The sequence below is a fragment of the Homo sapiens genome, chromosome 7 (assembly GCF_000001405.40).
Source record: "Homo sapiens chromosome 7, GRCh38.p14 Primary Assembly".
In the NCBI taxonomy this organism is placed as follows: Eukaryota; Metazoa; Chordata; class Mammalia; order Primates; family Hominidae; genus Homo; species Homo sapiens.
The window spans coordinates 55,942,441-56,221,822 of NC_000007.14; the positions used below are offsets into that span (position 1 = coordinate 55,942,441).

General features: G+C 45.6%; 8 protein-coding genes, 1 long non-coding RNA gene, 2 other non-coding genes and 3 pseudogenes across 69 annotated transcripts, besides 22 other annotated features; 9 read left to right on the forward strand and 5 right to left on the reverse strand.

Moving 5' to 3' along the window:
* On the forward strand, positions 9,437–14,060 carry MRPS17 (mitochondrial ribosomal protein S17). The gene is made up of 3 exons (NM_015969.3): positions 9,437–9,490; positions 10,739–10,878; positions 12,469–14,060. Exons 2-3 carry the CDS (start codon positions 10,756–10,758, stop codon positions 12,736–12,738), a joined length of 393 nt encoding a protein of 130 aa, NP_057053.1. The 5' UTR covers positions 9,437–9,490; positions 10,739–10,755; the 3' UTR covers positions 12,739–14,060.
* Positions 9,490–9,549: an enhancer, noted in NCBI's record as "active region_26043". NCBI's record gives its function as "activates an Ori minimal core promoter by ATAC-STARR-seq in GM12878 lymphoblastoid cells {active_cell/tissue: GM12878}" and the evidence as "EXISTENCE:reporter gene assay evidence [ECO:0000049][PMID:35858748]".
* Positions 21,805–21,884: an enhancer, noted in NCBI's record as "active region_26044". NCBI's record gives its function as "activates an Ori minimal core promoter by ATAC-STARR-seq in GM12878 lymphoblastoid cells {active_cell/tissue: GM12878}" and the evidence as "EXISTENCE:reporter gene assay evidence [ECO:0000049][PMID:35858748]".
* Positions 22,035–22,144: a silencer, noted in NCBI's record as "silent region_18192". NCBI's record gives its function as "represses an Ori minimal core promoter by ATAC-STARR-seq in GM12878 lymphoblastoid cells {active_cell/tissue: GM12878}" and the evidence as "EXISTENCE:reporter gene assay evidence [ECO:0000049][PMID:35858748]".
* NIPSNAP2 (nipsnap homolog 2) lies at positions 22,145–57,739 on the forward strand. Of its 2 annotated transcripts, NM_001483.3 has the most exons (10): positions 22,145–22,261; positions 35,686–35,825; positions 35,910–35,955; positions 39,033–39,127; positions 39,770–39,840; positions 41,288–41,428; positions 42,407–42,438; positions 52,454–52,548; positions 54,926–55,009; positions 56,568–57,739. In NM_001483.3, the coding sequence occupies exons 1-10, from the start codon at positions 22,170–22,172 to the stop codon at positions 56,630–56,632; spliced, it is 861 nt and encodes a 286-aa protein (NP_001474.1). In that variant the 5' UTR covers positions 22,145–22,169; the 3' UTR covers positions 56,633–57,739. The 2 variants fall into 2 exon arrangements, with proteins under 2 accessions (NP_001474.1, NP_001189398.1); NM_001202469.2 differs by lacking the exons at positions 35,910–35,955; positions 39,770–39,840.
* Positions 22,205–22,684: a silencer, noted in NCBI's record as "silent region_18193". NCBI's record gives its function as "represses an Ori minimal core promoter by ATAC-STARR-seq in GM12878 lymphoblastoid cells {active_cell/tissue: GM12878}" and the evidence as "EXISTENCE:reporter gene assay evidence [ECO:0000049][PMID:35858748]".
* Positions 22,205–23,187: a biological region, named in NCBI's record as "H3K27ac hESC enhancer GRCh37_chr7:56032587-56033320".
* Positions 22,454–23,187: an enhancer, noted in NCBI's record as "H3K27ac hESC enhancer chr7:56032587-56033320 (GRCh37/hg19 assembly coordinates)". NCBI's record gives its function as "activates a minimal SCP1, AML or CMV promoter by ChIP-STARR-seq in naive and primed H9 embryonic stem cells {active_cell/tissue: H9 hESC(naive and primed)}" and the evidence as "EXISTENCE:reporter gene assay evidence [ECO:0000049][PMID:30033119]".
* Positions 50,083–50,283: a silencer, noted in NCBI's record as "peak6528 fragment used in MPRA reporter construct". NCBI's record gives its function as "represses an SCP1 promoter by STARR-seq MPRAs in K562 erythroleukemia cells {active_cell/tissue: K562}" and the evidence as "EXISTENCE:reporter gene assay evidence [ECO:0000049][PMID:32103011]".
* Positions 62,652–62,751: an enhancer, noted in NCBI's record as "active region_26045". NCBI's record gives its function as "activates an Ori minimal core promoter by ATAC-STARR-seq in GM12878 lymphoblastoid cells {active_cell/tissue: GM12878}" and the evidence as "EXISTENCE:reporter gene assay evidence [ECO:0000049][PMID:35858748]".
* Positions 68,624–109,004, reverse strand: PSPH (phosphoserine phosphatase). Of its 36 annotated transcripts, NM_001370518.1 has the most exons (11): positions 108,698–109,004; positions 100,708–100,821; positions 99,951–100,203; positions 91,521–91,663; positions 90,941–91,050; positions 89,489–89,614; positions 78,633–78,791; positions 77,160–77,294; positions 74,794–74,939; positions 72,583–72,731; positions 68,624–69,429 (listed from the first exon to the last, which is right to left on the reverse strand). In NM_001370518.1, the coding sequence occupies exons 7-11, from the start codon at positions 78,770–78,772 to the stop codon at positions 69,322–69,324; spliced, it is 678 nt and encodes a 225-aa protein (NP_001357447.1). In that variant the 5' UTR covers positions 78,773–78,791; positions 89,489–89,614; positions 90,941–91,050; positions 91,521–91,663; positions 99,951–100,203; positions 100,708–100,821; positions 108,698–109,004; the 3' UTR covers positions 68,624–69,321. The 36 variants fall into 36 exon arrangements, with proteins under 36 accessions (NP_001357447.1, XP_047276606.1, XP_047276605.1 ...); XM_047420650.1 differs by lacking the exons at positions 99,951–100,203; positions 100,708–100,821 and adding an exon at positions 89,777–89,856 and having other exon boundaries at positions 90,941–91,054; XM_047420649.1 differs by lacking the exons at positions 99,951–100,203; positions 100,708–100,821 and adding an exon at positions 89,777–89,856 and having other exon boundaries at positions 90,941–91,054; positions 91,521–91,666.
* Positions 91,329–91,548: an enhancer, noted in NCBI's record as "active region_26046". NCBI's record gives its function as "activates an Ori minimal core promoter by ATAC-STARR-seq in GM12878 lymphoblastoid cells {active_cell/tissue: GM12878}" and the evidence as "EXISTENCE:reporter gene assay evidence [ECO:0000049][PMID:35858748]".
* Positions 108,000–108,059: an enhancer, noted in NCBI's record as "active region_26047". NCBI's record gives its function as "activates an Ori minimal core promoter by ATAC-STARR-seq in GM12878 lymphoblastoid cells {active_cell/tissue: GM12878}" and the evidence as "EXISTENCE:reporter gene assay evidence [ECO:0000049][PMID:35858748]".
* Positions 108,731–108,780: an enhancer, noted in NCBI's record as "active region_26048". NCBI's record gives its function as "activates an Ori minimal core promoter by ATAC-STARR-seq in GM12878 lymphoblastoid cells {active_cell/tissue: GM12878}" and the evidence as "EXISTENCE:reporter gene assay evidence [ECO:0000049][PMID:35858748]".
* Positions 109,171–109,260: a silencer, noted in NCBI's record as "silent region_18194". NCBI's record gives its function as "represses an Ori minimal core promoter by ATAC-STARR-seq in GM12878 lymphoblastoid cells {active_cell/tissue: GM12878}" and the evidence as "EXISTENCE:reporter gene assay evidence [ECO:0000049][PMID:35858748]".
* CCT6A (chaperonin containing TCP1 subunit 6A) lies at positions 109,325–121,549 on the forward strand. 2 transcript variants are annotated; one of them, NM_001762.4, is made up of 14 exons: positions 109,325–109,545; positions 109,982–110,045; positions 111,929–112,063; positions 113,184–113,357; positions 113,871–113,974; positions 115,553–115,663; positions 115,922–116,081; positions 116,180–116,262; positions 117,104–117,200; positions 117,829–117,976; positions 118,367–118,500; positions 119,307–119,409; positions 120,243–120,315; positions 120,573–121,549. In NM_001762.4, the coding sequence occupies exons 1-14, from the start codon at positions 109,409–109,411 to the stop codon at positions 120,643–120,645; spliced, it is 1,596 nt and encodes a 531-aa protein (NP_001753.1). In that variant the 5' UTR covers positions 109,325–109,408; the 3' UTR covers positions 120,646–121,549. The 2 variants fall into 2 exon arrangements, with proteins under 2 accessions (NP_001753.1, NP_001009186.1); NM_001009186.2 differs by lacking the exon at positions 111,929–112,063.
* Positions 109,361–109,500: an enhancer, noted in NCBI's record as "active region_26049". NCBI's record gives its function as "activates an Ori minimal core promoter by ATAC-STARR-seq in GM12878 lymphoblastoid cells {active_cell/tissue: GM12878}" and the evidence as "EXISTENCE:reporter gene assay evidence [ECO:0000049][PMID:35858748]".
* On the forward strand, positions 112,925–113,062 carry SNORA22B (small nucleolar RNA, H/ACA box 22B). The gene has a single exon (NR_145724.1). It is a non-coding gene; the product is annotated as a small nucleolar RNA, H/ACA box 22B (small nucleolar RNA).
* SNORA15 (small nucleolar RNA, H/ACA box 15) lies at positions 118,030–118,162 on the forward strand. The gene has a single exon (NR_002957.1). It is a non-coding gene; the product is annotated as a small nucleolar RNA, H/ACA box 15 (small nucleolar RNA).
* Positions 120,036–120,330: an enhancer, noted in NCBI's record as "tiled region #2601; HepG2 Activating DNase matched - State 5:Enh, and K562 Activating DNase unmatched - State 5:Enh". NCBI's record gives its function as "activates a minimal TATA promoter and a strong SV40 promoter by Sharpr-MPRA in HepG2 and K562 cells {active_cell/tissue: HepG2 | K562}" and the evidence as "EXISTENCE:reporter gene assay evidence [ECO:0000049][PMID:27701403]".
* Positions 121,699–121,748: a silencer, noted in NCBI's record as "silent region_18195". NCBI's record gives its function as "represses an Ori minimal core promoter by ATAC-STARR-seq in GM12878 lymphoblastoid cells {active_cell/tissue: GM12878}" and the evidence as "EXISTENCE:reporter gene assay evidence [ECO:0000049][PMID:35858748]".
* SUMF2 (sulfatase modifying factor 2) lies at positions 121,846–145,506 on the forward strand. 14 transcript variants are annotated; one of them, XM_047420120.1, is made up of 10 exons: positions 121,846–121,938; positions 126,042–126,198; positions 130,557–130,671; positions 131,734–131,778; positions 132,146–132,296; positions 134,394–134,449; positions 135,662–135,746; positions 135,924–136,068; positions 136,913–137,027; positions 145,222–145,506. In XM_047420120.1, exons 1-9 carry the CDS (start codon positions 121,872–121,874, stop codon positions 136,989–136,991), a joined length of 900 nt encoding a protein of 299 aa, XP_047276076.1. In that variant the 5' UTR covers positions 121,846–121,871; the 3' UTR covers positions 136,992–137,027; positions 145,222–145,506. The 14 variants fall into 14 exon arrangements, with proteins under 14 accessions (XP_047276076.1, NP_001353577.1, XP_047276078.1 ...); NM_001366648.2 differs by lacking the exons at positions 136,913–137,027; positions 145,222–145,506 and adding exons at positions 136,482–136,599; positions 137,088–138,230; XM_047420122.1 differs by lacking the exon at positions 131,734–131,778.
* Positions 122,009–122,108: an enhancer, noted in NCBI's record as "active region_26050". NCBI's record gives its function as "activates an Ori minimal core promoter by ATAC-STARR-seq in GM12878 lymphoblastoid cells {active_cell/tissue: GM12878}" and the evidence as "EXISTENCE:reporter gene assay evidence [ECO:0000049][PMID:35858748]".
* Positions 122,736–123,030: a silencer, noted in NCBI's record as "tiled region #7863; K562 Repressive non-DNase unmatched - State 1:Tss". NCBI's record gives its function as "represses a minimal TATA promoter and a strong SV40 promoter by Sharpr-MPRA in K562 cells {active_cell/tissue: K562}" and the evidence as "EXISTENCE:reporter gene assay evidence [ECO:0000049][PMID:27701403]".
* Positions 131,763–131,992: an enhancer, noted in NCBI's record as "active region_26051". NCBI's record gives its function as "activates an Ori minimal core promoter by ATAC-STARR-seq in GM12878 lymphoblastoid cells {active_cell/tissue: GM12878}" and the evidence as "EXISTENCE:reporter gene assay evidence [ECO:0000049][PMID:35858748]".
* Positions 132,043–132,132: an enhancer, noted in NCBI's record as "active region_26052". NCBI's record gives its function as "activates an Ori minimal core promoter by ATAC-STARR-seq in GM12878 lymphoblastoid cells {active_cell/tissue: GM12878}" and the evidence as "EXISTENCE:reporter gene assay evidence [ECO:0000049][PMID:35858748]".
* Positions 137,855–150,512, reverse strand: PHKG1 (phosphorylase kinase catalytic subunit gamma 1). Of its 8 annotated transcripts, none has more exons than XM_017012324.3 (11): positions 150,396–150,512; positions 146,419–146,535; positions 145,158–145,336; positions 144,530–144,584; positions 141,210–141,275; positions 140,838–141,001; positions 140,367–140,501; positions 139,723–139,813; positions 139,453–139,606; positions 139,190–139,315; positions 137,855–138,859 (listed from the first exon to the last, which is right to left on the reverse strand). In XM_017012324.3, exons 2-11 carry the CDS (start codon positions 146,499–146,501, stop codon positions 138,614–138,616), a joined length of 1,299 nt encoding a protein of 432 aa, XP_016867813.1. In that variant the 5' UTR covers positions 146,502–146,535; positions 150,396–150,512; the 3' UTR covers positions 137,855–138,613. The 8 variants fall into 8 exon arrangements, 7 of the variants coding, with proteins under 7 accessions (XP_016867813.1, NP_001245388.1, NP_001245389.1 ...); NM_001258459.2 differs by lacking the exon at positions 140,367–140,501 and adding an exon at positions 141,709–141,804; NM_001258460.2 differs by lacking the exon at positions 140,367–140,501 and having other exon boundaries at positions 144,530–144,579; positions 145,180–145,336.
* On the forward strand, positions 158,219–158,312 carry LOC124901852 (uncharacterized; annotated as a pseudogene).
* CHCHD2 (coiled-coil-helix-coiled-coil-helix domain containing 2) lies at positions 159,133–164,036 on the reverse strand. 2 transcript variants are annotated; one of them, NM_016139.4, is made up of 4 exons: positions 163,924–164,036; positions 161,786–162,035; positions 160,427–160,571; positions 159,133–159,421 (listed from the first exon to the last, which is right to left on the reverse strand). In NM_016139.4, exons 1-4 carry the CDS (start codon positions 163,971–163,973, stop codon positions 159,411–159,413), a joined length of 456 nt encoding a protein of 151 aa, NP_057223.1. In that variant the 5' UTR covers positions 163,974–164,036; the 3' UTR covers positions 159,133–159,410. The 2 variants fall into 2 exon arrangements, with proteins under 2 accessions (NP_057223.1, NP_001307256.1); NM_001320327.2 differs by having other exon boundaries at positions 160,423–160,571.
* Positions 161,435–161,935: an enhancer, noted in NCBI's record as "H3K4me1 hESC enhancer chr7:56171568-56172068 (GRCh37/hg19 assembly coordinates)". NCBI's record gives its function as "activates a minimal SCP1, AML or CMV promoter by ChIP-STARR-seq in naive H9 embryonic stem cells {active_cell/tissue: H9 hESC(naive)}" and the evidence as "EXISTENCE:reporter gene assay evidence [ECO:0000049][PMID:30033119]".
* Positions 161,936–162,436: an enhancer, noted in NCBI's record as "H3K4me1 hESC enhancer chr7:56172069-56172569 (GRCh37/hg19 assembly coordinates)". NCBI's record gives its function as "activates a minimal SCP1, AML or CMV promoter by ChIP-STARR-seq in naive H9 embryonic stem cells {active_cell/tissue: H9 hESC(naive)}" and the evidence as "EXISTENCE:reporter gene assay evidence [ECO:0000049][PMID:30033119]".
* Positions 163,781–164,120: an enhancer, noted in NCBI's record as "active region_26053". NCBI's record gives its function as "activates an Ori minimal core promoter by ATAC-STARR-seq in GM12878 lymphoblastoid cells {active_cell/tissue: GM12878}" and the evidence as "EXISTENCE:reporter gene assay evidence [ECO:0000049][PMID:35858748]".
* On the reverse strand, positions 172,241–173,977 carry NUPR2 (nuclear protein 2, transcriptional regulator). Its single transcript, NM_001145712.2, has 2 exons — positions 173,575–173,977; positions 172,241–172,457 (listed from the first exon to the last, which is right to left on the reverse strand). The coding sequence occupies exon 1, from the start codon at positions 173,872–173,874 to the stop codon at positions 173,581–173,583; it is 294 nt and encodes a 97-aa protein (NP_001139184.1). The 5' UTR covers positions 173,875–173,977; the 3' UTR covers positions 172,241–172,457; positions 173,575–173,580.
* A 3,464-nt stretch (positions 173,978–177,441) lies between these two features.
* Positions 177,442–184,890, reverse strand: LOC105375288 (uncharacterized). Its single transcript, XR_927277.3, has 3 exons — positions 183,824–184,890; positions 183,553–183,662; positions 177,442–177,866 (listed from the first exon to the last, which is right to left on the reverse strand). It is a non-coding gene; the product is annotated as an uncharacterized LOC105375288 (long non-coding RNA).
* Positions 220,673–221,260, forward strand: IFITM3P4 (IFITM3 pseudogene 4; annotated as a pseudogene).
* Positions 232,998–234,052, forward strand: LOC100130909 (ribonuclease T2 pseudogene; annotated as a pseudogene).

Genomic DNA, 279,382 nt, shown 5'->3' on the forward strand with positions numbered 1-279,382 from the left:
CAGGAGGCTGAGGCAGAAGAATTGCTTGAACCTGGGAGGCGGAGGTTGCAGTGAGCCGAGACTGCACCACTGCACTCCAGCCTGGGCAATAGAGCGAGACTCCATCTCAAAAAAAAAAAAAAAAAAAGAGAGAAAGAAAAAAGAAATATATATCTGTAACACTTTTTTCCAAAAAGAATTCATATTAGTTTGTTTGCATTGCTATAAAGGAATACCTGAAACTGGGTAGTTTATAAAGAAAAGAAGCTTTATTTGGCTCACAGTTCTGCAGGCTGTGCAGGAAATACGGTGCTGGTGTCTGCTTCTGTTGATGGCCTCAGAACGCTTCCAATTATGGCGGAAGGTCAATGGGAGCCAGCATATTACATGACAATAGAGGGGTCAAGAGAGATGGGGGAGGTTGCAACCTCTTAAACACTCAGCTCTCACATGAACTACCAGAGTGAGAACTTGAAGGGGTGGCCTTCCCCTCCACACCCGTGAGTATTTCTAGTCAGGTGAGATGAGAGACTGAGAAAGGAAAGAAGACACAGAGACAAAGTATAGAGAAACAACAGTGGGTCCAGGGGACCGGCGCTCAGCATACCAAGGATCTGCACCGGCACTAGTCTCTGAGTTCCCTCAGTTTTTATTGATTATTATCTTCATTATTGCAGCAAAAAGGAATGTAGGAGGGCATGGTGATAATAAGGAGAAAAACATGTGAGCAATAGAATCTATGTCATAATTAAGTTCAAGGGAAGGTACTATGACTGGACGTGCACGTAAGCCAGATTTGTTTCTCTCCACCGAAACATCACAGTGGTGTAAAGAATAACAAGGCAGCATTGCTGCAAACATGTCTCGCCTCCCACCATCGGGCGGTTTTTCTCCTATCTCAGAATTGAACAAATGTACAATCCGGTTTTATACCGAGACATTCAGTTCCCAGGGGCAGGCAGGAGACAGTGGCCTTCCTCTATCTCAGCTGCAAGAGGCTCCCTCTTTTACTAATTCACCTCAGCACAGACCCTTTACGGGTGTCGGGCTGGGGGACGGTCAGGTCTTTCTCATCCCACGAGGCCGTATTTCAGACTATCACATGGGGAGAAACCTTGGACAATACCCCGCTTTCAAGGGCAGAGGTCCCTGTGGCTTTCTGCAGTGCATTGTACCCCTGGTTTATTGAGACTAGAGAATGGCAATGACTTTTACCAAGTATACTGCTTGTAAACATTTTGTTAACAAAGCACGTCCTGCACAGCACTAGATCCCTTAAACCTTGATTTCATACAACACGTTTTTGTGAGCTCCAGATTGGATCAAAGTGGTTGGGTCAAAGTGGCTGGGGCAAAGCTACAAATTAACAACATCTCAGCAAAGCAATTATTCAAAGTACAGGTCTTTTTCAAAATGGAGTCTCTTATGTCTTCCCTTTCTACATAGACACAGTAACAGTCTGATCTCTCTTTCTTTTCCCTACAAGAACTCATTCAATAACACAGGAGGACACCAAGCCATTCATGAGGGATCCACCCCCATGGCCCAAACACCTCCCACCAGGCCCCACCTCCAACATTGGGGATCACATTTCAACCTGAGATTGGAAGAGACAAATATCCAAAGTATAATATATCAGAATTTAAGGTGATTTCATTTGATTTTTATGATTGCTGCCTTGTTTGACAGAAGTCACATTTGATGTTTTTTTCTGTTTTTTGTTTGTTTTTTTGAGACAGAGTCTCGCTCTGTCACCCAGGCTGAGGTGCAGTGGCTTGATCTTGGCTTACTGCAACCTCCGCCTCCCAGGTTCAAGCAATTCTCCTGTCTCAGTCTCCCGAGTATCTGGGATTACAGGTGCGCGCCACCACGCCTGGCTAATTTTTGTATTTATAATAGAGACAGTGTTTCACTCTATTGGTCAGGCTGGTCTCGAACACCTAACCTCAGGTGATCCACCCGCCTCAGCCTCCCAAAGAGTTGAGATTACAGGTGTGAGCCACCGTGCCCGGCCCCACATTTGATGTTTTAAAGCATTCAAAATGTAAACGGTCATAAACCAGGAATAGCTGCAAGCATAGGGACACTTCAGTTTCTTGGTTTTCAGGTTTCCTCTGTCTTCTCAGGCATGGCTGAAGAAAACATAAGGTTAAGGTAGGAGTGCAGCCCACTTGCTTTCTCATCTTTCTTCTAACTTGAGCCTGGCTCAAGACTTCCCTGATTTATTCTCCCCGAGAAAGGACTAGATTTTGTAGGCCCTGAGTCAAAGCTGAAATGATTTAAGGACTTTAAAAAACAAAAACAATAAAACCCCCCCAAAAAAACTCATTTCATTGTAGAAATTAAACTTTTCAAAAGCATTTTTGTCCCATGCAACAGTAGGTATGAAATAGTTAATAAAACCTTGAGTTACTGTAATCAGGGAGGATTTCTAATAGTATTTTGTCCAAACGTGTGCAGTGGCGATGCATTTTCAGGGCAAATCAATTCTGGAAGCATCCTCACCCAAAAAAAGCCACATTTAACATTCATTTGCCATAATGAGGCAGGATATAGGGCACTCAGATTTCAGGAGGGGAGAGAGTGAGCGAAGGTGACGTCTCAGCAGAGGTATGTACTTTTTTGTTTGTTTGTTTTTTGAGACGGAGTCTCGCACTGTTGCCTGAGCTGGAATGCAATGGCACTATCTTGGCTCATTGCAATCTCCGCCTCCTGGGTTCAAGCTATTCCCCTGCCTCAGCCTCCTGATTAGCTGGGATTACAGGCGCCTGTCACCACGCCCGGCTAATTTTTTGTATTTTTAGTAGAGGGGGGGGTTTCACTATGTTGGCCAGGCTGGTCTCAAACTCCTGACCTCGTGATCTGCCTGCCCTCGGCTTCCCAAAGTGCTGGGATTATAGGCGTGAGCCACCGCACCCAGCCAAGTATGTACTTTTTAAAAGTAATGGTTAATTACACTTGGTAAAATCTTTGATCAAAGCTTAATTTTGTGGCTGGGCGCAGTGGCTCATGCCTGTAATCCCAGCACTTTGGGAGGCTGAGGCGGGCAGATCATGAGGTGAGGAGTTCGAGACCAGCCTTGCCAATATGGTGAAACTCCGTCTCTACTAAAAATACAAAAATTAGCCGGGCATGGTGGTGCGCACCTGTAGTCCCAGCTACTCGGGAGGCTGAGGCAGAAGAACTGCTTGAACCCAGGAGGCAGAGGTTGCAGTGAGCCGAGATTGTGCCACTGCACTCCAGCTTGGGTGACAGAGTGAGACTCCGTCTCAAAAAAAAAAAAAAAAAAAAAAAAGCTTACTTTTGCAACCAGGAAAAAAAAAGTATTTTGCAAAGAGTTCTAAAGGCTCCAGCACAAGGCAGTGTATCTGTATCACAGCACAGGTGAAAAACAAGAACAAGATGGAATTCTCAGAAGAGGATGAGCAGAACTTGGACATCCCAGAAAAAAGGTGTCTGGACTGAACCCGACCACAGTTGGCCAAGGACTTTCACCAATTCTTCATACATAGGAATGGTACATTAGAATCCTATTATATATTCCTTAGGGTCACAGATGATTCTGTTTATGTTAATTGTACAGTAAAATTGGTGCGGATTCATTCTCATGTTGTCCTTTGTTCTCTTCAAAATGTTCCAAGTTAAGGAGTGAAGCCTAAATATGTTCATTACATCAAAATACTGGTACCCCCAGTGTACGGGAGCCAGAGGTGTACACATTCCAGTACTTATTTGTTATGACTTGTTTCTATCTAGGAGAGCAATATATTACCCTTTCACTGTATCAGTTTCTTTGGTCCATCCAACCAGGTGTTGTTGTCCTTCTATAAGAAGAAATACTTAAGCTACACATAGTAGTAGATGACTTATTATTCAGGGTTTCTCTGACTGAAATGTCACTATAACATCAGTCATTTGACTCCTAATCCAGTAGATATAAACAGTGCCTGGAACAGTCTATTATAACACTCTGAAAACATTTGGTAAATATATGAATTTTAATAAAAGGAAAGATTGCTGCTCAACACCAAAATCTGTGTGACTATTTCTCATAACCTCAAAGTATTAGTAAACAATCGTCCTGTTCATTGGTTCTTTTATGTCCAAAGAGCTTGTTAGCATGGAGAAAAATACTGATATGATTTGGCTTTGTGTCCCCACCCAAATATCATCTCAAATTGTAATCCCCATGTGTCAAGGGAGAAACCTAATGGGAAGTGATTGAATCATTGGGGCATTTCCCCCATGCTGTTCTTGTGATAGTGAGTGAGTTCTCTTGAGATCTGATGGTTTTATAAGGGACTTCCGCTTCGCTCACTCACACTCTGTCTTGCCTGCCGCCATGTAAGACATGCCTGCTTCCCCTTTTGCCATGATTGTAAGTTTCCCGAGGCCTCCCCAGCCGTGTGTAACTGTGAGTCAAACCTCTTTCCTTTATAAATTACTCAATCTTGGGTATTTATAGCAGTGAGAAAACAGACTAATACAAATACTCATTAGAATTTGTATTTTGATTAATGTTCAGTGTATTTTTTTTTTAGACGGAGTCTCACTCTGTCGCCCAGGCTGGAGTGCAGTGGCACGATCTCGGCTCACTGCAACTTCTACCTCCCAGGTTCAAGCAATTCTCTTGCCTCAGCCTCCTGAGTAGCTGGGACTACAGGCACCCACCACCACGCCTGGCTAATTTTTTGTATTTTTAATAGAGACAGGGTTTCACCATGTTAGCCAGGATGGTCTCGATCTCCTGACCTTGGGATCCGCCCATCTCAGCCTCCCAAAGTGCTGGGATTACAGGCATGAGGTACGACACCTAACTCTGTGTATTTATTTAAGAAAACAATTGATGTTCTTTAAACAGTCAGCATTCCTCTACTTATTTGGACATTTGCAACTAATAAATAAAAAATTAAGAATTTCTAAAATTAGATATGCCTACTCTTTTAAACATTAACTTCAGATGTAAACAGATCTTAATGTTTCATTATATCCAAACCTAAACTGTCAGATTCTATTAAATGCTTTAAACACTTCAAGAAACAGAAAAGATACACCCAGATGTCACAATCATTATACCAAAACCAGTTGAAAAATGTTAACTGCGTGGATTTAATTTTTTTCTTATCCTTATTTGAACACTTTTCCAATTGGAACAGGGTTCCAATTTTCCATATGTTTCTAGGTTTATGTTTTTTTTTTTTGACAGAGTCTCACTCTGTCACCCAGGCTGGAGTGCAATGGCACAATCTCAGCTCACTGCAACCTCTACCTCCCAGGTTCAAGCAATTCTCTTGCCTCAGCCTCCCAAGGAGCTGGGATTACAGGTGCCCACTACCACGCCCAGCTACTTTTGTGTATTTTTAGTAGAGACGGGGTTTCGCCATATTGGCCAGGCTGGTCTCGAACTCCGACCTCAGGTGATCCACCTGCCTTGGCCTCCCAAAGTGCTGGGATTTCAGGCCTGAGCCACACTGCACCCGACCTTTTTTTTTTTTTTTTTTTTTTGAGACAGAGTCTTGCTCTGTTGTCCAGGCTGGAGTGCAGTGGCATGATCTCAGCTCACTGCAATCTCCGTCTCCTGGGTTCAAGCAATTCTTCTGCTTCAGTCTCCCTAGTAGCTGGGATTACAGGCATGCACCACCACGCCCGGCTATTTTTTTTTTTTTTTTGTATTTTTAAGAGAGATGAGGTTTCACCATATTGGCCAGGCTGGTCTCCAACTCCCGACCTTGTGATCCGCCTGCCAATCTTACCAGACCCAAAATAATAATACTGTCTCAAACTAAATTGTAGCATATGCATTAGCAATGCCTCATCCTTGGTCACGTCATCCATAAGACCTTGCATCAATGAAATAACTCTTATTTGGTCTTTTATAACAAAATATCACTTGTAGTGTTGTGGGACATTTTAAGACCTTTTGTATAAACTTTAAATTTTTGAGACTTGAACTTTCCCAAAAGTATCTAGCCATTGTCTGGTCATTTTTTTGACAGGACATAATGATCTTTTTAGCTAGCATTATTCCAAAGCCTTTATATTCCTTATTTGTATAATCAAAAGGCCATCCAGCTCCTTCTTCGTGAAGAGTGCAGTTTTTGTAGTCAGCTTTTCATTGTAGAACATTTGGCTGCTTAATCATTTTGAAACACACTGTTGAATCCTGCTTCTCCTTGGTTATTATTGTATGTAATCATTAGAGCCAATTAACTGTTAGACCGTCTTTCTACTTTGTTGAAGTAACTATTTTAACTGTTAGACCATCTTTCTACTTTGTTGAAGTAACTTTTTCCAAGATTACTTGGCTTGCCTAGCACCCCAATGTTTATTATTTCTTGATTAAACAGGAACAAATCTATATACACATACATATATATGTGTGTGTGTACATATGCTCGTACCTAGTAAGAAAAAAATATATATTTTTAGGTCAATAATGAATAAGGCTGGGTGCAGTGGCTCACGCCTGTAATCCCAGCACTTTGGGAGGTCAGGGCAGGTGGATCATTTGAGGTCGGGAGTTCAAGAGCAGCCTGGCCAACAAGATGAAACCCTGTCTCTACTAACAATACAAAAATTAGCCGGGTATGGTGACGAGTGCCTGTGATCCCAGCTACTCGGGAGGCTGAGGGAGGAGAATCACCTGAACCCAGGATGCAGAGGTTGCAGTGAGCGAAGATCACCCCACTGCACTCCAGCCTCAGTGACAGAGTGAGACTCTGTCTCAAAAAAAAAAAAAAAAGACTATTGTACATTCACATAGTAAAGTTCTGTGCAACTGAAAAGAAAGATCAGCATGTTCAGTACACTCCAGAAGCTGATTTGGAGCGATTCTTCCAGGATATGTTAAGTGAAAAGGGCAAATACAAAGCAGTCTACATAGAATGTTACTTTTGTAAGAGAATATATACAATCTTTGCAAAAAGAAATATAAGCAGGCCAAACCAGAAACTAATAAATTAGTTACCTATGGGAAACAAGAACAAGATCAAAAAGATTGGGAATGGAATGAAATTTCTCTGCTTGTATCTTTTTAAAGTTTTAGTCCTTCCTTCTCCCCTCCCCTCCCCTCCCCTTCCCTTCCCCCCTCCCTTCCCGTCCCTTTTTTTTTTTTTTTTTTTTTTTTTTTTTGAGACAGAGTCTCACTCCCTCACCCAGGCTGGAGTGCACTGGCACCATCTCCGCTCACTGCAACCTCCACCTTCCAGGTTCAAGCGATTCTCCTGCCTTAGCCTCCTGAGTAGGTGGGATTACAGGCGTGTGTCACTATGCCCAGCTAATTTTTGTATTTTTAGTAGGGATGGAGTTTCACCATGTTGCCACAGGCTGATCTCGAACTCCTGGCCTCAGGTGATCCGCATGCCTCGGCCTCCCAAAGGGCTGGGATTATAGGCGTGAGCCACTGCGCCCAGCCTTAAAGTTTTAATTTTTGAACCATTTTAATGATTTACACATTCAAAAAATAAGATTAAAAGGATATGGTTTTTCCTATCCTCGAATACAAAATTGTATACAAACATATAAAAATGAAGGCCAGGCACGGTGGCTCACGCCTGTAATCCCAACACTTTGGGAGGCCGAGGCGGGCGGATCATTAGGTCACAAGATGGAGACCATCCTGGCTAACGCGGTGAAACTCCATCTCTACTAAAAATACAAGAAAAATTAGCCGGGCGTGGTGGCGGGTGCCTGTAGTCCCAGCCACCCGGGATGCTGAGGCAGGAGAATGGCGTAAACCCAGGAGGCAGAGCTTGCAGTGAGCCGAGATTGTGAGCGAGACTCCGTCTGAAAAAAAAAAAAAAATCTAATTGTATAGAATATTGTTACAACCACACAGAAGAAAAAAAAAGAATCCCAAGAAATGTTGAACACAGTGCTGTCATTGTACACTCTAAGGACAAAAAGAACCACAAAAAATAATCTCACGCATCACTTAGAAAGTTTGTTTTTAGTCGGGATATTGTTAGTACAACTCCAAAAGCATATAGTGTATACTATAGGATTTAGCATTAATCATTGATGTTGTCGGGGTAGGGACCAGAGTTCTAACTGTGGAAGAAAGGAGATAAAAATACGGAACTGGTGAAGCAAAAGAAGAAACCCACTGGTGGCTCATGCCTGTAATCCCAGCACTTTGGGAAGCCGAGACGGGCGGATCACGAGGTCAGGAGATCGAGACCATCCTGGCTTACACGGTGAAACCCCGTCTCCACTAAAAAAAATACAAAAAATTAGCCGGCCTGGTGGCAGGCGCCTGTAGTCCCAGCTACTCGGAAGGCTGAGGCAGGAGAATGGCGTGAACCCGGGAGGCGGAGCTTGCAGTGAGCCGAGATCGCGCCAGTGCACTCCAGCCTGGGCGACAGAGACAGCCTCCGTCCCAAAAAAGAAAGAAACCCACTGCTGTTTAAAGGTAGGTGTGTGTGTGCGTGTGTGTATGTTTCAATGTATCGATAGCTACATCTGCTGAAATAGCCTACAGGCAGGAAAATCCCAGTAGCAAGTTGCTCACCTAGCACTCAGAGCTTTGTTGCTAAGTACCACTCCCCACTGATATTTTTCGTTTGAAAAACTTCTGATACAATAACTGGTCAGGGAAAGTATAGGTAAATCTGGACCAGCCAGGCACAGTGGCTCATGCCTGTAATCCCAGAACTTTGGGAGTCCGAAATAGGTGGATCACTTGAGGCCAAGAGTTCAAGAACAGCCTGGCCAACATGGTGAAATCCCGTCTCTACTAAAAATAAAAAAAATTAGCTGGACGTGGTGCCAGATGCCTGTAGTCCCAGCTACTCAGGAGGCTGAGGCAGGAGAATCCCTTAAACCCAGGAGGCAGAGGTTGCAGTGAGTCAAGATCATGCCACTGCACTCCAGCCTGGGCAACAAGAGTGAGACCCTGTCTCAAAAAAAAAAAAAAAAAAAACACTTTTAGGCCAGGCACGGTGGCTCACGCCTGTAATTCCAACACTTTGAAAGGCCAAAGTGGTTGGATCACTTAAGGCCAGGAGTTCGAGACCAGCCTGGCCAACATGTGAAACCCTGTCTCTACTAAAAATACAAAAATTAGCTGGGCATGGTGGTGCACGCCTGTAATCCCAGCTACTTGGGAGGTTGAGGCAGAAGAATCGCTTGAACCCGGGAGGCAGAGGTTGCAGTGAGCAGAGATCGCGCCACTGCACACCAGCCTGGGCGACAGAGCGAGACTCCGTCTCAAAAAAAAAAAAAAAAAAAAGAAACAAAACAAAAGAATGAAAGAAAAGTCCGAAACCTCCTGCGCCACTGTCCACTAGCTGCGCGCGTTAGGAAACCAGAGGTCAGCGCCCCCGACCCCGCCACCGCCGCGGGTCCCTTTAAGGGAGAGTGGGCGGGGTCCTGCCTTTAACTCCGCCCACGGCTAAGGAGATGCACGGCCTACGAGAGGGGTAGTGTGGGACTGAGCCAATGCGTACGGCGTGACGCCATCCCGCTGCGACCGGCGCTCCCCGGGGCAGGTGGCTGCATAGTCTTGGCGGAGGTGAGTCTCGTGGTGGAGGTGAGGGCAGGCTCCGGGGTATTGCTGCCGGGGGAGGATTTGCTGGGGACCCAAGGCACCCTCGCGTGAGAGCCCTGAGAGCGAATCGCTTCGTCTGACCTCGGGGTTGTCTGGGGCGAGGGCACGAATCACCCCAACCTTTCCGAAGCCTGGTGGAATGGCTTGTGAACTGATCTCAAAAGCAGCCCAAGTCATCCGTCGCTGGGCCGGGGAGGGGGACACCGCGGCGGCCCCGCCGAGTGCTACCTGGGCACTGAGCCTGTGGGGAGAGGCGACCCAGCGGGGTGGAGAGAGATAAGGGACCAGTAACGTCCAGCGTTTGTCCGTGGTATTGAGCGTTCTGTGGGTCAAATTCTCAAAGCACTCCTGCGAAATAGGCCTGCCCATTTTGCAGAAGGGGAACGTGAGGCTTGGCGAAGTTAAAGTTACCGCTTTGTAAGCGCTGTAAAGATGAGAGGTTGGGTAGTGGGGAACGTGTAAGCATCTCTGAAATGGTGATTCAAGCCGGGCGCGGTGGCTCACGCCTCTTAATCCCAGCACTTTGGGAGGCTTGAGGCGGGCGGATCACCTGAGGTCAGGAGTTCGAGACCAGTCTGGCCAACATGGTGAAACTCTGTCTTTACTAAAAATACAAAAATTAGCTCGGCGTGGTGGTGCGGGCCTGTAGTCCCGGCTACTCGGGAGGCTGAGGGAGAAGAATCGCTTGAACCCGGGAGGCGGAGGTTGCAGTGAGCCGAGATCGCGCCACTTCACTCCAGACTGGGCGAAAGAACTAAACTTCATCTAAAGAAAAATACATATGGCCGGGCGCGGTGGCTCACGCCTGTAATCCTAGCACTCTGGGAGGCCGAGGCGGGCGGATCACGAGGTCAGGAGATCAAGACCATCCTGGCTAACACGGTGAAACTCCATCTCTACTAAAAATACAAAAAAATTAGCCGGGCGTTGTGGCGGGCGCCTGTAGTCCCAGCTGCTCGGGAGGCTGAGGCAGGAGAATGGCGTGAACCCAGGAGGCGGCGTTTGCAGTGAGCCAAGATCGCACCACCGCACTCCAGCCTGGGCGACAGAGAGAGACTACATCTAAAAAAAAACAAAACAAAACTGTTTCTGGGTGGAGGGGGGAACGAAAAAGAAAAAAACTGTTTCTGGACTAACCTGGACAGTTCTTGTGACAAAATTCATGTGGCATCATAACCACCAGAATATGAGACTTTGGAATTTGCTTTTCAGGTGACCAAAGCCACGTAATGTCCGTAGTTCGCTCATCCGTCCATGCCAGATGGATTGTGGGGAAGGTGATTGGGACAAAAATGCAAAAGACTGCTAAAGTGAGAGTGACCAGGCTTGTTCTGGATCCCTATTTATTAAAGGTGAGAAACATTCTTGTTTCCGGGTGGCTTTGGTAAATCACCACCATGTCCTGGGTCCTAAGCAAAAAAACATTTATCTCTCAGTAAAGATGTCTTGTCTCTCATCTGCTTTGAGCCAGGCATTTTGCTGGTCTGTAGGTATAACACGGTTTACACATTCCAAGAAAACAGTTAATGTCAATCCACTCTAACTGCTGTAGTCATTCTGTATGCAAAGTACTGGCCGGATGAGGTGGCTCACACCTGTAATCCCAGCACTTTGGGAGGCCGATGCGGTTGGATCACCTGAGATCAGGAGTTCGAGACCAGTCTGGCCAACGTGGTGAAACCCCGTCTCTACTAAAAATACAAAAATTAGCTGGGCATAGTGGTGCGCACCTGTAATCCTAGCTACTCTGGAGGCTGAGGCAGGAGAATCTCTTGAAGCCGGGAGGCGGAGGTTGCAATGAGCCACAATTGTACCATTGCACTCCATCCTGGACAAGAGCAAAACTCTGCCTACCATGCACAATTCACAATAGGGTTTGTGCTCCTATAGGAATCTAATGCCGCTGCTGATCTGACAGGAGGTGGAGCGCAGGCGGTAATACTCATGCTGGCTCAACGCCACTCACCTCCTGCTGTGCGGCCCTGTTCCTAACAGGCCACTGAATGGTATCAGTCTGCTGCCCTGGGGGTTGGGGATCCCTGCTTGAACCCAAAGACAGGCTTGGAAACACGGGTAGGGATGAAGACTGGAGGTAAGGGAATGGGCAAAGAGGCTGCTGCAAAAGTCTAGGATGGAAATAAGGACCTGAACTAAAGTTGATGTAGTGGGGATGGAGTGGAAAAAATATTTCAGGAAGGACAGAGTCATTGATTTGTTTGCTGTGCCCAGGGGACGGATAGGTGCCAAGGATGGTTTCACATCCAAAGTTCAGCACACAGGTGGGTACCAATGCTGGTCATTATCAAGGATTAGAAACACAGGAGCAAGCTGAAGAGTGACTGCATGATCCTTGACCTTTGGGAGACCTTAGTTTGAATACTGACTCTTGTTTACCAGCTACACACATGGCTTAACCTCCCTGAACTTTTCTCATATGTACCTGCTGCAACAGGGTTGTTATAAAGAATAGGTGATTCTAGGCTGGGCGCGGTGGCTCATGCCTGTAATCCCAGCACTTTGGGAGGCCGAGGCAGGTGGATCACCTGACGTCAGGAGTTCAGGACCAGCCTGGCCAACATGGTGAAACCCCATCTCTACTAAAAAAACATACAAAAAATTAGCCGGGCATGGTGGCAGGCACCTGTAATTCCAGCTACTTGGGAGGCTGAGGCAGGAGAATCTCATGAATCTGGGAGGCGGAGGTTGCAGTGAGCTGAGATCGTGCCATTGCACTCCAGCCTGGGCAACAGAGCGAGAATCCATCTCACTGGATTGTCTCACTATATCACTCAGGCTCTAATTTTTGTACTAGAAGCCTCCTTAGTATCTTATCTTTTCCTAAGTCCTGGCTTGTTTTCCATACGTTACTTTTTCATATTACATATTACATTACCAGGTCACAGATGGGAACTACTGATTTGCTTCTCTCCCTCTCTCAACAGTATTTTAATAAGCGGAAAACCTACTTTGCTCACGATGCCCTTCAGCAGTGCACAGTTGGGGATATTGTGCTTCTCAGAGCTTTACCTGTTCCACGAGCAAAGCATGTGAAACATGAACTGGCTGAGATCGTTTTCAAAGTTGGAAAAGTCATAGATCCAGTGACAGGAAAGCCCTGTGCTGGAACTACCTACCTGGAGAGTCCGTTGAGTTCGGAAACCACCCAGCTAAGCAAAAATCTGGAAGAACTCAATATCTCTTCAGCACAGTGAAGCGGGAGTGGAAGAAGGATCTAAAGGGAAAAACTGACATGTTTATGTTATGGAAAAAGAAATTTTTCTAAGTTTCATCACAAACTGTGTCCAGTTTCTCTGTGGTGTTTATGAAATAGCTAAAAGCAAATGAAGTAAAGGGCATACTATGGTTTTTCACAAAGGTTTATGGTCGTGTTTCAAATTTTCATCATTTCAGTGAACATACTTCCACGTTACATTAAGTGTGCCTAGCAGTCTGTTGCATTTTGTAAGCTCACAGTTTTTTGTTTTGAGATGGAATCTCACTCTGTCACCCAGGCTGGAGTGCAGTGGTGCAATCTTGGCTCACTGCAAGCTCCGCCTCCCGGGTTCACGCCGTTCTCCTGCCTCAGCCTCCCGAGTAGCTGGGACTACAGGCGCCTGCCACCATGCCCAGCTAATTTTTTTTTTTTTTTTTTTGGTATTTTTAGTAGAGACGGGGTTTCACCGTGTTAGCCAGGATGGTCTTGATCTCCTGACCTCGTGATCTGCCTGCCTTGGCCTCTCAGAGTGCTGGGATTACAGGCGTGAGCCACTGTGCTTAGCAAGCTCACTGTTTTAGAAGGTTTTATTTTTGTCTTTTGAGACAGGGTTTTGCTTTGTTGTGGGGGCTGGAGTGCAGTGGTATGATCTTGGCTCACTGCAGCCTTGACCTCCCTGGCTCTAGCATCTTTCCACCCCAGCCTTCTGAGTAGCTGGGAACACAGGAGCGTACCACTACACTTGGCTGATTTTTTGTAAATTTTGTAGAGACAGGGTCTCCCTGTGTTGCCCAGGTTGGTCTCGGACTCCTGGGAGCAATCTGCCCATCTTGGCCTAACAGTGCTGGGATTACAGGCCTGAGCCACTGTGCCCAGCCGGTTTCCTTTATTTCATTCAAAGGAATTTTGAATTTATCTTAGAACCTTTATTTTGAAGGAAGAAAGTCTTTTTTTTTTTTGAGCTGGAGTTTCACTCTTGTTGCCCAGGCTGGAGTGCAATGGCATGATCTCAGCCCACCACGACCTCCGCCTCCCAGGTTCAAGTGATTCTGCTTCAGCCTCCTGAGTAGCTAGGATTACAGGCATGTGCCACCACGCCCAGCTAATTTTGTATTTTTAGTAGGGATGGGGTTTCTCCATGTTTGTCAGGCTAGTCTTGAACTCCGGACCTCAGGTGATCCGCCCGCCTGGGCCTCTCAAAGTGCTTGGATTACAGGCATGAGCCACTGCATGTAATGACCAGCCACTGGTCAGAATTCTTTCAATCAAGCTGTGTTAATAAGAATATTGATGTGTGGAAAATAAAATTTTACAATTCTGTGCCACTTTTCTTACATCCTAGGCTAGATTAAATAGGTGTAAGTTCCTAAAATCTGACACATTAAGTTGTAGGACTTCTCCCACATGCATTTGGGATGGAGAGTGAGTTTTGTTGCTATTCATTAATATACCACGATAATTTAGATTTTGACTTAAGGAAGCATTGAGCAGTATATTTCCGTTTTCTGGCCCCTAGAAAGAGAATAGGGGACTTTTTTTTTGAGATCGAATCTCCCTCTGTTGCCCAGGTTGGAGTGCAGTGGCACAATCTTGGCTCACTGCAGCCTCCGCCTCCTGGGTTCAAGCAATTCTGCCTCAGCCTCCTCGAGTAGCTGGGGCTACAGGAGTGTACCACCACGCCCAGCTAATTTTTTTTTGTATTTTTAGTAGAGACGAGATTTCACCATGTTGGCCAGGCTGGTCTCGAACGCTTGATCTCAGGTGATTTGCCCACCTCAGCCTCCCAAAGTGCTGGGATTACAGGCGTGAGCCACTGCGACTGGCCAAAAGGGGAATATTTCAATCATAGCTGATACATATTTGTTTGTTTGTTTGTTTTGAGATGGAGTCTCGCTCTGTTGCCCAGGCTGGAGCACAATGGTGTGATCTCAGCTCACTGCAACCTCTGCCTCCTGGGTTCAAGCAATTCTCCTGGCTCCCAAGTAGCTGGGATTACAGCTGCCTGCCACCATGTCCAGCTAATTTTTTTTAATTTTATTATTATTTTTTGTATTTTTAGTAGAGACTGAGTTTCACCATGTTGGACAGCCTGGTCTTGAACTCCTGACCTCAGGTGATCCCATCCGCCTCAGCCTGACAAAGTGCTGGGATTACAGCGTTGAGCCACCGTGCCCAGCCTTGATACATGTATTGTGTAAGCACAGGGTTTCCAGGATGATCACAGGCCTTGCCGGCCTCAGGGATCAATCTAGTTGGGGAGGTATGCACAGGTGCCTCCATGGCAAACAGGATATGGGTGAGGGTGAATTGAAGGTCACTTCTCAGGAGAGATGAGATGGTGCTAGAAGTAAGCATTGAAGCAAGAGTCTCCAGGACAGTAGATGATGGGGTGGAAAGGGCATTTGAGGCAGAGGAAAGGGAATGTAAAATCCACAAAGTGAATGAAAGTATAACCAGGGCTTCCGGAAGCAGATGAGGATTGCTGCAACATTTTCAGCAGTGGTGGAACTCAGAAATAGGTGAAAGTAACTATAAGTGATAGTGGCTGAACGTTTTAAAGAGTGACACAATTGCATTTGCATTTTAATAAAAGTGATTGCGTGATTGTAGAGAACAGACTGGAAGCGGACATGTTAGATAGAGGTGGGGAGACCACAGTTCAAAGACTGGTCCTAAGACCCAAACTGAGTTGTGCAGGGAAGGACTGAGTAACAGCAGTGAGGGACTGAATAACAGGTTCCAAGGCAGAACTGGTGCCAGGGTAGGTGAAGGAAACGGAAGCATCTTAGACTGTCCAGGTCTCTGGCAGGTGGGGCTGTGGGACTGCTTAGCCTGGAAGGGTACATGAAAGTATCAGGCATCTCCCACAAAAAAGAATGAGTTCGGCTGGGTGCAGTGGCTCATGCCTGTAGTCCCAGCACTTTGGGAGGCCAAGGCGAGCAGATCATAAGGTCAGGAGTTAGAGACCAGCCTGACCAACATGGTGAAATCCCGTCTCTACTAAAAATACAAAAATTAGCCGGGCGTGATGGCAGGTGCCTGTAATCCCAGCTACTCTGGAGGCTGAGGCAGGAGAATCGCTTGAACCTGGGAGGCGAAGGTTGCAGTGAGCATTGCACTCCAGCCTGGGCAACAAGAGTGAAACTCCGTCTCAAAAAAAATAAAAAATAAGGCCAGGCGTGGTGGCTCACGCCTGTAATCCCAGCACTTTGGGAGGCCGAGGTGGGTGGATGATGAGGTCAGGAGATGGAGACCATCCTGGCTAACACGGTGAAACCCTGTCTCTACTAAAAATACAAAAAAAAAAAAAAAAATTAGCCTGGTGTGGTGGCGGGCGCCTGTAGTCCCAGCTACTCAGGAGGCTGAGGCAGGAGAATGGCGTGAACCTGGGAGGCGGAGCTTGAAGTGAGTGGAGATTGTGCAACTGCACTCCAGCCTGGGCGACAGAGTGAGACTCCGTCTCAAAAAAAAAAAAAAAAAAAAAGAATGAGTTCATGACCTTTGCAGGGACATGGATGAAGCTGGCCATAATTCTCAGCAAACTAACACAGGAACAGAAAACCAAACACCACATATTCTCATAAGTGGGAGTTGAACAATGAGAACACATGGACACAGGGAGGGGAACATCACACACGTGGACACAGGGAGGGAACCATCATATGTGCCATAAGATTTGCAAGAAATCAAAAAGCATTTAAATATCCACATGGAAGTGAGGCAAGACTGATATCGTAGAAAAGTCAAATCAGCCGGGTGCGGTGGCTCACGCCTGTAATCCCAGCACTCTGGGAGGCCGAGGTGGGCAGATCACGAGGTCAGGAGTTCGAGACCAGCCTGGCCAAAATGGTGAAACCCCGTCTCTACTAAAAATACAAAAATTAGCCGGGTATGAGGGCGCGCGCCTGTAATCCCAGCTACTCAGGAGACTAAGGCAGGAGAATCGCTTGAACCTGGGAAGCGGAGGTTGCAGTGAGCCAAGATCACCCCGCTGCACTCCAGCCGGGGCAACAGAGCGAGACTCTGTCTCAAAAAAAAAAAGAAAAGAAAAGTCAAATCAGTGATAGTAAGAATACGCTTCAGAAGTTCTCTAAGAATGTAGAGGAAAAGGATAAAGAAATGAAAGTAACGAGAATGATAGTTCTGTGAGACTGAATTTTAAAACTCCAATATAAATATAATACATTTTTCAGAATAGAGTAGAACAAAAACAACAAACTAATGAAAAAAAGAAATAGAAAACATTTTTTCTTGACCTTTAGAAAAATCATGTTCTATAAAAAGAGATCCTCACATAGACATATCCTGGCAAAATATGTATTGAAATGCTGGAAAACTTCAAACCATTCCAGGATCTGAGAAAAGTACTTAGAACTGAATGAAAATCAGACTGACCCTGGCTTTTTCTCTGTGATAGAAAGTTCAAGAAAACACCAGAATACCATCTACACAGTTGAGGGGAAGGGTTAGAAACCCAAGGAGTAACCAGAGATTTTGAAAACACACTTGTGTAGTCTGATATCTGTGAAAATAACATGCTTGGCTGTTTTTGCTTTGAGAGTACATATCACTAATAAGCAGCTTAAAAAAAAAGATCACCTTAGTTCAACCATTGTGGAAGACAGTGTGGCGATTCCTCAAGAATCTAGAACCAGAAATACCATTTGATCCAGCAATCCCATTACTGGGTATGTACTCAAAGGATTATAAATCATTCTACTATAAATACACATGCACACATATGTTTATTGCAGCGCTACTTACAATAGCAAAGACCTGGAACCAACCCAAATGCCCATCAATGATAGACTGGATAAAGAAAATGTGACACATATACACCATGGAATACTATGCAGCCATTAAAAAGAATGAGTTCATGTCCTTTACAGGGACATGGATGAAGCTGGAAACCATCATTCTCAGCAAACTAACACAGGAACAGAAAACCAAACACTGCATGTTCTCACTCAAGTGGGAGTTGAACAATGAGAACACATCGACACAGGGCGAGGAACATCACACACCGGGGCCTGTTGGGGCAAGGGAAGGGAGACCATTAGGACAAATACCTAATGCATATGGGGCTTAAAACATAGATGATGGGTTGATAGGTGCAGCAAACCACCATGGCACATGTATACCTATGTAACAAACCTGCATGTTCTACACATGTATCCCAGAACTTAAAATTAAAAAAAAAATTAAAAATAAAGCATCAGACGTCTCCAAGTGGTGCTCCTAGCATATGGTGACACATGTGTCACCAGCTCTGGGATGGAGTCCAAGCCGTCTCTAAAATATTTTAAAGGTTTAAATATTTAAACATTTATAAATAAGCATCATTTATAAATATGTTAAAATATAAATGATGCTTAAGTACCAATGAAGTATTAAAGTATAAATATAAAATTAAAAGCATGTGAAAATATAAATAGTACCTAAGTACCATCAAAGGATTAAAATATAAATGATGATGGCCAGGCGTGGTGGCTCACGCCTGTAATCCCAGCACTTTGGGAGGCTGAGGCAGGCGGATCATGAGATCAGGAGTTGGAGACCAGCCTGACCAACACGGTGAAACCCCATTTCTACTAAAAATACAAAAGTTAGCCGGGGCGTGGTGGTGCACACATGTAATCCCAGCTACTCAGGAGACTGAGGCAGATTCTCAAGGAGAATCGCTTGAACCTGGGAGGCGGAGGTTGCAGTCAGCCAAGATCGTGCCACTGCACTCCAGTCTGGGTGACAAGAGTGAGACTCCATCTCAAAAAAATAAAAAATAAAATAAAATATAAATGATGTATAAGTACCATTGAAGTATTAAAATATGAATGATACCTAAGTACCATTGAAGCATTAAAATATAAGTGATACCTAAGTATCATTCAAGTATTAAAATAGAAATGATACTTAAGTACCATCGAAGTATTAAAATATAAATTATACCTAAGTACCACTGAAATGTTAACATATAAATGATACTTGTTTATATTTTAACACATACTTTTTCCTGAGAGTCTTTGTATAAAACTTATGCTCCAGGAAGACTTGCTATGTTTATTCTATGGCTTCAAATATCTGAAGCCACACAGCTGTGAAATCAGAGTACCCTCTTTTTCCCCAGTAAAAAGTCCTGAGTGAATGGAACTCCACAACAAAATGATAGTGGAGAAAAGCAATGCAGGCTAAGCAGGCTAATACTAAACACAAAAGCAAGGTCAGCAAAGAAGTGTCTAGCTACAGTTTATATTTCAGAATAAATTTAAAAGCAGGTGTCTCATGAAACAGAGCTGAGAAATTGGGGGCATTTGTGACAGTCACAGGAGCTCATCCACCCTTAAAGAGGCCTGGCCTCCTGCTCTGTAGGGCTGGGCCAAGTCCTTGATACCCTGGAGAGAGCTCACTTCTGCCTCTCTTTGGAGTGTGAGAAACACACTCACCCATTCAAACCCAAAGAATGGACTTAGAGGCATGAAGAACAGTGAAAGTGAGACTTTTTTTTTTTTTTGAGAGTCTGTCTTGATCTGTCACTGAGGCTGGAGTGCAGCAGTGCGATCTCAGCTCATTGCTGAGCTGAGATCACCTCCCAGGTGAATCTCCATCTCCCAGGTTCAAGTGATTTTCCTGCCTCAGCCTCCCGAGTAGCTAGGATTACAGGCATGCGCCACCACACCCGGCTAATTTTTGTATTTTTAGTAGAGATGGGGTTTCACCATGTTGGCCAGGCTGGTCTTGAACTCCTGACCTCAGGTGATCCACCAGCCTCAGCCCCCCAAAATGCTGGGATTATAGGCATGAGCCACCGCACCCGGACAAAAGTAAGACTTTTTAATAATGGTTTTGCAAGATCGGATGTGTGATGGGCAGGCACACCCAGTGCAGTTTCAACAATTTATCCCCTAGAGCACAGGTCCCTCCCCAGTTCCTCACAGGCTGAGTAATATGGGGTTGCAGTCTTCCTGGACATCACCTAAGTTCCATTATCCCCTTATTAGGTTACATCTTGTCCTCTTCCCTACTTGAAGTTTCGATTTCCCAATGGCTAAGCTTTCTTTCCTTTTATGGATTAGACACCCCTGCCACTTTTCTCCCTCCCCTCTGACTTCTGTGAGTTTTATCACTCTTCCCAGATGTCTGTACCCGTGCATCTTGTCACATCCACAAGGGAACTGCCCAGACTTGTCTGTTTTCTGAAAATGGACCACTTAAAAAGTACTTCTTACAGGGTTCTCCACAGCTTTACTAAGCATACACTAGTTGAGGCCAGGAGGTCCTCAGCCACACAGCCTCTGGCCTCCTATCCTTGTGTCCCTTGGCCTCCATCCCACTGGCCTCCAAGGGACAGGTGCCTTTCCCTGCTCTGGGGCAAAGCCCTCCTCCATCCACAGGGTCCACCTCTGTCCTCCCTGGTGGCTCCTTGCCATATTAACGTGTTCAAATTCTACCCCAGTCAGAAAACTGCACCCCTTGAGCCCTGATGCTCCCTTGGCCCCCAAGATTACCAGCTTCAGGGAACCTCCCAGTTTTTGTCCACCTTATGACCTCCAAGCAACCCAGTCCTGAGGGCACTTTCCTCTCTGCCTCTGCAGCCCCGCACTGGCCTGGAAATGCTCCCTTTGGTGGCCAGAGCCCCTACTTCTCCCAGGTTCTCCCCCACCCCCAGGGTCCAGCTTCCTTCCTCCTGCCCTCACCTTGGTTGCAGTTTTCATGGTTATATTTGTGGCTTTTTTCTTTTTCTTTTCTTTTTTTTTTTGAGATGGAGTCTCACTCTGTTGCCCAGGCTGGAGTGCAGAGGCACAATCTCGGCTCACTGCACCCTCCACCTCCCAGGTTCAAGCAATTCTCCCACTTCAGCCTCTCGAGTAGCTGGGATTACAGGCACCCGACAACATGCCTGCCTAATTTTTGTATTTTTGTAGAGATGGGATTTCACCATATTGGCCAGGCTGGTCTCGGACTCCTGACCTCAGGTGATCCGCCCGCCTCGGCCACCCGAAGTGCTGGGATTACAGACGTGAGCCACCGTGCCTGGCTCATTTGTGGCTTTTTAAAAAATCTTCCTGGAGGACACATTTTTCCCTCTATAGCGCCAGCCACCCAGATCCACGCCTTTGCTTAAGTTATTTCCTCAAGACAGGGATGCCCTCCCTTCTTCCCCTGGGACTGATATGTCCTGCCAGCTCCTTGGAGAACTTTCTCCCCATCTATCCTCTAATTCACAGCCACCCCCGGTTACATGCTCTCTTTCCGTGCCTCTTTCGTGTCTCATGAACCTGTCCATTTTGACACTTAACACACTCGGTCCAATCATCATTGTACATTCTGTCCCCACTAGACCCAGACGGCCTTGAGGGTAAGGTACCAAGGACTCCCCATGGCCAGTGCCCACCGGTGCTGAAATGAATGGGAACGATGCAGTCCCAAGACCTCAAGAGAACCTTCCCAGTCCTTTCTCCTTAATTTTTTTTGTGTGTGTATGGTGTTTTTTAATTTTTTCCTCACTTGCTTTCTTTTCTTTTCCTTTCTCTCTTTCTTTCTTTCTCCTGCCTCCCTCCCTTCCTTTCTTTCTCCTTCCTTCCCTCCTTTCTTTCTCCTGCCTCCCTTCCTTCCTCCTTTCTTTCTCCTTCCTTCCTTCCTTTCCCTCCCTTTCTTTCTCTCTCTTTCTCTCTTTCTTTCTTTCGCTACAGGACGTCGTGTGTTTGCCCAGGCTGGAGTGCAGTGGCACGATCATAGTTCACTACAGCCTCCACCTCCTGAACTCAAGCGATCCTTCTGCCTCAGTCTCCAGTGTAGCTGGCATCACAGACGTGCTCCTCCATGCCCGGCTAATTTAAAAATGTTTTTGCACAGTGAGGGCTCGCTATGTTGCCCAGGTTGGTCTCGAACTCCTGGCCTCAAGAGATCTCCGGCCTCAGCCTCCCAAAGTGCTGGGATGACAGGCGTGAGCTATTGCGTCCGGCCCCAGAATGCACTTGTTAAAGCGTTGTGGGGCTTTTTGAAATGACAATATATTCATATACTACAAAATTTAAAAGACATTGGCGGGGTGGGGTGGGGGTAAACCCACTGCCACTGCCCCGCCCCAGGCCCTGGATTCCCCTAGGCACAGTGTTACTCTTTCCTTTTGGAGTTTTCCCTGATCATTGAAGTTATGCCCTTGTCCCTTCTGCACCCGCGCTTCTGGGCACCGAGCTCCTCCCGCTGAAGTGATCGGCTTGCACTGACTGCGCTTGGGCTTCGCGCTTTCCCGCAGCGGCCGGGCCTTGGCGCCTGGACGCCCCGCCGACCCCCGCGGCCGCGCGCCCTGCTCCCCCTGGCGGCCGCGCCCCGCACTGCAGTGGCCGCGTTGGGGCCCGGCCGGGGGAGGGGTCGCGCGGCGGCGGCGTCAGCGGCGGCGCCCGGGCGGTGGGAGCCGAGGCGCCGAGCAAGATGGCGGCGCGAGTGCTGCGCGCCCGCGGAGCGGCCTGGGCCGGCGGCCTCCTGCAGCGGGCGGCCCCCTGCAGCCTCCTGCCCAGGCTCCGGTGAGCAGCGCCGCCCTTCCCGGGAGGTGCCGGGGAGGGGCCGCCGCGAGGCGGAGGGCGCGGGTTTCCCGGCGCCGGTCTCCGCCCCGGCCCTGTCCCCAGCGCGGGTGGCTGCCCGGCCTCGGGGCAGTGGGGCCGGAGCTGGGGTGGGGCCGGAGCTGGGGCGGGGTCGGGGCGTCCTCGGGCTCAAGGTCACGGAGGGGACGGGCCGCTCTGCGGCTCCACCCTCGCCCGGGAAGGCCCCCGAGGCTTGGCCCGGAGGCCACATCCTCCCCGCGGCGCTGGCCCGGCCTGCAGGGCCCTGACCGGCGCGACCCGTGGCCAGGGACAGGGACAGCGCGCGCCTGAGGCCGCAGGCCCCGGACGCCGTCTGCTGGGTCCTCGCCGGAGGCTGTTCCAAGCCTGAGTGGCTGCGTCTGCCGAGGACGTTGGTGACCCTGGTCTCTGAGGTGCCGGGAGTAGGGAATAAAAGAGTAAAGCATTGTCCCGGGCCAGCTCTCCGCGGAGCGTAGGGGAAGTTAGAGCTTGGAGGAGGTCAAATCACTTAACGTCTTGGAGTTGAAATTTAAAGCCGGCCGTGGATCTAAAAGTACTTAGAGTTATCAGCACTAAGTTCAGGCGTGGGGCTCTTGTTTAAACTTTTTTTTTTTTCTAACTTCAGTGGATTGGACGTTTGGTTGTCCAAATTCATCACCTTGATATTTGCATGTGCTGTTTTCCACATTCAAACAGCAAAGCCTATCCTGACTTACCCAGAGTTGCTTTCTCGTATTCATTGCTTTGGGTAGTTTAAATTACCTAAGGAACTGTGTGTTAAACTCGCCATGGGCCAGGGAGGTTTCAGTAACATGGTTTATTATTATTATTATTGTTGTTGTTTATTTATTTATATTTTTGAGACGGAGTTTTGCTCTCGTTGCCCCGGCTGAAGTGCAACGGCACGATCTTGTCTCACTGCAACCTCCGCCTCCCGGGTTCAAGTAATTCTCCTGCCTCATCCTCCCAAGTAGCTGGGATTACAGGCATGCACCACCACACCCGGCTAATTTTTGTATTTTTAGTAGAGACGGGGTTTCACCATGTTGGTCAGGCTGATCTCGAACTCCTGACCTCAGGTGATCCACCTGCCGCGGCCTCCCAAAGTGCAGGGATTACAGTCGTGAATCACCAGGCGCGGCCTGATCTTTTTAAAAAGATGAGTCTGACTTGGGAGAGGGGGCAGAATTAAGGGTAGTGGCCAGCTGAGTGGACCCTGGCACTGAGAGTTGAGAGTTTGCAGAGAGCTGTTCTGCCAAAATGTGAGTGCCTACCACGTGCCAGGCACTGTTGACTGTTGAGAGACATCAGTGAATAAGGCGTCCAAGGCCATCCGGAGCTTACCAGTAATTCAGGAGGGCTGGGGAAGAAGAATTCAGAGCAGTTTAGGACCTGGTAAAGTTTGTGAAGGCTGTGTGCTATTCAAGTGGAAACGCAAACAGACAGTTGGCAGTATGACTCCTCAAAGGAGGTGTCTGGGCTACAGGTAACATTTAGGAGTTGTCAGTATATAGGAATGCTAAATGTTAATAGACACATGGATTTCATTATACTGTTTCGTATTTGATTTACGTTTTTCATAATAAAGCCTGGACGCAGTGACTCACACTTGTAATCCCTGCACTTTGGAAGGTTGCGGCAGGAGGATTGCTTGAGCCCAGGAGTTTGAGACCAGCCTGGGCAACATAGTGGAACTCTGTCCCTAATAATAAATAAGTACATAAATAAAAATTTGTATAATGAAACTTTTTTTAAACCATAGGAAGCCGGGTGCAGTGGCTCAGGCTGTAATCCCAGCACTTTGGGAGGCCGAGCTGGGCTGATCGCTTGAGCTCAGGAGTTCGAGACCATCCCAGGCAACATGACAAAACACATCTCTACAAAAAATACAAAAATTAGCCCGGCATGGTGGCACACGCCTGTAGTCCCAGCTACTTGGTAGGCTGAGGTGGGAGTATGGCTTGAACCTGGGAGGTGGAGGTTGCAGTGAGCCGAGATCATGCCACTGCGTTCCAGCCTAGGTGACAGAGCCAGACCCTGTCTCCAAAATAAAACAAACAAAAAAATATAGGAATGTGTGAGATTGCTTGAGGCGAGAGTGTGGAGAGAGAAGGGGCTGCAAAGCAAGTCCTGGGATGTGCAGCGTATATAGGCTGAATGTAGGAGGGGGAGCTGGCAAGCTCATTGTTATGTGGCAGTGGCCAGGAGGAGGGAGGGAGTGCCATCCGCTGCCAAAGTGTTAGGTAAAATGACAGAAGAAAACAGGATTTGCTGAATCAGTTTCAGCAAGGGAGAAGGGCGTCCTCCCGGGAGCCTCATCCCTGCCTGTACATTAGCCAGCGTATTTCACTTAGTGCTGCTCAGCAGCAAGCTTGGAATTCCCAGCCGCTTCCTGGACATTGCATAAGTGTCTCACAGGTGCTTAAAACACTGCTGTACCCAGGATTTAACTCCTCTTCCTTCTGTGAAGCCTGCTTTTCTTTGGTTGTTCTTCTCCAGTCATGAAACATTTTCCATGTGGTGGCCCAGGCCAGACACCAGATGGTCTTCCCCAAGCCCATCCCTCTTTTTCCCGCCATCTATCATTTACCAAATCTGTCAGTTCTGCCTCTAGTATGTCTTGAATCCACCCTCTCCATCTTCACTGCCCTAGCTCAACCCTCAGCAATACTCGTCTGGATTCCTACGAAGAGTGTGGGCTCGAACCTGTTAGTGAAGGGGATGACTAAAGAATTTTTTTTTTTCCTTGGAGATAGTCTTGCCCTGTTGCCCAGGCTGGAGTTTAATGGCATGACCACGGCTCACTGCAGCCTTGACCTTCCGGACTTAAGGGATCTTCCCACCTCAGCCTCCCAAGTAGCTGGGACTACAGGCCCACACCACCATGCCCAGCTATTATTTATTTATTTATTTATTTATTTATTTATTTGAGACAGAGTGTCACTCTGTTGCCCAGGCTGGAGTTCAGTGGCGTGATCTCGGCTCCCTGCAACCTCCACCTCCTGGGTTCAAGCAGTTCTCCTGTCTCAGCTACCTGAACAGCTGGGACTTACAGGCGTGCACCACCACGCCTGGATAATTTTTGTATTTTTAGTAGAGATGGGGTTTCTCCATGTTGCCCAGGCTGGTCTCAAACTCCTGGCCTCAAGTGATCCTCCCACCACGGCCTCCCAAAGTGCTGGCATTACAGGGATGAATCACCACACCCGGCTGCTAATTTTTAATTTTTTTGTAGAGAGGGGGGTCTTGCTATGTTCCCCAGGCTAGTCTCAAACTCCTGGCCTCAAGCAGTCCTCCCACCCTCCGCCTCCCAAAGTTCTAGGATTATAGGTGTGAGCCATTGTGCCCAGCCACACGTCTAAAGAATTCTAAGCGGACATTTTCCTAGTAGAAAGATCTCTATGACACAAACCTTGACTGGTTCCTAATCCCTCCTCCCTGTCTGCCCCCATTCCCCTACCCACAAGAGCAATGAAAGACATTTTGGGGAGAACTGGGGATATTTTAATAGGGAGTGGATATTAGATATGATGGAATAATTGTTTTTCTCAGATGTGATGATAGCATTGTAGTTCTGTCATTGTGTTTTGGAGGTACATGCTGAAGGATTTACGGGAGAAGTATCATTATGTCCAAACTCTACTTTCTTTTTTTTTTTTTTTTCCTGAGACAGAGTCTCGCTCTGTCACCCAGGCCGGAGTGCAGTGGGGTGATCTCGGCTCGCTGCAACCTCTGCCTCCCGGGTTCAAGTGATTCTCCTGTCTCAGCCTCCCGATTAGCTGGGACTACAGGCGTGCGCCACCACAACCAGCTAATTTTTTTGTATTTTTAATAGAGATGGGGTTTCACCATTTGGCCAGGATGGTCTCGATCTCCTGACCTCGTGATCTGCCCGCCTTGGCCTGCTTTGGTCTCCCAAAGTGGTGGGATTATAGGCGTGAGCCACTGCCCCCAGCCCAAAACTCTACTTTCAAATGGTTCAGTAGAAATTAAAAAGCAAATATAGGGCCGGGTGTGGTGGTTCACACCTGTAATCCTAGCACTGTAGGAGGCCAAGGCTCACGGATCACATGAGGCCAGAAGCTCAAGACCAGCGTGGACAACATGATGAAACCCTGTCTCTACTAAAACTACAACATTTAGCAGGGTAACTACAACATTTAGCAGGGTGTGGTGGTGCAGGGCTGTAGTCCCAGCTATACAGGTGGCTGAAGCAAGGTAATTGCTCGAGCGCAGGAGGTGGAGGCTGAAGTGAGCCGAGATCGCGCCACTGCCCTCCAGCTGACATGAGAGAACAAGGCCCTGTCTGAAAAAAAAAAGAAAAAAAGAAATTAAAAAGCAAATATATATAGAGAAAAACTTTTAATGGTAAAATGTTCATTTTTAAAATCTAGATGCAGGGCAGAAAAGTCTTGTCATGTTTAAACTCCTCTGGGTTTGAAGTTTCTGGAAATGAAAGGTGTGGGAACAGGTCTCTGGAGCAGCAGTGTGGAAGACGGGGTACTGGGGCTGGATGGAGTGTGGTGGTGGGGAGGGGAGTCAGGGAGCTGCTGCTTTAAGGCAGGAGTCTTCTTGGCATGGGTCTGTCAACCTCTTCTCTCCCCCGGGTCTGTGCTTCCAAATGCTGGTGCTGTTTGCACACTTGTGTCTTTGGCCTTCACTGGTTCTGCTTAGAATCTCCCTTCCATGGGTATCTACCTGACCATCTGCTCCTCTTCTTTCCAGTCTTCCACTCAACAGGTACTTCGTTAGAGCAGGCCCCCAGGCTGCCCTTACCCATGCCACAACAGCTACCTACTTCCTTGTGTCATCATTGAAGAGCTTGTCTGTTTGAGTTGTGATCGTGTTTGTCTGTCTGCCCTCACCAGCAAACTGAGCTCCCGTGAAGTCAGGGCCAGGTTCATCTGTGCATCGTCAGTGGCTGACAGGTGTAGTGCACAGTCTGTAAATAACAGTGATCATATTGCCGGGCGCGGTGGCTCACGCCTGTAATCCCAGAACTTTGGGAGGCCAAGGTGGGCGAATCACGAGGTCAGGAGATCGAGACCATCCTGGCTAACATGGTGAAACCCTGTCTCTACTAAAAATACAAAAAATTAGCCGGGCGTGGTGGTGGGCGCCTGTAGTCCCAGCTACTCAGGAGGCTGAGGCAGGAGAATGGCGTGAACCCGGGAGGCGGAACTTGCAGTGAGCCGAGATCCCACCACTGCACTCCAGCCTGGGCGACGGAGCGAGACTCTGTCTCAAAAAAAAAAAAAAAAAAAAGATCATATGAATGAAGCACGGTGTGCTCCTGCTGCCTCATCCTGTGGTCTCAGCGTTAAGTCCTTTCCCTTCTTCAGTTTCCTCTTCCCCGCCTGATCAGCACTCACAAGCTTCTTCTGAATGCACTCCTTTCTCTTCATCCCCACTGCCATCTTAACCCCAGACCATCTAGTGAGTATTTATTGAGTGCCTTCTGCATACCTGGTGCTGCTGGGCATGGCAGCCAGGGTGCCCAGGAAGCATGTTCCTGGCCTTTGTTGCTGCAGCCATATACCACGCTCCTGCCAGGCTGCTTTTGACACTTAGATTTTTTTTTTTTTTTTTGAAACGGAGTCTTGCACTCTTGCCCAGGCTGGAGAGCAGTGGCGTGATCTTGGCTCACTGCAACGTCCGCCTCCCAGGTTCAAGTGATTCTCCTGCCTCAGCCTCCCGAGTAGCTGGGACTACAGGCGTCCACCACCACACCTGGCCATTTTTTTGGTATTTTTTAGTAGAGACAGGGTTTGGCCATGTTGCCCAGGCTGGTCTTGAATTCCTGACCCCAGATGATCCGCCCACCTCGGCCTCTCAAAGTGCTGGGATTACAGGCATGAGGCACTGCGCTTGTCCGACACTTATATTTTTTTTGAAAACTTGACAGCATCTCACCCTACACAGAATAAAGTCGCCCTCGCCTCGCCCTCACGGTCCTCCCACATGCTCTTCTGCCTTGCTAAACAGCTTGCCATTCCAGACATATGCCATTCAGTGTCATGACTCCATGTCCCTGTACATGTTGTTCCCATTGACTGGAATTAGCACCTGCCTTCTCCACCTGTCTTGCTTGCCCTCCAAAACAGAGCCAGAGTGCCCCTACTGGAGTCCCTCCTGCACCTCCCAGGCCAAGCTGATGGTGGGTTCACTTGAGCTCTTGCAGTGTATGTCTAAGTTTACAGCATCTGTGGCCACTCTGGCTGTTTACTGATAGGTTTTTCCTGTGAGACTGAATAGGCTTGGCATCTGGTTTATCTTTGTATCCATAGAGCCCGGCATAGAATGCTGACTTGATTTCAAGTCTAGTGTTTTGTATAGTGCACCCTTCCTTATCCTCTGGAAAGTGCCCCCTACCATCTTGGCGATTGTCACTGTCAGTTAAGAACCCAGGCCCAAGCCAGATCTTATCATTTGGGCAGCCGTTGGCATAGCTGCGACTCGAATGACTAGATAGGTTGGGCATGTTAGGCAGCTTTGGTCACCTGACACTCAAAGATTTCAGTTTGACGGTTGGGGGTAGTACTGGCCGGCTTGTTTTTCATTTGTCAAGACGATTGCTGCCCAAGTTCACAAGCAAATGCCACTCAGGTTCTTTTGTGTGTGCTGTGTTGATTTAGTCTCACCCCCTGCTCTGCATTTTTCGATTACTAGCATTGTCACATCCCTTACCTCATTGTACCCACCCAAAGGGGAATCCCTTTGGTATTATTATTTGTTTGTTTGTTTTAGAGGTGGTCTTGCTCTGTTGCCCGGGCTGGAGTACAGTGCATGATCATAGCTCACTACAGCATTGAACTTGTGGGCTCAAGCGATCCTCCTGCCTCAGGTTCCTGGGTAGCTAGGACCATAAGCACGAGCCACCATGCCCAGCTACTCTTTTTATTTTTTTTTGTAGAGACAGGGTCTTCCTATGCTGCCCAGGCTGACTTTGGTGTTTCTGAGATATGAAATAAATGCTCAGTTGGGGTGATTTTTATTTCAAAGGCATCCTTTATCAGTGAAAATATTATCTGTCTATAAATATACATAATATATGTTTGCCTCTGTATTTCTGGAAGGATATACATAAAACTATTAGTAGTCATTGCTTTAGTATTTCTTATTTTAAGTGAAACTCCCTAGTCAGTATTTTTAGACACTTTTTATTATATCCCTTTCTTAATTGTTCATAATTGTTATTCCTAAGCTTTTACAATTTATTTAACAAAAAAAATTGTAGACACAATTTCTGTTTAATGAACTTAAAATCTAAAATAAACACAGAAATTGGCTGGGCACAGTGGCTCACACCTATAATTCCAGCACTTTGGGAGGCCGAGGCAGGTGGATCACCTGAGGTCAGGGGTTCAAGACCAGCCTGGCCAACATGGTGAAAACCCACCTCTACTAAAAATACAAAAATTAGATGGGTGTGGTGGTGGGTGCCGCTAGTCTCAACTGCTTAGGAGGCTGAGGCAGGAGAATCACTTGAACCCAGGAGGCGGAGGTTGCAGTGAGCTGAGATTGTGCCACTATTGCCCTCCAGCCTGGGCAACAGAGCAAGACTCTGTCTCAAAAAAAAAAAAGAACATACAGAAATTACATAGTCCCATAAACAAATCTTAAAACTTTCTACTTTGTGTATCACTAATTTTATATGGTTGCCTTAAAGTAATGCGTAAGTTTCTTTTTTCTTTTTCTTTTTTTTTTTTTTTGAGACAGAGTTTCACTCTTGTTGCCCAGGCTGGAGTGTAGTGGCGTGATCTCGGCCCACTACACCCTGCACCTCCCGGGTTCAAGCGATTCTCCTGCCTCAGCCTCCTGAGTAGCTGGGATTACAGGCATGCGCCACCATGCCTGGCTAATTTTATATTTTTAGTAGAGACGGGGTTTCTGCATGTTGGTCAGTCTGGTTTCCCGACCTCAGGTGATCCACCCGCCTCCTTGGCCTCCCAAAGTGCTGGGATTACAAGCATGAGCCACTGTGCCCAGCCCATGATATTATTAAACAGATATCCCTAAATGTAGTGTACGTAAAACACTTCAAACTAATTGACAAAATGTGCTTTCATTTTTATTGGAATATGGCTGGGTGTGGTGGTTCACGCCTATAATCCCAGGACTTTGGGAAGCTGAGGCAGGCAGGTCACTTGAGCTCAGAAATTCAAGACCAACCTGGGCAGCATGGTGAAACCCTGTCTCTACAAAAAAATACAAAAATTAGTTGGATGTGGTGCTGGGCACCTGTAGTCCCAGCTACTTGGGAGGGGTTGAGACAGGAGGATAGCTTGAACCCGGGAGGTCGAGGCTACAGTGAGCCAAGATCACGCCACTGCACTCCAGCCTGAGTGACAAAGTGAGACCCTGTCTCAAAGAAAAAAAAAATACAGAAGAGAAAAGCACAATATAGACATTATATGGAGAAAGCTGTGTGTCTTTCCCCTCTATCCCTTTAAACCATTTTCTCAGGGAAACCACCATTAATGCTTTCTTAATTTTTAGGAATTTTTATATATAGTAAACACAAATTGGAAGCATCTTCAACTTACATCTGCAAATGCCACTTAATACTATATGTTTTTATCTTTCAAGAAAAATTGCATTTACTGGTATTGTTATTTTGCTTGTTTAAAGTGAGTTTGCTTCTTTTTAATCTTTGAAGGATGTGAAAACGTGCTTTTATATTTCTTTATAATTATTTATAGAGCACATTTTATTTTTAATTTATTTTATTTTATTTTATTATTATTACTTTTTTTGAGATTGAGTCTTGCTGTGTAGCCCAGGCTGGAGTGCAGTGGCACGACTTGGCTCACTGCAATCTCCACCTCCTGGGTTCAAGCGATTCTCCTACCTCAGCCTCCTGAGTAGCTGGGATCACAGGCGTGTGCCACCACACCCAGCTATTTTTTTTTTTTTTTGTAGTGTTAGTAGAGACAAGATTTCACCATGTTGGCCAGGCTGGTCTTGAACTCCTGACCTCAGGTGATCCACCTGCCTCGGCCTCCCAGAGAGCTGGGATTTAGAAGCGTGAGCCACCACTCCCGGCCAATATATTTGTATTTGTAAGTTCACATCATTCAAAAATCTTTATATCTGGTTTCTACCTATTTGAGACAATATCCTATGAATTGGTTTTTAAATTAAAAGAACATCATATTGGGGAGAAGATTGCTCTGTAATGTTTGTTCAAGAAAGCAGCAAACTAGGCTGAGTGCGGCAGCTCACCCTTGCAATCTCAGCACTCTGGGAGGCTGAGGCTGGCGGATCACTTAAGGCCAGGAATTCGAGACCAACCTGGCCAACATGATGAAACCCTGTCCCTACTAAAAATACAAAGATTAGCCGGATGTGGTGGCATGCACCTGTAGTCCCAGATAGTCAGGAGGCTGAGGTGGGAGAATTGCTGGAACCTGGGAGGCAGAGGTTGCAGTGAGCCGAGATTGCACTACTGCACTCCAGCAAGTGCAATGAGACCCTGCCTCAAAAATAAATAAATAAAGCAGCAAACTGATTTTTTAAGCAAAAAAAAAGAAAGAAAGAAAGAAAGAAAAAGGCTGCCAGTATCATGTGAAATTTAGAGCCCTACTTCTAAAATACCGTTGCTGCATAAGAATAGGAATTTCTATTATTGTAGTATGAAATCCATGTGTTCATTTCATGAAGTACTGGGGAATTTGCTCTCATGAGAGTTTTTCTTGTCCCTTGTTTAAATTCCTGGTCCCCCTTTTTAATACCTGGAGTTGCTCTTTCTTTTCCTCTTAATGTTTACCTGGTGGTATCTGGGTGCTTAAGCAAGTCTACCAAGCAGATTAGAAATACTATTGTAGAAGGCTGGGCGCAGTGGCTCACGCCTGTAATCCCAGCACTTTGGGAGGCCGAGGCAGGCGGATCATGAGGTCAGGAGATCGAGACCATCCTGGCTAACACGGTGAAACCCCATCTCTACTAAAAATACAAAAAATTAGCCGGGTGTGGCGGCGGGCGCCTGTAGTCTCAGCTACTCAGGAGGGTGAGGCAGGAGAATGGCGTGAACCTGGGAGGCGGAGCTTGCAGTGAGCCAAGATCATGCCGCTGTACTCCAGCCTGGGCAACAGAGCGCGACTCTGTCTTAAAAAAAAAAAAAAAAAAAAGAAATACTGTTGTAGAAAATCATCTAGTGTTTCTAAAGAGATCCCCAAGAAGAGGTTCACACTGGCCCATCAGCATCTGGACTTTTATGTCCAGAAGCACTAAGATTCTGGACATTTATGCTGGCCCTTTGGAATCCCAGTACATTACTGATCTAGGAAAAGGCAGAAAAGATCTATGTGTAGGTCAGTTGGAGAGCAAAAGTAGCTGGGCATGGTGGCTCATGCTCGAAATCTCAACACTTCAGGAGGCCAAGGCAGGAGGATCGCTTGAGGCCAGGAGTTCAAGGCCAGCCTGGGCAACCTGGCAAAACCCATTCTCTATAGAAAATACAAAAATTAACCAGGCATGGTGGTGTGCATATGTTGTCCCAGCTAATCTGGAGGCTGAGGTGGGGGAATCGTTTGAGCTCTGGGGGTCAAGGCTGCAGTGAGCCGTGATCACACCAGTGCACTCCAGCCTGGGCAACAGAGTAAGAGCCTGTCTCAAAAATAAAAAGAGAACAAAAGTATAAAGGGTATGCTGTGATAGACCTGGCCAGAGGTAAGATCACCAATTATAAAAGGGATTGTGCAGAAAGAAGGGGCAGGAATTCAGAAGGCTACCCTTCTGTATGATTCCATACATACGATGTTCTAGAAAAGGCAAAACTGAGGGACAAGGAACACAGCAGTGGTTGCTAGAGATGGGGAGAGGGGTTGATTATAAAAGGATTAACTTCAAGGGGTGAAGAAGCTGTTGTGATGCTGGTTACATTACTTTAGGCATTTGTCAAAACTCAGTACTGTCTGCCAAAAAAGTACATTTTATTGTACATAGATGTGAAAAACCAAGAAGATGAGGGAAACGCTGTTTGTCATTTGATCATGGTTACATAAAGTTCAGAAGAGGGCTGAGCGCAGTGGCTCACACCTATAATCCCAGCACTTTGGGAGGCCGAGGTGGGCAGATCACTTGAGGTCAGGGGTTGAAGACCAGCCTGGCTAACATGGCAAAACCCTGTTTCTACTAAAAATACAAAAATTAGCCGTGCACGGTGGCACACCATGTAGTCCCAGCTACTCAGGAGGCTGAGGCGGGAGAATCGCTTGAACCTGGGAGGTGGAGGTTGCAGTCAGCTGAAATGGTGCCACTGCACTCCAGCCTGGCAACAGAGCGAGATTCTCTCAAAAAAGTGTGTGTGTGTGTGTGTGTGTGTGTGTGTGTAGAAATTGTTCAGATAGTTCAGAAGGTTATACAATGAAAAGAAAAAACCTTTACTCCCACCCCAGGCCCAGTCATGTTCCCCAGATGTCATCACCCTTTAACAGCTCACTCTGTATGTGTATATATAGTGCTGTTCTGTGCCGGCTTTTTTACAGAATTTATCTTGGAGATGTCAGCACATCAGTGCACATAAATCTACCTCATTCTTTTTATCGAGTGCATATTTTCTGACGGGGAGTATTTCCTAATTTACGTGACCAGTCTGCATTAATGGCTATTCAAATGGCCTATGCCAGGAGATAACTGGAAACAAGACAGCAATGAATATTTGTATGCATTCAACTTTGTGCACCTGTCTAAATATAGCTGGCCGTAGGACATAACCGCAAGTGTCATTATTGGGCTGAAGTCATACACAGTTTCCATTTTGATATGGATGATGCCACACTGCCCTCTTGGGAGGTCAACAAATTTGTATTCCTATTAGCTGGCATATGGGAGTTCAACATGCACATAGATATTTGTGAAGTAGGGCCAATTGCAGTGGCTTACACCTATAATCCCAGCACTTTGAGAGGCTGAAGTGGGAGCATTGCTTGAGGCCAGGAGTTTGAGAACAACTTGGGCAACATAGCAAGACCCCATCTCTACAAAAAATTTAAAAAAATTAACCATGCAAGATGACGTATGCCTCTAGTCCCAGCTTCTCAGGAGGCTGAGGTGGGACGATCACTTGAGCCCAGGAATTTGAGGCTACAGTGAACTACAGTGAGCTATCGCACCACCACACACCAGCCTGGGTGACAGGGCAAGACCCAGTCTCAAAAAAAGAAAGAAAAAATCCATGAGTAAAGTATAGTTTGTGACTTGAGTCAAATTTATCCTCACTTTCTGAAAGCATTCACAATAGAAATTTAATTATGAGATGAAAATTAGCAAATTATGTGTTAATAAAGTTGGTATTCTGAGGTTTGTGGGGGCAGTTAAAAAATTTTTGATTTTTAAAGTTAATTTTTACAAATCTTGATTTTTTTTTTGGCCAGGCTCGGTAGCTCCTGCCTGTAATCCTAGCACTTTGGGAGGCTGAGGCAGGTGGATTGCCTGAGCTCAGGAGTTCATGACCAGCCTGGGCAACACAGTGAAACCCCATCTCTACTAAAATACAAAAAATTAGCTGGGTGTGGTGGTGTGTGTCTGTAATCCCAGTTACCCTAGAGGGTGAGGCAGGAGAATCGCTTGAACCTGGGAGGCGGAGGTTGCAGTGAGCCCAGATCGTGCCACTGCACTCCAGCTTGGGCGATAGAGCGAGACTCCATCTAAAAAAAAATTTTTTTTTGATTTTTAAGTTACTTGAGGGGTAAATTTTTTTTAAAGAAAGAATGTATTTCATTTTCCTTGTATTTTTAAAATATTTTTATTGTGGTAAAACATATATACATAAAATTTGCCATTTAAACCATCTTAAGTGCATAATTCAGTGGCATTACTTATATTCACATTGTTGTACAATCATCACCACTATCTGTTTCCAAATCAAATAATATTTTTTAAATTGTGGCAAAATGTACGTAATGTAAAATTCACCATTTTAACCATTTTAAGCATACAGTTCAGTGGCATTAAGTAGATTCACATTTTGGGGAAACATCACTACCATTCATCTTGAGAATTTCTTCATCTTCCTAAACTGAAACTCCTTACCCCAACCTCCCCTTTCCTCACCTCCTGGCAACCTCCGTTCTGCTTTCTGTCTCTGTGGGTTTATCTACTCTAGGTATCCATGTATATTTTTTCTGTGTCAAAAATTGCTTTGAAAAACACATAGTGCAAATTGCAAAGATAAATGTGGGCTCTCTTATAGGAGTGCCACACATTTTACATTTTTCTTTGCTTCTGCTTCTTGGAGTGCATGCTGTTGTCATGGAAAGCAGGCATTCTTTGGTAGCCCAGGTTCTGGAACGGTGCCTAGAATAGCTGCTCACTGTGTTTGCCAGATTAACTGATGGATATATGAAAACAGTATACTGCGTGACAACACCTTTGTTATTCCATAGGACATGGACATCTTCCAGCAACAGATCTCGAGAAGACAGCTGGCTAAAATCCTTATTTGTCCGGAAAGTTGATCCAAGAAAAGATGCCCACTCCAATCTCCTAGCCAAAAAGGAAACAAGCAATCTATACAAATTACAGTGTGAGTGACAGGTTTGCTATCTTCATAGTTGACTTTTTTTCCCCTTTGTTCCTAAGTTTATCGTTGAATTTTCTTTTGTTTCAGTTCACAATGTTAAACCGGAATGCCTAGAAGCATACAACAAAATTTGGTGTGTATACCAAACTATCCTTTACTTGGGGAAAAATAATGACTTTATTTGTTAGTTAATTCCACTAACACTTGATAGCATAGAGAGAGATCTTTCATCCCTCTCTTTTGAAGCTGAACATTCAGAGGCTCTTAAACTGAGCTTCATGTGGGATTGCCGAAGGCGTTTTGATTTTAAGCACTCACACAGCTAAATCATCATATAGGCTATCAGACTTTAGAATGTTACCAGACTCTTGTGTTTGGAGGAACTTTGCCAGGCTGTCTAGTCCATCTACTTATCCAGTGCTGGAGTCCTTTCCACAGACCTTCCTGACTGCCTGTCCTGAAGTAAGTTCCATCTCTGGACAGCTCTGAGTGTTAGGAATAAGAATTCACATCTCTGAGTCCTTCATTGATTCCCCTAAGTAAAACTGCCCTGTGAGAGTCCTGTATGTATTTGAACATAGCTGCCATTTCTTCCCAACTCCTCTGTTCTCCAGGATCCAAGTCCCTTCCGCTGATTCTCCTATGATTTGCGATCTAAACCTGCTTACAGAATTTGTAAACTTTAAGACGAAAGGGGAGAACTAAGCTTACCAGCTTTTAAGTTAACAGAAATAGTATTTTAATGACCCATGGTGAGCAAATGTGAAGAAAAAGGTTTTTAGTTTTGTTTTGTTTTTACCTTTAATATCTACTACGTTCTTAAGAAAGCAAACAATTTTGTCCCTATAATCAGCATACTTTTTAGAAGAAAAACCTTTTGTTTTTTATTGTTTTGTTTTTGAAGATAGCTTATGAAATGTAACAATAGCATTGAATTTCTTGCTCATTCCAGCACATTTCTCTTTATTAAAAAATGCCCTTAAAACAAAGCAGATGTTTATTTCTAAGTCTTTTCTCATAAAAATGGAATTTTTCCCTATGCCGATGTTGTCCTGGATTACCTTTTTTGTCCTGTCTTATCACTTCGTCTCCTGTCTCGGGTTTCTGGCTGTCTGTTCCTATTTCTATTTGATGTTGTGCTCTCACTTCACACCCAGCATGTAGAATCACCTTGCTCTTCCAACTTCCCTGTCTGTGCCACTCACCTTGTTTTACTCAGCCCGTTCCTTAGTTCTCTGTGGTGAATCTGTCACCTAAGCTGTGCATTCTTCATCGGACATGTATTTTGGTTCTCTTGTTTCCTTCTCCATCTCTCTCTCCAAGCCTCTCGAGCCCCATTCCCAAGTAGCTTTTTTTCTGACTACCTTTCTGGGCTCCAAGCTATACCTGTGTCTCCTTCCTGCCCTGCAATACATTACCCCAAAGTTTGTCAGATTGATCTGCTTGAGTTCTGTTTTCTTTTTTCATCACGTTTTTTCTTTTCTCTGAAACTTTCAGCAGCTCCCTGTTTGCAGAACATAAAGACTTAACTCCTGCCTGGTTTTTAGGGGTCCCAATAATGGGATTCTGCCCAACCCATCCAGTTCTGGGTACAAGTACTGCCTGCCTTACAATCTCCATTCAGGTAAGGCCAGGGCTCCTAAGAGCAGGTTTGGGGTCCCCAGCAAAGAGGAGTGGCTACAAATCCATGCGTGACTTTGTGTTGGTGAAAAACCTGGGCCCCGTTGCCAGGCCCCTTTCTGGACCCCACCTGAATCATGTGTACTGGGCTTCCTCCTGGGCACTGCCTCCAATGCAGGGTTGTCTATTCCTGCTCATGTCATGCGACGAAAAGGAAATGTTGGACATACATTTCCCTAGCAGAATCCCTCTTTCCCTGTCCTCGATTTTCATTGATCCCATGTTATTTCTGAACATTCATGAGTCACGCATCAGATACATTTAATATCAGATCCTAATTTAAAAAGTAAATGCTACTCTTCCAAAAGTACACATGATGTGGTCACTATACTGGGTCATAAAGATGTATGGGTTTTCAGTTAGTTAGACTTAGACCGTTTTGGAACTTTTCTCTGTTAACCATTTATGTATCCCTGGTCGTATGGAGCTCCAGTGGTGCAGTCGGTTAGCACATGGTACTTACATACCCTTGGTCCTGTAGCCCCAGCATCTGGTGGTGATCACTAGCTAAATATCAGAGTCAGCAAATAGTGTGAACAGGTTCCATTTCTTGCCCTTGATCCCCTTTTGCATCCATTGTTGAATCTGTATGATACTTTTTCATCATAATTTTTCTATTCAAAAAGTGTGCAGGTTTTAGCTTTTCTCTTGGTGTAAAACAGTTACACTCTTCCCTTTGCCTTTCCCTGTACATTAGAATCTATACCATAGGAAAGCTTCCATGGAACCAAGCTCCACTCTGACACCCCTGTTAAATTCATACACTGCCGTGACCTGTCATGGCTTTGTCCCTGTCCCTGCACAATGCGCGGGAATGAATTGGTTGGTGTGTTCGGTGCGAGACTACGTGACACCCCTCCCATCCCCTTGGCCCATTGAATTGAGTAGAACATAATTTATGCTTCGCATTGTATCTTTAATTTTTATTCTTCTGCCATGTTGATGCCCTTGGGGAGTATTGGAGGTTGGAGTCGCTTCCAGACTATGTTGTGTTCCAGCTGTCTTCTTGCTCCTTCCTGAAGGCCAGCTTGTTCTCTGCTCCTGTTACCTCTGCCTGCTGGTACTGCTTGTGTTGTCTGCCTCTGTCTTGAACATTACTTTCCTCCCTTTCCATCTTCCTTATTTCTTCTGTGTTCTTTTCTACTATTCCCCGTCTCTCATTCTTCTGTCTTTGGAACCAACAGAATGTTTTTTGGTGATGTCGTTTTTTTTCCCCTCAAATGGAAAATAGTAGACCCATAGCTCCCAAAATCCTGGGACCTTTGGTTTTTCTTTATCATCATTATACTGATTGAACAACTCTTCTAGATAGTTGGGGTATCAGAAACCTAAGCTTCTGATCAGCAGGGTGTTGGAATACAACATAATTCAGCTAAAAGGTTAACTCCACATGCCGTTTTATCATGATGTTCTAAGGTCAGTTGTTAGAACACAGAGTAGGTGGTCTTTTTCCTGTTACTGATCAGGTGCTGTCCACCTGGTCAAATTTTGCTGGTTGTTTAATTAGTGTTGCTGTTTCTTCTCTTTAAGTCAAGAGGTGTTGCCAAAGATTCACGAAGATAAACACTACCCTTGTACTTTGGTGGGGACTTGGAACACGTGGTATGGCGAGCAGGACCAAGCTGGTAGGAAGCGAAGTCTTTGGAATAAACACTTCTTCCTTAAGCCTTATGTAACACTTAAGTAATTTTCTAATTTAATGCTTGTTCTTATCATCAAAGCTTTCCAAGTCTCAGTCTAATTTTATGATTAAAGTAGTTTCTTCAACAATTCATTGCGAAAATGGTTTTAAAATTGTTTTTAATGTTTGAATCTATTATTGAACCATTATGATGTAACTCATAGGCCAAAACATGGGGCATTACAGTTTTTTTGTTTTTTGAGACAGAGTCTTGCTCTGTTGCCCAGGCTGGAGTGCAGTGATGAGTATCTAGGCTCACTGCGACCTCTGCCTCCCGGGTTTAAGCGATTCTTCTGCTTTAGCCTCCCAAGTAGCTGGAAATACAGGTGCCCACCACCACACCCAGGTAATTTTTGTATTTTTAGTAGAGACAGGGTTTCACCATGTTGGCCAGGCTGGTCTGGAACTCCTGACCTCAAGTGATCCGCCTGTCTCAGCCTCCCAAAGTGCTGGGATTACAGGCATGAGCCACCACACACCCAGCCTACAGTTTTGTGCTGTGTTAACGTTATACCTATCTAGAACATTTTCAAGTAGTAGTATCATGAAATTCTAAACGTATACTGTCTTTTAAAATGCATTTCAGTCCACCTCTGGAGGTATGAAGGAGGCTATCCAGCCCTCACAGAAGTCATGAATAAACTCAGAGAAAATAAGGTAATGATATTGAAAAATGTTTACTTAGACTAATGATATATAGATGTTAGTACAGAATTAAATGACTTTTCTGTCTTCAGTTTTTGTTAATAAACTTCATTTTTTTGTAACAGAAATTTTATTGTTTGGACTCCTGAAGTTGTATTTAAACATAAACAGTTGTAATACTATTCAAACAACAATTCTGACCGGGCGCGGTGGCTCACGCCTGTAATCCCAGCACTTTGGGAGGCCAAGGCAGGCGGATCACAAGGTCAGGAGATTGAGACCATCCTGGCTTACACAGTGAAACACTGTCTCTACTAAAAAAAATACAAAAAAATTAGCCGGGCTTGGTGGCAGGCACCTGTAGTCCCAGCTACTCGGGAGGCTGAAGCAGGAGAATGGCGTGAACCCGGGAGGTGGAGCTTGCAGTGAGCTGAGATTGCGCCACTGTACTCCAGCCTGGGCGACAGAGCAAGACTCTGTCTCAAAAAAAAAAAAAAAATTCTTATTGTTCTTATTATAAAAGTCAATTATGCTTTGAAACTGATAAGGTGGTACTTTGAAACCGGTGACTGGGCTGGGTGCGGTAACTCATGCTTGTAATCCCAGCACTTTGGGAGGCCAAGGCAGGCATATCAGTTGAGGCCAGGAGTTTGAGACCAGCGTGGCCAACATGGCAAAACCTCATCTCTACTAAAAATACAAAAATTAGCCGAGCATGGTGGTGCACAACTGTAATCCCAGCCACTCGGGAGGCTGAGGCACGAGAATTGCTTGAACCCAGAAGGCAGAGGTTGCAGTGTGCCGAGACTACACCGCTGCACTACAGCCTGGGCAGCAGAGTGAGACTCTGCCTCAAAAAAACAACACAAAAAAAACCCCCAAAAGACTGGTGACTGGTGTATCAATCAGCATGGCAGGCACAATTAGCTCTGGATGACCTAAAACTGTCTAATTCAGGAACTGTTTGTCACACACATAGAGTTTATCTTGGGCTGACTTTGCTTTCCACCCTCCCTTCACTAGCAGGTGTTTGTCAATAGGGAGAAATTTAAAAGCCACACATCATTAAGAAAGAAATTCTTTTGTATAGATTCCCAGACAAATATAAATAGGTTTTGAATTATCTGCTCTTTTGTAGTCTGCATGCTACTTCTATTGATGTGCCATCAAACACTGTTAGAAGAATCTAAAAATATAGCAAATTAAATTTGTTTGCATTGCCACCTAAATAATTAGGATGACCAAGTAATTTGTCATCTAAACCTGGACACTTTTGAGAATGAAAAGGAATGCTGTTAATGATTATGCAAGCTCAACAGATGTAAACTGGGACTGTCTCAGGCCAACTGGGACCTGTTGATTACCCTATTATAGTATTCTGTAGGAACATCAATGTTACTGAAATGGGCTTATATGTAAGTATCAGAAGATTTCATGAGCACATTTTTTTCACTCAAAGGAATTTTTGGAATTTCGTAAGGCAAGAAGTGACATGCTTCTCTCCAGGAAGAATCAGCTCCTGTTGGAGTTCAGTTTCTGGAATGAGCCTGTGCCAAGATCCGGACCTAATATATATGAACTCAGGTCTTACCAACTCCGAGTAAGTACAGAAATATAAGTTATTCCTTTTACTCCTCTGTGAAAAAGCACAAGCATTTTGTAAGGCTGACAACAGAACTTGTGTGTACATTCTGTGATGTATGTCTAGCATTATATGTATATATATGTATTTTTTTAAGACTGGGTCTCACACTGTCACCAAGGCTAAGCTCTTTTGCTTTTTATGGCCTTACACATAATGCTTATTATTTGATATTTTTCTAAATAACATATTTGTTTTTAAGAAGAAAGACCTAAAGTGCAGGATAAGGTACAATATGTAACATCTGTTGTGGTTAAAGGAGAGCAGCTAATAAACACTGTGACTGTTGAACAAATTATATAACATGATAAGAGTAAAAGGCAATAATATAACACTTTCTAGAAATTTTCCTACTGAGGACTAGAAAGAAAGCCCCACATAGCAGCATTATTAAAGTGGCTAATGCCTGTAATCCCAGCACTTTGGGAGGCCAAGGTTGGAGGATTGCTTGAGCCAGGAAGCTTGAGACCAGCCTGAACAACATAGTGAGACCCTGTCTCTATTAAATTAAAAAGTAAAGTTTTGGCTGGGTGTGGTGGCTCATGCCTGTAATCCCAGCTTTTTGGGAAGTCAAGGCAGGTGGGTGACCTGAGGTCAGGAGTTTGAGACCAGCTTGGCCAACATGGTGAAACCCCATCTCTTACTAAAAATATAAAAAATTAGCCAGGCATGGTGGCGGGCGCCGGTAATCCCAGCTACTCAGGAGGCTGAGGCAGGAGAATTGCTTGAACCCAGGAGGCGGAGGTTTCAGGAGCTGAGATTGAGCCACTGCACTCCAGCCTGGGTGACGGAGCAAGATTCTGTCTCAAAAAAAAAAAAAAAAAAGGTTTTTTGAAGTTAGTTTTGTCACTTAATGTTTTTTCTACTGCTGTTTGCTATTTCTGTATTTTTTTTTTCACAGAAGAACTAACAAACCAAATCTAAATCTGTTTTCAGCCAGGAACCATGATTGAATGGGGCAATTACTGGTGAGTATATTACTGAATGGTGATTTTTTAAGTCTTGTGAATAGATTAGTTTAGGCCATAGTGTTAATTCTAGGGAAAAAAATCTGAGGATAGTACTGTGACTTAACACTGCACTAATGTTTCGTTTGATGTTTTTATTATGAGATTTTTCAAACATACAAAACTAGAGAGAATAATGGGGCTCCCCTTCCACATCCATCTCTTAGCTTCAATAATTAACACATGGCCAATCTTGTTTAGGCCTAACTCCTTCAACCCAGATTGTTTGGAATTAAATCCCAGACAGCATTCTATTTCATTCATAAATATTTCAGTACTATATATATTTCTAAAAGATAAGCACCTTTTTTTTAAAAGCAAAACCAATATTGCATAAGGTTAGTTTACATACTTCTTGGATATCATCTTTTCTGAAACGTTACTTTTGTCATATATACACACCATGTCAATAATGGTTTCTTCTTTTTTTCCTTGCTAGTTTGAGTAGAAAAATAACAATTTTTCCACAAGTTGATATGTAGATTCAGCAGAATCCCTATCAAACTCCCAGCAGGCTTTAGAAGTGCAAAAGACTAGCCAGGTGCACTGTGGCTCATGCCTGTAATCCCAGCACTTTGGGAAGCCAAGGCAGGAGAATCACTCAAGTCCAGGAGTTCAAGACCAGCCTGGGCAACATAGTAAGACCCCCAACCTCTACCAAAATAAATAAATAAATAAAACTAGCCAGGTGTGATGCCACATGCCTGAGGTCCCAGGTATTTGAGAGGCTGAGTAAGAGAATTGCTTAAGCCCAGAAGATGGAGTTTGCAGTGAGCCAAGATTGCACCACTGCACTCCAGCCTGGGCAACAGAGTGAGACCCTGTCTCAAAAAAAAAAAAAAAAAAAAGTCCGGGCATGTTGGCTCACACCTGTAATCTCAACACATTGGGAGGCTGAGGTGGGCAGATCACCTGAAGTTAGGAGTTCGAGACCAGCCTCGCTAACATGGCAAAACCCCATCTCTACTGAAAATATAAAGATTAGCCGAGCGTGGTGGTGCACTCCTGTAATCCCAGCTACTTGGGAGGCTGAGGCAGGAGAATTGCTTGAACCCAGGAGGCAGAGGTTGCAGTGAGCTGAGATCACACCACTGTGCTCTAGCCTAGGTGACAGAGTGAGACTCCTTTTCAAAAAAATAAAATAAAAATAAAAATAAAGACTGGGCATGATGGCTCATGCCTGTAATTCCAGCACTTTGGGGAGGCTGAAGGAGGAGAATTGCTTCAGCCCAGACGTTTGAGACTTTGAGACCAGCCTGGGCAACATGACGAAACCCCAACTCTACAAAAAAATACAAAAATTAACCGGGCATGGTGGCACACACTTGTAGTCCCAGCTCCTCGGGAGGCTGAGGTGGGAGGATCACCTGAGCCTTAAAGGTGGAGGCTGCAGTGAGCCATGATTGTACTACTATTCAGCCTGGGAGAGAATAAGACCCTGTCTCAAAAAAATAAAAAATTAGGGCGGGGATGGTGGCTCACACCTGTTATCCCAGCACTTTGGGAGGCCAAGGTGGGAAGATCACTTGAGGTCAGGAGATTGAGACCAGCCTGACCAACTTGGTGAAACCCTGTCTCTACTAAAAATACAAAAATTAGCCACGTATGGCGGTGTGCACCTGTAGTTCCAGCTACTCAGGAGGCTGAGGCAGGAGAATCACTTGAACCTGGGAGACAGAGGTTGTAGTGAGCCAAGATCACCCCATTGCACTATAGCCTGGGTGACAGCAGACTGTTTCAAAACAAAACAAAAAATTGCCTTACTTTCAGTGATACTAAAAAAAAAAATTTAATTAAAAAGACAAGTCATATACTGGAATAAAATATTTGCAAATCATATGTCTGATAAGCAAATTGAATTCAGAATAGATAAATAATTCTTACAACTCAATAATAAGAATACAGATAACTCAATTAAAAAATGGGTAAAGAATTTGAAAAGACAGCAGCTGGGTGTGGTGGCTCACACCCGTAATCCTAGCACTTTGGGAGGCCAAGGCAGGAGGATCGCTTGATGCTAGGAGTTGGTGACCAGCCTGGGCAACATGGTGAAACCCTGTCTCTATAAAAAAAAAAAAAAAAAAAAAAAAAAACTTGCCAGGCGTGGTGGTGGCACATGCCTGTAGTCTCAGCTATTCAGGAGGCTGAGGTGGGAGGATTGCTTGAGCCTGGGGAGGTGGAGACTGCAGTGAGCCATGATCATGCCACTGCACTCCCAGTGAGACCCTGTCTCACAAAAATAAAAAATAAATTGAAAATGGAATTAGTGTGATTCAGCAGTCCCACTTCTGGATATATATCCAACAGAATTCAAAGCAGATCTCAAAAAGATTCGCATACCCATGTTTATCATAGCTTTATTTGCAGTAGCCAAGAGGTAGAAACAACCCACATATCCATCAATAGATAAATGGATAAAGAAATTGTGGGCTGGGTGCGGTGGCTCACACCTGTAATCCCAGCACTTTGGGAGGCCAAGGCAGGCTGGTCACCCGAGCTCAGGAGTTTGAGACCAGCCTGGCCAACATGGCAAAACCCCGTCTCTACTAAAAATACAAAAATTAGCTGGGCGTGGTAGCGTGCACCTGTAGCCCCAGCTACTCAGCAGGCTGAGGCAGGAGAATCACTTGAACCCGGGAGGTGGAGGTTGCAGTGAGCTGAGATCGCGCCACTGCCCTCCAGCCTGGCAACAGAGCGAGACTTCATCCCCCGCCTCCAAAAAAGAAGGAAGTCTTGTCTTATACTGCAATATGGTGAACATTGAGGAGGATGTAATGCTAAGTGAAATAAGAGGACAAATAGTGTATCATTCTCCTTATGTGAAGTATCCAGTGTTGCCAAAATCATAGAAACAGAAAGTGGAAAGGTGGTTGCCGGGAGCTGGGCAGAGAGGGAATACGGAATTGGTGTTTATTGAGTATAGAGTTTCAGTTTTACAAAATGAAAATGTTTTGGAGATCTGTGGCATAACAGTGTAAATATACTGGACACTGCATAAAAATGGGTAAGATGGTAAATTCAATGTTAACGTGTTTTTTTTACCACAATAAAAAATACGTTTAAAAAATGTTTAGGCCAGGTGCAGTGGCTCACAGCTACTTTGGGAGGCTAAGGTGGGCAGATCACCTGAGATCAGGAGTTTGAGACCAGCCTGGGCAACATGGTGAAACCCCATCTCTACAAAAAATACAAAAATTAACCAGGTGTGGTAGCACATGCCTGTAATCTCAGCTGCTTGGGAGGCTGAGGCACGAGAATCACTTGAACCTGGAAGGCAGAGGTTGCAGTGAGCTGAGATTGTGCCACTGCACTTCAGCCTGGGCTACAGACCCTGTATCAAAAAAAAAATTTTTTTTTAAATAAATTTTAAAACTTTTTAACGGACAAAGGATTTGAATAGGATTTCACCAAAGAAAATACATGAATGCCCATAAGCTTATGGAAAGGGACTCAACCTTCTTAGTCATTATGGAAATGCAAAGTGAAACTATAATGGGATACCAGTTCCTGCACACTGGGACAGCTGTAACTTAAAAGAGATAGATAATAACGTGTTAGTGAGGTGAGGAGAAAGTGGACCCTTCCGATATTGCTGATGGGAATGTAAAATGGTGCAGCCACTTTGGAAATAGTCTAGTAGTCCCTCAGAAATTACATGTGGGCTGGACGCAGTGGTTCACGCCTGTAATCCCAGCACTTAACGAGGCTGAGGGCGCGGATCACCTGAGGTCAAGAATTCGAGACCGACCTGGCCAACGTGACAAGACCCCATCTGTGCTAAAAATAAATACCAAAAACGTAGCCGGGCATGTTGGTGTGCACCTGTAATCCCAGCTACTCAGGAGGCTGAGGCAGGAGAATCGCTTGAACCCAGGAGGTGGAGGTTGCAGTGAGCCAAGGTCACGCCTCTGCACTCCAGCCTGGGTGACAGAGCAAGACTCCATCTCAAAAAAAAGAAAAAAAAAATTACATATGACCCAGCAATTTCATTCCTGGGTGTCTACCCAAAAGATACCATCCATATAAACACTTATATATATGTGTATAAGTGTTTCTTATACAAGAATCTTTCCTCCTTGGATCATCAAAGGCTAAATAATGCAAGTTAGAAAGCAAACATCCATGTAAACACTTAAGTGACCATAGCAGCATGTTTTATAATAGCCAACAAGTAGAAACAACCTAAATGCCCATCAGCAGAGGGTGGGATTAGCCAGAGGGCCAGTTTACTAGCCCTGCTTTAAATGATAAAGCTGTCCACGTCCTCCCAGGAGCTACCTTAAATTCAAAACACAAGAAACACAAGAAGCATGCTGATTACAATTGTAACAAAATACCAGCTTTCACCATTATGATTTAATACCGTTTTTAGAAATCCTGACTATTATAATATGAGAAAAGACAGAGACATACAAAGCCTCAATAGGCCGGGTGCTATGGCTCACACCTCTAATTCCAACACTTCGGGCGGCTGAGGTGGGAGGATCCCTTGAGCCCAGGAGGTCAAGACCAGCCTTGGCAACATGGTGAAACCTCATCTCTACAAAAAATACTAAATTAGCCAGGTGCAGTGGTGCACTTGCCTGTAGTCCCAGCTACTCTGGAGGCTGAGCAGGAAGATCACTTGAGCCCTTGCTGTTGAGGCTGCAGCAAGCCATGATCATGCCATTCCACTCCAGCCTGGGCAACAGAGCAAGATCCTGTCCCAAAAAAGCCTCAATAATTAAGAGGGATGCAAGAATAAATTATTGACCATTGGTTAGCTGAAGTCAGTGCCTAGGACAGGAAATGGAAAGAAAAACACTAGTGACATTTAGGGTTCTGTGATGGTGAGATTGTTGGTGTTTTCTTTTTACCAGTCTCCATACTTACTTCATTATGGGATTTCTTTGGAAGCTAAAAATACTGCCTGGGCATGGTGGCTCACGCCTGTAATCCCAGCACTTTGGGAGGCTGAGGCAGACAGATCACTTGAGGTCAGGAGTTTGACACCAGCCTGGCCAACATGGTGAAACCCTGTCTACTAAAAATCCAAAAAAAAAAAAAAAAAATTAGCTGGGTGTGGTGGCGAGCACCTGTAGTCCCAGCTACTCAGGAGATGGAGGCTGCAGTGAGCCAAAATGGCACTACTGCACTCCAGCCTGGGCGACAGAGTGAGACTCCATCTCAGAATATATATATAATTTTGAAACATTGGGATAGTTTCCTAAAATAATCTGAAGCATACATCTATATCTAATTCAACAAAAGATTTATAGCATTTTTTTTCTTTGAAACTTAACATATTTCTGTACCTTAATTTTTGTTTCTTTTCTTTTTTTTTTTTTTTGAGACGGAGTCTTGCTCTGTTGCCCAGGCTGGAGTGCAGTGGTGCGAACTCGGCTCACTGCAAGCTCCGCCTCCCAGGTTCACGCCATTCTCCTGCCTCAGCCTCCTGAGTAGCTGGGACTACAGGCACCAGCCATCACACCCGGCTAATTTTTTGTGTGTTTTTTAGTAGAGACGGGGTTTCACTGTGTTAGCCAGGATGGCCTCGATCTCCTGACCTCATGATCCGCCTGCCTCGGCCTCCCGAAGTGCTGGGATTACAGGCATGAGCCACCGTGCCTAGCCTGTTTTTTGTTTTTAGGGGGAGATGTGTGTGTTTATTTCTTTGAAGTAATTATGTTAACTCTTACTTTTCTTTGGCAGCTTGCTATTTCTGTTTCCTAAGCTGGCATTTCATAACTATTTACCCACAAAGGGGGAGGCCACATGGTGCTGAGAAAAAGCTCTGGGTTTGAGTTACTTGACAGCTCTCACCTTGAAAAGAGAACTTGTACCTTTTTGCCTTTTTTTTTAACTTCAACTTATATCTTTTCTTTTTTCTTTTTCTTTTTTTTTTTTTTGAGACGGAGTCTTGCTCTGTTGCCCAGGCTGGAGTGCAGTGGCGCAGTCTCGGCTCACTCCAATCTCTGCCTCCTGGGTTCAAGCGATTAGCCTGCCTCAGCCTCCCAAGTAGTTGGGATTACAGGCGTGCACCGCCACACCTGGCTAATATGTTTTGTATTTTTAGTAGAGACAGAGTTTCGCCATGTTGGCCAGGCTGATCTCGAACTTCTGACTTCAAGTGATCTGCCTGCCTCAGCATCCCAAAGTGCTGGGATTACAGGTGTGAGCCACCGCGCTCGGCCCCAGTTTTTCTCTTTTTTCGGTTATGAAATTTCCTGCTGTGCATGAAATAATTTCTAAGATCCCTTCTGTCTCCAACAAATAGTTCTGTGATCTTTATTTCTAATGAACCTTTCCTCCTTAGATCATCAAAGGCTAAATAATGGAAGTTAGAATTTCTTTTCATTTGAAAACTAAGAAATACATATTTGGTTGTATGCTACTATTATATACAATTTTTGTTCTTTTGTTTTTGGACTATTGTTGTTAATCATGTAGCTACTCACGGAATAGGATTACTCACTAGTTCAATTTTTGCCCATTACTGATCAAGACTCGCTCGCCGTGGAATCCACAGGGACATACTGGGGTTATTCAGTTATTTAAAAAATTATTTGACCAGGCGCGGTGGCTCACACCTGTAATCCCAGCACATTGGAAGGCCAAGATGGGCAGATCACCTGAGGTCAGAAGTTCGAGACCAGCCTGACCAACATGGAGAAACCCTGTCTGTACTAAAAATAACAAAAATTAGCCAAGTGTGGTGGTGCATGCCTGTAATCCCAGCTACTCGGAAGGCTGAGGCAAGAGAATTACTTGAACCCATGAGGCAGAGGTTGTGGCAAGCCAAGATCGCACCATTGTACTCCACCGTGGGCAACAAGAGTGAAACTCTGTCTCAAAAAAAAAAAAAAAAAATATATATATATATATAATTTATAAAGCCAGTTTAGCATTCAATTTATATTTTGGCACATAGGTAACTAAGATGGTGACCACCTCGTCTGTACAGGCTTCTGATTGTTACCAGGCTAAGGCAAGTATGTTTTGTTTGCCTACCATAACTAAATTACAAAAATTCAGAATGAAATGAATAATCTGGAATATTTATCACTATCAATGAAAGCCAGGTTTTTTTCTTCTGAATAGAGTTAGAATGCACATTGAAGTGATTTGCTTAATTTCAATAATCAGATTTATAATTTCTGTGAAGATATTGATCACTTAATTCTCAATGTAAAGATTAAAGATGTCATCTTATTTGTGGATAATCCATGGGGGCAATAGCAAGAAGTCCCTTTTTCACCATAAAGGAACCCAAGCGCTTGGGTAAGGTTCCCATCATGGCACTGAGCCCATGGTGGATTAGAGCAGAGGTGTAGAGTGATTTTAAGGAGACTGGATTGCTTGAGCCCAGGAGTTCGAGACCAGCCCAAGCAACATAGCAAGGCCCCATCTCAACAACAACAAAAACATAATAAAAAATAAAAAATTGGCTGTGCTTAGTGGTGCAAGCCTGTAGTTCCAGCTACTCAGGAGGCCGGGGCAGGAGGCTCCCTCGAGCCCAAGAGTTCCAGACTGCAGTCAGCTAAGATCATGCCACTGTACTCCGGCCTGGGTGACAGAGTGAGTCTCTGTCTTAAAAAAGGAGATTGGCTTAGTCACTCACAGGAAATCACTCTTGGATTTTTTTCCCCCTTTTGAGATGTTATCATTCAGTATATATGAAGTTTGCCTCCAGGAAGAGAATGCTCAGCCAAGCCAACTCAAGCATCTTGTGCCTTGAGAGTGACATCTTTCACTGTCATTGTTAGTAGGTTGCTATCCTTGTTTATATGCTGCCAGCTCTTTTGAATGAATTAGAGTGAATCTGTCTTCCCAAGTCTTGTCACCTGTGGGACCCTGATATGACTGAGACTTCAGGCCAGAGCCTGGGCAGTGTGGTATGGATTTACTGGGTAATGCATGGTGTGTCATCTCCTGATAGACCTTAACCATGTGTCTTCTGGTGACCTCCCTATGTCATTTGAAGCCCCTTCCTTTTCACCTTTGATTCTAGAAGACTGCTTTTGAAAAAATGGGCACATTTTAAAACATTTTTAGGAATTCAGATGCATCACTAAATATTTTTTTTTTAAGTGGTGCAAGTATGAAAGGAAAGGGCTCTGAGCCAGGCGCAGTGGCTCACACCTGTAATCCAAGCACTTAGGGAGGCTGGGGTGGACAGATCACTTGAGGTCAGGAGTTCAAGACCAGCCTGGCCAATGTGGTGAAATCCCATCTCTACTAAAAATACAAAAATTAGCCAGGCGTGGTGGTGCACACCTGTAATCCCAGCTACACAGGAAGCTGAGGCAGGAGAATAGCTTAAACCTGGGAGGCAGAGGTTGCAGTGAGCCGAGATCCCGCCACTGCACTCCTGAGTGGCAGAGTAAGACTCCGTCTAAAAAAAAAAAAGGGCTGTAGGCTGGCCTGGTGGCTCATGCCTGTAATCCCAGCAGTTTGGGAGGCCGAAGCGGGGCAGATCGAGACCAGCCTGGCCAACATGGCGAAACCTCATGCCTACCAAAAATACAAAAAATTAGCCAGACGTGGTGGTGGGCGCCTGTAATCCCAGCTACTCGGGAGGTTGAGGCAGGAAAATCGCTTGAACCCAGAAGGTGGAGGTTGCAGTGAGCCAAGATCGTACCATTGCATTCCAGCCTGGGCAACAGCGAGACTCCATCTAAAAAAAAAAAAAAAAAAGCCGAGCGTGATGTCATGTGCCCATAACCCCAACTACTCAGGAGGCTGAGACACGAGAATAACTTGAACCCAGGAGATGGAGATTGCAGTAAGCTGAGATCACGCCGCTGCACTCCAGCCTGGGAGACAGAGGAAGACTGTTTCAAAAAAAATTAAAGAGCTGATACCTTTTGCAGTGGGAAATTCTTAAAGTTTTAAGCCAAGTGCCTATTTTTAACTGATCATAGTGTGATGTCCACAGAGGCACAATGTATATTAGTACTTTCTTCCATATTTGGTACATAATGAATGCCTTTGGTACTCATTTTCTGAATGGTTTGCTCTAGTAGGAAAGAAAAAAAAAAAAAGCAAGAGGCAGCTTTGCCTGCACTACTGAGGCTGTACCACCAGAAAGCTTCATTCCCATGGTTCCTCTGTATGGCATCCAAGAAGTTGCAGAGTCCCTTGTGTAGTTCAGAGAGCAGGGGTGTTTCTCAGGATTTCAGAGTCATCAGCTGCTTTGAAGGTGTGCTTCCTTCACCTGTGTTTTAACGCCCTGCCCCAGGGGTGGTCCCTGTCTCCCTTGGGTACAGTGCCCTGTGGCACCTTGGGTGCTCTAGTTCCAGGTTTGCCTCGCTTCCCCTCTGAGGGTGTTCTGGAGAAGCAGTGCTTTTTAAATTGACGGGTCCCATCCTCTGCCAGTTCTAGACTTTATTTCAAGAATCACCAGTGCAACTATATATACATCTTCAGGTTGCTGTTTTTATTTTTAATAATTATTAAATACATTTTCTCAAAAAAATTAGTATAGCTACAGAAAAGTATGCTTACATTTCATATACATTAAAATGACTTTTAGACCAGGTGTGGTGGCTCACGCCTATAATCCCAGCACTTTGGGAGGCTGAGGCGGGCGGATTACTTGAGGTCAGGAGTTTGAGACAAGCCTGGCCAACATAGGGAAATCTTGTCTCTACTAAAAATACAAAAATTAGCCGAGCATGGTGGCGGGTGCCTGTAATCCCAGCTACTCAGGAGGTTGAGGCAGGAGGATGGCTCGAACCCAGGAGGTGGAGGTTGCAGTGAGCTGAGATTGTGTCACTGCACTCCAGCCTGGGTGACAGAATGAGACTCCGTCTCAAATAATAATAAAGTAAATAAAATAACTTTTGATTTGCCTTAGATAACTTGATACCAGTTTGATAAACCATTAGTCTTCATTTTAAACAGCCTGCCCTGAGTATGGTGAAGGTTTAGTCTACCGATTCTCGTTAGCGTATCTAATTCAGTGTCTTAAACAAACATCATCTCATTCTTACAGGGCTCGTGCAATCCGCTTCAGACAGGATGGTAACGAAGCCGTCGGAGGATTCTTCTCTCAGATTGGGCAGCTGTACATGGTGCACCATCTTTGGGGTATCTGTTTTTCCCTTTTCGAGTTACTGGGATTTAAGAGTTCATTACTAAGTTGTACTGGGAAGTAGAGCACATCTTGAGTCAGTAACCTTAACCACTACAGCAAATCCGACGTCACAGAGGGACAGTCTGTACGGGGCTGTCTGGAACTAGCGAGGTCAACAGTGAAAGTCCATAGATTGATGGCATTAGTGAGCTGAAAGTGAGTAGGGATGATGGGGAAAGGAATAAGGGGTAAAGCAAGCAGCCATGGAAGAAGGAGGCCAGGGAAGTCAAGAGTGCCTTCCACAGAGTGGTCCCAGCCTTTCTTTGTAGACTGACTGCTTACTTCCTCGACAGAGGCAGGCCTGCATTTTACCCAGAGCAGCAGCTTCCTGCACATACTCACTGCCTGCCTTTGTAGACGTGGTTCCACTGTCTCATGACATTGACCCCCTCACCATTTCCATCCCCACACACTTTTGTTTGGCACCATCTTTGGTATTTTTCCAGGCCTGCCCCAGATGTCACCCTTCCCCAGTAGTGAACATCATCACTCCTCCTGAGCCCCCAGAGCCTTGTGTGGTGCTGGTTATTACCGTTGCGGCTGTATATGGTGTGCAACCCTCCCAGGCATGTGAATAAGCACAGGTGCTAGAAGGGCAGGATTGGATGGAGGAAGGTTCCATCCCTTTGGCTGTTGGGCAGAGGTCAAGCCAGGTGCATGCTCCATTCACATCAGCACCTGTAGCTGCCCGGAGAGGGCCTCCCAGATGCAGGATCCTGGAATGGCAAACAGGCAGGCACCAGAGTGTGAATGGCGGAGCTCTCATAGAGGCTGTGGGGAATGCAGGACAGACCTCTTGTCTCTGCCCTGTCGGGAGGACTCAAGGCTTCACAGAGCAACAGCAAGTTGAAGATGATTGCTTGAGGCCAGGAGTTTGAGGCTGCAGTGAGCTATGACTGTGCCACTGCACTCCAGTCTGGGCAAATAGAGCAAGACCCTGTCTCAAAAAAAAATGTAATTAACAAGATATTGGCTGGGCACAGTGGTTCACGCCTATAATCCCAGCACTTTGGGAGGCCGAGGCAGGTGGATCATCTGAGGTCAGGAGTTAAGAGACCAGCCTGACCAACATGGTGAAACCTCATCTGTACTAAAAATACAGAAAATTAGGCATGGAGGCGCATGCCTGTAATCCCAGGTACACAAGATGCTGAGGCAGAAGAATCGATTGAACTCAAGAGGCGGAGGTTGCAGTGAGCCGAGATCGCACCACTGCATTCCAACTTGGGCAACAGAGCAAGACTCCGTCTCAAAAAAAAAAAAAAAAGAAAAGAAACCAAGGCATCTGGATGAGATACCTGTGAATTGTACCATGACACAGGTGATCCCCCTCCACCTGAAGCGCCTTTCTTCCTATTCCTACGTCAGTGATGTCCTTTTCAACTTCAACACCCACCTGGTCAGCTTGCACCTTTCCCACAGCTCTCCCATTGCTTGCCCTGCTCCCCTATACACTGTGTCCTTGTATGGGCCACGGCACTCTCCACAACTGACCTCGCCTGCCTCATATCCTGGGGCTTCACCGCTGGAACACGCTCCCTGCCCAGATCAGTGTAGTGCGAGATAAATGTTGAGTAAAATTGATCTGACATTGCTCATCTGTGGTCTCACAGTTTCTGGTCATGAATTTAACATGTTATTGGAGAATTTCACTTGGTTTATAAAGGTATATCTTAGATTCACTAGATTGTAAAGCTTAAGAGGGAATTGTGTCTGGATGTGGTGGCTCACGCCTCGATTCCCAGCAGTTTTGGAGGCTGAGTCGGGAGGATCACTTGAGTCCAGGTGTTTGAGACCAGCTCGGGCAACATAGTGAGACCCCATCTCAAACAAACAAACAAATAATTTTTTTAACTTAAGAATGGGCCAGGCGTGGTGGCTCACCCCTGTAATTCTAGCACTTTGGGAGACTGAGGCGTTTTGATGATTTGAGCCCAGGAGTTTGACATCTGACTGGGCACAAAAAAATACAAAAATTAGCCAATGTGGTAGCACATTCCTGTAGTCCCAGCTATTCAGCAGGCTGAGGTGGGAGGATCACTTGAGCCTAGGAGGTCAAGGCCGTGGTGAAACATCATCGTGCCATTGCGCTCCAGGCTGGTTGACAGAGTGACCTTGTCTCAGAAAAAAAAAAAAAAAAGACTGAAAGTTTGCTTTTCCCACGTGGCCTAATATAATTTTGCTCAGAATTTCCCCAGCCCAGTATATTACACACCTGAAGTAGTCCCTGAGAAAACTAGATGTCCAGGTGAAGCAAGACTTTAACGGATGTATGGGTGGAATGCAGTGTATGTGTTTTAAGTCTTACTTCTCTGTGTGGTTATTTTTAAGCTTACAGGGATCTTCAGACCAGGGAAGACATACGGAATGCAGCATGGCACAAACATGGCTGGGAGGAATTGGTATATTACACAGGTAATCTCTTAACAGCCATGAAATATGCTTTTTGTCTTACTGTTTCAATCATGTTCTTTCACCCTGACACTAATAGGTGGGTTTTGTAATAGTATGTTGCTAGGATAGTGAGTTATCAGGTTGTGGGGGGAAGGGAGATAGTCAATTTTTCTCTAATACTTACATGACTTTTTTTCAATAAAGTAGAATATCCATGCTTTCAAATAGGTATATCATCTGTTACAGTTTTCAGACCCTTGGATGTTGTAAATTTTACATCATTACCTGTTTTTGTAGATTTCTATATTCTCTGAAAACTTATTACACAAATAAAATTTTTTTCTAAGCTTTCCTTTTCCATCAGAATTGTTAGTATCCCAAATCAGAACTTAATACATCAATTAAAGAGTGATTTTGAAATTAGATAAATTAAACTTCCTGTATGTACAGTATGTATCTGGGTACATAATACATGCATGTGCACATACATAAGTATATTATGAAACCCTGTTTGCTTGATTTTTAAAAGAAAACAGTTGGCTGAATGTAACCCAGTGGCATTGGTAGAGGTAATCAGTACCAGCCATGTTGCATGGCAAGTATATTTCAGGCCGGGCGCAGTGGCTCACGCCTGTAATCCCAGCACTTTGGGAGGCTGAGGTGGGCAGATCACCTGAGGTCGGGAGTTCGAGACCAGCCTGACGAACATGATGAAACCTGTCTCCATTTGAGAGACTGAGGCAGGAGAATCGCTTGAACCTGGGAGGTGGAGATTGTGCCACTGCACTCCAGCCTGGGTGACAGAGCAAGAATCCGTCTCAAAAAAAAAAAAGTGTATCTCAGCCCCTATACTACCAAGAAAATAAAAGAGTAATTTGTCCTAGAAAGTAGGTGTTACCTTGTCTTTCAGTTCAAGAGATTATATAACATATAATTACATGTTATAATTATATAATTGTATTTGATTTTGCTGCTTACGCGAACGTTTGAGAAATCACCATTTCTCCTCACAGTATGGACTTTTCCTACCTCCCACAAATAAAACAAATATCCAGGTAGGATCTGTTTTTTTTTTTTTTTTTTTTTTTTTTGAGACGGAGTCTTGTTCTGTCGCCAGGCTGGAGTGCAGTGACGCGATCTCGGCTCACTGCAACCTCCGCCTCCCGGTTTCAAGCGATTCTCCCGCCTCAGCCTCCTGAGTAGCTGGGATTACAGGCAGGCGCCACCACACCCAGCTAAGTTTTGTATTTTTACTAGAGACAGGGTTTCACCCTGTTGGCCAGGATGGTCTCGATTTCCTGACCTCGTGATCCACCTGCCTCAGCCTCCCAAAGTGCTGGGATTACAGGTGATCTGCGCCCAGCTGATCTGTTGTAATTTTAATAGCATCTTGTAGGATGGCAGCTGATACAGGGTCCGCTTGTATATTTCTGCCCTTGAGGTTAGTCCTGTATATTATGATATTCTCTTGTTTTCAAGCAGCACATCTGTGAACATTCTCGGCAATCTGTCTGTTAGTGTCATTTACCATAATGTGTTTAGAAAGTAACAAGTGCAGTAACCCTGATCTTGTTTTCAGTTCCACTTATTCAGGAAATGGAATCCAGAATCATGATCCCACTGAAGACCTCGCCCCTCCAGTAAAGCTGTAGAGTTTCTATGTGCCTACATACATTTCTGTGACAAGTATTTGTCGTAAATTAATTTTAATTGTGTATCAAGTGAAAAAGAAACACTGAGGTTTTAAGCTGCTGTATATAGCTTGTGAGAAACCTCTTTTCTTTAAAATTTACATAATCACAAGAAAGGAAAGAATTACAGTTGGACTGATTGTGACAGTGCCTTGTCGTCCTCTTTGAAACACCCCGTGTTGTCCAGTATACCTTATAACACTGAGCCACTTCTCCCCACCCTCCAGAAGGGGTCCACGTTGAATTCTGAATCATCTTGAAAATAAGATTCCAACCACAAAAAAAATTTAGCCATTTCTTTACTAAAAAAAACCAAAAAACAAATCTGTTTTATAATCACAGATTTTTAGACAAATTTCTTGTATCAGGAAGAAATACAAATTTTGTCATGTTTCTCAAGCAGTTTTTCTGAGTAGTTTCTGAGGAGGAACAAATTACAAGTGTACCCAATAACTGAAAATGTTTTAACTCACTCTCATTTGTAAGCAGTCCACATAGTAGACAATGGGTTTTCCAAGCTGGGCAAGGTACATTTAATCAGTAAATCAGTTTCACATCATGTATTGTGATGTTTCAATGTGAGACACAAAAACAATGGCTTGAAACTTGTGTATCATATGTGATTTTGAAATGAACACCTTGAATAGCACTAATTTTTATTTGTGGTATTTTTCTATAACAAAACAAGTAGCTCTAGGAAAAGAGGTTTTATTTTGTAAACGATCATTTGTGACCTCAGACACTCTCTGGCTAATATTTTAATAAGCTCACAGCAGATAATTCTGAGATCATGGGTGAGGGGTGGTGCATGTTGAGATTTAAATTGGCATAAAGCTGCATACTTTTTGTCTAGCTGTTTGATTTCATTTTTTAATATAGTATGCCAATTTTGTGACTGTTACCATGTGAAAGTCCTGTTGAAATGAACAATTGTCTGCCCCACAATCAAGAATGTATGTGTAAAGTGTGAATAAATCTCATATCAAATGTCAAACTTTTACATGTGAATGATTTTCTCAAAGAACATAGAAAAGTCAATAAAATCCTCTTAATTTCCACATATCACGTTTGGATTTTCTTTTTTAATTTGTTCTGAGATTGACAAACATTGCTGTGAATGACCTTGTCACTCTTGCAAAATAGCTTGTCACAAAAGATTGAAGGAAGTGAGGAAGTCAGCTGGCTTCTGGGGAAAATCCCTCCATAGGAACAAATTACGAGGCCCTGGGCAAGGTCATGCCTGGTATGTGCTGAGGGCAGCAGAAGCCAGTGGCAGAAGCAGACATGAGGGAGAGTGTGGTGGGACACGAGCTCAGAGGTCACAGGGCTGGATCCCTTGAGTGTTGGAGGCCATTAGAAAGACCCTAGTGGCCGGGCCCAGTGGCTCACACCAGTAATTCCAACACTTTGGGAGGCCGAGGCCAGAGGATCCCTTGAACGCAGGAGTTTGAGACCAGCCTGGGCAACATGAATGAAACCTCATCTCTACAAAAAATCGAAAAATTAGTTGGGCATGGTAGCATGTGCCTGTAGTCCCAGCTACTCAGGAGGCTGAGGCAGGAGGATTGCTTGAGCCCAGGAGGTCGAGGCTGTAATGAGCTGTGATTGCACCACTGCACTACAGCCTGGGCAACAGAGCTAGATCCTGTCTCAAAAATAATAACAAGGCTGGGCACAGTGGCTCACACCTGTAATCCCAGCACTTTGGGAGGCCAAGGCAGGAGGATCACCTGAGGTCAGGAGTTCGAGATGAACCTGGCCAACATGGTGAAACCCTGTCTCTACTAAAAACACAGAAATTAGCTGGGCATGGGGGTGGGCACCTGTAATCCCAGCTACTTGGGAGGCTGAGGCAGGAGAATCGCTTGAACCCAGGAGGTGGAGGTTGCAGTGAGCTGAGAGCGCACCACTGCACTCCAGCCTGGGTGACAGCGAGAGCCCGTCTCAAAAAAAGTGAGACTAGAGGAGCTCACCAAGGGAGTGACTGTAGTCAGAGGAGAGGATCAAGATGAGGAGGAACCTGCAAAAGAGACTAAGAAACCACCAGGGAACTCAGCAGACACTCAAGCAAGTGAGGCGTCATGAGAGCCAAGTGAAAGTCCATCAGAGATCACCTCTGTCAAATGCTGTCAAGTGGCTGGGCCAGATGTGGTCCCCAAACTGTTCACAGTTGGGTGCAGTGGCTCACACCTGTAATCCCAGCACTCTGGGAGGCCGAGGCGGGCGGGTCACCTGAGGTCAGGAGTTCGAGAGCAGCCTGGCCAACATGGTGAAACCCCATCTCTACAAATAATACAAAAATTAGCTTGGCATGGAGGCATACGCCTGTAATCCCAGCTATTGGGGAAGCTGAGGCAAGACAATCACTTGAACTTGGGAGGCGGAGGTTGCATTCCAGCCTTGGTGACAGAGCAAGACACCATCTAGGAAAAAAAAAAAAAATTCATGAATTTAGCAACATGATGGTCACTAAGTGACCTTTGATAAGGGCATTCTATTCTTGAGCTATTTTATGAAATTATCACTTTATTTTAGCAATTCCTGCTCAGTTTGACAAGTCATTTTACTGAATTTCTATAGCACAATGAATCATTATTTTGTCCCACTATTAATTTTCTTTTTTCTTTTTTGAGACAGGGTCTGGCTCTGTCGCCAGGCTGGAGTGCAGTGGAACGATCTTGGGTCACTGCAGTCTCCACCTCCCAGGCTAAAGCCATCCTCCCACCTCAGCTTCCCGAATAGCTGGGACCACAGGTGTGCACCACCATGCTCAGATAATTTCTGTATTTTTTTGTAGAGACAGGGTTTTGTCGTGTTGCCCAGGCTGGTCTCGAACTCCTGGGCTCAAGTTACCCACCTGGGCCTTCCGAAGTGCTGGGATTACAGGTGTGAGCCACTGTCCTCAGCCACACTATTACTTTTCATTGGCAGTATTCAAAACTTCCAAACTCATTTTCAATTTATTGGTTATAAGTCTGAGGAATATTACTTATAAAAGCCAACTCATTTTTCGTTATCACACGTGAGGTTTTTAAGTCTGTTTCAAAAAGCAAGTGTGCCATATTATCAGCATCCCTACCACCTTTTTTGTTCTTTGGAGACAGTGTCACTCTGTCGCCCAGGCTAGAGTGCAGTGGTGCGACCACAGCTCACTGTAACCCTAAACTCCTGGGCTCAAGCAATCCTACCACCTCAGTCTCCCAAAGAGCTAGGACTACAGGTGTGCCACTATGCCTGGCTTTTTAAAATTATTACTGTTATTTTGTAGAGATGGCATCTCACCATATTGCCCAGGCTAGTCTCAAATTCCTCGGTTCAAGCAATCCTCCCACCTCAGCCTCCCAAAGCACTGAGACTGCAAGCGTGAGACACCGCACCCAGCCCTTACCACTTGTTAAAAGCCTTTTTAGAACCACTTTGCTCTCCTCCAAACTAGCCATTGATAGAACCGTCTTTTATTTTCACAACTGCCTGTGAAAGACCCTTTTTGCAGTTCCCCATCATAATTTTGCTTTAGTTTGGGATCTTTAGGATGGAGGGCATCCCTCCAGTGATTAGGAGACACCCAAGATGGAAATAAAGATTTTATTACTTACAGGTCCTGGGGGTAAACACCATGCCTGGAGGTCACACACATGGAGTCAGGGAGCACAGACGGGGAGAAAAAGAGACGCATGGGCCAGTGCCTTTAGTGGGGTACAGAGCATTGCTCAAACAGATTTCCCTATGAGGAGTTTTAATTAGTAGATTTAAAGCAAGCATGGTTGGGCACAGTGGTTGACACCTATAATCCCAGCTCTTCTGGAAGGCCAACTCAGGAGGATCTCTTGAGACCAGAAGTTCCAGACCAGCCTGGGCGACATAGCAAGATCCTGTCTCTACAAAAAAAAAAAAAAAAAAAAATCAAAAAATTTGCCAGTGTGGTGGTACACACCTGTGGCCCCAGCTACTCAGGAGACTAAGGTAGGAGGATCGTTTGAGCCCAGGAGGTGGAGGCTGTGTCACAATCTGTGGTTAGTGAGGCCTAGGAGAGTGCGTGCCCCCAGCCTGGCCTCTTAACCCTTGGGATGGGAGCCACATCAAAAATGTGTTAATATAGGCCAGGTGCAGTGGCTCACACCTGTAATCCCAGAACTTTGGGAGGCCAAGGAGGGCGGATCACCTGAGGTCAGGAAGTCGAGACCAGCCAGGCCAACAAAGCAAAACCCTGTCTCTACTGAAAATACAAAAATTAGGTGTGGTGACATGCACCTGTAACCCTAGCCACTTGGGATTCTGAGGCAAGAGAATCGCTTGAACCTGGGAGGCAGAGGTTGCAGTTAGCCGAGATCATGCCACTACACTCCAGCCTGGGGGACAGAGTGCGATTTCATCTCAAAAAAAAAAAAGAGGAAGATTTTTAACTCAATGTCCCTAGGCAGTAGCCTCCCTCTGGGACAGCCCATACCACAAGATAATCAGTTACTTTCTCGCCCTTTTAGTGTTCTGTAAGTAAAATCTTTAGAATGGCTTGTATTTCTAGGTGACTAAAACAATATATATATATTTTTTTTCTTCTTTTTCTTTGGACGTTTACCTGACAAGCTTCCGCTGATATCAAGTAGTTGTTTTGTTTTGTTTTTGAGACAGTCTTGCTTTGTCACTCAGGCTGGAGTGCAATGGCGTGACCTCAGCTCACTGCAGCCTCGACCTCCTAGGCTCAAGTGACCCTCCCACCTCAGCCTCTTGAGTAGCTGCGACTACAGTGCATGCACCATGCCTGGCTAATTTTTAAATTTTCTGTAGACACAGGGTTTCATTATGTTGCCCAAGCTGGTCTCCAACTCCTGGGCTCAAGCAATCCTCCTGCCTGGGCCTCCCAAAGTGTTGAGATTACAGGCATTAGCCACTGCGCTTGGCTGCCCATTGCTTTAATGTAGGGCCTTTAAGATGGACAGCACCCCTCCAGTGATTAGGAGAGGCCCAAGATGGAAATAGTTTATCACTTGGCCAGGCACAGTGGCTGATGCCTGTCCCAGCATTTTGGGAGGCCGAGGCAGGAGAATCTCTTGAGTACAGGAGTTGGAGACCAGCCTGGGCAATTTCTGTAGACCCTGTGTCTACAAAAAATTTAAAAATTAGCCAGGTGTGATGGTACCTGTGTGATGGTACCCAGCTACCTGTGAGGCTGAGGCAAGAGGATCACTTGAGCCTGGAATGTCAAGGCTGCAGTGGGCTGTGTTCGTGTCACTGTACATCAGCCTGGGTGACAAAGTGAGAGCCTGTCAAAAAACCAAACCAAACAAACAGTTTATCACTTAAAGATCCTAGGGATACACAACACTCCTGGAGGTCATACACAGGAGGTCAGAAAGAGACTTGGGGGCCAGTGCCTTTAGTGGGGTCCTGGGTGTCACCCAAGCAGGTTTCACGTGGGGATTTTAACTGGTGGGTTTAACGCAAGCAAGTGGCCGGGTGAGGTGACTCACGCCGGCAATCCCAGCACTTTGGGAGGCTGAGGCAGATGGATCACCTGAGGTCAGGAGTTTGAAACCAGCCTGGCCAGCATGGTGAAACCCCTGTCTCCACTAAAAATACAAAAATTAGCTGGGCGTGGTGGTGGGCGCCTGTAGTCCCAGCTTACTTGGGAGGCTGAGGTAGGAGGATCACTTGAGCCTGGGAGATCAAGGCTGCAGTAAGCTGAGATTGCACCACTGCACCCCAGCCTGGGCAACAGAGACACACCCTGTCTCAAAAAACAAACAAAAAATAAAGCAAGCAGTCACGAGTTCCAGGAGGTCTTGCAGTGACTGAATGGTGGTCACTGCAGCATATCTGCACAGTCCGTGTCGGTGTGAGGGTCAGTGGGGCCTGCTGAACAGGCTGCATGTAACTGTCCCACGGGAAGGTGGCCACCAGGGGGCAGTTGTGTAAGGCAGACTTCTGGATCCACCACATTGAGGGACTGTGGGGGTCAGGGAGTAGAACTGGAAACAGTGTCAAGAGTGACTGAGTTGGCCCGGTGCTGTGGCGGCTCACGCCTGTAATCCCAGCACTTTGGGAGGCTGAGGCAGGCGGATCACCTGAGATCAGGAGTTCGAGACCAGCCCAGCCAATATAGTGAAACCCCATCTCTACTAAAAATACAAAAATTAGCCGGCATGGTGGTACATGCCTGTAATCCCAGCTACTCGGGAGGCTGAGGCAGGAGAATTGCTTGAACCTGGGAGGAGGAGGTTGCAGTGAGCCGAGATCACAGCACTGCACTCCAGCCTGGGCAACAGAGCGACACCTTGTCTCAAAAAAAAGAATGACTGAGCCCTGCTTCTGGTAGTAGAAAGTCCAACTTAAATTTCAAAAGGTTGCTGATGCAATATAAAGTTATAAGAATTCACTACAAATTTTTATTTTTTTTTTATTTTTTGAGACAGGGTGTCACTCTGTCACCCAGGCTGGAGTGCAGTGGCAGGATCTTGGCTCACTGCAACCTCCACCTCCCGGGTTCAAGCAATTCTCCTGCCTCAGCCTCCCAAGTAGCTGGGATTACAGGTGTGCGCCAAGCACAGCTAATTTTTGTATTTTTAGTAGAGATGGGGTTTCACCATGTTGGGCAGGCTGGTCTTGAACTCCAGGCCTCATTTGATCTGCTTGCCTTGGCCTCCCAAAGTGCTGGGATTATAGACTTGAGCCCACCATCATGGCCTACAAATGTATTTCTTTTTCTTTTTTTTTTTTTTTTGAGGTGAAGTCTCGCTCTGTTGCCCAGGCTGGAGTGAAGTGGCGTGATCTCAGCTCACCACAACTTCCGCCTCCCAGGTTCAAGCGATTCTCCTGCCTCAGCCTCCGGAGTAGCTGGGACTGGAGGAGTGCACCACCACGTCTGGCTAATTTTTGTATTTTTAGTAGAAACGAGGTTTCACTATGTTGGCCAGGCTGGTCTCGCACTCCTGACTTCGTGATCTGCCCACCTCGGCCTCCCAAAGTGCTGGGGTTACAGGCATGAGCCACCGCACCCTGCTCTATAAATGTATTTCTTATTAAATTTATACTTTCAGTTTATTTCTGGGGCATCATAGATGGTCAATAATAAGATGAATCAACAAAAAGAAAGGAGGGAAGAAGTAAAAGGAGAGAGGGAGAGAGAAGAGAATGAAGGAGAAGAAAAAGTATAGAGACTGTCAGTTTTGGGGTTTTTTGTTTTTCTGTGGAGACGGGGTCTCACTCTGTCGCCCAGGCTGGAGTGCAGTGGTGTAATTATGGCTCACTGCAGCCTCATCCTCCTGGGCTCAAGCCATCCTCCTGCCTCAGCCTCCTGAGTAGCTGGGACGGCAGGCATGAGCCACAACATCTGTCTACTTTTTGTGTTTTTTGTAGAGATGAGTCTTGCTACATTGTAAAGCTGATCTTGAGTTCCTGAGCCTAACATAATGAGACCCCCATCTCTACAAAAAAATTTAAAAAATAGATGAAAACCACTTGAAGTTTTTGCAAAACAGGCCTTCCATCTCAGGGAGTAAAATTTCTCCATTGTATTCATATGTCAGCACTTGTGACCACAGTGTTAAGTATTCACTTGGGGTGGATAATCCTGGCCTGCTAAATTGTTAACTCTCTAGGAATGCTTACAAGATAAAGAATGGTGTGGAAATCATTGCCTCGGGTTCCAGCTCTGAATGTAATCTCACAGCTGTCATGAACTCTGGTAGGGTATTTCCCAGCTGTTAAAGAGGACAGCAGGGCCGGGCGCGGTGGCTCACACCTGTAATCCCAGCACTTTGGGAGGCTGAGGTGGGTGGATCTCTTGAGGCCAAGAGTTTGAGACCAGCCTGGGCAACATAGCAAAACCCAGTCTCTACAAAAAATACAAAAATTAGCTAGGCATGGTGCCTGTAATCCCAGCTATTTGGGAGGCTGAGGCAAGAGAATCACTTGAACCTGGGAGGCAGAGGTCGCAGAGCTCAGATCGTACCACTGTACTCCAGCCCCTAGTGACAGAGCGAGACACCATCTCAAAAAAAAAAAAAAAAAAAAAAAGGACAGCAGTTTCTATACTGCTGACCTTAGGACTGTGAGAATCACATGAGGAGACATGAAAACACCTTGCAAAATGTGAAAATAAGCACTGTGACTCATGGTTAGCTTTTCTGAAGCTGCTCATAAAGATTCTGAGGGTCGTAGGGTCAAAAGCCATCAGGTTCATGTTACCGCTTCCTGAGGCCAATCTCTGAAATCTGCCGCTCTCTTGTGGCCTTGCCCTTGGGAGCAGCAGCCCCAGTGGGCCTCCCTGGGTACCATGGAGACAGACACACTTGTCTCCAGTAGAAGAGAGAGAAATGGAAGAATCATTAAACCAGCAGTTAGGCCTGCATGCAGTGGCTCACACTTACAATCCCAACACTTTTGGAGGCTGAGAACAGAGGATCGTTTGAGGCCAGGAGTTCAAGACCAGCCTGGACAACACAGCAAGACCCCCATCTCCACAAAAAATTTAAATATTAGCCAGGTGTGGTGGTGTGCACCTGTGGTCCCAGTTAGGAGGTCAAAGCAGGAGGTCCGCTTGAGCCCAGGAGTTCCAGGCTGCAATGAGCTATAATCTTACCACTGTACTCCTGCCTGACCGACAGAGTGAGACCCTGTCTCAACAAAAAAATAAAAATAAAAAATAAGCAGCAGTTAAACCAGGAGAGAATGGAGTGGGTGGGGGCATAAAGTCATTTTTTTAAAGCATATAAAAGCTTTAAAGGACTTTTATTGTTTCAACTTAATACCCTGAAAAATTTCTGCTCTTGGCTTCATGATCCCAATTCTTAGCTCTTTCTGTTTACGTAAGCGGTGTTCATAATCAGAATGAACAATGGCGTCACACGGACAATCAGCCATGCCTTTCTGAGTCCATCCTAGTGTAGGCATGTGCGTAACTCCTGGGAGAGCTGTTCCGTAGCTGTTTCCAGTGAGTCCAGAATTCAAAACGTATGAAAGGCAGTTCTTGTATCATTTCAAACTCACTCCTCTAACACAACAAAGCAGGGATTGTCTGAGACGGCAGCTTTTGGGCAGTTTGCTGAGAGCTGGGCAGCCTGTGGGACCAGCCCCTCTTATAAAGGGTCCCATGTGGCCATCAGTATTTCTCGGAGGATCAGATCCCTCTGAGCCAAATTCATGTCCACCTTATGTTCAGGCCACAGCCCCATGGATGGGCTCTGAAACCACCTTTGCATGCTTGTGAAAGATGGACCAGCAAAGAAAAATGAGAACCCAGGAGGCGGAGGTTGCAGTGAGCCGAGATCGTGCCACTGCACTTCAGCCTGGATGACAGAGCGAGACTGTGTCTCAAAAAACAACAACAACAAAAAAAACAAAACCCCCAGACACACACACACAAATGAAACCACATTTGCAAAAACTCTAACAAGTGAGATGTAATTTAACCACCCCCCAATCTTGCCTTTAGCCTTCAAACTGCCCTTAATCATAGCTGGGCTTGGACCAAGCAAAACTGGGAGACATTTAGTTTATAGCTTAAATGATAATAGCTTGGCCGGGTGTGGTGTCTCACACTTGTAATCCCAGCACTTTGGGAGGCCGAGGCGGGAGGATCACGAGGTCAGGAGTTCGAGACCAGCTTGACCAACATGGTGAAACTCCGTCTCTACTAAAAATACAGAAAAAAATTAGCTGGGCGTGGTGGCACATGCCTGTAATCCCAGCTACTCAGGAGGCTGTGGCAGGAGAATCACTTGAACCCAGGAGGCGGAGGTTGCAGTGAGGCAAGATTGCGCCACTCCACTCCACCCTGGGTGACAGAGTGAGACTCGTCTCAAAAAAAAAAAGAAAAAAAAGATAACAGCCCTTCCCCAAAACTCAACCACCTTAATAAAGCTAATGAGAGACCACCAGGCAAGGAGGATGAGAGAAGCCTAAATTCTGCCAAGGTGTACACATCAACACCATTTCCAGTTATTATTCCAGAGGGCAGGCACAAGATTTGCAATTCCCCGTTACTCCTGCGGGTTACATCACCACTGTAGAACCTAAGATTGGCCTTTTGAGATGTCTTTTCAGATTTTCGCATTTCTTTTTTTCTTTTTTTTTGAGACAGTTTCACTCTGTCGCCCAGGCTGGAGTGCAGTGGTGTGATCTCTCCGCTCACTGCAGCCTCTGCCCCCTGGAGTTTTTCAAGTGATTCTCCTGCCTCAGCCACCCAAGTACCTGGGATAACAGGTGTGCTCCACCACGCCCCACTAATTTTTGTATTTTTAGTAGAGATGGAGTTTCACCGTGTTGGCCAGGCTGGTCTTCAACTCCTGATCTCAAGTGATCTGCTCGCCTCGGCCTCCCAAAGTGCTGGGATTACAGGCGTGAGCCACCGTGCCTGGCCCAGGTTTTTGCATTTCTGACCATCAGTAGCTCCACCTGGATCCGATGACCTCCCCACCCCTGCCGCCCCACCACCTCACCCCACCCCACCCCATGGCCCCAGCCAGAAGCGAATCCCCTGGCCTGCCAAAGTATCCTTGAAAAAGTCTAGCCTCCGAATTTTTGGGGTGATTGATGTAAGAATAAAGCTCCGGCCTCCTGTTCGGCTGGTTCTGCATGAATTAATCTCTGTCTCTATTGCAATTCCCCTGTATTGAGAAATGGGCTCTCTCTGGGCCGCAGGCAAGAAGAACCCGTGTGGCAATAGCAGCTGTGACGGTCAGACAGTGAAAACCAGTGGGGGATTGGTCCTCCCACCTGTCCACCCATGGCCTGCTCCTGCCATGCACACCAGGCGGTGCAGAGGCTGATGCCGTTTGCAGCACTTTTCAAGGTCCTGGCATGCCTGGTCCTGCCCAGAGCTTGGCACTACTGAAAAGTGCAAACACCACAAAACAGTTTCTAGGAGAGCGGCCAGGAGGTATTCACAGTTGGGAACAACGGCCTCATTGTTTGGAATCTCATTTAAATGGTGCCAAACTTATTTCATGTCTCTCCTTCAGAAACTGATTTGGAGGAAATTTGATTCATCTGATTTGCTTATGTGGCTGAATAATTATTTAATTATTTGGCCAAATTTGGTTAAATGATACATTTTTCAACTAATTCTCAATGTTAACCCCGTAGCTTTCCCTCCCCCCATTTTTCCTCCAGGGAGGGTATAGCATCTCACACATTCAAAGCATGTTCTGAAATTTCCCTTGCTTGGCTCTGCTCAAAACAAACATAAACCTGGCTTTCGAGTATTTCCAAGTCATTTATAAAAAAGAAATGGTTTATATAGGCTGTTAGGAGTTATTAATATTTAATTCATTTAGGGGAAAATGCTGGCCTTTGTGATTAGTAAAACTTGTTTTTATTTCTTTTACTTTATGTGATTTTCGAATATCTTTTTTTTTTTTTTTTTTTTAAGAGACGGGGTCTCACTGTCACCCAGGCTGGAGTACAATGGCAGAGTCACAGCTCACTGCAGCCTTGAACTACTGAGTTCAAGGGATCCTCCCATCTCAGCCCACCAAGTAGCTGGGACTACAGGTGCGTGCCGCCACATCCAGCTAATGTTTTTATTTTTTGTAGAGACAGGGTCTTGCTCTGTTGTCCAGGCTGGTCTCGAATTCCTGTCCTCAAGTGATCCTCTTAACTTGTCCTCCCACAGTGCTGAGATTACAGGCCTGAGCCCAAATATCCATTTTTAATCAGTACTTTTGTTTAAGACTCTATTGTTATATTGGAGGAAAACAAAAAACAAAAAACTTTTGTAACATTTCATATATGACAAATCCCAAGAAGTAAAAAAAAGGACTTTCCAGGTCCCAGGGCTTCAGGAAGTGGGAGTGGGCTCATGGGGTGAGGACATTGTACCCAGCACTAAGCAAAGTAGAGTCTTAAGCCTGTTTCTTGCCTGGGGGCTATTTATGCTTCAACACGGTACCTGAAATATTGGGTATTCCAATATGCAAGAGGCAGAACTGAAAATTCCACAAATCCGTTCTGACATACGGATAAACTTTTATTGACATACCAAAGAGAAACCAATATTCACTGAAGGCTGCCGAATCCGTATTTCTAAGAGTAAAGGTGTTTAATTGACTCTCCACACTTAAAGCACTTTGTATGAAATATAGCTACAAATATACATAAAGAATTCAGATCACAAAACTCTCTAGGACATTGGCTGGGCGCGGTGGCCCAAGCCTGTAATCCCAGCACTTTGGGAGGCTGAGGCAGGCGGATCACAAGGTCAGGAGATCAAGACCATCCTGGCTAACACGGTCAAACCCCGTCTCTACTAAAAATACAAAAAATTAGCCGGATGTGGTGGCGGGTGCCTGTAGTCCCAGCTACTCGGGAGGCTGAGGCAGGAGAATGGCGTGAACCTGGGAGGCAGAGCTTGCAGTGAGCCGAGACCGCGCCACTGCACTCCAGCCTGGGCAACAGAGCAAGATTCTGTCTCAAAAAAAAAAAAAACCTCTCCAGGAAATCAATAGTCATCATATAATACTGGAACTACAGTTAAAAAAAAAAAAAAAGCAATCTTCTAGGATTCCTAACTGTAGTTTAAAGTACAGATCATTTGTACCAACTTTCTATAGCAAGTTGTAATAGGCAACTGTAAGCAAACAGTATCAATCTGTATAACTTGTAAAAATTCATCTGAAGTTGTTTGGAGCTGTACGACAATGGATGTTATTCTTCCAGTTCTCCCAGCAGCTCTACAAAATCAGTGATATACCATTTGGCGTTATCCTTGACTTGTTGCCTGATCACATTTCCTCCAAATCCAATGAAAGCATCCTAAGAAGGAAGAAAAGAGAGAGAAATGATTTTTATTTTTATTTATTTATTTATTTTTTGGAGTCTCGCTCTGTCACCCAGGCTGGAGTGCAGTGACACAATCTCCACTCACTGCAACCTCTGCCTCCTGGGTTCAAGTGATTCTCATGCCTCAGCCTCCTGAGTAGCTGTGACTCCAGGTATGCCCCACCTCGCCTGGCTACTTTTTTTTATTTTTTGTAGGGTCTTGCTATGTTGCCAGGCTGCTCTCAACCTCCTCCTGCGTCAGCTTCCAAAGTGCTGGGATTACAGGTATGCTCCACTGCACCCATCTAATTTTGTCATTCCTTTTTTGTTTCTTGAGACAGAGTCTCACCCTGTCACCCAGGCTGGAGTGCAGTGGCACCGTCATGGCTCACTGCAGCCTTGAACTTCTGGGCTCAAGTGATCATCCTGCCTCAGCCTCCTGAGTAGCCGGGATGACAGGTGCACACCACAATCCCTGAATAAATTTTTAGAGACAGAGTTTTGCCACGTTGCTCAGCTGGTCTTGAACCTCTGTGCTTAAGCAATCCTCCCGCCTCAGCCTCCCAAAGTGCTGGGATCACAGGCGTGAGCCACCGCTCCTGGCTGATTTTGTCATTTCTTGAAAATGAGATTGGGAGCTCCCTGAGAAATCTCTTCATTTTACTTTTATGCATTCCTCATTAAACTAGTAGCCCAATGTTCACTACTTAGACAACCCCAACATTGGTTATAAATTATCTAAGCTAACAGTAAAAAGACTCAAAGGCGGCTGGGTGTGGTAGCTCATGCCTGTAATCCAGCACTTTGGGAGGCTGAGGTGGGTGGATCACCTGAGGTCAGGAGTTTGACACTAGCCTCGCCAACATGGTGAAACCCTGTCTCTAATTTTTTTGTATTTTTGTAGAGACGGGGTTTCACCGTGTTGCCCAGGCCGGTCTCAAACTCCTGGCCTCAGGTGATCCACCTGCCTCAGCCTCCCAAAGTGCTGGGATTACAGGCGTGAGCCACTGCGCCTGGCCACACTATATTTTTGGTGTAGTTTTTCTTACGTTAGAATGACATGGCAAAGGCAAAGCCCTATGTGAAATGGACACATTTGATATTTATGACACTTGCTATATAGCATTTGATTATATATATACACACATATACTATATATGTATATATATACACACATATATGTATATGTGTATGTATATATTTATATACACACATATATATACATATGTGTGTATATATTTATATACACACACATATATATACGTATATGTGTATGTGTATACACACACACACACACACACACACACACACACACACATATATATAGCATTGATTTTAAAATGCTTAGAAATAAAATCCCTGGCCGGGCATGTTGGCTCACACCTGTAATCCCAGCACTCTGGCAGGCCAAGGCAGGAAGATCACTTAAGCCAGGAGTTCAAGATTAGCCTGGGCAACATAGTGAGACCTCATCTCTACAAAACATAAACAAAATTAGATAGGTGTGGTGGCATGCGCCTGCAGTCCCAGCTACTCAGGAGGCTGAGATGGGAAGATCGCTTGGTCTGGGACGTTGAGGCTGCAATGAGCTGAGATTGCACCACTGCACTCCGGCCTAGGTGACAGAGCAAGAACCTGTCTCAAAAAATAAAACCTCTGCTAGTCTCAGAAAATGACATTAATTCAGAGGAATAAAATGCTGTTGTGGTGTGGGATGCAGTGGCACACACCTGTAATCCCAGCTACCAAGGAGGCTGAGGCGGGAGGATCATTTGAGCCCAGAAGTTCAGGGCTGTGATAAGCTATGATCGCAACACTGCACTCCAGCCTGGGCAACATAGCAAGACCCTGTCTCCAAAAAATAAAAATAAATAAATAAATAAAAACAAAATGCTCTGATATGTTACAGGTAAATCATATAATCTCTGCAAGCCTCAGTTCCCCTATCAGTAAGAAGAACACAACATTTGGCCAGGCATGGTGGTTCATACCTGTGATACCAGCACTTTGGGAGGCCAAAGCAGGGGAGATCGCTTGAGCTCAGGAATTTGAGACCAGCCTGGGAAATATAGCATAACTCTGCCTCTACCAAAAACACAAAATCTTAGCTGGGTGTGGTGGAATGCGTCTGTGGTCCCAGCTACTTGGGAGGCTAAGGTGGGAGAATCACTTGAGCCCAGAGGGCGGAGGTTGCAGTGAGCTGAGAGCACACCACTGCACTCCAGCCTGGGTGACAGAGTGAGACTCTATCTAAGAAAAACAAAACAAAACATAATATTTGACTTCACAGGGCTGTTATGAAGATTAAATGAGGTAATGTATGAGGAGCTAGTATATAAAGCATAAAATGACATTAAAATCTTGGTTATGAGTTGTTGATGGTATTATTTGGGGAAATGAAATCAACTTATTGAGCACACACCTAGGCTAAAAGGTGGTGCCCATCCTACGGGGATAAGGCATTGTTAAAAGTTTTAAAAGGTTTTTAGTTCCTTATTCACAACTTTTCTTGGGTTTGCACAAAGTTGACAAAACAAGATTGAATGTGTTTTTATTACTTCATTTTTATCTTGTAATGAGAGTTGTTTTTGTTAACTCCTGTTTTAAATCTTATGTAGTTCGAAATCAGCTGTTTTTATTTTATTTTATTTATTTATTTTGTAGAGATGGGGTCTCACTATGTTGACCAGGCTGGTCTCAAACTCCTGTGCTCAAGCCATCTTCCTGCCTCGACCTCCCAAAGTGTTGGGAATATAGGATGCATCAGCTGTCTAAAACAAAAGTACGGCCGGGCACGGTGGCTCATGCCTGTAATCCCAGCACTTTGGGAGGCTGAAGCAGGCAGATCACCTGAGGTCAGGAGTTCGAGACCAGCATGGCCAACGTGGCGAAACATTGTCTCTACTAAAAATACAAAACTTAGCTGGCATGGTGGCGTGTGCCTGTAATCCCAGCTACTTGGGAGGCTGAGACACAAGAATGGTTTGAACCCAGGAGGCGGATATTGCAGTAAGCTGAGATCACGCCACTGCACTCCAACCTGGGCAACAAGAGTGAAACTCCGTCTCAAAAAAAATAAAGAAATAATAAATAAATAAATAAAACAAAAGTACAACCTGAAAAAAAATTAGCACCCTTAATACATACAGCAGGAGGACAGGCTTCCATATCTGTGGCACCATCTCCAATCATGATTATTTTCTTAAAATGAAATTTTTCCTTTAAAAGTTTAATCACTTTTCCTTTTCCACCAGATTCAGCTGTTGGCTGCGTCTCATCAAAACCTGCATATTCACCTTAAAAGAGAAATAAAAATAGGGTTAAAGACCCAGAGAAGTATCTGACCAATGCCAGCTTTCTGCATAGATGATATCTTCACTTAAATGTCACTGAGAAGGCTAAAAATGGCCGTCGGTAAAGTCACACAGCCTGGAGCTCCACACCTGTTCCTGGGAATAAACAAGCTTTGCTTTGCTTTTATTTCCTTTTATGATTATGATTATGATTATAGAAATGGGGTCTTGGTATGTTGCCCAGGTTGGTCTGGAACTCCTAGGCTCATGTGATCCTCCTGCCTCAGCCTCCCAAAGTGCTGGGATTACAGGTGTGAGCCATCACACCTAGCCAACCTTTGCTTTTAAATTATAACTATCAATTGTAGAGATGGCTCTATTAGGTCATAAATAAATTGGGTGAATTTTGTTGTATCCTTTAAGCTTCCAGTAATTCTCAAACCTTGTTGAGGTGGCAGAACACCATAAAATAGTAGTATCAAATTAATTAATTAATTAATTTATTTTTGAGACAGTGTCTCACTCTGTTGCCCAGGCTGGAGTGCAGTGGTGTGATCTCGGCTCACTGCAATATCCGCCTCCCAGGTTCAAACCATTCTCGTGTCTCAGCCTCCCAAGTAGCTGGGATTATAGGCGCATGCCACCACACCAGCTAAGTTTTGTATTTTTAGTAGAGATGGGGTTTTGCCACATTGGCCAGGCTGGTCTCAAACTCCTGACCGCAGGTGATCAGACTTGCCTCGGCCTCCCAAAGTTCTGGGATTACAGGCGTGAGCCACCACACCCAGCCTTAATATATTAAATTTAAAATGTTAATATATTATGTCACCCAAGAGGAAATTCCAGCTTATTTTTTATCAATTATTTCTATTTTTACAGTAATTACCACACTCATTCTTGACTTCTTTTTTCAATGATCTCTATCTCTAGATCATTCAAGAATGTTCTGTTAACATACAGTGGCTCACGCCTGTAATCCCAACACTTTGGGAGGCCAAGGCAGGTGGATCATCTCAGGCCAGGAGTTTGAGACCAGCGTGACCAACATGATGAAACCCCGACTCTACTAAAAAAAAAATACAAAAATTAGCCAGGTGTGGTGGTGGGCACCTGTAATCCCAGCTACTTGGGAGGCTGAGGCAGGAGAATCGCTTGCACCCAGGAGGCAGAGGTTGCAGTGAGCCGAGATGGAGCCACTGCACTTCAGCCAGAGCAATAGAGTGAGACCCTGTCTCAAAAAAAAAAAAAAAAAAAAATCACTATCAGTCACTCCTTGATGTAACTGGCGATCTGAGATAATATAACAGCTGTGGCACCGCTATGGACCAGAGAGGGGACAGGAGGCTTCCCCAAGGGCTGTAGTTCAGTAATCCATTAACAAAAGTCTCCCTTCTAAAGTCTCTGTCTTGTTTTTTTTTAAAGACAGGGTCTCGCTCTGTCACCCAGGCTGGAAGTGCAGTGGCGAGATCTCAGCTCACTGCAGCCTCCGCCTCCCAGCTTCAAGTGATTCTCCTCCCTCAGCCTCCCAAGTAGCTGGGACTATAGGCATGTGCCACCATGCCCAGCTAATTTTTGTATTTTTTTTTTTAGCAGAGTTGGGGTTCCACCATGTTGGCCAGGCTGGTCTTGAACTCCTGACCTCAAGTGATCCTCCCGCCTCAGGCTCCCAAAGTTCTGAGATTACAGGCGTGAGCCACCGTGCCCAGCCAAAAGTCTCCTTCTTGAGTCTAAATTGCTTCAAATGCATAGAAGCTCCCATAAAGTTGAAATATAACATATAGCAAAGTAAGTCATAGGGGGCTTCGTAGGAGTTAATGTTTCACGAAATGCAGACATTTATGTACAGACAGGTGATGTTATAGATACCAAAGCTAGGACAGGTGATGACCTAAGTCTATTTTGCTGAGCAAAGGGTACCAAAGGGCAAAAGACATCAATTAAGAGAACCATTCATCTCAATATTTAACTCTGATGTGACTGTTCAAGTTGCATTCCAAAGACATTACCCAGAATACTGAACAATGGAACTGCTAAGAAAGGGAACATGTTACTGTTAACATCTTACCGTTAAAGTAGAATTTCAGCCTATTGGCAAATACATTGGTTGCTGGGATATTGAGCTTTGAAGCAACATGCTCTACAATACTCCTAAAGCCACCAGATATTAGGAAAACCTGAACATTTCGCTCCTGTAGGCGACTTACCAGCTCCCTGCAAAATAAAATACAAAATACCCAACACTGAGTAATACAAAAGAAAAAAAAAAAAAAAACGAAACATGAAGAGGGAAATAAGATACATTTTCTTCTCCTGAATGCATTTGCCTGAGGTATGTTTGACAAGGTATACTGCCTGGGGTGTTAATGTTTTATATATGTTTTTCTTTTTCTTTTTTTTTTGAGATGGAGTCTCGCTCTGTCGCCCAGGCTGGAGTGCAGTGGTGCGATCTCGGCTCACTGCAACCTCTGCCTCCAGGGTTCCAGCGATTCTCCTCCTTCAGCCTCACAGGTAGCTGGGATTACAGGCACCTGCCACCACACCCAGTTACTTTTTTTTTTTTTTTTTTTGAGATGGAGTCTCCCTCTGTCTCTGTCATCAGGCTGGAGTGCAGTGGTGCGATCTCAGCTCACTGCAACCTCCTCCTACAGGGTTCAAGCGATTCTCTTGTGTCAGCCTCCCGAGTAGCTGGGACAACAGATGCGCACCACCACGCCCAGCTAACTTTTGTATTTTTAGTAGACATGGGGTTTCACCATGTTGGCCAGGCTGGTCTTGAACTCCTGACCTCAGGTGATCTGCCTGTCTTGGCCTCCCAAAGTGCTGGGATTACATGCATGAGCCACCATGCCCAGCCTTATATGTTTTTCTAAATGCACTTAGAAATCAATGGGTAGGGGCTGGGCGTGGTGGCTCACGCCTGTAATCCCAGCATTTTGGGAGGCCGAGGCAGGTGGATCACGAGCTCAGGCATTCGAGACCAGCCTGACCAAAATAGTGAAACTCCATCTCTACTAAAAATACAAAAATTAGCTGGGCATGTTGGCACATGCCTGTAATCCCAGCTACCTGGGAGGCTGAGGCAGGAGAATTGCTTCAACCTGGGAGGTGGAGGTTGCAGTGAGCCGAGACTGCACCACTGCACACCAGCTTGGCAACAGTGCGAGACTCTGTCTCAAAAAACAACAACAACAAAAAAAAAACAATGGGTAGGGTTTGTCTGCTTTAGGAAACCGTTCCAGAACTCTACTCTGCCCATGGACCCAGAAAAACACAAGATGAGGACAAACAAGGAAAGCTTAGGTTTTCCCTGGAGAAAGAGGAAAGGCAGAAACCGACAGGACCAGACAACTGGCCAGACAAGACCACGTGTAAGTGCCAAAAGCACCACACAGGCCACGCCTTTAAATCCAGCAGTTTGGGAGGCCAAGGTAGAAAATCACTTGAGGCCAGGAGCTTGAGAACAGCCTGGGCAACATAGCAAGACCCCCATCTCTACAAAAAATATTTTAAAGGCTGGGTATAGTGGCTCAAACCTATAATTCCAACACTTTGGGAGGCTGAGGTGGGAAAATTGATCATTTGAGCCCACAAGTTCAAGACCAGCCTGGGCAACATAGTGAGACCCTGTGTCTACAGAAAATTAAAAAAAAAAAAAATTAGGCATGGTGGCCTACGTCTGTAGTCCCAGCTACTTAGGAAGCTGAGGCAGGAGGATCCCTTGAGCCCAGAAGGCTGATGCTGCAGTGAGCTCTATTCATGCCACTGCACTCCAGCCTGGGTGACAAAGTGAGACCCTGTCTCTCAAAAAAAATTTTTTTTTAAAAATTAGCTGGGCATGGTGGCATGCACCTGTAGTCCCCACTATTAAGGAGGCTAAGGAGGGAGGGCCACTTGACCCCAGGAGTTCAACGCTGTAGTAAGCCATGATTATACTACTGTACTCCAACATGGGCAACAGAATGAGACGCTGACTCTAAAAAAAATAATAATAGGCCGGGTGCAGTGGCTCACAGCTATAATCCCAGCACTTTGGGAGGCCCAGGCAGGCAGATCATTTGAGGTCAAGAGTTCAAGCAGTGTGGTCAACATGGCGAAACCCATCTCTACTAAAAATACAAAAATTACCTAGGTGTGCTGGTGGGCACCTGTAATCCCATCTACTCGGGAGGCTGAGGCAGGAGAATTGCATGAACTTGGGAGGCAGAAGCTGCAGTGAGCTGACATTTCACCACTGCACTCCAGCCTGAGTGACAGAGTGAGACTTCATCTCGAAAAAATACAATTTAAAAAAATAATTAAAAAATTAAAAAATGAAAATGAAAATAAATAAACCACCCAGAGGGCACTCTAAAGGAATAGTTAGATGCTCTTGGGAGGATGTGCCCCCCAACACTGGTGCTGAAATACACCTGGAGCCGGGGTTCCTCTTACCTTATGCCGGGGGTCAGGTGTGGGGGTTGCTCTGCTATGAGTCTCTGCACCTGCTCCCTGGAGGGCTGGATGAGGGCTAAGCGCTCTGTGAGAGCAGCTTTGAAAGGCACTGCCCCGCCCATGGCTCGCCGTGTCCTAGGAGGGAGACCCAACAGTCAGGCCAGCCAGGTCCGATGTCCTCAAGGTTAACATGCCTTACTGCCCCGGGTCTGCACGACATCCACCAAAAGGAAGATGCTACCAAGAGCCCAGTGTGCAACAGACAGGCTTTGCTACTAGGAGAGCAAGGCCTTGGAATAAACTTTTGAAGGATTGCTTGAAAATAACATTAACAGGCTGGGTGCAGTGACTCATGCCCATAATCCCAAACACTTTGGGAAGCTGAGGTGGGCAGATCACCTGAAGCCAGGAGTCTGAGACCAGCCTGGTCAACATGACAAAACCCCATCTTTACTAAAAAAATGCAAAAATTAGCCAGGTGTGGTGGTGCACGCCTGTAATCCCAGCTACTTAGGAGGCTGAGGCAGGAGAATTGCTGGAACCCGGGAGGCAGAGGTTGCAGTGAGCCAAGATCTCACCACTGCACCCCAGCCTGGATGACAGAGTTAAGATTCCATCTAAAAAAAAAAAAAGGCACACAGCCTATCCATAGGTATTTTTCTTGCAAGCTGTGAGCTGTCATAAATCAAGAAAGAGACCAAAGGTTAAGCATTCTTCCATGAAAGGCAGTTGAAAATGAAATAGTGTCCGGGTGCAGCAGCTCATGCCTGTAATCCCAGCACTTTGGTAGCCCAAGGTGGGCGGATCACGAGGTCAGGAGTTCGAGACTACCCTGGCCAACATGGTGAAACCCCATCTCTACTAAAAATACAAAAATTAGCCGAGCGTGGTGGCATGCGCCTGTAATCCCAGCTACTCAAAAGGCTGAGGCAGGAGAATTGCTTGAATCTGGGAGGCAGAGGTTGCAGTGAGCTGAGATTGGGTCACTGCACTCCAGCCTGGGTGACAAAATGAGACTCCGTCTCGAAAAAAAAAAAAAGAAAATGACATGGTGCATGACTGGGGGACTGGGACTGCAGAGGGAGGTCCCCAGCTGCAGGGCGGGAGGGCAGGAGGGAGAGAGGGGATCTGACCCAGGATCCACCAAGAGACTCTGAACCTTTCCAGGGAACCACTAAGGTCACACTTTCAACCATGACACAAAGCCACTGGACACTTGGACCTCGCCCCCCAGGCCATCTTCTTTAGTTAGTGACGGTTGTCATTCCCCGATCAAGCTAAGAACATGTCTTATCCATGTTTGTTTGCCATAAATATTTATATAAATGAATGAATATGTCAAATTCAGCTCTAAGGAATGAAAGAAAAAGCCTAGTGCAAATGTTCCATAGCCAGGGTCTAGCACTTCATCCAAAACAGTCACTCTTTAGAAAGTCTTTATCATTTCATAAAGTGAATAAATGCTATCCCTACATTTCTGACACCGCGTCCTCAACGCCACAGATTTTGGCTAGCTCATCGATTCCTTCTTCTCTGATGACCGTGCTGTCAACATCAAAACACACAGCATCTGCTGAGTAGAAAAGCTTCCTCAGCTCTGAGTGGGAGACCATCGCTGGAAGAATTTTCCTCCTACAAGAAAAAAGATAAATGTATTTAAAGACATCAAATAAAATTATGAAAAGATCCCACCTTGCCTACTAAGCCAATCTAATTTGTGTCAAAGTCAGTGCAGGCCACATAAGAGTGTTCTCACAGATTCATTTTTTTTTCCTTTTCTTTTTGTTTACTTCCCACACTACACCAGTTTCTTCTTTCTTTCTTTCTTTTTTTTTTTTAGGTGGAGTCTTACTCTGTTGCCCAGGCTGGAGGGCAGTGGTACGATCTTGGCTTACTGCAACCTCCACCACTCAGGTTCAAGTGATTCTCCTGCCTCAGCCTCCTGAGTAGCTCAAATACCTGTGCCTCCTTGAAGCCATCTTTCTTTTCTTTTAGATATATATATAGTTGTTTTTTTTTTTTCTACCTAATTGTAGTGAGGAAGCAAGCATTAAAGCGGAGGTGTGAGGCCGGGCGCGGTGGCTCAGGCCTGTAATCCCAGGACTTTGGGAGGCTGAGGCGGGCGGATCACGAGGTCAGGAGATCCGAGAACATCCTGGCTAACACAGTGAAACCCTGTCTCTACTAAAAATATAAAAAAATTAGCCGGGCGTGGTGGCAGGCGCCTGTAGTCCCACCCACTCGGGAGGCTGAGGCAGGAGAATGGCGTGAACCTGGGAGGTGGAGCTTGCGGTGAGCCAAGATCGCGCCACTGCACTCCAGCCTGGGCGACAAAGCGAGACTCCGTCTCAAAAAAAAAAAAAAAAAAAAAAGCAGAGGTGTGCATAAGGCTCTGTGGGAACACAGGAAAAATGTTTAGCCTTATCTATGAAACAGGGCTTCAGACTGGGCACAGTGGCTCATCCCTGTAATCCCAGCACTTTGGGAGGCTAAGGCAGGAGGAGGATTGCTTGAGGCCAGGAGTTCAAGACCAGCGTGGGCAACATAGAGAGACCAAGTCTCTACTAAAAATAATAATACAAAAAATTAGCTGAGCATAGTGGTGCACGCCTGTAATCCCAGCTACTTGGGAGACTGAAGCAGGAGAATTACTTGAACCCAGGAGGTAGAGCTGCAGTGAGCTGAGATCGTGCCACTGCACTCCAGCCTGGGCAACAGAGCAAGACCCTGACTCTAACTAAAAGAAAAAAAAAGAAGGCTTCAAGGAGGCACAAGTATTTGAGCTGAATCTGACAGGTAAGTGGCCCTCTGAGTGGGTTGTCAAAGGGCAGGGCATCGATTTGGCATGTGCTGGGAGGAGAGGGAGCGGGGGTGGAGACAAGGAGGGAGGCTTGTGATGGCAGAGCGAGGAGTGTGAGCAAAGACAAGGAGAAGGAAGCAGATGACCTGCTGGAAGCTACCCTATGGCTTGGCCCAGGGGCCTGGCTGTGCATCAGGAATTCACACTAAGCAGGTCCTAGGGCCAGGCTAAGGAGTTTAGACTTTAACTTCCAGATACTGGGAAAGGCTTTAAGCCTCAGAAAAAAGGTCAGAGCTAAATATGAGGGCTAAACATACACAATGTCGCCAATGTACAGGGGCTAGTTGAAGACATGGTCTGATTAAAGTCCAGGAAGAGGCTGGGCGCGGTGGCTCACGCCTGTAATCCCAGCACTCTGGGAGGCTGAGGCGGGAGCATCACTTGAAGCCAGGAGTTCAAGACCATCCTGGCCAACATGGCAAAACCCCATCTCTACTAAAAAACTAAAAATTAGCCGGGCAGGATGGCGTGCACCTGTAGTCCCAGCTTCTCAGAAGGCTGAGGCAGGAGACTCTCTTGAACCTGGGAGGCGGAGATTGCAGTGAGCCAAGATCACGCCACTGCACTCCAGCATGGGGCCACAGAATGAGACCCTGTCTGAAGAAAAGAAAAAATCATAAAAATAAAGTCCAGGGAGAATAGAGAGAGGGAGAAGAAAAGAGTGCTAAGGACAGAGCCTGCAGGACCACCACCTTTATGTCCTGACTTGAGCCTGGGAAGGAGAACGAAAATGGTGAAGGTACAGGAAGAAACTCTGGAAGCCACACTGCTACAGAAGCTGCAGAGGACAGAGAGTCAAAACAAATTTTTTTTTTTTTAGACAAGTTCTCACTCTGTCACCCATGCTGGAGTGCAGTGGTACAATCATGACTCACTGCAGCCTCCAAATCCAGGGCTCAAGTGATCCTCCTGCCTCAGTCTCCCAAGTAGCTGGGACTACAGGTGCGCACCACTATGCTTGGCTAATTTATAAATTTTTTTTTGAAGAGATGGGGGTCTTGCTATGTTGCCCAGAATGGTCTTCAACTCCTGGACTCAAGCAATCCTCCCACCTAGGTCTCCCAAATTGCTGGGATTACAGGCATGAGCCCCCATGCCTGGCCTTTATTTTTTAGAAAATCTTTGGACTAGAATTAGGATGAAAGGGACCCTCAAGATTGCCTAGACCAGCCTCCTATCAGAGACTAATATGTCATATACAAGGCTACACAGATGATGTAAGTAATCTATATTTAGAATAGACTGCAGTTAAAAACAGACTCAAAGCAGTTGAACAACCCACTGCTCAACTGATTTCCAACCAATGCAGTTGGCAGAATAAGGCCATTTTAAGTTGACCTGGAAAAAAAAATATTTTAAGTCAGGGGTCAGCAAACTATAGCTTGTAGGCCAAATCCACCCTGCCACCTGGTTTGGTATGGCTCACAAGTAAGAATGATTTTTACATTTATTTTATTTTACTTTTTTTTTTTGTTTTTTTTGTTTGAGACAGAGTCTGGCTCTGTCGCCCAGGCTGGAGTGCAGTGGCGCGATCTCCGCTCACTGCAAGCTCCACCTCCCGGGTTCACGCCATTCTCCTGCCTCAGCCTCTCTAAGTAGCTGGGACTACAGGTGCCTGCCACCACGCCCGGCTAATTTTTTGTATTTTTAGTAGAGACGGGGTTTCACCGTGGTCTCGATCTCCTGACCTCGTGATCCGCCCGCCTCGGCCTCTCAAAGTGCTGGGATTACAAGCGTGAGCCACCGCGCCCGGCCTACTTTACTTTTTTTGAGACAGGATCTCATTCTGTCACCTAGGCTGGAGTGCAGTGGTGCCATCATAGCTCACTGTAGCCTCAAACTCCTGGGCTCAAGTGAACCTTCCATCATGGCCTCTTGAGTAGCTGGGACTACAGGTGTGAGCCACCACGACTGGCTGATTTTTACATTTTAAACAGTTGAAAAAAAAATCAAAAGAAGAATAATATTTTTTGACATGTAAAAACTAATGAAATTCAAATTTCAGGCTGGCTGCAGTGGCTCACACCTGTAATTCTAGCACTTTGGGAGGCTGAGGTGGGAGGATTACTTGAAGCCAGGAGTTCAACACCTATCTGGGCAACATACCAAGACTTCATCTCTACAAAAGTATTTTTAAAATTAGCCAGGTGTAGTGGCACACACCTATAGACCTAGCTACTCAGGAGGGTGAGGCAGAAGGATTGCTTGAGCACAGGAGTTTGAGGCTGCAGTGAGCTATGACCATGACACTGCACTGCAGCCTGGGTGACAGAGTGAGACCCTGTCTCAAAAGTAATAATAATAAATAAAAATGAAATTCAAATTTCAGTGTCTATTAATAAATCTTTTTTTTTTTTTTTTTGAGAAGGAGTCTCGCTCTGTCACCCAGGCTGGAGTGCAGTGGCACAATCTTGACTCACTGCAACCTCTGCCTCCCAGGTTCAAGTGATTCTCCTGCCTCAGCCTCCCAAGTAGCTAGGATTATAGGTGCATGCCACCACGCCCAGCTAATTTTTGCATTTTTAGTAGAGATGGGGTTTCACCATGTTGGCCTGTCTGGTCTCGAACTCCTGACCTCAAATGATCCTCCTGCCTCAGCCTCCCAAAGAGCTGGGATTACAGGTGTGAGCCACCGTGCCCTACCAGAGCCACAGTACCCAGCCATTAACATAATGTCTTTATTACATAATTTATGCCCATCACGATCTGGCTCCTATGCCTGTGGATTTTACCAACCTCAGTCCGCACAAATACACATACACACACATTTTTACACACACACATTATTCACATGCACATGCACACACATACACACACACACATTTTTTTTTATTTTGAGTTAGGGCCTCACTCTGTCACCCAGGCTGGAGTGCAGTGGTGCAATCTCAGCTCACTGCAACCTCTGCCTCCCTGGCTCAGCCTCCTGAGCAGCTGGGACTACAGGCAGGCATGATATCTGGCTAATTTTTTGTATTTTTAGTAGAGATGGTGTTTTACCATGTTGCCCAAGGGTGGTCTCAAACTTTTGGGCTAAAATGATCCATGCGACTCAGCCTCCCAAAGTGCTGGAACTACAGGCGTGAGCAACTGCGCCTGGTGACACACACAATTTATGGCTCAAGGAATACTAAGGACTTTTTTTTTTTTGAGACGGAGTCTTGCTCTGTCACCCAGGCTGGAGTGTAGTGCAGTGGTGCAATCTCGACTCACTGCAACCTCCCCATCCCGGGTTCAAGCAATTCTCCTCCCTCAGCGTTCTGAGTAGTTGAGACTATAGGCACGTGCCACCACATCCAGCTAATTTTTGTATTTTGAGTAGAGACAAGGTTTCACCATGTTGCCCAGGCTGGTCTCGAATTCCTGACCTCAGGCAATCCACCTGCCTTGGCCTCCCAAAAGTGCTGGGATTATAGGCATGAGCCACCGCACCCGGCCTATGTCATGTGTTTTTTTATTCCTCTACACCATTTCAAATGCTGCTCCTCTGCCTGGAATCACCATATCCCCCATGTCATGAAGAAAGTCCTACTTCTTCACCGTGCAGATCAAGTGGCCTCCCTTATACCACATTATTTCCTCCCCATCAACCCAGAAAATCAGTCAATCACTCCAGTTGAATTATCTTCTATCTCTGCACCCAGCACCCAATAGGTGTTAGTTAAATGTTTCATGAATTAAATATTTTATGAATTAAATAGAGTTGAACCTAAGCAGTTATTAAGAACTCAACAAGGGGCCGGCTGCAGTGGCTCACACTTGTAATCTCAGCACTTTGGGAGGCTGAAGCAGGAGGATCACTTGAGGTCAGGAGTTCGAGACCCGCCTGGCCAACATGGTGAAACCCCATCTCTACTAAAAATACAAAAATTAGCCGGGCATGGTGGCAGGCACCTGTAATCCCAGCTACTTGGGACGGAGAGGCGGGAGAACCGCTTGAATCTGGGAGGTGGAGACATGGAGATTGCAGTAAGCCGAGATTGCACCACTGCACTGCACTGCAGCCTGGGTGACAGAGCGAGACTCCATCTCAAAAAAAAAAAAAAAAAAAAAAGAACTCAACAAGGGCCAGCATGGTGGCTGATGCCTGTTCCCAGGACTTTGGGCAGCCAAGACAGGTGATTGCTTAAGGCTAGGAGTTTGAGACCAGCCTGGCCAACATGGTGAAACCCTGTCTCTATTAAAAAAAAAAAGATAAAAAATAAAAAGAAACCAGTCATTTGGCTTTGGTCCAGCAGAAATCAAGCTAATTCATACTACATGCCCAGGCAGGCTCACTGTAAAGACCTTGAAGTCAGCAGGTCTATCAGCAGAGTAGCAGCACTTACTGTAGTGCAAGTCCACTAAGAATGGAGAATGAACCATAGGTGAGTGAAGAGGAAGCCAGAAACAGACAAATGGTGTAAGAGGAGCTAAAATGAGGTAAGTGGGATAAGCTAAAGAACTTTTTAAGAAGGTACATGAGAAGGCCCGGCACGGTGGCTCATGCCTGTAATCCCAGCACTTTGGGAGGCTGAAGCGGGTGGATCACCTGAGGTTGGGAGTTCGAGACCAGCCTGACCAACATGGTGAAACCCCGTCTCTACTAAAAATACAAAATTAGCTGGGCATGGTGCTACATGCCTGTCATCCCAGCTACTCAGGAGGCTGAGGCAAGAGAATCGCTTGAACCCGGGAGGCAGAAGTTGCGGCGAGCCGAGATTGCGCTATTGCACCCCAGCCTGGGCAACAAGAGCAAAACTCTGTCTCAAAAACAAAAAAAAAAAAAAAAAGAAGATGCATGAGGCAACATAACATAACTAAGAATGGGCAATGCTCCTGAGAATGACTGATGGACACCAGAATCTCAAAGCCAGTCCCCAGGGACCCTGACACAAGACCCAAAGAGGAATGCATAATGCATGGGTGCCATCTTCAAGAGGTTTCCAGTCTTGTCGAAATGATTAGACAAATAATTACTGGCCATGTTTGAAAAACCAGTTACTTTGGCCGGGAGCGGTGGCTCACGCCTGTAATCCCAGCACTTTGGGAGGCCAAGGCAGGCGAATCACAAGGTCAGGAGTTCGAGACCACCCTGGCCAAAAGTACAAAAATTAGTCAGGTGCCTGTAATCCCAGCTACTCAGGATGCTGAGGCAGGAGAATTGCTTGAACGCGGGAGGTGGAGTTTGCAGTGAGCCGAGATCCCACCACTGCACTCCAGCCTGGATGACAAGAGCAAGACTCCATCTCAAAAAAAAAAAAAAAAAGGCCAACCAGGTACTTGAACCTCTTTCCAACCACTGACACTAGCAATAGTTTCAATGAGATTGGCCGAGTGCAGTGGCTCACACTTGTAATAATCCCAGCACTTTGGGAGGCTAAGACAGCAGGATCACTTGAGCCCAGGAGTTTGAGATCAGTTCTCGAGAACACAGTAAGATTCTTTCTCTAAAAAAAAAAAAAAAAAAAAAAAAAGTGGGGCATGGTGGTGCATGCCTGTGGTCCCAGATAGTCAAGAGCCTGTGGTGGGAGGATGGCTTGAGTCCAGGAGTTCAAGGGTGCAGTGAGGCCACAGCACTCCAGCCTGGGTGACAGAGTGAGACCCTGCCTCAAAAAAAAAAAAAAGCAAGACCATCAGCCTTGAGTTTGAAAGGAAAGGTACATTTCCTCCACTAAAAGTGAGAACTGATTTACACATCCCCAGCTGAACATTAGGCCTGACTTACAGCTCAGAATTGTTGACACCTGCCTCCTGGGTTGTAATGTGGTCCCAAGGAGAAAACAGAATATTTTTGGCTTTTTTTAGAGACAAGGTCTCACTCTGTTGCCCACACTGGAGTGCCAATGGTATAATCATAGCTCACTGTGGCCTCAACCTCCTAGGTGAAGTGATCCTCCTGCCTCAGCCTCCTGAGTAGCAGAGACCACAGGCACGCACCACCACACCCAGCTAAGTTACTATTATTATTATTTTTGTAGAGATGAGGTCTCACTATGTTACCCAGGCCGGTCTTGAATTCCTGGCCTCAAATGATCCTCCCATCTCAGCCTCCCAAAGTGCTGGGATTATAAGTGTAAGCCACCATGCTGGCCAAAATAGAATGTTAGAGACTCACTTTACATTGAATTTACTTGGAAGGCTGATTCTTTTTCCACACCCTCCCTAGGAGACTGAGCTGGATTTTAGGACCTTAACTCTGCCCATGAAACGGTCAGGCCAGGGGAGATGGCCTTCACCCATTGGGTTACAAGAGTATCAACTCCCTCCCTGCTTGATTGGGCAGCAGAGCAAACTCGGCCACAGCTCCTTTTAGCTCTTCCCATCCTGCTCTGCAAAATGGTGCACCTCCCTGTACACTTTTGATTTCCTCCTTCTTAATTTTTATTTTTACTTTTTTTGAGATGGGGTCTCACTCTGTTGCCCAGGATGGAGTGCAGTGATGTGATCTTGGCTCACTGCAACCTCCGCCTCCCAGGTTCAAGCGATTCTCCTGCCTCCTGAGTAGCTGGAATTACAGGCGCCTGCCACCACGCCTGGCTAATTCTTCTGTATTTTTAGTAGAGATGGGGTTTCACCATATTGGCCAGGCTGGTCTCAAACTCCTGACCTCAAGTGATTCACCTGCCTCGGCCTCCCAAAGTGCTGGGATGACAGGTGTGAGCCACCAAGCCTGGCCAATTTCCTCCTCTTTTCATTGTCTCCACCAGGAGTGACTCACAATCTATGCGTATTTAAAATTCTCGTGGCTATAGGGGGAAAAAGTCTGCTGAGTAAGGTCAGTTGCTTCAAAGTAAATTGTGTACATTAGAATTCCACACACAGAAAAATCATTGCCAGAGAATGGACTCTGGATTCTTCGTATTTGGCTCTAACAGGGAGGGAGAGGGCAGGGCCAGGGTAGAAGACATGCCGGTGGGAAGGTCTATTCTCAGATTCTCAGACACAGCAGCTCCCAGGTCCCATCCGGACCACTGCCTTCTGCAGCTCAGAACAGAACTTCTGCCTGGCTGGCCCCAGCTAGTTCATCTCTTGGCAAGCAAAGGACCAACTGATTAAAAAAAAAAAAAAAAAAAAAGCCACTGCTGACAAGGCCTTCTCATCCCTAGTTCCAAAGTACAAAAGCAAGCTTTCCTCCAGGGCCAGCCTTCGGAGGTCTGATTTTGGATAAGAGGAAAAATTTCCTTGCCCAAAGAAATGCTTTCCCAACTTCTCAATCTCTGTATCTTTCAAGAGGCTTCTAAGATCACCTTACTTCCTTCACCTTGTTAGGACTGACCTCTTATCTTCACCTGTGTAAGAAAAAATAAAAGCCTGTACAGAGTTGTGAAGGTCATGCATAGTTGCGAGAACCAAGCTTATTTGCTTTGGTAGTAGGGATAAATTTGTTCAGGTCCCCGGGCATTGAAAGAGTACAAAGTATAGCCGGGCGTGGGGAGGCTGAGGCAGGAGAATTGCTTGGACCTGGGAGGCAGAGGTTGCAGTGAGCCGAGATTGTGCCACACTGCAGTCTAGCCTGGGCGACAGAGCGAGACTCCATCTCAAAAAAAAAAAAAGAAAAAAAAAAAAAAGAATACACAGTAGATTCTGAAAAGGTTCTGAATCAGAGGAGAGTCAAAGAGGTTCCCTGTAACAAGGGCTGGGATCCCCAGCACATGCACTTACACTATATTTTATTTTATCTTTTGTTTAGAGATGGAGTCCTGCTCTGTCACTCAGGCCGGAGTGCAGTGGTATGATTTTGGCTCACTGCAATCTCTGCTTCCTGGGTTCAAGTGATTCTCATGCCTCAGCCTCCCGAATAGCTGGGATCAGAAGTGTGCGCCACCACACCCAGGTAATTTTTGTATTTTTAGTGGAGATGGGGTTTCACCATGTTGGACAGGCTAGTCTTGAACTCCTGACCTCAGGAGTTCTGCTCACCTCGGCCTCCCAAAGTGCTGGGAGCTCACCTCGGCCTCCCAAGGTGTGAGCCACCATGCCCGGCCTAAAAAAAAAAGCCAGCACAGCCATAAAAAAGAATGAAAACATGTCCTTTGCTGCAACACAGATGCAGCTGGAGGCCGTTATCCTAAGTGAATTAGCGCAGGAACAGAAAACCAAATACCACATGTTCTCACTTATAAGTGGGAGCTAAACTGGGTACATGAGGATACAAAGACGGGAAAAACACACAGTGATGGCCAGGTGCGGTGGCTCACAGCTGTAATCCCAGCACTTTGGGAGGCCAAGGCGGGCAACTCACTTGAGATCAAGAGTTCAAGACCAGCCTGGCCAACATGGTGAAATGCTGTCCCTATTAAATATACAAAAATTAGCCAGGCATGGTGGTGGGCACCTGTAATCCCAGCTACTCAGGAGGCTGAGGCAGGAGAATCACTTGAACCTTGGAGGTGGAGGTTGCAGTGAGCCGAGATCACACCATTGTACTCCAGCCTGGGTGACAGAGCGAGACTCTGTGAAAACAAAAAACAACAACAACAAAAAACTGAGGGGCCGGGCGCGGTGGCTCACGCCTGTAATCCCAGCACTTTGGGAGGCTGAGGCGGGTGGATCATGAGGTCAGGAGATCGAGACCATCCTGGCTAACAAGGTGAAACCCCGTCTCTACTAAAAATATAAAAAATTAGCCGGGCGCGGTGGCGGGCGCCTGTAGTCCCAGCTACTCGGGAGGCTGAGGCAGGAGAATGGCGTGAACCCGGGAAGCGGAGCTTGCAGTGAGCCGAGATTCCGCCACTGCAGTCCGCAGTCTGGCCTGGGCGACAGAGCGAGACTCCGTCTCAAAAAAAAAAAAAACAAACAAAACAAACAAACAAAAAAAACTGAGGACTACAAGAAGGCAGGGGAAGGAGGGCAAGGACTGAGAAACTACCTACTGGGTACTGCGCTCAAACCCTGGGTGATGGGATCAATTGTACCCCAAACTTCAGCATCATGTGATATACCCATGTAACAAACCTGCACATGTACTCCTTAAAGCTAAAATAAAAGTTGAAATGATATGTAATATAACCAGCTATTCTGGGAAGCTGAGATCTTCTGCATGCCACATAGTTGACATCAATTTTTAAAATTCAGGTGAGGAGTAAACTGCTGGCCGGGTGCAGTGGCTCACGCCTGTAATCCCAGTACTTTGGGAGGCCGAGGTGGATGGATGACCTGAGGTCAGGAGTTCGAGACCAGCCTGGCTAACATGGCAAAACCCTGTCTCTACTAAACATACGAAAATTAGCCAGGTGTGGTGGCCCACACCTGTAATCCCAACTACTCAGGAGGCTGAGACAGGAGATATCACTTGAACCCAGGAGGTGGAGGTTGCAGTAAGCCAAGATTGCGCCACTGCACTCCAGCCTAGGCGACAAAGCAAGACTCTGTCTCAAAAAAGAGTAAACTGCTAGCAGATAGACAAACGTGTAACAGTTCAATGCGTAAAAAACATTACAATGACAGCAAAAAACCAAAACAAAACCAAGAAAAGGCAAATCAGACTCACGTTTCTCCAGTGCTAGATTTCTAGGAGACGACACTCTTCTGTTCCTTCCCTAGATAAAAACGCAGCACAAAGTTCTGTCTACAGATTTCCTCAAGAAAGACCTGTGGATTCTGCAAGAGCAAGAGCCTAGAAAGAGAGAATGAGGAAATGAACATCGAAGTCCATACACAAAACAGGAAAGAGGGAGACTGGCTTCACTCTCTCTCCTGGCGGGACTGGCACAAAAATGGGTCAGAGGCAAAATTTCCTAAGACTGCTTCCTCTGGGAAATGCTTTACTCCTACCCACCTTCAAGCACTGTAGAGTCAACATACTCTTCTATGGCTTCAATTCTGCAAGGTTCAAGTCTGATAGGAAATCATGTACACCTGATTAGCAGGGTACAAAGACAAGGGAGAGGGAAAGAGAATCTCTTAGGAGAACTAAATGCAGAGACAAGGAAGCAGACTTGGGCGGGCATGATGGCTCACACCTGTAATCCCAGCACTTTGGGAGGCTAAGGCGGGCGGATCACGAGGTCAGATCAGGACCATCCTGGCTAACATGGCGAAACCACGTCTCTACCAAAAATACAAAAAAAATTTAGCCAGGCATGCTACTGGGCACCTGTAGTCCCAGCTACTCGGGAGGCTGAGGCAGGAGAATGGCATGAACCCAGGAGGCAGAGCTTGCAGTGAGCTGAGATCGTGCCACTGCACTTCAGCCTGGGTGACAGAGCGAGTCTCAAAAAAAAAAAAAAAGGCCGGGCATGGGGACTCACACCTGTAATCCCAGCACTTCGGGAGGCCGAGGAGGGAGGACTGCTTGAGCCCAGGAGTTCAAGATAAGCCTGGGCAACATAGTGAAATGCCATCTCCACAAAAAATAAAATAAATGAGCCAGGCATGGTGGTGCGTATTTGTAGTCCCAGCTACTTGGGAGGCTGAGGCAGGAGTTTGGGCTCAGGAGTTTGAGATTCCAATGAGCTATGATTGCACCGCTGCACTCTAGCCTGGGTGACCAAGTGAGACCCTGTCTCTTAAAAAAAAAAAAAAGAAGGAAGGAAAGGAGGGTAGGTATCAGGCATATATTAAATCATTTGAAAATTTTAAAAGTCCTGACTACTTTGTTTCACCGACATGAAAGTGACAGGGCTATATGGTCATGATATTGAAAACCTACCCGGCACGGTAATACAGAAATCTTGGATTTTATTATTTTCCTCCCTGATCCTCATTCCAATATCAGTCATCAAATATTTAAAAAGTAATAATATGCAAATCATACATAAAGAAAATATAGTGACCAGGTACAGTGGTCATGCCTGTAATCCCAGCACTTTGGGAGGCAGAGGTGGAGGCAGGTGGATCGCTTGAGGCCAGGAGTTTGAGACCAGCCTGGCTAACATGGTGAAACCCTGTCTCTACTAAAAATACAAAAATTAAAAAATTAGTTAGGCATGATGGTGGGTACCCAGATACTCAGGAGGCTGAGGCAGGAGAATCCCTTGAACCCTGTAGGCGGAGGTTGAAGTGAGCCGAGATCACACCACTGCACTCCAGCCTGGGCGACAGAACGAGACTCTGTCTGAAAAAAAAAAAAATAAATAAAAATAAAAAAAGAAAAGAAAATATAATAAATATATTTAATGAATGAAAGCATGATTTATTTAATTCCCAACTTAAGGCTGTATCGTTATAACAATGTATCTGGTAAGTACTTATTTTAAAATTCTAATTCTAATGGGAAAGAAGACAAAGTCGGACACTTCAACTCTGAGTTTGGGGATTGTTCCAATCTTGCACTAAGGGTGCTCCTGTGTAGGATTGCATCATTCATTCATGCTGTTTGGCAACAGGCAGCTGCTGTAAGATTAGACAAGTGAAGCTACCCAAAAAATAAATCAATGAAAAGAAAGCCTGGAGATTTTAGGAAATGATCTGCCTACGCGATTAAGAAGAAATGTAGACTCAGAGAGGAAGCCTGGAAGAGGAAAAGGAAAGTCGGCAAAATCTGAAAGTTGGGCGCAGGGAAGGCACAAGCCGGGACTTACCCTGTGTCCTGGGCCTCCGGGGCTCCTGCGGCTGCAACCTTCCGGCTGCAGGGGGCCAGCGCCGGCTCCGACGCTCGGGCGAGCAGTTCCCAGGGAGGTGAGCTGTGCAGACCCAGGGCCTCCACCGAACGCTCTCTTGAGATCTGCTGATAAGCGGGGTGGCTTCTGATGAGTTCTGCAAGTGCTTCTGTAAACTGGAGACACCAGATCTGTCTGCTCTGCAAAGCCGGGCTGGGAGGACGATTTGGCCCCGCCCCAGGGGAGGGGCTCCCTGAACCAGCCCCCTCCTCCTCCGGGGGCTCAGCCCCTGCAGTCTGAGAGGTGCACGGTGCCTGTGGCACCTCCGCTTTGCAGAGGAAAAGAGCTCCCGGACCTTCAGAAGCTGCTCCGCGCTGCCGCCACCACCACTTAGGATAAGGATAGGTGAGGGAAGCAAGGGACTGCTGCACTGATTTAGCAATTAGTGAAATCTCCGTCGGGGGGCCTCTTTTGAAATCCACGTTTGGCATTATACGCTTGCAGCAGTGTAGGTCCCAAAAGAACTTCAAAGACTACTTATATTCTTTTTTTTTTGAGACGGAGTCTCGCTCTGTCGCCTGGGCTGGAGTGCAGTGGCACGATCTCGGCTCACTGCAAGCTCCGCCTCCTGGATTCACGGTATTCTCCTGCCTCAGCCACCCAAGTAGCCGGGACTACGGGCGCCCGCCACCACGCCCGGCTAATTTTTTGTATTTTTTAATAGAGACGGGGTTTCACCGTGTTAGCCAGGATGGTCTCGATTTCCTGACCTCGTGATCCGCCCGCCTTGGCCTCCCAAAGTGCTGGGATTACAGGCGTGAGCCACCACGCCCGGCCAAGACTACTTATATTCTTAATTAAAATGCAACCATGAGTAACAAAATGAGAGTCTTTGCACCTTACTTTTATTTTTAATTTTTATTTATGTTTTTAAATAGAGATGGGGGGGGGTCTCACTGTGTTTCCCAGGCTGGGCTCAAACACCTGGGCTCAAGCGATCCTTCCTCCTTGGCCTCCCAAAGTGTTGGGATTACAGATGTGAGATACCGCGCCCGGCCTATTTCTTTTTAAAAATTTTCTGGCCAGGCGCGGTGGCTCAAGCATGTAATCCCAGCACTTTGGGAGGCTGAGGCAAGCGGATCACCTGAGGTCAGGAGTTCGAGACCAGCCTGGCCAACATGGCAAAACTCCATCTCCAGCAAAAATACAAAAATTAGCGGGGCATGGTGGTGCATGCCTGTAGTCCCGGCTACTTGGTAGGCTGAGGCAGGAGAATTGCTTGAACCCGGGTGGGGGGAGGAGGTTGCAGTGAACCAAGATCGTGCCACTGCACTACAGCCTGAGCAACAGAGTGAAACTCCGTTTAAAAAAAAAATTATTCCATGTGTCACTTGCCCAGCTCCTTGTATGTTAACTACAACAAATAAGGGGTGTTTCCCCCAAACATTTACCACTGGAGTTAGCTGGCTGGAGCTGGGCATTGAGATCCACTCAAAAACATAACCTGAAACCTCAAAGGCTGACAGTCTGCACTCCAGGCTCACTCTAAGATGCTCACCCACGCAGAGGATGCAATCCCTGGGGCAGGACACTTGGTCACAGCATCTCTACCCTTAGCTACAGGACCCTCCCCACCAAAACACAATTTTTTTTTCCCCCGAGACTGAGTCTCACTCTGTTGCCCAGGCTGGAGTGCAGTGGTGCTATCTCAGCTCATTGCAACCTCCGCCTCCTGGGTTCAAGCGATTCTCCTGCCTCAACCTCCCCAGTAGCTGGGATTACAAGCGCACACTACCGTGCCCAGCTAATTTTTGTATTTTTAGTAGAGATGGGGTTTCACCATGTTGGCCAGGCTGGTCTCAAACTCCTGACCTCAAATGATCTGCCCACCTCGGCCTCCCAAAGTGCTGGGATTACAGGCATGAGCCACCACGCCCAGCCTGCAGTAGTTTTTTAAAAAGCATAATAGGCCGGGCACCTTGGCTCACGCCTGTAATCTCAGCACTTTGGGAGGCCGAGGTGGGTGTATCATCTGAGGCCAGGAGTTCAAGACTAGCCTGGCTAACAAGTTGAAACCCCATCTCTACTACAAATATAAACATTAGCCTGGCATGGTGGTGCATGGATAATCCCAGCTACTCGGGAGGCTGAGGCAGAAGAATCGTTTGAACCTGGGAGGCAGAGGTTGCAGTGAGCTGAGATCATGCCACTGCACTCCAGCCTGGGCAACAGAGCGAGAATCCATCTCAAAAAAACCCACAAATAAACAAATAAAAAGCATAATAAAAGAAACAAAATGTTAAACACCAAATGTTTGTATCTAAGTGGTAACAGAATTTATTTTGTTTGAGGTGAAAAGAAACTCAAGTAAGTAAATGTGGAAGGCTAGAAGAGTTAACTTATGCTATTATTTGTATTTCATAAATGTTTAATATTAAGTATTCTTTAAAATATTAAATATTCTTAAAAATTTCAGATAAAATATTTATATTTACTAAAATCTGGCTGGGTGTGGTGGTGCATGCCTATAGTCCCAGCTACTTGGGAGGCTGAGGCGGGAGGATCATTTGAGCCCAGGATTTCGAGGTTACAGTGAGCCGTGATCATGCCACTGTACTCCAGTCTGGGTAACAGAGCAAGCCCTTGTCTCTGAAAAATTAATTAGTTAATTAATTAAAATCTGCCACCTCTTCATGGTCCTGGAATCCACCTCATACTCACACCTATATTGATACTTGTGAGCATGAGATGGCTGTATTGTAGACATTGTTTTGCTAGAGCACATCACATTAAAATATATATATATAGTTGCCTAGAAGACACTAATGAGTGGTCACATACAAGTGTAACAACCAGGAGGTAATCTTGCCAGACAAGGCAAAACTGTGAAACAGATTAAAATATGCTTCATCAGGCCGGGCACAGTGGCTCATGCCTGTAATCCCAGCACTTAGGGAGGCTGAGGCGGGAGGATCACCTGAGGTCAGGAGTTTGAGACCAGCCTGGCCAACATGGCGAAACCCCATCTCAACTAAAAATACAAAAAGTAGCCAGGCCTGATGGCAGGCGCCTGTAATCTCAGCTACTGAGGAGGCTGAAGCAGGAGAATCACTTGAACCCGGGAGGCAGAGGTTGCAGTGAACCGAGATTACACCACTGCACTCCAGCCTGTGTGACAAAGCCAGACTCTGTCTCAAAAAAAAAAAAAAAAAGCTTCATAGCTGTTCTTAGTGGAATGATAGGACATGTGAACCAAATACAATATAGCATAATGAAGACAAAGGCATAATTACTGGAATAATAGCACATAAGAACCAAATACAATACAGCATAATGAAGGTGTAATAAAAATATTAGCAAATTATTTTGCAAAGTTTTAATCACAATTGGTTAGTCAAAAGTAATACAGGTCATACTACTGTTCCGGAAAGGTTTTCTTTCCTTTTTTTTTTTTTCTTTTGAGGCAGGGTCTCACTGTAACCCAGGCTGAAGTGCAGTGGCACGATCATAGCTCACTGAAGCTTCGAACTCCTGGGCTCAAGCAATCTTCCTGCCTCAGCCTTCCGAGTAGGTTGGACCACAGGTGTGTGCCACCACACCAGGCTGGTTTTTGTTTAGTAGAGTCTGGGTCTCATTGGTCTCCAACTCCTGGGCTCAAGCCCAAGTGTGATCCACTTTACCCAGCTCTGAAAGGTTTTCTATAGATCACATTTTTGTAAGCTAACAAATTTTTTTTTTTTTTTTTTTTTTTTGAGATGGAGTCTTGCTCTGTCACCCAGGCTGGAGTGCAGTAGCGTGATCTTGGCTCTCTGCAACCTCTGCCTCCTGGGTTCAAGTGATTCTCCTGCCTCAGCCTCCCAAGTAGGTGGGATTACAAGCATGCACCACCATGCCCGGCTAATTTTTGTATTTTTAGTACAGACGGGGTTTCACCATGTTGGATAGGCTGGTCTTGAACCCCTGGCCTCAGGTGATCCACTCGCCTTGGCCTCCCAAAGTGCTGGGATTACAAGAGTGAGCCACCGTGCCCAGCCACAAATTTTCTCATGGCTAATTATATTAGAATCATGTACTCTTTTTATAAGTCATTCAGTGCTAATAGCCTTCTAAAGTATAGTAAATTGGAACAAGCCCTCCGGAAAACAATATGGTGTTATTCAGTAACATTGAACACATGCGGCCAGGTGCGGTGGCTCACACCTGTAATCCCAGCACTTTGGGAGGCCGAGGAGGGCAGATCACAAAGTCAGGAGATGGAAACCATCCTGGCTAACACGGTGAAACCCCGTCTCTACTAAAAATACAAAAAATACAAAAAAAAAAAAAAAAAATTAGCCGGGCGTAGTGGTGGGCGCCTGCAGTCCCAGCTACTTGGGAGGCTGAGGGAGGAGAATGGCATGAACCCAAGAGGCGGAGCTTGCAGTGAGCGGAGATCGCGCCACTGCACTCTAGCCTGGGCGATAAAGCGAGACTCCGTCTAAAAAACAAACAGACAAAAAACACTGAACACGTGCAATTTCTATGACCCAGCAATCCCACCTGAGGAAGACACTCAGGAGAAACTTGCATGAGTAAGCTGGGTGTGGTGCCTCATGCTTCTAATCCTAGCACTTTGGGAGGCCTAGGTGGGAGGATCGCTTGAGCCCAGGAGTTCAAGACCACCCTGGGCAACATACTAAGACCTAATCTGTACAAAAAATAAACAAAATTAGCTGGACGTGCACACACCTCGAGGCACACACCTCGAATCCCAGGTACTTGGGAGGCTGAGGTGGGAGGATGGCTTGAGCCTGGGAGGTTGAGGCTGTGCTAAGATCACGCCACTGCACTCCAGCCTGGGTGACAGAGTGAGACTCCGTCCCCCAAAAAAAAGAAAAAAATGAGGCTGGGTGCAGTGGCTCACACCTGTAATCACAGCACTTTGAGAGGCTGAGGCGGGCAGATCACCTGAGGTCAGGAGTTCAAGACCAGCCTGACCAACATGGAGAAACCCCGTCTCCACTAAAAATACAAAATTAGCTGGGTGTAGTGGTGCATACCTGTAATCCTAGTTACTCAGGAGGCCAAGGCAAGATAATCGCTTGAACCCGGGAGGCGGAACCCGGGAGGCGGAGACCTGTGATCATGCCATTGCATACCCGCCCGGGAAACAAGAACAAAACTCTGTCTCAAAAAAAAAAAAAAAAAAAATGACACATATATAAGAATTCTCACAGCAGTACTGTGAACATTCTCAGTTACTGTGATGCTCCAATAGCCACTGGAAACTTTAAAAAGAGACTATCATTTAATGTCATAAATGATAATTTACAACATAAAATTCAGGACAGTAGTTACTTCTGAAAGTAAGAAAGGAAATGAGATTGAGAAAAGGTATGTAGTTAATCAATGATATTATAATAATTTTCCTTTAAGTAGGATGGTAGGTATACGGATGCTTTTTATATCTGTGTGTATAAAATATTTGCTAACAATTGTAATATTTCTTATCAATACGTTAAATACCAATACATTGCTGGCCGGGCACGGTGGCTCACACCTGTAATCCCAGCACTTTGGGAGGCCAAGGCAGGCAGATCACGATGTCAGGAGATCGAGACCATCCTGGCCAACATGGTGAAAGCCCATCTCTACTAAAATACAAAAAATTAGCTGGGCATGGTAGTACGTGCCTGTAGTCCCACCTACTTGTGAGGCTGAAGCAGGGAAATCGCTTGAACCCAGGAAGTGGAGGTTGCAGTAAGCCGAGATTGCACCACTGCACTCCACCCTGGTGACAGAGAAAGACTCTGTCTCAAAAAAAAAAAAAAAAAAATTAAAAAAAAAAAAACAATATATGGCTGGGCGCAGTAGCTCACGCCTGTAATCCCAGCACTTTGGGAGGCCGAGGTGGGCGGATCACGAGGTCAGGAGATCGAGACCATCCTCGCTAACATGGTGAAACCCCGTATCTACTAAAAATACAAAAAAATTAGCTGGGCGTGGTGGCGGGCGCCTGTAGTCCCAGCTACTTGGGAGGCTGAGGCAGGAGAATGGCGTGAACCTGGGAGGCAGAGCTTGCAGTGAGCTGAGATCGTGCCACTGCACTCCAGCCTGGGTGACAGAGCAAGACTCCATCAAAAAAAAAAAAATACCAATACATTAAAATAATATAAATGTCTTGAAAGAACACAGTGAACACAGTTTGAAATGTGATTTAATATAAACATTGGCATTCAAAATAAGTCATACCATGGAAATATGCCCATGATATGTTCACATGAATAAAGGAAGTTGAAGAACGTATATATCGTTTGAGCCATTTTTGAACAAAGAAATCTCTATGTGTGTCTATATCCAGGTATGATATATGGTTATATATCTATGTCTATATATCTATATAAAAAAGGAAACATTATTCATTTATTTACTTATTTATTTTTATTTTTTTGGGACAGGGTCTGGCTCTGTCTCTGTCCAGGCTGGAGTTCCGTGGTGTAATCTCAACACACTACAATCTCTGCCTTCTGGGTTCAAGCGATGGGATTTTGGTGTGAGCTATTTTTAATCTTATAATGGAAAAAGTGGGAGAAATTTATATTACAAAGCGATATGATTATAGTATAAGAACTGTGGCAATATTTGACTGAATTGTCCCCTTCCTCCTCCTAGAAATTATGCAAAGTGATAGGGAGATATGGTGGTGAGGGGGGGAATGAGGCAGAAATCCCATATTCAACGAAACTAGAAGACAAAAAGTCACTGGAAACTCCAAGACCTGCACAAGGCCTACCAAAGTTACATGGGAAGAGGCACATGCAGATCCCGGAAAACACCAGCAAAAACAGACTCTCTGAAGATGAGCTGTTCATGACACAGTGCAAAAATGTGTTGTTTGAAACAAGCAGAGCAGAGCAGGGATACAAAGAACTGAGGGCAAGCCTCAATCAAGCAGAAAGGGAGTGGAAACCCTTGTAACCCAAGGGGTAAAGGGCATCTCTCCTGGCCTGAACATCTTATGGGCAGAGTTAAGGTCCCAACACCCAGCTCACCCTCCTAGGGAGGGCGTGGGAAAACAATCAGCCTTCCAAGTAAATTCAGTGTGTGTCTCCAACATTCTGTTTTGGCCAGCACAGAAGCTCACGCCTGTAATCCAAACACTTTGGGAGGCCAAGGCGAGAGGATTGCTTGAGCCCAGGAATGCAAGACCAGCTTGATTATCATAGCAAGACTCTATCTCTCTCTCTCTCTCTTTTTTTTTTTTTTTTTTTTTGAGACAGAATCTCGCTCTGTGGCCTAGGCTGGAGTGCAGTGGCACAATCTCAGCTCACTGCAACCTCTGCCTCCCAGGTTCAAGCGATTCTTCTGCCTCAGCCTCCCAAATAGCTGGGACCACAGGTGCCTGCCACCATGCCCAGCTAATTTTTGTATTTTTAGTAGAGATGGGGTTTCACCATGTTGGCCAGGATGGTCTCGATCTCTTGACCTTGTGATCTGCCCGCCTAGGCCTCCCGAAGTGCTGGGATTACAGGCATGAGCCACCTAGTCTGGCCTGGAGACAAGGTCTTTAAAGAGGCGATTATGTTAAAATGAGGTGTTCAGAGTGAGCCCTAATCTAATGTGACCGGTGTCCTTGTAAGAAGAGAAAATTTGGACATGGAGAGACATTAGAAACGTGTGAGTGCGCCGGGCACGGTGGCTCACACTTGTAATCCCAGCACTTTGGGAGGCCGAGGTGGGCAGATCACTTGAGACCAGGAGTTCAAGACCAGCTGGGGCAACATGGCAAAACCCTGTCTCTAATAAAAATACAAAAATTAGCCCGGTGTGGTAGTGCATGCCTGCAATCCCAGCTATTCGTGAGGCTGAGGCAGGAGAACTGCTTGAACTGGGAGGCAGAGGTTGCAGTCAGCTGAGATTGTGCCACTGGCACTCTAGCCTGGGCAACAGAGCGAGACTCTGTCTCAAAAAAAAAAAGATCTGGACCGGGCGCAGTGGCTCATGCCTGTAATCCCAGCACTTTGGGTGGCCGAGGCTGGTGGATCACCTGAGGTCAGGAGTTCGAGACCAGCCTGGCCAACAGGGTGAAACCTCGTCTCTACTAAAACTACAAAAATTACCAGGGTGTGGTGTCGTGCACCTGTAATCCCAGCTACTTGGGAGGCTGAAGCAGGAGAATCGCTTGAATCCGGGAGGCGGAGGTTTACAGTGAGCCAAGATCCCTACACTCCAGCCTGGGCGACAGAGCGAGATTCTGTCTCAAAAAAAAAAAAAAAAAAATCTGTCTGAAAAAAAACTTAATGAATTATTTCCAAGAAGGACAAACAAAAATACAAATATAGAGATTCATGGAAAACATGACAAAATAAGGCAAGACAAAACTGACAAAATCCAGGAAAGAAGCAGAAGGGAGCCGGGCACAGTGACTCACACCTGTAATCTCAGCAATCTGGGAGGCCAAAGCAGAAGGATTGCTTGAGGCCAGGAGTTCAAGACCAGCACAGGCAACAAACTGAAGCACTGTCTCTACAAAACATCAAAAAATTATCCAGGTGTGGTGACGAGTGCTTGTGGTCCCAGCTACACAGGAGGCTGAGGCAGGAGGAAAGCTTGAGCCCAGGAGGTTGAGGCTGCAGTGAGACATGTTCGTGCCACTGCACTCCAGCTTCGGCAACAGAGTGGGACCCTGTCTCAGAAGGAAAAAAAAAAAAAAAAGGATGTAGAAGGAAAACACATAACTATCACACTGGGCATGGTGGCACATGCCTATAATGCCAACTACTCAGGAGGCTGAGGCAGGAGGATCACTTGAGCCTAGGCGTTCAGATCCAACCTAGGAAACATATTGAGACACCATCTCCAAAAAACAGGTAAAATAACCATCACAGAAGTGAATATGAAGCTAAAAAGAGGACAAATAAAAGTGGACACTATGAAAAATATATTAACCAATATGGATGATAAAAATGAGAAAAGCAAATCATATAAACAAAAGGAATTAAATGAAATTAGAGAAAAAATGATAGTTGGCGGGGTGCAGTGGCTCACGCTTGTAATCCCAGCACTTTGGGAGGCCAAGGTTGGTGGATCACCTGAGGTCGGGAGTTCAAGACCACCCTGGCCAACATGGTGAAACCTGTCTCTACTAAAAATACAAAAATTAGAATTTGTGAGGCGAGGTGGTGCATACCTGTAATCCCAGCTAGGAGGCTGCGGCATGAAAATTGCTTGAACTTGGGAAGGGGAGGTTGCAGTGAGCTGAGATGGCACCATTGCACTCCAGCCTGGGCGATAGAGTGAGACTCTATCTCAAAAAAAAAAAGACAGCTGTAGAGGACAGACCAAAGAAAGCCAACATGCACAATTGAAATTTTCAACGAAGATAACCCAAACATTAGAACAAATAAGTATTTAACTGGGTGTGGTGACTTGAACCTGTAATCCCAGCTACTAGGTAGGCTGAGGTAGGAGGATCACATGAGGCCAGGAGTTCAAGGCTAGCCTCAGCAACAGAGTAAGACCCCATATCTCTAAAAATAAATAAATAAATAAATAAATAAATATTTAAAGATATAGAGGCTGGGCGTGGTGGCTCATGCCTGTAATCCTAGCACTTTGGGAGGCCAAGGTAGGAGGATCACTGGAGGTCAGGAGTTCGAGACCAGCCTGGGCAACATGAGACCACCCCTCCCCCCACCCACCCCAACCCCTGTCTCTACAATAAAACAAAAAAAATTCACTGGGCGTGGTGGCGCACACCTGTTGGGAGGCTAAGGTGGGAGGATAGCTTGAGCCCCAGGGTGGAAGCTGCAGTGAGCTGTGATCATGCCACTGCACTCCAGCCTGAGCAACAGAGCAAGACCCTGTCTCAAAAAAACAAATGAATAAAGTTATGAGCCAGCGATTTTTTTGTTTTAAAACAAGCCAAGCCATCATTCACACACAAAGGCTACAAACGATAGTTTTGAACATACAGGAATTCTGGGGATATTTTTCCCATGAGAATATTTTTTTTTTGAGATGGAGTTTCGTCTTGTTGCCCAGGCTGAAGTGCAATGGCGCGATCTTGGTGCACCGCAACTGTCGCCTCGTAGGTTCAAGTGATTCTCCTGCCTCAGCCTCCCGTGTAGCTGGGAATACACGCCTGGCTAATTTTGTATTTTTAGTAGAGACGGGGTTTCTCCATGTTGGTAAGGCTGGTCTTGAACTCCTGACCTCAGGTGGTCTGTCCACCTTGGCCTCACAAAGTGCTGGGATTACAGGCATGAGCCACTGTGCCTGGTCTTGCATGGGAATATTTTTCTTGAGGACACTGCTAATGAATAAACATTACTCACCAATGGATAGCAAAGGGAACTTCAGCAAAGGGACAAGCAAGAGCATTGAGTGTACATCATTGCAAAACTAAGACTAAATAAACCCAGGTTTGGGGGAGAAAAAACAGAATGTAAACGTTACCTACTCTGACAATACAGAAATGATGCAATAGAAAAATTAGGAGGACAAAGATTATGGAATAAATGAAGTAGGGTGAGTTTTTGCAGGCTGTTTCATCTATAATAACCGAGAGTTAAAAGATTATTTAAATCACATTTAATTAACAGTGTAAGAATAATATTAAGAAAAACAATATTGCTGGCTGAAATCAGATAATAGGTCAATCATGGTGGCTGACACCTGTAATCCCAGCACTTTGGGAGGCTGAGGCAGGAGGATCGCTTGAGGCTAGCTACTTGGGAGGCTGAGGTGGGAGGATCACTTGAGCCCAGGAGTTAAAAGCTGCAGTGAGCTAATGATTGTGCCGCTGCACTTTATTTAGCCTAGGTGACACAGTGAGACTGGAAAAAAAAAGGGCCAGGTGTGGTGGCTCATGCTTGTAATCCAGGCAGGCAGATCACTTGAGGTTAGGAGTTTGAGACCAGCCTGACCAACATGGAGAAACCCCATCTCTACTAAAATACAAAATTAGCTGGGCATGCTGGTGCATGCCTGTAATCCCAGCTACTCGGGAGGCTGAGGCAGGACAATCGCTTGAACTCGGGAGGTGGAGATTGCAGTGAGCTGAGATCGTGCCATTGCACTCCAGCCTGGGCAACAAGAGTGAAACTCTGCCTCAAAAAAAAAAAAAAAAAAATAGAATTCTTGAATCCATACTGATACAAATTCATTCATTCAGTCAGTCATTCATGGAGGAGAAGGGAAAGTTCTTCCTTACAGCAGAATTTCAACCAATAAATGTATAATGAATGATGAAAGCAGAAAATTGGCCAGGTGCAGTGGCTCACTCCTGTAATCCTAGCAATTTGGTAGGCCAAAGTGGGAGGATCACTTGAGGCCAGGAGTTCAAGACCAGCCTGAGCAACATAGCTTTTCAGAGAACTTGTCTCTGCAAAAAAATTAGCCAGGCATGATGGTGGATCACTTGAGCCCAGAAGGTCGAGGTTGCAGTAAGCAGTGATTGCGCCACTGCACTCCAGCCTGGGCACCAGAGTGAGACTCTATCTCTTAAAAATATATAAAAGAAAAAATTAATAGAAAATTACCACTTGCAAATGGTTAGGTCTGAGATTTGACTTTACCCTACTTACAAACTAATACGTTAGTCTCTTGCTTGTTTTATGGATGTGGCCTAAGAAAGAAGACTCCTGGCCAGGCGCGGTGGCTCCAGGCCTGTAATCCCAGGACTTTGGGAGGCCGAGGCAGGTGGATCATGAGGTCAGGATATCGAGACCATCCTGGCCAACATGGTGAAACCCCACCTCTACTAAAAATACAAAAATTAGCTGGGTGTGGTGGTGCATGCCTATAGTCCCAGCTACTCAGGAGGTTGAGGCAAGGAGAATCGCTTAAACCCAGGAAGCAGAAGCTGCAATGAGCCAAGATCATGCCACTGCACTCTAGCCTGGGTGACAGAGCAAGACTTTGTCTCAAAAAAAAAAAAAAAAAAGAAAGAAACAAGTCTCCTGTGTCAGAGACAAAGAACTTTATTGCTTACAGCACAGCAAGCAGTGTGGGCAGTAGGATATTTGCATCAGTTCCCCTTTCCCTCCAACTTCCATGGGGTAACACAATGTGGCCCAGATGGATGCCTCAAAGATGGTGGGTTTGGATCACAGCTAAGGAACACTCAGCTCGGGGAATCTATTGCTTTTGTTGTTGTTGTTTTATTGGTTTTTATTATTTATTTATTATTTTTTAGAGATAAAGTTTCACTCGTCGCCCAGGCTGGAGTGCAATGGCGCTATTTTGGCCCACTGCAACCTCTGCTTCCTGGGTTCAAGCTATTCTCCTGCCTCAGCCTCCTGAGTAGCTGGGATTACAGGAATGCACCATCATGCCTGGCTAATTGTGTATTTTTTTAGTAGAGACGGGGTTTCTCCATGATGGTCAGGCTGGTCTCGAACTCCTGACCTCAGGTGATCTGCCCACCTCGGTGTTTTATTGTTTTATTTTTGTAGAGATGGGGTCTCACCATGTTGTCTAGGCTGGTCTTGAACTCCTGGCCTCAAAGGATCCTCCCACGTTGGCCTTCCAAAGTGCTGGGATGGCTTTGCACGGTGGCTTACACCTGTAATCCCAGGACTTTGGGAGGCCGAGGGGGCAAATCACCTGAAGTCAAGGGTTCGAGACCAGCCTGGCCAACATGGTGAAGCCCTGTCTCTACAAACATACACAAATTAGCTGGGCATGGTGGCGGGAGCCTGTAGTCCCAGCTACTCAAGAGGTTGAGGCAGGAGAATCACTTGAACCCAGAAGGTGGAGGTTGCAGTGAGCCGGTATCGCACCACTACACTCCAGCCTGGGCAACAGAGTGAGAATGAGCAGAGTGAGACTCCACCTCAAAAAAAAAAAAAAAAAAAGGGCTAGGATTATAGACATCAGCCACTACACCCAGCTGAAATCTATTGTTTTCATACCAAGTAGTGAGTGGGCAAGCCTGCTCTTTGTCCAGGAAGAAACATTAACTTGTCTCTGAAGATTAGCAACTGTATAAACAACCCTGAGAAAAGCCCCAGATAAAGAGCATTCTTGGGCCTTGCATTCTTGGCACACACAGCAAGACATGTAAGCACACAACAGATCCATGGAGGACTTTCAATACAAAGATCACAGTAATAATTGTTTCAGGCAAAAATTATTGATGGGCTGGGTACAGTGGCTCACGCCTGTAACCCCAGCACTTTGGGAGGCTGAGGCAGGAGGACTGCTTGAGCCCAGAAGTTTGAAACTCACCCAGACAACATAGCATGACCTTCTCTCTACAAAAAAAAAAAAAAGTTTTAAATTAGCCAGCCATAGTGGTGCACGTCTGTAGTCTCAGCTACTCAGGAGGCTGAGATAGGAAGCTGAGCCCAGGAGGTTCAGGCTGCAGTAAGCTGTGTGATTGAGCTACTGCACTCCAGCCTGGGCGACAGGGTGAGACCCTGTCTCAAAAAAAAAAAAAGAAAAAATGGATGCTTAAATTAGTAGGCATTGTTATGATGAAAAACAGAACAGTCACATATTTTCCCATAAGATGCTTATTAAATGCTTATTAAATACAAAGAAAAACTACTAACTTTAAAGTAGAGCAATCTGGCAAATATTAACCAAGTGAACAAAGTTAACATCACCAGGAATGAGAAAAACTGACATCATGTGACTCTTCCTATAATGCCTTGAAAAGGACACGTTAATTTCTCTGGTGTTCTTGCCAAAAATGAATAACCTGCTTTTTTTTTTTTTTTTGATAAGAGCCTCGCTCTGTCACCCAGGCTGGAGTGCAGTGGCGTGATCTTGACTCACTGCAATCTCCACCTCCTGGGTTCAAGTGATTCTCCTGCCTCAGCCTACTGAGTAACTGGGATTACAGGCGTGCACCACCATGCCCAGTTAATTTTTTGTATTTTTAGTAGAGACGGTGTTGCACCATGTTGGCCAGGATGGTCTTGATCTCTTGACCTCACGATCCGCCGGCCTTGGCCTCCCAAAGTGCTGGGATTACAGTTGTGAGCCACTGTGCCCGGCCATAATCTGTATTTAAACATAAGGAAACATCAGGCCAGGCGTGGTGGCTCATGCCTGTAATCCCGGCACTTTGGGAGGCCAAGGCAGGCAGATCACCTGAGGTCAGGAGTTCAAAACCAGCCTGGCTAACATGGTGAAACCCCATTTCTACTAAAAGTACAAAAATTAGCCCGGCATGGTGGTGGGTGCCTGTAATCCCAGCTACTCTGGAGGCTGAGGCAGGAGAATCACTTGAACCCGAGGAGGCGGAGGCTGCAGTGAGCAGAGATCATGCCACTGCACTCCAGCCTGGGCAAAAGAGCAACACTCTGTCTTTAAAAAATTTGAAAAAAAAAAAAAAAATCATAAGGAAACATCAAATAACCCTAAAGTAAGGGACAGTCTGTAAAATAACTGGCCAGTATTCAAAAAAATGCCAAGATCATTAAAGACTGAAAAATTGCAGAACTGTTCCAGACTGAAGAACATGACAACTAAATGTGAAATGTAATTTTGGATAAATAGAATCCTGGGCCAGAGATAGAAGATTCATGACATAATTAGCAAAATTTGAATGAAATCTATAGATTGGATCCGGCATCACTGTAATTTCTTATTCCTGGGTTAAATGTGATGTTTACACTGGGGGATCTGTGGGTAGAGTATGGGAATTCTTCTTACTGTTTTTTACAAATTCCTTCCATTTTTGAGACAAGGTCTCACTCTGTCGCCGAGACTGGGAGTGCAGTGCTGTGATTCTGGCTCACTGCAACCTCCGCCTCCTGGGTTCAAGCAATTCCACCTCAGCCACACAAGTAGCTGGGATTACAGGCGTGTGCCACCACACCTGGCTTTTTTTTTTTTTTTTGCTTTAAGTTCAGGGATATATGTGCAGAATGAGCAGTTTTGTTAGATAGGTATACATATCCCATGGTGGTTTGCTGCACCCTTCAACCCATCCTCTAGGGTTTTTTTGGTGGTTGTTTTTTTCTTTGAGACAGAGTCTCACTGTGTCACCCAGGCTGGAGTGCAGTGGCTCCATCTCGGCTCACTGCAAGCTCCGCCTCTTGGATTCATGCCATTCTCTCACCTCAGCCTTCCCAGTAGCTGGAACTACACGCACCCGCCACCATGCCCAGCTAATTTTTTTTTTTGTATTTTTAGTAGAGACGAGGTTTCACCGTGTTAGCCAGGATAGTGTCGATCTCCTGACCTTGTGATCTGCCCGCCTCGGCCTCCCAAAGTGCTGGGATTACAGGCATAAGCCACTGCGTCCAGCCCCCATCCTCTAAGTTTTAAACCCTGCTTGCATTAGGTATTTGTCTTAATGCTCTCCCTCCCCTTGCTCCCACCCCCTGACAGGTCCCAGTGTGTGATGTTCCCCTCCCTGTACAGACCCATGGGAAATGTTTCAAAAGTGAGAACTTCTTATACATGTTATTTAAATTGTTTTTTCCCCTTATCAAGAACACCTATTTATGTATTTAATATGCTTCCATCAGATGTCGCCTGGGAGACAAGTCTCGCTGTTGTTGCCCAGGCTGGAGTGCAGTAATGCAGTCTCCGCTCACTGCAATCTCCAACTCCCAGGTTTAAGTGATTCTCCCGCCTCAGCCTCCCGAGGAACTGGGATTACAGGCAGCCGCCACCATGCCCAGCTAATTTTTGTATTTTTAGTAGAGACGGGTTTCACTATGTTGGCCAGGCTGGTCTCGAACTCCTGACCTCAGGTGATCCACCCGCTTCTGCCTCCCAAAGTGCTGGGATTACAGGTGTGAATCACTGTACCTGGCCTTTATTATTATTATTATTTTTTTTGAGGAATCTCGCTCTGTTGCCCAGGCTGGAGTGCAGTGACATGATCTCGGCTCACTGCAACCTCTGCTTCCTGAGTTCAAGCAATTCTCATGCCTCAGCCTCCCAAGTAGCTTGGATCACAGATGCACACCACCAGGCCAGGCTGATGTATTTTTACAGAGACGGGGTTTCACCATGTTGGCCAGGATGGTCTTGAACTCCTGACCTCAAGTGATCCGCCCACCTCGGCTTCCCAAAGTACTGGGATTACAAGCGTGCGCCACCATGCTTGGCCTCCTCATAACATTTTTAACAGCAGTTATAATAAATCCGCATGCACACCGTGTAATGCCTATGGAACTAATAACTAGTCTTCTATCGTGCAGTGCTACTAGTCACATATATAGATGTTTTTGTGATTCTCAAATACACAAACCCACCTAAGAGCATCATATACCCAGATATTCACTGCAGTCTGAATAGCAGACTGTGAACAACTTAAACATCAGTCAGTAGGTGACCGGTTAGTTGTGTCATTCTTTTTGAGAAAGGGTCAGCTCCGTAGCCCAGGCTGAAGTGCAGTGGCAAGATCATAGCTGACTGCAACCTCCACCTCCCAGATTCCAGCAATCCTCCCACCTCAGCCTCCCAAGTAGCTGGGATCACAGACGTGCACCACCACGCCTGGCTAATTTTTGTATTTGTTGTATAGATGGAGTCTCGCTATGTTACCCAGACTGGTCTTGAACTCCCGGGCACAAGTGATGCCCCCGCCTCATCCTCCCAAAGTGCTGGGATTACAGGCGTGAGCCACCCAGCCCTGGCCCCTAGTTGAGTCATTCTTACAAAGAACATCACGCTGCTGTTACCGAGGACTTCCCATTAGTCTTGATATGGCACAATCTCCAAGACACTTAAAGTATAACACACCCTGCAGTGTGTATTATGAATTGCCATTTGTGTGGGGAAATGATTATATTCATATGTAAGTTTATAAATTCAGAAAGCATTCCGAAAATTCATAGAGTACCCAGGGGTAACTTTGCTTGTCTCTAGTGTTGAACTAGAAGTGGGAGGAAGATTTAATTTTCACTACATGCCCTTTGGTGCCTTTTGAATTCAGAACAATTTCCGTTATTTATTAAAAATAAAATACAGCCGGGCGCGGTGGCTCACGCCTGTAATCCCAACACTTTGGAAGGCCGAGGCGGGAGGATCACTTGAACTCAGGAGTATCACTTGAGCTCAGGAGTTTGAGACCACCCTGGGCAACATAGTGAGACCCTATGTTTACAAAAAGAAAATAAATAAAGTAAAATACCACGTGTTACTGAATCCCTGGTATTTGGCGGGACACTGGATACTGGAAACAATTGTGGAGCTCTTTGGAAATTTACCTTAAAAGGGAGTCCGCTCAAAGGCAGGAATGACTCTACAAGGGTGAATTTTCAAATCTGCCATAGGGGCCTCGGGCCTCAGCAGCATCCAGAGCCCTACGGACGGGCAGGTTCTTACGTCTCAACTCCCATCGCACCAGTCCTGCAGCTTTCTAAAGGTATCCAGCACTTTCTACCTTGCATTCTATCTTCATCTTCGCTAGGCCTCACAGCACCGCATGATTCCGGGGGAGGGTGCTTATCAGACTCGCGTGTGGCCCCACGGCACCTAGGGCACCGTCGAGCACACGGTCCGGGAAGCTCCAATGAAACGGAACAAACCGCGAGATCAGGGGAGGTAGGAGGCCCACCCTACGCCCTGCCCCCGCGGAGCACAAGCCCCGCCTGCGTCCCGAGCTCCCGGGTCCGCAAAGCTGGGCCCCAAAGAGCTCCAACGCCGGAACCAAGGAGCACGGAATGCCGGGAACAAGCTCCTCCCGTGCGCGATGACGACAAGGCCGAGGCGCGAAGGGTGGGACCGCAGGAGCCGTGCAGCCGCGGACCAATGAGCGGGCGCCGGACGACCTGTGGCCCAATGGCGGCGGCGCGCGGGCACGCTGGGGGCCGGCCAGACGGGCCGACTTTTCCAGAAGACCCGGATAGTTCCTCCCGGCCACGCCGCGCCGGCTCTGGGCACTCAGCATCGTTTCCTTTTCCTCCGCTGGAGCAGCTATGGCGGCGGTGAAGACCCTGAACCCCAAGGCCGAGGTGGCCCGAGCGCAGGCGGCGCTGGCGGTCAACATCAGCGCAGCGCGGGGTCTGCAGGACGTGCTAAGGACCAACCTGGGGCCCAAGGGCACCATGAAGATGTAAGGCGGGGCTGAACCGGAGGGCCGGGCGGGCACCGCGCGCCGCCGCGCTCCTGGCGGGCCCGGGACCGCGGACTGGAGCCCGCCGCCTCGGGGCTGCGCAGCCGTCCTTCTCGGCGTCCTCCGGGGTCGGTCCTGTGTCCCTCCTAAGCCCCACCGTCCCGGCCATTTCTTCCCGCATCGATGCAGTCTCCGCGGAGAACAAAGCGGCTCTAGAGCGCGGCGTTCCCCGCCCTCTGGGGCTTCCAGGCACCCTGAGGACTCGGCACAATCTCTGCGGGGACGGGGTGGGCACTACACCTGTCCTCCATCCTGCTGGACATAACTAGCCCCACATCCCTGGCTCCCTAAAATCTGGGAAAAGCCCGTTTTCTAATGGGACTTTTAGTTATCGTTGAAAAAGTCATAGTCTGGTTCATTTCTGTCCTTTAAACAGGCTCGTTTCTGGCGCTGGAGACATCAAACTTACTAAAGACGGCAATGTGCTGCTTCACGAAATGGTGAGAGGTGCTCTGGGCTAGGTCAGAAAGGTCTTGATTTTCCGTAGAATGTTTTCTTTGTAGAAAGATTTGCAGTGTCCATTTTCAAGGTAGGAGAACATTCAGAAGTGGCGTGTAATCAGTAATAGTCCTGAGTGCCTGGAGTCTGACAGCCCTGCCTTTGAATCCCTGCTTTTTTGCCATTCACAGTCCGGGCTAAAGGGCTGTAATTGTATATTAAAGTTAATTATTTTAAAACTTGAAAAATTAAGAGAGGTTGACACAATCACATGGGCAAAATGCATGAGGATGATTTTTCTTTTCTTTTCTTTTTTTTTTTTTTTAATTAGACGAAGTCTCGCTCTGTCGACCAGCCTGGAGTCCGGTGGCACAATCTCAACTCACTGCAACCTCTCCCTCCCGGGTTCAAGCGATTCTTCTGTCTCAGTCTCCCAAGTAGCTAGGATTACAGGCTCGCGCCACTACGCCCAGTTGATTTTTGTATTTTTAGTAGAGACAGGATTTCACCGTGTTGGCCAGGCTGGTCTTGAACGCCTGACTTCAGGCGATCCCCCCGCATCAGCCTCCCAAAGTGCTGGGATTACCAGGCCCGTGCCCAGCTGGGTTTTCTCTTTTTAAAACAGCAGTTTCTCTGTTAGGTCTCATCTCTATCTCCAACTGGAGGGGAGATAAATCTGTCTCTTTGCAAGTCTTAGGGATGGAGAATATTAGATTATTGAGGGGAGTATGCTTTTTACTCATCCCTAAATTCCCAAAACTTAGCAGTTCAAATCCAAGAAAAGGAAATTATTTCCTGCTGATTTGAGTTCAGAATAATATGTAGGGTTTTGCTAGTGGTATACCATGCCATCAACATCCAGATGAAATATCTTTAGTAAGGACTTGCTAACCTAGGAGGTGTAGTTTTTGTTTTTAGTGGGCTCAGTGGTGGCCCGTGTTTGAAAAGTGGAGCCACAGTTAAACTTGACTTCAGAATTGTTTGGGGGCTAGGTGTGGTGGCTTATGCTTGTAATCGCAGCACTTTGGCAGGCCAAGGTAGGTGGATCATTTGAGGCCAGGAGTTCACGACCAGCCCTGGCCAACATGGTTAAAACTCCGACTCAGCTAAAAATACAAAAATTAGCCGGGTGTGGTCCTGCACGCCTGTAGTCCCAGCTGCTTCAGAGGCTGAGGCAGGAGAATCGATCGCTTAAACCTGGGAGACTGAGGTTTCGGTGAGCCAAGATTGTGCCACTGCATTCCAGTGTAGGAGACAGAGTGAGGGTATCTCCAAAACAAAACAAAAAATTATTTGGGTTTTAGTGTGTGAGAAATACAGCGTAGGTAGAGAGAAGCACATTGAACATTTACAATTTAAGAAATAATTATAAAATGGACACACACAACCACCACTGTAGCTAATAAATTGTTGCTACCACCTCAGAAGTCTCGTCCCATTGGAACCTCTCTCCAATCTCCAGAAGTCTGTTTTTCAGTTTTCTTTGAAAAAATTACAAACCTACAAAAATAATTATAATGTGTGTGCCCTTTAGGAGATACCTGGCTTATTCTCACTAGAGCTCTACACTTGCCATAAAGAGGCAAGGATGTACAATTATGTGTTACTGTTAACTGGTAGCTCTGTCATCTTGAGTAAACTTCTACTGAGCCTCAAGCTTCCTCATCTGTAAAGTAGAGATAACCTGGGAAATAAATTACACATGAAGACGTTTCAATCATTATAATTGCATGTGCATGATAGTTAATCGAAGTAATTTGTAGCCAACATTTGGGTAGCTTTTTCAAGTAGATAGCACTCAAAGAGGCCCTTCCTGCATTTTGTCTGTGGTATATTTAGACTGCTTCATATTGTTTTAAGTGATTCATTCTTTTTCTACTTACAGCAAATTCAACACCCAACAGCTTCCTTAATAGCAAAGGTAGCAACAGCCCAGGATGATATAACTGGTGATGGTACGACTTCTAATGTCCTAATCATTGGAGAGCTGCTGAAACAGGCGGATCTCTACATTTCTGAAGTATGCACAACTCTTGTTTCTGTAATTTTTTTTTGTATATAGGAAGTGTCTGATATTTATACAAATTGATGTGCTGTTAATAGTAGCTGAGGTCATACAGTAGAATTAGGGGGCTTAAATCTGGGTCTTTATCCTGGTCTAAAACAAATTGTGACCTTGGACAGGTTATAGAACCTTTCTTGGCCTGAAAATAATTTTGTAATCAAGTTGCATTGCCTATGTGATTTGCATCTGTCTTTAGTGTAGATTAATAATTGAGATCTAAAAATGGAATGTTTAGGACTAGGCATATTTGTTAGGAAAAAGGCAACCAAAAGCTTATATTTGGATAAATTCCACTTTTTTAGCCCTGACTAGTTCCAAGGTTAAAGCAAACCTCAGTGAATATGAATGTATTGTCAGAATTTCCTGGAGAAAGAGAACAGTCTTTATTTTTATTAGTAAATGATGTGAGTTAGTTTGAGATTACCTATAGAAAGGATAGAATAGTCCAGGCGCAGTGGCTCACGCCCATAATCCCAGCACTTTGAGAGGCCGAGGTGGGCGGATCACCTGAGGTTGGGAGTTCGAGACCAGTCTGACCAACATGGAGAAACCCCGTGTCTACTAAAAATACAAAAATTAGCCAGGCGTGGTGGTGCATGCCTGTAATCCCAGCTACTTGGGAAGCTGAGGCAGGAGAATTGCTTGAACCCAGGAGGTGGAGGTTGTGGTGAGTCGAGATTGTGCCATTGTACTCCAGCCTGGGTAACAAGTGCGAAACTCCATCTCAAAAAAAATGAAAGAAAATAAAGATAGGATAATGCTACCATCTGTGAGTTGTTGGGACACAGTGTTGGTTTTGAAATGATTCAGAGTGGTTTGCACAGTGAACACCCAAGTGTGCTTTATAGTTCCCTTGGCTTTGACCCTGTGCTAGAGCATTCATTACCTGTTCATCTGCTCTGCATTGAAAGGAATATTTGTCCTTTTAAATGTATTCAGAAAGCCAGCACATTATATTACCTCGTGTTCAAAGGTATGATGATCCAGAACACTCCTTCAATAATTACCTGAACTTTATCATGAACTATGGTTGCACCTAATTGAAGATGCAAGTGTTAATGTGTGTTTATTTTAGGGCCTTCATCCTAGAATAATCACTGAAGGATTTGAAGCTGCAAAGGAAAAGGCCCTTCAGTTTTTGGAAGAAGTCAAAGTAAGCAGAGAGATGGACAGGGAAACACTTATAGATGTGGCCAGAACATCTCTTCGTACTAAAGTTCATGCTGAACTTGCAGATGTCTTAACAGAGGTATGTATTAAATTTTGTCTATGTCTGGTATAGTATACCTATATAGAAAATCTCTGATAGTAGAAACATGAATATGATTACCAATTTCAATTACAAGGTGCTGTGTAGGTTCATTTTTGTGGCAATGATACCTAATCTGTGTCTCTAAAAATGAGGAAATTAAAATAATAGTATACCTAACCAGGTTATAAAAGTAAAATTGAAGCTTTCATTAAAAGGTTTATAAAGTGGAGATTTTTTTATTAGAAAGCTTCCAGTTACCAGTATTTTTAATAAAACGAGGAATGTTAATGTTAATTAATGTTAATGTTTGGGAATTATAGATGGAGATTTCAGAAATGTAAATGACTTCAGCTGTTGCCTTTTACATATAATGTATTCTATTTGCTGATAGAAAAAGACTTAAATCAGTGTAGAATTGTAAAATGAAACTGCCTACTTTAGCCTTCTGAAAAGCAACATGTTTCTGCTGCAAATTGAATTTACTTAACGGTTATGCTCCTCCAATTGCAGGCTGTAGTGGACTCCATTTTGGCCATTAAAAAGCAAGATGAACCTATTGATCTCTTCATGATTGAGATCATGGAGATGAAACATAAATCTGAAACTGATACAAGGTAGGTGGTAGAAGACTGTGAAATACTAATGGGCATGGAGGCTCACACCTGTAATCCCAGCACTTTGGGAGGCTGTGGTGGGCAAATCACCTCAGGTCAGGAGTTCCAGACCAGCCTGGCCAACATGGGGAAACCCCGTCTCTATTAAAATTACAAAAATTAACCAGGCGTGCCGGGCATGACTGTAATCCCAGCTACTCGGGAGGCTGAGGCAGCAGAATAGCTTGAACCTGGGAGGCGGAGGTTGCAGTGAGCTGAGACCACACCATTGCACTCCAGCCTGGGTGACAAGAGCGAAACCCCGTCCCATTAAAAAAAAAACAAAAACAAAAAATAAACTGTGTTTAGAAATTTAGGGGTGCTTTGTACAATATAGATAGTTGGCTTTTTTTTTTTTTGAGATGGAGTCTTGCTCTGTCGCCCAGCCTGGAGTGTACAGTGGCATGATCTCGGCTCACTGCAAGCTCTGCCTCCCGGGTTCACACCATTCTCCTGCCTCAGCCTCCCGAGTAGCTGGGACTACAGGCGCCCGCCACCATGCCCGGATAATTTTTGTATTTTTAGTAGAGACGGGGTTTCACCATGTTAACCAGGATGATCTCGATCTCCTGACCTCGTGATCCGCCCACCTCGGCCTCCCAAAGTGCTGGGATTACAGGCGTGAGATGGCAATTTTAAAAATATCTTTGGATATAAAATGTTATATATTTACCTGAAGATATAAGTTGGATAAACTGCTAGGAGAATATTGTTTTTAGTAATATTTTCTCCTGAAATAAGGTGAATGTTATGTTTATGGTTAGAATGATTCTGAAAAGTGAACAACATCAGTCATTTGGCATTTATTGAATTGCTAGGTACAAAGCATAATGAGAAGTAGTAGAGGAATTTAAAAAAATATTTTTTTCAAAGAGTTAGTTAGAAAACATGTTTGTTTTCCCTTTGGGGTGTGTGTGTGTGTGTGTCTGTGTGGAGAATGGAGTCTCCCTATGTTGCCCAGGCTGGTTTTAAATTCCTGGGATTAAGGTGTCCTCTCACTTCTGCCTCCGTAAGTGCTGGGATTACAGGTGCTTGGTAGAAAACATGTTTTTAAAGGACGTCATCACAGTTTGACAGCCTACCAGTGAGACCATCTCTGCAGACTTTTCTGTACAGCGTAGGATCTTCAGGTAATTTAAGAAATAGGCCGGGCGCAGTGGCTCATGCCTGTAATCCCAGCACTTTGGGAGGCCAAGGCGGGCGGATCACGAGATCAGGAGATCGAAACCATCCTGGCTAACACGGTGAAACCCCGTCTCTACTAAAAATACAAAAGAATTAGCTGGGCATGGTTGTGGGTGCCTGTAGTCCCAGCTGCTTGAGAGGCTGAGGTAGGAGAATGGTGTGAACCCAGGAGGTGGAGCTTGCGGTGAGCCAAGATGGCACCACTACACTCCATCCTGGGCAACAGAGCGAGACTTCATCTCAAAAAAGAAAAATGTGACTGCGTGAAATATCAATACCTTCTCATTTCAGTGTTTAATATATTAAATACCCATCTGAAAATCAATAACCATAATTTTGTGTGTGTTTAAACAGCTTAATCAGAGGGCTTGTTTTGGACCACGGAGCACGGCATCCTGATATGAAGAAAAGGGTGGAGGATGCATACATCCTCACTTGTAACGTGTCATTAGAGTATGAGAAAACGTAAGTTTATAGCCCCTTAACAGTGAAATGGAGAAGCTTCGTATTTTAGGCGAGTTACTTTTTTGTGAAACTTTGTTTCCCACTGTAAGGACAATAATGCTCAAATTGGTTTGGGGGAGCTATAGGAAACAGTCTCTGAAGATGCATAAGGGGCAGGATTGGAGCTCAGTGAACTGTTAAATCTTAGGACTAATCCAGTTTCAGAAGCTGCTTTCTTAATGTTTCCCTGCTTTCTGTAACTTTTTTTTTTCTTAATAGAGAAGTGAATTCTGGCTTTTTTTACAAGAGTGCAGAAGAGAGAGAAAAACTCGTGAAAGCTGAAAGAAAATTCATTGAAGATAGGGTTAAAAAAATAATAGAACTGAAAAGGAAAGTCTGTGGCGATTCAGATAAAGGATTTGTTGTTATTAATCAAAAGGTGAGAATGAAAACTCAATGTATAAACTAAATAGTACGTATCATCCTTTTTACTTTTAAGGTGAAAGATGTTGAAATTAATTTTTATTTTTGTTACAGGGAATTGACCCCTTTTCCTTAGATGCTCTTTCAAAAGAAGGCATAGTTGCTCTGCGCAGAGCTAAAAGGAGAAATATGGAGAGGTATCCGAGTAATTTGACTTTTACTCATTTTGCAAGTGAATTGGGATTATTTCTTTTTCCTTATACTTTATTTTTGGGTTTTTCAACTGTATAGTTAATTGGCATTAACTATATTCACATTGTGCACCCCGTCAGCACTGTCCATCTCTAGGACTTTTTTCATCATCACAAACTGAAACTGTATACCCATTAAATAGTTACTCCCCATTTCTCCCTCCCCCTTGCCCCTTGTAAACATTATTTTACTTTTTGTTTCTGAATTCAATATACTTTTTTCCAAAGAGCTCCCCACAATAAAAAGCTTTTTTTAAAAATTTTTTATTATTATTTTTTGAGACAGTCTTGCTCTTTCGTGCAGTGGCATGATCTTGGTTCATTGCGACTACCACTTCCTGGGTTCATAGGATTCTCAGCCTCCCGAGTAGTTGGGATTACGGGTGTCTGCCACCATGCCCACTGAATTGCTTTGTGTTTTTTTAGTAGAGATGGGGTTTTGCCATGTTAGCTAGGCTGGTCTCAAACTCCTGGCCTCAAGTGATCCACCCACCTCAACCTCCCAAAGTGTTGGGATTACAGGTGTGAGCCACCATGCCTGGCTAATAAAGAGCTCTTGTCCACCTTTTAGATTTCATTTGCTAACTTGGGGAGAGTGGTTTAAATGGAGGGTTAAGAGAAAAGACTAGTTTTTAGCTGGTTGATGGCAAATGGAAAGGCTTAAAGTACATTTTAAAATTTAATTTTGTGTGTAATTCTGAAAAATTCCTTCCTAAAAATTACTGGTCTTATCTTTGAAATTCACTGGTAACGTTGCTTATCCATCTCCCTTAAAATGCTATTTCAGGCTGACTCTTGCTTGTGGTGGGGTAGCCCTGAATTCTTTTGACGACCTAAGTCCTGACTGCTTGGGACATGCAGGACTTGTATATGAGTATACATTGGTAAGTGTATTTTTTTCTTAAAGGTAATAGAACCTTTTAGCTCGTGAATTATTTTTGTTTGTTTGTTTGAGGTGGGGTCTCACTCCTGCCCGGGCTGGAGTGCAGTGGTGTGATCACAGTTCACTACAGCCTCATCTTCCTGGGTTCAAGTGATCCTCCCGCCTCAGGCTTCTGAGCAGGTGGGACCACAGACGTGTGTGCTACCATGACTGGCTAATTTTTTTTTTTCTTGGTAATTTTTGTAGAAACAGGTTCATAATTGTGTTGCCCAGGCTGGTCTTAAACTCCCGGGCTCAGGCTGTCCTTCACCCTCAGCCTCCCAAAGTGCTGAGATTACAGGCATGAGCCACCGTGCCTGGTTCATGAAGTCTTTAGCAGAAAAATTAATTGAAATTCAGGATCAGATTTTTGTTTATATACATTTTGAAGGTTTATGTGTAGTAATGGGAAGCCATTGATGGGGAAAATCACATTTCTTTTATGTGATTTTTCAAAAGGAGATAATTTGCTTTAATGTGATCAAGTTTGTTCCTTATTAATATGCTACTTGTCATTCTCTGTAAGTCCCTCTTCTCTCTTCACTCTGCACAAATCCTGTTTTTGAAAATCATATTTTTTCTACACATAGGGAGAAGAGAAGTTTACCTTTATTGAGAAATGTAACAACCCTCGTTCTGTCACATTATTGATCAAAGGACCAAATAAGCACACACTCACTCAGATCAAAGATGCAGTGAGGGACGGCTTGAGGGCTGTCAAAAATGCTATTGATGATGGTAAGATCCTCACTGTATTTCAATTCTTTTATATTGTTTTGCTGGTCTGAAAGGCATGGCCGAATACTGTGTTTTTATCAGTAGTTTACACAGCCAGACACCATGCAAAAGCAGTCTTCCCTTTAGAATGACTGATGGTATGCTAAGGTTTTTCATAGCATATCATTATTAAAGGTGAATACAAATAAATGAACTAATACTGATCTGTTGAAAGCTGCCAGTGGCTAGTGAAGCCATTCTGGTTGAACCATTCTCCTATTTGGTATGTTAGTCACTTGTATTTTGTCATAGTAAATTTGTAAGAAATTAATGGCTTTCATATGTATATTTTGTTATTCATAATTAGTTCTGCAGTTTTCTTAGCATTTTTCCTTTTCCCCCATCCAACAGGCTGTGTGGTTCCAGGTGCTGGTGCCGTGGAAGTGGCAATGGCAGAAGCCCTGATTAAACATAAGCCCAGTGTAAAGGGCAGGGCACAGCTTGGAGTCCAAGCATTTGCTGATGCATTGCTCATTATTCCCAAGGTGTGCATGCTTTTAACAGTCAATCTTCCAAAAGATTCAGCTGATCAAACCTTTCTGATAATGTAGGATTTATTCATAAAGTGGATTTTGGATAAGCAAGTTTGATCAGTTTTCTTTCTGACTCTAGAACAGGTATTCCTCATCATCCAGATATATTTGGTTTCTCTGGGAAGCCTGAATAGCTGACATTGCAGATGGCAAGAGATAACCTGTAGTTTAATATTTGCAGTATTAGGGGTTATACTTGAGTACAAACTTGCTTTTTGCTTTTGTTTTAAACTGATATCATTGTTTTCTATTATATACCAGTTTTGATATATAATTTATGACTGGTGTATTGCTGCTGGGTTTGGGGTAGTTGAGAGAGTTGATCAGTAACTTGTGTCTGGTATTCTCTGAAGGGAACATAAATGTTCTGTCTTTATGCAATGAGTTTTTTTTTTTTTTTTTTTTTGAGACAGTTTTGTTCTTGTTTCCCAGGCTGGAGTGTAATGGTGCGATCTCAGCTCACTGCAGCCTCAGCCTCTCGAGTAGCTGGGATTACAGGCACCTGCCACCACACCCGGCCAGGTTTTTTTTTATTTTTAGTAGAGATGGGGTTTCACCATGTTGGCCAGGCTGGTCTCGAACTCCTGACCTCAGGTGATCCACCTTCCACGGCCTCCCAAAGTCCTGGGATTACAGGCGTGAGCCACTGCACCAGGCCGAGATTTTCTTTTTCTTTTTTCTTTTTTTTTTTTTTTTTTTTTTTTTTACTATCAGTTATTAGTTCCTGTTTTCTCAAGAATTAAATTTGTTTACTTTAGGTTCTTGCTCAGAACTCTGGTTTTGACCTTCAGGAAACATTAGTTAAAATTCAAGCAGAACATTCAGAATCAGGTCAGCTTGTGGGTGTGGACCTGAACACAGGTAAGAGAATGCAACTGTTGTAGAGGGAAAACTAGATGTAATACGTGTGAGTTGAAGCCAGGAAAGATTAAAAATGTTTTGCTTTGCAATTTGACACCAGTGCTGTTAGGGAACTCTGGGTTCTAAAATGGGATAAAATAGGATATTAATAAAAAATGGAATGACTAGGTATAATTAAGGGACGAGTAGACATGAGTAATTTGGGGATACAATTTTGGAGATGTTGAGTGGTGGTAGATGGTTCAGATTAATGTTGAAGGATTTTCATATTGCATTTGCCTTACTCAGTTTTTAATCAAGTACTATGATAAGAAAATAGATGTGGTGATTATATTCATGGGTGAAAACCAGCTAAAGATAGCAATTAATGCCAGAAAAGGGGATGTAGAAATCTAGTGAAATGGTGACAGCCCTGATCTTAGGTTCCTGTAACAAAACAACACAAATTAAGTACAAAGTAGGAGATAACAGGTACCTCCATGCAGTATGTGCAAGACCTATTGTCAACATTAATAGAAAAGGTTTCTGGAATGAGGGAAATGATCAGTCCATTTTAGTCAGATTATAGTTGAAGTGCTATACTTCAGTATGAGTAAACAGAAATGTATCCAGAAGAAGAGAGGGGTGTTCAGGACTTCTAAGTATAAGTCAGACATTCATCAAATATTGTGGACGGGGGTCATGGTTTAGAGTAGAAAATTGGGCTAACAGAGAAGCTTTGAATTCTCATAGTTAATACTGGAGGAAATGAGTCATCAGTGATAAGCAAAGCTGCACACAATATTGTTGGTTCTTACTGACTGAACTTATTTTAAGATTTGGTTGCCTTTTAGGTGAGCCAATGGTGGCAGCAGAAGTAGGCGTATGGGATAACTATTGTGTAAAGAAACAGCTTCTTCACTCCTGGTAAGTTTGGGAAAATGAAAACTAAACTGTTAGAGAATCATACTTTTTTCATTTGGTGTTCTCTGTTTAGTTGCTCCTTTCCCCCATGAATAATGTGATCAGCTGGAAGTATGGAAACTGAACTAGCCCTCTGATGTGTAGAGGGGAAGGGGGAAATTTAATTGGATGTAATGTGTGCAGCTTGGTTGGAAGTGGGAAGTTGAGTCGAATTAGGGCTCCTAATCATCTGAGCCATCTTATTTTTGTCCCCCTTTCAGCACTGTGATTGCCACCAACATTCTCTTGGTTGATGAGATCATGCGAGCTGGAATGTCTTCTCTGAAAGGTTGAATTGAAGCTTCCTCTGTATCTGAATCTTGAAGACTGCAAAGTGATCCTGAGGATTACAGCTGTGGAATTTTTGTCCAAGCTTCAAATAATTTTGAAAGAAATTTTCCCATATGAAAAAAGGAGAGAACACTGGCATCTGTTGAAATTTGGAAGTTCTGAAATTATAGTATTTTTAAAAATTGCACTGAAGTGTATACACATAAAGCAGGTCTTTTATCCAGTGAACAGGATGTTTTGCTTTAGCAGCAGTGACATAAAATTCCATGTTAGATAAGCATATGTTACTTACCTTGTTATTAAATATTTCTTGAAAAGCAAATTTTAATGGTTTAATTTTATGTGGACGTATGTTAAATTATCCAACTACCCTATTGTTAAGCATTTGGTTTTAAAATTTTTATGCTAATATAAATGCTCAAGTAATTTAAAATATTGAAAGCATCCCTGTTGGTATAAATTTCTGAGTAAATGCATTGGATCAGTTGGACTTTGAACGCCTTTGAAATGGCTTTGCTAAAATGCTCCCGCCACAAAGTTGTAGGAAATGGGAAGAGGAGTCAACTAGAGGCAAGGGAGTTGAGAGAGCTGCAACTGTAAAGGGCAAGAACAGGCAGAGGTAAAAAGATGATGGAAGGTGTGGTGACTAAGGGCCACGGTTATTGGGTGAAATTTGAGATTGTAGGCCAACTGTATTTTCAAGCTTCTGAACTTAGGCAAAATATTCATCGCAAAGTCTCTAGCGTCATATTTTTCTCACCCAAATTACGTTTCCACGAGATTATTTATATATAGTTGGTCTATCTCTGCAGTCCTTGAAGGTGAAGTTGTGTGTTACTAGGCTGTGTTTTGGGATGTCAGCAGTGGCCTGAAGTGAGTTGTGCAATAAATGTTAAGTTGAAACCTCCTTTCTGTTCTTGCAATGGTATGACGCACAAAAGCAATCTTAAGGGGAATGAAAACTGTCCAAAGGTTCAGAAAAGTAGTGAAGGGGCCTCTGGAACGGCCGGGACCCTCAACGTGGTTTTCCTTAATTCCCTGGGCGGTCCTGAAGGTGGTGTGGCCAGTCCTCCGCCTCGCTCCGTCAGTTTCCCCCTGCTGAACTATTGGGTGCGGGGCGGGTGGTGGCGCAGCCTGCGCATGTGCATAGGGGTCGACTGCCGCTGCGGTGCATGAGGGCGCATGCGCAGCGGGGCCGTGGGTGTACGCGGCGCAGCGCGGCAGTCCTGATGGCCCGGCATGGGTTACCGCTGCTGCCCCTGCTGTCGCTCCTGGTCGGCGCGTGGCTCAAGCTAGGTCAGTGAACCGGCCGTCCATCCTGGGGGCGCTGGGAAGGGGATGGGGCGCTCCGCCCTGACGGGAGAGAGCCTTAGGCCCTTCTGCCGGCTTCCGGGATGCGGCTGCAGCGGCAGGCTGGGGAGGTAGCTCTCGGTGCGCGTGGCGCCTCACCGCCTTATACTTTTCAACTTCTTGTTGTGGAATCTTTCAAACCTAAAAAAGGGAAAGAGAGGCCGGGCGCGGTGGCTCGAGCCTGTAATCCCAGCACTTTGGGAGGCCGAGGCGGGTGGATCACTTGAGGTCAGGAGTTGGAGACCAGCCTGGCCAACGTGAAACCCTGTCTCTACAAAAATACAAAAACAAAAAAACACAACTATCCGGGCGTGGCGGCGGGTGCCTGTAATCCCAGCTACTCGGGAGGCTGAGACAGGAGACTCGCTTGAACCCAGGAGGCGGAGGTTGCAGTGAGCCGAGATCGTGCCATTGCATTCCAGCCTGGGCGACAGATCGATACTTTATCTCAAAAAAAAAAAAAAAAAAAAAAAAAAAAGGCCGGACGCGGTGGCTCACGCCTGTAATCCCAGCACTTTGGGAGGCCGAGGCGGGCGGATCACGAGGTCAGGAAATCGAGACCATCCTGGCTAACACAGTGAAACCCCGTCTCTACTAAAAATTCAAAAAATTAGCCGGGCGTGATGGCGGGCGCTTGTAGTCCCAGCTACTAGGGAGGCTGAGGCAGGAGAATGGCGTGAACCCCGGGGGGTGGAGCCTGCAGTGAGCGGAGATAGCGCCACTGCACTCCAGCCTGGGCGACAGCGAGACTCCGTCTCAAAAAAAAAAAAAAAAAAAAAAGGAAAAAGGAGAATATAACGAGGAACGACCCCCGCCCCCACGTACTCGGCCAGCTTAAATAGCTGCCAGTTTGTGGCCAGTCCTGCTCCTGCGGAATCGCACACTCCCCCTCTCCTGGAGCCATTTGGAAGTGGGTCCAGACATTATCCCATTTTATTCTAGGGATTTATTAAGCTTGAATAGTCAAACCGTTTCTCACCTAAAAAATTGACAGTGCTTCTTAATAATATATTCAGTCTGTTCAGATTCATCTATTATCTCATAAATGGTTTTTAACGTTTGCTGGCTGAATTAGGGACAAAATAAAGCTCATACATTGCAATTGTATGTTATTTCTTAATTCCGATTCAATCTGAGATTTCCCTACTTACTCCTTTTATTTATTTATTTATTTATTTTTGGTGGGGCGGGGGGCAAGGTCTCGACGTGTTGCCCAGGCTGGAGTGAATGGTTCCATCATAGCTGACTGCAGCCTCAAGCAATCCCTGCCTCAGTTTCCCAAAGTGCTGGGATTACAGGCGTAAGCCACCACGCCAGGATGATCCGTTTTTTCCCTTTGCAATATATTTGTGAAAGAAACTGAAAATGGGCCAGGTGAGGTGGCTCACGCTTGAAATCCCAGCACTTTAAGAGCCTGAGGCGGGCGGATCACGAGGTCAGGAGTTCGAGCAGCCTGCCCAACATGGTGAAACCCCGTCTCTACTAAAAATACAAAAAAATTAGCCGGGCGTGGTGGCGGGCGCCTGTAGTCCCAGCTATTCAGGAGGCTGAGGCGGGAGAATCGCTTGAACCCAGGAGGCGGAGGTTGCAGTTTTCCGAGATCGGGCCACTGCACTCTGACCGGGACAACAGAGCAAGGCTCCGCCTCACAAAAAAAAAAAAAAAAAAAAAAATCAAAAACAAAACAAAACAAAAAAAACGAAAAACTGAAAATGGATGAAATCACTGAGAGTGTGTCAGAATAAGAGATCCAAAGATAGGATCTTGAGGAACATCAAAAGACAAGGACTCTGCCTTGAAAGAAGTTGTAGTGCTTAGACATCCTTTCTTGGAAAGACACTGTGAAGTGGTGCATCAGCTGAAGCAGTATGGCTTATTGGAAACAGCACCGTAAAGAGACCTAAATCTAGTCCTGTCTCCTGCTAACCAGCTCTTTAAGTCATATTTCTTTTTTGGATCTTGGTTTGCTCCTGTGGAATAAGGAGGTTGAAGCAAAGATCCTTTTTTATTTTTTATTTATTTATTTATTTTGAGACAGAGTCTTGCTGTGTCCCTCCAGGCTGGAGTGCAGTGGCGCGATCTTGGTTCACTGCAACCTCCGCCCCCCCAGGTTCAAGTGATTCTCCTGCCTCAGCTTCCGGAGTAGTTGGGATTACAGGTGTACACCATCATACCTGGCTTATTTTTGGTTTTGTTTGTTTCTTTGAGACGGAGTCTCGCTCCTGTCGCCCAGGCCGGAGTGCAGTGGCGTGATCTCGGCTCACTGCAACCTCCGCCTCCCGGGTGCAAGCGATTCTCCTGCCTCAGCCTCCTGAGAGCTGGGATTACAGGCACCTGACACCACGCCTGGCTGATTTTTGTATTTTTAGTAGAGATGGGGTTTCGCCATGTTGGCCAGACTGGTCTCCAACTCCTGACCTCAGGTAATCTGCCCGCCTCGGCCTCCCAAAGTGCTGGGATTCCAGGTGTGAGCCATCGCACCTGGCCAGTCCTTTTTAATTCTATGATTTTCTGAGGCATTCATACAAGTCTAAAGGTGCTCATTCAACTATTTGGCAATAATTATGCACTTATGGCAGAGGCCAGGGATATACTGTCATATATGTATTATATGCTTCTCTTCTGGCTCATATAATGGTGAGAATCACTAAGAACTGATAAGAGTTCAGTAAGTGGAGAGGAAGAGGCAGAGAAACAGCATGAGCAGAAGGATGGAAAGAAAGTGCTAGATGTATTTTAGGATAGAGTGTCTAAATTCACCTAGCTGGGACAAGGGCTTGTGTAGAGGAAGAAAAGGACTTGTGTAGAGGAAGAAAGAGGTAAGTGCAAATCTACCATGTGTTCAACATTTCACCCATGCTATCTTATTGTTATTATTATCTTTTTATTTTTTATTTTTTGAGACAGGGTCTCACTCTGTCACCCAGGCTGGAGTGCAGTGACACAATGATAGCTCACTACAACCTTGAACTCCTGGGCTCAAGCAATCCTCCTGCCTTAGCCTCTGCACCCTGTCTCTGAGCCATTGCTCCTGGTTCCATGTTATTTTAATTGATACAGCTGCTACCTAAGAGATAGTGAGATATTATCCCTATTTTTCATACTTATTTTTTCTTTTATTAATAAGCTATGGTCGTCCATAGATATCCCCATTTTTCAGATGAAGAAATTGAATCTCAGCTGGGCGTGCTGGCTCACACCTATAATCCCAGCACTTTGGGAGGCTGAGGTGGAAGGATCATTTGAGCTCAGGAGTTTGAGACCAGCCTGGGCGACATAACAAAACCCCATCTCTACAAAAAATACAAAAATTAGCCAGGTGTGGTGGTGCACACTTGTGGTCCCAGCTACTCAGGAGGCTGAGGTGGGAGGATTGCTTGAGCTGACGGGGGCAGAGGTTGCAGTGAACCCAGAGTGCACCACTGCACTCCAGTCTGGGTGACACAGCGAGATCCTGTCACGAAAAAAAAAAAAAAAAAGACAAGAAATTGAATCTCAGATTAAGTAATTTGCCTAAGGTTTCCCAGCAAATTAAGTGGCAGAACAAGAATGTGAAGCCAAACAAACAAAACGCAAAAGGAATTTTCTTTTTTTCTTTCTTTTTTTTTTTTTTTTTTTTTGAGACAGAGTCTCGCTCTGTTGCCCAGGTGGAGTGCAGTGGCACACTCTCGGCTCACTGCAAGCTCCGCCTCCCGGGTTTACACCATTCTCCTGCCTCAGCCTCCCAAGTAGCTGGGACTACAGGCGACTGCCACCACGCCCGGCTAATTTTTTTTTTTGTATTTTTAGTAGAGAAGGGGTTTCACCGTGTTAGCCAGGATGGTCTTGATCTGACCTCGTCATCTACCCGCCTCGGCCTCTCAAAGTGCTGGGATTACAGGTGTGAGCCACCGTGCCCAGCCCAAAAGGAATTTAAAGCCAGATTTTTAAGCCTCCACATTTTTTGTTGTGTTTTGTTATACCATCATGAGTATTGCATATGATCCAAATATTACCACTTGTTTTATATATATGCATGTATTACTGGTAACTCTCTTTTTTCTCTGCAGGAAATGGACAGGCTACTAGCATGGTCCAACTGCAGGGTGGGAGATTCCTGATGGGAACAAATTCTCCAGACAGCAGAGATGGTGACGGGCCTGTGCGGGAGGCGACAGTGAAACCCTTTGCCATCGACATATTTCCTGTCACCAACAAAGATTTCAGGTACATCAGGTATTCTTCCAGGAGGAATGAAGACCCTCTCTAATCTCATTCTTTTTTCTTTCTTTTTTTTTTTTTTGTTTTTTGAGACTGACTCCCTCTGTCACCCAGGTGCTGGAGTGCAGTGGCGCAATCTCGCTCACTGCAACCTCCACCTCCCGGGTTCAAGCAATTCTCCTGCCTTCGCCTGCCGAGCAGCTGGAATTACAGGTGTTCACCACCACGCCCGGCTAATTTTTTTTTTTTTGTATTTTTTTAGTAGAGACGGGGTTTCTCCATGTTGGCCAGGCTGGGCTCGAACTCCTGACCTCAACTATCTGCCCACCTCAGCCTCCCAAAGTGCTGGGATTACAGGCATGAGCCACTGCACTTGGCCTCATTCTTAATATCTAAAGGAAAACTAACTTGTTCACTGTCACGTGTCATCTTTGCAGTGTACTATGGGATATGTTATTCAGATGAAGAACCTGAAATCCAAAGAGGTTTGACTGACTCTCTCAGTTAGTGGATGAGCTTGGCCTGGAACTCAAATCCCTGGGCTCTTGAGCCAGTGCATTTTCCATTACACTGGGCATAGCACTGAGAAATATAAGCAAACGCCAGTCACTCAACAGAAACCTCTTCTACATGGGGAAGGGATTGGGAGAAGGGACATCATAGTAGAGAGTCCTTTAAATTCCCCTTATAGGCCAGGTGTGCTGGCTCACACCTGCAATGTGAGCACTTTGGGAGGCCGAGGTGGGAGGATTGCTTGAGCTCAGGAGTCTGAGACCAGGCTGGTAACATAGGGAGACCCTATCTCTGCTAAAATAAATAAATAAGTAAATAAGTATATAAATATACATACACACACATATATATATAAATACATATATATAACAATCCATCTTACCCTGACAGTCTGCCCCCTGAAACTTACTAAACCATACCAAAGTATATGAAAATTCATTTTATTATTATTATTGTTATTGTTATTATTTTTTTGAGACAGGGTCTGGCTCTGTCACCCAGGCTGAAGTTCAGTGGTATGATCTCAGCTCGCTGCAGCCTCTGCGTCCCAGGCTCAAACCATCACCTGGGACTACAGGTGCGCACTATCACACCCAGCTTATTTTGTTTTGTATTTTTGGTAGAGACAGGGTTTTGCCCTGTTGCCCAGGCTGGTCTCGAACTCCTGGGCTCAAATGATCCTTCTGCCGTGGCCTCCCAAAATGCTGGGATTATAGGTGTGACCCACCATGCCTGGCCTTGAAAATCCATTTTATTTATTTGTATTTATTTATTTATTTAGAGACACAGTTTTCCTCTTGTTGCCTAGGCTGGAGTGCAATGGTGCGATCTCAGCTCACCACAACCTCCACCTCCTGGGTTCAAGCGATTCTCCTACCTCAGCCTCCTGAGTAGCTGGGATTACAGGCATGCACCACCACGCCCAGCTATTTTTTGTATTTTTAGTAGAGACAGGGTTTCTCCATGTTGGTCAGGCTGGTCTTGAACTCTTGACCTCAGGTGATCCACCTGCCTTGGCCTCCTGAAGTGTTGGGATTACAGCTGTGAGCCACCACGCCCGGCCAAAAATCCATTTTAAAAGCCCAATTTTTCACTTCTATTTGGTTCAGTGTTTTTCACCTCTTAAATGGAGTTAATAACAATAACACCTGTTACATCTATCTCTGATGGTTGTTGTGAGATGAGATATGTGATGAAGGGCTGGATGCAGTGGCTCACGTCTGTAATCCCAACAATTTGGGAGGCTGAGGTGGGAGGATCACTTGAGCCCAGGAGTTCGAGACCATCCTGGGCAACACAGACCCCCATCTCTACTAAAAATTAAAAAAAAAAAAATTAGCCCTTCATGGTAGCACACACTTGTAGTCTCAGCTATTAGGGAGGTTGAGGCAGGAGGATCACTTGAGTGTGGAAGGTTGAGGCTGTAGTGAGCCATGATTGCACCACTGCACTCCAGCCTGGGCAACAGAGAGACATCCTTTCTCAAAAAAAAGAAAAAAAAAAAAGATGTGCTGGAGACCTTTCAGAAAAGAGACACATTCCCCACCCTTAAATCTCCTGCTCCAGTGGCTTTATTCATGATCTCCAAAAACAGGAGATAACTCACATGATCTTCAGCTGGTAAGTGTATGAACAAAATATGGTATGTCCATACAATAAGATACTACTCATCGATAAAAAGGGACAGACTACTAATGGCAACAACATGGATGAATCTCAGAAGCCTTTTGCTAAGTGAAGGAAACCTCCGCCAGACCCAGAAGACTACATACTGTATGATTCAAGTTATATGGTGTTCTGGGAAAGGCAAAACTATAGGGACAAAAAAACCTGGTCCGTGGTTGGTGAGTTGCAGGGAAATTTTTTTGGAGGTGACCGATGGAACTATTCTGTATCTTGATTATTGTAGTGACTATATGCTTTGTCAAACTCACAGAACTGCTGAGCACAGTGGCTCATGCCTGTAGTCCCAACACTTTGGGAGTCCGAGGTGTGTGGATCACTTGAGCTCAGAATTTTTAGACCAGCCTGGGCAACATAGTGAGACCCCATCTCTACAAAATTAGCTAGGCATGGTGGCATGCACCTGTAGTCACAGCTACTTGGGAGGCTGAGGAGGGAAAATTGCTTGGGCCCAGGAGGTCAAGGCTGCAGTGAGCTGTGATTATGCCACTGCACTGCAGTCTGGGTGACAGAGTGAGACCCAGTCTCAAAATATAAATAATTAAAATAAATCAGGAGGCTGAGGCACGAGAATCTCTTGAACCCAGGAGGTCGATGCTACAGTAAGCCATGATTGTGCCACTGCACTCCAGCCTGGGTGACAGAGTGAGACCTGGTGTCAAAAAAATAAATGATTGGTTGGGCGCAGTGGCTCACACCTGTAATCCCAGCACTTTGGGAGGCTGAGGCAGGCAGATCACAAGGTCAGGAGTTCAAGACCAACCTGACCAACATGGTGAAACCCCATCACTACTAAAAATACAAAAATTAGCCGGGTGTGCTGGCATACACCTGTAATCCCAGCTACTCAGGAGGCTGAGGCAAGATTATCGCTTGAACCCAGGAGGTAGAGGTTGCAGTGAGCTGAGTTCATGCCACTGCACTCAAGCCTGGGCCATAGAGTGAGACTCCGTCTAAAAATAAATAAATAAATAAATAAATAAATAATTAAATAAAAAATAATTTGGGCACAGTGGCTCATGCCTGCAATCCCAGCACTTTGGGAGGCCGAGGCGGGCAGATCATGAAGTCAGGAGTTTGAGACCAGCCTGGCCAACATGGTGAAACCCGTCTCTACTAAAAAGACAAAAATTAGTGGGCATGGTGGTGTGCACCTGTAATCCCAGCTACTGGGGAAGCTGAGGCAAGAGAATCGCTTGAACCCAGGAGGTGGAGGTTGCAGTGAGCTGAGATTGCACCACTGCACTCCAGCCTGGGCAACAGTCTTTTTGAGACAGAGCAAGACTCTGTCTCAAAAAAAAAAAAAAAAAATATTGGCCAAGTGTTGTGCCTCACACCTGTAATCCCAACACTTTGGGAGGCCACTTTGGGTGGATCACCTGAAGTTAGGAGTTCGAGACCAGCCTGGCTAACATTGCGAAACCCTATCTTTACAAAAAATACAAAAATTAGCTGGGCGTGGTGGTATACGTCTGTAATCCCAGCTACTTAAGAGACTGAGGCTAGAGAATCACTTGAACCTGGGAGGTGGAGGTTGCAGTGAGCTGAGATTGTGTCACTGCACTCCAGCCTGGGCAACAGAGTGAGACTTTGTCTCAAAAAAATAAATAAATAGGACAGGTGTGGTGGCTCACGCCTGTAATCTCAGCCCTTTGGGAGGCCGAGGCAGGTGGATCACTAGGTCAGGAGTTCGAGACCAGCCTGGCCAACATGGTGAAACCCTGTCACTACTAAAAATACAAAAATTACCTGGGCGTGGTGGCAGACGCCTGTAATCCCAGCTACTTGGGAGGCTGAGGCAGGAGAATGGCGTGAAACCGGGAGGCGGAGCTTGCAGTGAGCCGAGATCACACCATTGCACTCCAGCCTGGGCGACAGAGTGAGACTCCATCTCTAAATAAATACACAAATAAACAAACAAATAAAATAAAAAATTAATTAACCTCACAGAACTAAACACTGAAGAGAGTGAATTTTACTGTATGTGAATTCGTTGTATTCTAATTTAAAAGAAAATCACTCAGGCTTCAGGTTAATTCCTTGGCAATCATGAACACTCTGTGGTGTATAACTTACAGGACAGGGATATCTGAAGTTTCCTGGAGCAGGAGAAGATGGGGTGGGCACAGAACCTCACCAGCTGAACCAGCTGAACTATGTCTTTATAGGGATTTTGTCAGGGAGAAAAAGTATCGGACAGAAGCTGAGATGTTTGGATGGAGCTTTGTCTTTGAGGACTTTGTCTCTGATGAGCTGAGAAACAAAGCCACCCAGCCAATGAAGGTGAGAGAACCTGGTCTTGCAGCTGAGGGGATAGGAGTGGGACCTGGACAGGGAATCCTGTGGGACATGGGTTACCTGGGACACAGTGGAGAATCAGACCTGAGAGGTGGAGGCAGAGGGGAAGCAAGAGAAACTCACCATGGAGCGTCAGATCAGTACACACTCCCAGGAAGTTAACCCTGAACCCAAGTTAGCTCTTGCCTAAATGTCCAAGTCAGGATAGGATCCAAGGAACTTGAATCAAGAGATCACCTTGGTGGGCCGAGCGTGGTGTCTCATGCCTATAATCTCAGCACTTTGAGAGGCTGAGGTGAGTGGATCACCTGAGGTCAGGAGTTCAAGACCAACATGGCGAAACCCCGTCTATACTAAAAATACAAAAATTAGACAGGCATGGTGGCACGCTCCTGTAATCTGAGCTACTCAGGAGGCTGAGGCATGAGAATCGCTTGAACCTGGAAGGCAGAGGTTGCAGTGAGCCGAGATGGCGCCACTGCACTCCAGCCTGGGTGACAGAGTGAGACTGTGTCTCAAAAGAAAAAAAAAAAGAGAGATCACCTTGGCAAGCCAACCTCTAATAAGGGTGGTAAGATGGGCTCTATAAAGATTCCAGTCTCAGCTGGGCGCAGCAGCTCACGCCTGTAACCCCAGCACTTTGGGAGGCCGAGGTGGGACAATTGCTTGAGCCCAAGAATTCAAGACCAGCCTGGGCAACATAGATCCCATATCTACAAAAAAAAGAAAAAAAAGAAAATTAGCTGGGCATGGTCATGCACACCTGTAGTCCCAGCTACTCAGGAGGTTGAGGTGGGAGGATTACCTGAGTCCAGGAGGTTGAGACTGCAGTGAGCTCTGATGGTGCCACTGCACTCTAGCCTGAGTGACAGAGCAAGATCTTGTCTCAAAAAAAAAAAAAAAAAAAAAAAAAAAAAATCAGCCACAACCTCACTTAGACCACCTGAGTCTCAGCCTGACGTCTCTGTTCTGCGTCCTGTGGCTCAGTCGGGGAGGTGCCTTTGCTGGGCCGGAGCATCTTGCAGTCGGTCTCCTTCTTTTTCGCAGTCTGTACTCTGGTGGCTTCCAGTGGAAAAGGCATTTTGGAGGCAGGTAAGGGCTGATTCCGCTACCTCATTTTCTACCCCTGCTTGACTCTTATTCTCCAGGCCCAGCCTCCTCTCTACCCCTCGTACATCCAGGAACACTGAGTTTCAAAGAAGGATAGGGGAATATCAGGGAAAGCGCTCAGCAGGCCTGTTTCACCTGCCCGAATCCTGTTTCCTGTTACCCATCCATTTCTCCCTTCAGCCTCCTGTAGTCTCTTTTTTCTGACTCCGACCACTGGTCACTCACCCGGCTCTCTTCCAGCTCTCTTGCTCCATCTAGTGGTAAAAGCTGAACGCGGGCGCCCTAAACCTAGCCTGCCTCCGACTTAATGCGCTCCCGGAAGCCTGTCTCACTTAATCCTGGCTGTCAGCCTGCAGGTCCTGGCTCTGGCATCCGAGAGAGACTGGAGCACCCAGTGTTACACGTGAGCTGGAATGACGCCCGTGCCTACTGTGCTTGGCGGGGAAAACGACTGCCCACGGAGGAAGAGTGGGAGTTTGCCGCCCGAGGGGGCTTGAAGGGTATCCAGATGATAAGGCGATTTTCCTTTATTCTTCTCCCCATCCTGCCCAGCATGAGGGGCTTTAAAGGGTGGAAAGGGGCTGGGCGCAGTGGCTTATGCCTGTAATCCCAACACTTTGGGAGGCTGGGGCAGGAGGATCGCTTGAGGCCAGGAGTAAAAGACTAGCCTGGGCAATATAGGGAGACCCTGTCTCTCCGAAAAATACAAAAATGAGCTGGGCCTGGTGGCATGTGCCTGTAGTCCCAGCTACTCAGGAGGCTGAGGTGGGAAGATCCTTTGAGCCTAGGAGTTCAAAGCTGCGGCGAGCTATGATCGCACCACTGCTGTCTGGCCTGAGTGACAGAACAAGACCCTGTCTCAAAAGAAAAAGCGGGGGGATGGGGCAGGAAGGGTCTGTGTTCCCTAGAGCAGTGCTTCTTAAGCTATCTGTGGTGGAGGACCAGTGTTTTTTTTTTTTTTTAATTTCTAGTCCATCTCAGACTGATATAAAATACCATAAAAATTAATAACTGGAAAATTGAAAGAACAGACATAAAATATTTTATTGGAAATTCCACAGACATGTTACATTTCAATAAATATAACTAGAGCAACATAGCATAAGGAAAAAGAATTACCAAGACTACACACTTCTGCCTCTGGGGTACAGAGATTAATGTTAAGAGTCACTGTTTGCGGCCGGGCGCAGTGGCTCACGCCTGTAATCAAAGCACTTTGGGAGGCCGAGGTGGGTGGATCACGAGGTCAGGAGGTTGAGACCATCCTGGCTAACACAGTGAAACCCCGTCTCTACTAAAAATACAAAAAAAAATTAGCTGGGCTTGGTGGCGGGCGCCTGTAGTCCCAGCTACTTGGGAGGCTGAGGCAGGGGAATGGCGTGAACCTGGCAGGTGGAGGTTGCAGTGAGCCGAGATCACGCCACTGCACTCCAGCCTGGGCGACAGAGTAAGACTCCGTCTCAAAAAAAAAAAAAAAGAATCACTGTTTGCTCCTAACTCGGTCATTTGTCATTCTGCAATCCTAATTACACAAAAAGTTAGGACAGCAAAAAGCAACTCCGCACATTAAACCCCTCTACACAATCTTTCAGTGAACACCAGGTACATCAGTGATCAAAGTTTTTTGTTTTTTGTTTTTTGTTTTGAGACAGTCTAGCTCTGTCGCCCAAGGCTGGAGTACAGTGGCACGATCTCAGCTCCCTGCAACCTCCGCCTCCCGGGTTCAAGGGATTCTCCTGCCTCAGCCTCCCTAGTACCTGGGATTACAGGCACCTGCCACCATGCCCGGCTATTTTTTTTTTTTTTTTGAGACAGAGTGTCGCTGTGTCGCCCAGGCTGGAGTATGGTGGCGCGATCGCGGCTCACTGCAAGCTCCGCCTCCCGGGTTCACGCCATTCTCCTGCCTCAGCCTCCCAAGTAGCTGGGACTACAGGCGCCCGCCACCTCGCCCGGCTAATTTTTTGTATTTTTAGTAGAGACGGGGTTTCACCGTGTTAGCCAGGATGATCTCGATCTCCTGACCTCCTGATCCGTCTGCCTTGGCCTCCCAAAGTGCTGGGATTACAGGCGTGAGCCACCATGCCCTGCATAATTTTTGTATTTTTAGTAGAGACAGGATTTCACTGTGTTGGCCAGGCTGGTCTCGAACTCCTGACCTCGTGATCCATCTGCCTCGGTCTCCCAAAGTGCTGGGATTACAAGTGTGAGCCACCGCGACCAGCCAGTGATCGAAGTTTTTAATATGACCTGTGAGGTTGCCTCTGGCTCATTCATTTATGCAATCTAAGTCCAATTTCAAGTTTCTCGATTTCTGTACTTTTCTCAACATGAACTGATAACAGATGCTTTATAAACTGGCTCAGGTCCCAGAACCATGCTTAGGATTACATTGCCCTGGAGCACATGAGGAGGCCAGGGCCCTCTAATGCAGTTCAGCGAGTGGAGAGGATGGGCATGGCAAATAAAAGCAGGTCATTCACTCTTTTTTCTCATCACCCTCTAACTTCCTTTTGATTCCCTCACTCTTTCTGTGTTCTTTTTTCCTTCCCTAATTCTTCACCTCCCCCTCCTCTGCTGCCTCCTTGCTCTCCTCGCAGGTCAAGTTTACCCATGGGGGAACTGGTTCCAGCCAAACCGCACCAACCTGTGGCAGGTAAGACCTACGTTCCTCCTTTCACCAAGCATTGACAGAGACCTGCTGGAGGCTGGGCACTGTGTTGTTAGGCCGCGGCATCCAGAAGGCTTGGGTTCTAATGCAACTGATGACTCATAAGCTGGTAAAGCAAAAGACAATGGGTCATAAGTGCTTTCTTTTTTTTTTTTTTTTTGAGACAGAGTCTCTCTCTGTTGCCCACGCTGGAGTGCAGTGGTGCGATCTTGGCTCACTGCAACCTCCGCCTCCCAGGTTCAAGCGATTCTCCTGCCCCAGTCTCCCAAGTAGTTGGGATTACAGGTGCCTGCCACCATGCCCAGCTAATTTTTTTGTATTTTTAGTAGAGATGGGGTTTTGCCATGTTGGCCAGGCTGGTCTCAAACTCCTGACCTCAGGTGATCCACCCGCCTTGGCCTCCTAAAGTGCTGGGATTACAGGCATGAGCCACCGTGCCCAGCCAGCGTAAGTACTTTCTATTAAAGAGTTGTAGGGCTGGGTGCAGTGGCTCACGCCTGTAATCCCAGCACTTTGGGAGGCCGAGGCGGGTGGATCACCTGAGGTCAGGAGTTCAAGACCAGCCTGGCCAATATGGTGAAACCCTGCTTCTACAAAAAATAAAAGATGAGCTGGGCATGGTGGCATGCACCTGTAATCCCAGCTGCTTGGGGCTTGGGCAGGAGAATCACTTGAACCCAGGAGGCGGAGGTTGCAGTGAGCTACCACTGTACTCTAGCCTTGGCGACAGAACGAGACCCTGCCTCAAAAAAAAAAAAGTGAATAAAAAATAAAACTAAAATAAGCAAATAAAAAAGCACTGTCCTGAGAAGGCCAGCAGGAATAGGCTGCAGTGCTCAGGCATGAGACATGGGGGCAGGATGCAGAGGATCCTGTCTTCTTGAGGCACTGTGGCATGTGGGGTTCCAGGCAGAGGGCAGGATGTTGCTGAGAGTGGAGAAGTCAGGTGTGGGCTGGGCTTGACCTGGAGCCCTGTGGGTACAGGGGAAACACTCTTCCTAATCCAGCAGTGGGGGTCACCCTGGGGATGTAAGGTGATGGGTTTGGGAGCTCTAGATAGGAATCTTAGGTCACCGCCCCGTGCCCTTCCCCTTCCCCAGATGCAACAGCAAGACGACCTTGGTTTTCCTCTGGATAGGCATGAGGACCTGCTTTGGGACAGGTGGTAAATCCTTTACCCTTCCTTTCTCCCATCAGGGAAAGTTCCCCAAGGGAGACAAAGCTGAGGATGGCTTCCATGGAGTCTCCCCAGTGAATGCTTTCCCCGCCCAGAACAACTACGGTAAGAGCTGTCTTGGGCTTGCGGCTGTGCCCATGAACTGGCTGTTGGGACCATCATGTCTGAGAGAGGAGGCAGAGGGAAGCACCTCCCTTCTGCCATTTGGCCCCCAGGACCTCAGAGGGTAGGCGGGGTGGTCGGCGGGTCCCAGCCTGGCCTGACCCGCCGGTGGGGCTGCAGGGCTCTATGACCTCCTGGGGAACGTGTGGGAGTGGACAGCATCACCGTACCAGGCTGCTGAGCAGGACATGCGCGTCCTCCGGGGGGCATCCTGGATCGACACAGCTGATGGCTCTGCCAATCACCGGGCCCGGGTCACCACCAGGTAAGGGGCTTGGTCCCAGGCAACACGGGGCCTTGTAGCTGGGGGCTGATGTCTGAATCCCGGTCCCAGAGTGTCCCTACCTTCACACCACCAACCGTCTGTGTGTGATGAGCTGGTCCCAGCACCTCCCTGAGCCTGTGCCCAGTTGTGGGTACAAAAAAGAAAGCCAGCAGCACTTGCTATGAAAAGCAAAGGGACCCAGGACACCTTGTGACTCTCCTGCCAGCTCTTGGTACCCAGGGAGACTGTGTGTGGCATCTTAATTATGGGGTTTCTCCTCTTGTCCTTACCACTAGGTGGGCAAAGGGAGGGAAGTAGAATGACCACACCAGTAGGTCATTACTGGTGGTCATGGACTTACTGACTCTTCAAACTGGTGGGCACACGAAAAATCTTTTTTTTTTTTGAGACAGAGTCTTGCTCTGTTGTCCAGGCTGGAGTGCAGTGGCACAGTCTCAGCTCACTACAGCCTCAAACTGCCAGGCTCTAGCGATTCTTCCACCTCAGCTCCTCAAGTATCTGGGACTACAGGTGCGGCTAATTTTTGTAGAGATGAGTTTTTGCCATGCTGCCTAGGTTTGTCTCATACTCCTGGACTCAAGCAATCAGCCCGCCTTGGCCTCCCAGAATGCTAGGATTACAGGTGTGAGCCACTGCACCCGGCCGTGATATTCTCATTGCTTGTGGACAGGTTTTCTCTACTGAGCTGTTGTCAACTGCTAACATAGAAGTTAGTCACTGTCTTTTCTGCTCTTCAGTGCTGTCTCTTGGGGCCACTGTCCCTCCCCCTACTCTTGCAAGACTCCTTTTGTCCCAAAGCCCCTTCTTGTCCCCTTTCTCCCAGGACTGGCACAGGCTCAGGACCTGTCCTCACACCAGGCTTCTTTCCAGACCATGCTCTCCCCAGCCCTCATGCTCCCTGATCATGGCCGGCCCTGCGGATGAGGCAGGCAAGATGGGTAAGCCCTAGGCCTTTTTCTCAGGACGTGTCTGTCCTCTCTCCCCTTCTCTGCTGGCAGGATGGGCAACACTCCAGATTCAGCCTCAGACAACCTCGGTTTCCGCTGTGCTGCAGACGCAGGCCGGCCGCCAGGGGAGCTGTAAGCAGCCGGGTGGTGACAAGGAGAAAAGCCTTCTAGGGTCACTGTCATTCCCTGGCCATGTTGCAAACAGCGCAATTCCAAGCTCGAGAGCTTCAGCCTCAGGAAAGAACTTCCCCTTCCCTGTCTCCCATCCCTCTGTGGCAGGCGCCTCTCACCAGGGCAGGAGAGGACTCAGCCTCCTGTGTTTTGGAGAAGGGGCCCAATGTGTGTTGACGATGGCTGGGGGCCAGGTGTTTCTGTTAGAGGCCAAGTATTATTGACACAGGATTGCAAACACACAAACAATTGGAACAGAGCACTCTGAAAGGCCATTTTTTAAGCATTTTAAAATCTATTCTCTCCCCCTTTCTCCCTGGATGATTCAGGAAGCTGACATTGTTTCCTCAAGGCAGAATTTTCCTGGTTCTGTTTTCTCAGCCAGTTGCTGTGGAAGGAGAATGCTTTCTTTGTGGCCTCATCTGTGGTTTCGTGTCCCTCTGAAGGAAACTAGTTTCCACTGTGTAACAGGCAGACATGTAACTATTTAAAGCACAGTTCAGTCCTAAAAGGGTCTGGGAGAACCAGATGATGTACTAGGTGAAGCATTGCATTGTGGGAATCACAAAGCAAATAGTACTCCAGAAAGACAAATATCAGAAGCTTCCTATTCTTTTTTTTTTTTTTTTTTTTTTTGAGACAGGGTCTTTCTCTGTTGCCCAGGCTAGAGTGCACTGGTGATCACGGCTCACTCTAGCCTTGAATTCCTGGGCCCAAGCAATTCTCCCACCTCAGCCTCCTGAGTAGCTGGGACTACAAGTGTGCACCACCATGCCTGGCTAATTTTTTGAATTTTTGTAGTGATGGGATCTCGCTCTGTTGCCCAGGGTGGTCTCGAACTCCTGGCCTCAAGCGATCCTCCCACCTCGACCTCCCAAAGTGCTGGGATTACAGGTGTGAGCCACCTCGCCTGGGCCCCCTTCTCCATATGCCTCCAAAAACATGTCCCTGGAGAGTAGCCTGCTCCCACACTGTCACTGGATGTCATGGGGCCAATAAAATCTCCTGCAATTGTGTATCTCAGACATTTGTGTCTTTGATCCTCACCCTGTGACCCTAAGGGAAGAAAGCCTGAGTGTCAGTAACTCTGGGCCTCCCCTAAAGAGAAATGGAGATGGTGGCTCATCTAGGAAGTAGAGGAGCAGGGGGTTCCTGGTTCTCAGGCCACGTGTGATCTCTGCCCACCCAGGGCCTGCCCCAGCCTGCAGGTATTGCTGTGTGGTGGGAACACCCACTTCCCTTGTGCACAGCCTTTGAGAGGGGATCGTGGCCTCAGTTCCAGGGGTTCCTGGCCAGGGCCAAGTGCTCCTTCTGCAGAGGCCTGCACGCATCTCACCCCTTTGACTTGTATTTCCATGGCTTCCCCTCCCCACCTGCCCCCTAGCCCTCCCTGACTGGCCAGCCCCTCAGTAGTCCTCCTCGGCCAGGGAGAGGAGCACGGCCTTGGGTGTGTTCTCGAAAAGGGCTGCCCGGTTCTGCTGCTGCCCCTTCTTCACCCAGTGGCCATAGATTCGGAAAGCGTAGGCGTCGATGAGCCGGCGCAGAGGCCGGAGGGCATAGGGGTCTCGGATGACGATCTCCCGGGTCACAGGCTTCACCCGGCGGTACTGGTAGTAGATCCGCACTGAAGCCAGCACGGTCAGAGCGATCACCTGCAGGGCCAGGCGGAGAAGCTGGGCTGCAGCCCCCGCCCTGCCAGGCCCTGCCCCTCCAGCACAGGGACGCTCTGGGCTCGTTTGCCACGAAGCCTTGGGTGGCTTCTGCGGGGCCTTCCTAGTGTCCCCCACTTCCCACTTGGCCAGCATCCTCAGGGACCGAGCCAGTGGGCTGACACCTGCCGTCTTTGAAGCCATCACAGGGCAGCTGGGAGGGGAGGGATGGGTACTCTGGAAATTCACGGGGTGTAAGGACTCCTGGGAGAGGAGGGGGCTTAGAGGTTTGCACTTAGGGAGCTGGCGGGCCTGGATCAGGACGCTTAGTACCTTGAACTTCCCCCGGGGGCTGAAGTGCCGCACTTCCTCCACCAAGTACTGCTGGAAGAAGGGGTGTGCCAAGGCCTCTTCCGCTGTGTAGCGGTTCTGGGGTTGCACCACCAGGAATCGGGAGACCTGTGAGAGGAGGAGAGGGGAACCGAGAATGTCAAGGCAGGTCCCCTCCAGCATGTCAGGAAAGGCAGGGCCTCCCCGGGCAGGGGCGCCTGGCATCGCAGCCCTGAGCCCAGGAGCCAGTTGGCCTGGCCTCTCACCAGGTCCTTCACGGTGTCCGAGTAATCATCCCACTCGGGCGAGCCAAACTGGTAGTTGCCGCTCATGATCATCCTCAGCATCAGCATCTGCTTCCGGTGCCAGAAGGGCGGGGAGCCGGCCAGCAGCGTGTACATGATGACGCCAGTGCTCCACCTGGACATGCGAGGGCCCAGGGCCACTTACCCAGCGCCAGGGGCACCGGCCCAGCCCTGCCTACTTCCTCCCTTGCCCAGCCTAGCTGGGTGCTCCTCCTTTCCCGGCGCACTCACATGTCCACCTCTTTCCCGTAGCCCGGGTGGTCCTCATTCATGGAGCACTCGATAATCTCAGGGGCCAGGTAACTGGGGGTCCCGCAGACCTCTGCAGGAACAGTCATCATCAGGGCAGGTCAGCAGGGCACTCAGAAGAGGAAGTCCAGGCTGGCCGCAGTGGCTCATTTCTATAATCCTAGCACTTTGGGAGGCCGAGGCAGGTGGCTCATCTGAGGCCAGGAGTTCGAGACCAGCCTGGCCAACATGGCGAAACTCCATCTCTACTAAAAATACAAAAATTAGCTGGGCGTGGTGGCATGTGCCTGTAGTCCCAGCTACTCAGGAGGCTGAGACAGGAGAATCGCTTGAACCTGGGAGGTGGAGTTTGCAGTGAGCTGAGATCGCCCCACTTCACTCCAGCCTGGTGACAGAGTGAGACTCTGTTTCAAAAAAAAAAGAGAGGAAGTCCAAAGAGACAATGGAGATGATGGAACAGAAATGGCGCTCGGGCTGGGACTCCCCCAACATCCACCAACTTCAGGGCCCAGGGCAGGGCGGGATACTGCCCACAGGGCCACCAGCTCATGGCCCATTGCTTCCCTGGTCACTTCTAGCCATCCTGGCCTGGAACAAGGGTAATGGGAACCTGGGAGAGGACTTACCTGAAGAAATGCCTAGCCCTGCTGGGCATGGTGGCTCACGCCTGTAATCACAGCACTTTGGGAGGCCGAGGCGGGCGGATCGTAAGGTCAGGAGTTCGAGACCAGCCTGACCAACATGGTGAAACCCTGTCTCTACTAAAAATACAAAAATTAGCCGAGCGTTGTGGCGCGTGCCTGCAATCACAGCTACTCAGGAGGTTGAGGCAGGAGAATCACTTGAACTCGGGAGGTGGAAGTTGCAGTGAGCCGAGATTGTGCCACTGCACTCCAGCCTGGGCGACAGAGTGAGACTCCATCTCAAAAAAAAAAAAAAAGAAAGAAAAAGAAAAAAAAATCCCTAGCCCTTGAAATGGTGGAATTTTTATTCCAGGGAACAATTAAGTTAGGGGAGAAACCCAGACCATCTCTATTCTGCAGATGGTTGATTGAGCACCCGAGGCCTGGACGTGGGCCAAGGCCATGTTACCAGACCTCGCAGCCTCTCTCCCGGCTCCAGCTGGCAGGAAAAGCCAAAGTCTGTGAGCTTGATGTTCATGTTGTCATCCAAGAGAATGTTCTCGGGCTTCAGGTCCCGGTGCACGATGTTGAGTTTGTGCAAGGTGCAGATCACCTCCAGCAGAGCTCGCATGATCTTTCTAGGGTGGGGCACACACTTGTTACTCTTCCTCTGCTCAGGGTCAGGTAACAGGCAGGGAGACACAGCTCACATTTCAGCCACACTGCAAGGGAGCAGCACACACGCCCAGCCCAGACATGTGCACGCCCTGCCTCCCCTGAGACCCCAGTGCCTGTGGCCCTAAGCCACGTGGGAGGGAGCGGAGAGAAGGGCAAAGGGACCCTCACCTGGTTTCCTTCTCACTCAAGGTGACCTTCTCAGTGAGGTAGTCAAAGAGCTCCCCTCTCTTCATCCTGTGGAAACAGAGGGTTGATAGCTGGATCGGTCCCAAGACCACCACTGCCCTTACCCTGCTCCCAGAGAGCTGCCTTCCACCCTGATACCTCTAGAAGCTAAGTGGGCCACTCTCCGTGGAGAACCACAGTCTGGGGAGAGGAGCCGGGGAAGTGAGAAGTGTTCTGGAAGAACTGGGAGAAAAGCAGAGGAGGCTGGAGAGGTGGCCCACATCAGGGGCTCAGGCTCTCATCAACCCTCCGAGGAATAGGCCTAGGTTTCTCCCCTGACTGAATTTTTCCCCTGGAAAAATTTTTCCCACCATTTCATGAGGTAGGCATTTCTTCAGCTAAGTCCCCTCCCCAGGTTCCCATTACCCTAGTTCCAGGCCAGGATGGCTAGAAGTGACCAGGGAAGCAATGGGCCCCGAGCTGGTGGCCCTGTGAGCAGTACCTTGCCCTGCCCTGGGCCCTGAAGTTGGTGGACTTGGGAGAGTCCCAGCCCAAGCACCATTTCTGTTCCATCTCCATTGTATCAGTGTCTTCCCATCTGTGGAAGTGACAGTGTGGACTGGGATGTATCGGGGCCTAAATGATGGCTGGAGGCTGAAAGAGGGGACTATGAACCACTGGCCCAGGACCCCAGACCCAGATCAGAAGGACGTGAGTATCCCGATTTTTTTTTTTTTTTTTTTTTGAGATGGAGTTTTTGCTCATCACCCAGGCTGGAGTGCAATGATGCAATCTCGGCTCACTGCAACCTCTGCCTCCCAGGTTCAAGCAATTCTCCTACCTCAGCCTCCCGAGTAGCTGGGATTACAGGTGCCCACTACCACACCCAGCTAATTTTTGTATTTTTAGTAGAGACAGCGTTTCATCATGTTGCCCAGGCTGGTCTTCAACTCCTGACCTCAGGTGATCACCCGTCTCAGCCTCCCAAAGTGTTGGGATTACAGGCGTGAGCCACCACGCCTGGCCGAGTATCCCGATTTTTTCCCAGGAAACAAATGGGAAGAATCGGCTGTGCAAGAGTTGCAGGAGCAAAGTTTGCCAATTACAGGATTAAGAATTGAGGTTCAATCTTCTTACCTCCTGGGATGATCTAGAAAGGACTCTGCTAGAACAATCTAGTTATACCCTGGAGGGCTCCTCAGGGCAGCATTAAAAATAGCTTCCCCCAGCAACTTCTTCAAAGGTTAAAGACATTTGAGCTGTCCCCAAGGGCTATACAGGACAGTGCCACAGAGCAGTCGAGACAGCTGCAGCTGGTGAGTCTGGAGGGGTCCGAGAAAGTCTTCCTCTGTTGCCCAGGCTGGAGTGCAGTGGCACGATCTCAGCTAACTGCAACCTCTGCTTCCTGGGTTCATGCCATTCTTGTGCCTCATCCTCCTGAGTGACTGGGATTACAGATATCTGTCACCATCCTGGGCTAACTTTTGTATTTTTTGTAGAGATGGGGTTTTGCCATGTTGCCCAGGCTGGTCTCGAACTCCCGGCTTCATCTGATCCGCCTGCCTCAGCCTCCCAAAGTACTGGGATTACAGGGGTGAACCACCATGCCTGGCCTTAATTTTATATTTTTTTGTAGAGATGGGGTCTCACTTTGTTGCCCAGGCTGGTCTCAAACTCCTGGCCTCAAGCAATCCTCCCACCACAGCCTCCCAAAGTGTTGAGATTACAGGTGTGAGGCACTGTGCCTGGCCCATGATAAGTCTGGAATTTGCATTTCACAGAGCACTTTGTATTGTTCACATTTGATGCTTAGAAATAAGGGGCTCATCTTACTAATCCTATTGATGCCAAAGCAGGGGCATGATGATGGTGATGATGGTGGTGATGGTGATGATGATATTGATCTTTGGACCACACCCCAGATGCAACCTCTACCACCTGCCTCTCTCCTCAATACTGCTGGCCTCCCTTTTTCCAATCCCGCCTCATTACAGTCGTCCCTAGATAGTCAGTGAGATCTTTTCAAAAGGAAGTCAGCCTGGGCGCAGTGGCTCACGCCTGTAATCCCAGCACTTTGGGAGGCCGAGGCGAGTGGATCACTTGAGGTCAGGAGTTCGAGACCAGACTGGCCAACATGGCAAAACCCTGTCTCTACTAAAACAGTACACACATAAAAAATTTGCTGGGCATGGTGGTGGGTGCCTGTAATCCCAGCTACTTGGGAGACTGAGGCAGGAGAATCACTTGAACCCAGGAGACGGAGGTTGCAGTGAGCCGAGATCGCACCACTATACTCCAGCCTGGGCGACAATAGCAAAACTCTGTCTCAAAAAAAAAAAAAAAAGTAAATCAGATCATGTCACCCTCCCAGTCTTGACCCTCCAAACTCCTTACTATGGCTAAAATGCCTGCAGGACCTGGTCTTTGGTGCTGACCGACCTTACATCCTGCCACCCTCTGCTTGGGTCACTTCCTGGACATGCTTTCCTGACCACTCGGTCTAAGGAAGCCCCTGTCTCTTGCTAACCCCTTGTTCTACTTTATATATGTCTACAGTCATCCCTCTTTATCTGCATAGGATATGTTCCAAGACCCCCAGTGGATGCCTGAAACCATGGATAGCACTGAAGCCTATACTTACTATGTTTTTCCTATATGTACATACCTAAGATGAAGTTTATAAGTTAGGCACAGTCAGAGACTAACAACCAATAATAAAATAGAACAATTATATCACTATACTGTGCCAGGCACGGTGGCTTATGCCTGTAATCCCAGCACTTTGGGAGGCCGAGGTGGGAGAATCACGTGAGGCCAAGAGTTTTGGGGTTTTTTTTGTTTTGTTTTGTTTTTGTTTTTGAGATGGAGTTTCGCTCTCGTAGCCCAGGCTGGAGTTCAACGGCGTGATCTCGGCTCACTTCAACCTCCGCCTCCTGGGTTCAAGCGATTCTCCTGCCTCAGCCTCCCGCGTAGCTGGGGCCTCAGCCTCCCAAACTGCTGGGATTACGGTTGTGAGCCACTGCGCCCGCCTGTAGCTAATAATTATTAGTATTCACACTATGCCAGTCACTGTGCTATTATCACTCCCATAATACTGATGAGAAAACCAAGATTTAAAGAAATGATCCAGCCCACAAGTGGTGAACCCAGGTTTCCAAAGCCGGCAGCCTGACCCCAGGGGCTGATCTGTCTAAACACCGTGATTGTATTTGGCATCCTCAGCGCAGGAGCTGGCTGTGGTCTCCAGGCAGCCCTGGGGTTGGGGAGGGGACAGCAGTCGGAGGTTCTCTCAGGTGTGGCTTGCTCCAGTGCTGGGTACTTACAGGTCAAACACCAAGAAGAAGAAAGTGTTGGTCTCATAAGTGTCCTTCAGCTGTACTGAAATGGAAATGGCTAGCTTGTCTCAAGTAGCAGGGGAGCCCAGGCAGGGGCAGCCGGGGCACGGGGGTCAGGGACCGAGGCTGCTGTGGGCTAACTTCAAAAGCTGACAGGGGAATCAGGAGGGTGCTCAAAGACGTCAACCTGGGATGTGGGCAGGCCCAGGGACTTTATTATTATTATTATTATTATTATTATTATTATTATTATTATTAGAGACAGGATCTCACTGTCTCACCCAGGCTGGAGTGTAATAGTGCAATCATAACTCACTGCAGCCTCAAACTACTGGGCTTGAGTGATGCTCCTGCTTCAGCCTCCCGAGTGGCTGGGATTACAGGCATGCACCAGCATGCCTGGCTAATTCAGCCCAGGGACATCAAACCCCCATTCCCCTGCCTGCATCCATCCCTGCCTGGGACCCCTTCTATCAGAGCAGTGAGGGTGGAGCTGGGAGCCTTGAGCCTGGGTGGTTCTAGTTGGCTGTGCGGTGGGGCCACACTCCCTGGCTTGGGCTGTCAGGGCAGAATCACAGGGGGGCACCCTGCCGTGTGGCTTGGGGCCATCACTCACTGATGTTGGGGTGCCCTGAGACCTTGCGCAGGATGTCCACCTCCTTCAGCGTGGCTTCTCGCAGCTCCCGCACCTCCTCCGGGCTGAAGCTGCCTCCACCGGTGACGTCGATGACCTTCACGGCGTACTCCTGGCTCGTGGGCTTGTGGATGCATCGCCTGACCACACTGCTAACGCCCCTGGGAGTGCAGAGGACAGATGGCCTCGGGGGGCCCCTCACCCCATGGGGGGTCCCAGATTAGAGGCTGCAGCAGAGATGTCCTGCCCTTGACAGAGATTTACACTTTCCCCCAACTTCCTCTGAGCTTTTGGAAATGGTGGATGAATAAATACAGGCACAGACAGGTGATTTGCCCAGAACTGGTGAGTAACAAGCCTGCTCTCAGGCCGTGTGACTCTTTTTTTTTTTTTTTTTTCCTTTTTGAGCCGTTCAGTGCTTTTTTTTTTTTTTTTTTTGAGACGGAGTCTCGCTCTATTGCCAGGCTGGAGTGCAGTGGCACAATCTTAGCTCACTGCAACCTCCACCTCCCGGGTTCAAGCAATTCTCTTGCCTCAGCCTCCTGAGTAGCTGGGACTACAGGTACCTGCCACCACACAGAGCTAATTTTTGTATTTTTACTGGAGATGGGGTTTCAACATGTTGGCCAGGCTGGTCTCAAACTCCTGATCTCAGGTGATCCTCCTGCCTTGGCCTCCCTGGTATTGCAGGAAGTGCTGCTATTGCAGGCATGAGCCACTGTGCCTGGCCCCCCCTTTTTAAAAAAAAAAATAGAGATGGTTAGCCAGACCTGGTGGCACATACCTGTTGTCCCAGCTACTAGGGAGGCTGAGGTGGGAGGATCACTTGAGCCTAGGAGGCAGAGATCGTAGTGAGTCAAGATCATGCCACTGTACTCCAACCTGGATGACAGGGCAAGACCCTATCTTAAAAAAAAAAAAAAAAGATACGGGGTCTTGCTATGTTGCCCAGGCTGATCTTGAACTCTTGGCCTCAAGCAATCCTCCCACCTCAGCCTCCCAAAGTGCTGGGATTACAGGTGTGAGCCATTGCGCCTGCCCCTGGGAACTTTTTGCTGGGAGAGGTTTCTCTTATCTGTCCTGGCTTCAGGAGGGCAGGACCCCAAACAAAGGGTTTCTCCAAGTGAACAGCACTTTGGGGATGAAAGTGGCGTTAGTACTCGGGGTGGAGCAGAGCTGGCTGTAGCCCACAGGGTCTGCTGGAGCCTAGGACAGCACTTCGTGGGGAAAGCTTGGGCTTTACCTGCCCAGGATCTCTTTGGGCTCATAATTCTCATAGAAGTCCTGTGCAGAATGAGAGTCCGGCAGTGCCTCGTCCCGGGTCATGCTCAGATCTTCAGTGAGGGAACTCTGGGTGGCTCTGAGAGGGGAAAAGAAAGAAGCTGTCAGCCTTCCTGACCCAGGGGCTGTTCTCCTTGGGGTCTGGAACTGTTTCTCACTCATCCTTACATCTCCTGGCACTACACTGGCCTATAGTGAATGTTCCAAATAAATGTTTGTGAATTGAGGCCGTTCGTGGTGGCTCACACCTATAATCCCAGACTTTGGGAGGCTGAGGCAGATAGATCACTTGAGGCCAGGATTTCGAGACCAGCCTGGCCAACATGGTGAAACCTCATCTCTACTATACAAAAATTAGCCGGATGTGGTGGCACACGCTTGTAGTCTCAGCTACTTGGGAGGCTGAGGCAGGAGAATCGCTTGAACCCAGGAGGCAGAGGTTGCAGTGAGCCGAGATCGCATCACTGCCCTCCAGCCTGGGCGACACAGCCAGACTCCGGCTCAAAAAAAAAAAAATCTTTGTAGAGATGGGGTCATGCTCTGTTACCCATCTCTGTACCAGAGTGCAGTGGTACGATTATAGCTCACTGCCGGCTCAACCACCTGGGCTCAAGCGATCCTCACACCCTAGCCTCCTGAGTAGCTAGGACTAAAGTATCCCCCAGGCTGGAGTGCAGTGGCACAATCTTGGCTCTCAGCTCACTGCACCCTCCACCTCCCAGGTTCAAGCGATTCTCCTGCCTCAGCCTCCCAAGAAGCTGGAATTACAAGCACCTACCACCACGCCTGGCTAATTGTTGTATTTTTATTAGAGACAGGGTTTCGCCATGTTGGCCAGGCTGGTCTCGAACTCCTGACCTCAGGTGATCCTCCCACCTTGGTCTCCCAAAGTGCTGGGATTAAAGGCGTGAAACACCATGCCAGGCCCTAATATTTAAGTTTTTTGTAGAGACGGGGTCTCCCTATGTTGCCCAAGCTAGTCTCAAACTCCTGGCCTCAAGCAATCTTCCCGCCTCAGCCTCCCAAAGAGATGGGATTATAGGCATGAACCACCACTGGACCTGGCCACAATTTCCTTTTAAATAGGCCACTCCTGTAGCCTCTCCTTATCTCCCCTTGTTGTGACTGTGTTCTCTGAAAACACACCCCCTTCTAGGACAGGCTTCCTGCACTCCATCCCACTGCTCCTTCCTCATGTTTTTTTGTTTGTTTGTTTTTGTTTTTGGTGTTTTTTGTGGAGACGGAGTCTCAGTCCGTCACCCAGGCTGAAGTGCAGTGGTGTGGTCTTGGTTCACTGCAACCTCCACCTCCAAGGTTCAAGCAATTCTCCTGCCTCAGCCTCCAGAATAGCTGGGATTACAGACATGCACCACCATGCCTGGCTAATTTTTGTATTTTTAGTAGAGATGGAGTTTCACCATGTTGGCCGGGATGGTCTCAAACTCCTGACTGCAAATGATCCACACACCTTGGCCTCCCAAAGTGCTGGGATTACAGGCATGAGCCACTGCACCTGGCCCTTCCTCATGTATTCTATCCATAACTGGGACTTTCATAATCACTCACTCACTCATTCATTACATCTCCATTCTGCAGACACTGAACACCCACTCTTTGCCAACCACCATGCTGGGTGCTCTGAGGGATGGAGAGCTGGGTGGGTCCATCCTGGTCCGCCTCTGGTGTCACTTGTCAGTGTATGCTGTCACCTCCCCCACTAGATTATCATCTCTAGGATGTCCTAGCCATCTCTGCCCCCCATACCCAGTGCAGGTGTCCGGCAGGGGCTATACCTTGAATGTGAGTCAAGGGTTGGGCAGGTACCCCTTTGGCTCAGGGTCCTGCTGGAAGAATGCCCCATGTCCTACTTAACAATGGCCAGTGAGCCCTGAGGGGTCCTGCTGCAGGATAGAGGCAGTACAGAGCCAGGACACTCAGGCCTGTACACAGAGGCGCTGAGCTACCCCGCTTTGTGTCAGGAACATGGAGGCTCCTACCAGGGAACTCAACTCCTGCTTCAGATGTAGGATTTAGGCGTGGCGTGATGGCTCACACCTGTCATCCCAGCACTTTGGGAGGCTGAGGTGGGCAGATCACTTGAGGTCAGGAGTTCGAGACCAGCCTGGGCTACATGGCGAGACCCCATCTCCGCAAAAAATACAAAAATTAGCCAGGCATGATGGCTCTCGGGCCTGTGGTCCCAGCTACTTGGAAGGCTGAGGCAGGAGGATCACTTGAACCCAGGAGGTGGGGTTGCAGTGAGCTGAGAGTGCACCAGTGCACTCCAGCCTAGGTGACGGAGTGAGTGAGACTCTGTCTCAAAAAATAAGACAAAACAGGCTGGGCGCAGTGGCTCATGCCTGTAATCCCAGCACTTTGGGAGGCCGAGGCAGGAGGATCACGAGGTCAGGAGATCGAGACCATCCTGGCTAACACGGTGAAACCCTGTTTCTACTAAAAAATACAAAAAATTAGCCGGGCGTGGTGGCAGGCACCTGTAGTCCCAGCTACTCAGGAGGCTGAGGCAGGAGAATGGTGTGAACCCGGGAGGTGGAGCTTGCAGTGAGCTGAGATCATGCCACTGCACTCCAGCCTGGGCAACAGAGTGAGACTCCATCTCAAAAAAAAAAAGACAAAACAAAACAAAATCAGATGCAGGATTTGAGGAATGCAGAAAACCAACAGGGAAAAGGGCAGATAGAAAATAGGCCCAACCTGCCACTCAGCAGTGCCAAAGCTGCCTCCAACCCCCTTTCCCCCACTGCTTCTGGGCCTAAGAAGGCCTGGTCTCACAAAGGAGCCAATTTGCTGACCAGCCAACAGCAGCTCTGGCTGCCTCCGGGATTGGGCAGGCTGTTCCAGGAATCCTGGTGGCCCCACTACTGGGTGCCTGGTTACCAGAAGAAGGTTTAGAATAACAAGTCCCCTCTGCTGGTGCCAGGCCCCTGGGCTGCTCACACACAGGCCTTCTCTGCCTGCCCCATCAGCAACTTGGCGGAGCCCGGGACTGTCTGTTTCCCATAAAAACAAGCCCATTTGCTGGTAAGTCCTAAGTCCTCACAATGGGCACCTTTGCCTCATCACCTCCCAAAGCTGGGTAGCGCTAGCTCTCTCCTCTCCCCCAGCCCTCCATGAGCAGAAAGTACACTTGGACCCCCATATGAGATGCCAGCCTAGGCGCAAGCCTCCAGTCCTTGGCACAGCCAGCTTGGCCAACTTGTGGCTGCACTCACCTTTCCTGGGGGGCTGAGGAGGCGGTTATCTTGCCCCAGCCCCAGCTCTGACTGGGGCCAACTTTGTGCCTCTGTCTACTGCCCCACCCACCCCTCACACCTTTCCCAAGACCCCTGTGGACAGGGTCACCACATGGGAGTAGGTGGCCCAGTCCTTTTTTTAGACAGAATCTCGCTCTGTCGCCCAGGCTGGAGTGCAGTGGTGAGATCTCAGCTCACTGCAACTTCTGCTTTCCGGGTTCAAGCGATTCTCTTGCCTCAGCCTCCTGAGTAGCTAGGACTACAGGCACGAGCCATCATACCCAGCTAATTTTTGTATTTTTAGTAGATATGGGGTTTCACCATGTTGGCCAGGCTGGTCTTGAACTCCTGACCTCAAGTGACCCTCCCACCTTGGCCTCCCAAAGTGCTGGGATTATAGGCATGAGCCATCGCGCCTGCCTGGCCTGGTACTTTTTGGCACATAACTTCCCTCCCCTGAACTCTGAGTCCAAAAACCAGATCAGTCCCGGGGACCTCTTTTCTGTAGAAAATTCCTGCAGATGGAGGTTTCAAGGGTCAATGCTGCCACTCTCCCTGGTCCATCCGCCTTCAGAAAAGAGACATGGATGGAATGGATGTGGGGGTTTCTATCTTCTCCACCCCCAGTCCTCCCCGCTCCCTGCCTATCACCTGGCTTTTGTCCATCACTGGGCTAGCTACTCACGGTTAAGTGCTTGCAGGCTCTTGAAGGAGCTTGACAAGAATCCCAAAGCCCCCCGGGGAGAGGGGACCACAGAGGGCTGAAGCCGTGTCCCGAGCAGACACTTGGAAGATATCATCTGCTGTTGTTTTGGGTTTTGCTATTTGATGACCGGAGGCTAACGTGCCAAAAATAAATCACAACTGCAAACCCGGGAGGCAGGCCAAGGCTCCGCAGGGACAGGGCATGGAGCCCAGTCTCCGGGCGGAAGGTGGGGGACCTCTGGTGGAGGGTGAGGGAAGCTTGTGTGGCCTGAGACCAGGCCAGACAGGATGTAAGAGTGATCAGTCTCCCCTCTGGAGCTCCCTTGGCCTCCAGGCCCAGAGAACGTAAATCCAGCCTTGTGCGGAGGGCACTTGCTTCTCTGGGAGCAATTTTGATTTCCACGTATGCTGAGAGCACTGCCCTGGAGACTTTCTCAATGCATGACTGCAGCAGCTGACTGCCCGGGCTGTCGCAGGGACAGTGTGCATGATCACCCTACATAATGCAGACCTGTACAGGTTAGGGAGGCCGGGTGCAGTGGCTCACACCCAGCGCTTTGGGAGACCGAGGCGGGAGGATTGTTTAAGTCCAAGAGTTTGACAGCAGCCTGGGCAACAAAGTGAGACCCTGGCTCTACAAAAAAATTAAAAAATTAGCCAGGTGTAGTGGCACACACCTGTGGTCCCAGCTACTCAAGAGGCTTAGTGGGGAGGATCACTTGAGCCTGGGAGGTCAAGGCTTCAGTGAGCTATGATCATGCCACTGCACTCCAGCCTGAGCAACAGAGACTCAGTCTGAATCAATCAATCAATCAATAAGGGACCTTCCCCTGCAGGAATCCACCTCTGATCTACCCTCCATAATTTCATCTAAAAAGCCTTCCTTTAAGGCCAGGCACGGTGGCTCATGCCTGTAATCCCAGCACTTTGGGAGGCCAAGGCGGGTGGATCACCTGAAGTCAGGAGTTCGAGACTAGCCTGGACAACATGATGAAACCCTATCTCTACCAAGAATACAAAAATTAGCCAGCCGTGGTAGTGCACACCTGTAATCCCAGCTACTCAGGAGGCTGAGACAGGAGAATCACTTAAACCTGGAAAGCGGAAGTTGCAGTGAGCCGAAGTCATGCCACTGCACTCCAGCCAGGGTGACAAAGGGAGACCCTGTCTCAAAACAAAAAAACCTTCCTTTAATCTTACATCAGATGTGTGGGTTTTTAAAATTATTTATGTGTTTTATTTATTTTATTTTATTGAGACGGAGTCTTGCTCTGTTGCCTGGGCTGGAGGGCAGTGGCATGATCTCGGCTCACTGCAACCTCTGCCTCCCATGTTCAAGCGGTTCTCCTGCCTCAGCCTCCCAAGTAGCTGGGATTACAGGTGCCCGCCACCACACCGAGCAATTTTTGTATTTTTAGTACAGATGGGGTTTCGTTCGCCATGTTGGCCAGGCTGGTCTCGAATTCCTGACCTCAGGTGATCTGCCCGCCTTGGCCTCCCAAATTGCTGAGACTACAGGCGTGAGCCACCACACCCGGCCTATTTTATTTTTTTGAGATGGAGTCTTGCTCTGTTGCCCAGGCTGGAGTGCAGTGGTGTGATCTTGGCACACTGCAACCTCTGGCTCTGGGGTTCAAGCGATTCTCCTGCCTCAGCCTCCCGAGTAGCTGGGATTATAGGCGCAAGCCACCATGCCCGGCTATTTTTTGTATTTCTTTCTTTCTTTTTTTTTTTGAAACAGAGTTTTGCTCTTGTTGCCCAGGCTGGAGTGCAATGGTGTGATCTTGGCTCACTGCAACATCCGCCTCCCGGGTTCAAGCAATTCCCCTGCCTCAGCCTCCCAAGTAGCTGGGATTACAGGCATGTGCCACCACACCTGGCTAATTTTGTATTTTTAGTAGAGACGGGGTTTCTCCATGTTGGTCAGGCTGGTCTCGAACTCCTGACCTCAGGTGATCCGCCTGCCTCGACCTCCCAAAGTGCTGGGATTACAGGCGTGAGCCACCGTGCCTGGCCCTTTTTTTTGGGGGATGGAGTCTCACTCTTGTTGCCCAGGCTGGAGTGCAATGGCACAGTCTCGGCTCACTGCAACCTCCGCCTCCCAGGTTCAAGCGATTCTCCTGCCTCAGCCTCCTGAGTACCTGGGATTACAGATGCTTGCCACCACACCTGGCTAATTTTTGTATTTCTAGTAAAGACAGGATTTCACCATGCTGACCAGGCTGGTCTCAAACTCCTGACCTCAGATGATCCACTCGCCTTGGCCTCCCAAAGTGTTGGGATTACAGGCGTGAGCCACCATGCCTGGCCTTTTATTTTTATTATTTTATTTTATTTATTTATTTATTTTATTTATTTATTTTTATGAGACAGAGTCTTGCTCTGTCACCCAGGCTGGAGTGCAGTGGCACGGTCTCGGTTCACTGCAACCTCCGCCTCCCAGGTTCAAATGATTCTCCTGCTTTAGCCTCCTGAGTAGCTGGGATTACAGGCACGCACCACCACGCCAGGCTAATTTTTGTATTTTTAGTAGAGACGGGGTTTCACCATTTTGGCCAGGCTGGTCTTGAATTCCTGACTTCGTGATCCGCCTGCCTCAGCCTCCCAAAGTGCTGGGATTACAGGCGTGAGCCACCACACCTGGCCTATTTTATTTTTTTGAGATGGAGTCTTGCTCTGTTGCCCAGGCTGGACTGCAGTGGTGCCATCTTGGCTCACTGCAACCTCCGCCTCTGGGGTTCAAGTGATTCTCCTGCCTCAGCGTCCCGAGTAGCTGGGATTACAGGCGCAAGCCACCATGCCCGGCTAATTTTTGTATTTCTTTTTTTTTTTTTTTTTTTTTGAGATGGAGTCTCACTCTTGTCGCCCAGGCTGGAGTGCAACAGTGCGATCTTGGCTCACTGCAACCTCTGCCTCCCGGGTTCAAGCGATTCTCCTGCCTCAGCCTCCCGAGTAGCTGGGATTACAGGCGCAAGCCACCATGCCCGGCTAATTTTTGTATTTCTTTCTTTTTTTTTTTTTTGAGATGGAGTCTCACTCTTGTCACCTAGGCTGGAGTGCAACGGTGCGATCTTGGCTCACTGCAACCTCTGCCTCCCGGGTTCAAGCGATTCTCCTGCCTCAGCCTCTTGAGTACCTGGGATTATAGATGCCTGCCACCATGCCCGGCTAATTTTTGTATTTGTAGTAGAGACAGGGTTTCACCATATTGAACAGGCTGGTCTCGAACTCCTGACCTCAGGTGATCTGCTCGCCTCAGCCTCCCAAAGTGCTGGGATTACAGGCGTGAGCCACCATGCCCAGCCTTTTACTTTTATTATTTTATTTATGTATTTATTGAAACAGAGTCTCACTCTGTCACTCAGGCTGGAGTGCAGTAGCGCAATCTCGGCTCACTGCAACCTCTGCCTCCCGGGTTCAAGCGATTCTCCTGCCTCAGCCACCTGAGTAGCTGGGACTATAGGCACGTGCCACCACGCCCAGCTGATTTTTGTTTTTAGTAGAGACGAGGTTTCACCATGTTGGTCAGGCTGGTCTTGAACCCCTGACCTCATGATCCGCCTGCCTTGGCCTCCCAAAGTGCTCGGATTACAGGTGTGAGCCACCACCCCCAGCCCTATTTTTATTTTTTTAAAGAACTTTCCTTACCCATTTCATTTTCAGCCTGCAGTTTCTATTGTGAGGAGTTTCATATGCCAGGAAAAACGTGGTCTCTCGGTGCATGTGACTTCCTGCCAGGGTCCTCATCAGTATGAGTCTACCTTACAGGGAGTTGACAAAACTGGCAGCACTGTGCAGCATGCAGGCACACAGTGGACACTTAGTTTTCATTGTTCCCTCTCATTCTAAAACTACCTTTTTCCAAACTCCTAATATTCCAAATTGATGGCAGGGGTGAACGTAGGGGAGACAGTGCTTTACCCATGATCTGAGCCCACAAATATGTTTTTAATTTTTTTCTTTTTTTTTTTTTTGAGGTGGAGTCTCCCTCTGTTGCCAGGGTGGAGTGCAGTGGTGAGATCTTGTCTCACTGCAACCTCCGCCTCCCAAGTTCAAGTGATTCCCCTGCCTCAGCCTCCCGAGTAGTTGGCACTACAGGCGCGTGCCATGGCACCTGGCTGTTTTTAATTTTGTATGTATTTTTAATTTTTAAAATAGAGATGGGAGCTGCGTGCGGTGGCTCACATCTGCAATCCCAGCACTTCGGGAGGCTGAGGTGGGCGGATCACCTGAGGTCAGGAGTTCGAGGCCAGTCTGGCCAACATGGTGAAACCACATCTCTACTAAAAATACAAAAATTAGGCTGGGCGTGGTGGCTCACGCCTGTAATCCCAGCACTTTGGGAGGCCGAGGCAGGTGGATCACGAGGTCAGGATATCGAGACAATCCTGGCTAACATGGTGAAACCCCGTCTCTACTGAAAATACAAAAAGTAGCCGGGCATGGTGGCAGATGCCTGTAGTCCCAGCTACTCAGGAGGCTGAGTCAGGAGAATGGCGTGAACCCAGGAGGTGAAGCTTGCAGTGAGCCGAGATTGCGCCACTGCACTCCAGCCTGGGCAATACAGTGAGACTCCGTCTCAAGAAACAAACAAACAAACAAACAAAACAAAAATTAGTCCGGCGTGGTGGTGGGTGCCTGTAGTCCCAGGTACTCTGGACGTTGAAGCAGGAGAATTGCTTGAACCCGGGAGGCAGAGGTTGCAGTGAGCCGAGATCGTGCCACTGCACTCCAGCCTGGGTGACAGAGCGAGACTCTGCCTCAAAAAAAATAAAAAATAAAATAACAAGAGATAGGGGTCTCACGATGTTGCCTAGACTGGTCTCAAAATTCTGGGCTTAAGCAATCCTCCTGTTTTGGTCCTCCCAAAGTGCTGGGATTACAGGTGTGAGAAACCACACTTGACCACAGATACCTAATTGATACACATTTTACAAAGCACTTCATACAGTTTCACTTGGACAACGAAACCCTGGTATTAAGCCAATTTTAGAGAGATTGTGACTTGGTCAAGGTTGCCAAGTAGGTGAGTCAGAGAGCCTAGATTAACCCCAGATGTTGTGGGCGCCAGCAGTTCCTTATAATGCTGACCATCTGGCTGGGTGCGGTGGCTCACATCTGTAATCCCAGCATTTTGGGAGGCTGAGGTGGGCGGATCATGAGGTCAGGAGATTGAGACCATCCTGTCCAACATGGTGAAACCGTCCCTACTAAAAATACAAAAATTAACTGGGCACAGTGGCACATGCCTGTAATCCCAACTACTCAGGAGGCTGAGGCAGGTGAATTGTTTGAACCCGGGAGGCACTGCAGTGAGCCGAGATCACACCACTGAACTCCAGCCTGGTGACAGAGCTAGACTCGGTCTCAATAATAATAATAATAATAATAATAATGCTAGACTCTGTCCCAAAAATAAAAAAATAATAATAATAATGCTGACCATCTATTTCTTTCACTTTGGGGAAAATTTTTGTTGAATTGTTTACATACAAAAGAGCTGAAAAATACTTCAGGGAATGAGTGCTAAGCATAAAAACCTCCAACTTACTGAAATGCAACACATTGAAACACAAATTCTGCAAGGTTTTAAATACCTGGAACTCTTTAACTTACTGTTTTCTCTTTTTTTTTTTTTTTTGCTTTTTATACAGGGTCTTGCTCTGTTGCCCAGGCTGCAGTGCAGTGGCGCAAACATGGCTCACTACAGCCTTGACCTCTTGGACTCAAGAGATCCTCTCACCTCAGGCTCCTGAATAGCTGAGACCAAAAGCGGGCAACACCATGGCCAGCAATTGTTTTTTCTTTTTTTTTGAGACAGAGTTTCACTCTTGTAGCCCAGGCTGGAGTGCAATGGCACAATCTTGGCCCACTGTAACCTCTGCCTCCCGGGTTCAAGCGATTCTCCTGCCTCAGCCTCCTGAGTAGCTAGGATTACAGGCGTACGTCACCACACCTGGCTAATTTATTTTTATTTTTAGTAGAGATGGGGTTTCACCATGTTAGCCAGGCTGGTCTTGAACTCCTGACCTCAGGTTATCTACCCACCTCGGCCTCCCAAAGTGCTGGGATCACAGGCATGAGCCACTGTGCCAGGTCTAATTTGCTTTTTTTTTTTTTTTTTTTTTTTTTGAGAGAAGAGTCTCACTCTGTCACCCAGGCTGGAGTGTAGTAGCACGATCCTGGCTCACTGCATCCAGGGTTCAAGCAATTCTCCTTGCCTCAGCCTGAGTAGCTGAGACTACAAGTGTGTGCCACCAGGCCTGGCTAATTTTTTTTTTTTTTTTTTTTGAGACAGTCCTGCTCTGTTGCCCAGGCTGGAGTGCAGTGGCACAATCTCATCTCACTGCAACCTCTGCTTCCCAGGTTCAATCAATTCCCCTGCCTCAGCCTCCCAAGTAGCTGGGATTACAGGCACCCACCACCATGCCTTGCTAATTTTTGTGTTTTTAGTAGAGATGAGATTTCACCATGTTAGCTAGGCTGGTCTCAAACTCCTGAACTCAGGTGATCCGCCCTCCTCAGCCTCCCAACGTGCTGGGATTACAGGCATGAGCCACTGCGCCCTGCCTAATTTACCATTAAAAACCTATTTTCTCCCTCACATTTCTAAGCTACAGATTTGACTCTTGCTGGTTTCTAAGGTATCTTCCAAGATTGGTTCCAAGGCTCCTATGGATAACAAAAATCCACGGATGCTCACATCCCTTACATAAAATGCCACATTATTTGCATATAACCTATGCATTTCCTGCTGTATACTTTAAATCATCTCTAGATTACTTATAATACCTAGTATAACATAAACAGGATGTAAAGTTGTTACACTGTATTGTTTAGGGAATGACAAGGAAAATAGTCTACATGTTTCCTACAAAAATGACCATGAATTTTTCCAAAAAATTATTTTGAGACAGGGTCTCACTCTGGGCTGGAGTTCAGTGGTGTGATCATAGATCACTGCAACCTTGAACTGGGCTTCTGTGATCCCACCTCGGCCTCCCTAGTGGCTGGGACTACAGGTGCATGCTACTGCACCTGGCTGATTTATTTTTTGTAGGGATCTCACTTTATTGCACAGACTTCAAATATTCTCAATCCTCGATTGGCTGAATCCATGGACACCAAACTCAGGGAATTGGAGCGCCAACTGGACAATCAATGAATGCATCACAAAATCCTTTCTGACTTTAGGGCAAAAGGCCAGTGCACCTAGAGGATTATTCCACACCTTTCTCCTTGTAGCAATGACTCCTACCAGGGAGTAGGCCTGGCCAGTCACGCTTACATTTCGTCATTTTTCTTTGATTCAATTTATTTGAATCACCACTACACCTGGACACGAGGGACATCTGAGCATTAACACTACAGACTCACAGAGGTCCCGAGCCTCCAGGAAAATTAGCAAAAGTGTCTTCTATAAACCCAGGAGGGAATATGCCGGGGAACTGGCCAGGAGTGAACTGTGCTGAGACCCTCTTTCTGAAAGGGAGCCTCTTTCAGGAACTGAATGTTTAGGCACTCCAGGAACACAGCTGATAGGAGGCGAGACAGCAACTGGCTAATTCCCTCAATCACCAGCATTTCACTCACCTGGCAGTGATGCAGGGCTCTGAAACTCAGAAAAAAATCAGAAAACAGAACCTACGGAGGCCAGGTGTGGTGGCTCATGCCTACAATCCCAGCACTTTGGGATGCCGAGGCTGGGGGATCACCTGAGGTCAGGAGTTCTATACCAGCCTGATCAACATAGTGAAACCATCTCTGCTGCTCACTTCAAAAAAAAAAAAAAAAGACCTGCTGATCCTTTTGTAGTTAAGTGTGATGACAGGGTTTTCACACTCATGAAGTGTGCCTCCCTCAAAACTGGTTGCATTGACACACTACCCATCTGACATGAAAAAAGTGGCCTACTCCAAATTGAATTCCATCCCCTTAAAGTTCTTCCCTAGCACGGAGTGGGGGATGGCAGTTAGCCTGAGTGTTTTAGGAAGAGGAGGCTACAACACCTTAAACAGAGCAAAAGCACCTTCAGGGGAACTGCATATATTAAGAATGGTTTTTTATCTTCAATCAGGGGCGTCCAAGGGAGAGAATGCAGTCATGGGTTTAGTTACAGTTTATGGTTAGGCCAGTAAAACCCCTTCCTCATCGCTCTTTTCCACTTATCACTAGAGACAAACTATAACTCCAGGCTGCTAAAAGCCTAAAGCAAAAGAAAACAGAACAAAAGGTGGGTTGCACAAGCTTGCTTGGAAACAGTAGAGGAATAGTGATACGCAGTGCTGACCTAGCCACAGGGAACCCACCCCAAATAGACCTATTCCTGTTTCCTTTATCATTCACCTGATTAAAACAATGTATTTTTTTTTTTTTTTTGAGACAGAGTCTTGCTCTGTCAGTGAGTGCAGTGGCATGGTCTCAGTTCACTGCAACCTCCACCTCCTGGGTTCAAGTGATTCTCCCGCCTCAGTCTCCCAAGTAGCTGGGATTACAGGCACATGCCAGCACGCACAGCTTTAAACAATATTTTAAGCAGAGTTTCCTGCTACTGCTCAGCTTACATAACTCCAGACCCACAGCAGCTAGAACCTTTGAATTGAGCAGCATGTTATGTTTGCAAGTGAGCTACTCCTTATATAACCCCTCAGGGAGCTGTCAGATCTGGGAGGATGCTAATTTCATAACCAGAGACTATAGACTAAATGAACCATACCTTGGAAGAAAATGACTTTATTCTAATTAACTCACAAAGAATAAAATCATAACATAACAGCTAGTTTAAGGAGGCCACACAAACATTTGCCCAGTCCCAGATTCTACAGAGTAGGGACACCCCCACTTCCATTTCAATTCTGAAGCAAGGAAGCCAGGAATGACAGGAGAGGTTTAACTGATGGTTACACTTTATACCCTCACTATCAATTCTATTTTTATACTAAATTAACTTAGTTATGAGAGCTGATTTTCCATCTCTCCAGGTTGAACTTCTTCATTAGGCCAATCCTGCAAACAGAAAAGATTAAGTTAGAAGAATGCTAGCTTCGTATACTCAATAAAACAGAAGCCTTCCAAATTATGAAAGCAGCGACAAAAGGCCAAGGCTATGGGTTTTTTGTTTTTTGTTTTTTTTTGATAAAAAATAGAGATGAGGTCTTGCTATGTTGCCCAGGCTGGTCTCGAACTCCTGGACTCAAGCAATCCTCCCACCTTGGCCTTCCAGAGTGCTGGGTTCCAGGAAGGTTATGGTTTTGTTTGTAAGCTACTGAAGGCATCCTACAACTAACAAGACACCCTGAATCTCCGGAGTTCCCCTGAGGAACTTAATTAACTCCTTTCACTCAATGAGGTACAGATACCAGGTATCAGTCTTTTTGTCTATTCCTGGATTTTGGTGAAAACAGAATCTAATCTTATATTCGCAGCCTTAAGGTTAGAAGGTCACTTACATCCAGTAATCACAGTAAGATCTGGCATACTGATTTATACCTTCTTTTTTTTTTTTTTCTTTTAAATTTGAGACAGTGTCTCCCACTGGAGACACCCAGTTGCCCAGGCTGGAATGCAGTGGCAGGATCTTGGCTCACTGCAACCTCCGCCTCCCGGGTTCAAGCAATTCTCCTGCCTCAGCCTCCTGAGTAGCTGGGATTACAGGTGCCTGCCACCACACCCAGCTAATTTTTTGTATTTTTAGTACAGATGGGGTTTTGCCATGTTGGCCAGGCTGGCCTCAAACTCCTGACATCAGGTGATCCACCCGTCTTGGCCTCCCAAAGTGCTGGGATTACAAGCGTGAGCCACTGTGCCTGGCCTATACCTTCTAAAGGAAGAAAATTCAGAAAATTACTCATAAAAATGACTAGAAACCTCCGGCCCAGTTGTTAGGAGTTAATTCTAGAGAAATTTCAACAAAGTCTTCTCTAATTTATTAAACACAGATTACCCTAAGTTCTACAGGATCCAGGAATTCCACTGTGAATTAAGCAGATGTAAATTGGACAAATTACCTACCGTTTGCAAGTCGGCACTGTTTCAGCACCTCATTGAAACCCTCACAGAGCTTGATGTCACCCTGGTTCTGGGCACACTCCAGAAACTGTTTGATCTCATAGAGGCAAGGCTGCTGCTGCTGTGCTGGCTGGGTTCCCTGAGGCTCCTGCAAAGGCAAAACATTCAACATTGCTGAGAAAGAAAATCATACTTATGCCTAGACAATGAAGAGTATCCATCCTCTTTGAGGTTAATGGAAAATGGAACTAGCACCAGATGCTAATTAAAGTTTCCAACTATTAACATGGGAAGTGAAAACATTTAAATCTTCATTTACTTAAAAAATATTTTAGGCCAAACATGGTGGCTCACGCCTGTAATTCCAACACTTTGGGAAGCCGAGAAGGGTGAATCACTTGAGGTCAGGCGTTTGAGACCAGCCTGGCCAATATGGTGAAACCCCGTCCCTACTAAAAATACAAAAATTAGCCAGGCGTGGTAGCAGGCACCTGTAATCCCAGCTACTCGGGAGGCTGAGGCAGGAGAATCGCTTGAACCCGGGCGGTGGAGCCTGGATAACAGAGCGAGACTCCACCTCCAAAAAAGAAGAATTTAAATAAATATTTTTAGTAAAGACAGGGTTGCGCTATGTTGCCCAGCCTGGTCTCAAACTTCTGGGTTCAAGCAATCCCTTCACTTCAGCCTCCCAATGTGCTGGGATTATAGGCATGAGCCTCCGTTCCCAGCCAAAAGTGAAAATATTTAAAAGCTGAAAGCCAACAGTTTTAACAAAATTCCAATTACAACCAGAAAGATTCCTAAATAAAGATGCAAATAAAGTGGAATTATTATCTTGTTATCAAGACTAAATGGTTTACTGAAGCTTCAGGGAGGAAAAATGGTACTATTATAGAAAACTGGATGGAGCAGTTTCAAGCACACCGGAAATACAAGAGTATACACACCTATGCTCATTAGACTAGAAAGCCCACACACATCAGAAAGATGGGTAATGGCAAACATCACGTAAAAGAACACACAGCTATGCGAGATTTTTGATTTGTTAACTAAGATCAAGACAAGATTAGTAGGAAGTGTCACTGGGATGAAATATTCAAAGGGAAAAGTGGTTGTTTTACAGTGAGTCAAGTGGACTGTTGTAAGTCTCCTCCTTGGGAAGAAACACAATTTGTACAGTACTTGTTGGTGCTGGCCTAAGGCAGTAACTCAACGGCCAAATGTGGCTTTAAAACCCATTGTCTATTAACAGCACAGTGGGTTCTAAAATCAAAGACAATTCCTACACTTAAGGAACTTACAAACGTCTGGCTTTTCTCATAAAATCCACCCATGGAAGGGAAATGCTGCCTAAATTCCCACCTGGTAAGTGATGTCAGGCCTCGCAGGCTCAGCATTACTTCCTCCACTGAAGCCCCCAGTAATGGCGTGACCCAATGTGTGCCCCACAGCAGAGCCCACAGCCACGCCAGCTGCAGTGGTTGCCATCTGGGCCATCAGACCTGGCTGCCGGGGCGCAGCAGCAGAAGAGCCAACTGCAGATGGGGGTGCCGCTGCTGGTGGCTGAGCGACTGGTGCTGGCCTGGGTGCAGCTCTCATCTGAGGGGCCCGGCTGTGAAAGAAAAGAAAAAAACATCAAGTTCCCAATTCCAACCAGTTTTGGAAATTGTCAACTTAAAATAACTTACATATTAAAATGGACCTCAAGATTTTCATTTCAAATTATTTACATCATTTTCTCTCTTCAATTTTTTTTTTTTTGAGATGGAGCTTCGCTCTTGTTGCCCAGGCTGGAGTGCAATGGTGCAATCTCAGCTCACTGCAACCTCCACCTCCCAGACTCAAGCGATTCTCTTGCCTCAGCCTTCCGAGTAGCTGGGATTACAGGCACCCGCGACCACCTCCGGCTAATTTTTTGTATTTTTAGTTGAGACGAGGTTTCACTATGGTGACCATGGCTGGTCTCCAGCTCCTGACCTCAGGTGATCCACCCGCCTCGGACTCCCAAAGTGCTGGGATTACAGGTGTGAACCACCACGCACGGCCTAATTTTTTTTTTTTTTTTGAGACAGGGCCTCACTCTGATGCCCAGACTGGAGTGCAGTGTCACGATCCAATCTCACTGCAACCTCTGCCTCCTGGGTTCAACCGATTCTTCTGCCTCCGCTTCCCAAGTAGCTGGGATTACAGGCGCGCACCACCACACCTAGCTAATTTTTGTATTTCTAGTAGAGACGGAGTTTCACCATGTTGGCCAGGCTCGTCTCGAACTCCTGACCTCAAGTGATCCACCCGCCTCGACCTCCCAAAGTGTTGGGATTACAGGCATGAGCCACCACGCCCGGCCACTTTAATCTTTTCTTATAATAGTAATAGCCTAGGACATACTAGTTTTTTCTGCTTCTTTGCAACAATTTCCATGTATTCGGATAGCCCACAGTATCTTTAAAGACATATCCAACATGTCATAAGAAATACAGACTACTAAAAGTTAGAAAGATTCTTACAGGATTCATTCATTCAAGTATTAGGTAACTACAAGGCGCTGGTAATGTAACTGTGAACAAGAGACAAAAATCTCTGCATTCATGGAGTTTACATTTTATTGACGGATCAAATAATTAACATAGGCTGCGGAGTGGTGGCTCTTGCCTGTAATCCCAGTGATTAGGGAAGTGGAGGCGAAAGGATCATTTGAGGCCAGGACTTTGAGACCAGCCAGGGCCACATAATGAGACCCTGTCTCTGCTAAAATATAAAATAGAATAAAGTCGCCAAGTGTGGTGCACAGGTGGCGCATGCCTGTAGTCCCAGTTACTCTGGAGGCTGACGTGGTAGAATAGCTTGAGCCCAGGAAGTCAAGGCTGCAGTTAGCCATAATTACGTCACTGCACTACAGCCTGAGTTAGACTCTGACTCAAAATATAAATAAATAAACATTCTAATTAGGACTTAAAGATGGTCAACTGGGGAAATAATCTAGTCCAATTCCTTCATTTTACACATTACAAAACAAGACTGGCCAAAGTGACTCGTCTGAACTATTATACCAAAAGCAACTTCAACTATTCCTCATCTGTTCAACGTTCAGATGCTTTCAACAATTTCGAGACCCCTTCTCAAATAACAAAAGACTAATTATGTCCTGCACGTATTTAAAAATCTTCATATGTATCACGCTCCCTCTGACCATTTCCGGATTATTTCCTTGGGTGCTCTTTTCCCCGAAATCAAGCTAGGTCAAAATTTATGCCTTCCTACCACCTGGCCATAACGTTATGCCTTTCCCGTTGTTTGGATAGGAAGCTTTTTCCGTAAGTGAATTCCCTCCCCACACTCCCCTAACATAGGCTTTACGTTCAATCTACCCCCGCCTGGCAGAGGCGAGCCCACGCCGCAGCCGACCTTAGTTCACCCCCGCCCGCGGCCTCCCTCTGCGTCATTGCCCCAGTAGAGTCCGGACGGCCGCGCTTTGGTCTCAAACCCTGCGATGGTCTCACCTGGCCGGAGGGGCCATGCGGGAGGTGCGGCTTCGGCTTCCACGCGGCATCCTAGGTAAGCGACGGCTAGGCCTCCGGACGTGGGACAACCACCGAAGAGCTAAGCGACTTCTGAGGAGACCGGAAGATGGGAGGCGGGGCTGGCCTCAACGCGCAACCAACCAGCACACAGGCAGAGAACTTCCGTTCTCCGTCGTCTCCGCAGGCCTGAAGTTCATTGGAAGAGCAGGACGTCACGGGGACGCCTCGTCCTTCGCGGTCAACGCCCTGAACTTGGCGCCAGGATCTTTAAAACCCGGAAGTTCCTGTGGTTCATCCGCGAACCTTGTCCTCCGGTCCTCGCATCAGAGCACTTAGCATTTTGCTTCCCTAGGGCAGCTGGCCTGTCGCTCCGTCCTTCAAACATTTGTATTAAATCCAACCTTAAGAGTGACTCACATCTCTGGCTGGATTGCCAGGGGACCTTGGGCAGATTTCTTAGCCTTTCTGAGCATTCAGTTATAAGGGCAAATATTTTTGGAGGCACAGTGTGGACGCGTAGTATGAACTGAATGAAAGAAATCGGTTTCGTCAAAAATAAACAGAGTTGAATTAGTTGTATTTGGTATTTCTCTTTCTTGTCTGTGGATCCAGTCAGCAAAAGTTAAATTCAGGCAGCAATAATGTTTTACATTTATGTATTACTATATATTTTCAGCTCCTTTTCATATGTATTATAGAATTTGTGTCCAGAATTGGGACAGTAACCATACACTGGTAAATTCAACAAAAATTTACTGTCTAACTGGGTTATGGAGATACTGCACCAAATCAGATAAGATTCTACCTTCACGAAGTTAAGTTTCAAGGAGGGGAGACACAAACGCCTACGTAAATCAGGTGGTGGTGACATGAAAAGAGAGGAAGGAGACTGGAAATTAGAGGTTAGGCGGGGCGGGGGGGAGTCATTTGAACGGAGCCCTTGAAGAGGTGGGGAAGCAAGCCATGTGTTTATGAAGATAAGAACACTACAGGAAGAGAGAACAGCAATTGCAAAGGCCCCAAGGATCTGTGCTTTAGTGATACTTGGTGTGAAATGCTTTTTTTTTTTTTTTGAGACGGAGTCTGGCTCTGTCGCCCAGGCTGGAGTGCAGTGGCGCGTTCTCAGCTCACTGCAGCCTCCGCCTCCCGGATTCAAGCGATTCTCCTGCCTCAGCCTTCCGAGTAGTTGGGATTACAGGCGCACGTCAACCCGCCTGGCTAATTTTTTATTTTAGTAGAAACAGGGTTTCGCCATGTTGGTCAGGCTGGTCTTGAGCTCTTGACCTCAGGTGATCCATCTACCTCGGCCTGCAAGGGCTGGGATTACAGGCATAAGCCACCAGGCCCAGCCTGAAATGCTTTCAACAGTTACATTAAACATCGCTAAAATAAGGGGAAATTTGGCTAGTGGCATTTCATAAGGGGCTCATGGGAAAGTCCCTTGCGGTTGGAGTGAGGTTTATTGAGGAGAGGAAGCACACATGGAACCATTTCTGCTTGATGTCAATCAGAAATTTCTCCCTTCCATCAGAGGAAGTAGAGTTTAAAACAGCCTTCCTGTGTCCCAGCAACAGCAGAATGTACTTGGAACTAAAGGGTGAATAATGTGGCAGCTAAGCTATGAGGATGCAAAGGCAAAAGAATGATATAATGGGCTCTGGGGATTTGGAGGGATGTGCTAGGTGGGTAAGGGATAAAAGACTACACTGTTGAGTACGGTGTACATTGCTCAGGTGATGGGTGCATCAAAACCTCAGAAATCACCACTAAAGAACTTTTCCATGTAACCAAACACCACCTGTTCCCCCAAAAGTATTGAAATAAAAAGATTTCAAACAATAAAAAGGGTGAATTATATAAAAATCTTTTGTAAAAAACAAAGCTTTATTTTTACATAACTTCTTAAAAGAATGAATGCTTTACAAATAATAAGACTTTTTACTTGCTTTTAGATAATTCAAAAGCAGAGATGAAGAAAAGCAGTCTTATAAAGGATACATTCTGGCACAAGAAGGGTTTAGAGCGAGGAGAACTTTGGACAGTTCAAGACAGAAAGGAATCCAGACCAGAACAGGCACCATTTTACTCAAACGTGGCTAAGTCATTCATTCCTAAATTGAAAGACTATTAGATGTTCACACAAAGTTATTTTGTGTTGGTAAGGGATTGGAGAAAACCTAAATTCCTGCCAATAGAATATTGGTTAAAAAAATAATGGCAGGCTGGGCGTGGTGGCTCACGCCTGTAATTCCAGCACTTTGGGAGGCCGAGGTGGGCAGATCACAAGGTCAGCAGATTGAGACCATCCTGGCTAACATGGTGAAACCCTGTCTCTAGTAAAAATACAAAAATTAGCCGGGTGAGGTGGCACGTGCCTGTAGTCCCAGCTACTCGGGAGGCTGAGGCAGGAGAATGGCGTGATCCCAGGAGGCAGAGGTTGCAGTGAGCCAAGATTGCACCACTGCATTCCAGCCTGGGCGACAGCAAGACTCCATCTCAAAAAAAAAAAAAAAAAAAAAAGACACATTCACATAATATGCAACTATAAAAAAAGAATGAGGAATCTTCTCTGTATATTGATGTGAAATGATTTCCAAAATAAACTACAAGTGATAAAAAAAAGGAAGGGGTAGAATTGAGTACAGTGTGCTATTATTTGTGTAAAACAGAAAAGACCATATTGGATATGCATAAAATATCTGAAGTTGATAACACTGGTTGCCTTCAGGCAGTGGGACTGGGTGTCTGTGGTGCGGGGGGCAGTCAGTAGCTTTTGGATTTTGAAGCAGTTAATCTATTCTATCCAAAAAACAAATTAAGAAAAAGTTAATTAAAACAAAGAACAAAAAACTCAGAATGGAAAATACCAGAATTCTGCTATATACCATTTATAGTTTGCTGGGACAGATGTGTGAAGTTCACTCTGTTTTTTTGAGACAGAGTTTCGCTCTTGTTGCCCAGGCGCAATCTTGGCTCGCTGCAACCTCCACCTCACAGGTTGAAGCAATTCTCCTGCCTCAGCCTCGCAAGTAGCTGGGATTACAGGTGTGCACCACCATACCTGACTAATTTTGTATTTTTAGTAGAGATGGGGTTTCACCATGTTGGTTAGGCTGGTCTCAAACTCCTGACCTCAAGTGATCCACCTGCCTTGGCCTCCCAAAGTGCTAGAATTACAAGTGTGAGCCACTGTGCCTGGCTAGTTCACTCTTTAGTAAAATTTCTATAGCAACTTCTCATCCCATAGTGATTTCAGTCACTCTCAACAAATTTACTTACAGTTATTAATATCCGAACTTTTGCAGGTTTTATCATAGATATGACATTGGCTGAATGGACTCTTGAATATTGTAGTAAACATTCTGCTCAAATTAGGTAACAGGTGTTTGAAGTTTTAAAATTATGCAAACTGTATTCCAGAAATTTTACTTCTAGGAATTTAAGAAACAGTGAAGATTGTACAAATAAATGTGTCGTAGGGATGTTTATTTAACAAAATGTGTAAAACAGGAAAAACTTGTAAACAACCTAAGTGTCCTATAATAGAATTCGTTAAATAAGTTATGATACATATATATGATGAAATGTATGCAGCCATTAAAAAATATTATGAGGGGCTGGGCACGGTGGATCAAACCTGTAATCCCAGCACTTTGGGGAGCTGAGGTGGGTGGATCACTTGAGGTCAGGAGTTTGAGACCAGCCTGGCCAACATGGTGAAACCCCATCTCTACTAAAAATACAAAAAATTATCTGGGTGTGGGTGGCTCATGCTTGTAATCCCAGCTACTTGGGAGGCTGAGACAGGAGAATTGCTTGAACCCGGGAGGCGGAGGTTGCAGTGAGTAGAGATTGCACCACTGCACTCCAGCCTGGGCGACAAGAAGGAAACTCCGTCTCAAGAAAAAAAAAAGTTAGGAAAGAATATTTGACGTGAAAGGTATTTTTACAATACATACAATACATTGTGTGAAAGAGAAGATTACACAATAGTACACAGTGTGTTTATAGTTTGAGAAAGTAAATATATATTTTGAATATTGGAATTATATATACCCAACTAGTACTGTCATCCATTGAGTCATGGAATTATAAGTGACTTTTTTTTTTTTTGCTTGTCCCTATTTTCCAGTTTTTCTACAGTGACCATACTTGCCATAATTAAACATAGCATGGTAGTTTAAAATATGTCCACAAATTCTTTGATATTCTCTTCAAAAGGTGGAGCCCAGTCCCTATCCCCTTGAGTGGGGGCTGGGTTAACTGATTCCCTTCTGACAGATAGGAAAAAGCAAAAGTGATGGTTTGCAACTTTGCAAACTACATCATAAAAGGTACTGTGGCTTCCTCCTTGTTCACTCTTTGATTACTCACTTGGGAAAGCCAGCTGTCACACCATGACACCTAAGCAGCCTGTAGAGAGGCTCATGTGACAGGAAGTGAGGCCTCAGGTCAGCAGTCACCTTAAGTGAGCCACCTTGGAAACAGGCTTTAGGTGACTGCAGTCTCAGTCGACAGCTTGACTGCAATGTCATGAGACACCCTGAGCCCAAATGACCCAGCTATGTCACTCCTGAATTCCTGACCCACAGAAATGGAGATCTAAGTTTTTTTTATATTTATTTATTTTTGAGACAGTCTCTCACTCTGTCACCCAGGCTGGAGTGCAGTGGTGTGATCTTGGCTCACTACAACCTCTGCCCCCCGGGCTCAAGTGATTCTCCTGCATCAGCGTCCTGAGTAGCTGGGACCACAGGTGCGCACCACCATGGTTGGCTAATTTTTGCATTTTCTGTAGAGATGGAGTCTCATGATGTCGCCCAGGCTGGTCTTGAACTTCTGGACTTGTGATCTGCCCACCTCGGCCTCCCAAAGTGTTGGGATTACAGGCATGAGCCACTGTGCCTGGCCCTAAGTATTTATTTTAAGCCACTAGGTTTGGAGTAATTTGTTACATAGCAGTAGATAAGTAATACACATATTTCCTACAGTGACCACATTTACAATTTAAATTTAATTAAAAAGGCCAGGTGCAGTGGCTCATGCCTGTAATCCCAGCACTTTGGGAGGCTGAGTCTGGAAGATCGCTTGAGCCCAGGAGTTTGAGACCAGTCTGGGCAACATGGCAAAACCCCTGCTCTACAAAATACAAAAAAAATTAGCCAGGTGTGGTGGTGTGTACCTGTGGTCTCAGATACTTGGGAGACTATGGTGGGAGAATCACTTGAGTCCAGGAAGTTGAGGCTACAGTGAGCTGTGACTGTGCAACGGTACTTTAGCCTGTGGGACAGTGAGACTCTGTCTCAAAAGAAAATTTTTTTTGGCCAGGGGTGGTGGCTCATGCCTGTAATCCCAGCACTTTGGGAGGCCGAGGCGGGCAGATCACAAAGTCAAGAGATCGAGACTATCCTTGCCAACATGGTGAAACCCCATCTCTGCTAAAAATACAAAAATTACCTGGGTGTGGTGGCATGTACCTGTAGTCCCAGCTACTTGAGAGGCTGAGGCAGGATAATCACTTGAACCCAGTAGGCAGAGGTTGCAGTGAGCCGAGATCACACCACTGCACTCCAGCTCAACAACATTTTTTTTTAAATTAAAAAGTTCTACTAGCTAAATAAGCAAAATCACCAGGTGCAGTTGATCACACCTGTCATCTCAGCACTTTGGGATATTGAGGTGGGAAGAACATCTGACGTCAGGAGTTTGAGACCAGCCTGCTGTGAGCAGAGATTGCACCACTGCACTCCAGCCTGGGAGACAGAGACCCCATCTCAAAAAAAAAAAAAAAAAAAAAAACACATAAAAAACCAACAAATGCATTTGAAAAGAACAGCATCAGCCAGGCACAGTGGCTCACGCCTGTAATCCCAGCACTTTGGGAGGCCGAGGGTAGAGGATAGCTGAGCCCAGGAGTTTGAGACCAGCCTCGGCAACATGGTGAAAACCTGTCTCTACAAAAAATACAAAAATTAGCCAAGTGTGGTAGCATGCACTTGCAGTCCCAGCTACTTGGGAGGCTGAGGGGGAAGGGATTGCTTGAGCCTGGGAGGTCAAGGCTGAAGTGAGCCATGATTGCACCACCACACTCCAGCCTGGGCAACAGAGCAAGACCCTGTCTCAAAAAAGAAACAAACAAACAAAAAAAAACATGTAAAAACAAAACAAAACAGAACAGCATCATTTCCTTATCATTAGTTTGAAGGAAGTGAATTGCCTGTAAAAGTTTCCATTTTCAAAAAAAGCATTAAAATATAGTGTGAGGCCGGGCATGATGGCTCATTCCTGTAATCCCAGCGCTTTGGGAGGCTGAAATGGATTGTCTGGGCCCAAGAGGTTGAGGCTGGTGTTTGTGCCACTGCACACCAGAAGCCTGGGCAACAGAGCTTGCCCCTGTCTCAAAAGAACAAACCATGGTTTACCACAACCAACAGGAAAATTCTGGATAAAACTACATATGAAATATTTACTGCTGTGCTCAACAAGGTAGTATAGAGGCCAAAGGCAAAGTCCTGGGGTCAGGCCACCTGGTCTGCTATCTAATTAGCTGTGTCATCTTTGGAAAGGTACTTGAACTCTCTGTGCCTTAGAATCCCTTTTCTAAAATGTGGGCTGGGCGCAGTGGCTCATGCCTGTAATCCCAGCACTTTGGGAGGCTGAGGCGGGTAGATCATCTGAGGTCAGGTGTTCGAGACCAGCCTGGCCAACAAGGTGAAACCTGGTCTTTATGAAAAATACAAAAATTAGCCAGGCATGGTTGTGGGCACCTTTAATCCCAGCTAGTTGGGAGGCTGAGTCTGGAGAATTGCTTGAACCCAGGAAGCAGAGGTTGCAGTGAGCTGAGATCATGCCACTGTACTCCAGCTTGGACGACAGAGCAAGACACTGTCTCAAAAAAAAAAAAAATGTGGATAGCAGCATCTACCTCGAAAAATTGTTGTGGGATCAATAGTGTGGAGAACCTACCAACTATAAAAAAAAGTTTCAGGACCCCATATAAATTTATCACACCAAGGGGGAAGTTACACCCTGATTGAGCCACATAGCATGTTCGTAACTTCTGGTTCTTAAATTATAATTTATTCTTTCCTTATTATTTTCATTCTGTAAATGACTATGAGAGACCAGAGACTAGACCTCCTCTCCTTCCAATCACTCATCTTTGTTAAAAGATTAACTGCCTCCTTTATTGTTCTGTACCTAACTCACACCAGATGGCACAAAAGACTCTATGACTTACATCTTCAGTGTGGAAGGTTAAACACACCTTTCCCGGAAAAAAGACCACCTCATCTGGGCACAGTCACTCATGCCTGTAATCCTAGTACTTTGAGAGGCCAAGGTGAGTGGATTGCTTAAGCCCAGCAGTTTGAGACCACCTGGGCAATGTGGCAAAACCCTGTCTCTACAAAAAATACAAAAATTAGTTGGGTGTGTTGGTGTGTGCCTGTAGTCCCAGCTACTAGGGATGCTAAGGTGGGAGGATGGCTTGAGCCTGAGAGGTTGAGGCTGTAGTGAGCTGCAATTGTGCCCCTGCACTCCAGCCTGGGTGACAGAGTGAAAGAAAGACCACCTGGACTAAACGGAGAGGTGCTTTAATTCTGCTAAGGTTCTCTAAACTTTGTCTATGTAAGTGATCCCAAACTTTTAAGCCTTGGAACACTGACTTCCACTCTTTGGTATCTGTGGTTCCCAGGTGGCCCTCCTAAAACTCTGTGCATGAATAAACTCCCTTTAGATTCTGACCCTTTTGATTATTTGAGATTGACACACTGTGCAATATACATTATAATATGCAAATATTAACCTTCAGAGTAGTCTATCACATTTAGGTAGAAATCCTTTTTTTTTTTTTTTTTTTTTTTTGAGATGTAGTCTTGCTCTGTCGCCCAGGCTGTAGCACAGTGGCATGATCTCGGCTCACTGCAACCTTGGCCTCCAAGGTTCAAGCAATTCTCCTGACTCAGGCTCCCGAGTAGCTGGGATACAGGCACCCACCATCATGTCCGGCTAATTTTTGTATTTTTAGTAGAGATGGGGTTTTGCCATGTTTGCCAAGTTGGTCTCAAACTCCTGACCTCAGGTGATCTGCCCACCTCGGCCTCCCAAAGTGCTGGGATTACAGGAGTGAGCTACAGTGCCCGGCCGACATTTAGGTAGAAATCTTACACATATTCCTATCTTTGGTCTCTCTCCGCTTATCTTTGTGACCTTTTCTTTACAGATAAGAACAAATCATTTGTGGACTTGAAAAGAGTTACCATAGTAACTGAAAAAAAACCCGGGAGAGTTAAAATGCCATTCTTGCTGCTCTCTTTTAATTAATAAACTCTAAAAAGGCTAATCCACTTGGGCACTACTTAATTAACAATCAATTAGTAAGGAAAAGATATCGAAGCAGTAAACTTAAGTGACAGCGAAAAGTTCTGTTGACCAAACATGGATTCTCTCCTCCTCAGAACCAAGTTACAGTTGGAGTTACAGTAAATACTTCGAACAGGTCCTTCGGTATCCTGTAGGAAATACAGACAAAAACGCAGGTCATTTACTTTTTTGTTTTTCTTTTTTTGACACAGGGTCTCACTCTGTCGCCTAGGCTGGAGTGAAGTGGGGCGATCATGGCTCACTGCAGCCTAGACCTCCTGGATTCAAGCGATCCTGCCGCCTTAGCCACGCAAGTAGCGGGGACTACAAGCACGCGCCACCACGCCCAGCTTATTTTTTGTATTTTTATAGCGACGTGGTTTCACCACGTTGACCAGGCTAGTCTGGAACTCCTGAGCTAAAGTGATACGTCTGCCTGGGCCTCCCAAAGTGCTGGAATTACAGATCTGAGCCACCGGGCCCAGCCCAATTACTTTCTTCAGTCTGAGTATGAGCGCCGGAAGAAAAGCTCCTACCTGCATCTATTTTTTTTAGACACAGGGTCTCCCTCTGTCACCCAGGCTGGAGAGCAGTGGCGCAATCTCCGCTCGGCTCACTGTAACCTCAGCCTCCCGGGCTCGATCGCATATATATATATATATATATATATATATATATATTTGTGTGTGTGTGTGTGTGTGTGTGTGTGTGTGTGTGTGTGTGTGTGTGACGGAGTCTCGCTCTGTCGCCAGGCTGGAGTGCAGTGGCACGATCTCGGCTAACTGCAACCTCCCCCTCCAGGGTTCAAGCCATTCCCCTGCTTCAGCCTCCCAAGTAGCTGGGACTACAGGCGCGCACCACAGTGCCTGGCTAATTTTATATATATATATATATATATATTTTAGTAGAGACGGGGTTTCACCATATTGGCCAGGATGGTTTCGATCTCCTGACCTTGTGATCCGCCCGCCTCGGCCTCCCAAAGTGCTGGGATTACAGGTGTGAGCCACTGCACCCAGGCATCGATCGCTTATATTTTTAAAAAGATGTTTTCTTCGTTTCCTAGCCCCTTCTACCCACCTATGAAGTTCCGCAGGCTTTAATGCTATTGCTATGGCCATAAGAGGCCAAGCTGGCGGGTGCGGTTCCCTAATACGGTTCCCTCAGAGGCAGCCGACTCTGCCCAGGGCGAGCAGCGCCGCGCCGTGGGGGGACGCTCCTAGGGTCCCCGGGGCACTGGTTGGGGGAGGTGTTGGGCGCACGTACCCAGGCTCAGGTGAGGCGAGTGCGCATCTTGGGATGCAGCTGGCGCTGGCGGCGCTTGCGCTGGCCATTGAGGAGCTTCTGCGCGACCTTGCGCTCGTGCCCGCCAGGTGCAGGCCAGTTGGTGCGCAGCGCCTGCTCGCGCCGAGTCCGGCCCTTGCTGCGCCCTGCCCCGCAGGCCGGGAAGTCGCGCAGGTAGTAGTAGTCCAGGCAGTCGTAAAGCTCCTCCTCGTAGCTTATGGGTGGCGGCGGCCGAGCCAGAGCCTGCAGACGTGGAAGCGCCCGCTCTGCGGGCGCTTCCATCCTGCCCAGGCCTGTGGCCACCGGCGGCCACCTGCCCGCGTCTGGGCGCTCCTGGAAGACCCAGCAGCCCCGCCTCGAGTTCCGATGGGCTCCGCGTGAAGGTGGGGGTGCCTTCGGCGACGCCACAGAGGCGGACCTTCGACGACGTCACAGTGGCGGTACAGTGCCTGGAGCAGGGCTGTCTTCTCCTTGGAGTGCAGCCTGGTAACCGGGACCTCCCCGCCAGGTCCTGTTGTTGCTGGAGAAGGGTAGCTGACAAACTCCAACTCAGCACAGTGTTTATGTTGGTCAAAAATAGGAAACTATGTTCAGGCGCGGCGGAGGTGGGAGGATCCCTTCAGGCCAGGCAGTCAAGAGCAGCCTGGGCAACATGGCGCGACCCCATCTCTGAAGTCCCACCTCAGCTTCCCAGCTACTTGAACTCCAAGGTTCATGGCTCCAATGAGCTATGTTCCCACTACATCACCCCAGCCTGCGAGACTGAGGTAAACTCTGTCTAAAAAAATAAAAAAGAAAACTATCCAAGTGTGCAATAGGGAGGGACTGCTTAAAGAAAACATGAGGCTGACTGGGCCCTGTAATCCCAGCATTTTGGGAGGCCGAGGCGTGAGGATGGATGGCTTGGGCAACATGACGAAACCCCGTCCCTACAAAAGATACAAAAATTAGCCGGGCGCGGTGCACCCCTGGCCTAATTTTTGTATTTTTTGTAGAGATGGGGGTCTCGCTATGTTGCCCAGGCCAGTTTCGTCCTGGGTTCAAGTGATCTTCTCACCTTGGCCTTTAGAGTTGTTGGGATTACAGCTGTAACCCTTCCTGGGTTAGGCTATTTAATAACATAAGAAAGTGTGGTGACTCCGCCTCACCTTGGGAGGCCAAGGCGGGTGGATCATCTGAGGTCAGGAGTTTGAGACCATCCTGGCCCATGTGGTGAAACCTGGTCTCTACAAAAAACGCAAAAATTAGCTGTGTGTGGTGGCACATGCCTGTAATCCCAGCTACTCAGAAAGCTGAGATGGGAGAATTGCTTGAACCTGGGAGGTGGAGGTTGCAGTGAGCCGAGGTCGCACCACTGCATCCCAGCCTGGGCGACAGATCGAGACTCCAGAGTTTGAGACCAGCCTGGGCGACAGATCGAGACTCCAGAGTTTGAGACCAGCCTGGGCAATGTAGTGAAACCTTGTTTCTACAAAACACACAAAAAAAGCCAGGTGTACCTGTGTCCACCTGTGGCCCCAGCTACTTAGGAGGCTGAGGCAGGGAGATCACTTGGGGCCAGCAACTCAAGTCTGCAGTGAGCTATGATCATCCCACTGCTCTCCATCCTGAGCAATAGAATGAGACCATGTCTCTAGATAGCTAGCTAGATAATTGATACATAGCTTTCTGTCGGAAATTTTTTTCCTAGATTTGAACCTGTTTTTCTAAAGTAGCATTCAACACATCAGCATTTTACAGTATTATTAGTTGTTAATATGATTGTTTTTCTGAAATACTGTATCCTTTACAAAAGCAGTTTTGTCTTTCAAAGCACATAGATAGGTCCTCAAGTGAATTTGTCTGATGTTGGTGACCTTGGTACCATTTTCTCCAGTTGATTGGAAAAGTCAGTCAATAATTTCAGGTCACTGTTGGCCTTAAAGAAGAGCCCAAAGGTAGTAAGCAAGGGTGCTGGTGTTCAGTCGCCTTCTAGAAGCATTTTCACCTTCCCTTAATGTTTCTCTTTATGAATATAGAAGTACTGTATGTAGAATTGACCCAGTGCTGCCCTGGCAACTTTGTAGATTAGGCCAGATTTACATTTTTTACCTTTATGAGAGGCACCCTGGTAGGCTAGTGGAGTTACACATGAAGTCTGATCTCAGCTGCACTGTCCAGAGATGCAACACAGTCCAATCAAATAACATCCTCTGAGCCTGTTTCTTTAGTTGTTAAATAAGGATAATAATTATACCCATCTAAAAAGACAGCTTATTGTATTTGAGTGGTCTTTTATTTTCTATGAAACTGTCTTTAACACAGCAATTATTTTCATTGCCATACCACATTTGTGTTTTGTTTTTGTTTGAGATGGAGTCTGTTTTTTTTTTTTTTTTTTTTTTTTTTTTTTTTTTGAGATGGAGTCTTGCTGTTGTTGCCCAGGCTGGAGTGCAGTGGCATGATCTCGGCTCACTGCAACCTCCGCCTCTTAGGTTCAAGTGATCCTCCTGCCTCAGCCTCCTGAGAAGCTGGGATTATAGGCGCCCACCACCACACCTGGATAATTATTTTTATTTTTTAGTAGAGATGGGGTTTCATCATGTTGCCCATGCCGGTCTCAAACTTCTGACCTCAAGTGATCCACCTGCCCTGACCTCCCAAAGTGCTAGAATTGAGGCACTGAGCCCAACCTCTTTTTACATAAGAATTTCTTGGTTGGGCGTGGTGGCTCACACCTGTAATCCCAGCACTTTGGGAGGCCGAGGTGGGAGGATCACCTGAGGTCAGGAAGCATTTATTATGTATTTATATGCCCGATATTATGTGAAGCACTTTACTATCTTATCAAATCTTCAGGATAGATCTTCAGTTCTCATGACTACAGGAGGATACTAAGGCTCAGACAGGAGAAGAGACGTGGCCAGCCTGTGTCCCCAGAGTCTATGATCTTACCACTAGGTTACAGTGCTTCTGGGGAGCACATGTTGTGAGGTTTTTGCTTTAAAATGAACCAATAAAAAACAAAGGCAAAAAAGGCATAAGCTATTAAAAAGTGGGAGAAACACTAAGAGAACCTTAAGCACATAACTAAAAATATTATGGAAAAGTTATTGAATTCATTAGCAAATTTACTCTAATTCTAGATTTTCATTGAGGGATATATTACTCATGATGAAGAAAAAAATGTTCATTTCAAGTATATTAACATAAATACCATCAATATGGTTTATCATGTTTAAATGTTCACTTAAAGCAATTCAGTTAAAATTCTGCATATCATACAATATTATAGCTTGCTAGTAGATTGCAAAGTAAATAGTCATCCAAATAAAAACACCAAAGCACATGATGTTTTTCACTGGTTGTTGCTATTTTTAGGTGAGCATTTGATATATACCAACAGATAGATAATAACATATTGCTAATTTCTTTCATCATCATATAAAGGTGGGTTCAGGATAGAATGGCATAAGGGCAAAGAAGAATTTGAAATCTAACATCAACTCGGTGATGCATCAAGATAAAAGTAGAGGCTGGGCGCGGTGGCTCACGCCTGTAATCCCAGCACTTTGGGAGGCCAAGGTGGGTGTATCATGAGGTCAGGAGTTCGAGACCAGCCTGGCCAACATAGTGAAACTCCGTCTCTACTAAAAACTACAAAAAAAATTAGTGGGGCGTGGTGGTGGGCACCTGTAATCCCAGTTACTCAGGAGGCTGAGGCAGGAGAGTGGGTTGAACCCGGGAGGCAGAAGTTGCAGTGAGCCGAGATCGCACCATTGCACTGCAGCCTGGGCAACAGTGCGAGACTGTCCCAAAAAAAAAAAAAAAAAAGATAAAAGTAGAGACAATAGGGGCATCTTGGTGAATACCAAATTTAACAAGGCAGATTAAGAGAAACAGTATTAAAACATTCAATTAAATCCCTAAGATCCAGGGCTTTGCAATAAATATGTAAGTAAATCTCCAATATCCATGCTGAAAGTTTAAAAGAAATGATAATGATAATTAAAGAAGTACAACTTTTCCTTAGCTTTGCAGTAATCTAGAAACAAAGAATGTTTCTAATATTTAGACACTACAAAGAACCTTACAAGGAGAAACCTGTAAGTATGGCAGGATTCACCAGCAGCCCTGGGCTTGTCCACAGTACCCCATGATGAACAGTAACTCCATTGTGTAAATGCTCATGAACAAAGGATTACAGGACTTTTCCAGTTTAGACATACCATATTTTCTTTCAGACAATTCTTCAACTTGTTTACATAGATCAGCCATACGATTATTCCATTTCTCTGAAAATTGAGCAAAAGTTGATTCTCAATAATATGTCCCTATGTCAGAGCAGCACTAACATATAATGACTTATTTCCAATATTTTACATCCTCACAGTCCATATCATTTCACTGCTTTTGAATTTTTTTTCCCCTTTTTTGGTGGTTCTTAGAATTAGTTTAATGGGAGACTATAAGAGAAGTTTTAAAGTTTAGTACCTCTTTTTAGCCTTTTAATTTCTGAAAAGCAGGAGGGCAGAAAAGATGAATCAAAAACAACAGGGAGGCCACAATGAGGAGGTCTCCAGGGGTCTGTTAGCAAACTTCCTAAAACATGTCTCAGCTGTGTGGAAATAAGACTTTACAGCAGCTGGGTGTGACGGTTCAGGCCTGTAATCCTAGCACTTTGGGAGCGGAGGTGGGCAGATCGCTTTGAGCTCAGGGCAACATAGCAGAAACCCCCCTCCCCACCTCCACCCCCGCCCCCATCTCTACCAAAAATATGAAACTAAGCCAGGTGTTGTGGCAGGTGCCTGTAGTCCCAGCTACTCAGGAGGCCGAGGCAGGAGAATCGCTTGAGCCCAGAAGGTGAACATTGCAGTGAGCCGAGACCACGCCCCACTGCCGGCCTGGGTGACAGAGTAAGACTCCATCTCAAAAAAGAAAGAAGGGAAAAAAAAAAGGTTAAGAGGGACCCCAGACCTTAAAAATACAAGTTTAAGAGGGACCCTGGCTGAGCATGGTGGCTCATGCCTGGGATATGGGAGGCTGAGGTGGGTGGATCACGAGGTCAAAAGATCTAGACCATCCTGGTCAACATGGTGAAACCCCATCTCTACTAAAAATGTATACAAAAAATTAGCCAGGTGTGGTGGCACACACCTGTAGTCCTAGCTATTCAGGAGGCTGAGGCAGGAGAATGGCGTGACCCCGGGAGGCGGAGGTGACAGTGAGCCAAGATCGCGCCACCACACTCCAGCCTGGCAACAGAGCAAGACTCCCTCTCAAAAAAACAAACAAAAAAAATAGAGGGACCCCAAAGCAAAAAATCCCAACACTTTGTCTCCCAATCCCAATCACTGAAACACCAGGAGAGTATAATAGTTTTGCAGCCTAGCTGTAGTAGACTGATAGTGACCCCCCCAAAATGCTCATATCCCAATCCCAGGGATCGGTGAACATGACCGTATATGGCAAAAGGAGCTTTGCAGATATAATGAAGTTAAGGATTTTTGGCCAGGAGGATTATCCCAGCTTGTCCCTGCGGGGTTGATGTACTCACCAGGATCCTTAGAAGAGCAGGTGATGGAGAGGGTGGGAGGTGTAGTGATGGAAGCAGGAAACATGAGTCATTGAAAAAGGGCAGCAAAAGCTGATGAGTGAAGGCCGCCCCCAGGACCAGGAAATGGATTCTCCCGGAGAGCCTTGCAAGGCATCGAACCTGCTCCCACCTTCACTCAGTGGGACTGACTAGAATTCTGGCCTTCAGAACTCTAAGGGAATACATCTGTATAATTTTAAGCCACTAAGTGTGTGGTACTTTGTTGCAGCAGCAACTAGAAACTAGTATTGTAGTGAAGCCTCAAAACCCACCTGAAGGGGCCGGCGGGTGGCGGCTCATGCCTGTAATCCCATCACTTTCTGAGGCCAAGGTGGGCAGATCACTTGAGGTCAGGAGTTTCAGACCAGCCTGGCCAACATGGTGAAATCCCGTCTCTACAAAGAGTACAAAAATTAGCCAGGCATGGTGGCACATGCCTGTAATCTCAGCTGCTCAGGAGGCTGAGACATGGGAATTGCTTGAACCCAGGGGGGTGAAGGTTGCAGTGAGCCAAGATTGCACCACTGCACTCCAGCCTGGGCAACAGAGCGAGACTCTGTCTCAAAAACAAAAAAACAAAACAAAACAAAACAAAAAAACAACCCACCTGAAGAAGATTTCCAGTTCTGTCAGCCGTCTCCCACCCAACCCCCAGAAGCAGACATTCCTTTGCTGTGGGCCATGGACAGGCAGAAGGAAGCACCTCCTCATGGCAGAGGCCTACCCAGGAGAAACCCAAGGGAAGGTACTGCCGGGCCATCCCCTCTGACAAGGCCATTTTCTTTACACAGTTTCACTCTGTCTCCCAGGCTGGAGTGCAGTGGCAAGATCTCAGCTCACTTCAACCTCTGCCTCCCCAGTTCAAGTGATTCTCCTGCCTCAGCCTCCCGAGTAGCTGGGATTACAGGAGCATAGCATGCCTAGCTAATTTTTGTATTTTTAGGAGAGACAAATTTTCACCATGTTGCTCAGGCTGGACTCGAACACCTGGCCTCAAGTGATCCACGTGTCTCAGCCTCCCAAAGTGCTGGGATTACAGGAGTGAGCCACTACACCCAGCACTTGCCAAGACCTTTGATGGCAGGCCTTTTCCAGGTGACCACTCCTTGTCTGGTCTGGTTCTGCCCCACTTTCCCTCTCACCAAGTTGGAATCCCTAGCTACTTTTCAGTAGAAGAGAGTGTGTACCCCAATCCCAGCTTGGTATGGGTCAGACCTGCATTTAACTCATGGAACCTGGCTGCTCCCCAGGCCCTGAAGAAAAAAAGGGTCTCTCTGTGGGTATGATACAGGATGGGCCTGTCCCAAGGACTCTGTGAGAGGGAAGCCCAATGTCCCACCGGGTTGGCAGGGCTGGGGAAGGGAAAGTGTTATGATAGCCCTAAGACTAGAAAGAGGCAGCAGAGGGAGCAGGACAGCACTCACATGGAACTCATGCCACTGCCTGAGTGAGGGGAGGGAGGAGTGCATGCCAGTGACGTCAGGGGGCAGAGAGGCACGGTTCCAGGGCGGCTTTCCCCCTCACTTCCTGCCATGTTACTCTGATCCCCTCCAGGTGAGCCTGCCCACTTTGGGCCCAGGGTTGCCACTGGGGCCTATATCAAAATGCAGACCCCCCTGGCCATGGCCCCAGGAGTAGGGCAGAATAGGGAGGAGTTCTGGACAGAGGAGAGGCAGGGCAGGAGGGAGTGGGCCTCAAACTCCAGGAGGGGGCCCTTCCCATGGGTTCTGCTTTCTGGCCTCTCCTCCCTTACTCCTGGGGTGATCAACTGGGGAAGAACTGAGGTAAGGTTTCTCACCCTCAGGTCCAGGGGTACGATTACTGGGCCCTTTTAGGAAGGTGTGAGCCCCCTGAAACAATGTAAGGTTTTGTGTGGAGAGCGTGTACATGCGTTTCTTGGAAAACGGCCCACAGCTCTTACTCTCAGCAGTCTCCACACTCAAAAAAGTTTAGAACTCTTGCTACAGAGCTGTGGGAGAAGCTAGATGAGGGGCCTGCCAAGGGCATTCTGGGGACTACCTGGCCACTCCTGAGCCCACTGTCCCGTAGGCAGGCAGCACTGCTTGGTATTTGCAGAGCTGAGGAGATGGGGCATGCAGGGACAGTGAAATTGCCCTGAGATGACCCACACTCCTCAGCTGGGAAGTGAGGGGTGTGTCTCCTGCAGCATCCTCCATCCCTAGAGCCATGGGGCCAGGAGAACTGGCCCTTGCAGCAAGTGAAAAGCCTATTATTCACTCCCTCCCTGGCCATGTAGACAGTGAACCAAGGGCACTCATATCAAGTAAATGCCTTGGTCTCTGTGAACAAGGTGACCAGTAGGCATTCCCAGGTGCAGTGAAGGTCCTTACACCAAAATATGCACCTGGTCACCTGAGGAAAGAGACAGGACTATCTGAGGGGATGGGGCTGAGCTGGGTATGGAGTGGTCCTTGTGGGTCTTGGTGAGTGGGAGAGGGAGCAGCATGAGCCCAGGCTGAACAACCAGGAGAACAACTAGGCGATAGCTTGGAAAAAGTGCTGGACCCACAAGCATTCAAAGCTGGCCAGAGAGGGAGGTGGAATAGGCTGAGAAGTCCCAAGTTCTGAAGATTGGCCCTGGAAGGCAGAAACCAGGTAAGGTGGGAAGTTACCTGCACCCTGGGGGCCAGGAGCATCCTTAGCCCAGAGCAGGTGCCAAGATTTCTGGCTCTGGGTGTGACCTCAGTCTGGAGAAAAGCCCCAACCTCCACCGAGACCACCTGCCCCCCTAGACTACTTCAGATGCTGAGCCCAAGCTAGGGGCAGGAAGCTAGACTGATGCCTAAGGTAATCCCAACAAAGTCTCTGGTTCCCCCCAGCTATAGGGCCAAAGGGGAATTATAGACCAATTATAGACCCCCCCAGGTGCTGGCTCTCAAACTAACACTGAGCCCTCAGTGCCCACAGGAAGATACAATCAGCGCACTTTCCAGATGGGGAAACAAGCTCAAAGAAGTGCAAGAGCCTTGTCCAATGCCCCAGACCAGGACTCCAGGCCCAGAGTGTTTTTGTTTTTTGTTTTTTTGAGACAGAGTCTCACTCTGTCACCCAGGCTGGAGCGCAGTGACGTCATCTCGGCTCACTGCAAACTTTACCTCTCGGATTCAAGCGATTCTCCTGCCTCAGCCTCCTGAATAGCTGGGACTACAGGCGCCTGCCACCACACTCAGCTAATTTTTGTATTTTTACTGGAGATAGGGTTTCCCTGTGTTGGCCAGGCTGGTCTTGAACTCCTGACCTCAGGTGATCTGCCCGCCTCGGCCTCCCAAAGTGCTGGGATTACAGGCATGAGCCATCGTGCCCGGCAGGCCAAGAGTGTTTTTTGTCACTGTGTCCAGAGTGCAGCAGCTGCTCTGATGTACCCACCTAAGCCTGGCAACATTCTCCAACTTTGGAAGCCCAGGAGCACGGCCCATGTCCACAGATGCACCTGGCATGAGGTGTGCCCCGAGGGACGGAAGCAGGTGAGTTTTGCCTCCTTCACTGGTTTGTGAGAGCCTTGAAGGAGACAAGGATCTGCTTGGGAAAGCCCTTGAGACATCGCACAAGGCTGGCAGTGAACACTGAGCAACCTGGGGCAGTTTCCCTCTGGATGGATCCGTATAGCCTGAATGGGACCTGGCTCAGACAGAGCTCAGTTCTCCAGGTCACTGAGGCATGGAGAGGTCACAGCTACCAAGTGTAGGAGTCTGGATTCAAAGCCAACAGCGTGACTCCAAAGTTCCTGCCCTAGCTCCTGGACCACCCACCTCTCGGGAGTCACCCTTGCAGGCTCATCAGATGCCCAGGCCAGCAGCACAGCCGGACAGGGCCAGGGAAACTTGGGGAGCCTCAGAGTACCCCCAGGTATTGACTATGACAGTAAAATATTAAAATACTATTTTCAAAATGTATACAAGCTTAATCTATTTATTCAAAATATGAATCATCAACATAATTTGCCACTAATATCTCATTCAGTCCCTTCACAGGACACATAATCCACTGGGAGATAAGAGTTTAGCAGCTGGCAGGCAGTGATGCACAGCAAAAACAAAAACCAAGAGGTGAAATAGTTCTGAAATAAACAAGGTTTTAAAGCTAAGAGAAATTATTGAATTACTAAGTCATTACCACTAATTTTGAGCCAACTAACTGATTAATATGAGATGATACAACGTCCTATGCTTTGGTAAATAGAAACCATGTTTAAACAATGTATGTAATGTGACTTTCAAAATGCTCCTGGCTTTACAAAGATGTGATTAAAATGTAGTAATACATGCTAAAGCGTTTCCCCCTGCAGAGCATGTTGTAAGTTTAATCAGTCACATTGAGAGTCCGGAAGATGAAGGAAAAGGCTGTGGATTTCGCTGAGAACTTACCAGAGTTGAACTCCCTCACTTTCGGTTCCCCAGCATTGGCGGGTTCCGGGACTGGTGGCTGTGGTGGCTCGTTGGTCTTTGTCTCTTAGAAGGTGGAGAATAATCATCATCTTGAGAAAGAAAAAATGGTCATTACTGAAGGAACCATCTTAGGTTACAGCTACCTCCGGGTCAATTCCCAACATTCAAAAGCTGAGCAGGGCTTTAAAGCTATTTTGAGTATTAATAATTCTTTCTGTATTGTGAACTTCAGTATACTTTTTCTACTTACATTTGAAATGTTATTCTTTTGGGATGTGCTCAAGTGAATACTGCTTTTTCCTCGTCTTGCTTCATTATTTTTTAGTTTGCTTCATTTGAATCATCATTATAAATCTCCCTTTCTCCTCAAATAACTTTCAAGTTGATGCCAAGAACTATATTGTATTTTAAGCCTTTTCAGAAAAAACTTTAACAAAGACAGTCACCTAAAGTTATACAAATGTAGAAGAAAGGGGATAAAATAAAGCTTAGATTGGAAAAAATATTTAAGCTTATACAAAATTCAAGCATACATAAACAAGGGAAGCTGGATAAGTGTATGTACAAATACTTTTAACAAGTGCAAAATATATAGGTTTAAAGAAATAGGGCTGCCTGGGCGTGGTGGCTCATGCCTGTAATTCCAACACTTGGAAAGGCCGAGGCAGGCGGATCACTTAAGGTTAGAAATTCGAGCCAGCCTGGCCAGCATGGTAAAACCCCATCTCTACTAAAAGTACAAAAATTAGGCTGGGTGCGGTGGCTAATGCCTGTGATCCTAGCACTTTGGGAGGCCAAGGCGGGTGGAACACCTGAGGTCGGGGGTTTGAGACCAGCCTGACTAACATGGAGAAACCCCCGTCTCTACTAAAAATACAAAATTAGCCAGGAGTGGTGGTGCATGCCTGTAATCCCAGCTACTCAACAGGCTAAGGCAGGATAATCGCTTGAACCCAGGAGGCAGAGGTTGTGGTGAGCCGAGATTGTGTCATTGCACTCCAGCCTGGGCAACAAGAGCAAAACTCCATCTCAAAAAATAAACAAAAAACCCCACAAAAAAACAAAAACCAAAATTAGCCAGGCATGGTGGCACCTGTAATCCCAGCTACTCGGGAAGCTGAGGCAGAAGAATCACTTGAATGCGGGAGGCGGAAGTTGCGGTGAGCCAAGATCGCACCACTGCACTCCAGCCTGGGTAACAGAGCAAGACCCTGTCTCAAAAAAAAAAAAAAAAAAAAAGAAATAAAGAAAGAAAGAAATAAGGCTACATTATTTATGAAACAGATACTGTTGACTCAGTCACCAGAAAGCCTGTGTATAAATCAGCAGTGAGATATTCAAGAACAGCACACACACACTACTCAGGACAGCTGTCGTGAGAGTTCCATGCTCATTTCTTTGTGGATACACCAGCAACTCACTCTGCTATGATTCTCCAATACACATCATGTTAGAATTAGAGACATCTGGGCCAGGTGCAAGGCTGAGGCAGGCAGATCATCTGAGGTCAGAGGTTTGAAACCAGCCTGGCCAACATGGTGAAACTCTGTCTCTACTAAAAATACAAAAATTAGCTGAGTGTGGTGGTATGCACCTGTAATCCCAGCTATTCGGGTGGCTGAGGCAGGAGAATTGCTTGAACCCAGGAGGTGGAGGTTGCAGTGAGCTGAGATAGTGAGATAGCGCCACTGCACTCCAGCGTGGGCAACAGAGCCAGGCTCTGTCTCCAAAACAAAACAAAACAAAACAAAAAAAGAATTAGAGACATCTGGATCGAATCAGCTGCCACTGTCATCTTCTAGTCCCCTAAAGTGTCAGGTAACATCCTATTAAGATTGCTACTCACACATCATCTATAAAATACGGAAAATATCATTTTAAGAAATCTTTTTTTTTTTTTTTTTTTTTTTTTTCTGAGATGGAGTTTCATTCTTATTGCCCAGCCTGGAGTGCAATGCTGCGATCTCACCTCATCACAACCTCCACCTCCCAGGTTCAAGCGATTCTGCCTCAGCCTCCTGAGTAGCTGGGATTACAGGCAGGCATCACCACGCCCAGCTAATTTTGTATTTTTAATAGAGACAGGTTTCTCCATGTTGGTCAGGCTGGTCTCGAACTCCCAACCTCAGGTGATCCTCCCACCTTGGCCTCCCAAAGTTCTGCCAGAGAGGAGGGGCAGGAACAATAGTGATGCACCCGGCAGAAGAGGTAATATTTTCCAAACATAAACATTAGCATAACCTTATTGGACTTGTAAGAATATATATATATTTTTTAGTAACAGAAGCAGAAGATTCTCCTGAACTGCATCATTTCAGCTAGCATTTATTTACTCAAGATTAAAATAATACAACAACTATAAAAAGTCAAGAGGTGGGCAGGCACGGTGGCTCACACCTGTAACCCCAACAGTTTGGGAGGCCGAGGTGGGTAGATCACCTGAGGTCAGGAGTTCGAGACCAGCCAGGCCAACATGGTGAAACCCCATCTGCACTAAAAATACAAAAATACAGTGACATTCACAGTGGGAATTTTCATACTGGCTGGAAGCATCCACCAAAATTAAAGGTATAGATTATGTGGGTTTCATTTTTCAGACTATTCCTGTTCCCCACTGACACAAATAATTGGAAATTGTCTATAGTAGCTCTTTGAGAAGATCATGGAAACACAGTGAATGATTTGTGCAGCTGGATGAGTTGGGAATGTGGATCTTCTGATTTTTTAATTATTTTTTATTTTTTATGTTTTTGAGATGTGTTCTCACTCTGTCACCCAGGTTGGAGTGCAGTGGCATAATCTCTGCTCACTGCAACCTCCACCTTCTGGGTTCAAGTGATTCTCCTGTCTCAGCCTCCCAAGTAGCTGGAATTACAGGCATGTGCCACCACACCTGGCTAATTTTTGTATTTTTAGTAGAGACAGGGGTTTCGCCATGTTGGCCAGGCTGGTCTCAAACTCCTGGCCTCAGGTGATCCACCCGCTTTGGCCTCCCAATGTGCTGGGATTACAGGTGTGAGCCATCACACCTGGCCCAGGTCTTCTAATTTTTGTATGTGTGTGCACTAATAAAAGTTTTTCATGCAGAGCTTTCAATTAATTGATATATATTTACTGGGAACCTTCTATATTCAGTTAGGGAATGTGAAGTAGACCACAGACCCTGATCTCTAGGGAAGCAGGGTCTACCTGTGAGAGCTTATACAGCAATACAATGTCAGTAGCCACTCAATACAATGGTTTAAGCCAAGAAAAAACTAATATTTATTTTAGGGTTATAGAGTATACAGTGCCTGATTGGAAGAGACATGAGAAATTGACAAATGGCCTGAACAAACTATACATGAAGTAGGAAAATAGGTTGGTGGGATCTGGGAGGGCTTTAAGAGGAAAATTTTTCACAGCCTGGAAAGCAGGTGGGTAGCACCAGGAGGTGGAGGAGTGAGGGGCATGGGGGTGAGGGACTGGGGTAAGAAAAGCATTCCTGAGTAGAACCTCAAAAGCAAAACCTCAGAATGGAGAAAGTAGAAGACAATTTTTTTTTTCTTTGTCGCCCAGGCTGGAGTACAGTGGCACGATCTTGGCTCACTGCAATCTCCACCTCCCAGGTTCAAACGATTCTTCTGCCTCAACCTTCTGAGTAGCTGGGACTACAGGCATGTGCCACCACGCCTGGCTAATTTTTCTTGTATTTTTAGCAGAGATGGGTTTTCACTGTGTTAGCCAGGATGGTCTCAAACTCATGACCTGTGATCCGCCTGCCTCGGCCTCTCAAAGTGCTGGGATTACAGGCATGAGCCACCATGCCCGTCCAGAAGACGCTTTTTTATGTATAAGTTTGTTTCTGGATTTTTAGTTTCTTGAAATATTTACTTATTGACTCTAAATGGACTTATTATATTGGTAGATCTGCAAGAGAGTACTATTATTTTAAAAAATACAGGAAAAAGGCAACTTTTTAAAATCAGACCAGAGTGGCTGCAATGGAATGTTCTGGAAGGTGGGCAGTTGGCGGCAGGATTGAGTAAATTACTTTGAACCAGACCGTGGTAGACCCGGTAACTAGGTCAAATAACAAAATGTTTTTCTAGGGCGAGATGTTGTTTTCATGAAAACGTATTGCTACATGTTTTGTTCATGCCCAAGTGTGCTGTCTGTGAAAAAATAAACTGCTTATTTATTTTTTGAATATGCATATGTTAACAAAATTCCGAAAGACACAAAAAGGTATGTAGCCCCAGTTAAGTCTCCTGCTCACCCCTGCCCCCTGGCAAGCCAGTCCTTTATTCTAAGACAATGTAGCAGGTTTTGCCAGGAGTTCTTGTTGCATGCTATTTGCCAACATCCAAGGTTTCTGGGCTTAGAAAGAGCCAGTGTAATCTGCATCATTTCAAGTTGTGCTCAGTTTTCAAATTCTAGTCCTCAACTGCAGCCCAAAGCCAGCACTGTCAAGTGAACACTGGTTGCAAGAATTGTCAACATTGCCCACGCGACATTTCTTTATTTATTTTGAGATGGAGTTTCACTCTTGTTGCCCAGGCTGGAGTGCAATGGCACAATCTCGGCTCATTGCAACCTCCACCTCCCTGGTTCAAGCGATTCTCCTGCCTCAGCCTCCCAAGTAGCTGGGATTACAGGTGCCCACCAAACGCCTGGCCAATTTTTGTATTTTCAGTAGATACAGGGTTTCACCATGTTGACCAGGCTGGTCTCGAACTCCTGACCTCAGCTGTTTCTCCCACCTCAGCCTCCCGAAGTTCTGGGATTACAGGTATGAGCCATTGCTCCCGGCCAATGCAGCATTTAGTACATAAGTGCATGAGCTTCTTTTGGGCTTTTGGGTTCTAAGGCACAGAACATAGCCAAATAATCTCAGGCCCAAAAAGGAGCTGTTGTCTTGTAAAGCGATCTCACAGAATCCGAGGAAAGGACTAGAAATAGAAGCAGCCTCTGGGGAACTGTGTCTCGACATCACAAACTGAAGCCTGTCTTCTCTTTCTCTTTCTGGTTGTGTGCTGTGGGTTTGTGCAATTCATCTCTTTGTGCTGATTAGCCCTTTTAGTTGTTGTTGAAAATTGCCCTCTTCCCTAAATCGATATGACCTTTCAGCTCTAGTGCTCACCACCCCTGTTGGCAAAAACTTCTATGCCTTTTAGCTCAAATTCTGGTGAGAATTGGATTGTACCAGTTTGTCTCCCTGAGCCGGGCCACACACAAGCAATGGCTTACACTGGCTGGCTTTGGTCACATGTCCCTCCCTGGTCCCCTGAGCTGTTATTTGAGCAGGATCAAGGGAAGGTCAAATGGCAGGTTAGAGGTCCCTTTCAGGCAGTTCAGAATTATCCTTTTGACCTTATCCAGTTTCCACTGCTGTGTGTAACCTCCTTAAGGACAAAGACCCTGAGGGTGTCTAGCTTGGCACTGAACACATAGTTTGATGTGCAGTAAATATTTGTTGGTTTTATTGATTTTCGCCCCCCTCTTGGAAGACACTATCCTTCAGAAAGGACTGAAAAGTCTGCATTTTAGATATTTATTCAACTGCCATTAAAGGAGTGTGGTGAAGCAGATAGGACTCAAAAATCAGTTACTGCCAGGAGGTAATGATTTGGAGCTGTGTGTTTCTCTTTTGAACAGGATCAATAGATTATTTTCATTAGAAACCCAAGGCCAAAAAAAAAAAAAAAATGGCACTGAGGCAGAGCAGCTATAGCCTGGGATACATCCTTTAGATAGAATTTTACTATATGTCTACTCAGGCTCCTGAAAGTGTGACAGAGTAATAAACTCTTTTTTTTTTTTTGAGACAGAGTCTCACACTATCACCCAGGCTGGAGTGCAATGACATGATCTTGGCTCACTGTAACCTCTGCCTCCTGGGTTCAAGTGATTCTCCTGCCTCAGCCTCGCAAGTAGCTGCGATTACAGGTGCCCGCCACCATACCCAGCTAATTTTTTGTATTTTTAGTAGAGACTGTGTTTCACTATGTTGGCCAGGCTGGTCTCGAACTTCTGACCTCATGATCCACCCGTCCTGGCCTCCCAAAGTGCTGGGATTACAGGCGTGAGCCACTGTGCCCAGCCTGAGGGATAAACTCTTAATTGGAATATCTTGGAGGGTGGACAGCCCTAGTGACTGAAAATGTGAAATTATGACAAGCATTTAGCCAAGTACAAGGCCTACTTTAATGACTAGATAAGAATCTTTGAAAAGAGCAGAATGTTTACATGCAAATGATGCTGATAACGTGAATGTTAAGTATCCAGAGTTAATTTTCTTAAGTAGATTCACTTTTCCCCTTCCGATTTTGTTAGAATTGATCATTTGGTTTGCAAACATGTTTCTAAAATTGCTACTAATTTCAGAAGAGCTGATTCTGGATGTGTATTTTATTGGCTTACAAAAACTTACCTTTCACTTGTGAATTTATAATTGCCAAAAATTGGGTTAAATTCAAATTGTTTTCTTGGGGAAAATGTTAGACAAGGGATGAATGAAGCACTTATGTTCTGCTAAGGTAAATGTATGTGCATCATTTACATTTGGAACATAATCAAGAAGTATTATCTGGCCGGGTATGGTGGCTCATGCCTGCAATTCCAGCACTTTGGGAGGCCAAGGTGCAAGGTGCTTGAGGCTAGGAGTTGGAGACCAGCCTGGGCAACATAGTAAGACCTTGTCTCTACAACATATTAAAAAAAAATAGCCAGGTGTGGTGGCACACACTTGTAGTCCCAACCACTCAGGAGGCAGAGGCTGGGGGACCACTTGAGCCCAGGAGATCGAGGCTGCAGTGAGCTATGATGACAGGGTTTCATCATATTGACCAGGCTGGTCTTGAACTCCTGACCTCAGGTGATTTGTCCACCTTGGCCTCCCAAAGTGCTGGGATTACAGGCGTGAGCCATTGCAATTCAGTCTGGATGATAGAGCAAGACCCCAGTCTAAAAAAAAAAAAAAAAAAAAAGAAAAAGTGTCATTTGTCAGGAAGCACTAGGAAATGGGATTTTGGAAATCAAAGTCCTGACATGGAGCAAAGGTGACCAGAATAATCTCTCAGCCTGACTTTACCTTATCAGGAATTGGAGAGTGTCTATCCCTTTGACCCCAAGCAGGCCTTGTGACTACTTTAATAAAGAGGGCACAGAAAAAATGACTCTGGGTCAGATCAGGCATGGCTCTTTGCTGGCCTGGCAGCTTCCAGTTCCTGCCTCTTGGGAACCATCTGCCTTAGAAGTGTGTTCACCATTAGGTCTCTGTGTAGTAAAAAGTCCAAGTCATGTGGAGAGGCCTGGAAGATGTGGCACCTGTAGAATGATGGAGGCCAAGGAGTACCGAGGCACCACACATGAGGGTGAGGAAGCCCTCTTGGAAGTGGATCCTCTAGTCCTTGCCTGCCCAGCTTGTGACATGGAGAGCAGAGATGCACCATCAGCTGAGACTTTCTGACCCACAACATCAAGAGCAGCTTAACTGATGGTTTTAACACTGTTGAGGTCATAAGTCACTTGTTTCTTCTGGGCCTCTATTGATTCATCAGAAAAAGGACAATGGTACCTTTTTCTCTGTTTCATAGGGTTGGTGTCAGATTTATCATAAGGTCATACTGAGATAATATGTGAAAGTTGTTTTATAGGTTAAGAATGCTAAGAAATGGAGCACAGTGGGTAGGCTTAAAACATGTGACTTAGCCAAGCATGGTGGTACGCCCCTGTAGCCTCAACTACTTGGGAGGCTGGGGCAAGAGGATCACTTGTGTTGAGGGGTTGGAGATTGCAGTGAGCTATGATTGCACCACTGTACTCCAGCTTGGGTGATGGAATGAGACCCTGACTCAAAACCAAACCAAACCAAAACAAAACAAAATATTTTGATTAAAAAAAATTTTTTTTGAGATGGAGTCTCGCTCTGTTGCCCAGCCTGGAGTGCGGTGGCACAATCTAAGCTCACTGCAACCTTCACCTCCTGGGTTCAAGTGATTCTCCTGTTTCAGCCTCCCATGTAGCTGGGACTACAGGCGCATGTCACCATGCCCAGCTAATTTTTGTATTTTTAGTAGAGACGAGGTTTCACCATGTTGGCCAGGCTGGTCTTGAACTCCTGACCTAAGGTGATCCACATGCCTTGGCCTCCCAAAGTGCTGGGATGGGAGGTGTGAGCAACTGCATCCTGCAAATTTTTTTTTTCAATGTGATGTGTCCCAGTGTGCACGGTGAATGTGACAGATGCTGGTTGTTCTTATGATCACAGCTCTTGAAGACCCTGGTATCATCTATCTTTGGTCCTCAGGTTCCCTTGCTGACTCCTATCTTTCTCTTTTTTTAAAAAAATATTTTTTTTAGAGACAGGGTTTCCCTCTGTCACCAAATCTGGAGTTTAGTGATACAATGATAGCTCAGTGCAGCCCCGACCTCCTAGACTCAAGTGATCCTTCTGTCTTAACCTCCTAGGTAGCTAGGACTACTGATGTGAACACCACCACTCCTGGGTAATTAAAAAAAATTTTTAGAGGTGGGGTCTCACTGTTGCCCAGGCTTTTCTTGAACTACTGACCTCAAGTGGTTCTCCTGCCTCAGACTCCTGAGTAGCTGGGACTCCAGGTGTGTACCACCACACCTGGCTAATTAAAAAAATTTTTAGGGATGGAGTCTTACTATATTGCCCAGATTGGTCTCAAACTCCTGGCCTCAAACTGCTCTTTTGCCTCTGCCTCCCAAGTAGTTGGGACTACAGGTGTGTACCACCACACCTGGCTAATTAAAAAACTTTTTTTTTTTTTTTTTTTTAGGATAGTGTCTTACTGTATTTCCCAGTTTGGTCTTAAACCTCTGGCCTCAAGTGATTCTCCTGCCTCAGCCTCCCAACTGGGACTACAGGTGTGAACCACCACACCCAGTTAGCTTCTATTCTCTAAGCCAGTTACATGTCATATGTCAGAGGACCCCAGGGAAGGGTAGAGGAGATCCTGATTCTAGAATTCTGTTTTATGATTCTTGTGCTATTGACCTACTGGCCACTCCAAAACACAAGGCCCAAGGAAATTTCACAATTTCCTTGAGGAGTCTATTTGCATAAGTGTCTATCCATGCAAACTTGTTGAAAGTGGGGTAGAGTATGCAAGAAACTGTTGATGTTATTGCTAATTGGAAGGCAAAACAGTCAATTTTGAATGCATCTCCTTCTAGAGGAATCTAAATCAAAGTGCTTGTCTTTTGTGAACCCCAAATGCATCTGTGAGTGTTAAGATATCCCCCTTGTGAGTGTGTGGGAGTGAGAATGGATAGATGGCTTAATGACTGGAAACACAATTGCTTTCTTGTCTTGTCTTGTCTTTTCTTTTTTTTTTGAGACAAAGTCTCACTCTTTCATCCAGGCTGGAGTGCAGTGGCATGATCTTGGCTCACTGCAACCTCCACCTCCGAGGTTCAAGCAATTCTCTTGCCTCAGCACCAGAGTAGTTGGGATTACAGGCCTGCACCATCATGGCTGGCTAATTTTTGTATTTTTAGTAGAGATGGGGTTTCACCATGTTGGCCAGACTGGTCTTGAACTCCTGACCTCCAATGATCTGCCCACCTCGGCCTCTCAAAGTGCTGGGATTACAAGCATGAGCCACCATGCCCAGCCAGGATTGCTTTCTTAGAGACCATCTGTGAGAACCAGAGATGTGGATCTACTCAAAATGTAGTAGGGGAAACCAATGGTGAAATCTCAGTAAGACAGAGTATAGTCATCAGGTCCAAAAAACTATTAATAGAAACAGGCTTGAAATCAAAGACTAAGACAGAGCTCTGGTCAGTAAATGTGTCTGGATCAGAAAAGACTCAGGATGTTACCAAATTGAACTGGGGTCCCCTTACCCAGTGCAGTAAAGCCAAATATCCACACTGAGGTTTTGCAGCAGGAGAAAGGAGGGCATTTATTTGCAGGGCACCAAGCAAGGAGAATTGGGCAGATCACACTTAAGACCTGACCTCCCCGATGGCTTGTAAGCAAGGATTTTTAAAGGCAGGGGTACATTTCAGGAAAGTAGAAGTTGCAGGCAAAATTTTAAACCAATACATGAAGGTTATACATTGATTTGGCCCAAAAAGGCAGGATATTTTGAAGTGGAGAGGCTTGCGGGCCAGAGGTGGATTCAAAGACTCTGATTTGTGATTGGTTAAGGAAGTGAAGCTTTGTCTAAAAACTTGGGGTCAAGCAGAAAGGAATGTTAAGGCCTGGCCTGTGTTTGTGACTTCCTCCAGGCCCTGCAGGAAGAAATTTAGAACAAATAATTGCAGCAAAAGTTCAGTCCTCAGCTCCCCCTTATCTGAGATCTATATACCAGCAGATCTGTTTGGTGGGGCCTGGGTTTCTTCTTGCTTACCAGGTTGCTCACTTACTTCTCAGGGCTAGCTAGGTGCCTGGAATTTCCTTAAAGGAACTCAAGATTTTCCTTTATTTCCATCCTTGGGGGGCCCAGCAGGCTTCTAAGAAGGTTCCCTGCTCCTTCTCAGGGATGAATGCGGTAAACATCTCTCAAGAAGCCTGTCTGCAGTGTGTGCTATCTCACTGTAGGGTGGCCAACTGTTTTTTGTTTTGTTTTGTTTTTTTGAGACAGGGTCCCACTCTGTCACCCAGGCTGGAGTGCAGTGGTTCCATATTAGCTCACTGCAACCTCCGCCTCCCATGTTCAAGCAATTCTCTGGCCTCAGCCTCCAGAGTAGTTGGGGTAACAGGTGTGCACCACCATACCCAGCTAATTTTTCATATTTTTAGTAGAGATGCGGTTTCACCATGTTGGCCAGGCTGGTCTCAAACTCCTGACCTCAAGTGATCCACAGGCCTCGGCCTCCCAAGGTCCTGGGATTACAGGCATGAGCCACCGTGCCTGGCCTGGCCAACTGTTTTGTTTTGCCTGGGACATCCCTGCTTTTAGCACTGAAAAACCCATCTCCTGGGAAATCCCTCAGTCCTGGGCAAACTGGGATGGTTGATCACCCTTGATACCTGACTTTTTGCCTTGATTTAAAGGGTCAGAGATGGGGCAGAAAGTACTTAGACAGACACACCCTATATCAGAAAGGAGGCTGCTTTAGCCTCCCAGCACAGTGTATACTCCTTGTAGGGCGCATATATAATAGAACAAGGAGTTGACTGGCATGTATTCTGCTTTGTGACATTGCTAGTGGTGGTGAAGAAGGGCTCAGCGCAACCAAACCATGCAGAGTTGTTTCAGCTACTTTCACAACTCCCTGGGTCAGGGGTTGTATATGACCCTGCTCATGCCTTTCCTGGTAAACCACTAGTACCCTTGCTAATAGCAGCCTCTGAATGTGGGCCATTGTGACAGGTCCTCCTACAGGAGACAGGAGTCTAACTTTGGAGAGTCCTAGCGGCAGAGAGCACAAGCTGTGTGCTAGTGGGAAAGTGACCACAGATGTGATCCAGTGTTTCATCTGCAGACTCTAAATATTTACTGACCTCAAAAGCAAATCCAACAAAAACAAAACTTGACAACTGGGACCTAATTAAACTAAAAAGCTTCTGCACAGCACAAGAAACTATCAACAGCGTAAACAGACAGCTGACAGAATGGGAGACAATATTTGCAAACTATGCATCTGACAAAGGACTGATATTCAGATTCTATGTGGAACTTAAACAAATCAACAAGAAAAAACCCCCAGATAACCCCATTAAAAAGGGGGCAAAGGACATAAACAGGAACTTTTTGAAAGAAGACATACAAGTGGCTAACAAATGTGAAAAAATGCTCAACATCATCAATCATTAGAGAAATGCAAATCAAAACCACTATGAGATACCACAGCACACCAGTAAGAATGGCTATTAATAAAAAGTCAAAAAACTCCACCAGATAATGGCAAGGTTGTGTAGGAAAAAAAAAAATCCGCTTATACACTGTTGGTGGGAATGTAAATTAGTTCAGCCCCTGTGGAAAGCAGTTTGGAGATTAATCAAAGGACTAAAAGTAGAAGTACCTTTTGACCCAGCAATTCCATGACTGGGTATATGCCCAAAGGAAAATAAATTATTTTACCAAAGGACACCTGCACCTGTATATTCTTCACAGCCATATTCACGATAGCAGAGACCTAGAACCAGCATAGGTGCTCATCGACAGTAGATTGAATAAAGAAAATGTGATACATGTAAACCATAGAATACAGCCATAAAAAAGCATGAAATCATGTCTGTTGTAGCATCATGGATACAGCTGAAGGCCATTACCCTAAAGGAATTAATGCAGAAACAGAAAACTGAATGCTGCCTGTTCTCATTTATAAGTGGGAGCTATTCACTGGGTACACATGGACACAAAGATGGAATAATGGATGCTGGGGACTCCAAAAGAGGGGAGGGAGAGAGAGGAGAAGGGGTTGCAAAACTACCTATTGGGTACTATATTCACTCTTTGGGTGACTGGGTCAACAGAAACCCAACTTCAGCATCATGTAATATTCCCATGGAAGAAACCTGCACATGTACCCCCTGAATCTATAATAAAATAAAATAAATGTTTACTGATATTATATTAAGTCAGGTTCTCAAATATTAGCATACACCAGAATCCCCTGGAGAGCTTGTTGAAACACAGATTCTTGGGCCCCATCTCCAGAGTTTCTGATTCAATAGAATTGGGAAAGGGTCTGAGAATCTGCATTTCTAACCAGTTCCACATTGATGCCAATGCTGCTAGTCCAGAGACCAAGTTTGAAAACCACTAGATTAGGTGCCAGGAACTCTGACATCTCAGGAAAAGCCCAGCAAGGGGGGAAATCATTCCTGTTTTACAGAAAGAATGTATGTCGAGCAAAAGGGACAAAATGGTTTGCCGAAGTGGCCACCACTAAGTGACAGAGCTGGGGATTTAAATTCCTCTTTTCTGACAGCAACTCCAGGCTCTCTGTCTCCATCTGGCTTCCTTCCCATTTGAAGGAGAAGCATGCCAGGAATGGTTGTGCTCTTAACTTCCGAAGAAGTCCACATATTCCAGGTCTCTACATTGATTTAATCCATTCTTCTCATAGTCTACACTGAACTCCAGGTAGTGAATAAGAAATCAAATTCAAGATTGAGGAGCTTTATCCCTATTGTAAAACATGCAACTTGTCCACTTTCTGAACTTGGTTTCCTTGACTCTATTTAACACCTCATCCTGTCTCCAATCTGATACCGTTATTTGAATGCAAATTATAGGTCTTTGGGAAAGGTTAGTGTAGACACATTCTAATTCCTAACAGAGGCTGCCCATGCAGTTTGGAAATCAGTATTTTGTAGAACTCTCTTCGTGCTCTAATGAAGACAGTGTCATGGAGATGAAGGCTTTTAGAATCCTGGTATCATGTTACCTGGATTTGAGAATGCTCAATTGGGAAGTACAATTTTACTGACTTTTGGAGTGAAATGTCCTGGGGCTGGACAGGGCATTAGTAATTAGAATTCATTACTCTTTTTCATAAAGTAGAATTCTCGTATTTTTTCTTAGGTAGCTTTTTGTTAAATGAGATTGTACAAGACAGAGCCTTGTAAACTGCAAAACCTCAAAGTATTATTATGACATTAATAATTGCAAATGAATACATTCTGGAATCATTGACCTTAAAAGACATGGGAAGATGTATTATTACCTATTGCAAAGAGTTGTTCCTGGAGAGACCCATGAGTCAGATGAGCTAATGAGATGCACTAGTCCGTTCTCGCACTGCTATAAAGAACTACCTGAGACTGGGTAACTGATAAAGAAAAGAGGTTTAATTGGCTCATGGTTCCACAGGCTGTACAGGAAGAATAACTGGGGAGGCCTCAGGAAACTTACAATCATAATGAAAGGTGAAGAGGAAGCAGGCATATCTTTCACATGGCCAGAGCAGGAGGAAGAAAGTGAAGGAGGAGGTGCTACCCACTTTTTTTTTTTTTTTTTTGAGATGGAGTCTCGCTGTTTTGCCCAGGCCGGAGTGCAGTGGCGCTATCTCGGCTCACTGCAAGCTCCGCCTCCTGGGTTCACGCCATTCTCCTGCCTCAGCCTCCCGAGTAGGTGGGACTACAGGCACCCGCCACCACGCCCGGCTAATTTTTTGTATTTTTAGTAGAGATGGGGTTTCACCGTCTTAGCCAGGATGGTCTCTATCTCCTGACCTTGTGATCCGCCCACCTCAGCCTCCCAAAGTGCTGGCTACAGCCCTTTTAAACAACCAGATCTTGTGAGAACTCACCGTCACAAGAACAGCACTCACTATCACAAGAACAGCAAGCAGGAAATCCACCCACATGATCCAATCCCCTCCCACAAGGTCCCTTCTTTAACATTGAGGATTACAATTTGACATGAGATTTGGGCAGGGACACAGATTCAAACCACATCGGATGCTGATAAGCCAGTGTCATGTGCTTGTAAAAAAAAAAAAAAGTGATGGTAAACAGGAAAAAGAATAGATGTGCTAAGAAAAAAGGCATCTTCTACCAACTGCATTTAATTTTTTTTTTTTGAGACAGTCCCTCTCGGTTACTGAGGCTGGAGTGCAGTGGCACAATCTCGGCTCACTGCAGCCTCCGCCTCCCGGGTTCAAGTGATTCTCATGTCTCAGCCTCTGGAACAGCTGGGATTACAGGTGCACACCACCATGTCCGGCTAATTTTTGTATTTTTAGTAGAGATGGGGTTTCACCATGTTGACCAGGCTGGTCTCAAATTCCTGACCTCAAATGATCCCCCCACCTCCACCTCCCAAAATGCTGGGATTACATGGTGAGCCACTGCGCCTGGCCCATTTAATTTTTTTGATGGAATATCTGTACTGTTGGAATGTGGAACTATGGAATATACATAGAGTCTACCAAGGCATTTGATATTTTCTAAGTTTGAAATTTGGGTTGTACGGCATTACAACCACACGGATTCAAAATAGATTAAACATCTGGACTAAAAAGATATTGATGGTGAATTAATGTCAGGCCAGAGTGGAAGTTCAGGGGGATGAGATTCAGGGCTCCACTCAGAGCCACATCTGATGTCTTGGAATCAGTGACTTAGATGTTCTAGAAAGGGTAGCCATAGTCATCATGCTGGATGACACACTGGAGAGTGAAATCCATCTCATGAGGTCAGAGTGGTGAGCTAAGCATAAAAATGTGGAATTTAATTGAAATCAATATGGAATCATATATTTGCACCTTAAGTCGCTCAGTTACAGCCTGAGAGAGACCTAGTTTAGCAAGTGTGAAACATTGAAAGTTTTATTTTTTATTTTTATTTTTTTTTGAGACAGAGTCTTGCTCTGTTGCCCAGGCTGGAGTGCAGTGGTGCAATCTTAGCTTACTGCAACCTCCACCTCCCAGGTTCAAGCGATTCTCCTGCCTCAGCCTCCTGAGTAGCTGGGACGATAGGTGTGCACCACCATGCCCAGCTAATTTTTGTATTTTTAGTAGAGACAGGGTTTCACCATGTTGGCCAGGCCAGTCTCGAACTCTTGACCTCAGGTGATCTGCCTGCCTCGGCCTCCCAAATTCCTGGGATTACAGGTATGAGCCACCATGCCTGGCCTCATTGAAAGGTTTTAGTTGACTACAAGCTCAGTATGCATCCATGTAAAGAGTAGTTGGCCAAAAAGAGAAGGAAAGAAAAAAAGCCCAATACAGCAATTTTAGTTTGGATTAATAGAGGCAAATGGCCTGAAATGAGCAAGGCAACAGGTGCACTCTGCCCACCTTGCAGACCCAGATAACTCTTGGAATACTGTGCTTAATTCTGGGCTGGACCCACCAACCTGGGACACATATCAGGAAGAGAGTGCCTGCAGGACCCTTGTTTGGAGTGTTCTGTAATCTCAGCCTCGAGCCTAGGCTTCCACATTATGAGAAAAAGGCATTCATTCATTCATTCATTCATTCATTCATTCAGCACTTATTCTCTCAAAAGCACTGGAATGTGTTCAAAGGTGGATCTACTTTGAAGCTGATGAAACTGAAGCTTCAAACTCCTTTCTTGCCTCAGTTTTTCTTCCAGGGTGTTGGGTAAGCCTCAGCAATGTGTTTGCATTCTCATATGTTTTTCCTAAATTCATAAACCTAATACATTATAACTGTCATTGTTACCGAATCAAACTTGGGTTCCCCCACCCAATGCAGCAGAGCCAAACACTGACATGGGGATTTTCAGTGAGAGAAAGCGAAGTGGTTATTGCAGGGTGCCAAGCAAGGAGAAGCAGGTAACTCCATAAGACCTGAACTCTCTGATGGCTTGCAAGGAGGGGTTTTTAAAGATGGGAAAGCAGAGGTTACAGGCAAAACCATTCATCAATGCATGGAGGCTCTACATTGGTTTGACCTAAAAAGATGGTACATCTAAAAATGGGGGCATGGGGGCACAGGTAATAGGTGGTTTCTGATTTCAAAGGTTTTCTGATTTGAAATTGGTTCAGGAGGCAAAGCTTTGTTTAAAAATTAAGGTTCAGTAGAAAACAATGTTAGCTCTGGCCTGTGAGCATGGCTTCCTCCAGGTCCTGCAGGAAGAAATTTAGAACAATGGGGGTCAGGGTTCAGGCCTCAGCTTCCCCTCATCTGAGGTCTCTGTGTCAGTGCATCCATTTGTTGAGGGTCTGGGTTTCTGAAAAGCAACTTGGGGTCATATGTTAAGATGTTATCTTTAGTTTCTATAGGGGACCAAACATCTCTTCACTGTAACTTCCTTGGCTATCATTTTAAGCCACTATTACCTTGTTGTTTATCAAGTTGCTCATTTACATCTCAGAGCTGGCTAGGTGCCTAGAATTTCCCTTGAAGGAACTCAAGATTTTCCTTTGGCGGGGGGCTGGGCATGGTGGCTCATACCCATAATCCCAGCACTTTGGGAGGCCGAGGAAGGGGGATCACTTGAGGTCAGGAGTTAGAGACCAGCCTGGCCAACATGGTGAAACCCTGTCTCTACTGAAAATACAAAAATTAGCCAGTGTGTTGGTGCTTACCTGTAATCCCAGCTACTGAGGAGGCTGAGGCAGGAGAATCACCTGAACCCAGGAGGCAGAGGTTACAGTGAGCCAAGATCGTGCCACTGCACTCCAGCCTGGGTGACAGAGCAAGGCTCTGTCTCAAAAAAAAAAAAAAAAAAAAAAAAAAGATAACATGAAGGATACAGCACCACTGAAAGAACAATCTATGACGTATTGGTAAATGAGGGTCATTGTAAAATTGTGATTTATAATAAGACATATATATTACATTCCCCCATCTCCTTGCACATGGCTCCTAAAAGGCTTTGTAATCTCCAAAGTGATTTTTTTTTTTTTGAAACCGAGTTTTACTCTTGTTGCTGAGGCTGGAGTGCAGCAGTGCCATGTTGGCTCATTGCAACCTCTGTCTCCCGCGTTCAAGTGATTCTCCTGCCTGGGATTACAGGTGCTTGCCACCACACCTGGCTAATCTTTTGTATTTTTAGTAGAGATGGAGTTTTACCATGTTGGCCAGGCTGGTCTTGAACTCCTGACCTCAGATGATCCACCTGCCTCAGCCTCCCAAAATGCTGGGATTATAGGCATGAGCCACCGCGCCCAGCTGCAGTGTGTCTTTTTGTAGGCTAATATGATGACTGGTGGCTGCTGGCTCCTGCACAGCCTCAGGATGGGGCTGGTTGCCAGGGGAAACAACCACGTGTTTAGAAGGTTGGAACTTTCAGCCCAACCCTCGACCTCCAGACAGGGGAGAGGGGTTGAAGGTTGAGTTGATCATTGGTGGCCAATGATGTAATCAATCATGCCTATGTCATGAAGCCTCCATGAAAACCTTAAAGGACAGGGTTCAGGGGCCTTCTGGATAGCGGGACACATTGGGGTTCCTGGAGGGTGGTGAGCCCGGAGAGAGTGCAGAAGCTCCCCTCCCCTTCCCACATGCCTGGCCTCACGCCCGTCTCCCATCTGGCTGTTTATCTCTATCCTCTGTAATATCCTTTGCAATAAATAGGTGAACATAAACATTTCCCTGAGTTATATGAGCTGTTCTGGCAAATTAATCAAACTCAAGGGGGGATTGTGAGAATCCCTGATTGATAATTGGTCAGAAGCACAAATCACAACCTAGGGCTTGTGATTAGCATCTGAAGTGGGGGGCAGTTTTTGGACTGAGTCTTTAACCTGTGGGATCTGATGCTATCTCCATATAGATAGTATCAGAACTGAATTGAATTGAATTATAGGACCTCCAGTTGGTGTCTGCTGGAGAATTGCTTGGTTGGTGTGTGGGGGAAACACCCCCCTCCATATCCTACACATCTGATGTCAGAAGTGTTGTGCTGAGTGATGTGTGATTTTCTTTTTTTCCTATCTCTCAGAGTCATCAAGACAAAGAGTATTGGAGATTTGTCCTTGTGCAAGAAATGTCTCCAAATCTTACAGTTATCAAATAAATTAACTTTATAAACATAATATCACTATTAACAAGTTATAATGCTCAAATAAACATTAGCAAACCCTCAATAATATGAACCTAGTTTTAGTCAGCCATGCTTGCTATCAAAAATGATATTACAAATTTAAAAATCATTTCAAAAGGCAATCAAGATTTATGTGGCCAAAAAATTGGAGGTTAAAAATGTATTACAAAGGGGTGTCAGGTAGTTAAGAAATAAACATATCTGTTCTTTTCCTGGTTTTGTTATATTTGTCTATTTTTAAAATTTGTAATTGGTAGTGTGCTCTTCCTTCATTCTAAATAAATAATCACTTTGTACTGAATCTGGTGTTTATAATTTTAGATTATTTTTCTTAAAGAAGGCTTTTCAAATTGTATAAGCTACAGGATCCACAAAACCTACATCCACCCTGGCTGAGTTTTAGAGAAATTTAAATACAGATGTGGCCAGTGACTGGTGAAGGAGTTTATTGTTGGGAACAAGCCCTCCAAAATCTGGCCATAAACTGGCCCCAAAACTGGCCATAAACAAAATCTCTGCAGCACTGTGACATGTTCATGATGGCCATAAAGCCCACACTGGAAGGTTGTGGGTTTACTGGAATGAGGGCAAGGAGCACCTGGCCTGCCCAGGGCAGAAAGCCACTTAAAGGCATTCTTAAGCCACAAACAATAGCATGAGTGATCTGTGCTTCAAGGATATGCTCCTGCTGCAGTTAACTGGCCCAACCTATTCCTTTAATTCAGCCCATCCCTTGGTTTCCCATAAGGGATAATTTTAGTTAATCAAATATTTATAGGCTTATGGCTCTGAAGGCTGTGAGACCCCTGATTTCCCACTTCACACCTCAATATTTCTGTGTGTGTGTCTTTAATTCCTCTAGCGCTGCTGGGTTAGGGTGTGTGTCTTTAATTCCTCTAGCGCCGCTGGGTTAGGGTCTCCCTGACTGAGCTGGCACCCAACGTGGGGCTCGAATCCAGGTTGAAGGGTTGCCAGAGTGACAGTTGGAGAATGTGGAAATAGCTGGAGGACACCCGAGTACTCTTAAAGCAATCCCCATGGTGAGTAAGAAGGGGAGCTCAGAAGTGTCAGGGTAACAATGGGACAAGTGTGGGGTCTGGTTCGTTCCGTGTTGGAACTTTTTCACACTGATAATGAGGAGGAAGGAGAGTATAGTGAAGTAATGGAAGAGGTTACAGAACATGTTTATTTACCAGCTAAAGCTAAAGCAGCAAAGGAAGGAGAGGTTCATCTCTACCCTTTTGCACCCCCTCATTATTATTTTGAAGATAAAAACCCTCAAGATCTTTCTTTTCTGGAGGACACTGGGGGAAAAGTAGTTGCCCCGGTGACTGTTCAACAGCACCTTAAGCGAGCACTCTCAGTTCTATTCAGGCAGGAATTCAGCAAGCTAGATGAGAGGGTGATTTAGAGGCTTGGCAGTTCCCTGTTAGAATACACCCCCCAGATCAACAGGGAAATAGTATAGCTACATTTGAGCCATTTCCTTTTAAATTACTCAAAGAATTTAAACAAGCTATAATTCAGTATGGACCAGTTTCTCCTTTTGCAATGGGACTGTTAAGGAATGTTGCTGTTTCTAGTCGGATGATTCCTACTGACTGGGACACTCTTACTTGAGCTTGTCTAACTCCTGCTCAGTTCTTACAATTTAAAACTTGGTGGGCAGATGAAGCTTCCATTCAGGCTGCTCACAATACCCAGGCCCACGCTCAAATTAATATAACTGCAGACCAACTTTTGGGGGTTGGGGCCGGGCTGGTTTAGATGCACAGCTGCTGATGCAGGATGATGCCTTAGAACAGCTTAGAGGAGTGTGCGTTAGAGCTTGGGAAAAAATCACTTCAGGTGGGGAACAATACCATTCCTTTAGTGCTATAAAACAGGGACCAAGAGAACTATACATTGATTTTATAGCTCTGTTACAGGAGTCTCTTAAACAGATAATTGCAGATTCGGCTGCTCAGGATATAGTGTTGCAGTTATTAGCTTTCGACAATGCTAATCCTGATTGCCAGGCTGCTCTGCAATGTATCAGAGGGAAAGCACATTTAGTTGATTATATCAAGGCCTGTGATGGTATTGGATGTAATCTGCATAAAGCTACTCTGCTAGCACAGGCAATGGCAGGACTGAGAGTGGATAAAGGAAATACTCCATTTCCTGGAGCTTGTTTTAACTGTGGGAAGCATGGTCATACTAAAAAAGAATGTAGAAAAAAATCAATGAGTCAGGCCACCAGATAGGGGAAAAAGGAAAACTGCTGATCCTGAAATATGTCCAAATGTAAAAAAGGAAAACATTGGGCTAATCAATGTCACTCTAAGTTTGATAAAGAAGGGAAACTGATTTCGGGAAATGTCATGAGGGGCCCGTCCTGGGTCCCATTCTAAACCAGGGCATTTCCAGCTCAGGCCATTCCCTCACCCCTGTACAATGTCTGTCCCCCGCCACAGCCGGTAGTGCCACAGTAGATTTATGCTGCATGAAAGTTGTGAGCCTTCTGCCTGGGGAACCCCTGCAAAATGTCCCAACAGGAGCCTGTGGACCCTTGCCAGCAGAGACACTAGGATTACTTTTAGGAAGGTCTAGTTTAAATTTAAAAGACGTACAAATACATACAGGAGTCATTGATTCAGATTATAATGGGGAAATTCAAATTGTTGTATCTACTTCTGTTCCCTGGAAAGCAGAGCCAGGAGAGTGTATGGCACAGCTCCTGATTGTGCCATATGTGGGAATGGGAAAAAGTGAAATTAAATGAACAGGAGGATTTGGAAGCACAAATAAACAAGGCAAAGCAGCTTATTGGGTAAGTAAAATTACTGATAAATGTCCTACCTGTGAAATAACTATACAGGGAAAGAAATTTAAAAGTATGGTAGATACAGGAGCAGACATTTCAATCATTTCTTTACAGCACTGGCCGTCTGTGTGGCCAAATCAACCCACTCAATTTAACATAGTTGGAGTTGGTAAAGCCCCTGAAGTATATCAAAGTAGTTATATTTTGCATTGTGAAGGGCCCGATGGATAACATGTGACTATTCAACCAATTATAACTTATGTACCTATAAATTTATGGGGAAGAGATTTATTACAACAATGAGGAGCACAAGTTCTAATTCCAGAACAATTATATAGCCCTCAAAGTAAACATACAATGCATGAAATGGGATATGTCCCTGGTATGAGACTAGAAAAAAATTTGCAAGGTTTGAAAGAACCGCTTCAAGCAGAAAAACAAAGTTCCCGCCAAAGATTAGGAAATAATTTTTGATGGCAGCCATTGTTAAGCCTCCAGAACCTATACCTTTAAAATGGTTAACAGATAAGCCAATTTGGATAGAACATTGGCTGCTAAGTAAAGAGAAACTGGAGGCTTTAGAGGAATTATTTACCGAACAATTAGAAAATGGGCACATAGCTCCAACATTTTCCCCTTGGAATTCTCCAGTTTTCATAATTAAGAAAAAATCACGTAAATGGAGAACGTTAACTGACTTAAGAGCCATCAATTCAGTTATATGACCTATGGGAGCATTACAGCCAGGATTGCCTTCTCCTGCTATAATTCCAAAAAATTGGCCTTTAATAGTCATAGATTTAAAAGACTGTTTCTTTACTATCCCTTTAGCTGAGCAAGACTGTGAATGGTTTGCATTTACAATTCCTGCAGTAAACAACTTGCAGCCTGCTAAGCATTTTCATTGTTTCACAGATGGGTCTAGTAATGGTAAATCTTCTTATTCTGGCTCGAAAAGTAAAGTTTTCCAGACGTCCTGTACTTCAGCTCAAAAAGCGGAGCTTGTAATAGTAATTGAGGTATTGACTGCTTTTGATATGTCTATTAATGTGATTTCTGATTCTTCATATGTGGTTCATTCCACACAGTTAATTGAAAATGCTCAGTTACAATTTCATACAGATAAACAACTAATAACTTTATTTACCCAATTGCAAACAGCAGTTAGAAGTAGAATGCACCCTTTTTACGTCACTCACATTAGGGCTCATACACCTCTTCCAGGACCTTTGACTGAAGGGAATCAAATGGCCGATTGCCTAGTTGCTAATGCAGTATCTAATGCTAGACACTTTCACATGTTAATGCCTGTGGTCTCAAATGCAGATACAGCATTACCTGGAAAGAAGCTAAAGCTATTATCCAGCAATGCCCAACTTGACAAATGGTATATTCCTCATCTTTTACAGGAGGAGTTAATCCTAGAGGATTGGAACCTAACTCTATTTGGCAAATGGATGTCACACATATTCCCTCATTTGGGAGACTAGCTTATGTACATGTATATGTGGACACCTTTTCTCACTTTGTCTGGGCTACATGCCAAACAGGAGAGTCTTCTGCCTGTGTTAAACATCATCTTTTACAGTGTTTTGTGGTGATCAGCATTCCAGTTTCTATTAAAACAGATAATGCCCCAGGCTATACTAGCCAAGCTCTAGCTACATTTTTCTCTATGTGGAATATTAAACACATTACTGGTATCCCATACAATTCTCAAGGACAAGCCATAGTGGAAAGATTGAATCTTTCCCTAAAACAGCAGTTGCAAAAGCAGAAAGGGGGAGACAGAGAATATGGAACCCCGCAGATGCAACTGAATCTAGCATTATTAACTAAATTTTTTGAGCCTGCCCAAAAGGCCAAATGTTATCAGCAGCTGAACAGCATCTACAGAAACCAGCTGCAAAGACAGAAGCAGAACAACTGATTTGGTGGAGAGATCCAATAACAAAAAGTTGGGAAATAGGTAAAATAATAATTTGGGGTAGAGGTTATGCTTGTGTTTCTCCAGGCCAAAATCAACAGCCGATTTGGATACCATCAAGACACCTGACACCTTATCATGAGCCAGATTCTGGGAGGATCCCAAGGACCCCTCAGTTGCAGCCATGGTGAGACTGACACTGAGGAGGACCCCAACTGTCACAAGCAACACCTGTTGAACACAGCCACCCACCTGGGGACAGATCAAGAAGCTGTCACAGATGGCAGAAGAAAATGTGAGGAAAGCGGGACAACAAGTCACAATGGGTAATTTAATGGTAGCTATGATAGCGGTTATCACCACTGCCATGAGTATTCCTTCAATAAGGGCTGACACAGAGAACAATTATACTTATGGACATATTTATCAATCTTGGCTGGTAATAATGCCTGGATATATCACTCTATGACATAGTTACACATGCTTTCTGATCTCAGTATTTACCATAATAAATCTGCTCCTATAATTGAGGCATACTACCCTCAAAAACCTATTTGTAAACAAAATTGTACCTGGCCAGAAATAATGAACATAGTTGTTTGGGAAGATTGCACTGGAGAACAGGCAGAGGTGCTGCACAACGATTACTATGGAATCATTATTAGTTGGTCCCCTAAGGGGATGTTTAGTTTGAATTACACCTCTCAGTCTGCATGCCATGGCTACTCTATATTTAGCTGGTCTGAACAAAATGGTCAGATGGTAGAAATGATAAGAAGTATGGCAAGAGTTCCTATTATCTGGAACCATGGAGGTATAGTGGCACCTCAACCTCAAATGATATGGCCCACTGTAGGAGCTAAACATTAAGGATTTGTGGAGTGCTCAATGGTGCCCAAGATGGAGTGCAGTGGCGTGATCTCGGCTCGCTACAACTTCCACCTCCCAGCCGCCTGCCTTGGCCTCCCAAAGTGCCCAGAGTGCAGCCTCTGCCCGGCCGCCACCCAATCTAGGAAGTGAGGAGCGTCTCTGCCTGGCCGCCCATCATCTGGGATGTTAGGAGCCCCTCTGCCTGGCTGCCCAGTCTGGAAAGTGAGGAGCGTCTCTGCCCAGCCGCCATCCCATCTAGGAAGTGAGGAGCGCCTCTTCCCGGCCGCCATCCCATCTAGGAAGTGAGGAGCGTCTCTGCCCAGCCGCCCATCGTCTGAGATGTGGGGAGTGCCTTTGCGCCACCGCCCCGTCTGGGATGTGAGGAGCGCCTCTGCCCGGTCGCGACCCCGTCTGGGAGGTGAGGAGCGTCTCTGCCCAGCCGCCCCATCTGACAAGGGAGGAGACCCTCCGCCTGGCAACCGCCCCATCTGAGAAGTGAGGAGACCCTCCACCCGGCAGCCGCCCCATCTGAGAAGTGAGGAGCCCCTCCGCCCGGCAGCCACCCCATCTGGGAAGTGAGGAGCATCTCCGCCCGGCAGCCGCCCTGTCCAGGAGGGAGGTGGGGGTCAGCCCCCGCCAGGCCAGCCACCCCGTCTGCCGTCTGGGAGGGAGGTGGGGGGTCAGCCCCCCGCCCGGCCAGCCGCCCCGTCCGGGAGGGAGGTGGGGGGGTCAGCCCCCCGCCCGGCCAGTGAGGGGCGCCTCTGCCCAGCTGCCCCTACTGGGAAGTGAAGAGCCCCTCTGCCCGGCCAGCCACCCCGTCCGGGAGGGAGGTGGGGGGGTCAGCCCCCCGCCCGGCCAGCCGCCCCATCCGGGAGGGAGGTGGGGGGTCAGCCCCCCGCCCGGCCAGCCGCCCCGTCCGGGAGGTGAGGGGTGCCTCTGCCCGGCCGCCCCTACTGGGAAGTGAGGAGCCCCTCTGGCCGGCCAGCCGCCCCTTCCGGGAGGGAGGTTGGGGGGTCAGCCCCCCGCCTGGCCAGTCGCCCAGTCCGGGAGGGAGGTGGGGAGGTCAGCCCCCCACCCGGCCAGCCGCCCCGTCCGGGAGGGAGGTGGGGGGGTCAGCCCCCCGCCCGGCCAGCTGCCTCGCCCGGGAGGTGAGGGGCGCCTCTGCCCGGCTGCCCCTACTGGGAAGTGAGGAGCCCCTCTGCCCGGCCAGCCGCCCCGTCCGGGAGGGAGGTGGGGGGTCAGCCCCCCACCCGGCCAGCCGCCCCGTCTGGGAGGGAGGTGGGGGGGTCAGCCCCCCGCCCGGCCAGCCGCCCCGTCCGGGAGGTGAGGGGCGCCTCTGCCCAGCTGCCCCTACTGGGAAGTGAGGAGCCCCTCTGCCCGGCCAGCCGCCCCGTCCGGGAGGGAGGTGGGGGGGTCAGCCCCCCGCCTGGCCAGCCGCCCCATCCGGGAGGGAGGTGGGGGGTCAGCCCCCCGCCCGGCCAGCCGCCCCGTCCGGGAGGTGAGGGGCACCTCTGCCCGGCCACCCCTACTGGGAAGTGAGGAGCCCCTCTGCCCGGCCAGCCGCCCCTTCCGGGAGGGAGGTTGGGGGGTCAGCCCCCCGCCTGGCCAGTCGCCCAGTCCGGGAGGGAGGTGGGGGGGGGTCAGCCCCCCACCCGGCCAGCCGCCCCGTCCGGGAGGGAGGTGGGGGGGTCAGCCCCCCGCCCAGCCAGCCGCCTCGTCCGGGAGGTGAGGGGCGCCTCTGCCCGGCCGCCCCTACTGGGAAGTGAGGAGCCCCTCTGCCCGGCCAGCCACCCCATCCGGGAGGGAGGTGGGGGGGTCAGCCCCCCGCCTGGCCAGCCGCCCCATCCGGGAGGGAGGTGGGGGGGGTCAGCTCCCCGCCCGGCCAGCCGCCCCACCTGGGAGGTGAGGGGCGCCTCTGCCCGGCCGCCCCTACTGGGAAGTGAGGAGCCCCTCTGCCCGGCCACCACCCCGTCTGGGAGGTGTGACCAACAGCCCATTGAGAACGGGCCATGATGACAATGGTGGTTTTGTGGAATAGAAAGCGGGGAAAGGTGGGGAAAAGATTGAGAAATCGGATGGTTGCCGTGTCTGTGTGGAAAGAAGTAGACATGGGAGACTTTTCATTTTGTTCTGTACTAAGAAAGATTCTTCTGCCTTGGGATCCTGTTGATCTGTGACCTTAACCCCCAACCTTGTGCTCTCTGAAACATGTGCTGTGTCCACTCAGGGTTAAATGGATTAAGGGCGGTGCAAGATGTGCTTTGTTAAACAGATGCTTGAAGGCAGCATGCTTGTTAAGAGTCATCACCACTCCCTAATCTCAAGTACCCAGGGACACAAACACTGCGGAAGGCCGCAGGGTCCTCTGCCTAGGAAAACCAGAGACCTTTGTTCACTTGTTTATCTGCTGACCTTCCCTCCACTATTGTCCTATGACCCTGCCAAATCCCTCTCTGTGAGAAACACCCAAGAATGATCAATAAAAATAAAATTAAAAAAAAAAAAAAAAGATTTGTGGAAACTATTAATAGCTCTTAATAAGATCAAAATTTGGGAAAGAGTAAAAAAGCACCTAGAAGTACACTCTACAAACTTGTTTTTGGATATAGCAAAATTAAAAGAACAAATATTTAAAGCATACCAGGCACACCTGACTTTAATGCCAAGAACTGGAGTGCTTAAAGGAGCTGCAGACAGATTAGCAGCTAGTAACCCATTAAAATGGATAAAAACACTTGGAAGCTCTGTGATTTCAATGATGATTGTGCTTTTAATCTGTGTTGTTTGTCTTTGTATAGTCTGCAGATGGGGATCCTGACTCCTGCGAGAAGTAGCTCACCATGACAAAGCTGCCTTTGCTTTTATCAATTTGGAAATCAAAGAAGGGGGACATGTTGGGAACAAGCCCCCCCCCAATCTGGCCATAAACTGGCCCCAAAACTGACCATAAACAAAATCTCTGCAGCACTGTGACATGTTCAAGATGGCCATAAAGCCCATGCTGGAAGGTTATGGGTTTACCGGAATGACGGCAAGGAACACCTGGCCTGCCCAGGGTGGAAAACCACTTAAAGGCATTCTTAAGCCACAAACAATAGCATGAGCAATCTGTGCCTTAAGGACATGCTCTGCTGCAGTTAACTAGCCCAACCTATTCCTTTAATTTGGCCCATCCCTTCGTTTCCCATAAGGGATACTTTTAGTTAATCGAATATCTATAGAAACAATGCTAATGACTGGCTTGCTGTTAATAAATACATGGGTAAATCTCTGTTTGGGGCTCTCAGCTCTGAAGGCTGTGAGATCCCTGATTTCCCACTATACACCTCGATATTTCTGTGTGTGTGTCTTTAATTCCTCTAGCGCCACTGGATTAGGGTCTCCCCGTCCGAGCTGGTCTCGGCAGTTTATCATATAGGAGGAGAGATGAGACAAATTCATCCAAGAAGAATGCCTGGCAGGATGTGACAAGTCTCAAGAGAAATGTTAATGATTTTGGGGGTTCAGGGGTCTCGGGGGACACCTTCACCAACATCTCAGCTCTCCCTGCCAGCCTTTTTTTTTTTTTTCTTCTAGAGACAGGCTGGAGTGAAGTGGTGCAATCATAGCTCACTGTAACCTGAGCTCAAGCAATCCTCTCACCTCAGCCTCCTGAGTAGATGGGATGACAGGTGCACACCACCACACTGGGCTAATTTTTATATTTTTTATAGAGAAAGGATCTTGCTATGTTGCCCAGGCTGATCTCAAACTCCTGGCTTCAAGCCCTCTTCCTGCCTTGGCCTCTCAAAGTGCTGGGATTACAGGCATGAGCCACTGCACCTGGACCCTTCTTTTTTAAAAAAATTTTAGATTCGGGGGTACATCTGCATGTTTATTACATGGGTATATTGCATAATGGTAAGCATTAGGCTTCTAGTAAACGTATCACTTAAATATTGAACATTGTACCCAATAGGTAGTTTTTCAACCTCTCCCTCCCTGGCCACTTTGGGAATCATCAGTGTCTATTATTTTCCATCTTTCTGTCCATGTATACCAAATCTTCACCTCCCACTTATAAGTGAGAACAGCTTTCTGCTTCTGAGTTAGTTCACTTAGGATAATGGCCTCCAGCTCCATCCATGTTCCTGCAAAGGACATGGTTTCATTCATTTTTTTTGCCAGCCAGACCTTCTTGCATTCTCAATACTCTTCCTAAAAGGAAGCCTCCTTAAAAAAAAATCACCCTTCCATGTATAAACTACATGCTCAAAATGACACATCCATGTCTCTCTTATGCTGTTTTCCTGGCCTGTAATGTCCTTCCCCCAAAGGAATGCCCTGAGTCCACAGCAGTGTTACAGAGAGGCAGTGGATTCCATGCTTGAGACCAGGGCTCCCTTCCTCACCAGCTACATGACCTTGGTTAGCTCATTTGACCTTTCCTCACTTCTAAAGTAGGGACTGAAATACCAACCAATGCCAACCTCAAGCACTATAGAAAGGCACTAAATGGGTTCATGCATGTAAAATACTTGTCAACTTTAAAGCTCTGAACAAATGTTACATGTTATTACTACCAATCCTTCAATGCCCAATTCAAATGCTACCACCTTTACAGTCTCCCCTCGCCCCCACCCCATCAATCATCCCTTCTTCTGTGCATAATACTTGCTTCTTTGCTGTATTATTATTGTAAAGTCATTTGCTTATTTATTCATTCATTCTTTTATTTTATAAATAGAAGACACTTGCTTTCTCTCTCCCTGCATTTTTAAACTGTCTGGGCAGAGACTGTCTTGTTCTTATTTGTGTCCTCGAGAGTGTGTAGCTCATTATCTTGCACCCTCTAAGGGCTCAGTAATGGCTGTTTTTCAGGGGTGACATATGAGCTGTGCCTTCGAGGTTGGGAGGATTTAGATTAGGTGTGGATGGGTATTCCCGGGAGATAACGTACAAGTCCTGCTTCCTTCTAGGTGGTAATTCCATCATGGCTGGACATTAGAATCATCTTGGGGAGCTTTAAAAGACATGGGGGTGGTTGACAGGGTGCGGTGGCTCATGCCTGTAATCCCAGCACTTTGGGAGGTCAAAGCGGGTGGATCACGAGTTCAGGAGATCGAGACCGTCCTGGCTAACACGGTGAAACCCCGTCTCTACTAAAAATACAAAAAAAAAAAAAAAATTAGCTGGGCGTGGTTGCACGTACCTATAGTCCCAGCTAGTCGGGAGGCTGAGGCAGGAGAATGGCATGAACCCAGGAGATGGAGCTTGCTGTGAGCCGAGATCACACCACTGTACTCCAGCCTGGGCAACAGAGTGAGACTCCCTCTCAAAAAATAAAAATAAAAAAGACATGGGGGCCAGGTGAGGTGGCTCATGCCTGTAATTCCAGTGCTTTTGGAGGCTGAGGCAAGATCACTTAAACCCAGGAGTTTGAGACCAACCTGGGTAACATAGCAAGACTCTATCTCTACAAAAAAACTTCTAAAAATTAGCCAGGTATGGTGATACACACCTGTAATCCCAGCTATGCAGGAGGCTAACGTAGGAGGATCACTTGAGCCCAGGGGCTGAAGGCTGCGGTGAGCTATGCTTGTACTGCTGCACTCCAGACTGGATAAGAGAGCCAGACCTTGTCTCAAAGAAAAAAAAAAAAAAAAAGAGAGACAAGGGGCTGCTTGAGCCCTGACCCCAGAAATTCTAGTTTAACTGTCCTGGAATGATACCTAGCATTGAATTGTGGGTTTTTTTTTTTTTTTTTTTTTTGTGGTTGTTTGTAAAGACAGGGTCTTGTTATATTGCTCTGGCTAGTCTTGAACACCTGGCCTCAAGCAATCCTCCTGCCTTGGCCTCCCAAAGCACTGGGATTATTAGCAAAAGCCAACATGCCCAGCCCATTGAATTATTTTGAAACCACCCGTTCCCTCCAGTGATTCTAATGTACACCTGGGTTTGCAGCCACAGCTCAAAGACAATTTTATTAATTGGTGACTGACACTCACACACCTAGCAATTGTCTTTAGTTCACTGGCCCATCATGGGGATGACTCTGGGGATAACAAATCCTACTTAATTTCCTCATGCCTGAATCTTGGGTGGCCAACCTACCCCTTCCCCTCACTCAGCTGTGCTTGGTAAGTGGTCTTTGATAGTCATTTGTGTTTTTGGTGACCTGCAAAGGCCAGGTCAGACATGCCACCAATAGCTTTCTAATTTATTGATCTAACAGTCTATTATTTCATTGAAGGAAGCGGTGGGCGGGCCAGGGAGACACGGCTGTGCCAGGACTGCACATTCTCCTGTTTGTGACCTTTCTGGAACCTCTCCCTCTGCTCCATGGATTGAAAAACAAAAAGGGGCCAGGTGTGGTGGCTCACACCTGAAATCCCAGCACTTTGGGAGGCTGAGGTGGGTGGACCACCTGAGGTCAGGAGTTTGAGACCAGCCTGGCCAACATGGTCAAACCCCGTTTCTACTAAAAATACACAAATTAGCCAGGCGTGGTGGTGGGTGCTTGTAATCCCAGCTACTTGGGAGACTGAGGCAGGAGAATCACTTGAACCCAGGAGGTGGAGGTTGCAGCGAGGGAAGATCTCACCACTTCACTCCAGCCTGGACAAAAGAGCAAAACTCAATTAAAAAAAAAAAAAGGAAGAGAAAAAAAGGACAGATCCATTCACCAAAAGGACAGATCCATTCATCAAAGAGCTAAAGAAACCTTCAGATAGTCTCCCCCATTTCTCACTTTTCCATTTTGTCTCACTGTTTCTAGAGCTCTAATCGAATTTTTACACTTCATTTATTTGTTTTTAGTTTGCTCATTCTTGTGTTTTCTTTCCTTCCTCCTCTTGAACAGCTTCCCCTCCAGGTCGAGCACCTGTGATTATGCCTCCCATGGAGACGTGCAGAGCGACATTTAATAACAGGGACACTTTCCTGACAGCTGTTTTGATAATGGTGGCGAGGAAGGTTCTTCTTTCATGGGTGCACTTGGCAGAGAAAGCCTCGCCTGGTATCACAGTCTGAGATGTTCCAGGATCCACCTGTAATTTCACCTTCTCAACCTCACCTATCTACCTCCTTTTCAGAGGAGAACTATACTGAGTGACACTTACCTCCCAAGCAGAGGAGGTGCTGATTTTTCAAGCAGATCAAGGCAGATTTGGGGTTGGGAAATTAGTATTTCATTCTTCATCTGCCCTGCAGGTCACTACCACAGAAAAACTGCTGGCTGGATTTGGAAAGATCATCCCCACAGTGGGTAACAACAATACCACTGCCTTGACCTTGATGGGGGGCTTGTTTCCAAAAGAAATTATGCCTCCATTACAGGCCATTTTAGACCATTAGTGATGTGTTTACATTTCCACAAGAATGTTTACCTTTCCCTGCAGGGAAGGAGGTCAGTTCATTCACGAGTTAGTAACTGTGATCAAAGCTCTCTGCTTTAGCTCAAGGAACCAACCCTTAGGTTTGGGAGTTGAATTTTGACTCACTAATTGGCTCTGCAGGTGCCTTTGTTTTTTTATTTCCACTCCCTAAGTGCCCTTGTCAGTCTCTGGCTGGCCTCCCTGGGTGCTAGAGAATTCAAAACAAGAAAAAGAGCAAAACTTTGGGGAGCAGGAAACTGAAGGTTACTCTCAAGATCCTTTTGTCAGCTGGATAAGTCACTTGATTTCTCTGTGCCTCCATTTTGGGATCATGTTGGTACCTACCTAATAGGTTCATGGGAAGGTTGGGTGAGTTAAGGCATAGACACCCTCAGCAAATGCAAGGCAGAGCGCCCTTGCTCATTAAAAGGGAGCTGCTGTTATTTCAATGCTCTTTCTTCCATCATTACAAGAGGGGACCAAAGTCCTGTCTGGATGGTCCCCCCTACCCCTGCCTACCTCAGGAGGGAATCTATAAAAAAAAATACAAAGAAGCATTCTGAAATCTTCAGTACCTGGGAAAATCAATAGTTGGAGGACCCCCTTGATGCTTTTTTTAATTTTAATTTTTTTTTTTGAGATGGAGTCTTGCTCCGTCACTCAGGCTGTAGTGCAGTGGCACAATCTCCAGCTCACTGCAACCTCAGCCTCCTGGGTTCAAGTAATTCTCCTGTCTCAGCCTCCTGAGTAGCTGGGATTACAGGTGTGTGCCACCATGCCTGGCTATCTTTTGTATTTTTAGTAGAGACAGGGTTTCGCCATGTTGGCCAGGCTGGTCTTGAACTCCTGACCTCAGGTGATTCACCTGCCTCAGCCTCCCAAAGTGCTTGGATTACAGGTATGAGCCACTGTGCCCACCCCTCTTGATGCTTTTTAATCCCAACTACAGCAAAAATCTTCCTAAGGTTTTTTTTTTTTTTTTTTGAGACTGGGTCTTGCTCTGTCACTCAGGCTGAAGCGCAGTGGTGTGACCATAGCTCACTGAAGCCTCCAACTCCTGATATCAAGTGATCCTCCTGCTTCAGCCTTCCAAGTAGCTAGGACCACAGGCATGCGCCACTGCACCCACCTAATTATTATTACTTTTTTTTTTTGTAGAGACATGGTTTCACTATATTGGCAGACATGAGGTTTATTCACCATGTTGTCTTGGCCGGCTGACACCACCTTGTTAGTTACCTCATTTATGAATGGCGGTGATTATATCTGCCTTATATGGCAGTCATGGGGATTGGGTAAAGTAATCTACATTTGTGGTTTCCAAACATACTCAGGCTGCCAGGAGAGATGAAGAGTTGAAAGGAGCTTGGCAGGAAAAAAGAAGCACCTCCCTTCCCTGGCTGCCACCTGCCACTCCATCACATTACTCCAAATACATCTGGTTTGCATTATTAGTCTTCTTTGCGAGACTTTGTTTACAGAGAATGTTCTATAGCAGAAAAATAGTTTGAAAACTACTAACCAGACTGATGGTCTTTAATGACCTGGGAAGAGCAAAACTAATGTATTATGATCAATTCATCCATACATTCATCAAATATGAATTGTACCTGGAGCTGTTCTAAGTACTAAAGATTATAGCCATGCAGCTGGGTGCAGTGGCTCATGCCTACAATCTCATCACTTTAGGAGGCCAAGGCAGGAGGATCACTTGAGCCCAGGAGTTTGAGGCTACAGGGAGCTATGACTGCACCACTGCACTCCAGCCCTAGTGACAAAGCAAGACACTGTCTTTAAAAAATAAAATAAATAGATATAGCAGTGAGCACAATTATGGGGAAGACAGATAGTCAACACACTAATAAATATATAACATGTCAAGTGCTATGAAGAAACATAAAGTGAAGTCAAAGGAATGGATGATTGATGGTGTTACTTAGCAGGGTGATTAGGAAAAAAACTTTGCTGATGAAATGGTATTTGAACACAAGCGAGGGAAAGAGGGGCTGAACCATGCAGACATCTGGTGGAAGAACATTCCAGCAAGCATAGGGAACAGAAGGAGGGCAGAGAGGGAGAAAAGAGAAGATGCATGGGCAAGATCTCATGAGACCTTGCTAGCACGGATTTCTTTCTGAATGCACTTTTTGTTCTTTAATGAGGCCAATGAGATGAGGAACTGCTAGAGGGTTTGGAACAGAGGAAGTACATGATCTCCTTTGCATTTTAGATGGATCATTCTGAATGCTGCAAGGAGACTAGACTCCATGGAGTCAAGAGTGTAAATAGGAAAGTCATTTAGGAGGTGAGGATAGAGAAGTAGAGGAGGAGGTGGTGAGCAGGGCACAGATTCAGGAAGAACTCAGAAATCAGAGCTGTAGCATTTGTTGAAGGGTTGAATATGATGTAAGAGAGAAGAGTCTAGGGTGGCTCTCAAGTTCTGGGTTAGACAACTGGTAGAATGGGGTTGCTGAGATAAGAAGATGGGAGGTGTACATTTGGAGGAATTTTGGTGGGAAAAGAAGAATCAAGAATTCTGTTTTGGTACCTTTAAATGTGAGATGCCTCTTTGACTTAGACAGAGAGATAACCGGACAGTTGGAAATGCAAGCTTGGGGTTAGGGAAGAGACTGAGTTAGAGCTCAACCCATAGGCTTGTCTCAGTCTATTTTGTGTTGCTATAAAGGAGTATCTGAGGCTTGGTAATTCATAAAGAAAAGAGGTTTCTTTGGCTCACTGTTCTACAGACTGTACAAGAAGTATGGCACTGGCTGGGTGCGGTGGCTCACTCTTGTAATCCCAGCACTTTGGGAGGCTGAGGCAGGTGGATCACCTGAGGTCAGGAGTTCAAGACCAGCCTGGCCAACATGGCAAAACCCTGTCTCTACTAAAAAATACCAAAATTAGCCAGGTGTGGTGGTGCACGCCTGTAGTCTAAGCTACTTGGGAGGATCACTTGAACCCACGAGGAGGAAGTTGCAGTGAGCCAAGAGCATGCCACTGTACTCCTGGGTGACAGAGTAAGACTCCATCTCAAAAAAAAAAAAAAAAAGCACGGCAGCAACATCTGCTTGGCTTCTGGTGAGGCCTTTTGTGCTGTATCAGTATATAACTGAGAAGGTCAAAGGGAAGACAGACCAAACCCAAGGGGGTACTAGCTTTAAAACAACACACTCTCTCAGGAATGAATTATTACCCCCAAGAACCAACCCAGTCTCACAAGAGCAAGAACTCACTACGGCAAGAACAGCACCAAGCCACTCATGAAAGGTCCGCCCCATAAGCCAAACACTTCCCTCTAGGCTTCACCTCCCAATACCACCAACTGTGGAATTAAATTTCAACATGAGATTTGGTGGGGACACGCAATCCATATCCAAACCATAGCAGGACTTACCATGCATGAAGGCTCCTGAGTACAGGGAGCCTGGGGAAGCCTCTAGAAATGGGGACAAATGGAAAAGAGGTCTGCTAACATCACTTATCGAGGACCACTTTTTTTTTTTTTTTTTTGAGATGGAGTCTCACCCTGACACCTAGGCTGGAGTGCAGTGGCGTGATCTCAGCTCACTCCAACCTCCTCCTCCTGGGTTCAAGTGATTATCATGTCTCAACCACCCCAGTAGCTGGGACTACAGGCACCCGCCACCATGCTTGGCTAATTTTTTGTATTTTTAGTAGAGATGAGGTTTCACCATGTTAGTCAGGATGGTCTCGATCTCCTGACCTTGTGATCCTCCTGCCTCGGCCTCCCAAAGTGCTGGGATTACAAGCGTGAGCCACCGTGCCCAGCTAATTTTTGTATTTTTTGTAGAGACGGGGTCTTGTCATGTTGCCCAGGCTGGTCTTGATCTCCCGGGCTCAAGAGATCCACCCTCCTTAGCCTCCCAAAGTGTTGGGATTACAGGCATGAGCCACCACACCTGGCCTAGAAAACTTATTCTTGATAGGCAACATCTAACCTCTATGATCCAGGAATGCAAAGCCAAAAGGGAAGAGGCTGAGATGAAAACACAACAAAATAAGAAGGAAACTAAACAAGATAAGGAAAACTTGCTGAGAAATTTAAAATATCATTGGGTAAAGAGAGTGACCACTTCATTAACTATTATATTTCCAAGGCCTAACACATCATCTATAGGGTACCAACCTGTATTCCAAAAATTGCTTAGGCAAAGCACAGAAAGGTCATCACTTCATATCCTAAATATTGGAATATGCTGGGATCTGTGTAAAAATAGTCCTCTATTAGTAGGTTAACATATCTTGATTTTTCTGGTAATCTGATCATCTAATTACAAGCTATTAGGATTGGATGTAGTTGGGGAAAATAGGAACAGCTACAAAACAGAATAAAGTTCATTAGATCAGGGGTCCTCAAGCCCTGGGCCAAGGGCCGGTACCAGTCTGTGACCTGTTAGGAACTGGGCCAAAGAGCAGGAGGTGAGCAGCAGGCCAGTGAGCATGACCGCCTGAGCTCCACCTCCTGTCAGATTAAGAATAGCATTAGATTCTCATTGGAGCATTGATATGGGAGGGGGGTAGGGAAGTGCTGGGTAGAGAGGAGTGGGGTCCCTGGCAAGGCTCCACCCTCAGGCCTGTGCCCACAGACCTATGTGAGGACAGGCATTCCTGTTTTAGCACCCAAATGTTGCATTTTCCAAAACCATTCTGGCCCACTACACCCCCCATCCTGTGCCTATAAAAACCCTGAGACCCCAGCAGGCACACACACAAGCAGTTGGACATCAAGAGGAACACACTGGCAGAAAAACGCACTGACAGATGCTGGCAGGCCATTGATGATGGAACGACACGGACACCAAGGGGAAGTCAGCAGAGGTCAGAGGAGAGCCCGGCCACTAAGCAGCCCGACTCTAGGAGAAGAGCACCTTCCCACTCTATCCCCCTTCTGGCTCCCCATCCATCTGCTGAGAGCTACTTCCCACCATTCAATAAAGCCTTGCCCCCATCCTCCAAGCCCACTTGTGATCCAATTTTTCAGTACACTAGGGCAAGAACCCGAGATACAGAAAGCCCTCTGTCTTTGCGATAAGGCAGAGAATATAATTGAGCTAATTAACACAAGCTGCCTGAGGATGGCTAAGCTGAAAGAGCACGTGGTAACGGATGCCCACTGGGGCTTTGGGAGCTGTAAACACTAACCCCTAGACTTGCCCGTCTGCACACTCCCCCTAGGGGTTTGAGCAGCAGGGCACTGAAAAAGTGAGCCACACCCCCATTGCATGCCCTGCGAGGTAGATAAGGAAAAACTTTTCCCATTTCAGCGTGAACCCTATTGTAAACTGTGCACGTGAGGGATCTAGGTTGTGCACTCCTTATGAGAATCTAACTAGCCTGATGATCTGAGGTGGAACAGTTTCATCCCACTACATCCCCCCACCCCCAACCCCCATCCGTGGAAAAATTGCCTTCCATGAAACCAGCCCCTGGTGCCAAAAATGTTGGGGACCGCTGCCTAAAATCCTATAGAGATAATTCTGTCACTGGCCCTTATTAGGGTTATGCCCTGAAAAGCTAATAAGTTAATGGCATTTCTCCAAAGTTAGAGAATCATAGAAAGCCGTTTAAAACCATTGGGGTCAGTACTTCTTTTGGTTTGGACATATACTTACATGCCTTCCTCTTGTTCAAGATAACTCCCTGCACTATCAGTACCTTTCCATCATGTTGGTTAAAGGATATAATCGAACCCGACCACCGCTGGTCTTCGCTGGACACCATGAACCACACTGTCCAAACCTTCTTCTCTCCTGTCAACAGCGGCCAGCCCCTCAACTATGAGATGCTCAAGGAGGAGCATGAGGTGGCTGTGCCAGGGGTGCCCCACAACCCTGCTCCCCCGACGTGATCCACATCTGCAGCGAGACCTCCATGCCCAACCATGTTGTCTGGTCCCTGTTCAACACCCTCTTCATGAACCCCTGCTGCCTGGGCTTCATAGCGTTCACCTACTCCATGAAGTCTAGGGACAGGAAGATGGTTGGCGACCTGACCGGGGCCCAGGCCTATGCCTCCACCGCCAAGTGCCTGAACATCTGGGCCCTGACTTTGGGCATCCTCATGACCATTCTGCTCATCGTCATCCCAGTGTTGATCATCCAAGCCCATTGATAGATCAGGAGGCATCACTGAGGCCAGGAGCTCTGCCCATGACCTGTATCCCATGTACTCCACCTTCCACTCCTTGCCCTGCCCCGGAGCCAAGTCCTGTATCAGCCCTTTATACTCACACACTTTTCTACAATGGCATTCAATAAAGTGTATATGTTTCTGGTGCTGCTGCGAAAAAAAAAAAGGATATAATCATTTAACAATACTTCATCCTGTTCAGAGTGTTCTCACATCCATCATGTCATCAGAGCCTCACAGCAGTCCTGAAAGGAAATAGATCAGGTGTCTGCCTGTGTCCATGCTGGAGAAGTCAGTGCAGAAAGAAAGAAAAAGATGACTGTGGCTTCCCAAGGCAGCAGGGGAAAGGATGGTAGATTCGTGCCTCTCATCATAAACCTTTGCTCCCTTTTGAGCCACTATGAAACTTCAGAACACAGTGCCCAAATCTAACACCTGAGTCATGGAAACCTTAGTCTACAAACACATCCAGGACTTCCTCACAAGAGACTGGCTGAGAAACTGCTCAAATGACAGTTTGCAAAGATCCTTAAAAACAAATCAACAAGGCCGGGTGCAACAGCTCACGCCTGTAATCTCAGCACTTTGGGAGGCCGAGGTGGGCAGATCACCTGAGTTCAGGAGTTCGAGACCAGCCTGGCCAACATGGTGAAACCTCATCTCTACTAAAAATACAAAAAAATTAGCCGGGCGTAGTGGCACACGCCTGTAATCCAAGCTACTCAGGAGGCTGAGGCAGGAGAATCACTTGAACCTGGGAGGTGGAGGTTGCAGTGAGCCAAGATCACACCACTGCACTCCAGCCTGGGCAACAAGAAAGAGACTCCATCTCAAACAAAAACCAAAAACAAATCAACAAAAACACAGTCAATCTCAGGTACTGTGGGGAAGGGAGGTATAGGAGGGGTATGGAAGGGTGGTTCTAGATTGTTGATGTGTTGCATTTCTTGAGCTGAATGTTGGCACGTGGATGTGCTCAAATTGTGACAGTTCATTGAGCTATGTCCTTAAAATTGTGCACGCTTCGGTGTCAAGGTTGTGCTTCTGTAAAAATAGAGATTTTTAGAGGCACAGACACCTTACTAATTCCATGCTCACCTTTGCCTCTGTTTTTGTCTCTCGGTTTTTGCATTCTTCTTCTCTCCTTTCCCAGGGTGAATCACCCCACTTGTTAAAATTGTACTACAGCAAATGTTAGTAAATTATGTGCCTTGTGGTGGTGATGAAGTCAAATCAAACACATTTGTCACTGGAGAGATGGCCTCCAGCTGTTTCTCTGGGAAATATAATTGAATACTAATGGAATAAACACTAGAAGTTGCCAGTTTTATTTTTACTATAGGTGCAGGCTAAAATATGAGAGAGTGAATTTCACTGAGTTTAAAATACAAACAGAATTTTAAAAATACACAATAGTTCTTCCAAAGAATTTAACATGGGTGATTTCAAAATCAATTCCTCTTACTCCATCCATAAAGAAACACAGAGGATGCTCTTATTTACATAGTACAACTGGGTCTTTATTTTAAGCCCAAACTTACTATGTTCACTACTGATATATGAACTTACCCCTGCATTTCATATTGCATTTGCTCAATTTGCACTTTCCAAAAATACTTGTTATATTGCTTACCTTTGAGCCACACTCACTGCCAAATAGAAGTTTTAAAGATTTCAACCAAAATGAACTGGGCACAGTGGCTCATGCCCATAATCCCAGTGCTTTTGGAGGCTGAGGCAGGAGGATCACTTGAGGTCAGGAGTTTGAGACCAATCTGGGCAACATAGTGAGAGCTCGTCTCTACCAAAAAAGATTTGTTTTAATTATCTGAGCCACCTCACACCTGTAGTCCCAGTTACTCAGAAGGCTGAAGTAGGAGGATCACTTGAGCCTAGGAGTTCAAGGTTACTGTGAGCTATGATTGAGCCACTGCACTCCAGCCTAGTTGACAGAATAAGACCTTGTCTCAAAAAATATACCTATATTGGACAAAAGTGATAATGAGTTTTGAAAATATTTAAGTGACTCAAAAAGTGGATTTATGATTTAGAAGACAATGACATTGCAAATAGAAGTAAAATGTTTGTGTAAAATTTAACACATTTTAAACATGTCTGATGACATCCTATAATACTTCTGGAACATCCTGCATGCTCTCCAAATTGAACCACAAACTTAGGTCCCACTTTGAGGATGCCTGTCATCCTAGAGAGGTGAGATACAGCAAACACAGACCCAATAAAGACACCAAGGCATTAGTGCGGTTCATTGTTATCAAGCATCTTTTGACTTTTGGTTTACCTAGTTGCAAAGGTGTGAGGTCGAGCTTCCACAATCCCTTCTTTGGACAAAGCCACTAACACAGAGAGCAGTTAAGCAACACATCCAAGCTTCCAAGACTGAAATCCAGGTTCCCAGGACTGTTTCGTGACTGTCCATGAAGATAGTTAGAAATCACAAGGTCGGTCGGGTGCCATGGTTCATGCCTGTAATCCCAGCACTTTGGGAGGCTGAAGCGGGTGGATTACATGAGTCCAGGAGTTGGAGACCAGCCTGGCCAACATGGCTAAACCCCGTCTCTACTAAAAATACAAAAATTAGCTGCATGTGGTGTCACACATCTGTAATCCCAGCTACGTGGGAGGCTGAGGCACAAGAATCACTTGAACTTGGGAGGTGAAGGTTGCAATGAGCTGAGATCATGCCACTGCACTCCAGCTTGGGAGACAGAGTGAGACTCTGCCTCAAAAAAAAAAAAAAAAAAAAAAAAAGAGGCGGGGCATGGTGGCTTACGCCTGTAATCTCAGCACTTTGGGAGGCTGAGGGGGGCAGATCACAAGGTCAGGAGTTGGAGACCAGCCTGGCCAACATGGCGAAACCCCGTCTCTACTAAAAATACAAAAACCAGCTGGGTATGGTGTCACACACCTATAATCCCAGCTACTTGGGAAGCTGAGGCACGAGAATTGCTTGAACCTGGGAGGCAAAGGTTGCAGTGAGCCGAGATCATGCCACTGCACTCCAGCCTGGGATACAGAGTGAGATTCTGTCTCAAAAATAAAAAAATTAAAAAATAAAAAAAGAAAAAGAAAAGAAATCACACAGGTCAAGCATTCATGAATCACAGTGGTAGTGCAACAGGAGGCAAAATATGCTTGTATTGGGGATGCTGTCATAGACATGCACTGAATGTTGGAGGTGCAGCTGACCAAGACCCAGGACCAAACCCATCAATGATGGTAGCAGTCGTCAGAAGGAGATGCAATGGAGTAAGCAATAGGCAGTCTACATTGGGGGACAGTCAGTATTTGCAAAGCATGACACTAGGCTATTATTATCAGAGGTCTTGCAGAAAGGCAGAGCCTTGGATCAAGAAAGTCCATCGTGATGCAGGCAATAGGGTCTAACTTCCAGGAGAGCTACAAGTGTTCTGGATGAGGCTGAGTACTGGGCTCAGGAGACCTTGCAGGGTTCCAAGACCACCCACAGTCAGAAATCAAACAGATTCCATTACAGGTATGTATTAAGGTGTTCACTTTTTTTAAATTAAATTTAATTTAATTTAACTTTTTGAGACAGAGTTTTGCTCTTGTCGCCCAGGCTGGAGTGCAATGGTGCGATCTCGGCTCACTGCAACCTCTGCCCTGTGGATTCAAGTGATTCTCCTGCCTCAGCCTCCCGAGTAGATGGGATTACAGGCTAATTTTTATATATTTTTTATAAAGATGGGGTTTCACTATGTTGGCCAGGCTGGTCTAATTTTTGTATTTTTGTATTTTTAGTAGAGACGGGGTTTCACTATGTTGTCCAGGCTGGTCTTGAACTCCTGACCTCAGGTGATCCGCCTGCCTTGGCCTCCCAAAGTGCTGGGATTACAGGTGTGAACCACCACGCCTGGCAAGGTGTTCACTTTTCTAACCTCTCCCTTATATATGTGAGTGTGTATATATGTGCATGTGTGTGTGTACATATATGTACACACATACACACATATGTGTACATATATACACACATACACACATATGTGTACATATATACACACATACACACATATGTGTACATATATACACACACACATGTGTACATATATACACACATATACACATGTGTACATATATACACACATATACACATGTGTACATATATACACACATACACATGTGTACATATATACACACATACACATGTGTACATATATACACACATACACATGTGTACATATATACACATGTGTACATATATACACATGTGTACATATATACACATGTGTACATATAAATATATACACATGTGTACATATAAATATATACACATGTGTACATATAAATATATACACATGTGTACATATAAATATATACACATGTGTACATATAAATATATACACATGTGTACATATAAATATATACACATGTGTACATATAAATATATACACATGTGTATATATAAATATATACACATATATACACATGTGTGTACATATATACACATATATACACATATATACACACGTGTACATATATACACATATATACACATATGCGTATATATGTGTGTATATGTACACACGTGTGTATATATGTGTAAATATGTACACACATGTGTATATATGTGTAAACACACACATGTGTATATATGTGTAAATATACGCACATGTGTATATGTGTGAATATACGCACATGTGTGTATATATGTGTAAATATATACACATATGTGTATATATAAATAAACATGCGTATATATGCACACATATATGTATATGTGTGTGTATATATGTATATATGTGTATGTACATGCACATATATACTGAGCATGGTGGCATACATACACACACATACACACACACACACACACACACACACACACACACACACATATTCGAGTCAGGGTCTCTGTCACCCAAGCTCTGGCATGCAGTGGTGCAATCACAGCTCAGCTCACTGTAGCCTTGACCTCCCAGGCTCAGACGATTCTCCCACCTCAGCCTCCCACGTAGCTGGGACTACGGATATGTGCCACCACACCTGGCTAATTTTTAATTTTTTTGTAGAGACAGGGATTCGCCACATTGCCCAGGCTGGTCTTGAACTCCTGAGCTCAAGCAATACTCCCGCCTCAGCTCTCAAAGTGCTGGGATCACAAGCGTGAGCCACTGTGCCCAGTCCTCTCTCCCATATAGTTTTGCATTTAACCTATCACATCCCCCTGCTGAGAAAGGCTTGTCCAAACAAGTCAACACCAGGAAGGGAGAGAGAGAGGAGACAAGTAATCAGTTCTTTACCCCACCACCTCTCCTGGATGACTGCTTGCCTCTTTCTCTCTGGTTAACATGAGCCTGTTCACTGAGCCACAATTTTCAGAAAAATTCAATCTCCTTGAATTAGAACCAGAGAAACACATTGTTCATCAATATTTTTTGCTCCACAAATCAGCCTTACCTTCCCCCTTCAACCATCTTTCCATCCAAAGTTATTTTAAAATACACACAAACGGGAAAAAGCAGCCCAGCATGCATGCTAATTACACTGTGTTCATTTCTCCTCAAGCACAGCCTACTAACAGAATCACGTTTCACATTTGTTTCACTCTCTGTTCTATTCTGTAATGCAGTTGTTAGACTCTTGCTTGGCAGACACAGCAGAACCAACAGGATTACATACTTCACATCTGGAAATACTCCACAATCATTATAGACTAAAATCTGTGCTGGGTTTCTTCCCTCCTATGCCAACCAGGTAAAACAAGAAAGAGAGAAGGATACATTTGCTCACCCAGAGAAGCCCCATCAGAGAAACTGCCAGGATCATGGAAATCAGATGTTCTCAGGGCCGGTGACTTATTCTGGATGTGAAACCTACATGTGGCAAGTAAGCAAAGAGAACACTTGGAAAGGCTTAGGTGATAGGCTTTTAATGCTGTCAAGGGAACCATTCAAATCCTCCAATTCGTGAGTACTATGCCAGCACATTTTTTTCTTCAAAAACTGGAGCACAACTCCAGACCCTAAATGAGGTAGAGTCATAGAGAGACTAACTAACCAACCAATACTCAAATTCGAAGAAGTCAGCTGGGCTTACTGGGGTCGTCGTTCTCACCACAGGTCTCACATAGGGCAGGTTTCTGATTCCCGCCTCTGCACAGATTTGTGCAATGCAAGGAGTTATGGGGCCACTTGATAATGAAACCCACAAAAGTGAAATTGTCACAAGGAAGAACTTAGCATCGTGGTGCTCAACCTTTGACGTGCATCAGAATGGCTCTTTGAATGTCCGGGTGCAAACCTATCCAGTTGGAATCTTTGAGGATGGGATCCAGGTGTGCCCAATTGTAAATGACGGCAGGCATGAGTTGGCTGTGCCCCCTCCTCTTTTCAGAACAATGGTTTTTCAGAAAATATTGATATGCAGTTTCATTTATTTTTACATCTCACTCTACCATCTGTGATGAGTGATTTCTTTTTTGGACAGGACTTCATCACAGAAATATTCCATGGGAGGCCATCTCACTGTAGATTAAAATGTAGTGAAAAATGCAAGTGTCATATCTCCATGCCGAATCCATTAGCTCTTATTTCCAGCCCTTTCTCACCTCATCTCAACTCCAGTTGACTCACAGCCAATATAGAAAAGGCAATAGCTTTATGAAATCTAGTGTCCACATCTCAGGATTCAAATGCATAGAATATTCCCTACCAAAAAGGAGCCAAGATTGTACAATCCTTATAAAATATGTGCACGTGGACCCAAGCCAGATGCAAATCATGACCTGGCCCTTTTTGGAGAGCTGGCTTTGGTGCAGGGAAAAGAGCCCAAGCCCGAGAGTTCAAAGACCCAAAGCCATTTCTGTTTTCACCACTTAACAGCTTTAGGGCTCTGGGCAAAGCAACCTCCTCTGAAAGCCTCAGCATCTTCAACTTGAAACAGGGTTGTAATAAAAGTGTATAGTTTTCCATATAAAGACAAGGTCCTGCTATGTTGCCCAGGCTGGTCTCAAACTCCTGGCCTTAAGTTAATATTCATGCACTCATCTTCCCTCCCTATCTTCACCTTCTAATCTGCTCCATCCTCAGACTAGAAGCCTCACCAGGAGCACTGGAAGAACTTGTGGATGAGACAGAGCTTCACCCTTGGTTGGTGCTGCTTTGCTCTTAACTGTTCCTTGACCCAGTTTTGTGACATTACTTCTGCTCTCTATGGCAAGCCTTGCTGGCTCTGACTGTGGCTATTCGATCCCCCTCCTGACAATCTCAGATCTGAACTGGTGCAGGAAGGAGAACTAACTCCCTCCAGGCCTTGCTCTGACATTCAGCCTCAGTTTCCCATCACCTAGGTGCCTCTGCCCCCACTTCTAGGAGCATATTCTGATACCTAGGCTTGCATCTTGTTCACCCAAACCAGGATCTACCCGGAGTCTCACCTTTTCATTTGTTTTCTGTTTTAGTCCAGCTCCTAGTCACCCATTTAGCACTCTAATTCTCATCTCGGACTGAAGCGCTAACCTTCAATCCCAACCCAGTCAGTGAGTGACTCAGCCTGTTGCCTATGGAAAAGCCTTTTTCATTTATTTACTTTTTGTTTGTTTTGTTTTTTAGAGGCACAGTCCTGCTCTGTCACTCAGGCTAGAGTGCAGCACAGCACTCAGGCTAGGTATGATCATAGCTCACTGCAGAGTCCACCTCCTGGGCTCAAGCGAGCCTCCCACCTCAGTCTCCTGAGTAACTGAGAACACAGGCATGTGCCATTGTGCCCAACTAATGTTTTTTATTTTTTGAAGAGACAGGATCTTGCCATGTTGCCCAGGCTGGTCTCAAATTCCTGGCCTCAAGTGATCTTCCTGCCTTGGCTTCCCAAAGTGCTGGGATTACAGGCATGAGCCACCATACCCAGTCCCAGAGAGGCCTTCTTAATGCCAAGAGTCTGCAGGAATATCCAGCTAGATACACCCCATCCCCTTCCCAGGTGCTCTATTTCTGTGCACTGCCCACCTGCCAATCTTGTACAAGCAGCAACTAGAGATTGCCTTACTTTTTTTCTCTCTGCTGCTGCAGTCCCTGCAGCTAGGCTGATGGCCCCAGACTCTGGCTCACCCCTGGAGGCGGGCTTGGTACGAAGACCCAACCCCCTTCCAGCCTGGCTCACCCTTCCCATCCCTGGTCAACGAAGTCCCACTCCTTACTCTGAGCCTTGCCCTCACAACCTGTTGCCTCCACCCTAATTTTAAAAAATGCACACCCCACCTTGACTTAGAGTACCACCCCATCTGGGGCCATCCGTATGCCAGGGGCACTGAACCCTGCCGACCACTCCCTCTTTGAACAGTTTATTATACCCTTGGTGACTGTATTCTTTGCTTTTGTTGCTATAACAAGTTACCACAAACTTAGTGGTTTAAAGGATACAACTGTATTATCTTTATTTATAAAGAAAGGGTGATAATGTGAGCTATGGGGAATGGCTGTAAATACAGATGAAGCTTTGCTTGCTCACTGGCCCAGTTCCTAACAGGCTACATACTGGTACCTTCCTTCCTTTCCTTCCTTTCATCCATTCATCCATCCTTCATTTCTTTTTTTTTTTTTTTTTTTTTTTTTTGGAGATGGAGTCTTGCTCTGTCACCCAGGCTAGAGTGCAGTGGCACGATCTCGGCTCACTGCAACCTCCGCCTCCCAGTAGACTGCAAGACCAGTGTTCCCAGGGGGTGGTGAGCCCCAAAACAAAGTAAAAAAATAGCGCATGTCAGAGCCTCAACAAGGGGACCTCTGGACATGGTTTTGTCCCTCCTGGGTGCAATGAGCAAAAAGAGACAAGTTCATTCTTGCAGGAGAAATCAACATGGACAAGCAGAGGAAATAAACACGTATTAATTTTTTACTAATCTTCCTTTTCTGATATGTAAATAGTCCCATTTTCCCACATCTTACTTTCCTAGTACCTTCTCCATGAAAGAAAAAAAAATTACTTAAACATAACACAGGGAAGAAAATTACAGAGGATAAGAATGTAAATGGCTATCCCTTACTGAGAACTTATCGGGAATTTTGTAGAGCACAGTAAGTGAAATATTAAATATCCCATTTAGTCCCCACAAAGAGCCAGTGAAGTATTTTAAAAATCAAACGAAGAAAGTATGGCCTTGGAGGTTAAGTAACTCACCATGTTCATACCACTGTAAAAGAGGCTGAGCCCAGACTTGAACCAAAGTCTGCCTGACAATGATGTCCATGCATCTTGAGATAAGACAGAAGGCAGATGTTAAAGAATAAAGAGCATGAAAAAGCAAACAGGCAATAGCTTCTCTTCTTCCATAAGGCAACACTCACACTTTCTGGTGTCTTTCAATTTTTTTTTTTTTTTTTTTTGAGATGGAGTCTCTCTCTGTTACCCAGGCTGGAGCACAGTGGCTCGAACTTGGCTCGATCTTGGCTCACTGCAACCTCCACCTCCTGGGTTCAAATGATTCTCCTGCCTCAGCCTCCCCAGTAGCTGGGATTATAGGCTCGCACTACCATGCCCAGATAACTTTTTTTTCTGGACACAGTCTCGCTCTGTCATCCAGGCTGGAGTGCAGTGGTGCAATCTCAGCTCACTGCAACCTCCACCTCCCGGGTTGAAGCAATTCTCCTGCCTCAGCCTCCCAATTAGCTGGGATTACAGATGAGCATCACCACACCCAGCTAATTTTTTTTTCGTATTTTTAGTAGAGATAGGGTTTCACCATGTTGGCCAGGCTGGTCTCAAACTCCTGACCTCGTGATCCACCGGCCTCACCCTCCCAAAGTGCTGGGATTACAGACGTGAGCCACCGCACCCAGCATATTTTTGCAGTCACCCTGTTGTGCTGTCAAATACTAGGTCTTACTCATTCTATCTAACTATATTTTTATACCCATTAACCAACTCACATACCCCCACTACCCTTCCCTTCCCAGCTTATAACCATCCTTCTACTCTCTAGCTCCATGAGTTCAATTGTTTTATTTTGTTTTGAGATGGAGTGGCATAAGCCACTGTGCCCAGCCAAGTCCAGTTATCAAATAATTTTTTATTAAGAGCCTACCATGACCAGGGCAATGTCAGGCACTAGAGATACCATGATGAACAGGACAGACATGCTCTCTACTCCAATAGCTTAAAATCCATTAATCATTCCATTTCATTGGGGACGCTGGCAACGTAGAAAGTGCTCAGGAGAAGGCAGATGGGAACAAGGTCAATAAACCATATGATGAGCTTAGCAAAAAAATACTGGTAATTTCTGCCACTGGGTGATGGGTATGGGCGGAAGGGGTCATATTAGAATTCTTTCTATTTTGAGGTGTTTTGGAAACTTCCATAAGTCATGTGGAGTTGGCATGCTGAAATGAGGTAAGCATGATGAGTGTTGCCCGAAAGGATACCCCTTAAATTTTTAGCACTTTCCAAACCAATGTGGTCACAACCAATGCTAACAGGCGTGGTGTGAAGTAGGCAGGCAAGGTAATAACTATGCTTATTTTATGAATGAGGAAAAGACTAGATTCGACTCATAGAGGCTTGGAGTTAGAAGGGACTTAAGCCTGCTGTCAGTTTTCCATCCTAATGTTTAACTTGACAATGATCCCACCCAGCACAACACATTACATCAAAAGTTATAGGAAGGGCCAGGCGCAGTGGCTCACACGCCTGTAATTTCAACACTCTGGGAGGCCTAGGCAGCCAAGCGTGGTGGGTGGTGGGGGGGACGATGAGGACGGGGGTGGGGGAGCGGGGAGGAGGTTGGTGGAGCGGAGGGGGACGTGGGTGGGCGGGGTGGGCAGTGGTGGTAGCTGGGGCGGGGTGGTGAGCCCGCGCCTTGGAGGGGCTGGGAAGGCCAGCGTGTTGGGGGAGGCGCCTGGGCCTCTGGGACTGGGCCTGGCTGCGTCAAGGTGGGGCTGACATGAAGTCCCCTTCATCTGTCCGGGGTGGCCCGTCCTTCTGGGAGAGGATCCCTCACAAGATGACTTCCCAGGTCGCGCTCCGAGGCGGCTCTTTGCGGACCCCACAGAGATGCCTTCTGGGCTCCTGGGGCCAGCGGGGAGGGGCAGGTGAGGCCCAGAGCTAGGTGAGGCCCAGGGCTGGGTGAGGCCAGGCCCTTCTAGGAATGTTGGTGCTCCTAGCACCCAGAGGTTTCCAGGGGAGTGGCCCGAGTACGTCCCCGCCTAATTCTGGAGCCGTCCCTTCGGCTGCGCAGTGGAGCGCCGACGTGACGGCTGCAGGGAGCCAGGGCGGCCACGCACCGTCTGCAGTCAGGAAGTCCCAGGCGGCGTGCAAGGCGGTTGCGGCGTGCGGGCCGCCGACCTGCGGAGTGCGCGGGTTGGGCTAGGGGCTGTCCCTGGAGCGCCGGGTGGCCCTGGGTCCCGCACACCCACTTGCTGGCGGGGGGGTGGCGCAGACATAGGCCACCCCGAGGGTGGTCCCCCCGAGGGCGCTCCTCACGGGTGGTCCAGGCTAGCTCGGACCTGGCAGTGGGGGAGTGGCGCAGAGCTGCGTGGAAAGGCGCGGGGCGCCTGCGTGGCGAAGGAACTCAGCTGCCTGACACGCCCGCAAGTACCACGGACCTGCTCCGGCCTCGGCCTCTGCGGGCCAAACGCGGAGCGAGGCGTGAACGCCGGGCGGGGGCGTGGCGTCCGGTGGGGATGTGTCAGCCGGGGGTGGGGGGGGGCGGGGGGGCGTCCTCTCCAGGGGGCGTGGCTCTGTGCTCCGGTGAAGGCCAGAGGCACTCCCTGGGCTGGGCGGAAGCGCGACTGACCGTGGCCTTGGGCAGGCGGTGGCTGCAACGAGGAGGAGCTGGGGTCGCAGTGGGTTGCGGCGCCGAGCCCGGACGGAAGCGCCGAGGGGCCGGGGTCGCCAAGGGCTGCTGCGGCCCTTCCCGGAGCCCAGTGCTGGGCACGCAAGGCGCTGGCTCAGGCGCACCCAGTGGCCGCAGCTGCAGCGGGAGGAGCGCGGCGGCGCGGGGTCCTCGGAGACAGCGTTTGTCCGAGAAGCCTTCCTGGGGCGGTGGGTGGGAAGTGGGGGCCGGAGCTGCAGCGGGAGGCGTCCTGTCTCCTCAGGTCGGCACCATGCCCCTGCAGCCCTGAGCGGGGCCCTGCTGGGCTGCCTCTGCCTGGCATTGCTTTTCCTGGGCGGTGCGGACAAGCGCCTGCGTGATAACCATGAGTGGAAAAAACTATGGTCCAGCACTGGCCTGAGACAGTATGCGAGACAGTTGAAAACGACTGTAGAGACCCTCCGGATTACTGGACAATACATGGGACTATGGCCCGATAAAAGTGAAGGATGTAATGGATCGTGGCACTTTAATTTAGAAGAGATTAAGGATCTTTTGCCGGAAATGAAGGCATAGTGGCCTGATGTAATTCACTCGTTTCCCAATCGTAGCCACTTCCGGAAGCATGAAGAAGCATGGGACCTCTGCCGCCCTGGTGGACGCACTCAACTCCCAGAAGTACTTTAGCAGAAGCCGGGAACTCTACAGGGAGCTGGACAGCAACAGTGTGCTCCTAAAACTGCGGCTAAAACCATCCGTCAATTACTACCAAGTTGCAGATTTTAAAGATGCCCTTGTCAGAGTGTATGGAGTGACACCCAAAATCCAGTGCCTTCCGCGAAGCCAGGATGGGGAAGTACAGACAATTGGTCAGACAGAACTTTGCCTCACTGAGCAAGGCCAGTAGCTGCAAAACTGCACCGAGCAGTGCAGGTTTGGGGGGTGGGGGGGTAGTGGCGGGAAAGCAGCCGTCCCCCAAGTAGGAAGTTTGGCTGGCGGATGGGGCTGCCAAGAGCCGGGGTCTGAGGGTATGTGAAGATGGCCCAGTCTTTTATCCCCCACCTAAAAAAAAACAAGCATTGATGCCCAAGTTTGGGAAATATTCTGTTTTAAAAAGCAAGAGAAATTCACTTTCTGCAGCTTTCTAAAAAACAACAAAACAAAACAAACACAAAAAAACTGCAATTACTTTTGCACCAACCTAACAGTATATCTATAGATATGTCAGCTATATTATATATAGCATATAATGTGTATATAACATATACTATGTATATCATGTATATTATATATAATGTATATAATGTATATATATTATATGTAATGTATATAATACGCACATATATAATGTATATGTAATGTGTATATATTTATATATGAGAGGAGATTTATCATGGGAATTGGCTCACAGGATTATGGAGCCTGAGAAGTTCCACCATCCGCCACGTGCAACCTGGAGACCCAGGAAAGCCCCTGGTGTAATTCAGTCTAAGTCTGAAGACCTGAGAATCAGGGGAGCTGATGATGTTAACTCCAGGTTTAAATCTGAAGGCCTGAGAACTGGGGATGCTGCTGATGTAATAGGACTTACATCCTATTCAAAGGCCCAAGAACCCAGAGCTCTGATGTCTGAGAGCAGAAGATGGATGTCTCAGCTCAAGAAGAAAGTTAATTTGCCCTTTCTCTACCTTTTTGTACTGTTCGGGCCCTCAATGGAATGGATGGTGTCCTCCCACATTGGTGAGGGCCAGCCTTCTTTACTCAGTCTACTGATTCAAATGCTAATCTCTTCCAGAAACATCTTCACAGATGCACCTGGAAATAATGTTTTACCAGCCATCTGGGCATCCCTTACCCCAGTCAAGTTGACACATAAAAGTAATCATCACATTGGTATATGAAGAGGATTAAGTCACTCAGTTTTGAATAGGTTTGTGAGTGCTGAACTTTCTTTGTCAAGGCTGATTCGAGTTCATAATGATCTGCTCACTGTGTCCCTGGAGAAGAAGTAACAGGGGAAATGATGCTCATGGACTGTCATGGTCGTTACTAGAGACTAGATATTTCTTGTATTCTTTATAGGGGTGTGATACAGTGATTGAGGGCATCTCCTGTGGAGTTAGACAGTCTGACATTACTGTTCCAGCTCTGTCATTTGCTTGCTCTGTGACTGTGGGTCAATTTCTCAACATTCTAAAGTCCTGCTTGCCTCATCTAAAACATATTAATATTTTACTTGAGAATTGCTGTAAAGTTCTGACAAGATAATGCATGTAACTAGCAAATAGTGAATGTCTGGTCAATAGTATTATCTTAAAGTAGAGACATCTTAGAGACATAAAATTATATACACAAGTGCACACATACATGTAATTACATACACATATACACACACATAATTACATACACATATATACGTACACATTTTTACATTAATGACATGGTGTTTCATAGCCTGTTTTTACTCAATACTATACCATGAATATCTTCCCAGAAAAATGTGTAGCTTTCTACCACTGTTTAAAGAACTGATAGTATGGATTTACCCATTGTATGGATTTACCATAGTTTAATTCGTCACAACTGATGGACATTTAGGTTGTTAGACAACTCTGCCTTTTAGCAAGACACAGAGATACGACATAACTAAGACTTCAGTTACCTTGACCCATCCACAGCCCTAACTCATCTTATGTTTCTTTCCATTTCCAGCCTCCGACTCATCTCTTTGCCTTCTGAATTCTCACTCATTCCTTGCTCTGGTGGTAATCTCCCTTCCTCATGATGTTATTCCTGTAGCAAACACAAGACCCTCCCTGGCATTGACCCATTCAAGACCCTGGTTTCCCATGGTTCTAGGTCCAGCCAGCATGAGTCCACATGGCCAGCATTTCTATTGGGTTTATCCAAACTTACAAAAAGGAACTGACTGTTAGGAAAGCCACCGACATTGTTGTAATGGTGGAATCATTCTACATCTCTAAATAAAATGCTACAGAACCTTTAGGGCTAGCAGCCATCTCAGAGGACTTCTGATGCAATCTTTCTCCTATGGACTACCTCAAAGAGAATAACCCTAAACCCAGATGTGATGATAAAAGGTGAAAAGTGATGTTTTACAAGGCAGAAAAAGAGATAGTGGAATTTAGAATAGGGGAAACAGGCTAGTCTCTGATTCAGAACCTAGGGCTGCAAAAGCCTTAATTGTTACAGAAAATGGTAATAAAAGGATTTCTTTTCTATGAAAATATACCTTACCAAGAGGCTGAACTAGAAGTCTTCCAACCTGTCTTCTAGTGATCCCAAATTATCAGAGTTTATGTCTTCTATGAAAGGGGACTGGTAATATCAGATTCATAGTGTTACAAAGATTACCTAAAATAATGTACAAGACATTAATAATAATGTCTTTGTAAGAGAGACATTACTACTACTGTTATAAATATTCTTAAGAACTATAACCTCAAAGTAGCTTCCAGTATGTTTTCACATTTTGCAGGGGCTCAATATATTAAATCAATAGGCTAAACAACATAAAAGCAGCAAGTTATTAAGGAAATTACCTAATTCAAAAATTTTTTTCCCTTAGACTACATGACAATTCTAAAATTCCAGTTCTATGATTCATAATGGCCAAAAGGTGGAAACAACCCGAATGTTCATCAGCTGAAGAATGGATACATGAAATGTGGTCAATTCATGCAATGGAATAGTATTCAGCAGCGAAAAGGAATGAAGCACTGGTACATGCTACAACATGAATGACTCATAAAAACACTATGCTGAGTGAAAGAAGCCAATCAGAAAAGACCACGTGCTGTATGACTCCATTCATATTATGTTCATAACAAGGAAATCTATTGAGAAAGTAAATTAGTGGTTACTTAGAGCTGGGAAGGATGTGGGAATAGAAAGGTGATAGTGAAAGGGCATGGGGTTTTATAGGTGATGAAATAGTTCTAAAATTGTGGCTATGGTCGCACAGATCTGTGAACATACTAAACACCATTGAAATGTACAATTTCAATGGATGAATTGTATGGTATGTGAATTATATATAAATAAAGCTATTAAAAAATGATTCCCAAGTCAAAGACCCAATTCAGCCAGTTACAAAGTTAAGGCAGAGAGACAACTATTTTAGTTCACACCCTAAAAAATAAATGGGAGGGAACACCACTCCTGAGGAAGAGTCAACTGCAAAGTAAACAGGGCTCCCAGGGCTATTCCAGCCCTGTGTAAGCCAACGGGGTATTAGGCAGCAAGACCACCCATAAAGCCAACTCAGGGTCACCCAACTCCATTTATCAGTGACCTGGGACACAAGCCCATTACTGCCTCACTTGCTCTCCATCTCTGACGTGTTCTGGCTCTGCCACAGTGCATGGCTCTGACTCTTACTGCATTCGGAAACTGAATGTCTCTGACCAGGTCAGCCAGTGGGTTCCTAGGAGGTGCTGTCTCTGAAGGGCTGTTGAAATGATATGGGAAGGCTGAGGCAGGAGAAAGTGGCAGGAAAGAGTGTTTTGTGTGCCATCTGTGTGATCCAGATTTCTTGTTGCTTTTGCTCTAGTTTCTTGGGTCAGTGAGGGAAAAGTCACGTTTCTCACTTTCTTTTACAATGCCTGGGTTTCTCTCTTTGTGAAATGAGGTCTATGGAGCCCACAGATTACTGTTCCCTCTTCAGGCCTATTTGTCTTAAAGTTAATGGAAATTTCTCTGAGATCTTTATGATACCACAGGCATTTTAGAGGAAAACATAAAAAGGAGATATCAGAGCGTGCTGCCTGATGCTTTTCCATTACATTTCTTTTTTTTTTTTTTCTCTCTTTTTGAGACAGTCTTGCTCTGTCACCAGGCTGGAGTGCAGTGGCACCATCTCGGCTCACTGCAACCTCTGTGTCCTGGGATCAAGCGATTATCCTGCCTCAGCCTCCCGAGTAGCTGGAACTACAGGTGGGTGCCACCATGCCCAGCTAACTTTTGTATTTTTTTAGTAGAGACGGAGTTTCACCACATTGGCCGGGATGGTCTCAATCTCTTGACCTTATGATCCGCTCACCTTGGCCTCCCAAAGTGATGGGATTGCCTCCATTACATTTCTTAATAACAACATTAATGCTCCAAAATCCTCTATAATTATATGACGATACTGTTCATTCATTTTTTATTTGCATTTGGACAGGGATTAGAGCACAAATTTGCACACACATTTGATTTTGGCTCTTTAAGATTTGGGATTCAAATTTTCCAAACCCAATTTAATATTAATAGAATGCAACCACTTTGCACTTTGTATGTTTCAGAGGGTTTCACAAACATGATTACATGAGATAATGTAGGCAGAATGAGTGCTTGGGTCCAGAATCAGGACTTTTGGGCACTAGTTCTGGCTCTCCCTGCACCCAGAGGGTGGGACATTGGAAGATCCACTTACTCTTCCTGGACCTCAGTTTTCCAGTTTCTAAAATAAAGGGGATCTGGATGGGCATGGTGGCTCATGCCTGTAATCTCAGCACTTTGGGAGGCAGAGGCAGTCAGATCACTTGAGGTCAGGAATTTGAGACCAGTCTGCCCAACATGGTGAAACCCTGTCTCTACTAAATATACAAAAATTAAGTTGGCGTGGTGGCCCATGCCTGTAATCCCAGTTTCTTGGGAGGCTGAGGCAGGAGGATCATTTGAACCTGGGAGGTGGAGGTTGCAGTGAGCTGAGATCCTTGACTGCACTTCAGTCTGGGAGAGAGAGCAAAACTCCACCTCAAAAATAAATAAATAATGTAAATAAAATAAAGGGGATTGACTTGATGGTCACAGAAATTCCTTTCACATCAGATATTTTATGTCTCTGTGTTTATAACCGATGGTCATGTTGATTTAGCACAGGGAATGAGATAATTAGCCTCAAAGAAAACAAATAAGCAACCATTTGTGAGTGATGAAATCTTTCTATTTAATGAAGACTTTAATTTTACAAGTTTCCCTCATAAGTCAGAACAGAGCTTTGAGTTTTACTATCATCATTCTGTACTTTCATAAGATTAGAATTTCATTCCGCTTGTATGTTTTGCTTTTGATGAAAATAAACTGCTCCTAGTTCACATAGGGTTCCTTGCTAGGGCCCAGGTCACAGCCTTGCTTTATTTAGAGCAGTGGTTCTCCAACTTATCGTGTATAACAGAATTACCTGAAGGGCTTGTTCAAACAGATTGCTGAGCCTTATTCCCGAGTTTCTAATTCAGCAGGTTGGGGTGGAGCCTGAAAATTTGCATTTCTAATAAGTACGCAGGTGATGCTAAGGCTCTGACCTGAAGACCACACGTTGAGAACTGTTGAGTTGGGGGTGTGTTGGCTTGCTTTGTTTTGCCTCTGTTGCCAGAGAAAATCTGAGTCTTCTGAAACAAGTAGAGAAGAGGAATTAGCTTATGTTGGCCACTTCCTCCTCTCCTTGTAATTTTCTCTGATTAATTTCTAGTATGATCTCGGGCTCCCTGAGCTGGTTATAGAATTTGCACCACAGGGGCTGAGGCTGGGATGGATGGGCCATCTTACTCAAAATAGCCAGGAAGAGAAGGAGCCGCAAGAGTCACAGTAATGAATTTGGGAGTTGTATTTTTTACAACCATGAAAAGCAATGGTGACAAGGGGAGAAGGCAGGAAAAATCTGCATAGTAGTATGTACTGGTGATGAAAGTTTCTAATGTTGTGGCAGACTTGTTCACCCAGATGAGTGTTCTTTTCTTTTTCCTGAACACACAGCTGGACTTCTCTCAAAGCTGAATATAGTTATGATTTAATTATTTCCAATGAAATGTGAGTCGAAGTGATTTGTGCTCATCCTAGGCCAAGACTTTTAAGAGGAGATTTTGTCTCCTTGTTCTCTTTCCTTTCCTCCATCTTCTGGATGGAGACTCAAGGAGCCTGAGTCCTTAAATCACTGCATGGAGGAGAGCTGCTTCTCTTTCAGCAGCTCTTGAACTCTTACACAAGCTAGAAATATATATCTGCTGTATTTGAGCCATTATAAACTTTTAGGTCTATTTTTTACTGCATACAAATGCTAACAGTAAGTCTATATTCCATTCTTTTTTTGTTTTTTGAGATGGAGTCTCACTCTATCACCCAGGCTGGAGTCTCACTCTGTCACCCAGGCTGGAGTGCAGTGGCATGATCTCTGCTTACTGCAACTTCCACCTGCCGGGTTCAAGCAATTCTCCCAACTCAGCCTCCCAAGTAGCTGGGATTACAAGTGTGCATCACCATGCCTGGATAATTTTTGTATTTTTAGTAGAGATGGTGTTTTGCCATGTTGGCCAGGCTAGTCTCAAACTCCTGGCCTCAAGCGATCCACCTGCCTCCGCCTCCCAAAGTGCTGGGATTACAGGCGTGAGTCACTGCACCAGGTCTCCATTATTTCTTAAAGGTAGAGGACCAAGCTGTGGGGATGGGAGAAAACAGAAAATTAGGACTAGATCAATGCATCTAAGATCGTTAAGAATGAGGTGGGATCATTTAGGCACTCACAAGCCCCGTAAGGGCTAGGACGTCCCCTTCTCTGATCTAAACCTAGGTAAAGATTACCTAAGATAATGTCAAGGGGCTTTGGATGGGAGAGTCTCCTTACTACTACTGTTACAATTATTCTTAAAACTATAACCTCAAAGTAGCTTCGAACATATTTTGCATTTTGCAGGGGATCAATATATTAAATCTACAGGCTAAACAATGTAAAAGTAGCCACTGATTAAGGGAATCTCATTCAGGTCATTCTGATACAAAGAAAAGGGGACATCCTGGCACTTATGGGGCTTGTGAGTAAAGCCCAAAGAAGTTCACATGAAACCTCTTGAGAAGCCCCCAATATAGGTATGCTTTCCTATTTTCAGGATGAGAACATTAAAGGATAATTCACATAGGCTAGGTGGAAAAAATGCTGAAGAATAAGAAAAGGGCAGAAGTTCTTGGTGTACTAAGTAGAAAAATATAGTTCCGAAAATATTTACTGAAAGAACAAAGACGACCTTTTAGAAAACTGTTTGGTGACCACAACAGTTGCAGGAAGACTGCCTTGATCAAAGAGGAAGCAAAATCATAAGAAGGAAATGGACGAGGTGAAGGGTTTAACAGGATGAGATTCAGATTTAACAAGCAGAGACAAACAAGAAGAAAGAGAAATTAACAGAAGAAATCAAGGAAGCTGATATACAGTATTAAAAAAAACACAATGATATGGAAGACAAACTTGAGAAGCTCTCAGAGTTCAGGAGAAAAAAACTAATAGTTAAAAGCCAGAAGAATTAGACAGATATGGAGAAAACTTTAGAATGATAGAGATTTCTGAGGAAAGAAACAGGACAAATGGAACAAAATAAAAAATGTATGTTTAAGGAATCTGTATGATCTGAAACACATCTGAATTTAAAGATTGAAATGGTTTGTTATATTACAGGTAAAACTCAAACACAAACACACACACACACTCTCACTCATATTTTAGCAATAAAAAAAATTCCAAGAATTAAAATAAGTCACACAGGCCCAGTGTGGTGGCTTATGCCTGTAATCCCAGCACTTTGGGAGGCTGAGGCAGGAGGGTAGCTTGAGCCCAGGAGGTGGAGACCAGCCTGGGTAACATGGTGAGACCCCCATCATCTCTACAAAAAATGAAAAAATTATCCAGGCATGGTGGCGCATGCCTAGTATTCCCAGCTACTCAGGAGGCAGAGGCAGAGGAACACTTAAGCCCAGGATTTTGCAAACATCTAGAAATATCTAGGCAGGAAAATAATCAGTTTCACCACAGGACAACAAAATATCAGGTTGGCTTCAGACTTCTACTCCTTAATATGAAATGCTGAAAGGGATGGAATAATGTCCCCCAAGTTTTACAGAAAAGGTGTTTAGATCCATGGATTTTTTTTTTTTTTTTTTTTTTTGAGAAGGAGTCTTGTTCTGTCTCCCAGGCTGGAGTGCAGTGGGGAGATCTCGGCTCACTGCAAGCTCCTTCTCCTGGGTTCATGCCATTCTCCTGCCTCAGCCTCCCAAGCAGCTGGGACTACAGGCGCCTGCCACCACACCTGGCTAATTTTTTGTAGTTTTAGTAGAGACGGGGTTTCACCGTGTTAGCCAGGATGGTCTCGATCTCCTGACCTTGTGATCCACCTGCCTCGGCCTCCCAAAGTGCTGGGATTAGAGGCATGAGCCACCATGTCCGGCCAGATCCATGGATTTTAAACTGGCCTGAATTTGTATTTGTGGTTGAAGATAGAAGCAAAATATTATAGAACATGTAAGGATCTAGGAAATTTACCAACTACTTGCTTTTTGTGGGAAAAAAAATGGTTTTGGAAGACATTGTCTAATTGACCTAGAGCTACATCAATATTATGAACTCATAAAAATCAGTGCTCTGACACTCTTTGTATAAAAAATGATCCCTAGTCAGACGCAGTGGCTCATTCCTGTAATTTTAGAGCTTTGGGAGGCTGAAGTGAAAGGACTGCTTGAGGCCAGGAGTTGGAGGCCAGCTGGGGAAACACAGCAAGACCCCTGTCCCTCCAAAATAACAATAAAAATTAGCCCAGCATGATGGTGTGTGCCTGTAGTCCCAGCTACTTGGGGGGCTGAGGTAGGACGATTGCTACAGCCTTTGAGGCTGTAGTGAGCTATGATTGCACTACTGCACTCCAGCCTGGGCAACACAGTGAGACCCTGTCTCAAGAAACATGATTCTGGAGCTTCTGCCTTATCCTCCATCCAGGCTGCTGACCTAGGGGCCCATCTTAGCTCTGCAGAAGGCCCACTGATATAGTTTGGCTCTGTGTCTCCACCCAAATCTCACCATGAATTGTAATAATCCCCATGGGTCAAGGGCAACACCAGGTGGAGTTAACTGAATCTTGGAGGCTGTTTTCCTGATGCTTCAGCATCCATTCTCTCTCCTGCCACCCTGTGAAGAGGTGCCTTCCGACATGATTGTAAGTTTCATTTTTATATACAAAGCATGTCAGAGCACTGACTTTTAGGAGTTCATAATATTGATTTAGCTCTAGGTCAATTAGACAATGTCTTCCAAAACCATTTCTTTTTTCCCACAAAGAGCAAGTAGTTGGTAAGTTTCCTAGGTCCTTACACGTTCTATAATATTTTGCTTCTACCCTCAACATAAATAAAAACTTAGCCAAGTTTAAAATCTGTGGATCTAAACATCTTAGGCCTCCCCAGCCACGCAGAACTGTGAGTCAATTAAACCTCTTTTCTTTATAAATTACCCAGTCTCAGGTATGTCTTTATAGCACCATGAGAACAAACTAATACACCCACTTTGCTCTGTCATACCCCTGGGCAGCCCATTTGGCTCTGTACTGCATATCCTTGCTACCCAGGAACCCAGGACAGCTCAGGAGAGCCAAATCTCAGGGTGTTTCCCTGTCTGATACTCTGCAACCAGATTCATGTGACTGCACCCCAAGATGGTGCTGGGGAAACATGAGAGGCAAGCCTCAGAAGTAGAGTCATAGATGAGAAATGTAGGCTGAGGGTCTCCTTTGCACTCTGTAATACCTTCATTTATCCATATATCTGCCTCCTGTAGCACCTTCATTTATCCGTATGGCTGCCCTTCTCAGGCTGGAGAGAGGAAAATTGGCACATCTATATTAGAGGGCGAGATTTTCCCTTTCCTCTTTCTAGCGATAAGTCTCTTAAATAAAAATCTGCAATCTAAATGACAAAAATAGTTGGCTTGGGTTGTGTTAGGGTAGGGGAGATTATGAGATTTAGACAAACATTTCTTCGGAACATACTTCGGATTGCAAGATATTGTCTGATGCAGAATCCCATTATTGAATTTCAGAAGCTGAATTTTACTTCAGTTTTCCTATGCTTTCTTTTGATAATAAACTCCCTTCAGACTGATAGAGTTTATTACAGGCTGATTAGGGCTGACTAGGATGAGGGAAGTTTACAGAGAAAAGCAACATGTTACTGTGTTACCTTTAGATTAGAGGACCCTAATATTTATATATTTTATCTAACATGTATGTTATATGTAAATATACAAAATTTAACAAGTTATGTATAATGATTATTTCTAGTATATAGTAATAGTAGTATACTGTTTTTTCTTTATATTAGCCAGAAATGTTATTTTTCTAAGTTCACTATAATGCATATGCATTACTTCTATAATAAAAGCACACTAAGTAATGCTTACAAATGTTGTAAAAGCAAGAAGTTTAGGAACTTACAATTGCCAAAGCAGATAATACATAACAAAATTCAAAATGGCAATAATGGCCAGGCGTGGTGGCTCACGCCTGTAATCCCAGTACTTTGAGAGGCCAAAGTGGGAGGATCACTTCAACTGAGGAGTTTGAGACCAGCCTCAGCAACCTGGGGAAATCCCATCTCCACAAAAAATACAAAAATTAGCCAGGTGTAGTGGTGAGCAGCTATAGTCCCAGCTACTGGGAAGGCTGAGGTGGGAGGACCACTTGAGCCCAGGAGGCCAAGGCTGGAGTGAGCCGAGATCATGCCCCTGCACTCCAGCCAGGGCAATGGATGCAGACCCTGTCTCAAAAACAAAACAAAAAAAAAGGGCAGTAATAACTTGTAGGACAGAATTGTGAGACATAATATATTAACAAATTTATATAAATAAGAGTCAAAATATAATTTTCTTTTAAAAACCCATATGTTGGGAAGCCAAGGGGAGCAGATTGCCTGAGCTCAGGAGTTCAAGACCACCCTGGGCAACATGGCAAAACCCCATCTCTACTGAAATACAAAAAAAAAAAAAATTTAGCTGGACATGGTGGTGCATCCCTGTAGTCCCAGCTGCTTGGGAGGCTGAGGTAGGAGAATCGTTTGAACCTGGGAGGCAGAGGTTGCAGTGAGTGGAGATTGCGCCATTGCACTCCAGCCTGGGAGACAGCGAGACTCCATCTCAAAAACAAAACAAAATAAGCAAACAAAAAACAAAAACCCGTATGTGTTTTTAACTTTTAAATAGTCAGAATGTTCAGATGGAAAAATCCACTCACTTGTTCATATGTTGCTATGACTGGTCAGGGGACTTATACAAACATGTTAAATAATACAGGTGGCATACTTGATGTAAATGGTCATTGTTTTGCCCATAGGTACAGTCTTTCTTTAAGTTGACCTCACTGTCTGTTTCTTTCTTCTTCTTACTGAGGGCTAATTCTGGAAGGAAAAAGCTAGAATTCTGTTCCAAAGCCTGGCTTTTATCACTGTTTTTCTTTCTCTTCAAAGGAGAAGAATGGAAGGACGTTACAAAACAAGAACCATAGCTTGTTGGAGAAGATGAATTACCAAGTGGAGGAATCAAATCAGGGCCACCGATGGTGCCGTAAATCATAAGAGTGGGCTGTCAAGGGAAACCCCATAGGAGATTTAGGACTTGGCACCACCTATCCATCTCGTCCAGGATGCATTTAGTGGACTCATGTGCTCAAGTGATATTTGGGGGCACGGATCTCTTGGGGCTCTTATCAAAAGCTTCTGTGACTAATTAGAAAGGAATCCATCCCCATGCCTTTCTCTGGAGCTGTGTGAATACTGTGAGGTGCTAGAAATGAATGTCTACATTTGTGTCATTTCAACTCCATCCCAAATGTTTGGAGTAAGAGCCGGCTGTCTGTGTACTTCTCCATCTTTCTCTTGGAACTAACAGTTAAGCAGTACATCAACAGTGCCGTTCCTAAAAAATTCTGGATTATGAAAATAGGAATGACATTTCATGTCGGGGAGAGTGCCAAGGTGTCATTGACTAATAATCCCACCTCACTAAATTCCCGTATGGAAAGACCAGATCACCAAGCTGGTTCTTTCTTCCTGTTTTCAAGGATTACTGCCTGAGCACTGGTGCTTAGGAAAAAACAGGCTCCACATGTTTTAGGATGGAATTTTCTAGAATCGCCTGGTTTTCTCTCGGGCACTTTCACCATCTCGGTTTGGTATCTCTGTTCAATTGAAGCTGGCTTTCCGCTGGCAGCTCTTGTTTGGTCCTCTCCTGATTTCAGGACGTTCTGTTAACTCTCTTCTTCAGCCAATTCCCAAGTGTCATCCATCAACAGTTTGAACTCAGGCAGGCATGTGAAGCTAGCACCCAGCAAAGTGGTTTGGAAAGTGATGATGTTAGGCAGAGTGTGGGTAACTTTCAAACCAAACCAGCTGAATTCAGTCAAGCAACCAAGCAGTTTGTAACTGGTTGGTTGTGGTCCAACTGTAGGAAGAGTTGATATCTTTCAAAGCCATCTGTGTATATAGACACAGTGTTACTTTCCATAAGCTGACATCCTTATCATCATTCCTCTTAATCAGCACATTAATACTTCTTACCCTTTAGGTTTTTTTCATGCTTGATGGTATATTTCATTAGGGAACTGATTTATTCAAGACACAATATTCCTCTGGTAAACCTGATTTCATCTATAAAAGAGGTTCTTTGAGCAAGATAGAATTTTACAAGCACAAGCAATTTCAGTTGCAATGTCCTTCTAAGTCTGGGAACTGGAAATATAATTTGCAGTGAGCTCCATCTTCTTCAATTTGTCCTCCTCCTTTTCTTCCTCCTCTCTCTTTCATTTTCCTTCAGGCTCTCAGCACATCACATTGTTAATCTAGATTCCAGAGGCTAAGCATTGCTAGGAATGGGGAAAGAACATGAATCACCTCTTTCCCTCCTTTTTCTGCTCCAATTTTAAATATGTGAATCATAACTCTAGGAAAATATGCTGGGCAAAAAAAGGAAATATGTAGGGAAAGAGGGGGGAAACACACACGTGGTCCAATTTCCAGCCAGCTTCTGCAAGGCAGCCAACAGACAGGCTAAGAATCTAAGACAATGTCTGACAGGTTGCTATTTTGAGCTTGCTTTCCTCAAAAATATTTTTGGGCCCAAAATATTGCAGCACCTACCTGCCATGTGAAATTGTAAGAGAACACTCAGAGAAGGCAAAAAAGAGTGTCTAGTCACTCTTTTTCTAGTAAAAGGATGACTTCTGATCTTGTCAATCTATTTTGCAGCTCATAAAAGTTGTTGATTTAAATAATCTATGACAAGACTCCATGGGTTCAGTTTGCAGAGAACAATTTGCTAGCTGGATTTTTCACTAGATTCAATTGAAATTTTTCGTGTTTTTTTTTGTTTTGTTTTGTTTTTTTTTGTAGAGACAGGGTCTTGCTATGTTGCCCAGGCTGGTCTCAAACTCCTGGCTTCAAGCAATCCTCATGTCTCAGCCTCTAAAAGTGCTGAGATTACAGTGTGAACCACTGCACCCGGACACTATGTTTAATTTTAGTGACTTGTCACAGTGGACATTAATGTCTTACTTTTATTTCTCTGCTTACGACTTGCCTGGGCCCTTTATGTTCTTGGATCCCTCAACAGAGCTGTCCTCTGTTTGCTTTAATGCAACAGTCCCCAACCCTTTTGGCACCAGGGACCAGTTTCACGGAAAACAATTTTTCCGTAGACAGTGGGGGTGAAGGGGATGGTTTCGGGATGATTCAAGTGCATTACATAGATTGTGCACTTTATTTCTATTATTATTACATTGTAATATATAATGAAATAATTCTACAACTTGCCATAATGTAGAATCAGTGGGAACCCTGAGCTCATTTTCCTGCAACTAGATGGTCCCATCTGGGGGTGATGGGAGACAGTGACAGATAATCAGGCATTAGATTCTCGTAAGGAGCGTGCAACCTAGATCCCTCACATGCACATCACAACACGGTTCCCGCTCCTGTGAGAATCTAATGCTGCCACTGATGTGACAGGAGGTGGAGCTCAGGCGGGAATGTGAGTGATGGGGGTCAGCTGTATGGTACAGGTGAAGTTTCGCTCAGCTGCCTGCGGCTCACCTTCTGCTGTGAAGCCCGGTTCCTAAGAGGCCATAGACCAGTACCAGTACTGGTGCCAGTCTGTGGACCAAGGGTTGGGGACCCCTGCTCTTATGGGCTTGCTTCCTAGGTCATAACCTGGTCAGAGAAGACAGTTGTACTTCTGGCTTTCTACCTCCCAGAATGCTGGGAACCCACACCTTCTACACTCCTTTCTTCCCCTTGGCAGGTCCCAGGTGGTTCAAGCTTTGACACTTCTTGATAGTCATTGACGTTTTCTTGAGTTGTCCACAGTGTAGCTGCCTGGGTCATAGACCACTGACCTTGACTTCATTCATTGCTCAAGGAGTGCTACAACTCCTCTGTTAGACTCTCCGAATAGAGGCCCTGGTCTTTTTGCTTCCTTGTAACTCCCACTCTCCTAGAACAAATTCCATCAGGGCTGCTAGAAAAAGGTTTACAGAGCCACCATCTCCCTCTTGGAGGGCCAGGTCTTGCTGCTCCTGCAAGGTAAGAAGCTCTGGGGTATGTGGGAACACCTCATTCCCAGTTAAAGAGACAGAATACACTTTGGGAGGCTGAGGCAGGCGGATCAGGAGGTCAGGAGATAGAGACCATCCTGGCTAACATGGTGAAATCTCGTCTCTACTAAAAATACAAAAAAATTAGCCGGCATGGTGGCAGGTGCCTATAGTCCCAGCTACTCAGGAGGCTGAGGCAGGAGAATCACTTGAACCTGGGAGGTGGAGTTTGCAGTGAGCCGAGATCACACCACTGAACTCCAACGTGGGTGACAGAGCGAGACTCCGTCTCAAAAAAAAAAAAAAAATAAAAGAGACAGAATAAGGAATGTAAAGGTGTGGGGTCCCAGCATTCTGGGAGGTAGAAAGCCAGAGGTATAACTGTCTTCTCTGACCAGGCTGTGGGCCAGGAAGCAAGTCCATTAGAGCATATGGGTCCTAAGAACATAAAGGGCCCAGGCAAGTCATAAGCAGAGAAATACAAGTAAGAAATAAGTGTCCACTCTGGCAAGTCACTAAAATTGAACACAGTGGCCAGGTGCAGTGGCTCATGCATATAATCCCAGTGCATTGGAAGACCAAGCTAATAGAATCGCTTGACCTTGTTTCTACCAAAAAGAGAGAAAAAAAACCTAAAATTGAATGTAGTGATAAGTCCAGCTAACAAATTGTTTCCTGAAGACACAGCCCACAAAGTCTATTTTTTTTTTTGAAATGGAGTCTCACTCTGTCACCCAGGCTGGAATGCAGTGGCATGATCTTGGCTCACTGCAACCTCCACCTCTCGGGTTCAAGCGAGTCTTCTGCCTCAGCCTCCTGAATAGCTGGGATTACAGGCACACCCCACCACACCTGGCTAATTTTTGTATTTTTAGTAGAGATGGAGTTTCACTATGTTGGCCAGGCTGGTCTTGAACTCCTGACCTCAAGTGATCCACCCTCCTTGGCTTCCCAAAGTGCTGGGATTACAGACGTGAGCCACTGTGCCCATCCACAAAGTCTTTTAATAGATTATTTAAATCAACAACTTCTATAAGCTGCAAAATAGATTGACAAAATCAGAAGCCATCCTTTTTCCAGTCACTCTTTCTTGCCTTCTCTGTCTTCTGTGTAGACAGCATTCCTCTGAATAGATGTTCTTGTCTCTTTAACTAGCAATGGGGTGTTTTCATCTACAGCAGAGCTTCTTACCTTGCAGGAGCAGCAAGACCTGGACCTCCAAGAGGGAGATGGTGGCTCTGTAAGCCATTTTCTAGTGGCTCCAGTGGAATTTGTTCCAAGAGAGTGGGAGTTACAAGGATGCAAAAGGACCAAGGCCACTATTCGGAGAGTCTAACAGAGGAGTTTAGCACTCTTGGAGGAAAGAAGGAAGTCAAGGTCGGTGATCCACGACCCAGGGCAGCTGCACTGTGGACAACGCAAGAAAACCTCAGTGGTTATCAGAGGAATGTTGGCTACTGCACAGCCACTAGAAAGACGTTGAGACAGGGTACCAGGCAGCCCAGGAGGGCCATTGCTTAGAGCTGCTTACAGTGAGTCTGCAGCTCCCAATGACTTACTTTATTATTTGCCTGGATCTGAGAAACTGTTCTCCAGAGGCTGATGAAGGTCTAGGGCAATGCTTTATACTCCTGCATAGCATCTGTTTTCCATTTCTGTTCCCCATAAATTGCATTGTTTGGCCACTTGCCTGCACTTGCCTCTCCCTGCCCCTTCCCCTTCCTTTCTCTCCTCTAGATACCTTTTCTCTTAGGAAGAACAGGATCATTTCTCTCCCAAACAGGTCTTCCCACAGAGGAAAATGCTGAACAATACCAAATGTGGCCTTTGGTTTGTGGCTGCACCTGGCAACTAGTCAGAGAATTGCCTCTGGACTTTCTTCCCATTTTGCGGACACAGCCTCAGTTCGTGCATATTCAGTAGGGCTTGAAATTGTCTGTATGACAGTGGTTCCAATGTTAAGGGCAATGTGGGCAGCTTCTCATGTTACTTCTGGAGAATCACTTTCCAGGTTCTTCTCTCTTTCCCTCTCCATCCTCCCCCAATTCCCCTTTATCTTCACTTCTAATTGCAAAAATGGAGGAGGAAAGTAAGGTGAAAGTGGAGATCCTAAAATAGGTCAGGCCATCATGCAGGTTCTAAAATAAACGTCATCAATGCCAAGTCACTGAACCACATAGCCCAAGCTGACAGTGCCTCATTACCTGCTGTTCTGACGGGATTTTAAAGTCACAGCAAGCATCAGTGTCAAAGACTTACAAAAGAGCCTCCAAAACAAAAACAAAAACAGGGAAGGCAATTTTGGGATGAGCAGGGAAGATGGGATAAGGGAAATGAAGAAAGACCCTGCCATACTAGGATCGAAGCGCAAACCAGAATGTGCTCTTTTGTAATCCACGTTGCTATTTTTGGTTATCAATGGGCTTGTGGCGGGTGGAAAGGGGGAGGAATAAATCCATCCTTGCTCCAGTGCAGGTTTGAACTTTGTGAGGATGGAATGGTAAGCACACAACATAGGGTTTTGTGCGTCAGCACAACTTTGTGTTAAGTTGTTCTCAGAGGGTATCTTGTAAGGGAATGTGAAAATGAATTACTGTGTTTGTTCTGGAGGCTGGAATGCAACTACTGAGATGTGATAGAAAAACTGGTCTTAACACTGCCCAGTAAAACAGTATTTCCCCCTACACTTATGTATGGCACCTATGGTCCATTTAGTCCCACATACACAAAGTAATCTCTTTGGTAGTCAAACTCCCATGAGCCATCCAGAGTACACAGCAGGAAGAACTCTGTTGTCTAGCAACCAATGGAACATTACAACACTAGATAAATTGAATCAATATTGCTCTAAATATTGAACCCTTAGATGATGCAAAAACCCTCAAAGCCATGTCCATAACTCCTCTGCTCTTTCCTCTCCTAGACTTAGCAGCCGAGGAGAACCAGCTGGTGTTTTGACAATCTGTGGAGACCCATGGGGAGGGAGGACTGGGGGAGAGCATGCTGAGTTCCACGGGGGAACCCAGCAGTAGTCATTCCAGAAAGGAGATATGAAAGCTGAATCCCTAGGAATCTGGAGCCTCCTGTCCACCTTCGCAGCACTGGGTGGCCTGGAAGTGAAGTCATCGTCCTGAGTTCCTGACCTGCTGGTGTCTGGTCAGGAATCACTGAAGTTGAGGAGATCAAGGTCATCAACAATGGTTTTTATGAAGAACACTTGAGTTGCTGGGCGCAGTGGCTCATGCCTGTAATCCCAACACTTTGGGAGGCTGAGGTGGGAGGATCATTTGAGCCCAGGAGATTGAGATCAACCTGGGCAATATAGTAAGACCCCCATCTCGAAAAAAATTAAAATTAGCCAGGTGCAGTGGTGAACACCTGTAGTTCAAGCTACTCAGGAGGTTCATTTCTACCAAGGTGCAAGGGGCTGGTTAAAATAAAAGAGGCTTTAAGGGAAAGGAAGTTCCAATATGTCAATCTGAGGGTTGTGAGCAGACAGAGAAGGTGCAGCTCACCACTGGGGCTTGGTGAGGAGGCAGGAGGATCACTTGAGCCCAGGAGTTGGAGGCTGCAGTAAGCTGTGATTGCACCACTGCACTCCGTTATTCTCCTGACACTTTGTCCTCCATCATATTATCACTCACGCTTGGATTAGGCTGTGGAAATGGGGACTTGCAACATTGGAGGGAAAACCTTAAAACTGTCAAGGATAATTTATCCGTAGCTCACCAGGAAGGCCCCCAGGAAGATAAACTGTCCACAGGGGTCCCTTGTGGCACATTCTTTTTTCCCTGCTGTTTTCTACCTTCAGCATTTTTTTCCTGCCCATCAACTGTCTTATTCTTCCAATCTCCATGGGGTGCATCTCCATTTTCCTTTTGAGAAATCTATTAGGTTGGTGCAAAACTAATTGTGGTTTTTGTCATTAGAAGTAATGCCGTTTGGCTGGGTGTGGTGGCTCATGCCTGTAATCCCAGCACTTTAGGAGTCAGATGTGGGCAGATCACTTGAGGTCAGGAGTTCGAGATCAGCCTGGCCAACATGGCAAAACCCCGTCTTTACTAAAAATACAACAATTAGCCAGGAATGGTGGTGTGCACCTGTAATCCCAGCTACTCAGGAGGCTGAGGCAGTAGAAACGCTTGAAGCCAGGAGGTGGAGGTTGCAGTGAGCCAAGATTGTGCCATTGCACTCCAGCCTGGGTGACAGAGCGAGCCTCTGTCTCAAAAAAAAAAAAAAAAAAAAGTAATGCCATTAAAAGTAATGGCAAAAACTGCAATTAGTTTTGCACCAAACTAATATCTCCCTATCCTCAGGGAAATCTCTGAATCTTAAGATCCATTACTACTTTCCTCTATCCTACCCCAGAGGTGCATTGATCCAACAGTAGCTCATTAAATTCATGATAACACCTAGTTCAGGGAAACTACTGCTTCTGCTATCCCAAGGCAGAAAAACCACAGATGCCCCACGTGGGTCTCAGGCAAGTTCATGCCACATCCCTTCTCTAAGTTCTCTGTGCAGGTCTATTTCTGGACAGGTGTCTAAGTCCACTATGCTCATTTTCCCTCATTATCACCATCATCATGGCTGTTTGTCACTCTGCTCCTACACGTCAGGCACTGTAAAATACATTCTTCCACTGCTTCCACTGCACATTAGACATCATCAGCCCCGTTTTGCAGAGGAGCAAATGAAAGCATAGAGAGAGCATACAATTTGTCCAAGGACACCCAGCTAATATGTGGGAGCTGTGATTTGAATCAAGTTCTTCCATCTGAAGTCAAGGCTGTTCTGGAGTTTCAGTTTTGTGGAGGCTAGAGAGGAGATGGCTTATAAGCAAATGCTCTAGGAGTATAAGAAGGACACAGCAGGTGACTGGCAGAATCTTGCCTTCACTTGGAAAATCAGGAGACCTGGATTTTAGTCAAAGTTTTATTGAACTCCCAATTTTTCTTTTCATCATCTACAAAATGCCCAAATTCCTATCTAAGGGATCTGGGGAGTCATGCCCTACAAACCATAAATTCTCATCAGATTGGTTTTACTTAACACTATATATCATAACTTGCTTTCCAATATGACTCTGTCATAACATTATGTGATAAAGAAGAAAATCAAAATATTTTACCCCAAACATGTTTCTTTCACATATTTTGAAATGGCCCTGCAAAGCTGTCCTTTGTGGGGGAAAATTTGCATCTGTAAAGACTCTCTAACATAGCTAGATCTTTTTCTTCTAGGCCCTCCCAATCCTGAAGAGATTAACTACTGGGGGAACCAGCCCCCAATATTTCAACATAGATTCTTTTCTACTTTCCCTAAGTGTCAGCCAGTCTGAGAAATAAAGAGAAAGAGTACAAAGAGAGAAATTTTAAAGCTGGGCCTCCCAGGGTGTCATCACATATTGGTAGGACTGTGATGGTGACCTCAAGCTGCAAAACCAGCAAGTTTTTATTAGGGATTTTGAAAGGGGAGGAGGTGTACAAACACGGAGTAGGTCACAAGGATCACATGCTTCAACGGGCCATAAAGATCACAAGGTGAAGGCAAAATTAGAATTACTGATGAGGGTCTGTGTCCCGCTGTGCATGCACTGTCTTGATAAACATCTTAACAGGAAATAGGGTTCGAGAGCAGAGAACCAGTCTGACTAGAATTCACCAGGCTGGTATTTCCCAATCCTAGCAAGCCTGAGGGCACTGCAGGAGACCAGGGCGTATTTCAATCCTTATCTCAACCGCATAAGACAGACACTCCCACAGCGGCCGTTCATAGACCTACCCCCAGGAATGCATTCCTTCCCCAGGGCTATTCCTTGCTGGGAAAAGAATTCAGCAATATTTCTCCTACACACTTTCTGCAAGAAGAAAAATATGGCTGTATTCTGCCTGACCCCGCAACAATTAACTAAGAATCTAGCACCTTTTAAAGATCTGAATAGGAAGCACTTGTCATCTATTGTCTCTAAGGGCAGCCACTATGAGAGTTTAAAAGAACCTTGGTCTCCACAATCTTTTATCTCACCCTGAACATTTCCTTTCTATTGATTCCAGGTCTTTAGACAAACTCAACCCATTGTCATCCAAAAAATGTTTAAATTTGCCTATAGCCTGGAAGTCTCCCTCCCCTCATCCCCCTGCCCTGTCCCCTCTCCCTCTTCCCCCTCCCCCTTTCCCTTCCCCTCTCCCCCACTTTGAGTTGTCCTGCCTTTTTGAACAAAACCAATGTATTTCTGAAATGTATTTGATTGATGTTTCACGCCTCCTTAAAATGTGTAAAACCAAGCTGTGCCCTGACCACCCTGAGCACTTGGAGAGCTTTGTCACGGGCCATGGTCATCATATTTGGCTCAGAATAAATCTGTTCAAATATTTTACAGACTTTGACTCTTCAACAACACTTTTTAGCAACACAAATGGATGAAGAAGATAAGACTTGAATTCAATCTGGAGTCTGCAGCCTGGCTAAGCTGACCCACAGCCTGGAGCAGGCATGTCCCACGAACTCCACAGACCTGGGAGCTAGCAAAAGAAATGCTTGCTGCAGTGAGACAGGATGTTTTGGGGAAGTTTATTATGCAGCAATAGCTGATTGATATATTATTTTTATATGGGGAAAAGTGGGTCATATCATATGGAGAGAAAGATGGGGTGGTGGAAAAAAAGAAAGGTTATTGGGTTACCAGGGAGGAGAGGAACCTGTTGTCTATCATAGGTCCTTCAGGAAGGACCTTGTAGCAAGAGTTTCTCTGAACTTTCCAGATCTATCATTGTGCCAGACAAGCCACGAGGCTAAAATTTTTTTTTTAAGGCAAAAATTCAATGGTGGCCTGTGCAGAGCTGAAAGGGCAAAACTGGAAGGAAGTAAGAGAATAACCTTTTACAACAGGCAAAATTGATGGCTGATTCAACAGCCCCAGAGGCTTGTGTAGCTCAGCAACTTACAGCAGCCATTCTTCTTGTTCATTTTGGTGAAGTTATTCGTGCGAAGAGTAAGGGTCCCCACTCTGCCCAGGTGCAGGAGGAGATTCAGAAAATTTAAAGAAATATGGGCATAATTTAATTCATCCTTGATGCTGATAGAAAGTTCCAGAGACATGGCCATAACATATCAACCAGTTTTATGCCCATCTTTGGAAATGGTAACAAGATGCTTTTAACCATCGTGGTGGTATATTTCTTGCATAGAAATAATTTTTTAAATGGAATACTTAAAAAAAAGCATTTGATACCAGTAAGGTTTTTCCAGAGGGCGTTGAAAAGAATTGGACTAAGCTTAGAAAAATGAGTTATCTGTTACCCAGAAAAAGCAGGTAGATCACTGCTGACAGAGCAATTTAATTTTAGCCCACATGTTTCAACACAAATTTATACCTCCCATGCAATTAGCTAAAATAACTGAAATAGGCAAGTGCCCAAAGTACAGTAATTTATTATTCAAATTAAGCAGAATTTATAAACTCATTGGCAGTTACTTGTTTGACTTGACTTTTCTTTCTGTGAGGATAAGCCTTTCTGTTGGAAGGGACCACCTAGATCAGAGTGATGTCCACCTCTACCAGCTACAGAGGTACTTAGCTTCTGAATGAACACTTGGCTCTTAGTATGTTATTAAAGGAAAATTCAACTGGAATTGTTGGTTATATTTCTCTGTCTTATCTTCCAGGAATCTTTATTTGTTTGTTTTTTAAGAGACAGGGTCTGGCTTTGTTGCCCAGGCTGGAGTACTGTGGCACGATCATAGCCCACTGCAGCTTTGAATTCCTGGACTCCCACCTCAGCCTCCCGAAAAGCTGAGACCACAGGCATGTGCCACTGCACCTGTCCAATTTTTAATTTTTTTTTTTTGTAAGGAAGAAGTCTTGCTGTATTGCCTAGGCTGACCTTGAACTCCTGGGCTAAAGCGATCCTCCTGCCTTGGCCTCCTAAAGTGTTAGGATTACAGGTGGGAGCCACCCTGCCTAGACTTATCTTCCAAGAATCTTGGAGGGCAAGCATTGAGTTTTGAACCACTCTATTTTCTTCCTTGCCTCGTTGTGCAAAGCACGGTGTCTTGAACTTTGGAGTTCTGTAAATACATTTTTATTATCATGGCAGACCCATTTGGTTGGCCAACCCAGACATCATTTGTGTTTCCTCTTCTACCTAGCCATCTTCAGACTAGGCACACATGACTCCATTCTGGCCAATGCATTGTAAACTGAAGCCTCTAGGTGGGGTTTTGGGAAATATACATATTTTTAAATTGGTATGCCACATTAGCTGTTTTGTACCTTTCTCTTCTTGCATGCACACGTGAGGCTCAGAAGGGCAGTAACCATCCTGTGACCCTGAAGCAATAGGCGCGTGGATGAAGGTCCACACCCTAAAGATGGCAGAGCAAAATGATGTGAAGAGCTTGTGTTGGAACTGGCTTTTACCAGCTTACAAGAATTGACCAATAACTTTTCAAAAATTTTGCATGTCTCTTGATTAGCACAGCCATGATTAAAATTGCCTTATATAAACTTACAATGAAGTAAGTTATATTAAAACAAAGATAATAGTGAAAACTTTTTTTTTTACCATGTTACTACTATCTAATGCTTGTGAGGTTATTTATGTGTGTAATATTTATGGTGGAAATATCTTATACTGCAATGCAATTGAGTGTTTCTTCCCAGCTCTGCACTTAGATGTGTCACATTGATAGCTGGAAATCAAACCATGGTGGAAGTACGTGCACTATGGAAATTGACAAACACTATGGAAATTGACAAACACTATGGAAATTGACAAAACATAAGTACTGTCCCTTCAGAATGGTTGTTAAACATTTACCAGCTCACCACTGCTGGCTTCCTGGTGGATCACTGATTCGACATCTCAGCCTCAGACTACCCTCTCCTAGAATTCTTATTGGATAGACAAATACGCCCCAATGTTTTAAAGTCAATATTAGTCAAGGTTTCTTATGTTATTGCAACAAAAATTATGTCTAACGTGTATAACTATTAAGTCATTTATCGCACCATACCAAACACAGCTGGAAAATATTCAATATCAAACCACGAATGAGCAGAAGAAGAAAGAAATCCTACTGGGAACTGAAGTCAGGCAGTTGGAATTTGCAGAAGGAAATCCTGGCAGCCTGTGGTGTTTGAGGCATTACATAAACATCTGATACTTGACTCAGTAACTATCAGCACTTGGTGTCAGCATATAAATGTAGGGTTGGAAAACTAGACAAATTGATTTTCCATTCCTCTCATTCTAGTTTCTTCCTTTTTTTTATTATACTTTAAGTTTTAGGGTACATGTGCACAACGTGCAGGTTAGTTACATATGTATACATGTGCCATGTTGGTGTGTTGCACCCAGTAACTCGTCATTTAACATTAGGTATATCTCCAAATGCTATCCTTCCCCCCTCCCCCCTCCCCACAACAGGCCCCGGTGTGTGATGTTCCCCTTCCTGTGTCCATGTGTTCTCATTGTTCAGTTCCCACCTATGAGTGAGAACATGCGGTGTTTGGTTTTTTGTCCTTGCGATAGTTTGCTGAGAATTATGGTTTCCAGCTTCATCCATGTCCCTACAAAGGACATGAACTCATCTTTTTTTAATGGCTGCATAGTATTCCATGGTGTATATGTGTCACATTTTCTTAATCCAGTCTATCATTGTTGGACATTTGGGTTGGTTCCAAGTCTTTGCTATTGTGAATAGTGCTGCAATAAACATACATGTGCATGTGTCTTTATAGGAGCATGATTTATAATCCTTTGGGTATATACCCAGTAATGGGGTTGCTGGGTCAAATGGTATTTCTAGTTGTAGATCCCTGAGGAATCGCCACACTGACTTCCACAATGGTTGAACTAGTTTACAGTCCCACCAACAGTGTAAAAGTGTTCCTCTTTCTCCACATCCTCCTCCAGCACCTGTTGTTTCCTGACTTTTGAATGATCGCCATTCTAACTGGTGTGAGATGGTATCTCACTGTGGTTTTGATTTGCATTTCTCTGATGGCCAGTGATGATGAGCATTTTTTCATGTGTCTTTTGGCTGCATAAATGTCTTCTTTTGAGAAGTGTCTGTTCATATCCTTCACTCACTTTTTGATGGGGTTGTTTTTTTCTTGTAAATTTGTTTGAGTTCATTGTAGATTCTGGATGTTAGCCCTTTGTCAGATGAGTAGATTGCAAAAATTTTCTCCCCTTCTGTAGGTTGCCTGTTCACTCTGATGGTAGTTTCTTTTGCTGTGCAGAAGCTCTTTAGTTTAATTAGATCCCGTTTGTCAATTTTGGCTTTTGTTGCCATTGCTTTTGGTGTTTTAGACGTGAAGTCTTTGCCCATGCCTATGTCCTGAATGGTATTGCCTAGGTTTTATTCTAGGGTTTTTGTGGTTTTAGGTCTAACATTTAAGTCTTTAGTCCATCTTGAATTAATTTTTGTATAAGGTGTAAGGAAGGGATCCAGTTTCAGCTTTCTACGTATGGCTAGCCAGTTTTCCCAGCACCATTTATTAAATAGGGAATCCTTTCCCCATTGCTTGTTTTTGTCAGGTTTGTCAAAGATCAGATGGTTATAGATATGCGGCATTATTTCTGACGGTTCTGTTCTGTTCCATTGGTCTATATCTGTGTTTTGGTACCAGTACCATGCTGTTTTGGTTACTGTAGCCTTGTAGTATAGTTTGAAGTCAGGTAGCGTGATGCCTCCAGCTTTGTTCTTTTGTCTTAGGATTGACTTGGCAATGAGGGCTCTTTTTTGGTTCCATATGAACTTTCAAGTAGTTTTTTCCAATTCTGTGAAGAAAGTCATTGGTAGCTTGATGGGGATTGCATTGAATCTATAAATTACCTTGGGCATTCCTCTCATTCTAGTTTCTTCCTTTCGTTGATGCTGTAGTCACGGATCTTATTACTAGCATAACAGTCAGTAATATAAATATGTTATTTCTCTGGTTAAAGAATAATTCTTTTCAAAGCTGTATAATGTGATAAACTGACCCTGACTGATGACCATAAAAATAATTTACCCTTTTCTCCAAAGCTGTCAAAAAATTCTCAAGCTCTATAACCTATAAGCTGTCTAACCTTAAGCCACTGTTATATATTTTTCACATTTTATGAGTTAAAATAGACCTGAGAGTTAAGAAGAGGAATCATTGGTACATCTACTTCCCAGCCTGGAATATTAAGGGTCAGAGAGGTTAACTTATCTGTTCAAGGTGAAAAAAAATAGAAAGTGGGGCTCGATTACAATTGATTCTATCTCTTCATTACTCTTTTTCTTTCTCAGAATCACATTTCTGTATTCCAGTATAAATATTGAGTTTGAACGCATGAAAATTATTTTTCTGGTATTTAAACAGGGTGGTTGGATTTTGTTTTCCTTTCTGGCCTGAGGCTGTTAAGAAGAGCCAGAGATCAAGAATTTGAGTCTTTGAATGCAAAATAAAAAGCATTGCCAATGGAACTAGGTTTGTTACTGGGGATTCTTGGTGGGGAATAATATGTTCTGGCAAAAAATGAGGAGGTCTATTTTCTCCTCCTCCTCTTATATAGTCTCCTTTTAGTTTCATACCTTTACCTTCTTACTTTTTTTTTTTTTTTCAAGATACAGTGTCTTGCTCTGTAGCCCCAGCTAGAGTGCAGTGGTGCAATCATAGCTTACTGCAGCCTTGAACCCCTGGGCTCACATCTGTAATTCCAACACTTTGGTAGGCCAAGGAGGGAGGATTGCTTGATCCTGGGAGTTCAAGACCACCCTGGGCAACATACTGAAGCCCTGTCTCTACAAAAAATTTAAAAATTAGCCAGGCCTGGTGGCATGTGCCTGTAGTCCCAGCTAGTCAGGAGGCTGAGGTGGGAGGATCACTTGAGCCTGGGAGGTCCAGGCTGCAGAGAGCTATGATCATGCCACTGCACTCCAGCCTGAGTGACAGAGAAAGACTCTGTCTCAAAAAAAAAAATACAATCTGGAAGAGGAAGAATAGTTACTGGGGCATTTGAAGTTCAGTAACAGAGAAAATCTCAGTGGGCTGAAGATAATGTAAAAACACTCCAAGTTCTAGTGTGTTCTTCTCCATCTCTATTCTGTCCACAGATTATCAACTGGCTCAAGTGATCTTCCCACCTTGGGCTTCTGAGTAGCTGGGATGACAAGTGTGCACCACCATGCCTGGCTAATTTTTAAATTTTTTGTAGAGACAGGGTCTTGCTATATTTCCTGGGTTGGTCTCAAACTCCTGGAGTCAAGCAATCCTTCTGCATCGGCCTCCCACACATTTATTAATCTTTTATTGAATAAATGTTTGCTGAGCACCTACTATGTGCCAGGCAGTCTTTTAGGTTCTGGAGAATGCATGGTGGGAACAAAATGCCCCGGTCTCATAGATTAGGTGTGATGGGGAGGTGGAGCAAGAAAGACAATTAACGAGTTAACAGAGAGGCACCATGGAGAAAATGGAACAAGGTAATGTGTTGCAGTGTGGCTATAGGTGGGATGGGGTAATGTGATCAGGTCCTAAGAGGCAGCAAGAAGGAGGTATCTGAGTGGTGTCTTAGTTAGTGTAGGCTGCTATCACAAAGTACCATAGACTAGGTGGCTTATAAACAACAAAAATTTATTTCTCATAGTTCTGAAGGCTCAAAGTCTGATCTCAGTGTTCCAGCATGGTTGGGTTCTGGTGAGGGCCCTCTTCTGGGTTGTAGGTCACCAACTTCTCATATCCTCACACGAGCTGGAGAGCTCTCTGGGGTCTGGTTTTTTTTTTTTTTTTTTTGAGACGGAGTCTTGCTGTGTCAGCCAGGCTGGAGTGCAGTAGTACAATCTTGGCTCACTGCAACCTCCACCTCCCAGGTTCAAGTGATCCTCCCGCCTCAGCTTCCCAAGTAGCTGGGATTACAAGCATGCACCACCACAGCCAGTTAATTTTTGTATTTTTGGTAGAGACGGGATTTCGACATGTTGGCCAGGCTGGTCTCAAACTCCTCACCTCAAGTGATCCACCCGCCTCAGCCTCCCAAAGTTCTGAGATTACAGTCATGAGCCACTGAACCCAGCCTGGGGTCTCTTTCATAAGGACACTCATCCCATTCATGAGGACTTTTCTCTCATGACCTAAATTACCTTCCAAAGGCCCCACTTCCTAATATCATCACACTTGGGGTTAGGATTTCAACACACAGATTTGGGGGTAGGGGGCAGAGACATTCAGTCCATTGCAAGTGGGATCGGAATCACAGTTGATGGTCTTGCAAAGATTGGAGATAGGGCCCTAGGGCAGAAAGAATAGCAAGTGCCGAGCCCCTGAGGAACGAAAGAGCTTGGCATATTCATACAAAAGAAGGCAACCCTGTGTGGCTGGATAGTAGCCATCAATGGCAGGAAATGGAATTGTAGGACTATTTGGGACTAGTTCACACAGAAATTTGAAGTGATGGTGAGGACTTACTTTGTGTTTTATCGTAGTTACAATGGAAAACATTGCATATGTTTAGGCTCTAGAGGAGCACCGTGAACCAATGTGCAGTCACAAAAGAATAGAGGTGCCAGGGATATAGTAAGGAGGATCTTCTAGACTGCAAGAAATATTGATGGTTTGACTAAGAGTAGTGTGGATGGAGGAAAGTTTATGAATGAAACCTATTTTTGAAATAGAGTCACAGGTGATAGTGATGGACTTGATGCAAGGAGAAGATGTGTAGAGAAAATAGAAGAATCAATGGTGATGCTTTGGTTTTTGGCTTGAACAACTGGAGTGGCATTTACTAAGCTGAGGAGACTGGAAGAGGAAAAAATTTTTTTTCCCTTTGTAGGAAAAACACCCACAGTTCTGTTTCAAATATGTTAAGGAATCCTTCTAGAAATCTCATTATACATGACAAACAGTCTGCTGGATATAGGAGTTTGGAACCCAGGAAAAAGGTCAAGGCTTGAGCTAAAAATTTGCGGCTATATAAATAATCTTTAAAGCCAGTAGATAATCTGTGGACAGAGTAGAGATGGAGAAGAATACACTAGAACTTGGAGTGTTTCATTACATTATCTTCAGCCCGCTGATATTTCCTCTCTTACTCAAATGCCCCAGTAACGGTTCTTCCTCTTCCAGATCCTTTTTTTTTTTTTTTTTTTTTTGAGACAGGGTCTCACTCTGTCACCCAGGCTGGAGTGCAGTCGCCTGATTATAGATCACTGCAGTCTCTGCCTCCTGGGATGGTGTGTTCCTCCCACCTCAGCCTCCTGAGTAGCTGGGGGGACTACAGGCACATGCCATCACACCCGGCTAACTTTTAAACTTTTAAAATTTTTGTAGAGATAGGATCTTGCTATGTTGCTCAGGCTGGTGTCCAACTCCTGGGCTCAAGCGATCCTCCCACCTTGGCCTCCTAAAGTGCTGGGATTACAGATGTGAGCCCCCACACCCAGCCTCCAGATCCTTCTAATGGGCGTTCCCTAAGTTACTGCCATCAGCTCCCATTTCCACCCCTCAACAAGTTCCGTGATTCCTGGACAATCTCATGTATTTATGTAGATTCATCTGATCTATACTGGTGACTTTCCAAGTCTGTGATCCTGTCCTTATTGCTCACCCAACCTTAATTGTATCAAATCCACTCAATTCAAACCAATATAAGTCAAGAAGCATTTGTTGGACAATGTCCACATATCAGGCAGGTTGGTCGGTCATCACTGACTATACAGGATGGTACCACTTTAGTAACTCTAACCCTCAGCCTTGGGGGCATAGAAGCTTGATTTTCTCAGCATATTAAGTGGAGCAATTTCTCAGGGTGCAAATTAACCCAGCTCACAAAAATCTCATGTATATAAATCAAAATGTCAATTCATTAATTTACGATGAGAAATTCAACTTACAAGAGGAGGAGACATTTGCATTTGCCTGATCTGCACATTTTCTCCATCTAGGAAAACTACATAGAGAGCCAAATCATCAGAAGGTTGCATGGATTACGAGAGATCTGAGCAAGGGGCCTTGGTGGCAGATTTGAATGTTTAATATCATCAAGCAGGGATAGTTGGATGCATCTATGTCTGCAGAGAAATCAAACAAATCATGTGTTCCTATGCACTTCTAGGATACCAAAAGAGTGCTTAGATGGGCTTTGCCAAAATACATTTCTCCCATACTCCCTTTTCTATGTTCTGTGATCACATTTCCCTTTGGTCTAATACATTCTTTCTCTGGATAAGTTAATACAATAAAATCAGTTAACTCCCACTAGGTCTTATTTTTACCTAGGAACCAGTTCATCCCAGTAAGGGTAATGTACATATTTCTGATTTCATTCTTTATGTGTAGAATAATTCACTTAGCTATTAGAAAGTAGATTCATTTTCTTCATTTCAAATTCTGTAGCCTCAAATATCTAGAATAATGTTCTTCAAATAAATATCTTATGAAATGTTTATCAAATGAATGAATGAATGACTGGATTTACTTTTGTCTCCATGCAGCTTGAATGATTAAATAGAAAAAAGCAGATTTTATTTAACATATTTGGTTGACTTTAACAAAAAACAAATGGTGGACAAAAGAATATTTTCTAGTCTACTTGCCCAAGACCCAAGGTTCTACCAATATCACACTGTTCAGAGCAGTTTCATGTCAAGATGGAGTCCAGCAGGACAGAATCATGGCTTCATTCCATACACAAGTCCACAAAGTATAGCTTTTGACCTCACTGTCTTATTTTGATTTAACTTTAACTCTTCCAAAGCTGAATGGCAGAAATCACTTTTAGTTTGTTATCTACTTTACATTTCCCTTCAATACCAATATTCTATTTTCCTCATATTAACAAAGCAATGGAATGCACGAATTAAGACTGTCTGAATGAATGACCAAGATTCAGATTCTACATTATGGTAAGGATCAGGTGAGATCCATGTCACACCCAGTGGGTGGTTCTGTAATTTAATGCTTTTCTGAGGCTATGACCAAATACTTCCACTATAAGAATTTATCCTGAGAAAATAAAGAAGCAGTTAAAGATTTATATCTGAAGATTTTCCTTATAGCATTATATTATAACAGTTCAAAACAAACACAAAACTAGAAAACATTTAACAGGGATTGGTTAACACGGCGCATTACACAGTAATGTATTATGCAGCCATGAAAATCATGCTTTCAGAGAATGTTTAAGGACATGGGAAAATGCTTGCTGTGCACATAGTTATTTTTGTTCACCAATATTCTTTCCTTTTGTTCTGATTGCTGTGATGGGAGCTCTCCTATATTCTACATGGCACTAACACTCACATATCTAGAACTTATACATTTTATTTTATTTTACTATTACCTTTTTTTAGTGCCAAGACATTTACAGAAAGTTTTCAAAATTTTCAAAAATGTTACAAGAAGCGTGCAAACACAGTGAAACTAGTGGCAAATGAGACATTGAAAACTAACATCTGGATAAGTCTTAGAACCTATATATATAATATATACATATAATATATATAATATATATAAAATATATATTATATATATTATATATATAATATATATATTATATATATAAAATATATATTATATATATAAAATATATAAAAAATATATAATATATAAAATATGTATAAAATATGTATTATATATAAAATATATATAAAATATATATAAAATATATATTACATATAAATATATATAAAATATATATTATATATAAAATATATAAAATATATAAAATATATATTATCTATATAATAAATATAAAATATATATTATATATATTATATATAAAATATATATAATATATATAAAATATATATTATATATATTTTATATATAATATATATTATACATTATAAAATATATATATTTATAATAATTATATATATAAAATATATATTATATTTATAATAATAATATATATAAAATATATATTATATTTATAATAATAATATATATAAAATATATATTATATTTATAATAATATATATAATATATATTATATTTATAATAATATATATAATATATATTATATTTATAATAATATATATAATATATATTATATTTATAATATAATATATATTATATTTATAATAATATATAATATATATTATATTTATAATAATAATATATAATATATATTATATTTATAATAATAATATAATTAATATATATTATATTTATAATAATAATATATATAATATATATTATATTTATTATATATATTATATATAAAATATATATTATATAAAATATATATAATATATAATATATAATATATAATATATATATCATATATAATACATATAAAATATATATAAAACATACATAATATATAAAACATATATTATATATAAAATACATATATTATATATATAAAATACATATAATATATATAAAATATATATAATATACATAAAATAAATATATAAAAAATATATATAATATATATAAAATATATATAATATATATAAAATACATATAATATATATAAAATATATATATTATATATAAAATATATATACTATATAAAATATATATACTATATAAAATATATATAAAATACATATCTTATATATAAAATACATATCATATATATAAATTATATATATTATATATAAAATATATATAATTTATATATATGATATGTATTTTATATATAATATATGTATTTTATATATATTTTATATAGTATATATATTTTATATAGTATATATATTTTATATATAATATATATATTTTATATATATTATATGTATTTTATATATATTATATATATTTTATATATATTATATATATTTTTTATATATTTATTTTATGTATATTATATATATTTTATATATATTATATGTATTTTATATATATAATATATGTATTTTATATATAATATATGTATTATATATAATGTATGTATTTTATATATATAATATATATATGGTTTTTTAATTTTTTTTAATTTTTTTTATTTTTTGAGACAGAGTCTCGCTCTGTCGCCCAGGCTAGAATGCAGTGGCGCGATCTCGGCTCTCTGCAAGCTCCGCCTCCCGGTTCACGCCATTCTCTTGCCTCAGCCTCCCGAGTAGCTGGGACTACAGGCGCCTGCCACCGCTCCCGGCTAATTTTTTGTATTTTTAGTAGAGACGGGGTTTCACCGTGTTAGCCAGGATGGTCTTGATCTCCCGACTTCGTGATCCGCCCACCTGGGCTTCCCAAAGTGCTGGGATTACAGGCGTGAGACCCCGCGCCCGGCCTAGAACCTCTACATTTTAAAATTTAATGTGTGTAGTCTCACAAACCCCAAAGGCCCACGCATCTTATTCCTGCAGACTTCTCTCTCTGTTGCTACCAATAGGATAGGAGAAGAAAAAAAGAATTAAGCAATGGCCAATCAGTGACTATTCTGGGCCAAGACTTCTTACAGGAGCCCATGGCTGTGCTAGATGACGGGACCAGGGGCTGGACTTCATTCAATATCACAAAGCAGGTGGAATTTAGCAAGGTATTTAAGCTGGGTTTTGAAGCTTAGGACTGAGGGTAAGAGGGTCAGGCATCACTCTGTAAGTCTTCTTTGAAGCATGTGAAGAAAATCAATCAGGTTCATCAAAAGAGAGAAAGTCGCATGTTGTATTTCTCTTCTGCTACTCATGTCTCGGCATCAGCACCCCTGGAGGTATGAGACAGGGCAGTAGGAATCCTTTACACACATAGTAGCAGCAACAGCAGCAATGGACAGTGTCACTAACACTGATTCCATCAGAAGATTGGAACATTGGTGGTAGTGCCCCCAATTCCTGGCAGGGGAGGAGCTTTCCCTTCTCAGCCCATTAAGTTTGGAGGCAGAGACTACTCTTATTGGCTCCAGAAAAGGGGGTGTGCCAAAGGCCTGGCCAATCAGAGAGCCATATCATCTGGGACATGGGATTGGCTCAGAGATGAGCAGGTGATTGCTTCAAAGCCAATGATATGAGACTTCTGCTAGAACTTGATTTGAAGTTTTCTTCAAATCTTCATGACTTCTAGCCATGAAGTCATGAAGAAAAGGCTGGAACAGCTCACTGCCATTTTGCCACCAGGAAGAAAAAGCCAAAGTGAGCTGGAAACCACACAGCAACAGAGCTGAGGTGGAGAAAGCCCAGCCCTTAGTGGCATAGTTTGAATCTCTGAATTCCACTACGTCTAATTATTTGTTTCTCCCTAAATTTTTAGTAGTGTGAACCAACACATCCCTGAAGTGCCTTAACCTTTCTGCTTAAGGAACTTTGAATATATTTTCTGTCACAACCAAGAGATTCCTAACTGAATCCTAACTTAGAACTTTGGGGTTTGTGCAGCTTCACAAACCCCAAAGGTCCAAGTATCTTATTCCTACTGCTGCTACTAATAGGATACAAGAACAAAGATAATAAAGGCCAATCGATGACTATTCTGAGCCAAGACTCCTCACAGGAGCTCATGGCTGTGCTAGATGGGCTTCTTATGATGACTAGTTGATGAAAATAGTAGGAGCAAGTAATAAACTGCAAATAATGTGTATATGTGTGTAAGAAAATCTACCAACATGTCAACAGTGATTATCTCTGAATTATGAAGTTGTGAAGTTTTTTTCTTTAAATACATTCTAGAATATTTCAAATTTTCCAGAAAGATCACATATTAATTTTTTTTTGACAGAGTCTTGCTCTGTTGCCCAGGCTGGAATGCAGTGGTGTGATGTGGGCTCACTGCAACCTCTGCCTCCCGGGTTCAAGCAGTTCTCCTGCCTCGGCCTCCCGAGTAGCTGGGACTACAGGCACGTGCCACCATGCCTGGCTAATTTTTGTATTTTTAGTAGAGATGGGTTTCACCATGTTGGCCAGGCTAGTCTCGAACTCCTGGCCTCAAGAGATCCATCTGCTTCGGCCTCCCAAAGTGCTGGGATTACAGGCATGAGTCACCGCACCTGGCCCACATATTAATTTTAAATAACAATGCAAAGGAGATTAAAGAGCTCTTGGTTTTCCTTCTTCAGTGACACAAGCAAAAGCCCATATGGCCTTTTCCACAACATCAGGAGACATTTCACAGATTCCCCTGACAATTTCAGATGGAGACCAGTGAGCTCAAGTTACAGGTTAATCTTGTGTTTAGTTAGATAATGGAAGAGGAAACTTGGCCATCGAGTAGTTTAAAGACTAGCATTCGAGGCTGGGCACGGTGGCTCATGCCTGTAATCCGAGCACTTTGGGAGGCTGAGGCAGGCGGATTACCTGACGTTGGGAGTTGAAGACCAGCCTGACCAACATGGAGAAACTAAAAATACAAAAAATTAGCCGGGCATGGTGGCACATGCCTGTTATCCCAGCTACTCGGGAGGCTGAGGCAGGAGAATCGCTTGAACCTGGGAGGCAGAGGTTGTGGTGAACAGAGATCACACCATTGCACTCCAGCTTGGGCAACAAGAGCAAAGCTCTGTCTGAAAAAAAAAAAAAAAAAATAAAAAAGACTAACATTCAAATTCCTGACTTTGTGTCTGCGAAACAGAGAACTGGTCAGCTGACTGACTCTTTGCTAATCCCTAAGAGAGAAACTGAGATGGTTGCCCACAGGTGGTGATTCCTGAGAGGCTGGGGCAGAAAGTGACGGGCATCCTGACAGCAGAAAACTGAAGGACCTTCATGAAACCATCCTCCACATCACAAAGGTCTCCCATGTTTTTTGTGGTTGGCTGGCTTACTTTACCACCCAGACTTCACAAAGTTCAGAGGAGAGGAGAGGGAAGGGGAGAGGACAGGAGAAGGGAGGGGAGGGGAGGAGAGGAGGGGAGGCAGGGAGAGGTGAGGGGAGCAGGAAGGAAGCACAGGAGAAGGCCCCTCAGGAGACAGGGCTGGTGCTGATGAAAGTGCCACCTCCTTCCTCCCCCTGAAGTATCAGTGGAAGAAGCCACCGTCCCTGGTAGGTAACGAAGTGAATTAAGAGCCCGAGTTTTTAAAAGGGCCTGCAAAAGTTTACAGTAGGGACTATGATCACATTTATAGGTCTCCACCAGAAGGAAGTTAAAGAAATCTGCCTGGACACACAAAATAATCACCTGCCATCTTTATGTGGTCGGGAGGGAATTGACGACCCCGGAGATCCATATCCCGCCAGCTGCTCTCACACAGGCTAGGGCCACAGGGAGGAAACGTTCTCTTCATCCTTCAAGTGCCTGTTTTCCCTACACCCCTTTTGCCCACCAGAATGAATTGCCCCTTGTGGACTAACCCCCCACATTTTAAGCACATTTCTAGTTATCAGAACACAGAGAGACTCTCAGGCTTATTGTAGTTATGCCTTTGTGAGTCTATCCTCCATCTCCTTGAAGACATTGATATAGTTTGACTGTGTTTCCACCTAAATCTTATCTTAAATTGTAGCTTCCGTAATTCCCATGTGCTGTGGGAGGGAGCCGGTGGGAGATAATTAAATCATGGGGGCAGTTTCCCCCATACTGTTCTCGTGGTATTGAATAAGTCTCCCGAGATCTGATTTTATAAGGGGAAATCCCTTTCACTTGGTCCTCATTCCCTCTTGTCCGCCGCCAGGTAAGACACGCCTTTTGCCTTCTGCCTTCCGCCATACTTGTGAGGCCTCCCCAGCCATGTGAAACTGTGAGTACATTACACCTCTTTTTCTTTATAAATTACCCAGTCTCAGAGATGTCTTTATTAGCAGTGTGAAAACAGACTAATACACACATCTTCATCTAATCATTCTTTTGAAGTTTCTCCTTCTTCCCCCCACTCCTGTCCCATACTTCAATACCTGCAGAGTGTATGTTCTTAATAAATGTATATTCAATTTTGAATTCTTATAGCTGGCTCTTTGCAGCATATCGTTCCAACCAAAGAAATGAATTGGCCAATTGCCTCTCCCTGTGTTCCCCAGAGGATCAGAGAAGGCTGAGCTTCCTGAACTCAGTAGTGAAGGGGTCTTGAGCCTTGAGCCCTCTGGAGCCCGCTCTTCTAGAACCCTGAGGTCTCATGCTGCTGAAGCCTTGGGAATGTGTACTCCAAGCACTGTCTCTTTCTTTACAGGATTTTCCCAAATTAAAATGCCCAATAGGTAAACAAAACCTCAGACTTTTACTTTAGGCCCTGCTGGAAGGACCCAGTTGGAGAAAGGAGTGAATAATGTAAAGATTAAGGGCCTTGGGGGTCAGATAGCCATGGCCTTGACATCCATACAAAATCAGGCAAGTAACCCAGCCCATAGGAGCCCCAGTTTCCCTATGCATAAATGGGGAGAATACTACCTTTTTCAGAAGGTAGTTGTAAACCTTTAGTAGAATGACATATGTTTAATCCCAGGCACTGAAGAGAAACTCAACAAATGTTAGTTTTTTCCCACTTTTTCGCATTTTTTTTTTATTTTCCTAGAATTTTCTACATTTCCCTGGAATTTTCTCAACTGGGGCATGATGGGTAATGATGAGTTTACTAAGAGCTCAGTCCCTAAAAGTGTATTGGTTGCTTCTAGGAAGGTAAAGTGTTTAAGTCAGGAAGCTTATGGTGGTATCTCTGCTGGGCATTTCAATGACCTGGGAGGCAGCCAGGACACAGCCCTGGCAGGCAGCGAATTCTGTGAACCTTAAGTCAACAATGCAGAGGTTGCCCCAGCCCTGCATGGTACGGAGAACCAGTTCTTTGCACAAAGGCATCACAGTTTCCGACGTGAACTTAGCAGCCATTTCCACAGCCACAAGGAAAGACAAATTCCTCTCTCCACAACCCGGTCCTCACAGGGAAAGGTTTGTGTCCATCCAGTGAGGATGTTGGCAAACCCAATGATGAAGGCCTGACCAGCAAAAGTCTTATAATTAGTTACTCAATGCTTCAGAATAAGCTTGCTTTCTCTAAGCAAATCCAGGAGAAGAAGACAATTCTAGAGCTATGAATGATCCCCCTGAGATATCAGCCCTCCAGAAAGGAAGCAGAAGCAGTCCAGGCAGCTTAACTTCAGCCACAGTGGGACAGGAGGTGACATTTACAATGTTGGTTCACAGCCCAGAGGGCCAGTGGATCTGGGAGGGTCTCCCAGTGCCTGGACAAAGGGAGTGAGTGTTGGGATTTCCAGAGGCATCCTTGGACTCTAAGCAGTAGCTCCAGAGGCTGTGTGGGCTAAGGACAAGGAGCCCATGGGAAAGAGCAGATGCTAGGGTAATGGAATACATGGTATTTGGAGCCTAGAAGTCAAAGCGCACTTAAGTGAGACCCAAATTGATGTCTTATCCATTTCTGTTTTTTAAAAAATTTTTATTTCCATAGGTTATTGGGGAAGAGGTGGTATTCAGTTACATGAGTAAGTTTTTCAGTGATGATCTGCGAGATTTTGGTGCACCCTTCACCCAAGCAGTATATGCTGCACCCAATTTGTAGTCTTTTACCCCTCACCCCCTTCCCACTCTTCCCCTTGGAGTCCCCAAAGTCCACTGTGTCATTCTTATGCCTTTGCATCCTCATAGCTTAGCACCCACTTATGAGTGAGAACATACGATGTTTGGTTTTCCATTCTTGAGTTACTTCACTGAGAATAATAGTCTCCAATCTCATCCAGGTTGCTGTGAATTCCATTAATTTTTATGGCTGAGTAGTATTCCAGCATATATATATATATTCCATCATATATATATAACAGTTTCTCTATCCACTCGAAATGCCCATCAATCATCCATTTCTTTTTAAATGGGTTTAAAAAGGATCTCTCTTAGATCAGCATTGGCCTGTAATGGTCAGAGGAAGGAAAGAGCAGCTACTCTCCTTGTCTTCATCAGCATAACCTTCTTCTGTGATCCCACCTGCTCAACAGATACACTTTCCTGCATTCATTCAGCAAGCAATCATCAAACATGTAGGCTGAGCCAGGCCACATGTTAGGGTGGTTGTTCCCAAACTCAGGGTTCATGGATTTTGCCAGGCTGGCAGCAAAAGAAAACAGTTTTGGAAACTTAAAAATACCAATTTCTGGGCTTCTCCATAAGCCTAGGTGAATTCCAAATAATCCATATTTTTAAAAAATTTCTCATTTGAATGTCACCATATTAGGAGTACAAGAAAGAATGACCAGCGGCCAGGCATGGTGGCTCACGCCTGTTACCCCAGTGCTTTGGGAGGCCAGGGCAGGAGGATCACTTGAGGCCAGGAGTTTGAGACTAACTTGGATAACATAGTGAGACCCTGTCTCTAAAAAAATTTTTTTTATATTAGCTGGACATGGTGGTAATCCCAGTTGCTTGGGAGGCTGAGAGTGGAAGGATCCCTTGAGCCCAGGAGAGCCAGGCTGCAATGAGCTATGATCACACCATTGTACTCCAGCTGGGGCAACAGAGTGAGACCTTGTCTCTATTGAAAAAAAAAAAAAAAGAAAAAGAAAGAATGACCAGAACTCTGACTTTAACTCACAGGAAAGCAAGTAATTAGAATACGAGGTAAGGGCTGTGATTAAAGCATATACAAGGATTGCTAGACCTTCTCTGGAGGTGTAAGCAATCATTTCCAAAGAAGTGATATTTGAGCTGGGTATTGAATAATGGGAGCACATTTTCCAGGTGGTCAAGAAGGTAAAGGATATTTCAAGGCAGAGGGAATAGTGTGGGCACCAGGGAAGGCTGTGTGTCTGAGAAGTTGTGGTGGTTTAGTGGTGTTGGGTTGAAACATGGATCTCATCTTGGGAGAGTAGGTAGTGAGAGCTGAGGCCAGGGAGGTCAGGGCTGGATCACAAAGTGTATTGCATGCAAGGTGAGCCGGCAGCTTGGATTCTATTCTCTGGGCCACTGGGTACCACTGATGTGTATGAGGAAAGGGAGTAACAAAGTCAGATGTACCCTTTATTTATTTGAGACAGGGTCTTACTCCATCCCCCAGGCTGGAGTGCAGTGGTGTGATCATAGCTCACTGCAGCCTTAAACTCCTGGGTTTAAGAGATCCTCCTGATTCAGCTTCCCCCTTGGTTTGGAAGGGATCAAATAGACAGAAAAAGGAATTGGTGGGTTGGGGGATTCTTATAATCACCTGGGCTAGAAAGGACATAGGTCCAAGCTTGGTTAAGGCTACCACAGTGGGGACGGAGCAGTGGAGATAGCTTGCAGAGATGTTAATACCTCTGTGATTTTCCTAAATATGTGTCAGGTACTCACGTTTCTGACCAGACAGCCACCCCTCCACAGTCTCCAGTCTCCGTATGGCAGGGCATGACCTCCAATGGGCCACAACTGCTAAATTAAGTATCATGAACTACTGTCATCATTAATGCAAACACACAAGACAGCTTTAGAAATCCTGGCAGTGCTTTCTGGCAAATGTAATGAAAAACTTAAATAATTATTCCATGTAAATAGATTTCATATGAGCTCTTCTTTTGGTAGGAAGGAAGGGAGAAAAGGTGGGAGAATCCTGTGATTTATGGCTTTGAGTGGTACAATGAATTAGGCCAGGCATCCCACTGTGAGTCTGAGCCTGCCTTGGCCTGCATTATGAGGTTGTTAGATCATTTTGAGCAGCGTGGCTCAGGTGACCTAATGCAGGCGTGAGAGAAAAGGTCATTAAAATCTGCCACACTGTAGGAACTCTCTAAAAAGAGACGCAAAGGCTGGCTTCGCAGAGTAGCGGCATTTCTCTTTGGGATACAAGGTGTTCTATCACTTAGGGAAAACTGAAAACCAAAGTGATAATGATGGGAAATAAATTGATGGCCTCAAAAGGAAGGGTTGCAGAAGGAGGAGGGAGATAGGGGAGCTACCTACAACCCGTGGCAAAGGCTCCTCCTGTAAGAGAAATAATGAATGAGTTAATATCAAGTAGGAAATATTGACTCATGTGCATGAGATTCAAAATTACAATATCTGAATCTGCACTGCCAATGTAGTCCAATGGAGACAACAACTGGGAGTTAGAGGCTGAGCTATTAATCCTAGTTTAAGACACTTGAGCCTGCTTCTTCACTACTGCTAAGCCTTTGTTTCCTAGTATGCAAAATGAATACCTATTCCAATAGGTAATTTTGCGTGTCAAGTGTGATTATATATTGAGAAGCTGTGGGTGTATGTATTCCCATGTATTTGCTCACAGGAAATTGTGAGCTTAACCTGGAAGACAGAGGAAGGCAAGTTCTTACCTGTCTGCTGGAGAATACCAAGAGCCCTGAACAGAAGGGCTGAAACCTAGCCTGGACTATTCTTTGAAGCCCTATACCTGGTGAAATTAAAGTATTTAATGCTCTATGCTCTGAGAAATAGACTAATATAATAAAGCTTTCTGATGTTTTTCGGGGGGAACCCAAGGGTAAGATCTTAAATTTGAAGCGATGTATTCCACGGCAAACCAGCTTGGGGTGAGAAGGGCAGATTAGAGTGGGACATCATAGACTTTATCTGTGCCTCAGAGAACTATGTCCTGGATGTTGGGTGGAGGAGATGCCTTCCTGGGCATTGCCGATGTTGGGGGAGAGGCTGACTCTTACAAGCTGGCTAAGATCCACCAAACCAAGGTGGCTGACTCTTGCAACCTGGTGTCATTCCAGGACCTTCGGAATGAGGGTTCTACTCTTCAGGGGCCAAGTCTGTGCATCTGAGAACAGCTACAGCTAGTCTATAGAAGGAAGTTGTCCACATTGTCATACTCTTTTGTTAATTTCAAGCCTTTCTTGAAGTCCGTCAAGCACTATAGTCTGGCTGCCTGGCTTCCATTGTGGGGAAGAATGGTGGAAAAGCTATGGCCACACCTGCGGTGATTCAGGGAACAGCAGTAGCTTATGAGAAACAGTAGAGAGGCAGCTGCCACCATCTTGAGTGTATCACCTGAACTCCCCATAGCAGACCGAATTTTCCAAAGATAGTCAAAACAATCTCTCCCCTCCCACAGCTTCTGACATGTGACCTTGACAACCCTTTCATCTAATGACGTGCTCCATGTCCCCTATCCTGGAGCCTAGGAAGAGCTTTGCAATTGCCTCTGTCAGAGATGTCTGAACCAGAGCAACTCCATCTTGAGTAGGAGCTGGGTAAAATGAGGCTGAGACCTACTGGGCTGCATTCCCAGATGGTTAAGGCACTCTAAGTCACAGGATGAAATAGGAGGTCGGTTCAAGATACAGGTCATAAAGACCTTGCTGATAAAACAGTTTGCAGTAAAGAAGCTGGGCTAAGACCCACCAAAACCAAGATGGCAATGAGAACGACCTGTGGTCATCCTCGTTGCTACACTCCCATCAGTGCCATGATAGTTTACAAATGCCATGGCAATGTCAGGAGGTTACCCTGGTCTAAAAAGGGGATGCATGAAAAATCCAACCTTTGCTTAGCATTTCTTCAAGAAATAACCATAAAAATGGGTAACCAGCAGCCCTCAGGTCTCCTCTGTCTGTGGAGTAGCCATTCTTTCTTTTTTTCTTTTCTAAGACAGAGTTTTGCTTTTGTCTCCCAGGCTGGAGTACAATGGCACAACCTCGGCTCACTGCCACCTCCGCCTCCCAGGTTCAAGCGATTCTCCTGCCTCAGCCTCCCGAGTAGCTGGGATTACAGGCCCCTGCACCACACCCAGCTAATTTTTTTGCATTTTTAGTAGAGATGGGGTTTCACCATGTTGGCTAGGCTGGTCTCAAACTCCTGACCTCAGAGGATCCACCTGTCTCAGCCTCCCAAAATGATGGGATTACAAGTGTCAGCCACTGCGCATGGCCGCTATTTTTTAAATTTTACTCTCTTAATAAACTTGTTTTTGCTTTGCACCGTGGACTCGCCCTGAATTCTTTCTTGCATGAGATCCAAGAACCCTCACTTGGGGTCTTGGGATTGGGATTGGCAACTGTTTCCTGTAACACTTCCACAAATAGAGGATGGTGGAAATGATGCCATATGATTTCTCAAGTGGGTCATTAAAATGTCCTGCACTTCTGCTTTGTTCTCTTGACATATTGGCTCCTGGAATGCAGCCAACATGCAATGAGAAAACCCAGGCCATGTGGGGAGGCCACATGGTGATGTCACAGCCAGCAGATTCATCTGAGGTCCTAGTCAGTATCAACACCCAGATTTCTTCAGATGGTTTCACCCTCCAGCTGTCATGTCACTCACAGCCTTTGAGGCTTTCTAGCTGAGGCCCCAGACATTGTAGCGCAGAAACTAGCTGTTCTCCAGTGTCCTTCTCAAATTTCAGACCTACAGAATCCATGAGCATAACGAAACGGCCGTTTTATGTCACTAAGTTTTGGATTGGATCATTATGCCAATCCAAATAGTTGTAACACTGTTCATGCTTACTTTCCAGGTGAGGCTCTCTAGAAACCTCAACTCAGAAACATCACTCTTTTTTGAGACAATGTCTTGTCTTGCTCTGTCACCCAGGCTGGAGTGCAGTGGCACCGTCATACCTCACTGCAGCCTTTAATTCCTGGGCTCAAGCAATCCTCCTCCCTCAGCCTCTCAAATAGCTGCATCTACAGGCGAGCACCACCATCATGCTTGGTTAATTTTTTTTATTTTTTATTTTTGTGTAAGACAGGGTCTCACTATGTTGCCCAGTCTTGTCTTGAGCTCCTGGCCTCGAGTCTCCCACCTTGGTCTCCCAAAGTGCTGGCGTTACTGGCATGAACAACTGCACCTGGCCCAGGGCTATTCGTCTTATCAGAGATTTACTGCCTCAAAGAGGAAGGAAACAACTTTATATGGAAAGATATTTTAAAAAATACATAGCAATCCATTTTACTTGAAATAAGACTGTTTTTACCAGGATCCAGTACTACACTGAACTATAAACCAGAACTAACCACATTAATTTACTGAACCCAGGCAGAACCAGTTCCAAGTATCACTTTTATTTTTAGTGAATCATAAACCAAATCAAAGTTGTTTAAAACATTATGAATATAAGTATTCCATTAAAATTACAACCAAACCAATGTGTCTTGTAAAATAATTTTTGCCATATTACAAATTATTATACTAGAAATATTTTGCTGTTCTCTAAAATGAATCTGAAAAAAAAACTCATAAATAAATAGTCATTTGTTCAAGCCCTTTGGGGTACATACTAATTCATTCCAAATTGATTGGTAAGATGGTAAGAAATACATTATTTATATGAACTGAGGGAGGACATGTCACTTCACACACCAGTCCCCAATAAGCCCTAAGCTCTTTTTCTATCAAAGGAGCTATACAAATTCTTGTTATATGTCACATGATATATTAGAAAGATTCAGGATTTTAGAGTCTCGTAGACTGGGATGATTGTCACAACCCATTTACTCTGAGATCTCAGAAAATTTATAAGACTTCTCTTGGTTCACTTTGTCAGTAGTAAAATGGAAAAGAAAATATGCCAACTTCATAGCATTTGTTTGTGTGTGCATGGCTGTGGGTATATGTGTTTGAGAGAGAGAGAAAGAGGGAGGGAGAGAGAGAGAGAAAGAGTGACAGAGAGAAAGAGAGGAAGGAGGAGGAGGGAGAGAGATACAGGGAGGAAGAGAGGAAGAAAGGGAGAGAAGGAGGGAAGAACGGAGGAAAAGAGAGAGAGAGCACTTGTTGCAGAGATGGCTAGTTTTGCTCTAAAACATGCACTTTCCTTTATGTAATATACAGTTGTTTCTGGGTGGCATCTAACCAGGTGATGCATTTGCTGGTTCTCATTTTGTATCCAGGTGAGGCTGGAACTACGCTCACCACATGGACAGGCGTGATCTCTGTACATATGAGCCAACACAGTTACATGACTGGATGCCTCCTCCACATCATGTTCTCTTGCCTGCTAACTGGGAGAAAACTGAAGAAGACTCCAGGATCCTGGGAGATAGAGGTGGAGCCCACAGATGGAATAAAACCAAGTCCTGGATTCACTGTATGGAAGAAATATACGCATTAACCAGGAACATCTACAGTAGATAATTAGAGGAGAGTGATGATCCACGGAGATTAGGCGGGTTTATTTGTTATAGCAGCTAGTGTTACCCTATTACAGAGTCAGAGGAAATAATGTATATAAAATAAGCCCAGTGTCTCGCAGATAACCACGTTCAATAAATGTTTTTGTTTGTCCCTTTGAATGAATGGAGGATATCTACCTATCTTCTACCTATTCAGAATCTCACATGAGGCAGCACATTTAGCACACTTGTTTACTTGTAATCTTCCATGCTTATCTTTGTGAGTCTGTTTGAAAAGCTGGATAAACAGCAATGAGTGACATTTGCTTATATAAAGCACATGTCTCCTTTTAAATTTCATGTTAGTATTGGTATTTGTGCTGCATATTTAGCATCACCAAAAAAGGAGAATGGGGTTATGAAAAAGACTTAAATGCTCCCATAGAAAAACTCATATCCAGCCCAGGCAACATAGTGAGACTCGAAGGTAATTAGATCACTTGAGCCCAGGAGTTTGAGACCAGCCTCAGCAACATGGCAAGACCCCTTCTGTCTCTACAAAAAATACAAACATTAGCCAGGCATGGTGGCCAGCATGCCTCTAGTCCCAGCTACTCAGGAGGCTGATGTGGGAGGATCCCTTGAGCCTAGGAGTTGGGGGCTGCAGTGAGCTATGTTGGAACTACTGCACTCTAGTCTGGGCAACAGAGTAAGATGCCATTTCAGAAAACAAACAAAAAAAAAAACTCATGTCTCGTGGTTTATTAAAAAACCAACAGACATCTCAAGACCTCTCTGTTCCTAATCATGAAGTGGTAACATTTGATATAGAAGAGAATGGCCATTAGGCAATATAATAACCTCTCGTGTTTCTATTAATTAAAATTCTATTCATTAAACAAAATATTTCATGTAAAAATATTTCATTTTAGGCTGGGCACTGTGGCTCATGCCTGTTATCCCAGCAATTTGGGAAGCCGAGGTGGGAGGATCACTTGAGGTCAGGAGTTCGAGACCAGGCTGGGCAACATGGTGAAACCCCGTCTCTACTTAAAATACAAAAATTAGCAGGGTGTGGTGGCACATGCCTATAATTCCAGCTACTTGAGAGGCTGAGGCAGGAGGATCACTTGAGCCTGAGAGGTTGAGGCTGCAGTGAGCTGAGATCATACCATTGCACTCCAGCCTAGGTGACACAGCAAGACTCTGTCTTCCAAAAAAAAAAAAAAAGTCCTAATAGTAACTTCATTTGCTT

Bases quoted from the DNA above. Each gene is read 5' to 3' on its own strand.
- SUMF2 (NM_001366648.2), top strand. From the start codon at position 121,872: ATGGCCCGGCATGGGTTACCGCTGCTGCCCCTGCTGTCGCTCCTGGTC. The intron at 126,199-130,556 runs GTACATCAGGTA...ATGTCTTTATAG, and splicing joins GTCACCAACAAAGATTTCAG to GGATTTTGTCAGGGAGAAAA. The intron at 136,600-137,087 runs GTGCGGCTAATT...CTCTGCTGGCAG, and splicing joins TCAAGTATCTGGGACTACAG to GATGGGCAACACTCCAGATT.
- CHCHD2 (NM_001320327.2), bottom strand. From the start codon at position 163,973: ATGCCGCGTGGAAGCCGAAGCCGCACCTCCCGCATGGCCCCTCCGGCC. The intron at 162,036-163,923 runs GTGAGACCATCG...TTTCTTTCACAG, and splicing joins CGCATGGCCCCTCCGGCCAG to CCGGGCCCCTCAGATGAGAG. The intron at 160,572-161,785 runs GTGGGAATTTAG...TTGCCTTTGCAG, and splicing joins GGCCTGACATCACTTACCAG to GAGCCTCAGGGAACCCAGCC.
- PSPH (NM_001370513.1), bottom strand. From the start codon at position 78,772: ATGGTCTCCCACTCAGAGCTGAGGAAGCTTTTCTACTCAGCAGATGCT. The intron at 77,295-78,632 runs GTAGGGATAGCA...TCTCCCTCCTAG, and splicing joins GAGGACGCGGTGTCAGAAAT to GACACGGCGAGCCATGGGCG. The intron at 74,940-77,159 runs GTAAGAGGAACC...TTTATTTTGCAG, and splicing joins CACCTGACCCCCGGCATAAG to GGAGCTGGTAAGTCGCCTAC.
- NUPR2 (NM_001145712.2), bottom strand. From the start codon at position 173,874: ATGGAAGCGCCCGCAGAGCGGGCGCTTCCACGTCTGCAGGCTCTGGCT.
- MRPS17 (NM_015969.3), top strand. From the start codon at position 10,756: ATGTCCGTAGTTCGCTCATCCGTCCATGCCAGATGGATTGTGGGGAAG. The intron at 10,879-12,468 runs GTGAGAAACATT...CTCTCTCAACAG, and splicing joins TGGATCCCTATTTATTAAAG to TATTTTAATAAGCGGAAAAC.
- PHKG1 (XM_017012324.3), bottom strand. From the start codon at position 146,501: ATGACCCGGGACGAGGCACTGCCGGACTCTCATTCTGCACAGGACTTC. The intron at 144,585-145,157 runs GTGAGTGATGGC...TTTCCATTTCAG, and splicing joins CTCAGGGCACCCCAACATCA to TACAGCTGAAGGACACTTAT. The intron at 140,502-140,837 runs GTCTGGTAACAT...TTGTATTTTTAG, and splicing joins GCCGGGAGAGAGGCTGCGAG to TAGAGACAGGGTTTCACCAT.
- CCT6A (NM_001762.4), top strand. From the start codon at position 109,409: ATGGCGGCGGTGAAGACCCTGAACCCCAAGGCCGAGGTGGCCCGAGCG. The intron at 116,082-116,179 runs GTGAGAATGAAA...TTTTTGTTACAG, and splicing joins TTGTTGTTATTAATCAAAAG to GGAATTGACCCCTTTTCCTT. The intron at 120,316-120,572 runs GTAAGTTTGGGA...TCCCCCTTTCAG, and splicing joins AAACAGCTTCTTCACTCCTG to CACTGTGATTGCCACCAACA.
- NIPSNAP2 (NM_001483.3), top strand. From the start codon at position 22,170: ATGGCGGCGCGAGTGCTGCGCGCCCGCGGAGCGGCCTGGGCCGGCGGC. The intron at 22,262-35,685 runs GTGAGCAGCGCC...GTTATTCCATAG, and splicing joins AGCCTCCTGCCCAGGCTCCG to GACATGGACATCTTCCAGCA. The intron at 52,549-54,925 runs GTATCTGTTTTT...GTTATTTTTAAG, and splicing joins CATGGTGCACCATCTTTGGG to CTTACAGGGATCTTCAGACC.